Raw genomic sequence first — 288358 nt, 5'->3', positions numbered from 1 at the left:
ATAATGGAGTTTTTATAATATCTTAACCTTCCCCAAGCATTATGGTTAGAAAATATAATCAGAGTCTTGAGTAATAATACAGTGGGTAAGGAAATTATTATTTCTGTCAGGATCAAGGGACTGTATGAGATGCTCGGGATTGAGCTCGGTCAGCTGCGTGCAAGTCCAATGCCTTATTCATTGTGTTATTGCTCTGGCCCAGATTGACCATTCTAACGAGGTTCCTCTCTCATGGCTCAGCCACTTTCCTGGCTTCTTCCTTTATTCTCACCTAATTCTAGGCCTGTTTGTGCAAAAGTTTTATTTGTTCTTTCCCAGGTAAACCCCGATGCAGGTTTACCACATCTGAGAGCTTTAGTAGATAAAGATAGCAATGGGATATTATTAATTTCTCAGAAACACACAAAGTTCATCTATTTTTCTAGTTGAAAGTAAAAGAAAAAAACTCTTCCATGTTTTGTACTAGAGGTCCTTGATATAAACTTGAATGGACTTGTACAAGTGCCAGACCAAAGAAATGAAGCAAGTTTGATTAGATTATTTTGACACTTTTGAAATATATTGATTTGGTCTTTTGGTTTGATAGAAAAATAAGATTTTAAAGTTCAAATGGTTGAGTTGAAGCAATAGTATAGCAGGTAGGACATTTGCCTTGCACACAGTTGACCAAGGTTTGATCCTCAACACCTCTGAGAATGCCAGGAATTATCCCTGAGTGCAGAGCCAGGAGTAAACCCTGAACAACACTGGATGTGGCAACAAAATAAATAAACAAAGAAATATGAGCATTATTTGCAAGTTTCATAAACTGTTAAATAATTTAAGAGTAGGGCCCGGAGAGATAGCACAGTGGTGTTTGCCTTGCAAGCAGCTGATCCAGGACCTAAGGTGGTTGGTTCGAATCCCGGTGTCCCATATGGTCCCCCGTGCCTGCCAGGAGCCATTTCTGAGCAGACAGCCAGGAGTAACCCCTGAGCCCCGCCGGGTGTGGCCAAAAAACCAAAAAAAAAAAAAAAAAAAAAAAAAAAAAAAAAAGAGTTGTAGGAGGGGGATTTAAGAAAATGCAAACAGGAACTCTTTGAAAGAATTTTTATGATTCTTTTCTGTTTTTTTTTTTTTGTTTGTTTGTTTTTTTTTTTTTTTTTTTGGTGGGGGGCACATCTGGCAGTGCTCAAGGATTAGTCCTGAGTGTACTCAGGAATTACCCCTGGTAGTGTTAGGGAACCATAGAAAATGTCAGGGATCAAACCAGGGTCAGCTGCAAACAAGGCAAATGCCCTACCTACTGTACTATTTAGCTTCTACTTTCAACTAGAAAAATAGATGAACTTCATGTGTTTCTTAGAAATTAATAATGTCCTGTTGCTATCTTTCTCTACTAATGCTCTCAGATGTGGTAAATCTGCTTCAGGATTTACCTGTGCAAGAACAAATAAAACCTTTGTACAAACAGGCCTAGAATTAGTTGAGAATAAAGGAGGAAGCCAGGAAAGTGGCTGAGCCATGAGAGAGGAACCTCGTTAGAATGGTCAATCTGGGCCGGAGCAATAGCACAGTAAGGCATTGGACTTGCATGTAGTTGATTCTGCTTCAATCCCCAACATTTCATACAATCCCCTGAGCCTGACAGAAATAATTTCTGAGCACAGAGCCAGGAATAACCCAAGCGTTGTGTATGACCCCAAAACAATCAATCAAAGAAACAAAAATGTTCAATCTGGGGCTAGAGAGATAATGCATTGGCTTGCATATACCTGACCTAAAGTTAATCCCCACAACCCCACCTTTACATATGGTCCCCTAAGCCATTTGGTGCCATTTTAAGAAGTATCTAAGAATTCAGAGCAAGGAATAATCCCTGAGCACTGCCAGGTGTAGCCAAAAGAAGAATGATTAATCTTAACTAATTAATTTATCTTAATTCTAAATATAACTAATTCACTAATAAACAATTATAGACCTTCAATCAACGCAAAAGTCACCCTGTTCAACTGTGACATGCAATGAGAAAATTAAAAAGCAATTCTAAGGGCTGGAGTGATAGCCCAGCCTTAAGGCATTCGCCTTGCATGCGGTCAACCTGGGACAGACCTGGGTTTAATACCCGGCATCCCATATGGTCCCCTAAGTCTGCCAGGAATGATTTCTGAGAATAGAGCCAGGAGTAACCCCTAAGCGCTGCTGGGTGTGGCCCAAAACCTATAAACAAACAAATAACTAAATAAAAAGCAATTCTAAAATAAAAGCACCACTGGCACCAAAATACAGAGTTTTTCTCCTTCTTCCTTTTTGACTCTTTTATGATGAACTGAAGGCCCAATATGTCCCTAGATTTATCTTTGTGTATTTTTATCTCATTGGAAAAAACAAGGCAGTCTTGAACCTCCCTAAAATTAGCTCTACTTGTGAGAAGGTCTCTGTCAGGTGGTTCTATCACACTTATCTAATAATTACCTCCAAACAAAAATGGTTTCTTTCCCACTGTAGAAAAGAGTTTCTTGTTGTAAGTGGGACATTTCAAGTTCTTGATAATCAAAATCATTGTCATAAAATAAGAGTTTAAAATCTCTCTCCTCTCTCTCTCTCCCTCCCTCTCTTCCCTACTCTCCTAATTAAAGCTCTAGTTTTGCTACAGAGTTATTAAATCTCTGCATAACTAACATTCTCATAATTTGTAAAGTATTTCTACCATTTTGGTGCTATGAGAAAATTACAGCCATCTAACTTAATCTTTGCTCATATATGTTCTTATAAGAGAATTCTTTTTATCTTTCTAAATATAACCTCCTCAACTGAGAGCTTAAGCAAATAAATAGGTTTCTTTTTGTTTGTTTGGGGTTTATTGTTTGTTTGTTTCTAGGCCACACCTGGTTCTGTGCTTTGGGATCACTCTGGACAGGCTTGGAGGACTATCCGGTGGTGGGGTGTGCTGGGGATCAAAGCCAGCTTGGCAGCATGCAAGACAAGCTCCTTACCTGCTGTACGATCTTTACAGCTCCCCAAAAGGTTTCTTTTTAAATGTTAACCATCAGAGTTAATATTTCAACATCTTCAAGTTCATGTTCTCCTTTCAACACATATCTTGCTTGCTTGTCTCTTTCTTTGCTCGCTAATTTCCATTCTGGAAAAGACTGTTACCTCTTGAATATACACATTGTTTTCCCTCCCCCTCACACCATTCTAAATAAATCTCAGTAAAAACTTTATTTTTTTAATTTAATTTTTATTGAGACCAATGTAAATTACAAATTTTTCAGTTATATTTAAGGTACATAGTGAGAATGAATTAGGGCAGTACCCACTACCAGTGATGACTTCCTTCCACCACTGTCCCCAGCATGCATTCCATACCTCCACCTTTAGCCCCCGGGACTCCTAGTGTAACAGGCATCTTTTGTGTATAGCTTGTTATGGTTTGGGTCTCTTGATTCTATTGTCATTAGCTTTGAGTTGGGTACTTAAGTCTGATCATTTATTTATTTCCACTCAAAGTTCATGAATTAAAGAGGGGGGCTGATATGGCAAGATTTGTTGTTTGTTGTTTGTTTTTTGATAGGCACATCAAGTATTGGGGAAATTATAAAGGAAATTCCCTTGGCCTAAGAGACACCTAATGTCTCCACTGTTGAAGCATACTGTCATGGGCCTAACTCCAGGCTCTGGACCTATTCATTGTCAAACACAAAAGTCTTTCTTTGTGGTGGCAGGAAATGTTCTGCTCAGTTGTGGTTATCAAAGTCAGTCCTCTGTAATTGGAGATCTTGGTTTTTGCACAGATCCTAAAATGAAGTCTAGGATAGAGTCTTACTTTATGGTTCCAGAAGTTCTGCTCAGTCACAGTTGTTGTAGTCAGTCTTCTTTATTTAGTGATCTTGGTATTGGCACAGATCAAAAGACAGAGTGTCTTCTGATATCATCTCACCTTAGGTGATGAGGTAGGGCAACCTGCCTTTAGATCAAGTTGTTGCTGTTTTCTCATCTACATTGTGTCGAAAGAACTTACCCTGGGCAAGTTGGTACCAGAGCTATATTAGGGATTCCCCCCGATGGAGTTTACTTCATGGTGCTACTACAGAAAACTGTGTTAGTATTAAGGTTGGGAACAGAGTTGAAGGTTGTTGATGTTTGATCACATGAGGTCTAACTCAAGTCCCCATGACATATGTTCATGGTGAAAAATGTCCCTGTATTATAAAATTTATGGATCCTTATCTGTAGTAGATAAGAATTTGTTTCTATACATAAGATTTCTCCATTTTAGTGTGCCTATGCAAAAAAGAACTATGCCATATAATATTGTTGGTGCATTTGGGGGTAAAATGACAAGCTATACAAATCCCGGGGGGGGGGGTTGTTTGTTTGGTTGGTTTTTTAAGGTTTTGGGGTCACATCTGGCAGCGCTCAGGGGTTACTCTTGGCTCTATGCTCAGAAATCGCTCCTGACAGGCTTGGGGGACCCTATGGGATGCTAGGATTTGAACCACCATCCTTGTGCATGTAAGGGAAACGTCTAACCTCCATGCTATCTCTCCAGCCCCACAAATCCCTGTTTTGACCTGAGCTTTTATCTCAAGCAAAACTATTCTACTAGAATTTCAAACTAAGCAGAACCAAAACAAGCAAAAAAATTAGAATAATAATAAAAAGAAATAGAGATACTACCTTTACATTTGGAAATAAACACACTAAGAGGTATACTATTAAGAAATTAAACATGGGGCCAGTAAGGTGGTGCTAGAGGTAAGGTGTTTGCCTTGCAAGCACTAGCCAAGGAAGGATCGTGGTTCAATCCCCCGGCATCCCATATGGTCCCCCCAAGCCAGGGGCAATTTCTGAGTGCTTAGACAGGAGTAACCCCTGAGCATCAAACGGGTGTGGCCAAAAATAAACAACAACAACAAAAATTAAGCATACGGGGCTGGAGTGGTGGCTCAAGTGGCAGGGCATTTGCCTGGCATGCGCTAACCTAGGATGGACCATGGTTTGATTCCTCGGCATCCCATATGGTCCCCCGAGCCTGCCAGGAGCGATTTCTGAGTTTATAGCCAGGAATAATCCCTCAGTGTCACCAGGTGTGGGCCAAAAACCAAAAACAAACAAACAAAAAAGAAATTAAACATACAAGGTAATATAGCTATTCCCATTAAGTCTTTTGAGATAGTCTTGGGGATGGGGGATGAAATCCAGGGAACAAAAAATTTCTTGTTTTGGGGCCGGAGAGATAGCATGGAGGTAAGGCGTTGCCTTTTTTTTTTTTTTTTTTTTTTTTTTTTTGGTTTTTGGGCCACACCCGGCGGTGCTCAGGGGTGACTCCTGGCTGTCTGCTCAGAAATAGCTCCTGGCAGGCACGGGGGACCATATGGGACACCGGGATTCGAACCAACCACCTTTGGTCCTGGATCGGATGTTTGCAAGGCAAACGCCACTGTGCTATCTCTCCGAAGGCGTTGCTTTTCATGCAGAAGGTCATCAGTTCGAATCCAGTGTCCCATATGGTCCCCCGTGCCTGCCAGGAGCAATTTCTGAGTATGGAGCCAGGAGTTTCCCCTGAGCACTGCCGGGTGTGACCCAAAAACCACACACAAAAAAAGGCAAAACAAAAAATTTCTTGTTTTACAAAAAACAAATAAATAAATGTTAAACATCAGGTCACCCTTCTGCCAAAACTTTTCCTATGGCTCCCCATTGTGTTTTAAATGAAATGCAAGTTCTTTCAATTGGCCGAAAGAATCACTAATATGTCGCTGTTGCCCACCTACACTCAGATGTGCCCACTCTTTCCCTCCCACAACCCTCTTGTAACAGTGTCCTCCACTGAGCCATTCTCTGCAGCTTACACTCTTGCTTAAGAAGTGTTGTCCTCACAAAGTTTGCCCTCAGCTTAAATATCCTTCCTCAGTCACATGGCAGACTTAAGTCTTAAGTCTCCAGCTTCTGTTTGTTTTTTATTTGTTTTTGTGTGGGGGCCACGTGGCAGCGCTCAGCTTATTCCTGGTTCTGCATCCTGGGATCACTCCAAGAGGGCCCCAGAGGCCAAGGGGGGTGGGGCACAGGATCAAAGGGAAAGCTTCAAATGCCCTACCTGCTTACTGAGGCTCTGCCTCAGTTGTTTCTTCATAATACTTATGAGCACTTGAAATCATCTCATTTGTTTAGCTCCTTTTTGTATTTTCAAGTAATAACCTTATTTATATATTCTTTTCAAGGTTACACCCAGAAGTGATGAGGGTTACTCCCAGCTCAGTCCTTGGTAGCATCACATGGTACCCAGGATTACTTGAAACTACAACATGTAAAACCTATGTGCCAAACCCTTTGAACCATCTTCTTGGTTCTATTTGTTTCTGTCTTTCAGAATCTTTTCCCTACTAAGATATAAGGCCTATTAGAATAAGGTCTTTTTTCCCTCTATGTCATCATTGTTTTCTCTGAGTTTAGCAATGAGGCCAACACATAGTAAGCAGACTTTCAGAGCTATTTATTCAAATGTAATTTTAATGCTACTAGACATTTTTTATTCCCTAAAACTAAAATATTTTAAATGAGATGTTAGTAAGCAAAAGAATTTAAAGCACAGTAGGTAATCTCAAAGACCTCAGTGGGTACATCAGAGAAATACTCAGCTGAAGAGCATTTCTCTTGCATATGTGAGGGCCTGGATCCAATCCCTGATGCTGCAAAAGTAAGAAGATATTTACTAGCAAATACTTGAAGTATGAATAAATCACCACTATATAATGTCTTCTTTAAAATGTACATTTTGGAAAAGAAGGGTTGATTTTTTTCTTTATAAAATATAACTATTATATTAATGGGTACTTATAAAACATAAGGATGAGGGACTAGGGAGATAGCACATCAGTTAAGGTACTTGCCTTGTACAGGGCTGACCCAGGTTCAGTTCCTGGCTCTGAATATAGTACCAAGGTACATCAGAAATGATCCTTGACTTCAGGAACAAGAGTAAATCTTGAGCATTGCCAGGTATGACCCAAAGAATAAAATATTTACAAACTAAAAATTGGTGATTATATTGGTAGCTGAATATATGCAATATGCAAAAAAGAAAGGTTAGTATCCAAAATCCAGAAAAAAGGTGAAGCTAGAGAAAATAGTGTAAACATTTATATATAAAAATATATTTGTCGGGCTAGAGTGATGGCGCAGCAGTAGGGCATTTGCCTTGCATGTAGCTGACCCAGTACGGATCCCTTGACGTCCCATATGATCCCCCAAGCCAGGAATGATTTCTGAGTGCATAGCCAGGAGTAACTCCTGAGCATTGCCAGGTGTGCCACCCTCCCCCCCAAAAAAATATATATATATATTTGTGTCAAGTGAATTCAACTTAAAAATAGGCTAAAAAGTTGGAGCCAGAGAGATAGCATGGAGTTAAAGCGTTTGCCTTTCATGCAGAAGGTTGGTGGTTAGAATCCTGGCATTCCATATGGTCCCCTGAGTCTGCCAGGAGCGATTTCTGAGCATAGAGCCAGGAGTAACCCCTGAGTGCAGCTGGGTGTGACCCCTCAAAAAACAAACAAAAATAAAATAAAAAATAAATGTTAAAAACCCCAAGATAAAGTCAATGATAATGTTATGATTATTCATTAGCCATCCAATGGCCCAAATCAGTATGGGCCTAGGTTACTAGTTCTTGATTTTCCATTTTACCATTTCCTTAATTCATACTAGTTTCCTTCTTTAACAGAGAGGCCAGGTTGTAGTGGGGAGATGTATTAATTTTAAGTATTAATTGCAGAGAAGCAGTTCATTATATGGCTGTTTTAAGTAACACCCAAATCCTTGTGCAAATATGGATCATGGGTTGAGCTTTTAATGAGGATGAAAGCTGTTAAAGTAAGATTTCAAGTATTTGAAAGTTGAATGCTAAAAGTGGTTTGTTTCCAGTGACTAAAGTGCTAGTTATTTTAGAATTAAATCATAACTGCGAATACAAAGTCATTAATTCTATCCTATCTTTCAACCCTTGGCTCCTCTAACTAAAAAGAAGTCCAAAAAGCCTAGGTTAGCTCAACTTCCACATTATCAGTCAAGAATATTAATTATCCTTTATGATTACATTCAATCTTATTACAGGGTTCTACACTCAAACATGGTGGGTTTTTTTTTTTCAAACTTTATAAGCCAATCATAGTAACATATAAAGGAAACCGTAACACAGAAGTTTAGAAACTGGCAATGCCTTTCAACTTTTTTTTAGTACTCAAATAAATAAAAAAAAAATACAGGTATATTACCACTTGAAGCAATGAATAATTATGCCCACATGTATTGCATTTCATATGTAAGAAATTCACATAGAGACAAAAGAGTAATCACCTCTTTTCCCAAGGCTATGCCATTAAACATCTGTAAGTAATAGGTTCCTCAAAGGATAGAACATGACTCCTTCATAAAATCAAGTAAATGTAGGAACTTTTTTTTTTTTTTTTTTTTTGGTTTTTGGGTCACACCCGGCATCGCTCAGGGGTTACTCCTGGCTCTACGCTCAGAAATCGCTCCTGGCAGGCTCGGGGGACCATATGGGATGCCAGGATTCGAACCAATGACCTTCTGCATGAAAGGCAAATGCCTTACCCTCCATGCTATCTCTCCGGCCCCTAACTTAGGAATTTTTTAACTTAGCAAATGGTATTGAAAGCACTACTGCCAATAGTATCACACTGGATTTCTAGCTTCCCCTCCCCACAAGATGCCAAAACACTGCCACATTTATCATTTTCATTCATTCTTCCAGTGGAATTGGTAAACATCTTGTGCTTCTTTTTTTTAATACTGTAACATAGTAATAGCAACTAATACTGTAACATAGTAATAGCATAACTTGTCAAAAGTCACAAAACAAGCTTCTAGCAAAATAGTACTTTTTCTTAATCTCAAATTTTACTCAGTTAGTCAATGTCTTAATCACCGATTAGTCAACGTAAGAATTCTTTAATTTTTATCCCATGTGGCTATATAATGTAAAATAGGTAACATCACTAAGAATTTTCTATTAGAGTTGCCCAACATGGGGCCAGAGAGATAGCATGGAGGTAAGGCATTTGCCTTGCATACAGAAGGTCGGTGATTCGAATCCCGGCATCCCATATGGTCCCCTGAGCCTGCCAGGAGCAATTTCTGAGCGTAGAGCCAGGAGTAACCCCTGAGCGTTGCCGTGTGTGACCCAAAAATCAATCAATCAATCAATAAATAAATAAAGTTGCCCAACATTATATATGTTTTTTGTTTGTTTTTGGTTTGGGTGCCATAATTAGCAACTAGTGCTCAGGGGTAATTTTTGGCTCTGCATTCATGGATCACTGCTTATTGGCTAGGTCAAACAATATGGGGATTGAATCCAGACTGGCCACTTGCAAAGCAAATGTCTTACCTGCTGTATTATCACTTTCCTCCACAATGTTCTTCATTTTATTATATTTCAGAGCCACACTAAAATCTTTAGATTCTAACTGAAGTTCCACTATTATTAAAAAAAAAGGGGGGGGGGCTCTAGTAGGTCATCATGCTATCTCTTTAAAATGTACCCTTTTCTTCCACCAAATTGCTGGTTTGCTTGAGCTTCAAAGAGCTTCTAACCACTTCCTTTTTCTTTTTTTTTTTTTTTTTTTTGTGGCTTTTGGGTCACACCCGGCAGTGCTCAGGGGTTACTTCTGGCTCCATGCTCAGAAATTGCTCCTGGCAGGCACAGGGGACCATAGGGGACGCCGGGATTTGAACCGATGACCTTCTGCATGAAAGGCAAACGCCCTACCTCCATGCTATCTCTCCGGCCCCACTTCCTTTTTCTTAATTCAAAGAAATCTTCACTATTTAAAATGGAAATATTAATCCATAGTATATCAAATTCAAGAATAATATTTTACAAAACTCAAGTAAATATTTTACACTTTCATTAGGTTATGTTTTTTTTTATAATAGTATGCATAGAATTTCATCAGTCACAATTCTCTTTCATTGCATTTTTTCCCTTTTTCAAGATAGCATTACAAAATAGTCTCCCCCAAAGGGCTTTCAGGAAGTTACTTTTCCAGATATGAGTCCCCAGAAATATCACGGTAATTATCAAGTTCCACTCGCTAAGGTAACTGATATTTCCAGCAAATGCATTTGGGAACCAGAAAACTAGACTTCTACTTTTGACTTTCCTAACAATGTAAGGGTAAAAAACATAGAAAATAAACATAGGCTATTTCTAAATCCTAGAGCAAGTTTTTGGCTGGGAAACAGGCAATTCAATTTCAAACAAGTAGTGGTCAATAAATATCACTGTCTAAATTATTATTTTCATTCTGAAGGCTTTACTTCTCTTAATGAATCAGTAGCTTCATTTTTACTAAGTATGATTTTCTTGTCTCCACTCCAGATCAATTAATCATCATTTTAAATACAATATGCATTCCTTAGGGGAAAAAGTAGTTAGGTTTCCTTGGGTATCCTCCTCTCATATTCCAGAATCTTATACCTAAGAAACACTTTACCATCTGGTCCTAATATTGTTCAACAAAACTAGGGGGTTTCATGCTTTCAAATGAGAAAAAGGTTTGCTGTAGTTGGTGTTTTATTAGTGGAAAGGTTCTTTAGTCTCTAATAAAGTCAATTTCCCTTGAATAGTTCTTTCTATACAGACTTCCAGGTATACAGACAGGTATACAGACTTTCAGTATCTATACTGTCTTTCCAGGTATTAGAAAGGCAGTTACAGGTTCTGGGAGCATAATCAAGAATTCTCCATTGCTTCCTCCAATTTCTGGCTATGGGTATGAACTAGGGAGTTGCATTAAGATCCCTAGACTTGTGGGGCTAAGAGATAATATAGTGGGTAAGGCTTTTGCCTTGCAAGTGGACAATCTGTATTTGATCCCTGACATCGCATATTAAAAGAATCTAAGCAAGCATGTATCCTACCTAGCCCACTCATCCAGCTCTCTATCGTTAGAATTGAATTAGTTATGTGAAGGTTTTTAATCCATTGTGAACCAACATGAATTTTATAACTTTTTGTTGTTTGATGGCAACTATGCTCCTCTTTCCCTCCCTCTGTAAAATTTCACACCATCTGAAACCACTGAATTCCTCTCATTTCTTCCTAGCAATTTTTGTTTATTTGTTTGGTGGCCACATCTGGTGATGTCCAAGGATTGCTCCTGGCTCTGTATTCAGGAATTACTCATGGTTGCTTGAAGGACCATATGGGATACCAGGGATTGAACCTGGGTCAGTCATATGCTAGGCAACTGTCCTAGCTTTTGTACTAGGTCTCTGGGCCCCCTTCCTAGCAATTTTATGCAACAAGTTCCCTATATTTCCAAAGAAATATTTGTAAGAAAATAGTCTTTAATGTTTCAAGAAATCTATTGTATGTGTTTAAGCTTACACAAATCCATAAGCATCTAAATAGACACCATAACTTTATATATCTTTATTTTTCACTAAGATGTCTTTTTTAACTTCCTTAACTCCATCCTTACATGTATTAGCTCCCTTCTGTATCTCTTATAAATTACCCTTGCCGTCAATTTTACTTAAAAATATTTTTAGTATTAAGTATTGAGAAATTATGTCATGTTTCTTTCCTTTAAATGTACAATTTAGTATCACAAGTAATCAGGGAGCTTATATAACATAAGGTAATGGGACAAGCAGGTAAATGATATGTATATTTCAAAAAAAAAATCCAATTTCAACCTCTTTCATTGATCTTTTAGCAACCTGATAAATCCATCCAAAATAAAATTAAGTGTTAATAAATTCTTACTGGATTTAACCAGCTGCTCTAACGTATTGATAGAAAACTGTCTGTAACAATTACTGAGAATTACAGATTTAGAAATGAAACATTCCATAACTATCTCTGCCCCAGGAACAGCATAATATTACACTTTGTTCCTGCATCCTATCCCACCCCTTAAAGAAACAGGGATGTCATTATGTGCTCTTATTTCACATCCTGACCTCAGCCACTTGAATTTGGAGGACAAGGTTTCTACTAAAGTTAAGAGACAATATTTCTGTATTATTTACAAGCAAGGACCTAAAATATCCTGTTGCTTTTAATTACCAAAACAAAAAATTGGAATGGGGGGGGAGGAAACCCCAACAAACTTCACCATCCCCAACAGTGACTATTCTTTACAGATTAGAAAACTGAGTCTAACAATAAAGGTGGTAACAGATATGCAATCTGACATTTTTCCTAAATCATGGTGTTGAAGTTCAAGGGCTGACAACCCCATGTGAGAGAAGGGGAGGCGGATGGGGAAAGAGTGGCCTCATATTTTCTTTTGCCAGAAAGCAGTTCATTGATAATAAAGCCAGCAGGACTCACAGCAGTTCTCTGTGCTGGGACAGGAAAGGGTGCGAAAAAGAAAAAGCGCTCCTGGTTCCTGGCTCAATCCAACCGTTCTCTAACACTCTAGCTCCAGCTAAGTTTCAGGATAAACAAAAACAAAAGAACCTTAACTGGTCCATGCAGTGGGGGTCTACATTTCTGGAGTCCAGAATCTGATTTTTTTGTGTGTGTGAAAAAGCAAGTGAAAACATTCTGGGTGAGTTGCAGTGAGCTCTGGTCAGGAGAGCCTGGAATCCCAGCAAAGGACAGCAATAAATAAATAAATAAATAAATAAATAAATAAATAAATAAATAAATAAATAAATAAATAAATAAAAATGAGGACGCCTTAGGGAGCGTCTCATCTTTCTTGTCACTGACCTCATCCCGGGCAAGCAAACCTCTGATGCCATTGTTGGAGCGGGAATTTTTGGCTGCAGGAAGACTATTTATTTATTTATTTATTTATTCTGACTCAATCTGGCTTTGCTCTTCTCTGGTTAATCATCTCCCATTGCTCTCAGCCTTACAGCCCTCAGACTGGGGGTGGTTGGGGTGGTGTGTGTGTGTGTGTGTGTGTGTGTGTGTGTGTGTGTGTGTGTGTGTGTGTGAACCTTCAGTTTCGGAAAAGGTTTTATTTTTTATTTCTTTCTTTCTTTTAACACAATACTAAAGAAACTTTCAGGAATACAACCAAAAAAAAAAAAGAAAAAAAAACCATACACTAACTTCTCCAGAAAAGAATATAAGTGCCTCCGATGAAGTTTATTCTAATTGTTGATATCTCATAACCTAAATACAAGGATGGAAGTTTCTATTTCTTATATTTTTTTAAGGGATCCGGTTCCTCCAGACTGCTTGCTCTTCACCCTCTTGCAAGTGCCTAACGCTGCTTTGTTTCCCCTCGCCCTAGTAGTCCAAGACTTGGCCCTGTAGCAGCTACCACACAGGACCTGCGTCCTCCCCAAAAATCTCTCCGTGCAATTAGGCCGGCGACTGTTGCAAAAGCACAGAGTATGATTTTCTCTTCTCTACTCCAGAAGGTTCCATGGATCATCATTTTAAAGACAATATGCATTCCTTAAGGGGAGAAAAGAAAAAAAAAGTAGTTAGGTTTCCTTGGGTAGCCTCCACTCAGGTTCCAAGATCTTGCAGCCTGGAGAGAGGTTTAACCCCTCCACCTCCCCCCAATTCCATGGATCATCATTTTAAAGACAATATGCATTCCTTAGGGGGAGAAAAAAAAAAAGTAGTTAGGTTTCCTTGGGTAGCCTCCACTCAGCTTCAAGATCTTGAAGCCTGAGCCGCCCCCCCCCACCGCCAGCCTGGAGAGAGGCTTAACCCCTCCGCCTCCCCCAAATTCCATTGATCACAGAGTATGATTTTCTCTTCTCTACTCCAGAAGGTTCCATGGATCATCATTTTAAAGACAATATGCATTCCTTAAGGGGAGAAGAAAAAAAAAAAAAGTAGTTAGGTTTCCTTGGGTAGCCTCCACTCAGCTTCCAAGATCTTGCAGCCTTTGCCGGCCCTCCAGTCTGGAGAGAGAGGCTTAACCCTTCTGCCTTCCCCCAAATTTCCAAAACGGACGCACGCACACACACACACACACACACACACACACACACACACACACACACACACACACACACACACACACACACACACACACACACACACACACACACACACACACACACACACACACAAAGCCAGTCCCTCTGCCACCGACCCTCTCTTCCAGCCTCCGGCCCCGGCCCCGCCTCCTCCAAGCCGCCACGAGCGGAGCCCGCAGGAAGCCGGCGGGGCGGGGCGGGGCGGACGGTGACGTCACGACGCCGCTGCGTCACGGGACGACGACGGCGGCGGCGGCGGCGGCGGCTGCGGCTGCGGCCTCGGCGGCATTTTAGTCAGCGGCGGCGGCGGCAGCAGGAGCAGCAGCAGCAGCAGCAGCCAGCGGCGAGCGCGGCGCTGCGGCTCCTCCCGGCATCCCAGGCTCGGCGGCCCTTGGCGCCGCATCTGACTCGAGGGGGAGGCAGGGGAGAGCCGCGGCGGCCGCCTGAGCACTTGGTGAATCTCGCTGCGACTCTCCGGGGCCCGCGGGGAGAAGGAGAAGACCCCGAAGGAGGAGGAGCAGGAGCCGCCGCTTCCCCCCGGCTCAGGGAGGCCCGGACACGCCGGGGGAGCTCCGTGCTGCAAAAGAGGGGAGCGCCGGGCCCGGGAGCGGCTTTTCCGCCACGCACTGCACCGCACCGCCGTGAGCATGGCCTCGGGGCTGGGCTCCGGCCGGCGCTAGGCCGGAGCTCGGCTGGCTTGAGCCCCTTAGGCTGAGGAGAGAAGAGAAGAGAGAGAGAGAGAGACCCGCCACGCCTCAGCGAGCGCCCCAGAGGGGCAGCGCCGCCCCTGAGCCCGCCCAGGCCCGCCCCCGGCCCGGCCCGGCCCGGCCCGGCCCGGCCCGTCTCTGCCCGGCTCGGCTCCACTAGGCTCGGCTGCACTCGACTGACGGCGCCGCTGGCCACGGGGCCCGCGTCGTGCCGGAGGCGGAAAAACCCATCGACCCGGCGCTAAGGGGTTCGAATCTTTGCTTTGCACCGAGGAGAAGAGCCGCGGCACCCGGCGACAGCAGCAGCAGCAGCAGCAGCAGCAGCAGCAGGAAACCGAGCCGGACGACGCGCAATGATGTGTCAGCCGGCGGCCGGCGCTTGACCCTCCTGCCCGCGCGCACACACACTCACACACACACACAGACACATACACCTAGGCCTCGGATCCTCCCGCGTCTTCTTTTCTCCTCTCCTGTCCTCTCCTGTCCCGCACCATGTCCAAGATGCCGGCCAAGAAGAAAAGCTGCTTCCAGATCACCAGCGTCACCACGGCCCAGGTGGCCACGAGCATCACGGAGGACACCGAGAGCCTGGACGACCCGGACGAGTCCCGCACCGAGGACGTGTCGTCCGAGATCTTCGACGTGTCCCGGGCCACGGATTTCGGCCCCGAGGAGGAGGAGGAGGAGAAGGTGGAGGTGGTGGAGGAGGAGGTGGAAGGGTGCGAGCGCAGCTCCTCAGAAGAGACGCTCAACAACGTCGGGGACGCCGAGACGCCCGGGACCGTGTCCCCGAATCTGCTGCTGGACGGGCAGCTGGCCGCGGCGATGGCCACAACGGCGACGGCGACGGTGACGGCTCCCGCCAACGAAGGCGCCGCTTCTGGCCGCCCCGCCGCGTCCACCTCGCAGCCCGCGGCCTCTTGCAGCTCTCGCTTCCGCGTCATCAAGCTGGACCACGGCAGCGGCGAGCCCTACCGTCGGGGCCGATGGACGTGCATGGAGTACTACGAGCGGGACTCGGACCCGCTGGCCCGCTCCGGCGATTGCATCCGGCACGGCGGCACCTTCGAGCCCGCCGCCGACCGGGACAGCGGCCTGGGCGCCACGGCGGGCTCGGTGGTGGCATCGGCCACGGCGGCCTCCTCCTCGCTGCCCGGGCCGCACGGCTCCGACTCGGGGCCTGACAGCTCCCTGCCACCCCCTGCGGAGAAAACGAGCCAGCCAGGGCCGGCCCCGTCGCCCGGAGGCGGAGCTGTGGCCCCCGGCTCGATGCCCATGCCGCCTCTCTTCCCCGGAGCCCCGCCGGGGAGCGGGCCCCCAGTGGGCCCCAACGGGGCAGGGCTGCCTCTGGCTTGTGTCGCCCCAACGCAGCCCGGCCCCATGCCCTTCGCCTACTCCCAGATGCCGCCGCCGCCGGGCCAGGCCTTGCCCGTCCAGGCCACGGGCCCCAGCGAGTTCTTGCAGCCCTCCAGCCCTGCACAGCCCGCCGGCTCCGGCGTTGCACCAGCAGCAGCGGCGGCGGCGAGCCTTCCTCTGAGCAATGCCTCCGTGGGTTGCACGGCTGTCCAACCCGGCGACCCCGCAGCCCCGGCTGGAGTGGCCCCTGCGGCGGTGGCAGGCGCGGGCCCGCTGGGCTTGATGCCCTCTGGGGCCGGCCCGCCCCCTTCCGTGCCTCCTCCGCCTTCCGTGGGGTCCAGTGGGATGCCTTCCGTCGGGCCGACTGGCCCTCACGCCGTGGTGCCCGGAGTTGCCAACGTGCCTGGTGTCTCCACCTCTGCTTCTTCTGTTACTACGATGCCAAATGTCCCCGCGGCCCAGCCACCCGTCAGCAGGAGCAGCGGCAGCGCCCTCCAGCATGCGGGGCTGTCCTTGGCACAAGGTGCAACCAGCGCGCCCACGAGCCTCCCGCAGCCTGACCTAAGCCAGTTTCACACTCAGACCACCCCGCCTTTGGCCGGGCCCGTCGACGATACGAGAAGAAAATCCGAACCCCTACCTCAACCACCGCTCGCTCTCATTGCTGACAATAAGCCTGCTGTGAAGCCTGTTGCCGACGCCCTCGCCAACCCCCTGCAGTTAACCCCCATCAACAGTCTCACCACTTCTGTGTTCAGCATAGCCATCCCCGTCGATGGTGATGAAGACAGGTATGCACAGCCTCTTTCCAGTTTCACCTATCCATGCTGCGCCTTACCTTGATGATGACCTTGACCTGACCGGCAGGCTGCTTCCTTGGGTTTCTTCCTCTTTCCCCTCACACCCACCCACCATCCCAGGTGGAGCATCTTAAGCGCTTGAAACGACCCCCAAATTAGTTGTTGTGCAGTGAAGTTGATTAAGATCAGTTCTTGAACAGATCGAGTTTCTGAGGGCTGATGCAAAGGAGTTTCAGGAAAGAATTTGGTCTTGTCGTGGTTTTTGGCAAGCTCTAGTTAGAGGATGGGAACAGGTAGATTGTAGTTGCTTCCCCTCCTTTGGGTGGGCGCAAAGGGAGTCTAGCACATAGCTTAGGCCCTAGAGAATGGTCCTTTGATATGGCCCTTGTAGAGAGTTTGGTCAGTGTGATTAAGTGTCCCATAATGGAAAACCTGAAGGCCTCCAGTAGGGAAAAGCATGATGCAGCCTTCTCCAGTATCTGGAAGGACTGGGGAGACAATAGTGAAAAGTCTGGCATGGCTTTGAAGATCCTATCTTCTTCCATCCTTTTCAAGACCAGCTAGGCAGTCAGACTTCCCAGTGACTAAATGACTTTTAAGATGGAACTTTTCTAAGCGAAAAGTTTCTGGAAAGATGGTCTTATCTTCCATCAGTCTTTTTTACTACAGAAAAAGGGGGCAAAAGATAGACTTTGAAAGAGGTAAAAGCTGTAACTCTTGAAATTAGAGTCGTTTTACAGTGGAAATTAAATGTTCACAATTGTCTCCCTGTATTTAAGGGATTCTTTAATGGATCAAGGGAGAATTGGTGGATTGCCATACCAGTCCTAACAACCGTTGAAATTTATGATCTAATGTAGAAGTTTCAAGTGCCATTGGAGGAAATGTCAATTGAGCATTTGACGGTACAGATGCTATAAAACTGTCAGTTATAAAGCTTTAAAATTACATTTTAGAATCTCAGGAAGTTTTAGGTATTAACAGCCATTTTCTGAGGTTTTGGTTTTTTATAGATTAATTCTAGATGTGTTAAAGGCACAAAAACACGAGTTTCTAGAATTGGTATATAGGATGCAGTGAGATTTGTTAGTTTTTCTTGCTGTTTCTTCTAGTTCCTTCATATTCTTTGCTTAACATTTCTAATTGGCTTTGTGTTTTTGTTATATGCTTGCTTCTATTGGTTTGAAAATTGCTCACTAAAATTCATCTGTTCTGCTTTTTGTAATCCAAAGTTCGTCTTTTTTTGTAGGTGACTTGGCTTGTGGGGAGTCTTTCTCTCCCACATGAGAACTCTTAGAGAATACCACGTGTTCATAAATGAGCTCAGCTAGCTAGTCATTGGGAAATTTTACCTTTGAGACGACCAAGAAAGGATTCCGCAAGCCACTCAGAAAACCCCCTCTTTCCTTTTGCTCTCTCCATTTTTTCTACACAAAGGTACACCCGAAATTAGATTGAGTTCCTTTGTTCAGTCATCTTGGTAATGAACAATAGGCTATTCTGTTTCCTTTTCTAGCTTCAAGAAGCAGAGTTTTCTGATGGGTTGGTAAATTACCATTTGCTCACATATCTGCTCCAGTTGTACACTTGAATTGATATTTCTTCAAGAAATAATGACTAACTTCCCCTCCAGTCTTAATCCCCCTACACGCACACACGCACCTATGAATGAAGAATATATTTTATTTTCAGACCTTTAGTAAGATTATGATACAGAATGAAGCAGAGATCTGTTGACAAATGGAAACTCAAGTGTATTCTTTAGGATGTGAACTCAAAGTGCATTAATGTCTCCTCTTCCTAAAAGTTGGTAATTTCAGCAACTTTGAACTACAGCTTGCTCTTTCTTAGTTTTTTTTTTTTTTTTTTTTATCAGTTTCTGCAGTTATTTTAGGCCAGGGGTGTTGATGTGTGTGCAGTGCTGTTTTAAATGTGGCTCTTTACTCCCCACCCAGACTCTTGAAAATATGCATTGCTTATCGGCTGTGCATCTCTAATTTTTTGTTGGAGTTTATCATTGATCTTAAATTTAATGTATTAGTTTCCAAGATGTAATCTTAACACATTTGACTATTTTGTCATTGGACCAACAACATACCTGGTGAAGGATCTTTTAAGTAATCGAGCAGAATGTGGTTTTTGTTTTGAATTTTTTTTCTTTTTTTCTTTTTTTTTTTGACGGAAAGCCTTTGTAAAGGAGAGCGCATTTTAAAGTTTTACACTTGAAATTGACTAACAATTTTCCGGGCTCGTGTTTAATTATTGAAATGAATACTTTGGAGGAAACAGTGCTAACAAAATCATAATTACAGTGCTTTGGGGTTAGCATTTTTAAAATTTGCAGTCTTACCTACAGTGACTCAAATGTAAAATAAAACAATGGAGTGAAAGTTTTTAAGCAATTATGACTTAATCTTTGACCAGATGACAAATTTCAGATCCTATCGCAATTATTTATAAACAAACTTTAGGTTTTTTTTAAAGCTGTTAAGACCTTAGTAACATAGTCAGAAAGGAAAGAAAATGAAAGATTAACTAAATTGCTTTAAGTTGATGTGTGAAAATTTCTACCATGTGACTTTCGTTTTCATTACCTAATATTAGACTTTATATTTGCTCATTGTAAGACCATTTATTCTAAATAATCAAACCATATGTGCTACATTCCTAAATTAAGCCTTTGGAAAGACTGATGGCTGAAGAGCACCATAAAAAAATGTATTGAGGGGCCAGAGCAATAGCATGGCGGGTGTGGCCTTTGCCTTTCGCACAGCCAATCTAGGTTTGATCACTGCATCCCATATGGTCCCTGGGATCCACAAAGAGTAAGTAATACCTGAGTGCAAGACCAGGAGTAACTCCTGTTCGTAGCAAGATGTGGCCCATAAGCAAAACAGACAGAAAAATAAAGAAAAATTGAACTTTTCAGTTAACATTTCATTCTTGAGCTTGTATTTTTGACTACTGTCAAGCTCATATTCTAGTTACTCTCATTAGGAAGACAATTGAGAGTTGTCTTGACATTGATTTTGATAAAACAGTAGATAATGGATAGTTGGCAATACTGTTCATAGAAAAGAAAATTGTGTAGCCACTTTCACAGTGACTATTAGGAAATTTCTTTGAACTATCTACACATTGAACAGACTCCATTTTGGTAAAAGGGGGGTGGGTGGGTAATTATTGTCCTTTTTGGAAAAGGAACCCAGTACAGTTTCCTTTTCCATAGATAGCTAACCAGTATGAAGTCTGACAGCCACATTTTAGGAACACTTATTTATGAATGGCTGCAATTGTGAACTGTCTACTGTACCCTTAAGACTGTTGAAAATCTGACTGTAAAGATCCCTTAATAGTACATATCTCTCTTTGTGTAGTTTGCTAATGACCATTGATACAGCAATAGAAAATGTGAATGGTTAAGTGGTGTGTTCTGGTATGTGCTATAAATGTAAATTTTGTGTAGTTATATGTATCACATATAAATAATTCTTAATGGAGTTTTTCTCTTACTTGAAGTATGTAGTATACTTTAACTTGAAGTTTAAATTTTGTTCCTTATATAGTTTTATAGCAAAAGGCAGTAATGTGACTGTTATATAAAAAAAAAATACCTGTAGTCTGTAAAATAGAAGACTGCTTACTTGAATATCCACTTCATGGGAGCATTTGTCTATTGAATTACATAAGTAGTTTTGTCTTTCCAGCATTGCTGTTGATATTACAAGTCCAATGCAACTTGAAGGATCTTTAAGTACTGATACTGGAGATTTTGTAATCAGCATGTAAAATCCTCTGAATGAGTGACATCATTTAATATAAAAAACTGATACTGGGATTCATCAGATGCCACGGTGACTACTAAAATATAGTTTAGTCACAAACATGCCTCTATACAAAGGAAATTAATCATAGATTTCCAGAAAGGCAGATAATCCAAATTCCCCTAAGTCAAGAGTTGTATCAATGGAAATATGGCCTACACATACTAAAATATATCAGAAATTTTTGTGTCAACTTGTGAAGTCAATTAGGACTGAACATTCGTTAACTTTTTAGAAAACAGTGGTGTATATGTATCTGGATAAGATACACCTCAAGTAACTATTTTAGTGATGATTGTTTTTCCCTTATTAGGGAAGAAACAGACAATTTTGTAAGTCACTTATTGCAGGTGAATGTTGAAGTATATGTTTTCTACCTGAAAATAAGTTAATATATCTGATTTTTTAGAGTTCTGGTAGCAGTACTCTGGCTTAGAACTAGTAATAAGAACATGAATACTGGATTTATGAATCTGTTACTTGTGAATTTCTAATGTAGCTGAGTTTTCTTCTGCACCAAAAGATTGGAAGCAGACATGCTCTCTGCATCCTCTATTTACAGAGGGCAGCCCCACCAGTCAGGTGTGGTTGGTTGATAGAGTTGCATGTAAAAGGATCTTGACTTTACTGAAACATCAGAAGCAGAAGAGTGATGAGTGGACTTCAGAGTGGAAGCAGACAAGGCAGAAGAGATAAAATGAAATGACATGTGGTCTCAGAAGGAATAGGGACATGATAGCAGATAGTCATAGTATAATTGTATAATTCCTTCTTTTAACAACTGGTTTAAACCAATATATATATTTTGAACAAATAGTTTCTGAATTGAGTTATACTTTAGTGTGTAACTGTGAGGAATATAAAGCTTTACTAGAAAAATAGATTTGATTAAATAATACCTGAATGGTGTTCCTTAAGTAAGTAGGTAATAGAACAGATTTTTAATAAATCTTGATAGCTGGCTGACAGGATTTAGGAGACATATGTAGACAAATTTCTGAGTTACAGTAAGTTTTAAATTCATGGATTTTGGGGCTGTAGCAATGGTACAGTGGTGGGGCATTGGTTTGCCTTGCACGGGACAGACCTGGGTTCAATTCCTAGCATCTCATATGGCTCCCCAAGCCTGCCAGGAGTGATCTCTGAATGCACAGCCAGGAGTAACCCCTGAGCACCACTGAGTGTTGCCCAAATCACACACCCCCCAAAAAAAAATGGATTTTTTTTTTTTTTGGTAAATACTTTTTGAATGTATGCTAGGAATTATTGCAGCTACAAGGAATACATCTATCCAAGTCATTACTGTAATTCAGGTCTTTCCCACAATTATCTTGAGCATAATACCTAGTTACTTTGACATTTTTTATGGTAGAAGTTAGGATTCCTCCATAAATATTTAAAAACAAGGCCAGTTGTATCATTCCTATGTATGAAAACATGACTTCATAATAAATTTTAATGTATAGTATTTTTGCTGGTAACAGTAAAGTAATACTGGCCATCTGCTTTATTTCTAAAAAGTACATTCATATTTATCTTAAATGAATTGGGGACCAGAGAGAAAACTGGCTAAGCACATGCTTTGTACGTAAGAGGCTGTGGTTCATGTCCAGCACCACCCACTACCTCCCTTGTGCATTGAGCATAGAGTAGCAACCAAGAACCACCCTATATGATTAAAAAAGAATTCATGTATGCCACTCTAGATGACTTACTGTCATATTCAAAGCCCCAGGTCAGACTTAAGTATTTAGTTTTATTCTTTGTACACTAATTCTTTAAAAAAAAAAATAAACTGTCATCCTGTAAATTGTGCATTTATATTTGTGTGAAAATCCTGCACATCATTGGTTTAATAATTTTTTTAGTGCTCACTGAAGACAAGCTATTAATAAATGCTTTGTTAATGTATACCTATTCGTTACGATAAATTAAATCTCTGTTAAATTACATAAAGCTTCCTTTCTCATAAGCTTTAACCAAAATTTGACCAAAGGCTAGTGATGCAGGTGAGGGAAAGATGGCTCCAAGACCTGGAGTTCACATTCTGGTTATACTTCATAACACATAGCCTCTGAAACTGGGGTATTTGGCCCAGCCAAATTAATATATGTATTTTGGTATATAGAAGAGAAACTTAGTGGTTCTTTTCATTATTTCTAATAGTTTGCAGGTATATTTTAGATGGTTTTTCATTTGTTTGTTTTGTTTTTGGGTCACACCTGGTGATGCTAAGGGGTTACTCCCGGCTCTGCACTCAGAAGTCACTCCTGGCAGGCTCCAGGGACCTTACAGGATGCCAGGATTCAAACCTGGGTCAGTCCTGTGTTGGCCTCTTGCACGGTAAATGTCTTAATGCTGTGCTATCGCTCTGGCCCCTAAATGTTATTTTTAATGTTCAAGGCTAATCTTCAATTACAGAAATAAATTGTTGCATCTATGAATAAAGAATATCCATGGCAAAGTTGAATAAAGTCAACTGGTTTCTAAAAAAGAATTAAGAATTAGTATATCAAAGTTAAGCCAAACCAGATTCCTTGCTTTGTACATGATTTCTCTAGCTTGTAGAAGCAAAACAGAAACAAAGCAAAATGGAGAAGACTTGGTCAAATAAAACCAGAAGTATGTTATGTTTTAGCATCTCATATGGGTGAAGGATGTCAGTTAAGGGGTTCAGACATGCCTGGGCTGAAATCCATCTTGAGGCATTTGACCTTGGGCAAGTTGTTTAGCCCTCTAAGCCTCAAGTTTCCTTGAAGACAAATGGGGTTAATACCTACCCTTGAAGATTCTGTGAGGACTAAATGAGGCATGCATGTACTTTGGTATGTGGGTAACTATATTTCATAGTATCTCTCAGATTTCTTTATTGCAGCTGCTTTACCACAAGATGAACATTTCACACATTACAAATCATGCTAAGAGTCCAGTTTTGGTGTGAATAGGTAAATTGTATGTTGTGAATATCATCAGAGAAAAGGAGACCATTGTTTTAGGCCAGAAAAGTAATTCTAGCAGATTGTATTCTAATACTGGCTTTTCTACCACCCAGTTGAGTTTTCTTCAGTGGTAAAGTGAAAGTTTGGAACTTGAGTCATCTCTTAAAAATGAGACCCAAAATACTTTGAGACAGCTCACTTTCATGAGAGAACAATCAATTCAATCTTGTGTCAAACCAGACACTATTTGTGATAAATAAAATTTAAGTTCACAAGGCTGTCTTAATCTAGGGGGTAAAGCCATACATGCTGTAGATCTGGGTTTAATCCCTGGAACGAAGTCCCCACAGCATCACCACATAGAGACTCAGAGACTTCCTAGCATAGCTAGAATGATCCTGGAAGCCCTCAGGGTACCCTGGGTCATCCTCAGCATCACAGGGCCCAAGCAACACTTAATCCTTTGGCCCTCATTAGAGCTGTGGCCTGGTTGGATTCCCGAGAACTGCTTGGAATTCCACCATCTTCTCAAGTCAAGTTTACAGGTATTCATTAAGAAGGTCCTATGTTCCAAGAACTATTTAATATAAAAGCATGTCCAATTTGTGAATCTATCTGGGTGTGCTGGAATACAGAAATAAGATTATCTGCTCCTTGTCTCAGATTATAGGAAAAATTGGCAGATTACTCTGACATATTGCAGGCTATTGTGGATGCTAATATAAAATTATTGAGAGCATCACAGTAGAGTTGTTAACGTGGTAGAGAAAGCAGTTAAACTTAAATATTTTTCTCTGTACTTGTACTCTGAATTAAAAATTTTTTTAAAATTGAAAATAATCCTTGAACTGACTCTTAAAAGAGTTTTTATATTAGGTCATTGATAAAAGGGTGGTTTGAAAGTAGAGGAATAAGACAATTCAACAATATAGAAGAGCAAGTATGTCAGATTTGGGAAGTGATGCAGTTAATTTAGCACAATTCCCTAATGAAATGAAAGGCCTTAAATGTCATGGTAAGATTTGAGACTTTTGGGGCCAGGGCTGTAGCACAGCAGGTAGGGCTTTTGCCTTGCATGAGCTGACCCAAGGTTCAATCTCTCATGGTTTCCCAGTCTGCCAGGAGTAATTTCTGAACAAAGCCAGGAATAACCCCTCAGTGCCATTGGTTGTGGCCCAAAACCAAGAAACAAATAAAAAAGCCAAACAAAAAACAAAAAAAAAAAAAAAGAAAGAAAGAAAAAGAAATTGAGACTTTTATCATAAGTTTATATTTCTATTACAGGTGTTTCTTGAAAAGTAGTTTATGTATTTTGGAATAGTACAGTACCTATTATGGTGATTATTATATTTTTAATTAGAATCTTGTGATTAAGTATGTTTAGGGAATACCTAGTGGGGGCTTTGAGTCCCAGAAATTAGAATTCTAATCCAGTGGAACGTAGTAAATGCTAGCCTAGCATACTTAATTCTTCAATTTAAAATATTGCTTGTAAGTATTTTCTTTGCCTAAGAAAGTTGAAATATTAGGTACATATTAAGATACTGTACCAAAAGTTGACTTTTAGAAAACAAACCAACTAATACCTGTTAGTGTTCTAGACTTAATCCTGGCTTAGTTGATAGGATAACTGCTGATTATACCAGGGGACCATATGGGATGCCAGGGATGGAACTCAGGCTGACTGCATGCAAGGCAAGCTCCTCGCCTTCTATAATAGCAGTGCAGTCCAAATGAAGAAAATCTGTGTCAGGTATTGTGTGTGTATGGGGGTGTGTGATCTCATTTGATGTTTCCAGTTACCTGTAAGGAAGTGTTTTCTCCCCCTTTTTTTATGGATTAAGGAAACTGAAGGTTTGAGTCACACTGCTTTTAAGTAACAAAATTCAGCTTGGCTTTCCCAGCTAGCTACTCTTCTGGGACCTTCCCAGGGTTAATTTTGATTTATTGCTTTGCTGAAGGAAAGAAAGGCTTCTGTAGCTACTGCTCTGTTGTGTTCTAACCCTTTTCCCAAAGGATATTTTTAATTATTAAAATCCCGAGATGATAATGCTGGAGATGGCCCTTCTGCACTTATTATATTTTCCTTGCTTCTATTTAGAGATCTCTAAGGTTGAATTTTGACATAAAAGAAATAGATGTTTATTGAGTTAAGGGCTCATTTGCTTCTTGTCATAAGTTTGGACAGTTTTTGTAGTTTATTTGAGATACTATATGTGTGTGTATATTTTTCTTCTGTTTTAATTATCCTACAAAGAAATAGTATCTTAGTAAAGCAGATAGATGCATCTCATTTTCATAACCCAAGACTTTCATGTAGAAATTTACTTGACAGCCTTGTATATAAAATTAGAGAGAGAAGATTATATTTTGTTTATTACTTTTGAAAAAGAAGCCTACAGATAAGAAAGTAACATTTTCATTTAGATGGTTGAAATAAATTTAGAATGACTTATACATCACTCTTCCTAAGAAGCGCTTAATTAACTATTTAGATTAATCATTCCATTGACAACAAATATGTTGTTAGAAAACTGGTTTCAAATTTCATTTCTGAACAGCAGAGAATTTGTGACCCAAATAAAAAAAAATTGATATTTAGTTAGTTGCCTCTTTGAACCCTCATATTTCATGCACTATAATCTGAAATTGTGCCCCTTAGCTTTGGGTTCTTTTTTTTTTTTTTTTTTTTTTTGGTTTTTTGGGCCACACCCTGTGACGCTCAGGGGTTACTCCTGGCTATGCGCTCAGAAGTTGCTCCTGGCTTCTTGGGGGACCATATGGGAGCCGGGGGATCGAACCGCGGTCCGTCCTAGGCTAGCGCAGGCAAGGCAGGCACCTTACCTCCAGCGCCACCGCCCGGCCCCCTTTCTTTGGGTTCTTAATGTTATTGATTTTATGTTACTCCAGAATAAAAGTATTTGATGATTGAATCTTTTGGTCTTTTTTAAGTTTTTTTGATCAGTTGAGTCTCATTTCTTTAGTCTGTTAATCTGTTTTGAGACTTGATTGTTGCTTTTATTTGCTGAAAATATTTGTTTATGTCTAGCATCCCAGCTGAAGTATTCCAAATACCAAGCATTTAAAATTTTATAATAAAACTCTCAGTATCTTATGACTTTTATTTTGAATATATGCAAAATTAGCGCCAGCATTTGCACCTTAAGTGTATTTGTTCTGGTTTCTGAAGGCTGTTAGTCTATTTATATTATTTATTTCACAGTTTCTTTTTATTTCCCAAGATATATGACTACCTGTACCCTGTATATTTGACTTATGGGCATTTGATGCTGATGGAGACCATGGTTGCCTATTCCATCAATCCCCTCCCATCATTCCCAACCCATTTGAGTAGTAAAAAAGAGTCTGTTTGTAAAAATAGTTGACAGCCTAATTTAAGTCATGCAACTTTATTTAAAACTTTTCTAGGGCCAAAAAGATAGCACAGCAGTAGGGAGTTTGCCTTGCACACAGTCAACAGACAGTGTTTCAAATCCTGGCATCCCACGTTGTTCCTCATGCCTGCCAGGAGTAAACCCTGAGCACCACTGGTGTGGCCCCAAAACCTAAAAAAAAAAAAACAAACTTTTCTAGTGCATGAACTTGATTCAAACTGTGTGTGTGTACTTTGTATGTAAACTTTATATATAAATATCTGGTATATTAGCTTAATTCAAACTGTATAGATATATTCCACGTTAAGGGATCTGAAGTTCTTTTAGAGAATAAGCAGACTATAAATGCTCTTTTCTAAATATTGATTTTCTGGCCCAAGTGTTAGTACAGTGGATTGGGCAATTAACCTTGCATGAAGCCAACCCAGGTTCAATCCCCAGTATCTCATATGGTTCCTCTAGTAGTGACAGTTCAAAGAGCCAAAAAAAAAGAATTTCAGACATGAAGAGGAATGTCATGTTTTACTCCGTCCTTTTTATGTTTACTGCTTTCCTCTTTGAGTCATTCTGTTTATTTTAAAACTACAGCCTCCAAAAAGATCTGTATGAATATCAAACTAGTTCTCATCTGATTCTGGGGTAGCCTAGTGATAAAATTAAATTGACGTTTAGTTGGCAGACCTGATTCTAAGTACAGTGCAAAGGGAGGATCTTAGTTTGCCAAATATAATAAGAACTGTTAAACAGTAGTTAGCAAATTCTAATTAATCTTTTCTGAATACTAGTAGGTCTAATCAGTGAGTGCATTTGATTGCCTTAGACTTAGTCAAGAGAAAGGTAGAAAAGAAAGTTAAAAGATCTAGAAAGGAGTTGAAGGTAGGGCAAGTTAATAGAAGCCCTTAGGGCAGAGGTCTTCAAACTACGGCCTGCGGGCCACATACTGTATTTATTCCCATTTTGTTTCTTCACTTCTAAATAAGATATATGCAGTGTGCATAGAAATTTGTTCATAATTTTTGTTTTTACTATAATCTGGCCCTCCAACAGTCTAAAGGACAGTGAACTGGCCCCCTGTTTAAAAAGTTTGAGGATCCCTGCTTAGGGGCTCAGAGAGATAGCATGGAGGTAAGGCATTTGCCTGAATCCCGGCATCCCATATGGTCCCTTGTGCCTGCCAGGGGCGATTTCTGAGCATAGAGCCAGGAGGAACCCCTGAGCACTGTCGGGCATGTCCCCAAAACCAAAAAAAAAGTCCTTAGACTGAAGACTCCTAATTAATCAAACAGTTTGGTGACACTGGCATTCAGTGTCTGCCATTTCTAGCTTTGGATCACGTATGAAACACTCAATGGTTAAAATTTAAAATCCTATTTAAAATTAGATTTACAGATTTATTGAAACCACATAATGCATCTTCTGCATTTCAAGATCATGGGATTCCCTAGGTCCATGATTCTTGATTGCTACTCCAGGAGAATTTAGTGGTTTTTTTTGTTTTGTTTTGTTTTTATTAGTGCAGAACTGTACAGTAATTCTGCAGAAGACTCTTAGATGCTTGTTAGATTTCAGAATTTTGCCAACTTGTTTCTGAACCTCATTTGGGGGCAGTTCTGTTTGTTTTCTAAAAGGGGTACAATAGTCCAGATAAATTTGGGGAAATGCTGATGAAGAGAGCTACAGATTAACATTTAACTGCTATATATTTGGTGTAATTTTAAGGGCCAAATTGCCACCTACTAGGTCAGGCAAGTTAGTTCTGTTTCTTATCTTTGATGTGAGAATAATAGTAGCATCTACCTCTTAGTTCTGTTGTATTAAAGTGTATCAGAACACTTACATTCTTAGCTTGCTGCTATTTTTTGTTTAATTCTATATATATATATATAGGATGGTGGTTGGTGAAAATTTTTAAATATGCTGAGATGAAGGGAGAATTGTTCAGTTCAGTCCCTGAGTAATCCACTTCTGAGATAGAAGGTGAATCTTGCTTGCCTAGGAGTTTAGCCAGATGAGCCCTTCAGTTAAGATTCTCTGGTTATAGCCCTAGACGAGGATATGTCCCTAAGGAGTGGTAGAAGTGGATGGGTGATTATGTTGAAAACCCTTTTATCCCTTAAAGGAATTCAGCTCTGATGCAAGAAATTCAGAAGCCTACTATACAGTTGTAGTACTTTTTTTTTTAAACCCTTTCCCAAACCCAGAGAAACACCACAAAAATAGATTTTAGAGGTGAAAATTCTGTCAAGTCCAAGTGTAGTAGAATCCACCATTCTTTATTAAACTCTATCAGATAGAAATTTTATATTGGGAAAATATAGCTGAACTGAATTCACGTAAACGTTGTACCACAAAACAGCTATGTCAAACAGCAAAATGTAGAGATTTATAAAAACATCTGATAGAGTTGATTAGGCCATGAGCTGCTCTGTTCATATGTAAATAAGCATACACACACACACACACACACACACACACACAGTTGGATGTTAATGCTAGTTAGTTTTTAATTTATCTGTGTTATTCCTTCCTTTTTGAACTGTGATCCTGAATTGTTGGGTCTGTTGGACTTTGCTCGGTTTTAAACTTGCAGAATAATTTTAAGCAAGCTTATGTTTTGTTGCTGCTGTGGTTTTCCTGTTGTTGTTAAGTGGTGCCACTGTATTAGACATTTAAAATCTTCCATCTTTGAAAAATAGTGATTTTTACTGAACTTTATCAACCTCATTTCAATTTGATTCTTGGATCTCACAGGAATCCTTCAACTGCTTTCTACCAAGCGTTCCATTTGAACACGTTTCAGGAATCAAAGAACCTCTGGGATAGGTATGAATACTTACGTACAAAATGCATACATGCCAAAGTGTATGCATGAATTGCTTTGCACTGTACTGGTTACTCATTAAAACCAATCTTTATTTTAGGTGGGGGTGGGGTGGGGAGTCACATGGGCTCTAGCGTGGGACAAAGCAGCAAAATAAACCAAAAGGATGATCTATATATAGAATATAAACAGACTTTTCTTTTTATTGTACTTTCAAGTATATGTATTTATTTTTTATACATATACAAGTATATTTAACTTTTGGAGGATATACATGTTGAATTTCATGATATGAAATAACCCAGTTACTCGTATTTTAATGTAAAAATGCATTATAAAATAAACTGCCTATAATTTATATTTTGTCCCTTATTTATATGATTTCTCTTAAAAAATATCTAGTGACTGAAAGCAAAATTTTGCAATGAAGTGGAGTAGTAGCAAAACCTAGGTATCAAAATAGTCACTGTTTAATTCTTTTTTTTTTTTTTTTTTTTTTTTTTTGGTTTTTAAGCCACACCCGGTGGTACTCGGGGGTTACTCCTGGCTGTCTGCTCAGAAATAGCTCCTGGCAGGCACGGGGGACCCTATGGGACACCGGGATTCAAACCAACCACCTTTGGTCCTGGATCAGCTGTTTGCAAGGCAAACGCTGCTGTGCTATCTCTCCGGGCCCCACTGTTTAATTCTTGGTGAGACACTTGAACAGCAATTTAAAAAACTATGCTAGAGTTTGCTAAATACATTCTTTATATGCCTCCCCATCCCCCCCCCAAAAAAAAAAACATTTTCTCACAAATATCAGGTCATTTTTAATTTTTTTTAAATTTTTTTTTAATATAGAAGTTTTGAGTTCATTAATAGCAAAAGATATTTTGGTTTATATTTCTGCTTAGTACACATTCCTAAGTAGTGTATGCTCTGTTGATTTATTTTGCTGAATATTTTTAGCATTTCATCATTCTGTGTCTGATTAATAGAAGTTGGGCACAAGCAATGTTTTTAAAATTCACACAAAGCTTTGTTAGATTCTTGTAGCTCTGCCTGGCAACGCATTTGTGTCCTCTGGCATAATTTGGATAACACTCATGGTCTCTGCTCCACCTCTTTCATTAGAAAGGAGTATTGCTAAATGCATGTTCATGTCCCATTAGAACATGGTCTACATTGCCTAGAAGTGGTAACAGTTCTTAGGCATGATTTGCTGTGCGTGTCACTCTTGCGAAGTTTTTCTAACAAAAATGCCTTTTTTTAGTGATGTGTTCCTTCCTTACTAAATATGTTCTCATTACTGCTAGTTTTCTTTTGATAGTACCATGTTCATAAAATCGATTTTTTTTAAGTTGTACTGCGATGAAAAGATAAAGACTTAAAGGTAAATTGTGGCATGAACAATCATAAAAGTTTACTCGTTCAAATAATTCACAAAATTGAGCCAGGTTGTACTTTTAAACATTCTTTAGAATAAGGAAAAGTAGCTCTCTATTTAGACGTATTTTCAGGTGTATGGCAATGTAGTGAGTTGCCATAATACCAATATGAATACTCTTTTCATCAATATGGAAAAGTTTAGACTTTATTTTCACTAATTTGGATCTAATATAAAAAGGTGTTTTTTTTTTTTTTTTTCTGGTGGTTGTTGCGTTATAAAACAACCATAGAAGTTGTCGGCTCATCATTTCTTGAAGCTAACTACTTCATATGTTTTCTTTTATAGATAACAGAAACATTTAAGGTATCAGGACTGAAGCAGGTTGCTATATCTGTAGTTTCTCAAGAGTTGAAAATATTTTGACTTCTCCTTGGAGCCGGTTTTCCAGAGGCAATGAAACTTAGTGACTACTTGTCTTTAGTGCGCTAATGTCAAAACATAATCAGAATTTGTGTTCTAGGTTGGTCAGTTTTCACTGTTAGTTGACCTTTTGATTCCAAGATGGGGAGGTCAGTCCTGCAGAAACTGACTAGTTTAACTTCTTTTAACTTTGAGCTAATCTCTTAAGCTTTCGATAGAGATCCCGCTATCCTTTTCTGGCAAATTTATACAAACATTTTCTTGAATATGTAAATTAAGCTGTTTTTCCTTGCAAACAGAAGTCGAAGATTTCTGTTTAGCTTTATTAAGTAGAACTTTCCCTGACCTTGGTTGTATTGGATCACTCCAGATTGTTTTGTTCATTTCGATTCTACATGCAGGCAAGCAGTAGTTTTACTCACTTGGCAAGTACATAGTTTGCAATAATGATTAGTTACATAATCGAGACATTTAAGACACTACAAATTCTTTATATTACGTTTGCTTTAAGCTTGAAATTTGTCAGGAGCCGGAGTGGTAGAGTATTTACCGGGCACACGAAAGACCTGGTTGATCCTTGGCACCCCCCAGTTTCCCCCGTATTGCCAAAAGTGACCCCTGAGCTCAGAACCAGGAAGAATCCTTGAACTCTACTGGGCATGATCTAAAACCAAAACATAAACAAAAAAAGAGAAGTTTGTCAGTGCTGATATGATATGTCAGGTCCCTGTTCAAGAAATCTTGGAAATCATTTCCAGTAGGGGCAGCTTTTAGATACCTATGCCTGTTTTCATTCAACCTGCCATTAATATGTGAAAATAGGATTTTTTTCTAATTTGAAAAATAAATCTTTTTCTGGTATTTTAATCATAAAATAAGATTGATGTAGCTTCCACTTATTGACTTGTGTATCTTTATAATTACTCCATTTCTTCCCTATTGAAAGTTAGAATTCCAACTTTCTTTGTTTCTTTTATTGATTGATTGATTTTGGTTTTTGGGTCACACCCGGCAGTGCTCAGGGTTTACTCCTGGCTCTGCGCTCAGAGATTGCTCCTGGCTGGCTCAGGGCCATATGGGATGCCGGAATTTGAATTACCATTCATTCTGGGTAAGCTGTACGCAAAGGCAAACCCAACCTCAATCTCCGGCCCCAGAATTCCAACTTTTTTTTTTTTTTTTTTGGTTTTTGGGTCACCCGGTGGTGCTCAGGGGTTACTCCTGGCTTTTACTCTCAGAAATCTCTCCTGGCAGGCTCGGGACCATATGGGATGCCGGGATTCGAACCAATGACCTTCTGCACGAAAGGCAAATGCCTTACCTCCATGCTATCTCTCTGGCCCCAGAATTTCAACTTTCAATATAGCCTGGACTATAGCTCAAATAACCCTGGAATTAATCCCTTGCACTGTATGCTGTCCTACCTCAGCACCAGAAAATGTGGTTCTCCCCCCCGCCCCCCATAACCATAAAAATGAACTAAAGTTGTAGTACTGAACTACATGATCTTTATTTTCTTTTAGGCCCACACCTGGCGGTACCCAGGGCTTACTCCTGACTCTATGTTCAGGGATCACTCAGAGTGAACTACATGATTTTAAAGATAACCATAAAATAAGAATACTTGTTGGAGACTTACTGGTTAAGGGACTTAACAAATCTATTTTGAATACCTTGATATGTGATTTACATCCAAACTGTTATTAATTACCCAAGTATATTACCTAATACTTAGTATTCCTAGAGTTTATTACATATTTACATTTTGGCCTCTTCTAGGGGACGGAGAGATAGCACAGCAGGTAGGGTGTTTGCCTTGCACACAGAAGGATGACATTCAAATCCCGGCATCCCATATGGTCTCCCGAGGCTGTTAGGAGCCATTTCTGAGCATAGAACCAGGAGTAACCCCTGAGCACTACTGGATGTGACCCAAAAAACAAAACAAACATTTTGGCCTCTTCTAGTTAGGATATTTGCTAGGTCCTGTTTCTTAACCTTTTTCCATCCATCACCTTCCTTCCAACCTGAATTCCTTTCTGTTCTGTTCCCCTTCTCGCCCATGATTTTCACTGGTGGCACCTTGAAGTCACCTGGGGGTCCACTCTATTGGCAACCAAATGAGAAATCCTGTACTAAAGGATATCTAGGATGCTAAAAATTAGAGGACAAATCACTATTCAGGATTTGGTCACAAAATTTTAATGAAAATCTAAGGGCATTCTTGTAAAATTGTGAGATAGTAATAATGCAGGGACTCTTAGCTATTATTGAGGAGTGTGTTTATGAATTTAATACTAAGGAAATGGAGAGATTGAAAGAACTGGCATATAAATTCTAGGAGGAGAGACTTGCATTGATTACATCCAGGAAAAGTCACCTTGATGTGTTAATAGACTAAATGGTTAAATAATAGGATTCCCAGAAACTAAGACACCTTTAGCTAGTGTTTAGAGAGCTAGAATAAAAATAGGAAAAGATAGTGGAAAACCTATTACAAATTCATTTCTGTCAAGTCATTCATTGTTCTAAATAAATGTTATTAGAAAATCTTTATACTCTTATCTTTAGACACCCAATTGACCTTCCTTCCTTTCTCAAAGTAGACCTACCATCATTAGAAACAGTAAAACTGATGAGGGAATGTTGATTTGTTTTGTTTTGTTTTTTTGGGCCACACCCGTTTGATACTCAGGGGTTACTCTTGGCTAAGCGCTCAGAAATTGCCCCTGGCTTGGGGGGACCATATGGGATGCCGGGGGATCAAACCTCGGTCCTTCCTTGGCTAGCGCTTGCAAGACAGACACCTTACCTCTAGCGCCACCTCACTGCCCCCCCCCTTTTTTTGGTTTTATGGGAATGTTGATTTTAAATGACCTTAAAAACGAATTGCAGGGACGCAGGGGTCTTCAAACTACGGCCCGCGAGCCACATATTGTGTTTATTCCCATTTTGTTTCTTCACTTCTAAATAAGATATATACAGTGTGCATAGAAATTTGTTCATAATTTTTGTTTTTACTATAATCTGGCCCTCCAACAGTCTGAAGGACAGTGAACTGGCCCCCTGTTTAAAAAGTTTGAGGAGCCCTGGGAGAGCTATAGTACAGAGAGTTTGTTTTGTTTTGTGTGTGTGTGTGTTTTAAATTTGGGCACACCCAATGGCACCCAGGGGTCCTGACTCTGTGCTTGAAATCCCTCCTGGCAGGCTTAGGGAACCAGATGGACTGCCGGAGATAGAACCTGGGATCAGTTGCATGCAAGGCAAATGTCCTACCCACTGTGCTATCACTCCGGCCCCAATAGTACAGAATTTAAGGTACATTCCATGCAGTCAACCCCAGTTTGTTTCCAGTTAAAAGTACCTTAATTCCCTCATCCCAACACCTGAGATCCCATGTATTGAATCCCTGGCCCAGTTGGCCAAAAAGTTGCTAAGCAGAACCGAAGCCCAACTTACCCTCTCCCATGCCTTCATTCTGAAAAAAAAAACAGAACACTGAAACAATTTATTTGAAAATCAATCCTCATTCTCTGGTGTTTTATTCCTTCAACTTTTAAATAGATTAGAAAAAAGATTATAAAAGCATTGAAATTGAGCTCCTTTATGTTGTCTTGTCATTATTGACGGTGATTATTAGAAGACATGACTGTGTATATAAATTTGCTTAAGGAATGGAAGGCTAGAAAAGGGTGTCTGGGCTCATTCACCAGCAGTTTGAAAACTGGCCCACATTTCAGCCCTAGATGTCTTCTCAGACTTTCCCTCTCTGAAAAAGCCTCGCTTCTCTCTTGAACAGCTTTCCCTCTCTGCCTTTCCCCAATGTCTTTAAAACTATTTTACCTCACTAAAAATAAAGACCACCCGTTCAGAAAGCATCCTATCTTATAGATAATTTAGTGGTGGTCCCAAAGAAGCCAGTGAGATTGGCCTTGGTATGGGAAAAAAAATAGGTGAACTGTCATCACATAATTGAAAGTGATAACATTTAATTGCTTTGTGCCTTTCTTGTACAGCCCAAGATGTGGATTGTCAGGACTTCAAGTTTGGGTTCACTTGGAACCTGAAAAGTGGGGGAGAACTTGATCATGTGTAGTTAAGGAACTGAAGGAAAGGGAATATTCCAGGTAGAGGAAATACTGTGTTCTACTATGCAGTATAGGGTATGTGTGGTAAGGCCAGTTAAATTCAGTTGGTATGAAAATTATCAAAGGGAGATGAGGACAGATGATTCTTAGAGGGGTGGAGCTATCCAATTTACAACTGATTGATAAAGGTAGGGAGCAGCCAGCAAGCTTTGACAGTTCAGACTTTGGTGGATTGAAGGGACTGGTGGCACACTTAGGAAATCTTAATGAGAGAATTGATCGAGAAAAGAGAGTATGGTGATGAAGCTTTTGTTCTTTTTCTCAAAATTTAAAGAACTGGTGGAAAGCCAAGTAAAAATACTAAGGAGGCATCTGATCTTGATAGAGAAGGTAGGCTGGAAGAGATGAAACAACTTTTTGGAAAATGGGGGGCTAGGGACAGGGTTGAGCATGGACCTTTTGCAGTCCAATTTATATTTAGAAAGCAACAATAACTGAAGAATTGAAGTGGTTTGAGATTAGAAGATTCTGAGAATAATACTATTTCCTATCCAAAAAGGAAAAGGGATTGACTGGAAAAGATACACAGCAATTAGGCTGTCTTGCATGCTGCTGACCTAAGTTCGATCCTCAGCATCCCATATGGTCCCCCAGCCTGCCAGGAGTAAGGCTTGAATGCTGCCATATGTGACCCAAAAATAAAAAATAAATAGATAATAACTTTAAAATAAAAAAGGGAAATATTTGAATATCAGCTTAAAGATTTCAATTTAGTGAAATAATTTCAAGTTAAGAGAACATCTATAATAGTGCAAAAATAATAAAAATAGTTCCAATGATCTTGCCATAATTTCAACATTCATTAACATCTTTTATGTGATACTTTCCTGTCATATTAACAACCATTTACAAGTAAGTTATAGATTTGACCCAAAACATTAGCATGTATTTTCTAAGCAATAACACTATAATTATCAGTAATCTCAATAATAGCTCATAATCGTATTTTACCAATTGCATTAGAAAGTACTTATTGAGTATTTTTATCAGATCCAAGAGCCAGTATATTACCTAGTACCTAGTTTTTTTTCTTCCTGGTATACATAAATGTATTTTGCTTTTATGTCTCTTGAATGGTTGTTCAGAGTTCAGATGGCTGCAAAACTGAGTGGTTAGTGAGCTGGATAAATATAAAGGAAAAATGCATTTGCCTAGCTAATCTGCATTATAGTAGAGGGTAAGGGAAGAGAGACCAGAAAGTAGAACTGTGAAATTCAAATGAAAACATTTCTGGGCTTGGACAAATTTAGTAAGAATATGTTTTTTCTTTCTCACATTTTGGAGTGGGGAGGGGAGTAAAGACAAAAAAAGATTTCCTTAGAAATCAAGGTATATTGGGGCCGGGCGGTGGCGCTAAAGGTAAGGTGCCTGCCTTGCCTGCGCTAGCCTTGGAGGACCGCGGTTCGATCCCCTGGTGTCCCATATGGTCCCCCAAGCCAGGAGCAACTTCTGAGCACATAGCCAGGAGTAACCCCTGAGCGTTACCGGGTGTGGCCCAAAAACCAAAAAAAATAAAAAAAATAAAAAGAAATCAAGGTATACCTGGGCCGGAGAGATAGCATGGAGGTAAGGCGTTTGCCTTTCATGCAGGAGGTCATCAGTTCGAATCCCGGCGTCCCATATGGTCCCCCGTGCCTGCCAGGAGCAATTTCTGAGCCTGGAGCCAGGAATAACCTCTGAGCACTGCCGGGTGTGACCCAAAAACCACAAAAAAAAAAAAAAAAAAAGAAATCAAGGTATACCTTGCATTTTCCTATACTGTGATTTTATCCTCAGTGCTCAAGTTGATTTTAATTATTTTGACTTTGAAAAAGTAGTATGCTTTGCAGTGATTTTAACTTACTACTTAGGTCTACAAATTGTGTAATAGCTAGCCTCTTAGTTTTATTCTGTTGTGTGCTGTCAGATTTTTAACCAGAGATCTTTATCTCCTTGTTTGAAGTGGTGAGTTCGTAGGTCGTAATCATTTCTCTTTTTTTAAATCTAGCTGAAAACTGGCCACCTAACATTCTCATTTTCAGCACTTGGACCAGACTTAATCATTGATGAGAAAGTATTCATTACCTCCTCCTTTATTCCATACCATCTTCTTTTTAGTTAGTTATTGTTCCCACCAAAAGCCACCACAGGAATTTTGGAGAGGTCTGAGCCATTATTTTCAGGGTGAAATTTTAGAGATGGTTAAAAACATTGGGAATGATGGATTATAATCTTTTTTTTTTGGATTATAATCTTTATTACATATTTGTGATATAACTATAATACTGTGTTTATTTCTTTCCACCAAATAGATAACGTTAGTATCACAAAAGTTGGTGTATAATCCCCCCCCCCACTGCTCAGTTTAACTGGCTTTAAAAATCCTGAATCACTATCACAAGCATAATATGTGGTAGTATCTTAAACTTTTTTAACCAGTTATAAATGTCTGTTAGTTGTTAAAAATCCAGAGTGACATATACAACTTTCAGATAACAAAGCCTGCATATATTTGAGTAATATGTAACTGACTTTTAACCTACTTGTTTTTTGTTTTTTTTTTTTATTCCCTGAACACCAATGTTAATTTGTAAAAAAAAGTATGTGACCAGAGATGGTATAGGGAAAAGGTACTTGCCTTACATGTGGTCAACCTGGATTTAATTCCTGGCACTCCATATGGCCTTCTGAATCCTGCCAGAAGTAAGCCCTGAGCACCATCAAGCATGACCCAAAAACAAAAATATTCTCTAGAGAATGAGGACTATCAATTACTTTTTTAAGTAAAAATGATCTATTAAAATGTTGGTAACTGGGGGCCAGAGCAATAGCACAGAGGTAGGGTGTTTGCCTTGCTTGCAGCCAATCCAGGATGAACGGTGGTTCGAATCCCAGCATCCCATATGGTCCCCCAAGCCAGGAGTGATTTCTGAGCGAATAGCCAGGAGTAACCCCTGAGCATCACCAGGTGTGGCCCAAAATCAAACAAAACAAATTAAATATAATGTTGATAACTGGGTTGGAGTGATAGCACAATGGTAAGTGCTATAGTAAGTGGTGTTTGCCTTGCATGCCTCCGACCCAGGATGGACGTAGGTTCAATTCCCAGCATCCTATGTAGTCTCTCGAGCCTGCCAGGAGTGCTATCTAAGTGCAGAGCCAGGAGTAATCCCTGAGCGTGTGTGTTTTGGTGTGACACAAGAAAAAAACAGTAAATAAATATAAAATCAAAATATTGGTAACCTATCTTGTGAGATATGTTTCACATTTCACATTATTTCAGAGCTGGGGAGATGGGGGGGGACAGTTTCCCAGCAGCACCCATGGCTACCGCCAAAGGCTATGGGAGATAATGAAAATTTTAAAGTTAAATATTTTGCTCTCTTCCACCAAAGGTATTTTTAATAACAATGATAGCATATGAAATATCTTTTATTAAAATTGGTCATAGCTAATTATTGTGCCTTAAGTTACCTCCTGGGCCAGTCACAGACAGAGGTTTCCTTTAATTATGTGGGGGTTTTTTTTGTGTGTGTGTGTATGTGAATTTCTTGAAATATTGTCCTTCTGGTGTTTTCACTCTGCTAGCCAATTCTGAAATGTCTTCCCACCAAAATTTATTGGAACATACAGGATTGCTCCCTTTTCCCATTTTCACTATTAAAAAGTAATCATCTCTATAGAAGGACCGATACTTGCCTTGCATGTGGCTAACCTAGGTTCAGTCCTGAGCACTGTCAGTTGTGGCCAAAAAGTAAACAAACAAACAAATAAATAAGTAAATGAGCATCTCTGACATTCAGGGAAGCAAGAATTGGACCAACAATGTTAATTTTGTCTGGGGTTTCTCAAAACAGTGTAGTGTGAACTTTGATCAGAAATGTGGTTTACACTTGAAAATGAGACTTTATTATCAACCCCAAGTAATAAGCGCTGTTTTTATTCAAATAGCACATTCCATTAATTTTAGATTTTTTTATAAGGATTTCTTACATTCATTGTTTGAAAATGAATGCAGCCCTGGATTTGGTAGCATAAGGTTGAAAATGCATGCTCAGGATAATGAGGCATAGAAGTACCTCTTTTATACATACTGTTCTGTAAGTCTTAAATTTACTATCTATTTGTATAACGTGCTCACCTTTCAAAGAATTTTTTTACTGCAAGTTCCATAGTCAAATTAGCTTTATATGGCTGGTTTGATTTTTTTTTTTTTTTTTTTTATCAACCAAAGGCTTTCCAGACATTTATCATAATTGTTCTGCTTGGTGACAGGCCCTTCAATAAAGGGTCAGGCATTCTGCCCTGTAAATGACTGCTTAAACAAGCCCTTCTGACAAGCAGATTACTAGCATTGCAGATATCTATATATTTCAGGAAGCATTTACTAAAAATATGAGTATTCTTTGAGTATTATCTTGGAACATGAGCGAATCTTCAAAACAGCATTTTTAAAAAAATGGTCAGTATTCCAGTTGTCGGAGACAAAGCGTTAAAGTTTTTCTAAAATGTTTTGAGAATATGTTGATGAAATAATCAACTTTAAAATATTTTTGTTCTCATAATTCTGGGTTTCTGCCTTCACCAGGTTATTACATTATAAGATTTGTTTTGAAAGACAGTCAAGTTACATAATATTTTATTGAAGTCAAATGTGTTGTGAGATTACATTTGGAAAGGTTCTATTTGTAAATGAGCAAGATTTTAATAGTTAATTTAGATTGTATGGGACACTACTCAGTGACCCTGTGTTATAGAAAAATTGCATTAAAAATTTAAATCAAAACAGACTAACTCACTTCTACATTTGGTTCAATTTCTCAGGCAATTGCTATAAAACTTCCTTTACAATGCTGTCTTCATTTTCTGTAGCATTGCACATATTGATCTCCAATAACAGCTCTTTCTTTCTCCCTCTTCAGTGTTCCATTGTTAGTTTATTTAGGAGCAAGTTTAGGGGGAACTTGTCCTTAAGTGTATCGCCTTTTCTGTGAGTTACTGGCAACTAAAATATAAGTGAACCTTTTTATCAGACAATATTACTAATATCTATCTATATCCTCTGGCAATTAAAATGGATGCCCAATTGAAAGTTTGTTGGTTAAAAAATTAATTTTAATCTGATATTACATTTTTAATTGGAGAGATGTTTACCTTTATTAAATCTGCTCTCTCCTGTTTTCCTTCTGTCCCCATATACAAATGATTATTTCTGAATAGAATAGGGAACTTTATGCCTATTCTATAAAACACATAAAATCTTTTTTCTTTTCCTGATGTCTCATTTAAAATTGGGAGTGCTAGATATAGACTAGGATTGAAGTATAAAAATTAGATTGCTGTCCTGAGCATTTAAATGATCAGTATAAATTAATACTGATTCAGCCAATTGTGCTATTATTCCAGAAACTTTATATGATCATGAACCCAAGTAGTGGACTGTGCCATTCTCTAGGACTACAGAGTTGTTTATATAGTGGATTTTGATGTGAAATCAAAGTTTCTGGATCATGATTTTAAATCCTTATTTGGTTCCATTTCTACTTTTACTAACAAAAGTATTCCTGATGACCTGAAAGTCCATGTTGAAATTTATAAAGTTTGAAGTATCCAGATCAAATATGACATTATTTTACTTTAAAAAAATACTTAAGTACAGAATATTAGTTTGTGTAATCATGGTAAAACATAAACTTTGCTATAAAAGATTTTTAAAGGCTCTTTGATTAAAACACTTATTTACTTAAACTCTTTGCTAGAATTTTTTTTAGAATTCAGCATCGGAGGAGGAATGTGGCATAATAATGATCGAAAGCCGAAAGTTTAAAAGTTGTGATGCCCTCACATGGTTGGAGGGTTATTCTAGCTTCTAAGGACTGAATGTTGTCCACAAGAGTGTCTCATCAGGTCATAAATTGGTAAGACTTAATGGATTAGATTTTATGTATTATACCTGATGTTATTGTATTGAGATGACTATTCATGAACAAAATGGGCACATTGTGTAACTAAGAGTATAGTATTTCGATATAAGTTAAAACTTTGGAACTTTAAACACTTGGAGTATGTAATCCTTTCAAAGTCTTATGAGGCCAAAGGCCTTCTTTTTTGCAGTGGTGTTTCATATCTTAAAAATAAAGTGACATCCTGTATTCTAGTGAGATTATTTAAATATTTCTATTGCATCAGTTGTAGGTGCGTCCCATAGAGTTAAGAGCCCCAAGCTATTTCAGTGTATGAAAAATATTAATCTTTTTTTTTAAAGACCTATGTCCACTCTTCATAAAATATAGTTAAATTTATGGCACTGCTCTGGGGATTTTTTTTTTAGATAGTTTTCTTCTAGCAGTCTATGAATCCAGATTTTTTTTCTGTTGAAAAGTCCCAATATAGCCATATCAACTGACAATATACTAGAAGCTGTTATGCACTTTTTTTATGTCCTGAAAATTACATTTCCTTTCAGAATTGTATTCTGCTTAAACTGAAACAAAAGTTGTGTGCTTACTTTGCTTTGTTTTTACACAGCTGTATTTCTTAGGGATATTCTTGGACTAACAGTTTAGGTTGGAATGATCTTCCTCTGTAATCTGAAGAGCATCATACATTGCAAAGGACAAAAACGAACTTGGGTTATGACTCACGTCAACCATGAGTTACAGAATTGATATTTTCACGAAAGTGTGGTGACCACACTACAAGTTTGCAAAAGATTGAGAGTATTATCTTAGCAGGCTGTAATTTCTCCCTTGCCCGTGCACTCGTGGCACACATTCTCTTTGATTAACATTCTAAATTGTTTCTGATAAGGATATTCTTTGACTCTGTGTTACTATCCTTTAAGCTTAAGTGTCTAAGCCGGTAGTAGGAATCTAGAAGAAATAAAATTGATAATAGTTGTTTTTTACTCCACGTACTTTCCTCATCTTTTTCTCCCCCCTATTTTCTTCAGTAAATCTACAGAACTTCTGTAATTCGGATTTTATTCCTACTTAACAGTCAGTCAGTTGGCCTCAGGATTATGACCCCTGTGTAATTTTGGATAGAGTCTTCTGAGTGTTCAGTTTTCCAGGAAAGGGTTCTGAGCATAACTTAGTTTATAGACAGTTAAGTAACATTGCTAGAACTGCTTGTGTCTAGAGGACCCAGAAACAAGTCCTTGTTAGAACCCAAGCGTTTCGTGAACTTCTGTAAGAAATGTTAAGGAGTACATTAGTTTTGTAGATCTTAATGATTAGAGGCCAGTGAAAGTGACTATTGGATGGATGGAGCAAATGAGAGCCTAGCCCAGTCCATTCTCTGTGCACATAAAGTGCTGAGTGCCTTTCTCTGTAGAATAGCTATCATTTTTGCTTCTGAGCAGTTACTATGTGCCAGGCACTGTATTAAAGTATTTTTGGACGTTCACGTTCACAGCCATAATCTTAGATACTCTAAATATCCCCTGTTTGTAGAGAAATTGGTAACTGTCTTCTCAGTTGATACTCTGGTAAACAGAGTAACCTGGAAAACTTGAAGAGTGATATAAAAGATTTTATTTTATCTGAGGATTTTAAGTATATAAATTGGATTTTCATTGAATCGAAGTAATAGTTTTCTCTTACAAAACATCTTTTAAATCACTTGACAAAATAAATATGCATTGCTTACTATTAAATATTGCTTTAGAAAATAGCATGTTCAAATGCAATGTTATGAAAATAAGCAAAGAGTTTACAGCAGTGTTCTTACCAGTAGAGCACTATTCACAAGCTATGATGAAGGGACTCACTGCTTATTAGAATGCATAAATAGGAAATACTGGGAAGAATTTTTAAAAGCTGCTCAGCTATGTGGGATGAGTTAAAAATCCTGCTGCTAAGAACTATATCAGTTTCCCATTTGCCCTTAATTATGAGTAATTGGATTGAGAAATCTCTTTTAGGAGCTGGAAAGATAGTACAGTAGCTAAGGTGATTGTCTTGCATGTAGCCATCCCAGGATGGATCCCTAGCACTCTATAAGGTCCCTTGAGTACTTCCAGAAATAAGCTCTGAACATTGCAAAGACTGGGCCAACAAATCTCCCTTCCATCTACTCATATGTAAAACATAAATTCATATATTTATAAATTTATGCTACTTTTATGCAATGAAGTTAAGTTCCTGGATAATTTTTCAAAATTTTTCTTTTAATCAAGCACTTAGTTCATATTCTTTTGATTTGTTTTATTCTCAAATGCCCTCCAAATCTAATAACCTATCTTATTTTTAAGTACTTGCAATTTATTCTCATTTAAGCCCTATTTAAGGGCCAGAGTGATAGCACAGCAGTAGGACATTTGCTTTGCTTTGCACGCAGCCAACCCGGAACAGACCCGGGTTTAATCCTTGGCATCCCATATAATTCCCCGAGCCTACCAGGAGCGATTTCTGAGCATAGAGTCAGGAGTAACCCCTGAGTGCTACTGGGTGTGGCTCAAAATCCAAATAAATAAACAACCCCTACTTAAATATGATTTAAAGTTAAGTCTACTGGGGCTGGAGAGATAGCACAGTGGTAGGGCGTTTGCCTTGCACATGACTGACCTGGGTAGACCCGGGTTCGATCCCTAGCATTCCATATGGTCCCCCGAGCCTGTCAGGAGTGATATCTGAGCATAGAGCCAGGAATAATCCCTGAGCACCAGTACGGGGTGTGGGCCCCCCCCCCCCCAAAAAAAAGTTAAGGCTACAACAGGAGTTACTGCTTAAGACAAAAATAAAACAAGAATTTATATACCTGTTTGTGTGTCGTAGTGACCAAATTTTACATCAATTTTAGTGCTCCAAAATTTTGGACAAATAACTTGGCATCTGTGATACCATCTCTTTTGTATTTTCTCCTCTCTCGTAGTACCATCTCTTTTGTATTTTCTCCTCTCTCGATAGCTTCTTCTCAGGCCTCTTCATAGGCTTTACATTTTCATTTGTCCTTTTAAGTATTATTGGCATTCTCAGGATGCTTTTCTCATTGCATACTGCAGGAAGCCATATGTGTGCTGAAGCTGTGTAATGATCTTCCTTAATTACTGTCTTAAGTCCAGGTTTTTATGACCTCAAAGCCAGTTGATGATAACTGCCTTGTCTACGTATTCAACCTTTCCATTTCTTTCATCCCAGTTCAAGGTATAATTCTTCCTTTTGTAGTAAATCCTACAGCTTTCTTCTTATTTAAGTGTTCTAATGTCACTACTCACGGTTCTTTTTACTTGAATATTTTTATGTGTGCCCTTTTTCTTCACTAACTTTGGCACTTCCTCTACTAAATAGTCTTTCTAACCTTAGATCTTGATGATGTGCCTTCAGAGCACATAATTTTTTCCATCTTAGAGAACTTATCACACCTGTAAGTTCTGTTTCCTATATGGACCTGTAAAATCATAAACTATGATTATGTTTATCCTCACCTCTGATATCGCATGTATAAATGTATAAATATAACATTTTATATCTGAATGTTTGCAATCATTATATGCAGTTCAGAAAATAGAGAAAAATAGATCACCTGACTCCAAAATTGGTATTCCTTGTGTATTTGGTTACTTCAAGTTTGGCCATTCACCATACTAATACAAAAGATAGAATTAACATATTAAGTATTTACCATGTACCAGGCACTAAAAATTACCTTGTAGAATTCCCAGTATCTATTTTTATTCTGAGCCTTTGGAGAGGCTACTAACTTAATGTGAAATCAGAATATACTTGTATGTTAAAACTGGTATTCAAACTTGATGGCTAACTAATATTTAGAATCCTATAAAAGGGATTGAGTTGCAAGGCCAGGGGATAGTAGAGTGGGTAGAACGCTTTCCTTGCGTTTGATTGACCCAGGTTCAATTCCTGGCACCCCATATGGTCCACTGAGCACCACCAGGAGTGCAGAGCCCAAATAAGCCCTGAGCCCTGACAGATATGGCCCTAAAACAAAAGGTGGAAGAGTGTTGAGTTGAATTTTTACATACAACTACAGAACCAACACATTTATTTATCACCCCTGAATTTATTTTGAGCCTCAGTTGGAGTCAGAAGGGAATTTAGTGATCTTTTGTTTCTGCATTTTGTATCATCCTTAAATTAGATCTACACTGCGGCTTCTAACTTGTCATCTAACCTTTTGAACACTTAGGAAGGTTTATCATGGCACCTGTCATTTGTCTTTTTTTTTTTTATTCCATCTTTAATTCTTTCTTAAATTGTTCTATATACCAGAAAATTTCATCTATGAAGTGGAAAAACTTTTGGTACTTACCATTACCAAAAGCATTTATTTTTATAGATTTTGTTCTTTTAAGAAGTATATATGTGGATGTGTGTGTGTGTGTGTGTGTGTGTGTGTGTTTTATAAAGTTCCTATTTACATTTGTATGGAAATACTGCTTTGAGAATAATCTGTAGCTAATTCTGTTTTATAACTCATTATCAACGGAACAGGTTCTAGTTCAGAGCTGTAAATTGTTAGTAATAAATATTGTCAACATTTTTTAAATTCTACTTCAAAACAGATATGGAGAATTTGCTAAGCATCTTAGAGATCAGAGGTATTTTCCAATGTCTGTCACTGATTGCAATGATGGTGCGAGGATTTCATGGGACTCCTTCATATGTGCTTGGATCAAGCACTGACGTAAAAGGAGCGACATGAATCTAAATTCCTTCAGACTTTTGGGTCTAGTGGCTTAGGCCTGTTCTTAAAGAATCTGCAAAGGTATGCTGGGATGCAACTCAGCAGTAAGGCACTTGCCTTGAACTTCCGTGTATTATCCCCAAAAGTACTGCCTTTAACATATTGTATTTATCTAATTTCACAAAAACCCACCCTTGCCGGCAACTCTTTTTTGCCTATAGAATAGCATTGGTCTCATGCTGATCTGTGCATGAGGAAGCAGTTTGACAGGCAAAATCTGAAAAACCTATTGGACCCCTCCTAGATTTCTCATTCCTCCAGCTTCATAGCTTGCTACCTATTTGGACCACCTATACTACAGAGAAATGAGTACATTTTGTTCATCTTTACTAACAACCAGATGGCCAGGAACATCACCTCCCAAAAGTTCATTGGCTTTTCATTTGAGTGCTTTGTCAGGGAGTAAAATATTTCTCAGAAAGTACCCTTTTCTACAGAATACTAGTGACACCCTTCTGAGTGATTCTCTGTAGTTAAAGCAGCTTATTTTTCAGTTTATTAATTTGTTATGTTCAACATAAATTCATGCTCAACTTGCAAAATATAACTAAGCAATATATTACATACTGCGGGTTTTTACTCCATCTTTTTTCTCTTTTTCTCTTTCTTTTTCTTATTATCTTTCTGTCTTTCCTTTCTTTTCTGTTATCTTTTATCCTAATTGGGGAGTTGTCTGGGTTTGGTTTGTTGTTCTGAAGAGCTGTGCGGTGTCTAGGGTTAGGGCATGCCACAAGAGCATCAGGCCTATAAGGTGAATGCTCCACCACTTATACCACATCCCCAGGTCCCAAATAGTGTAAAACAGAGGCCTCTGAGATGGACACAGGTTCATAATTCAAGGGAAAATGGTTAACATAATGAAACCAAAATTATAAAGAATCGAAGAGGATGGGACCTACTAGCGAGCACAAAAATGAGAATACAGAATATGAGTAAAACATCCCACTGCAGGTAACAGGTTTTAGATGGAGTTGATTTTTTTTATTTGCTTCATTTATTTATTTATTTCACTTATTTATTTATTTTTGGGTTTTTGGGCCACACCCAGTGATGCTCAGGGCTTCCTCCTGGCTCTGTGCCTAAAAATCACTTCTTGCAGGCCCGGAAAACTATATGGGATGCCAGGGACTAACCTGGGTCCATCTCAGGTTGGCTGTGTGCAAGACAAACGCCCTACCACTGTGCTATTATTTCTCCTGCCCCTGGAGTTGATTTTTTTTTTTAACAATTTGAATTCATTTAAAAATATTTTACAGGCCCAGAGAGATAGCACAGCGGCGTTTGCCTTGCAAGCAGCCGATCCAGGACCAAAGGTGGTTGGTTTGAATCCCGGTGTCCCATATGGTCCCCCGTGCCTGCCAGGAGCTATTTCTGAGCAGACAGCCAGGAGTAACCCCTGAGCATCGTCGGGTGTGGCCCAAAAACCAAAAAAAAAAAAAATTTTTACATAGGGGCCAGAGATATAGCATGGAGGTAAGGTGCTTGCCTTGCATGCAGAAGGTCGGTGGTTCGAATCCCGGCATTCCATAGGTCCCCCTAGCCTGCCAGGAATGTTTTCTGAGCGTAGAGCCAGGAGTAATCCCTGAACGCTGCCGGGTGTGACCCGAAAGCCAAAAAAAAATTTTTTTTACCTAAACTGTATATGCATATATACATAAGAGTGTATACATATATATATATAAGCAGTTGTAAATTATGCCACTGTATCTGCATTATAGAATTGTAATTTCTTACAAGAATTAGGTGCCTTGGATCTTTAAAATATACCTCAGTTGTCCTATTTGAGGTAAATATATTTGAGTATGGTTATTTTCTTTATTTTTGGTTTTTGGAGCTCACCCAGTGGTGCTCAGGGATTACTCCTTGCTCTCTGCTCAGAAATCACTCCTGGCAGACTCAGGAGATCATATGGGATGCTAGGGATCGAACCAGGTCTGTACAGGTCGGCCACAGGCAAGGCAAACACCCTACTATCACTCCAGCCCCCAAGTATGACTATTCTTGAGTGAAAAGAAAACACAGCCCTTTAGACTTTATTATAGGACTTCAGATTTGCTACTTTTCCATGGTGCCTTGCACAAAATGCCATTTTTTAATTGGGTAGTTTAGAAGTAGTGGTTTTTCAGCTTAAAGTGGTGGTTTAGAAACAAATAGCACTTTTATCTCCTACTATTTTGATTTGTATTTAATAAAAAGTGTTGACATTTCAAAGGAAGGCATGGGGGCATTCTTAGTTAAAAACCATTTTGTAAACTTTGGTGTTTATTAAAATAATTCAGTTTAGTTTTAGAGTGACTTTGGGGAAGAACATTCCCCCAGAAAATTGGAATTAATTTTATTCTAGTGAGGCATGGAGCGCAAAATAAGAACTGTATTCGCTTTCATTTATGAGAGTGCTGTGCTTGATAAATATTGATGGAAATTTAAATGTCAAGTGAGACTATTTTTTATTCGCATTCAGTTTTGCATTAATCTTCATCTGAATTGCTGAGAACAAAAATATCAAGCTGGGGCCAGAGTGTTAGTACATTGGGTAAGGCGTTTGCCGTGTATGCAGCAGACCCAGGTTCTGTCCCAGTATGGTCCCTGAACACTGCCAGCAAAACTGCTGGGTGCAGAGCCCAAGTAACCCCCAGCATCTCTGGGTATGGCCAAAAACAAATAAATGAAAAGCAAGTAAACGTGAGGGCTGAAGAGGATTATATGATATTTGAAGCTCCAACATACAGGCTAGTTTTTTGTAATCACACATATTTGTACTTGTCCCTCATTGCTTTAATAAGATAATTCTAAAACAGTGTCAGTCCAAACTGATTCAATAATAGAAACAATTTTTAAAGGGGATTTACTATTACAAACTATCTTATAATCTGTTTTAAGAATCAGTTTTTGGGGGAAGGTAGTTATTCCCCTTAATCCATCAGGTACCCTACTTTATAGATGATATAAAATTGGTTTTGTTGTATTAACTTAAAAGAATCACCATACTGGGCCCTAGAGATAGCACAGCAGTAGGGCTCTTGCCTTGCACAAAGCCAATCCAGGACAGACAATGGTTAGAATCCCGTCATCCCTTATGGTCCTCTGTGCCTGCCAGGGGCGATTTCCGAGCTCAGAGCCAGGAGTAACCCCTAAGCTCTGCCGGGTGTGAACCAAAAAACAAAACAACAACAACAAAAAAAGAATCATCCTACTAATAAGTAGGGAAATTGGGATTTTAAGTCATTCGTCTAATTTTAAAAACTTACGCTATTATAAACTACTTTATTATTTTTTCCTGAAAATTCAACTTGTTGCTTAGGACTGCTTAGCGAATTAGCACAGAACAGAGTTAATAATCCAATTGGTAGCTCAACAGCTGAAGTAACTCTTCAGGATAGTATTTTCTTGATTGCTGTTCTTTGCTCAAACCCAAGGCAATGACATTTTAAAGATATTCCAAATACAGATGATTTGTTGGTTGACGAAAAGTTTAAAAGACTAGTCCCCCTACCTACAATATTTTTTCATGTCGATAGGTATGAAGACCAGTTACAAATTGTCTCTGGACTTTGCATATTGATTGAGAAGGGACATATAGTAGGAAAGATTAATAACCTACCAACAAAATACAGGCTTTGGGCAAATCATCCTTGTGACAAGTCAAATGTAATTGGCCAAAATGTTCTTAATTTTTCTGTAAAGCAGTTGTTACGTATCTTACCTTTAGGACAGAGAGTTAGAGTTACTGTTAGCTATAGAGTGAGCAGAAATTAATTATACCTGTGATCTGGGGATTTGTACTTGGCTTTCTAAAGAAATGCCATTTCACTTATGAATGTCATTCGTAAATGTCTCATTTATAAAATAGAGTGAGAAAAATTAGGAATGACTGTTATATCAGGGATGTAGCTCAGTGATACAGTATGTCCCTTCTGTGTAGTGCCCTAGATTCTATTTCCAGTCTTGCCAGGATAGGAAGTGGGTAGAGCCTGGAGCCTTCTCTCATCCCTGGCACTTGCATGTTGCCCCAAGCACCACTAAGAGTAACCTCTAAGCACCAATGTGCGTGGTCCAAAAATACTATAGTTACTTGCCATTAAGAGGCTAATGGGAGGCCATTTAATAAAGGAAGCAATTGCTTTACATCCATCTTTCTTCCCTGGTTTTCTTCCAGTGTTTGGGTCCATTTTCTTCCCTGTTTATGCGAGCTCATCTTTTCTCGCTATTGGTGAATACCTGTCACCTTCTGGACAATCACAGGCTGCCAGGTTACTCTACAGAGGCCTGGATATCAATTTCTAGCAACCTTTTCCCTTTTTTTATTTTATTTTTTTATTTAGGTTTGAGGATCACTTCACTGGTGCTCAGGGCTTGCTCCTGGCTCTGTGCTTAGGGATCACTTCCAGTGGTGCTCTGGGGACCATATTGGGTGCCAGGGACTGAACCTAGGTTCAGTGCAAGGCAAGTGCCCTTCCCACTATACTAACAATCTAGGCCCTCCAGCAACTTTTATATATATTTTTTCCCAAGAATCTATATCCTAAAGCCTAAAGTTCTCAAACTCAGTAGCCGCTTCACCTTCATTCCCAGATTCTTCTGCCATTTTCTGCCTGCTTACCACCCCCTCTTAACCCCCAGTCTTCTTTCTGAGACACATTAACCACCTCCTCTCTCCTTATTTGGTTCAAGCTAAAAATTCCACACAGCCTTTTTTTTTTTTACACCCCTTTTATCTGAGTCCCTTCTTCGTCCCCAGGAGCATCAGTTAGGGTAATTTGCCTGAGGAAACAACAGACTCACATGGGAAGGTGAGGTGTCTAGCTGCAATGTTTATACTGAATTCTATATCTAGTCTCGTCAGTGGACACTGACCCACTTTGTACTCTTCTAGCCAAAATGTCAAGTGTTGGATATTAAAGCACATTAAATTTCTCTCTTAAAAAACAGTTCCAGGGATCGGAACAATAGCACAGCCGTAGGGCTTTTGCCTTGCACACTAGTGACCCGGGACGGACCCAGTTTGATTCCTCATCCCATATATCAGGAGCGATTTCTGAATGCCGATGGATGTGGCCAAAACAAACTAACAAGGAAAAAAAAAACTAGTTTTATCCAGAGAGATAGATGTTACTGAGATTTGACCATAAAGGTGGAAAAAAGGCAAAAAGTTGTTGACGACTTAATCTCTTGCCTTTGGAGAAATTTTTTGGATTATTTCAATAAATAAGATAACAAGCAAGTTTAATTAAATTAATCTGGCAAGTTTAATTTCAGGCTCAAACTTTAGAATTAAGGACTGTTTACATTTTTCTTTGAAATTGCCATTTTATCACATACCAAGAACTCCTTGGGAGAATGGCCAATTTTGCTGTTCATTGTAGAAAATGACTTGATGGTCATCAAGGAAGTAGCTTCATGTTATAGCCCTCCTTTAATTCCTCTCTCACTTCCTTCTGACCTTGTTTCTTTTCTGTAGCCCCCACTCCAGTCCTTCTGGGTAGTGTAGGGTCGTGCCTAGTTTCACACCATTTACATGATTTTCACCCATGGCCCCTTTGGACCCGACTTCTTTGGACTATCCAGGGTTGATGGGATCATTTGTTTGAGAAATGATGTTCTAAATACTGTCCACCCTCGGCTTTCCCACAGTGCAAGGAGGTACAGTTGTCAGGTTAGCCTGTCAAATGATGCTTCCCTCCGCGCTGACCCGGGATGGACAGTTCTGCAGTAGGTAGCAAACTGTGGTAGCAAATTTATTGTTGCTGATGGCATACACAGTCCCGTGTAGTCTTTCAGGAAGGCCTGCTGAAAGTACACATCCTCTAGCTCTGGGGAAGATGCTGCCCTCCTCCCACTCCTTTCTCACATTCTTCCTTCAAACTGACTCATAAGGAAGTCATTTCTTCTACCTGTCAAACCTTGCCTAATATGAATAGTCTTATGAAGTACCTCATATGTTTAAAAATAACAATTTTTCCATGTTTGTTAACAACACTTGTATGTAACAAAAAATAATGGGAAATTAGATTTTCGTTTGGAATATTTGAACTTCCATTGTATTGATATACAGGTTTTCATAGAAACTATTTTAGTTCTGCTAGTTAGAATTTCCTTAGGTGAGTGGCTCTTAACAAGAAAAATAACTAATTAGATAAGAATTTACTGCCAAGTACTAAAATGATGTCTTTCCAATACCACAACTTGGACATGTAAAGACATCTGTAGAAAGAAGGTAAAAGTTAATGCTTGTCTATTCCTTCTCTGGAGTACCTTTTTAATATATTGTGTAAATCTCTAGCTTACTGTATCATGGTTATTTATCACAGAAATAACTACTGGAAATGAGAAGCAGTAGTAACTACTAGAAGTAGTAACTATTTCTGCTTTTTTTGATGGGTCACATTCGGCAGCGCTCAGGGATTACTCCTGGCTCTGTATTCAGAAATCGCTCCTGGCAGACTCAGGGTACCATATGGGATGCCAGGATTCGTGTCACTGTCCTTCTGCGTGCAAGGCAAACACCCTACCTCCATGCTATCTCTCTGGCCCCCATTTAAGGGAAATTTTTAAAGAGGTTTTGGGCTTTCTAAGTTTTGAGCCATATAGTTACAAAGACTTCTCCCACTCCAGAATATTCTAAATTAAACATTGTTAATACATATAATATGATTGGCTTTATTTACACCAGACCTGAAGAAGAGGGACTTTTTATTAATTTCATGCCATTTTAGTATATTTTTAAATAACTTAAAATAGAGATTCACCAGAAAGGTGACTGACAAGATAAAAAATTAAAAAAAAAAAAGATGACTAACAGATCCCATATTTCTCCAATAGTAGAGTCTTACATGACTAGTAAAAATATGAATATCATTCATGGATATTGATACAAAATACAGAAAGTGCTTTTTATCCCCTTGTTTTAAAACTTTCTGGCTGGGTTTGACATGAAATTAGATGCTTAGAGAGCATTGGCGAACGGAGGTTTTTGTAGATTCCCAAAACTAATATTAACCATTATGTAAATTAGTTTGAGATTTTAATAATCCTTTGCTAAAGGCTCTTTTCATACCATTGTGAAGACTAGTTACTTGAAAATCATAGCATTTAGTTTTATTCACTTGCCTACCATGAATAATAACTATGGTGTCCACAAAAATGACTGACTTTATGTTATTGCTAGTAAAAAATCTCCATGAGGCATATTATGAGTTTTTAAAATCATAAAATTAAACCTTGCTTTTACTTCAATAGAACTCACAATCTTATAAGTACTCCATTTACTGTTAACTTCATCTAAGAGTTTAATTACTGTTCCATAAATTAGGACCTCCTCTATGGTTTGCATTTGGCCAAAGATTAAGTCTGCGTGAATTTGAGCTATTTATACATTTTCAGAAAGAGAATTATTTGCTCTTAAACTAATGCTGTAAATACTTGTTTTCATGTTTTATTTAACCCTCTGCTGCAAATTGGGGTTGGGTTTTATTTTTCCCCGTAATCAGTGACTTAGAGATTTCTTTTTTAAAAAATAAAAGATAGACCAAATCTCTTAGAGAAGAGGCCAAGGGTTACATATTTTAATAAGAAAGGTTACCATAGAGCTTCATGGGGTGGACAGGTTGTGGAGTGCTAGCACAGGATTAAGGTTGTAGTTGATTTGCTAGAAATGCAGTTTTATTCCTGAGAACTGACTGCCAAAAAAGTTTGTGGTTTCTGTTTAGTTTTTTAGGAATTGTGCTTATCTTGTTGGGGTAGAAAGATGTAAACATTGCTTGAACTCAGATATCCAAATTATCAACTCAAAGAAGATTGTATTACAGATTTAATTTTATAATTTGGGGGGGATTCTTTTAGTGGATTTTTAATCATGATGTTGACACTACAGAAATTAGAAGGTCTTTGAATAACCAAGGTGGTTTTGTCTTTTACAGTATTCATATAGATCTATGTCATTTAAAGGAACCTTTAGCTTTCTAATAGACGAAAAGAAAAAAGAAATTCACTCTTTGCATTTTAGAGGTGATATTGCCTGTCTAAACTTTGATCACTAGGCAAGTGCCTTTTCCGAGAAGTTACCTCCCCTCTTCTCAGAGAGGTCCCTCTTCTAGGAATGTGCTAGATAAGATAAATGGCATGTCAGGAGCCTGGTGTAATCTTTGGGTCTGTGCTATGGTTTCACAACCGGCATTTGGTGCTTTGTGAAAGTATTCATCAGAGTGTACACCACTCTGAATTTCTTTCTGATCATTACAGGTTCTTGCTTTCTTCTGTCCTGCTCTGAGTACAGAAGGCCTATGTTTACTGATTTATTTCTTCTCAGTTCGGATCCTGTTTTCTGATATTGTGTCTTAGAGCAAGGTACTTGGCCTCAGTACTTGATCTTCTGTGCAATGAGAATGTTGCTCAGGCTTGTCCATACTCTGGGTCACTTGTGTGACATGTCACAGGACGCCAGGCCGTCTCTCCATGCGTTCTTTTCCTATCTTGTCACTTTGTTCATTGTAGCCAGAGAAGAACAGAAGACAAACTGTCAGAGCATATCCACTATCAAATAGAGAAATAAATTGAGGAAATGTGTATTTATTTTAAACAGCTATGAATCTGTCTCTTTTGGTTTGTACAGATTTTTAAAAAGGGGCTGCTGGATGCAGAGAAGTGTTCAGCATTGAAAGAAACTCTGCTGATACCAGAGCTTTCCCTTCCGGCGAATGCTGTTATCATTTGTTCTAATCCCAAAATCAAACCCTTTGGTTCCTCTGGGGACTACAATGTTGAGAAAGATTCATCATCTAAAAATAATAGTCATTTTTTCATCCTCCCCTCCACTACTATCCTATATTCTATCTATTTTCTCCATATATTTAAGCCTAGTTAAAATATATATATTAAAGTATGGCTTTATTCTGAAAGAAATACTCCTAATCCACAGCAGGTTTCCTTTTTGAAAATTATTCTTTGCCTTTCATAATGCTGCACATGTGCTTTATAATAATAGTTACAAAGCTAAAAGGCTTTCTTTCAGGCACTTAATGTTAGTCATTAAAATACATTGGTAGCAATTTAAAGAAAAGAAAACAAGATCTGATACTCTAAGAAAACAAATTTGAAATTGAAAAATCGATTCTACTCAGTCGATCTTTTTTATTCGAAGAGTGTGATGTCCAGACCAATTATTCTGGACCGGATAGAGAACTTGCTCGCCTCCTTGAAACAAGGCTCTGAAACATAAAAACCAAATTACTTGTTGAAGATGACCATAGTGGTATCTTTGATTGTATTGTATATCAGACTATGTAAAGCGGTGGCTTTCAAAAATTAGTTGCTATCAGAATCACCAGGAGGGAAAAAATAGATTTCCTGAGCCCCACTTCAGGAGTATAAAAGTCAGTATTTCTTGGATGAATTCAAATATTTGGTTTCCAGCAAGTTCCCAGGTGAATAACACTTAAGTTTAGACTCCAGAATTTTTCTTGATTTCCTCATGATTCTGTGGAGTCTGCAGTGATGAAAGATGCGAATCTTTTTTTCATCCCCCCCTATGAGTTTGTTGAATGTCATTAACCCTTATTTTAGATGATTGGAGAAAGAGGATTGGAAAAGCTAATTTCCAAAAATTCACCCCAGATAGTGTTGTCCTCCTTTCCTGGCTCTTCGCTACTATAAATAAGGTCTCACCAGAGAAGTCATTGGCTGGAGAGTACAGTGGGAAGGATACCTTGCATCCTACTGGAGATCCCTAGAATGGCCCTGAGCCTTCCAAGAGAAATTCCTGAGTGAAAAGCTGGGATTCAACCCTACACACTGCCCAACTGTGGCTCAGAACTCAGAACCTCAAGCCCCCCCCCCCCCCAGCACTGGTTCTTTGGGAGGAATAGAGAAAAGGTGTCCAGGGTGGAACTGGAACATTTCTGCCTTCATTGGAGGCTGAGAAAAGGTACAAGTGAATGAAGACAGATGGAGGGTGGGAGGGCGCCAACAGCCACAGGCAAAGATCAAGTTCGAAAGATGGCTTGGAAGGACCAGAGAAACAGTATGGGGGTTCGGGCCCCTTACATGTGGCTGACTCGAGTTCAGTCCCTAGCATTACATGTGGTACTTTGAGCATTACCTAAAGTAGATCCCCACCCCAATTTTTTTTTCTAAGGAGTTAGATGTAAGCAGGCTGCTCTGCTAGTTCCTTCGTACTACTTCCAGCCCTCCCAACTGCTGATTCTCCTCCTGCTGTCAGGCTGCCCACACGCCCTTTCACCTGGGAGCCTGCTAGAAATGCAAATTCCAGATCCAGGAATCACACTAAGGTGGGACCCCACCCACTGTTGTAACTAGAGTTCCCAGAATTGGGGCTCATGCTGCTGTTTGAAGACCACTTCCCAACAGCACACACACCCCCCACCACAGGGGTTTAGAGAAGTCTGGAGTAACCAGAACTGATGAATTCTAACTAAAGTGAGATATTAATGCCTTTTAAAGGGACACATAGCGTCCCTGTGATTCATCTATGTTGCAAACTGATTTCCCTTTTGCTATAAACAGGTGTGTGTCAGGACTAGAATTTATTAGGACAGTATCCAGAGAAAAGTGTTACTACTTCAATGTCTTCATTGACCAATGATATGTTCTAAATACTTTTAATATGAAGATACCAGTAATTTTATTACATTAAGATGACATTCTGCAGGTTTTATTTCCAATATCCAGTTTCATAACTTTTTTTTTTTTTTTTTTTTTTTGGTTTTTGGGCCACACCCTGTGATGCTCAGGGGTTACTCCTGGCTATGCGCTCAGAAGTTGCTCCTGGCTTCTTGGGGGACCATATGGGACGCCGGGGGATCGAACCGCGGTCCATCCTAGGCTAGGCTAGCGCAGGCAGGCAAGGCAGGCACCTTACCTCCAGCGCCACCGCCCGGCCCCAGTTTCATAACTTTTAGAACTGCCCTTTAAAAATGATTCAGAGGCACTGGGGCAAACAGTGTGAGAAGGTTGGTTAAGTGAGGAGGAACTCGGCATTCTGGATTGGATTGTAGGTCTCTAACTTGCAAAATCACTTAAACCTACTAAGGAAGGTTTTTCCTGCAAATAGTTGGAAAGTAGTGTAACTAACTCAACACATCCCCCAGCTGACCAATTTCTCTCTTTGGTAGTTATATATTCTACCATGTTTGTACATAATAAGAGAAGTGTGGAATTAGATTCTTCCCTTGATTTTTTTTTAATTTGAACAACAGTGATTTTTTTTTTTAATAAAAACTAAGCTGATGGGGCCGGAGAGATAGCATGGAGGTAAGGCGTTTGCTTTGCATGCGCAAGGTCAGTGGTTCGAATACCGGCATCCCAGATGGTCCCCTGAGCCTGCCAGGAGCGATTTCTGAGCATAGAGCCAGAAGTAACCCCTGAGTGCTGCTGGATGTAATCCAAAAACAAACAAACAAACAAAAAAAAACCAGAATCTGATACTTTATATTATCAGTATATAAAATCTAAATTTAAATAATTTTTATAGGAAGCTTCACTCTTCATGAGGCCCAATTCATCTAAGAAAATTGAGGTGTTAGTATCTGTTTAGATGTCTTGGGCCCTCGGTATTATATTGGATGGAGGCTCAGAAATACCCTGTCAAATATAGTAGTGCTAATATCAAAATCCAAATAGATCTTGTAAGGTGCTGATGCCAGCCAGTACCTCTTATTATTTTGCCACTTCTAAATCCTGAAACACTCTCAGCACCTGTGCAACACTAGCAAGCCTCTGTGGACATGTCTACCACACTGATTCCAAAGACTGCCTTCAATACTTCACTTTTTTTTAAAACTTGATTGAACTTGATTGATTAATTGATTGGTTTTTTGGGCACTACCCAGCAGTGATCAGGGGTTACTATTGGCTCTGCACTCAGAAATCATCCCTGGCAGGCTGGGGGACCATATGGGATGCTGGGAATGGAACTGAATATCTCCCAGGTCTGCCACATGTTAGGCAAACGCTCAACCGCTATGCTATCTCTTCTGTCCCAATACTTCACTTTTTTGGATGCTGCTATTTCTAATTGAAAAAAAAAAAATACATCAGTGGTGCTTAGTAGCTGGTAGCTGGTTTGGAAAGGCTATATAATGTCTGAAAAATCTTTACATGTGTAAGGCTTTTTTAAATGCTTGTAAAGAATCGTGCAAAGCAAGGCACATGTAACTATAAATTGCAGCGCTACTGCATAAATCACAAGGCGTCGTTCAGTGTAAAATTCAGTGGCAGTTACCTGTTCAGTTAGTCACCAAATATTGGCTAAAACACAGGAGGAAAAAAAGATGCTGGTAAGCCTTCTTACAATCTAGAATTATTTTGAAAATGCCTAGGCTTTTTTTTCTATTGGCAAGGAAAAGCGGAATTAGTTTTAGTAACTTCATAATCTTTAGTTCTTTTGACATCCCCTCAAACAAAAGAACATCTTCAATACTATTAACTTTAGTACCAGTGTTGATGAGATACTAAAATAAAAAAAAATTAAAAAAAAAAAAACCCACAAACCCTTAGAAGAGTTTTTTGCCGCTGGTTTTATTTCATTTTGGAATTAAAATTAGCAGGTCTCCAGACCAGTTTTCCAGAGTCGTGGAAAGGGTGCCTGCTTACTGAGTTAATGCATCTTACTTGTATGCAGAGACATAGTACAGCAGGGAGGTCGCTTGCCTTGCATGTGACTGACTCACATGGGTTTGATCCCTGGCACCCCACATGATCCCCTGAGCCCTCCAGGAGTGGCTCAAAACCAAAATAAAAGTAAGTTTTCCTGAATTAAGAACTGGAGTAGGACTTGAAATTATTTTTTAAAATGGTTTGTCATGTTAGAACTATAAAACATTTTTAGAAATCATCTCTTTAGTGAAATCATTTAAAAATGAGAGTTCTAATACTGAAATTGTGAAGAAAGACTTTCTAAGGCAGTTTGATTTGTTACATTGGTTTTTAAGTAAAACACAGGTGTGGTTAATTTAAGAGTTGAAAGGAAAATGTTTTTGAATAATTTAATAAAATATTCTAATTTTTTCCAGTGCATCTGGGGGAGGTGGTGTAGCCATTGACAACAAAATAGAACAAGCAATGGTAAGTGTTTCTAGTTCTCTCATTTTTTGTGTTGATTGGAAGAAGCATTTGGCTGTTGATTTATCATTTTTGAAAAATAATACCTAATGGTTAAATGACCAAAATGAGATAATGTTTTGCCAGAGCGCAGGCACAGGCCGTACAGCATCTACCTTGCGAATGTTAGCCTAGGGCAGACTATGGTTCGATCCCCCACGTGTCCCATATGGTCCCCCAAACCAGGAGCAATTTCTGAGCACATAGCCAGGAGTAGCCCCTGAGCGTCAATGGGTGTGGCTGAAAACAAACGAACAAACAAAAAAGATAATGTTTTGATGGTGGTTTAGTTCAAGATGATACATAGCCCATTGAGAATTTTTAATGTGGAAATTACAATGAAGTGAATTTTTCCCCCATTTGAACACCTTGAATTTTCTGTGATAGCATTGTTTAGGATCATTTGAGTGGAGAGGACATCCAATATTAAAATACATTATTTTTCTCCCAGATATTTGAGCATTGAAAATTGTTATGTGACCAAACATCCAGGATGTAGCATAATGATGACAGCATTTGCCTTTTATGTGTGAGGCACTGAATGAAATTTGAGTCCTAGTGCCACCAAAAGGAGGCTGGGGTGATACGATAGCACATTGGGCATGGCATTTGTCTTGCACAAGGCTGACCTGAGTTCAATTCCCAGCACCCCTTAGGCGTCCCCCAAACACTTCCAGGAATGATAATCTGAGCGCAGAGCCTTCCTGGTTTGATTGTACTAAGTTTTGTATTATTTAAATGTTGCGTTACCACATAGCTGTGCTGTGCCGGGGACATAGCTTAGAGGTAGAGCACAAATTTTACCTGTGTCAGATCCTGGTTTCAACCTCTGACACCAAAACAAACCAAAAAAAAGTATTTATGAAGTATTCTTCATATTATGTAAAATTTATTAAAAACATGTTAGACTACTCTTAAAAATTAGTTTCAGAATTCTACAAATCTTTTTTTAAAATTGCCAATATTATTCAAGCAATAACATGATTAAATTTAGTGTCAGTATAATAGCCTTTGTTATCTTGAATCTATTTAATTTAAAACTTTTCTTCTATTCTAGGCTCTTATTGAAAATTTAAGGACCTTCTTAAAGTTTTAGTGACTTGGAAATTAGTTTAAACTTTACAAAGGAAATAGGGTTTACTGCCCTAGAGAGGAGCTGGATTTTTCCTACTGTCTTTATGGCCCATTGCAGTAGAAACATTAAAAGCAAAAGCAGGGGCCGGAGAGATAGCGTGTAGGCAGGGTTTTTGCCTTGCGTGCAGAAGGACAATAGTTCAAATCCCAGCATCCCATATGGTCCCCTGAGCGCTGCCAGGTGTGACCAAAACAAACAAATAAACAGAAAAAAACAAATAAAAGCAAAAGCAGAACCACTAATATAAATATTGCTTTTTGTCTGTTTACAAGTTACCAAATGGACCTAGAACTAAATAGTAACCACTTTCCCTTACTGTTTTTAACATTCCTACTTTGGTATATGTGTGTGTTTTTGTTTTTATTTTGTTTTCATAGGATCTGGTGAAAAGCCATTTGATGTATGCAGTAAGAGAAGAAGTGGAAGTTCTAAAGGAACAAATAAAAGATTTAGTGGAAAGAAACTCTTTACTTGAACGCGAAAATGCACTGTTAAAATCTCTCTCCAACAATGATCAGTTATCCCAGCTCCCAGCCCAACCGGCCAATCCTGGTAGCACTTCTCAGCAGCAAGCAGTGACAGCACAGCCTCCGCAGCCAGCGCAACCTCCACAGCAGCCGAATGTCTCCTCAGCATAACGCTTTCTTGCCTCGTTAAAGAAACAAACTGAAAGCAATCTATCCTTGTGTGCCACTGGTGTTATTTTCCTCTTTACACGAAAGCAAGTAGCCATGCTTTGGTTGTGTTTGGCCTTTTCAGTATTAGACAATCATTCTACCAGAGCTTTTCTCTCTGAGATGTCACGCAGCACTGTCCATGTCCAGTTCTGTCATCACACGCGGGGTGGATCCAAGTGAGCGGAGGCTGCATTTACCTGGTGCACAGATGTGGGTTTGCTCCAGAGTTTGATGGCTCGCCCGAGCATCCTCGTGTCCCTAAGTTTTCCCTAAGCCTCGCCTCTGCCTCTCTCGTTATAAATAACAGTTCCTACAGAGCCACTTTCTTGCAGTATCATTAACATTTGCCTCCAGATGTTTTCATTTATTTGTGTTTATTTATTACAGGGCTGCTATTTTTTCATAATGTATATGAACAATGTCACAGAACTTTTCTAATTTTTTTGAATAATTATAAGTATCAGTAAGAATTAAAAGGCGGGATTGCATTTACTAGATTTAAACGTTTAGGCAATAATTGAACAAAAGAAATCCTCGCCTATTTCTAACACTAACGGCAATTTACCTTTGGTATTTATTTTCAGTAGTCAAAACCCAGCTTGAATGTAAATTTTGTATAGTGTAAGTATGGAGAACTTAGTGCAGCTGTACAGGTAGTCACCAGTTATTGTGATATAATAAATAATTGGGCTATTTTGATGAAGAAAACTTTGTTCATTTGTTTCTACTTTCTAATAGAGAAATTGCCACAATTCCTCTGCTTTTTGACATTTCGTATGACTTTTTTTTTTTTTTTTTTTTTGGTGGGAATAAAAAGCTGTGAACTTGTTCAACCTACTTTGTAACCAAAGAAGCAAAGCTGTGTAATGGAGTTTGTTTTTTTTTTATATATATATATAATGCACATTCTTTATGTATTTTTATTTAGTGTTTTCTTGGTCACAATTTTCTTTGCTGTCTAGCATGATCTGCATGACCTATAATCTTTGAACCACTTTCGTACCTCATGTTTTCATCCAGCACTCTTATTGTAATATGTACTAGTCTGTGAACAATGTCAAATAAAAAAGAACAAACAGGTAGTACAATGGAGCTGAGCTAGTGTGCTCTGCACTAGTTGTAAAAAAAAAAAAAAATGAAGTGAGCCATCTTTTGTTCATTTAAAATGGTGTTTTGAATTTCGTATGCAGAAAACATTTTGTTACATTGCAGATTTTAATGTATTTAATAAATGCAACATGCAGATTAAATGCAGTGTACCTGAGTATTTAAATTAAAATGTACATTTCATAAATACAGTTTCAAGAGAAAGCATCATTTTGTGTCTACTAACACATTAAGTGTATGTCAGAAATTGATGTATGAATATATATATTTTAACACATTTTCTGAAATTAAACCGCAGTTTTGTTGAAATATGTGGCTCTACATGTGTTCAGAATTTGATTTGGTTAGCTTTGTATTTCCACAATGCAAAACATTCCTTAGATGGAACCTATGTTATTAATGAACCTCGAGTTGTTAAAAATTTTCAAAGTAAATTTTGAAGAATATAAAAAATGCTCAGCAATATTTGTACTCAATATTTGCAATAGTGTGTGTGGCATTTAAGAAAGAAGTCTTCATCTACTAAAGTTTTACTTGAATTCAGAAAGGTGCCTCAAGAAATATTGTGCTCTGGATCTCTAGCAAATCAAGAGACTTAGAAGTTAGCTTTTCAATTAAATGAGGACAAATAAGTATGTCTTGATTTTGGCTTTGTTCTTTGTTCTGTTTGGAGGTCTACACCCACCAGCACTCAGAGGCTACTCCTTGCTCTGCGCTCAGAAATTTCTTCCTGGCAGGCTTAGGGACCACACGGAATGCCAGGAATCAATTAAGGCACATGTCCTTCCACTGTGCTATTGCTCCAGCTCCTAGGTTTTGTTTTGTTAAATGACTTTAACCAGGGACTGGAAAGATAATACAGTAGATAGGGCACTTGCCTTGTACTCAGCTGACCTGGGTTTGAATCCCCACATCTTATATTGGTCCCTGAGCACCCCCGGGGCTGATTCCTGAATGGAGAGCTGAGACAACCCCTGAGTGCTGCCCAGTGTGGTCCCAAAAAGATCAAATAAATATTAACCAGATTAACCCAAACTAAAAGCAAAATCAGTGTGTATTTGGATCAACAAACATTTTTGTTGTGAGATCTGTTAGGTAGAAGCAAAAGTGATGCTTAATAGCATGAAAATGATTAAAAGGCTTTGTGTAGATTTAAAGAAGCAAATCTAACCATTTTAAATATAACTACCACAGATGAGGTGGAAATGGACATTTATTTCCATGCTGGAATGTTAACCAAAAGACTTCCCAGATAGGCCAATCCAGTGCTGACAATGTGCTATATGTAACACAGGTGAGGAAAAGTTAGGAATTCAGAAGGGTCAGGGCTTTTGGTGACCCTTGTTTGGGGTATAGAAAAGCACTTCATGATAGCAGAGCGGTAGTGCATTTGCTGAACCAGGACTGATGTGGGTTTGATTCCCGGCATCCCATATGGGTCCCCAAGCCAGGAACAATTGCGGAGTACATAGCCAGAGGTTACCCCTGAGCACAACCAGGTGTGCCCCCCCCCAAAAAAAAGCACTTCGTAATGTTAATGGTTAGTAGATAAAATGATTAATCTAACAGTGATCATTTAAAGTGATGGCTTCTCCATGCTCTATTTTTAAATCACCACAGTAGAGGGAAAACATGGTTAAAGATTAAAACTCAAGGAGTTGGAGAGATAGCATGGAGGTAAGGCATTTGCTTTTCATGCAGAAGGTCATTGGTTCAAATCCTAGCATCCCATATGGTCCCTCGAGCCTGCCAGGAGCGATTTCTGAGCATAGAGCCAGGAGTAACCCCTGAGCACTGCCAAAAAAAAAAAAAAAAGATTGAAACTCAAGAGCCTAAAATACTATAAACATGCTTTTAATTTAATGATGAGAAGAAATTCAACTTGCAGTGCAGTGTAAAAACAATGCAAATTTTTCATTGTGCCTGTCCTCTACTCCCCTTTCCCCATTCTGTGACCTCTGACTCCCCCATGTTCACAGCCATGAAAACGCTGTGATCTCCAATCCTATCCATTTCTGATTTGAAAGTTAGGACAGTCTGTGGTATTGATAGTTGTATTTGGGAACAAGAGCGAGCTTACCGCCAGTTCATCATTGATTAGAGTTTAATAAATGTCAATTTTGCCTCGGAGATGTCCAGTGTCTAGCCCTATCTAGTTGGATTGCTGGCTTATTAAGATGCCAGTTTGGTGAGAGTGAGTGCCCACTAACCAAGGTGACACCTATGTATGTAGTCTTGGTTTTCTTGAACCAACCATAGATGGACAATGTTTCTAACGGGATGGCAATTCCAGCCCTAACTTTCCACAAAAGAAATTAACTTCTGAGAGTTCATCTTAACCTGAAGGGGTAATAAGTGCACTTTAATTCATATTTATGTCCCTTGCTGTGTATTTCCATTCCTTCTTTTGAGCTGTGCAGATAAATGAACAGCTTCAGCCATGGGCCTCGGTCTGAGCACAGAGAACTTGTGTTGTCTTGTCAAGTTTCTCCTGAGTCTTTCAAAAAAATGGGAGTGTGGGAAACATCCTTAGAGACACTGAAATTCCTGTTCTTATGGAAATGCATCTTTGTGAAATCAGAAAATAATGAGCTAGTTATCGGGAAATAAATGACTTAAGATTATATTCAGTCACTGAGTTTTTCTAAGAATCTTTATTGCCCCGTAGAGACACCTAGTGACTTACTCTCATTTCTGGCCCTCACACTGGGAGAGCCCAATTCTACACAGGCCAGCAGCCATATGGTAGTAATGAACACTGATATTTAGACTTCGTTGGGCAACATTGGTCAGGGAAGGTGAGTTCCAACAGGGGATACCTGACTCTTGAAGGTCCCAACGGGTCAGAAAATAGGATTTAAGGCTTCGGGGAGGTAAACTAGGCCTGGTGCCCTATCCACCAGAACAAATGTGCACAGCAGCACCAGGTTGATATTCAACGATGGAGCGTGATTGGATGTTTCTGAAAATGTTACTCCAGTACCTACAGGGACAAAGATGTCTACATACAGGAACTAAAGATGGGAGCTTGAGGGTCATTTAGGAAGGGCAGTAAGCAGAAAAAGATTCCTGGCCAAAGTTGAGGCAAACGTGACAGCCATGAAAACAGCATTGTTTTGGTTCTTGTCAAATCTTTTCCACCTCCACGATGCTTCTATTGGAGTGGCCCAGATCATACCTTGGTACTTATGTCAAAGAAGCCCAACTCTTAGGAAGCTTTCATCTACCAGCCATAGATCTGATCCGGTCTTAGTTCCCTATTCAAGAAATTTTAAGAATTTGGGGAAATTGGTGGGGGGAGGGCTGGAGGTATGGGAAAGATTCCCGGGGTTGTCATTTGAAAAGTTAAATTCAGGGCCCGGAGAGATAGCACAGCGGCATTTGCCTTGCAAGCAGCCGATCCAGGACCAAAGGTGGTTGGTTCGAATTCCGGTGTCCCATATGGTCCTCAGTGCCTGCCAGGAGCTATTTCTGAGCAGACAGCCATGAGTAACCCCTGAGCAAAGCCGGGTGTGGCCCAAAAACCAAAAAAAAGAAAGAAAAGTTAAATTCAGCCCAAATTCAGACCTTGTTTGAAAACTAGGGTTGGGGTGGCCAGCAGCCAGATTATCCCATGTCTGCCCCTCAGCTCTCCTTTGGCTCCCCAGAAAGGGTGATAGGGGCTCAGGGAACCTGCCAGAATCAGTTTGGTCAGGTTTCACTCAGCTTTTTATCTTTGGCAGGTCAATTCAGAGCCTTCACAAGCTTACTCTGAAAGTCCTCTTCATAAGCCAAGTAAATTACTTTTTTCCCACCTCCTTTGGCCTCAATTCTAGTAATTTGTGTTCCTATCCCAGTAATCCAAGACTATTTCCTGTGCTCGAGTCGGCAGCACATATACTAAAATTGGGATCAAGGCTGTTTTCCTAGTAGCCCATGTTTCTGTCCTAGTAATCCTTGAGTCTCTTCCTAATTTAGTTTTCTACAGGCAATACTAATAAGTGACTTCTAAGTCATAGGCCGTTTACTTGCCTACCCCTGTCATTCCAGAACAGACATGAGAAGACAATTTGTGCCAAATCAGTTTCTACAGCAGGATCTGCTCTTTGAATGCAGACTGTCTCTTGGTCTTTGGAAAAACAGCTGTATTAGTGATTTCCTTGTCGAAAGGTGATTGCTATGCCAGACAATGCAAAATGCTACATGATTCACTAGTCAAGTGAAAGATCATGGACATTATTTTGGTGTAATTATAGAAGCTGGTCTTGGGCACAGCTGTGGTCCACTTGGTTATATGATTTGCCCAGCAGACCTAGATGATGTCTTTAACTTCACTTGACCTTGGAGATGAATGAGGCTGCAGAAATGGGATTAATGGCTAGTCTCCTTGTGTGACCTATAAACCCAGGGTTTAGGTTTAGGAATTAGGACATTCCCCATAGAAGTCAAGCCCATAGGAAAATGCCTGAATGATAAGGCATATGCCAGCTTGCAACTAGCCCTAAAAGAAAGTTGACTTAGCCTTTTCACTCTATCTTCTGGCATGCCTCAGGCTATTTACTTATGACAATTCTTGCTCAGTTGACAAATTGGATAACAAAAAATTTTTGTATATAGTATATAAAAGATGTATAACATTTTATATTAGTGTTATGTTATGCATATTTTATGTCAATATTATATACACTATAATGTATATAATGTATAATTTATGTGTAACTATATATATATATATATATATATATATATATATATCCCCCAAAGAGAGTTTTGTTGATTTTGCTAAGTTCAAGTTTAATTTTCATTGGTTGTGGAAAAATAGCTGAAATGCAATTCAATTCTGCTTCAATGCAGGTGAGGCATCATGTTCGAGGGAGCTAGAAAGACAAATGGCGGGGCCGGGCGGTGGCGCTCGAGGTAAAGTGCCTGCCTTACCTGCGCTAGCCTAGGAGACGGACCGCGGTTCGATCCCCCGGCGTCCCATATGGTCCCCCAAGCCAGGAGCGACTTCTGAGCGCATAGCCAGGAGTAACCCCTGAGCGTCACCGGGTGTGGCCCAAAAACCAAAAAAAAAAAAAAAAGAAAGACAAATGGCACATAATTTGTGTGCACCAGAACTCATGTCCTTTATACAAATCAAAGCAATAGTGCCATAGCGTTTATTCCAAGAATATATTCAACTTGGGGACCCAATGTCCTTTGCTGAATAAAAATTGTCACATGAACCTTCTGTCATTTCCAGGAAGCAAATGGAAATCACCAAAAGCTTTAACAGCAACTTTAGGAAGAGGGGTAGTGGTAAGAAGCTTCCCGCCATCTCTACATTTGTCCTGTGAAGTGGCCCCTTAAAAAAAAAAAAAGGTGAAGTTTATACATTTTTTGATACTCTGTAGATAGTATGCAACTTTTCTATCAAGTGTAAATAGGATAGGATCTGCATGCCATCGGTCATCTCATGAGCAACGAGCCCATCATCTTGGCTAAAAAAAAAAAAGCCCATAGATGAGTGAGACCATTCTGCGTTTTTTCTCTCTCTCTGACTTATTTCACTCAGCATAATAGATTCCGTGTACATCCATGTATAGGAAAATTTCATGACTTCATCTCTCCTGACAGCTGCATAATATTCCATTGTGTATATGTACCACAGTTTCTTTAGCCATTCGTCTGTTGAAGGGCATCTTGGTTGTTTCCAGAGTCTTGCTATGGTAAATAGTGCTGCAATGAATATATATTTTCAGACACAAAAGAGAAAAGAGCTGGAAGTTCCAGTTCACTTCAGGAAGCTCACCACAAATAGTGATGAGTTTAGTTAGGGAAATAACTACATTTTGAACTGTCCTAATAACGAGAATGTATGAGGAAAATGGAGAGCCTGTCTAGAGTACAGGCGGGGGTCGGGTGGGGAGGAGGGAGACTTGGGACATTGGTGATGGGAATGTTGCACTGGTGATGGGTGGTGTTCTTTACATGACTGAAACCCAAACACAATCATGTATGTAATTAAGGTGTTTAAATAAATTAAAAAAAAAAAAGAAGAAGAAGAAGAGTGAAATAAAATAGGAAAGTAAGGCCACAGACAAGGCACAGAAGAAAAAAAAAAAAAAGCAACAGTTCAATCAAGCAAGTTAGAAAAGATTCAGGAGCCTAGTACCAAAAACAAGTCTCAGAGAAGTGAATCTAGAAGCAAACACAAATAAGTGATACAAGTGACAATTTCAAAACAGCAGAATGGATTGTTCAACAAATGGTATTAGGACAACAGAACAATTTGGGAGGAAGCAATTGAGCACGCACGCACACACACACACACACACACACACACACACACACGGGAGGAAACAATTGTACTCAACACACAGTCCATCAGGATCAACTTGCAGGAGAATCAATCTTAGACTTTAGGACTGTATATCCTTTTATAAATAGTTTAGAAAGATATTCCAACCTCACAAAAATGAGGAAAACGTGCTTTTGAAAATACAAGAATCAGTTCAGTTCCTATTGGCAAATGTTCCAACATCTCTAAATCAGCGGCAAAGACTGGGAGACCCAACAAGTGGGAAGCAGTCAGATGGCAACAGTACCTATCAGAATTTCCAGTTCTTGTGCCCTGTGACTCAGCAAAGCCAGTTTTTAATGAAAGGCACTTATACCTCATTCACTAGGCAGTTTGTCCAACAAGGCCAAAGACACCTTTGGCCGGGAGGAAATAAACATAAATTTTGTGGAGAGACTAGAGCGTGATACCCACAAAACACTAAGCAGCTTTCTAAGAAACAGATGAGTGACCTTATTTACTCATATTGAGAGCGATCTCGAAAAGAAAATGTAGCTTCTTTCCAAGCTGGGAGAAAATCCTAGAGCAGCCCACATCCCATCCATGACTAGGACACGGACCTACTTGGCCACTTGTATCATTCCCTTCTATCCCTGCTAGTTGTGTGACAAATATAGCAAAGCCTGCAGGTTGGGGGCCAGATGTGTCAATTTTCTGTCCCCTTGGACATTTGTAGGGCTGCATTCCTGTATTTCTCATAGCATTGGCAGATGAATAAATCTGAAATCAAAGGAATGAGAAGAGATGTATTCTTGTCTGCTGGGGCATCCCTGGGTCTCTCTGGTTCCACCTCTATTTTCCTCTTGTGCTTCTCTGACTTCTTTTCCGAAGTCTTCCTATTAGGAGGTAAAACCACCCAATGCTTGTCTTTTTCTTCTGACTTTTCTTTTTTTTTTTTTTTGGTTTTTGGGCCACACCCAGCGGTGCTCAGGGGTTACTCCTGGCTGTCTGCTCAGAAATAGCTCCTGGCAGGCACGGGGGACCATATGGGACACCGGGATTCGAACCAAACACCTTTGGTCCTAGATTGGCTGCTTGCAAGGCAAACGCCGCTGTGCTATCTCTCCAGGCCCTTCTTCTGACTTATTTTACTTTGCATACCTCCCTCTAGCTTCTTCCAGACTTTGTTAGGTATAGCAATTTTTCATCCTTACCCCACCCCCAGTGGAATAATCCTGTATTATTTCAATGTCCCATATCTTTATTCAATCATTTATCAATGGGTATCTCATTGCCACTCTATTTTTGGATAAATATGGGGGACTGATGTCACTTTTTGTGCTCCTGTCTTTGTAGTCCTTGCATACTTCTTAGTGAAATTACTAGATCAACTGGGATCTCAAAGATGAGTTTTCTTTAAAAAAAAAATCACCATTTATTTGTGTTCTGATCAAATATGTTTCATACATTGCAATTGGCTAACATTATATCTTCAATCTCCTCGCCTTTAATCTGCCCCTTGCCCTTTTTTTGCTTGAATTTTTTTTTAAATATGGAACACTTCACGAATGTGCGTGTCATCCTTGCGCAGGGGCCATGCTAATCTTCTCTGTATCGTTCCAATTTTAGTATATGTGCTGCCGAAGCGAGCACCGAAATTTTTTTAAAACTGAGAGTTGTTTGTTCCCAGGTATTTCCCAGGCCTGAATACTTTGTGCCCCCCTTAGAATCATCTGACTAGGGGCCGGAGCAGTGGTGCTAGAGATAAGACGCCTGTCTTGCAAGTGCTAGCCTAGGACGGACCGAGGTTTGATCCCCCTGCGTCCCATATGGTCCCCCAAGCCAGGAGCGAATTCTGAGTAGATAGCAGGAGTAACCCCCTGAGCGTCTCCTGGTGTGGCCAAAAAACAAAAACAAAAACAAAAAAAGAATCATCTGACTCAGAACTCCCAAAGCAAATTAGATCTAGAGGCCTGATTAACTTGTGGCTCAGTCATAGTCAACATTGATTCATTTGTGGGGGTGCATGTGCATGCCCTTCTACCCTGTAATGCTGGCTACTCTGGCCACACTGACAGTCATTGCCTTTGCCTGTCCATGAAGGGCATGAGCCTTTCTCCTCCCTCATTGGTGGAAAACTTCCCTCCATGTAGCAGTGTTCTCCTGAGAAAGAGAGCCCGGGGCTTCATGCTTCCTTACGGGAAGGAGGTAGAGGGAAGGGGCTGGGATGACTCAAGGCAAAACACCTTGAATGCTGAGTATCTGTAGAGCCAAGAGTTTGATCCTAAAAAAAAGGGGGGGGGGGGCAAAAAAAAAAAAAGAAAAGAAAAGAATAGTTTGATCCTTGATACCTCCCACATGCCTGAGTATGATCTCAGCAACTCTGCTCTGTGGAAATTTGTTGAGGCGCAGCTGAGCGTATCCCCACTTTATCCCCATGAGCCCTGTGACCAAGTATGTTGAGCCTCCTGTCATTATAACAGCACAACAGCATGAGAAAAAAGGGAAGTGAGGGGCCGGAGAGATAGCATAGAGGTAGGGGGTTTGCCTTGCATGCAGAAGGATGGTGGTTTGAATCCCGGCATCCCATATGGTCCCCTGAGTCTGCCAGGAGCAATTTCAGAGCGCAGAGCCAGGAGTAACCCCTGAGTGCTGCTGGGTATGGCTCAAAAAGAAGAAAAAAGAAAAGAAAAGAAAGAATGGACAGGAAGTAAACAAAATATGGAGTTGGGGCCGAAGCAATAATAAATGCGCTTATGAGGGAAAAAGAAAGCCTGTCTCGAGTACAGATGTGGGTGGGGTGGGGAGTAGGTAGATCTGGGAAATTGGTGGTGGGAATCCTGCACTGGTGAAGGGGGGTGTTCTTTACATGACTGTAATCATACAAGTACAATTATATTTGTAATCACAGTGTTTAAATAAAGATAATTAAAAAAATAATAATAATAAATGTGGTTAGGCATTTGCTTTGCACACAGTTGACCTTCACTCAATCCCTGGCATCCCATATGGTTTCTGGAGCAATGCCAAGACTAATTCCTGAGTACAGAGTCAGAAAGAACTCCTAAGCATAGTCGAGTGTGGCCCAAAAGGTGAAAAAATATATAGAGAAGTAGATCTTTGAGGACTGGAATGTTTATTTTGCCTACAGGAACTCAAGTTTGATCTCCAGTATCACCTGGTCCCCTGGAGCATCTACATATATGGCTCCTTCCACCAAACCCCCACAAAAGAGTAGGGAGATGATACAAATGGTTGAGCTTAGCAATTCTGCAGCCCAACGTCCAGCCCCTGTCACCACAGAATTTCCCAAACTTCTCTGATGTTGCTCTGGCAGCTTCTAAACAACCCACCCCACAGTGGAGCTTCAGGAAACCGAGCTCAATGCACAGCCTAAGAATCAATAATTGTGAGAAATGGCTCAGGCGCAAGTCTAGGCACCACTGGGATGGTGCTGCTTTTGAAAACTGGAAAGTGTGATGTGAGGTTTAAATGACTCCATAGCTTAAAAAATAGGTACCAGCCTAACAAGCACTAAGCCTCAAGTTTGAGCTATTCAATCACCCACGTGTGTCAAACATAGTCGGGGCGGGTGAGGTGGCGCTAGAGGTAAGGTGTCTGCCTTGCAGGCGCTAGCCAAGGAAGGACCGCGGTTAGATCCCCTGGCATCCCATATGGTCCCCCAAGCCAGGGGCGATTTCTGAGCGCTTAGCCAGGAGTAACCCCTGAGCATCAAATGGGTGTGGCATGAAAAACAACAACAACAACAAAAAAAACAGTCTTTGCAGCTCCTGCTTGAGACATTTATTCCAGCCATGGATACAGCAGGAGTGATGTCCGGCTCAAATTTTAATAGAAACAACTAAAGATAAAGGGAAGCAATGAGCAAAAGATTAATTCATTAAAAAATAATAGGGCAGGAGAGATGCTGCAGAATTAAACACTTGCCTAGCATACAGCTGACCTTGATTCAATCCCCTGCACCCCATCTGGATCACCAATTCCTTCTAGGAGTGATCCCTAAGTACAGAACCAAGCGTGATCTCTGAGCACCTCTAGCTATGGTATGACCCCCTCCACATCTTCCCCCACAATAGTGCATTGGACCCTAGAAAATGTCAGTTAATATAAAAGGGGGAAGGAATTGGACATTAAACTTTGGTTCTGAGAAAAGGGAGTTAAGTGGGGCCGGAGAAGTGGCGCTAGAGGTAAGGTGCAAGCGCTAGCCAAGGAAGAACCGTGGTTCGATCCCTCGGTGTCCCATATGGTCCCCCCAAGCCAGGGGCAATTTCTGAGCGCATAGCCAGGAGTAACCCCTGAGCATCAAACGGGTGTGCCCCCCCAAAAAAGGGAGTTAAGTGAGTGATGGGGGAAGGGGTGCTAGGGAGAAGACAAGAAATAATAACCATCCATCCCCCCCCAAAAAAAATCCAACATCAAACAGAAGTAGAATCTGGGGCATCTAGAGGAGATTTGGGAAGGGAGCTGACTTGGGCGGGTTTCATTTCTGCCATAGAGACTGGAATGCTTTGGGAAATAACCTAGGGTACCCCTTGTCATAAAGTGACTGTTGGGCCTGAATGATAATATAGGGAATCCACTTAGGATGTATCTTCAGCATCACATGCGGTTCTCCTGAGCCCCACTAGAAGTAATCCCTGAGCACAGAGCCAGAAGCAAGCCTTTAACACTACTAGATATGACCAAAAAAAAGTGACCACTGACTAAACACCTTTACAATGTACACAAAACCCATTTCTGTATTCCTGATGACAGGTTCAACAGTCCAACAGTCTCATCTCTTTGTTTCTTAGCACTTTAGCAATAAGATTATTGCAATGAGATTATTCTCATCCTCCTATGAAAATCCATTCAACATATGAGTGTATGTGAGTCCAATCAGCCCCTGGAACAAGGAGGAGAAGTATATATGAGTGCTGTATGCGATGTCCAAGGTTGGATCATGCAAATGAATGGACAGATGGATGGGTAGATGGATGGATGGATGGATGGATGGATGGATGGATGGATGGATGGATGGATGGATGGATGGATTGCAAGCAAGAGATGCAGGGAAAAGATGAATGGAATGAACCAATTGAATAGTGGATGGAATGAATTGATGGGATGGACAGATGGATGGACAGACACATGGATAGATGTTAGATGGAATGAGAGAGATGAACAAATGAATGGATGGGTGGAGACAACTGATGGGGGTATGGTCTTTAAGCTATGGATGGATAGATAAAATGAGTACATGAACTGATGATGAATAGGTAGATGAATATAAGTGTTTGCTTGAGATGAGTAATATCCCAACTTTTACTTAAATGTTTATTGATGTTTCTATTATAATTATTATTTATGTCAATGAGCCTATAATACATTGTTTTCACTCCATATATTACAATTCAAGTTTCAATTTTCCAGGACGCTCTGAGATTTGCTATAGCAAATGCTAATAATACTGAATTATTTCTCGTATTTCAGATGTAATCAATATAAAATAGTAGAAATACTCTATTTCTCCCAGCTCCTTCTGTACAACATTGTGTATGCTTGAGTCTGTTGTCCAAGCTCAGACACACGGAGAGACTGAGCAGGAGCCTAAGACTGTTCCTTGAGAGCTCATTCCTTTATGCTCTCAGGTTCTCATAAAGTTAGACAAGTACTTGTTAAATAACAAGGCAACCTGAACTTACTTTTTGTGCTCCATTTTTAAACCTCAAAGTGGTGTCGTAGGCAATGCAAACAGAATGGCCATTCTATCAAGAGCTGCTGGCTTTGCTGTGATGTTATTTTATAGGCATTGTGAGACAGTGCCATAGACCGTCTGCACAGCGCCTCCAAGATAGTCCCCTGGCCTGACCTTCCCATCACAAAGACAGCTCCAAGTTTAGCTGAACCATGAGACTTTCATGAGAAATGCAGACCTTTGAGGGCCCCTACCTCCTTATTTTATTTCATCTAGTTCCTGGTAAATATGAGAAGTAAGTGGCGGACAGAATAGTGTCCCCTCTCTGTGGTGAATGCAGTGACAGAAACTTGGGGATCCCTCTGAACTGGGCTCAGAGTTTGTTCAAACTCTTCATTCCTACAGGGAACATCTCTCTGGGCCTGTCTCAGGTTGAAACATGTTGGCTGCTGGGAGCTCCCAGGCTCTTCCATAAACGCACAAATCAGGTTTCCTGGACAGAAACTCTAAACAATGATGGCCCCTGGATTGATGATAATTTCCAGGTAGAAGGAAATGAGAAACCTAATAAGTTTGAGAAAAAGAAGACAAACAGACATAGGATAACCTAACTGCAGAATATAAATATCTTACCCCTCAACCTTCCCACAAAGATCCTGCTTCTCAAATTACAAAGAGGAAACTAACAACCCAAATGATTGCCCTACTCAGACTAGAAAAAGTTTGGAGGACAAAGAAATCTCCACTTTAAAATTTAACTTTGGGGTGGCAGAGAGGGCTCAATGGACTGAATAGCTTTGCTTACAGGAGTCCCAGTTTGATTCCTGACACTACAGGGTCCTCAGAGCATAAGGCAAGACTTCCTTAATCCTCCTCTAAGCCCCCACCCCACCCCTGCACAAAACTGAACTCCACTGGGTATGGCATAACTACCTCCCACCCAAAAAATCAAATTAAACTTTGGGATTGGGATAATGACTCAAAAGGCACATGTCTAACATGTGAGACCCCAAGTTGAATTCCAATACCACATGAGGCCCCCTGCACACACACCCCTATTATCGACAGAGTGCCTCTAGTTCTGCTGGGCTTAACAACAGAATCAAGTAATGTTGGGAGAGTTCCTGGAGTCCCTTGAACACTGCTTGAAAGGACCCCCCACAAAAATCCTAAAATTAGGGACCACAGCACTAGCACAGCAGGAAGGGTATTTGCTTTGCATGCAGCCAACCTGGATTTGATCTCCAGCATTCCATGTGGTTTCCCCAACCTCCAAGCACCACCTAATGTGGCCCCAAAACAAAACAAAACGAACAAAAATTCTAAAATTAAACTTTAAAGTTTGCAACTAAAAACAGTCACACTGGGGCCAGAGAGATAGGGTAAGGGGTAGAGTGCTTGCCTTGAATACAGCCAACCCCAATTTGGTCCCCAGTATCAAGTCTTCCTGGAGTGATCTCTGGGTGCAAGGCAAAAAGTAAATAAGCCATGAACACCACCAGGTGTGGACCCAAGTTAAAACAATGTAGTCCCACATTTCAGTTTGGAGAAGGGAAGCAGAGAGCTTAGGAAGAGCTGTGTGGGCAATTAGAGGCTGGAATTCCCAGAGTGCTCAGGGTCAAAAGGAGAGTCCCTGTGTGTACCCCCAAGACAGAGGAACCCCAACATTCCTCTTCCTGAATCTGACTCAGACCCCCTGCCCCTTCCACTCTATTCCCCCACAGTGGTGCTTCCCCTACAGGAGCTTCTGACTTTTTTGCTTCCTCTTTTTATTTCCCCGCACACACACACACTTGTGTGTGTGTGTGTGTGTGTGTGTGTGTGTGTGTGTGTTACTCCTATGCCACTTCACTTGTCCTCAGAAGCCTATAACCTAAAGTTTGAGTGTGAAGGGCCTTTTTGGAGGCCTTTTTGGAGGCCAAGACCCTCTGAACAAGGGTTTAGCTAAGGCAGTGAGGCCTCCACACTGTTTTATTGAGCCTCTTTGCCTGGCTATAGATTTGCTTGGTTTTTTGGTTTGAAAGCCTTTTTTTTTTTTTTTTTTTTTTTGTTTTGTTTTGTTTTTGGGTCACACCCGACAACGTTCAGAGGTTACTCTTGGCTCTACGCTCAGAAATCGCTCCTGGCAGGCTTGGAGGACCATATGGGATGCCGGGATGCGAACTACCGTCCATTCTGGGTCGGCTGTGTGCAAGGCAAACGCCCTACCGCTGTGCTATCACTCCAGCCCAGGTTTGAAAGTCTTGGTATTACTCTTTTTTTTTGGGGGGGGGGCCACACCTGGCAGTGCTCAGGGGTTACTCCTGGCTGTCTGCTCAGAAATAGCTCCTGGCAGGCACGGGGGACCATATGGGACACCGAGATTCGAACCAACCACCTTTGGTCCTGGATCGGCTGCTTGCAAGGCAAACACTGCTGTGCTACCTCTCCGGGCCCTTGGTATTACTCTTGACTTTGTGCTCAGGAGCCCAAGTGGACTAGTAAATAGGCTCAAACCTCCTGCACACAGCCCTGTACTGTCACTTGAGCCTCCTCTTTGCTCTCCTGGACATAATTTTAAGGAAAAACTGGGGAAGGGGGGATTTCCTGGCTCATCCCAAGAGAAGACACCACTAGTTCATAACTTTTCCATAAGCCTAAATTTGAATGGGCAGTGGGGTGCAGGGATTATTTTCTACTCCAGTCTCATTTGCTAACTGCTTGAAGGAAATCATCACCTCTTGTCCAATGCCTTAAAAATCTGCACTTTTGAGGCCAGAGAGATAGCATGGAGGTAAGGTGTTTGCCTTGCATGCAGAAGGTCGGTGGTTCGAATCCCGGCATCCCATATGGTCCCCCGAGCCTGCCAGATGCGATTTCTGAGCATAGAGCCAGGAGTAACCCCTGAGCACTGCTGGGTATGACCCAAAAACCAAAAAAAGAAAAAGAGAAAAAAATCTGCATTTTTTTGGTTGTGATTCCGTGGCAGAGCACATGCCTTGCCTATGTGAGGCCCTGGGTTCCATCCCCAGCAGCATTCCACCACAAAGAGTAATAAATAAACATATAGGGAATTGTCTGTTTTATTTTATTTTTAATAATACCTTTACTTAAACACCTTTAGTATAAATATGATTGTAGTTGGGTTTTAGTCATAAAAATAGAGCACCCCCCCCCTTTACCAGTTTAACATTTCCATCACCAATGCCCCCATCTTCTTCTTCCCTCAGTTTTATTTTAAACACAATTTATTCGAAGACAGAGAAGTCCCCTTAGAGAAAGTGTGCTTGTTTTGAATTTATGCACAGCCTTTAAGTTGCACCATTCTCCATGAAGTGAGTGGTTTGCTCACAAGAAGGAAAAAAAAATTCCTCTGCCCGGATTTATTTTTTGTTAATATCTTTATTTAAACACCTTGATTACAAATATGATTATAGTTGGGTTTCAGTCATGTAAAGAATACACCCTTCACCGGTGCAACATTCCCACCACCAATGTCCCAAATGTTCCTCTGCCCGGATTTAGTTTCAATCTCAAAATAAAGCTCAAGGCAGAGGCCGTCTTTAATTTTGTTTGGTTGCCACCTGGTGGACAGAAATCAGAACGCAAGCCTTAAATGCAAGTGGCAGGTGGGAGGGGGGAATCGTTGTTTAGGTTCCTTTCTCAAGTATAAAAAAAAATCAAGAAGTTCTGCACTGCAAAAATATAACTGGAATAACTTTACGGACTGGAAGAGTAAAGTGACTTCTCACACATCTGACAAAGAACTAATATCCAAATTATAGTAAGCACTAGCAAAACTTAATAAACGAACAACCCAGTCAAAAATGTGGAGAACTTTCTCAAACAGGACAGACATATAGATGGCCAACAGGTATATGAAAAAGTGCTCTGTATACCTTGTTAACAGGTAAATACAAATAAAATGACAATAAGATATTGTCACCAGCGTGATTGGCCCAAAGAAAGAGTAGAAGGGGTGGGAGAGATAATATAGTGGTTAGGGCCTTACCTACAACTGACCTGAGTTTGGTCCCTGGCACCTCATATAGCCTGAGACCTTCCAAGAGTGATCCAGAAGCACAGAGGAAGAAATAAATCCTGAGCAAAGCTGAGTGTGGCCCTAAAACCAAAACCAGTGCTTCAGAGATGTGTGGGGTAGAGGAAAGGAAACTTCATCTACTGATAATGGAGGAAAGTTCTCTGAGGATACATCAAGGATAAGAGAAGACCCAAGAAACGAAATTTGCAAATGCTTTGAACTGCAAGAAAATTCATTTCTGTTTTAAAGCCATCCAGGCTGGTATTGAGTTATGGCTGCTCTAGCAGACTAGCAGAAAGGTAGTATTATTATACTTTCTGTAATTCAACTTCTTTCCTGCTCTAAAACTGAGAAGTTGAAATGAGACATAAAATCTCATGGTATCTACATTGACGCACAGTCAGCACTGCCAGTGCATTTGGGCATTGGGTCTCAACCACGAGTTTCATGCACTGTCCTATTGGACAGTAAGTTGCACAGTCCTTCTGAAAGTCCTCAAGATGCCTGCACCATGACTTGATAGTGGACCAAAAGGCCAGGATGGATGACAAAGGTATGCTGAGCAACAAAGCTGAAGGACTTAATTAAAGTGAAATTCATAGACTTGTGGCTGGAGAAATTACCGTAGCCCTGTGTGTTTTCTGATGAAGCAACAAACCAATTTTTTTCATTGTAATAAAAAGTTGATTGTAAAAGTTTCCCGGCAGGATAAGAAGACCTTGGGTGTTGTAAATGAGTGAGTATGGAGCCTGTAGTTGTTTCCATGGCAGCATGCTTCAAGGGCAGAGAAATCCTGTATCTCTTAGGCGAAGGGAATTCCCATTCTAATTTCCCCAATATTTACTGTGCCTATGCAAAAAAAAAAAAGAAAAGAAAAGAAAAAAAAGAGGGGCTGGGAAGGTGGTGCTAGAGGTAAGGTGTCTGCCTTGCAAGCACTAACATAGGACAGACCTCGGTTTGATCCCCCAGCATCCCATATGGTCCCCCAAGCCAGGAGCAATTTCTGAGCGCATAGCCAGGAGCAATTTCTGAGCGCATAGCCAGGAGTAACCCCTGAGCATCAAACGGGTGTGGCCCAAAAACAAAAAAAAAAAAAGAAAAGAAAAAAAGAAAGAAAGAAACACAACCCTTTTTTAAGAAATTGCTGGTCTGGCTTTTTGTTGTTTTTGTTTTTTTTGCTGTAGCTGATGGTTTTCTTTTTTGGTTTATTCTTTTTTTATTCTTTCTGTACTTTTGTTGTCACTCCCTTATTGTTTCTTATTTTTGTGTTGTTTGTTACCCTTTTCTTCTTTTTTCTCTTCCTTCTTCTAAATGGATATTTATAACATCTAGACAAACTCCTCCTAATTTTTCTCTTCTTTGTTTGCCTTTCCCCACCCCCCGATGGTATCAGGACCAGACAGTCATATGTTCACTTGGTGGAAATAAAAAATGATCAGACTTGAATACCAAATCCAAAGTCAACGACAACATAATCGATACCCAATCTACAACAAGCTGTACAAGTGGGAAACGGTTCCTCTAGCATTACAGGGAGTAAAGGAGGAAGATGTGGGTGGGATGCATGCTGGGAACAGGAATGGAGGGAGGACAACACTGGAGGTGGGAATGCCCCTCATTTATTGTCACTATTGCCTTAAATATTACTGTGAAAGGTTTGTAATTCACTTTTACTGCAATAAAAATGTAACATAAAATAAAATATTTACAACCAAAGCAAAAAAACAAAACAAACAAACAAAAAACCTCTCCTAAGAGACACTGGTACGCTTTATGAAAGACATGCAGGTAAGAGATCACTATTCCCCTGAATTCTGAGCTAGTGTTCCAGTAGCTACAGCTGTCCCCATCCAGGACCTGAGCAGCAGATTCGAACTGCAGCAAAGCCAGCCCAGAACTGCTGAATTTGTGCCACAAGACTCCTGGCTGATCCCTGAACCAGGTTAAGTTGGAGATAGGCATGCCAAAAAAAATGCACTTGAATGGATCTGGAGATCTTGCCAAATCCCTCAGCAGAGATGAAAGCGCAATGAGGGTAATGAGAGATTGCTGTGCCTAATTATTGCTTCGGGGCTTCAGCTGAGCTCCTAGGGTCAGGCTTTAATTGGCAGCACCCTTTTGCCTTCTCTGAAGTACCAGTCCTTCCTGCAATGGTGACATCCAAAGTTTGTGGCATTACACCAGGAAGTTTTGAGACCTTAATTTTTGCTCTGAGTTATCCTGATCACAGGTGTGAAGACCCAAAGCGAGTTCATTTGTCACAATTTACAGGCACTCGAGCAGCAAGCTTGAAGAGCAATCATGTTTTCTTTTGCTGTTTCGGCTCTTGGAAAAGCCAGATTAAAGCATCAAAGGAGCAGAGGAGGGAGAGAGAGGGAGGGAGACAAAGGACCCTTTTTATAAGGGAGAAAAGAAGTAGTAAGCCACATCTTCACAGGTGACTGAAGAGCCTGAGAAAGACCCATCCCATCCCTGCTGGAGCCCAGAAAAACAAGGGGTTCACAGAAGAAAACTGCCCCCGCTTCCCCATAGAGACATTCTATAGCCTGAGCAGTAACCTGCATCTTTTCATTCAACAAATTTTATGATAGCTTTTATTCTTTTATTTGGGGGGAAGTGGGCACAACTGACTGTTTTCAGGACTTACTCCTGGCTCTGTACTCAGAGATCACTCCTGGTGGGACTTGAGGGACCATATGGGATGCTGGGGGTCAAACCTAGGTTGACCACTTGCAATGCAACTGTACTGGCCATTGAACTATTGCCCTGGTGTTCTTAGTTGTGTTTTAATAAAACAAGACTTTGGCACTAAGGACCAGAATGATAGCACTGTGAGTACGGTGTTTGCCTTGCACATGGTCAGCCCAGGTTTAATTCTCAGCATCCCATATGGTTCCCCAAACCACAAGGAAAGATTCCTGAATTCCAAGCCAGGAGAAAGCCCTGAATACAGCTGGGTGTGCTCAGAAAAGAAAAAAAAATGAGATCTGCAGGATTGGAGAGGTACTTGCCTTACACAGGGCTTACCCAGTTTGGACTATTCTGGGGGCCTTCAGAAAGCCTTCTGTCATCCAGCTGAAAAATGCTGCTCTAAAAGTTAGGCTCTGATGTTCTCACTTCCTGCTGTCTCCTTCTTTAGCCTTATGGAAAAAAACCCTTGGGGACTCCACGTCATTTCTGATCTTGTGCAGACTTACCTCCTGAGCTCCTTATGGGACTCATGGGAAATATGCAAGTGGCTGAGAAGTGGGTTGTAGCTGGGATCAGTCTCCAGAGAATTCCAGCGAACAGGAGGAAACCAGAGGCCTTAAAGCACAGTGAGAACAGGCAGTGGGATTGTGACAGCCACATTAGAGGGCTGGAGAACACAGGGATTAAGCACTGGCCTGGCACGTGGCTGATCCCCGTTCCACCCCCCCCACCCCCCCACCCCCCCACCCCGAGCATTGCGTATGATTCTCCAAGCACTGCTAGCAGTGATCTGTGAGCACAGAGCTGGGTAAGCCCTGGATACCATTGGTGTGCTCCAACCCCCACTCCTCCCAAAATAAGAAAAAGTCTCAGCTGAAATGCTGTTCTTTCTTTGGAGGGAGGTACTGGAGATTTTTTGTTTGAGTACATAACCAATTTCATGAAAGGACCTTCCCAGCTCTTTCTAACCCTCTTGCTGCCCACAGGCCAGAAATAACCCCTGCTTTGCTTTATTCAGTACCCAACATGGAGCTTGTTAAGATACAAATCCTATCTTGGATCAATATATATATGTAAATACCTTGTATATAACACTTTCTATATACATTTATATATAAATGTATTTATATTTATATGAATTATATAGTAGATATATTTGTATATTTTATATATAATATATTTTATATATTATATTTATAATATTATATAATATATTATATGTCCATATAATATGTTTATATAATATATTTATACATATATATACACCAAACAGGGGCCAGAGAGATAGCACAGCAGTAAGGCATTTGCCTTGCATGCGGCCAACACAGAATGGACCCTGGTTTAATTCTTGGCATCCCAGATGATCCCCCAAGCCTTCCAGGAGCAATTTCTGAGTGCAAACCTAGGAATAAACCCGCCCCCCAAAAAGCAAGGACATTTCTTGTCTGGTGTTTTTTGGAGGGAGCCACACCCAGCAGTGCCCAGGACTTATGGTACTTCTGTCTATGCTCAGATTATCAGTCCTGGTGGTGTTTGGACAACTAGAAGGAGTGCTAAAGTTCAATCCCAGAGAAGCCACATGCAAGGCAAGAGCCCTACCCAGCAGATTGAGTCAGACTATCCCACTAGAATATTTAAGATTCACCCCAGAAGACTTTTAAGTGGATTACCATCATTTTGCAAACGTGTAATGTTGCATAAAATCTTACCCAAAAATAAATAGTACTTTTTGACAAGTAGTTATATTGGGTGCTACCAAGTAACTATTCTCAACAGAATTGACCCAAATTAGTCCAGTGATTCATCTTTTATTAGCAGCAAGCACAGAAGAACTGGGGAAAGTTAGAAATGGTTACACAAGAAATAGCACAGTGTACTGAAAAAAATTCTTCTGAGATAGCAATCACTGCTGCTTAAGGTAAGACCCTGTGAAGTGGTACAAAACCTCTTTCTTATTTAGTTTTATTCATTTCCCTCAAATCACAAAAAAGATTCCTGCTAACAAAAATAATCTCCTGGCAGCTCAAGGGACCATATGGGATGCCAGGATTCGAACCACCATCCTTCTGCATTCAAGGCAAACGCCTTACCTCCATGCTATCTCTCCGGCCCCCAAAAAAATAATCTTAAAAAGAAACTAAAAGTTGGAAACAATGTAAGTATTTATCCATGGATGAACGTGTTTTAAAAGGTGGTGCCAGGGGCTGGAGAGATAGCATGGAGGTAGGGCATTTACCTTGCATACAGAAGGATGGTGGTTTGAATCCCGGCATCCCATATGGTCCCCCATGCCCGCCAGGAGCCATTTCTGAGTGCATAGCCAGGAGTAACCCCTGAGCACAGCCGGATGTGACCCAAAAACCAAAGAGAGAGAGAGAGAGAGAGAGAGAGAGAGAGAGAGAGAGAGAGAGACAAAAACTCAAGCCTAGAAATGTGTCAAAACCCCCAAATCCTCCCCAAATATGGGTGTGTAGGTCTGCCTCAGGCTCTGTATCCCCAGAGGCAGTGCACATGGTAAATGAACCAGCCACGGGTAAAGACATGAACATAGGGATATCTGTAGGCATAGGGAGAGGCCGGGTGAAGGCCAGAGAAACCTGCCCAAGAGTGAATCATGCATGGGACCCAGAAGAATGCGCTGTAACATTCTATAAGGGAGATGGATACGCAGTTTTATAAGAGCACAAAATGCCATCAATTTGTACATTTTTCCCTATTTATTTAAACACCCTGATTTACAGAGTTTTTCATAACACAGTTGCTACTGGCATTCAGTGTTCTAACACCACCCCCAGTGTGATCTTCCCTTACCAGTTTCCCACTCACCCCCTAGTCTACCCTTTTAGCAGACACAAAATAATTTATTTTATATTGCTTGCTGCAACAAAATGGCAAATAGAATTATCAAAAAAAATAGTGCAGTAAAAGAAAATCCATGATAGAAAGAAAAAATATACATAGTTAAAAAAGAAAATTTGGGGCCGGAGAGATAGCACAGCGGCGTTTGCCTTGCAAGCAGCTGACCCAGAACCTAAGGTGGTTGGTTCGAATCCTGGCGTCCCGTATGGTCCCCTGTGCCTGCCAGGAGCTATTACTGAGCAGATAGCCAGGAGTAACCCCTGAGCACCGCCGGATGTGGCCCCCCAAAAATAAAATAAAATAAAATAAAAATAAAAAAGAAGGGGCCAGTGTGGTGGCGGTAGAGGTAAGGTGCCTGTCTTGCCTGCGCTAGCCTAGGATGGACTGAGGTTCGATCCCCCGGTGTCCCATATGGGTCCCCAAGCCAGGAGCGACTTCTGAGCGCATAGCCAGGAGTAACCCCTAGCGTCACCGGGTGTGGCCCAAAAAAAAAAAATTTGTGAAAATTTATATTGTGGGATATAAAACCTTTTACTTTTTATATCTCACAATGGGGTCACTAGAGTCTTTGTGGATTTACTAAGCTGTTTGTTGCTAGTTGAGGCTTTTGTGTTATTGTTTTCACTTATTGAGTCTAGTAAATGCTCATGTCCCATCTACTTTGCTGTGCTCCCACTGGGTTGTCAGGATTGTGGAATTTGGAGGTGTCTCTTGGCTCCATATGTGGGCCACATCCTAAAGGAATTGCAGAACTTGGGCAATTCTCTTGAGATGAGTCGTGGGGCTATGAAGCTGGAGGCTGGGGGCTGGGGGTCCAGCTACTGAGCTCTACGTTCACCACATTCCCCAGGAGGCCTTGGAGTTTTCAGCCCAAAGTACATGAGAGAGTTATTTGCTCAGCATTTCTTCCAAGATGAGTAGTGAAACTGGGCTGTTGATGTGGTAGAGGCTGTGGGTGTGGCTGCTGGGGCTTCCAGCAGTATAGGGAGGTAGGAGGAAGATCACACCTGAGTTTTTAGCCTGAAACCAGTGTCTCATCCACTTGGCATCCCCTCTGAGATGAGTCATGAAGGTGTAAATCTTGATGAATCTCTCAAATTGTACATTTAAAGGACCAGAGAGCTCAGCAGGTGAAGTGTTTGCCTCACAGGTGACTGATCTGGATTCAATCCTCAACCATAAATGGTCTCTTGAGAGTCACCAAAAGTGACTCCTATTCTCAGTGTCAAGCAAGACCCTGAGTATTGCCAAGAGTAATCCTGAGTAACCTCTGAGTGTGTGTGGGAGAGAGAGAGAGAGAGAGAGAGAGAGAGAGAGAGAGAGAGAGAGAGAGAGAGAGAGAGAGAGAGAGAAGAAAGAGAGAAGAAAGAGAAAAAGAAAGAAATCCAAAGAGAAAGACATCCAAAACTTTAAAGAAAAAACCTTCATGAAGCTTCATCTTTTAAATTCATAGAGTAGTTTTTCAAAATCCTCATTCTCGGGGCTTAAGTGATAGTGCAGGGCATTTACCTTGCACACGGCTGATCCAGGACAGACCTGGATTTGATCCCCAACATCCCATATGGTTCCCCAAGCCAGGAGCAATTTCTGAGTGTATAGCCTAGCCAGGAGTAACCCCTGAGCATCACCGGATGTGGCCCAAAAACAAAAGCAACAGAAAAAATAAAATAAATCCTGATTCTCAAGGTGCAGCTTGAAGCAGATTGATGGTTGATGTTTTCTGTCACTGGAAACTCTAGTGTTCTACACTCTACTTGAAAGCACAAAAGAAACAAGTACCCAGTGCTACTCGTCACTGCTCATTCCTAAATAAAGTACCAGATAAACTGGTGCCCAGAATAATTGTCCATTCATGTATTTTCTCTGAAATGTCTAAGGAAAATGGAGGAAGTAATTTTTAGTCATCTTTTTCTTTCCCTTAACCCACCTCTAAATTAAATTCTCAAGGGACCCGAAAATAAGACCGAAATGCTAGGTAGGACTTTTCCATTTATAATGATAAGGAAATCAATGTGAAAGTAAAATCATCTCAAAACACTTACTATAAAAGCCAAAGATTTGGTTTTAAAAGTAAGTTATGATGAAATGGAAAAATGTTGAAGCAGGGATGTAAGGGAGTTAGGCAAGATTGGAAGGAGGCAGATTCTGTCCTGGGCACTGCATGAAGGCCCCTGAGACCCACTAGGAGTGATCCCTCAGCAAAGAAGTAAGTCCTGAACACTGCTGGGTGTGGCCCCCAAACAAACAACAACAACAAAAGGAAAGTGATGCAAGCAGTAGAAATCAGGTGCAAGGTGGGGTTTGGTGCCAGCTCGAAGTTAACCTGAGCCATGCTGAGTCTGACCCTGATGGTTCCTGAGCATCCTAGGATCTGGACCCCACAAGAGTAAATAAAAAAGTGAGGCAGCTTTTACTCAAAGCTATCTCAACAGGTATGGAGACCAACCAGAGCTTTGCTTTTCTTGTGGCTTAGTGGCTGCAGACTTTTGGGTTTGGGGCCACACTCGGCGGTGCTCAGGAGTCACTCCTGGTTCTAAGCCCAGAAATCACTCCTGGAAGTGATTTCACTCGGAAGACCACATGGGATGCTGGGAATTAATGTGCAAGGCAAGAGCCTCTAAGACTTTTTTAAATACTTTAACATAACGTATATTTAATGTAATAATCAGTTGTTTTTTGTTTTGGTTTGTTTTTGTTTTTTTTTACTATACAGCAATCAACCAAAGGACATTTTTTAAATAGTTTTGAGAAATAGTGTTGGCATGGAAAAGATTAGCTGTTGCAGAAATTGAACAGTAGGGGGAACCCAACTATTGTCAAAAATATGCATGTGTTCACTCGTTCCTTTGTGAACAAACATTTCACAATTAGAAAAAAGACACCTTTGTGACACTTTACTAACTATAGATTTTTGTATCTTAGAAAGTAGGGGCAGAGGACTAGTATGGTTTGAGAGCCTGGGGATAGGGGCAGAGGTTTAGATCACCTGCCTTGCAAGCAGTTGGTCATGAGGTCAAAACTCTGGTGTCCCACATGTGCTGGCCCTTCTTGGCAGCCCTGTGGCTTGAGATTCCTCGGTGCTGTCAGTAATTTTCATCTGCACCACCAAAAAGTTGTGGCCTCCACCAAGGTCCACCACTAAACGGAAGTATGAAGACCAAGGCCAGGAAATGGCTCTCTGGTGAGTACTAGTGTGAGTGCTGCAGCAACTCCTAGTAAGCAAAGCCATAATTTATGAGCCCAGACTACAAGTGCCTGCCCTGGTGAGCAGGTGGTTGTACAGATGCTAGGAGAAAGAGAGTGAACCCCAGAGCACCAAGGTGAGAATGTAATGCGTAGCTCTCAGCAAGCACCTCAACTAAAAATGCGGCACTACCTAGGCCTATGTACACCCCTACTTCCTGCCACCTTTGCAACAACAACAGTGACAAAGAGATGGGAAAAGGTGAGTGAAAAATAAAGGCAGGATGGAGGGAATCAACTCAGGACAGGGCTGCGTCTATTGCACACATGAGGCCTCAACTATGTAGCTTCCCGAGCACCACCAGGTGTAGTCCTGAAATCCCCTGTGCCCTACAGTGGTGGCTTGAAAGCCACTGGACAGAGCAGTGCCTTATTACCTGTCCCAAAACTAAACCATCCAGTAAGGTTGGTCCTGTGCTACCAGGAGTGACTCTCAGGCCTCCTGAACATTGATTGGGAGAATTCCATCAAAAATATAAAAAAAATTAAGGTGAGATCAAAACTATAAAAAAAAAAAAAAAATTAAGGTGGGGCCGGGAAGGTGGCGCTAGAGGTAAGGTGTCTACCTTGCAAGCGATAGCGTAGGACGGACCACGGTTCGATCCCCTGGCGTCCCATATGGTCCCCCCAAGCCAGGGACAATTTCTGAGCGCATAGCCAGGAGTAACCCCTGAGCGTCAAACGGGTGTGGCCCAAAAACCAAAAAAAAAAAAAAAAATTAAGGTGAGGTTTCCAGGGTGATAGTACAGCAGATAGGGAGCAGGCCTTGCACAGGGTTTACCCATATTTGATCCCTGGCATATGGTTTCTCAAGGCTGCCAGGAGTAATTCCTGAGTGTAGAGCCAAGAGCAATTTCTGAGCACCACCAGGTGTGTGGCCCAAAACCAAAAATAAAAATTAAGGTGACTATCTCTTAAAATATTATGATGTTAAAAAAAAATAAGATGCGGGGCAGAAAGATAGCATGGAGGTAGAGCATTTGCCTTGCATGCAGAAGGACAGTGGTTCGAATCCCGGCATCCCATATGGTCCCCTGAGCCTGCCAGGAGAAATTTCTGAGCATAGAGCCAGAAGTAACCCCAGAGTGCTGCCAGATGTGACCCAAAAAACAAAAAAATAAAAATACGATGCGTGCCAGATAGTATGCTCAGTGGTTCGGCACTTGTCCTATGTGCAGCCAATCCTAGTTCAATCCCCCACACCACAAATGGACCCCAAAAGTCTACCAGGAGTGATCCCTGAGCACAGCTGGGTGTGGACCCAATTCTCCCCAACTCCCACAGAGGAAATTCAATTATCTAGGTTGGAATAAATAATAGAATAAAATTCTAATATTTATGTCAAATATTAGATGAAGAAACTTGATTCTCTAGAACCCTCTTAAACTGTGTGAGAGCAATAGCTGCTGCATTGAAATTCTCAACTCAGAAAAACAGGAGCTGCACTCTTATGGGTACAGGCATGAATACAGGGATCCCATGTTGGACTCTACACCTGTTTGAAGAGCACAGCTCTGTGGTGATTTGACACACTAGGAATACTGGGGTCTCATCCCTTTTACCCCAGATCTCTCCTCAAACTGAGGTGCCATGTTCAGATAGGCAAACTGAGAATCCAAGAGGGCTAAGAATAAAAGCAATTGAGGATAGAAAACATTAAAATGTAAAAAGCCACAGTTAGTAGTTCTTTGAAAACAACAATACCTTTTTCCAGTTCTAGATAGTCAAGAAAAATGTAGAAGTTTCAGGTCTAAGAGAAACATTATTATTTGCCTTTCAGATATAAAAAATAATAAGAGGATGTTATGGCTACAAGTTAATAAGTTAGGGACCAGACAGAGAGTACAGCAGATATAGCAATTGTACTGTACATGACTGACCAGATTTGATCCCCGGTACCCTATGTGGTCCCCTGAACCTGCCAGGAATGATTCCTCAGTGCAGAGCCAGGAGTAACCCCTGAATATCACCAGGTGTAGCTTAAAAATTAAGGGGGAAAAAGTCAATAAATTAGATAATGAATAAAATGGAAGCAAATTCCTGAAGCAAAATAGACTGAGACAAAAAAATAACAAAGCCACTCAAATAAAAAGATAAAATTTGTAATTAAAAAAAAATAATCCACAAAGGGGAGGTAGGAGAGATAGTACAGTGAGTAGGGCAATTGTGTTGCATATTGCCAGGTTCTATTTTCAGCATCCCAGATCCCAGAGCCCTTCTAGGAGTGAATCCTGAGTGCAGAACCAAAAGTAAGTACTGAGCAGTCCTAGATGTGCATCCCCCAAAGCAATTAAAAAATCAATTTAAATGAGGAAATAAGAACTCTTAGGTTGAAGGTGGAAATGTAATTTCTCAAGCATTTTTTTGACGAGTAATTAGTGACTTCACCACACTGCATTTGCCTGTGCACTACTCTACATATCTAACAGAGACACTAGTTGACTGCAAACAGTGCGGGGAGATAGGAAGGTCAGTCAGCATCATTCAGTCCACAGACAGCCACGTGCCTTCTTCATAAAGGGCCCCACTGTTCAACTGCATTGTGGATGGATTTATATTTTTGTAGTCAAAAAGGCAAAAATGTCTCTCAGCAACATACCCAGATCTCAAAAAATGGTGAGGGATATTTTTGGAAGCATTTACATTTTAAATATATTTAAGGCAAATCAGGGGAAAAAAACTGCCAGCAATGGCACATTGATGTTGGCATGTAGACATATTAGGTTATTTTGTATCTTCTTGACATTTCTTTTTTTGTTTCTTGTTTTTTTGGGGGTCACACCCGGCGTTGCTCAGGGGTTACTCCTGGCTGTCTGCTCAGAAATAGCTCCTGGCAGGCACGGGGGACCATATGGGACACCGGGATTCGAACCAACCACCTTTGGTCCTGCATCGGCTGCTTGCAAGGCAAACACCGCTGTGCTATCTCTCCGGGCCCTTCTTGACATTTCTTAAAGATTAAAATGCTTAAAAATTCAAAGTATCTCGTTTTTATATTGGGCACAGTAGAGACACTTGAAGAAAAAAGGAAGAAAGAAAAGCGAAGGTTAAATAGCACCGAGAAGTTTGGATTGGAGCCCAAGGTCAAAAAAGGAAGGTTGAGCAGTGAAGGTAGTTCCCTACCTTGAAGCCATGGACTCAACACTATACTGTCCCCTGAGCATAGTGGTAGGTGTAGCACTGCATACTACTGAGAATAACTCAAAGGCCCCCAAACTTCCAAAAAAGACTTTAGTGGAAAAAGTAGTGAAATCCAAATCTTCTGAATTTAGTTAATAGTAAAGCTCCAATATTAATTCTCTGGTTTTGATGAGTGTTAGTTATTTACGTCAGGCGATCATCTCAGAAAACTTTTCCTTCTGTCTTTGAAACTTTCCTGGAAATCTGAGTTATTTTTGACACCAGTCATAGTGTCAAGTCAAATTTCATTGCATCAAACTATTTTTCTCTTTTAGCAGGAATTTAAGCCTTTTGGCCTTGCCTTTTTTTTTTGTCTTTCTTTTCTTTTTTTTTTTTGGGGGGGGGGTGTTTTTGGCCACATCCAGCAGTGCTCAGGGGTCACTCCTAGTAGGATTTATAGGTGGTGCCGAAGACTAGGCTTGGTTTTCAACAGACTGGGTCCCTTTTTCTCTCTGCAGTTTTCTCTCTCTCTGTGTGTGTGTGTGTGTGTGTGTGTGTGTGTGTGTGTGTGTGTGTGTGTGTATGTTGGGGACTTGTTTTATTTTGTTTTGTATTTTGTAGTTCCAATGAGTACAGCTTTATTTGCCGAATATATTCGGTTAGCTCAAGAGCCTTTACCATCACTTGGGTTTCTTCACAGTTGCATTGAGATTGAACTGTGTTTCTCTTCAGTAGTGGTCATGGTGGTGAGGTCAATGGGTGTCTTAAGGAAAGGGCACTAGTTGAACTGAGCCAGAAGGAAAACTCAGAGCTGTTCTGAACCATCTGGAAGTTTTTTATTTGTATCCCTATGTAAAAAGCTCCTTCTGACTCTGTGGGTCTTGGGTGGGGTGAAACTCATTTCTCCTGAGATCTTGTTTTTCTAAGAGATGTCCAGGGCCACAACGAATGAACCAAATTAAACCACTTACACAAGGCATTAAACGTCACTGAACTGCCTTCCCTGCTCGTCATGGGCAGCCTGGAGGGACTTTAACATGATGTTTACAAAAGAGAGAGATTGGCCTTGACCTTATCCATGCTTTCCTCGTCCAGCCAGAGTGATATGAGATTTTTCAACCCACACGCTAGCTCCACCAGTGACCACAGCAGGTGTGACATCCAGCATTTGCTTGGGTACTTTCAATGCTTGTCTCTGAGCTTGACTTCTGCTGAGAACTGTAATCTCAGTTTTAAGTCTGACATATATTCTGGCCTTTGAAGCTCCAGTTGCATAATGGGGCAGAAAACTAAACTAACAGGTCCTGGGGGGGGGGGGTCCTCCAAATTTTCCCCTCATTCCCGTGTGCCAGAAACTGAGGGTTTGGAGGAGGTCTTACATGGCTGTGGGCTGGCATTTGCCCCAGGAGAGCTTTGGAGTGTCCCAGGATGGATCTAAATGAGATCTGGTTTGTTAATCATGTCTTTGTGAAGAGGATCACGAAGGGGATCAGGTCTGGTTTGGGGTACAGAGCCGCTGGGGTTGTGGGAGGGAGTACTGCCAATCCTCTTTCACGGGGCCTACCTGTCTGCTCTAATTAGACAAAGGTGGTTCGACTGCTCAGAACTAGCTGGACTGGTGGGGTGAGCCCTTTTTGATTTTCTCAATGACACTCACAGTGAACAGTTAGTTCTCAATCATGACGGAAGACAAATAAGACTTGATAGGTTTGTAAATACCCAGCTTCTCCTGGGCTAATTTCTTTCCAAGCTAGAATGGATCATAGTGCCAAGCCCAGATACTACCTGGAGGCTGCCCAGATTAGAAAAGTTTAGTATGGGCCCGGAGAGATAGCACAGCGGCGTTTGCCTTGCAAGCAGCCGATTCAGGACCAAAGGTGGTTGGTTCGAATCCCGGTGTCCTATATGGTCCCTCGTGCCTGCCAGGAGCTATTTCTGAACAGACAGCCAGGAGTAACCCCTGAGCACAGCCGGGTGTGGCCCAAAAACCAAAAATAAAAAAAAAAAAATTAAAAAAATTAAAAAAAAGAAAAGTTTAGTATAATTTAGTTCTATCAAAAACACGAAGATTTTATGCTCCATCTTCTGATTTTTACAATTCCTCTAAGAGAGGCAAATTCTTGTCTTTTTCACTTTATCACACCACTGATATGGTCATTGAGTTCCTCTCTTGTGTGTCAAGTTTCAGACTGAACCTAGTCTCTGAGAGGGTGTGAGTAAAGAACCAATTAAAAAGAAAGATAACAGGGGCCGGGAAGGTGGCGCTAGAGATAAGGTGTCTGCCTTGTAAGCGCTACCAAGGAACAGACCGCGGTTCGATCCCCCGGCGTCCCATATGGTCCCCCAAGCCAGGGGCAATTTCTGAGCACATAGCCAGGAGTAACCCCTGAGCGTCAAATGGGTGTGGCCCAAAAACCAAAAAAAAAAAAAAAAAAAGAAAGATAACAGCATTGTGAAGGGGGTGCTGAGAGATAGTAAGGGGATTAAGAAACTTGCCCTGCATGTGGCCCATCTTTAGTTTTACCTCCAACATCTTCAAAAGTGAACCTGGACACCTTTGGGTATGGCCCCCCAATTTTTTTCAGCATTACAAATCAACAATAAAGTAATACCAAGATAGCTTTAAAATGTACTCTTGCATGTCACAACAGATAGCATTACTGATTTGATGTTATTCCTGTGCTCTACAGGAAACACCAAAAGTAAATTTGTCATTTAAATTCCTTTTTAAAAAAATTACATCCAGGGAGCAGAAAGCATGGAGGTAAGGTGTTTGCCTTGCATGTAGAAGGATGGTGGTTCAAATCCCAGCAACCCATATGGTCCCCCTAGCCTACCAGGAGCGATTTCTGAGAGAACCAGGAGTAACCCCTGAGCATTGCTGGGTGTGACCCAAAAAAACCAAAGAAAAAAAATTTACATCCAAAACAGGACAAGTTTTTTTTTTCTTTCTTGAATTGGTCACACAATAATTTAAGAACTGTCCTTAGGGGCTAGAGTGGTAGTACAGTGATAGGGCATTTGCCTTGTACACAGCTGACCCAGGACTGACGTGGGTTCGATCCCTGGCATTTCATGTTCCCCCAAGCCAGGAGCTATTTCTGAGCACACAGCTAGGAGTAACCCAACCAATGCGGGGTGTGAATCCCCTACCCCTCCCCCCAAAAAAGAACTGTCCTTAACAGGGCCAGAGTGCTAAAACAGAGGTAGGGCATTTGCCTTGCATACAATTGAAACAGGAAGGACCAGGGTTTGATTCCTGGCATCCCATACAGTCCCCTGAGCCTGCCAGGAGTGATTTCTGAGTGCAGAGCCAGGAGTAATCCCTGAGTGCTGCCAGATGTGGCCCAAAAACCAGAAAAAGGAGAAAAAGAACTGTCTTTAAAACAGAAGTAAAGAGCTAGTGGAAACAGAAGTGCTTTGATGTGGGTACGGCTTTTATTGGACAGTCAAAAATCATAACTGAGTTTCTATATTCTACCTCAAATGGCTCTTTTGAGAGCAGACATGCTATTTCCTTGGCTTCCCTTTATTTTGAAATATTTGAAAACTATTATGAGGCTAGTTACTCCAGAGCAGACACTATCCAGAGTCTTCAGATCTGGAAACATACTTGCTCAAGATTCAGACTAAATGTTTTTTTTCCCCAATTGAAGTAGGTAGTTGAAATCTCAGGTGCCTTGGATGCAACACTATGAAACCCCATCCAGTCAGGGGTCACTCCTAGGGAATCTTGTGAGGTGGGGTTGAAGCTGGGCTGAAGCAGGACCCACCGTATGCCAAGCAATAACCTAGCTCCAGCCTTTGTGATCCTACTCCATATGAACTGGTAGTCCAGGTGTTTCTCTTTGAGCTTCTATTCTAGCCTTTTCTGAAGGTATTCTCATTAATGGTCTTTCCAAATTAGGCCACTTCAACACCCCCAATTCAACATGAAGATAAAGCAGTAATAGCAGTATGAGTGGGACTTGAAGAGGAAGGATTTTGAGGGAGTGATATAGAATCTGCTGTTAAAAGCTATGTTAAAAGCTATGATTTGCATGTAGAGCAGGAAGTCCAAAAAATGAGCTAAAACTTAGTCAATAAAGGCAAATCAAAACCAGGACACTTTCGAAATGAGAATTTTGATGATGTCCTCAATTTTACAGATGTTAATCTAAAGTACATTACTGATGACTCTCCTTCTGTGACCAAGAACATAATTCAACACATGGCCAGTTTTGCTAATAAAACGCCTGTAACCTCAGCTGAGAAAAAACAAGTAACTTTTCTTTAATATCAAAGCTCATTATCAGCTCATCCTCTCTTTACTTATTTTGGAAACCTACTCAAAATTTGGAGCAACATATACAACCCAACAGAAACAAACTGACAGCCCTTGAAATAGCACAGCGAAGTTACAAAGATTAAGAGTAAGTAGTCAACCCCAATATTTATTCTCAGATGCTGTTTAATTTTAAATGTAGAATCCAAATGGGAAGAAGTGTGCTTATCCTGGAACAAGATTCTCAAATAATGGTTCTTGTTGCATATTTTTATTGCTATTTCCCCATTCTAAACCCTTTAAATCTATGCTTCTCACACATATTTCTTTTTAACTCAAATACTTTAATAGATCTTAAAGTGGCAGATATTTCATAAAACCACTTGTCGACTAGAGTACACGTAGGTACGTACTCCTTAGAATAAATTTTTTTTTGTTTATTTTGGGAGCTATTCCTAGCTTGGTGTTCAGTACTTTCAGTTGCCTGGGAGAACCACTTGATGAAAGGACAGAATCCAGGCCTTGTATGAGTCCTTGGAGCTGACTCCCCAGCACTAAAATCTTTGGCAATGGAGGCTTGGGGCCACACCTATTGGTGCTTGAGCTACCCTGGCAGTGCTCAGATGTGGTGCCAGGAGCAAGTGAGAGTTGGCCACATGCCAGGCAAGTGGCCGATCTGTACCTCCAGCCCCCAAAAATTCTATTAGAAGGAATATATTCAGGGAATATAGCAAATATTCAGGGAACTTTATTTTTAAAGGATAAATCAGACACAGCTTTCATTGACCCAAACATGCATAATCCATAATCCATTCTTAATATAAAATGCATTCAATTGGTAAATTACACATGAATTACAAAGGGAATGCAACTTTAACATCCAAGTTAATAAAGACATCATACATTTTTTAAAGCTAATTGTCTATAGTAAACCAAGGGAAATCAATATGGAATGATTTGACTCAAAACGCAAAGAATAAGGCACCTGCTATGAATTTCAAAGTTAACTTTCATTTTTAAAGAGAAAATAGAATCAGTTCAGCAACACATTCGTGTGGAAGAAGGAAACACAGGGTTGACTTTCTGAGTGAACAATGCAAAAACCGACTGGCCTAAGGACAGCTGATCCTATTCCAAAGCAATCCAACTTCAGAAAGCCCTTCACTTCTCTCCCTCAGATCCCTGTGCTAGGGGTATCGCAAACTCTGAGGTTCGTACTGTTTAGGTAGGTATTTCCCTTCTCTTCCTCTTAAAAACAGCTTATTGTAAAAGAGATATCCTGAGGCAATCATCAAAGCAAATAAGCAGCTTTCTGACCAATTAATTAATACATAGACAGCTCTGAAGCTTGGTTCAAGTTATGGCAAAGTATATATAGTTTAGCCAATACTTGGTAGTTTTCAACAGTACCAGAAAACTCAAAACCTGCCTTGTTGCACACCCTCACCTTGAGTAAAATTAGTTTGATACATCACAAACTAAAAACCAAACCACAGAGGGAAGACTCGAGACTAACCCTTTGCTGGAAATCCATTGAGCTAGCTCCAGATAGTACCCAAAAAAATTTCGACCATACATCCAGGAAAAGCACTTCTGAAATTTAACTTTTTATTCTGATGTGCCTCTTCGGTAGTAAAAAAGTACTATTAACATGTTATATGTACTATTAATATGGCACACTGGACAATGATTCTATGTCCTTCTGAGGCAATTTTTTTTTTAAGCATAGTATAATACCCCTGTGATTGATGAAAGTCTTTCTGGTGAAATCAGTGAGATTACAAACCTCTGGTGACTTTACTCCACGGTGGTGGTTTTCAGTAAAACTGGAAGTGACCAACTCGCAAAATGAAGTTTTCTCATGGCATCTTGGGTTAGTATTTTCATTCATGCAAAATCCAAGGTAGTGTAATAGAAATGATATTATTAAAATACATAGTGTGGCTAGAAGCATCTACCCTTATATTAGGCATTTGGAAGCTTTTAACATGTTTTAGGTGCTAAAGATTATGAGAGAACTAGGCAAACAGCACAGCTGTTCTGCTTAGAAGCACCTTATTACTGGACTGTTAAGTTACATGACCCTACAAGAGTGTGCTTTCAATTCGAGAGAGAACAATAAGTGCCTAGCTATAAAGAACTGCAGGTTCCAGATTTTATGTCGCACTAACTGTACTCATATAGTTAGCAAATTCCAGACCCTGTCCACATGCAGATTTAATTCTCTAGGCTGTATACTTTTTTTTTAATCACATCTAAAATTTTTTAACTCTTTACTGACTGAATAAGTAGGGTCCACTACTGTAACTTAACACATTTTATTGCTTTATTCATGTGGTGCTTTTGCAAGGCACTGTGGCATGGTCTAGAAAAGTTGGAATGACTTGAGAAGAAACCTTGGAATGACACATGAAGGATGATCAGAAAAGTCATTCTGAGGCAGGATGCTTTACTGAATTGTTTTGAACCAGGGTATCAAACATCAGGAATGAGTTCAAGTTAAAATTCACAGGAGAATGGAAACATCTTAAAGTCAGTCACTTCACATGCCCATCCTGATACTTTGAATAATCTGGAAAATTGCTGGAAAGAGAAAAAAAAAAAGGGCACACGTTAAAACTTGTTTTAGAGTAACGTCGGTCTGGCTACCACAAATATGAAGATATTCACGAACTGAGGCTGACGCAATAGGATAGCAGACAGAGTGCTTGCTTTGTACATAGCCCACTGGGTTCAATCTCTGGCATCCCATATGGTCACCTGAGCACCGTCAGGAATGATCCCTGAGTATAGAGCCAGGAATATCTCTTTTGCATTGCCAGGTATAGCCCCGAAACAAAATATATATGTATATATTCACAAACCCAAGAGTATTCTACCACTCACTTCAAATGCTTCATAAGTGAAAACAGGTCTAACCTAATAAAATAATGAAATGTCCACCTGATTTGATCACACCTGCCAGAGCTTACTACATGCAAAGCAAATGCTCAGGCCATTGAACTATCTTTGATTCCATTAAGTTCGTCTTTTTTGTTTTTGGGCCACACCCGGTGACACTCAGGGGTTAACTCCTGGCTATGTGCTCAGAAATTGCTCCAGGGTTGGGGGAATCAGATGGGACGTTGGGGGACTGAACCACGATCTATCCTAGGCTAGCACTTGCAAGGCAGATGCCTTACTCTAGCACCACTGCTCCGGCTCCATCCATTAAGTTCTGTTTTAAAAATCTAAGCTTCCCTGAATTTTCTTAGTGTCCAAGAAAGCTTGCAAGCAGCAATCTTGTGGTTTTGGATTTTTTTTTTTCTCTTTTAGAACCACATTTGGGATGTTGGGTGCTGGGATTGAACTCAGGGTCTGCCATATGTTGCTACATTACCCTCATACTCTCTCTTCAGCCCCCAATAATCATTTTAGAACACAGCACCAGAGCAAACGGGTTTTTTCTAGCATGGACTTCTTTTGCTTATCCCTAAGCAAGTGCTCTGAAGCCTGGCTTGTAATATATACATGTTTCCTCATTCTCACACAGCTGAAATTTAATCATCTTTAGGTTATATAAATGACTTGGCTCTAAGCTGCTTATCAGGAAGACTTCCAATTGGGAAGCGTATGAGACAGGCAAAGTGAAATGTCTAACAGAAACCTCAGGGACCTCGCAGTATCAGAACAGGGGAAACAGAACACTGACTTCCAAAATTAACAGCTTGCATATTAGATAATAGAGGAAAGGTATGTGTGATCCCTTTGCTGAGCCAATTAGAAGCCAAAAGCAGCTAGCCCGATGATCTACCATATGTCAAACATTTAGTCATCTAAAACCCTTAGTCTCACACCTTCATTTCTGGTCCATTCTAGCATGAAATCAATTAGCGGCAGGAGCTTCACTTGGGAAAACAAACCCAATTTTGACATCGAAACTGTGTGTGTGTGTGTGTGTGTGTGTGTGTGTGTGTGTGTGTGTGTGTGTGTGTGTTGGGGGTTAGGGAAGGTTGGTTGGGAGTGTAATTGTAAAACAAACCCAATTTTGACATCGAAACCGAGTGTGTGTGTGTGTGTGTGTGTGTGTGTGTGTGTGTGTGTGTGTGTGTGTGTGTGTGTGTTGGGGGTTAGGGAAGGTTGGCTGGGAGTGTAATTGTAAAATTCTTCGTCTGTGTGTGTGTGTGTTTGTGAAGGGGATTAGGAAAGGGCTGGGGATAGAGATCTAAAATTTCATCCTAGCTGACCACTCCCAGGGCCCCTGACCTCCTTTTTTCTCCTCTCTTACGAACGCAAATAAAGAAATAAATCAGGGGGCCGGAGAGATAGCACGCAGGTAGGGTGTTTGCCTTGCATGCAGAAGGACAGTAGTTCGAATCCCAGCATCCCATATGGTCCGCCGAGAGACTGCCAGGGGTAACTCCTGAGCTCTGCCGGGTATGACCCAAAAACCAAAGAAATAAACCAACCTGGGAGAAGTTTCTGGAGCACCACCTTCTGTGCCTAAGTAGGACGAGCAATCTGGGGGGCGGGGGGGCTGCTGCCAGTGAAATGGGGCGCTCTGACGGCAGGTGGGCTAAACTAGGACCGGTGCTGAGAGGCCACCACGTCATCGCCAACTCGTCCCCCACCCAGACACCCACAGAGGGGAACCCCAAGACACTTACCAGAGCCGCACACCACGAAGATGAAGAGGGCCAACAGCCAGGGTCCCACCGACGCCTTCTCTTCGGGGGCGTTCCTCTGCAGAAAGGAAAGGGGGTGTCCCTGCGGATGAATGCAACAGCCCAGCCTGCCCCCCAACAACCCTAACCAGCAGCTGCCACCCAGAGTGATGCACCAGCAGAGCCGACTCTGGGTACTTTCCCCCCCAAACCGGCCCAGAGTTTTGGGGGGATCCAGGGAGGCCCCCCCGTCTTTTGTTTATTTCTGTTGTTGTTGTTGTTACCGAGGTCTTGGCGACGTTGCCGCGCTGGGTGATGTTCTTGCTGTGCTTCTCGTTGGCCATGCGGATCCGCTGCTTGGCGACCATCTTCGCGGGGTCCCACCTGCCCGACGCCCGGGCCCGGACTCACCGACCGACTCACCGACCGACTTGCTGGGGCCGCGGCCTGGGCAGCCGGGGCGAGGGGCCGGAGCCGTGCAAGGAAGAGGAAGGAAACGCAGCGGAACGCAATGCAATGCAACGCCACGCCACGCCACGCAACGCCAGCCGCGGATCGCGCAGCCGCCCGTCGCCTTCAACTCCTTCGGGGTTCGGCTGCCAACGTCAGCACGGAGCGGGGTCCGCCCCGCGCGGAAGCCTGCACTCCGTCCGCCCAGGCCCGGGCTCGACTCCGCCCACTATGGCGCTACGCAGGCGCAGTCGGCCGCGGCGGCCGTCCACCGGAAGCGAGGAAGCCCCGAGACGCGCGACCCCGGAAGCAATCTCCCTCCTCGTCCACGCCAAAGGGCGACGTGTAGGGGCCGGGTTCGGCCCTCGTGAACTCTGACCTTTGACCTAAGTTTTTCTTTCCGGGACAAGATGGCGCCGTCCACGCCGCTTTTGACAGGTGAGTTGTGAATGAGCCAAAGCGTCTACTCCCTTTAGAGTTGATTCACTTTTTTTTTTTTTTTTTTTTTTTTTTATGCCGACGTCCCGAGGATTTCTCGAAGAGCAGGGGAGTCTGGATCGCCGTTTCTTAGAAAGGAAGCTGGCGGCCTTTTGGGTTTCGGGGTGTAGCGTGGCAGTCGGAAGTGAGGCTTCCGTCTCTGGGCCTGCTCAGGCCCCCGCCCTGTTGCCCATCCGTCATTCTTCCGCCGCCTCCAGTGATGCGGCTTGGGAGGAAGGGAGATGAGGAGCTAAGAAAGAGGATCTTGGAGTTTGATCCTGCCTCTGCCATGCTGGTGCTGCTACGCCCAATTCCTTATGGCGAGCCATGGTGACTGACAGCCTGAAGTTAATTAAACAGCAACCCCGGAGGAAAGGCACACGTAGAATCCAGTCTGCAGAATCAGAATCTATCATACACAAATAAAAGGTGGGGGGGGGGTTGGAGAGATAGCATGGAGGTAAGGCGTTTGCCTTGCATGCAGAAGAATGGTGGTTCAAATCCCTGCATCCCATATGGTCCCCCAAGCTGCCAGGAGCAACTTCTGAGCATAGAGCCAGAAGGAACTCCTGAGCGCTGCAAGGGTGTAAGCCAAAAACCAAAACCAAAACAAACAAACAAAAAAAGATAGCTATATGGGACGGAGAGACAACATGGAGGTAAGGCGTTTGCCTTGCATGCAGAAGGACAGTGGTTCGAATCCCAACATCTCATATGGTCCCCCGAGCCTGCCTGGAGTGATTTCTGAGCTCTATAGCCAGGAGTAACCCCTGAGCGTTGCAGGGTGTGACCCAAAAACAAACAAAACAAAAGAGTTATAATACTACCCACTAAGTTAAGGTGATCCCAGATTCCCCCCTACTCCGTCCCTTCAGGATGCTTGGAGGGCTAAATAAATAGGGTGCAGAGTGGAGATTCCCTAGTGTCAAAGAGGCCTGTGAAGGTGGCAGGGAAACATCCTAGAGGTGGTATAACCTACCAGCGACGTTTAGCAGCTCTAAAGCTACCACAGACACACACACACACACACAGCGGCAATGGCCCGTGGAGATGTTGAAGCCTCTACAGAGATAGGGTGTTGGGAGAAGGTTAGTCTTCAACTTTAGTCTTGAGAATAATTTCTGTGTCCTTGTTTAGGAAGACCCAGTTACAATAAATGACTCACATGGCAGGAAAAAAGTAAATGTTTGGAAATTGGCCCCTTTCTGGGAAGCTCTTGCACTTTTTTGGCCTTTTTCAGATTTTTTACATGTTAACAACTCTGCCTGGAGATCTGGTTCAGTTGATAGAGCATCTATTTTGCTTGCAAGGCCCTAGATCTGTTCTATTGCAGAAATACTCCTCAGAACCTCCACTTTTCTTCTTGGCACAAAGCTCACTGAGATTTAGTTTGGCTACCAAAGTTCACTTCGTCAGACATGACACTTTTTTAGCTATATGAAAAGCAGATACTGTTTAAAAGGCTTAATTTATGGCCAGAAATAGAGTTTAGACACTTGCTTTATACAGAGCAATTCTATTGAGTTCTAGCTCATGTACTGCATATAGTCCCCAAGCAACTACTGGATCACTTAAGATTAACAAATCTTTCTTACAGTGTTTAAATCAAGGACTTTACAGAAATGGAAAATTAGGTGCAATAGTTTAGTAGGTAAGGTGCTGACCTGGATTTGATATCTAGCATTCCATATGGCCCCTGAAACCCCACCAGGAATTATCCTTGAGCATAGAGCAGGAATTATGTCCTGAATGCTGTTGGGTGTGATACACACACAAACTCACAAAGATAAAAAAGATTAACCCAGTTTGTGTTTGTGGTTGGGCTGGATGTGAACCCATGTCCTCACACACACAAGGCAAGTACTTTATGACTGAGTTACTACCTCGTCCCTTATAATTTAGTTATTTAGTTAGGGGACCAGAAGCTAACACAGGGATCAAAGTACCTGTCTGATTGAGTTAAAGACCGCCAAGGACCTCCAGGTGTGGCCTTGGTGGCTCTGGGCCCATATTCTTGGCCCTAGCATGAACCATTGGACTCCATTGGCTGGGTGTTATTGGGAATGTCTCTGGGGTTCTCCACCCAGTAATTAACCCCCCTAGTCAGTGTACCCTTATAATTTCATTCATAGAGGGCTGAGAGGATGAATGGTCAGGTTCATATTGCAAATTGGCAGAGGCAGGATTGCATTCATTCAACTCCATGGTCTATTTTTTTTTCTAGAGAACTCAGTTCTTAATCTTCATAGGGTCTGGGAAATAAGAGAGAGTGCATGCATTGCAAGCAGGAGATCTGGGTTCAGTTCCACCAACCCAAAGCTAAAGACACAATAAATAGGGCCAAGAGATTGTAGAGTGGTTAGGCCTCGTGTTGACCCCTGATACTACATAGACCCCTGAGCAATTCAGGGTGTGGTGATGCTCCCAAACACCTCCTGGGTATTCTTGGTATTGAAGGGCCAGAAAGAATTTGCATCTTTGGGCCCTTGCAAGTACTGATGGCCCAGTTGGCTAAGAATTGCTGGCGGGGGCCCACATCTCCCAAACACTACTTGGGAATTCCTACCTCTCCCTCAAATAGTAAATATTCTTAGGTATTTTAGTCAATTATAGATATTTTAACTTCTAAAGTATTATTTTGAATGTAGGTTTTGGGATTGTAGGATTGTGAATAATTTGCAGCTAACTCAGTCAATTTTATTAGTCATGATTCTTGGTTGTGAGGGGTCGGAGTGGTGGCGCAAGTGGTAGGGCATTTCCTTGCACGTGCTAACCTAGGACAGACCAAGATTTGATCCCCCGACGTCCCATATAGTCCTGAGCACATAGCCAGGAGTAACCCCTGAGCGTCACTGGGTATGGCTCAAAAACCAAAAAAAAAGAAGATTCTTGGTTGTAGAATGGAGTGATAGTACAGAGGGTATTTGTGCTCATTCTACCCAGGTTTAATGCCTGGCATTTTGTATGACTCCTTAATCACTGCCAGGAGTGATTTCTGTGTGCTAGAACCAGGAGTAACCCCTGAGCATCTTGGGGAGGCCTCCCAAAATCAAACCAAAACAACAATTACTCAGGGATAAGGGAAATAACTCAGAACTGGAATTCATGCCAGGCATGCATAAGTCCCTGAACTTGAATTTTGGTTCTTTATTTCCCCCTCCCCTCCCAGTACTGCTTGTGATCCCAACAGCTGAGCTGAGTATATCAGGAGTGACCCAGACCTCCTGATCAGTCTCAAACTGATTAAATCCAGTAATGTGTATTAGTGGATCCAGAATGTTCTATGGTATCTATGCTGCTTTAGAAGGCTGTGCTGTCGTTTGTTTTAAATAGTGGTTGTATGTATGAACATCACTAATAATGATTCAATGAGATTTTTCTGAATTCATTTGGGAATTGATTCCCACAAAAAGGGCATGTCTGTTGTTAAGCATCATAAGAGTCTGGTTGTCTTGAGTCAGTGGCAAATCAGAGAATCATGTGCCTAGAAAGTAGTCTTGATAAGTACTTTTACCTACCTACAAAAATTATGGTCTATTCCATTTTTAATTTTAGTTTTGACATTTTCTTAGTGTTCCAAGCAAATTTAACTCGGGACAATGTTGAAAACTCATCAAGAGCCTTAGTTTCATGCCGTACTGTGAAAAAAAAACATTACTGAGCATTACAGACGTTATGTTACATCATTACTTCAGTAACATTACTAAAAGTTAATAAAGAAGAACTTTCCTTACTTTTACTGTAATTGAAGACTTAAAAAAAATTGCCAGCAGTTTAGAGTTCATCTGCCTTACCCATCTTTTCTCAATGATAGTATCTTGTGTAACCACAGACATCAAAACCAAGAAGTTGCCTCTTGTGGTTCAGATGACTAAGTGCCAGTCCTTATTTGGTCTCACCAGCAGGCATGGGCATACAAAGAAATGATATTGCATGGTTTCATTGTGTGGTACTGCTTCATCAGGACTATGTGTCTTGTGCTACTCTGACTTTATTCTTTGGTTTTGATGTCAGGGGTCAACCCCAGAACCTCACCACAGGCCATGCTGTGCCCAATTCCTCTTGTTTTGCTCTGTCATGGTCCCAATCTCTTTCCAGTTCTAATCTTTGGCAACCAAGGATTTGGTCATCTTTGGTAGCCAAAATTTTTCTCGGATAACTTTGTCACTTCAAGACTATTATTCCTTGGATTTTAGTGTTTGTGAAATGTGTTACTATAGATTGAGGAGAAGTTGGTTTTGCTTCTCCAGAAACAAATTTAAGCTGGGAACTTGTAGATCTATTAGTTGCCTTATCAGTCCAACTTTTTACACAGAACTGTGAAGTGTTGCCTCTGGTGACTTGGGTCATCAGATAATCTGCAGGAAAGTGTGGGTTAGGTGGGTGGTGGTTGATCTCTGTCTTTCTCTGCTACTGTCTTAGTCCACTTGGGTTACTGTAGCAAAGATGCCCTGAGACTATGTGGCTTGTAAGAGATAGATTCATTCCTTACAGTTCAGGAGGATAGAAAGTCCAAAATGAAGATTGTAGCAAGCCTGTTTTTTGGCTGTTATGCAGAGGAGGATTTTTGGGGGTGCTAACCCCATTCACAAGGCGTCACCTTCAGAAGGCCCCAGTTTAAATACCATCACATTAGGGAATTGTTTTACCCTGAATGGTGGGATTACCCCAATGTTTAGTTTCGAACCAATCTTACTTTAGGGTGTGAGAATGAAGCTGAAAATTTAGAAAAGGGAAAGCTTGTACTGGTTTCCCTGAGTGTCACCTCTATTGTGGCCAAAGGCCATTTGAACCCTTTAGGGATTCTAGGGTACAACAATCACTTAGTAATATACAAAAAGTTGGAACTCCCATCCCCCTGCAAAATACTGTGGGCAGGAATAGAACAACCAATCAATAGAAAGGCTCAAGGCCACCGGTGTCTGATGTCCTGCAGCTACTGCAGTACATGATGGCCTTTTCCCTCTTTCTTTCCTGCATCTGCCTCACATCTCAGGCAAATATGAGGTGGGGTACAATTGTGGGAGGGCTGGCAGTTTAGGAAATAGAACATTGGTTATTTCTTTGTACAGCACATTTTCATACTGTCCTGCAATCTGTGATGGTCCTGTGCTCTATGTGAGTTCTGAGCCCATGAGCTCAGTCAATCCTTGGGAGGGACCTCACTGGGCCAACCCATCTTATGTAATTTAGGGGAAACCTATCATCTGACAACTATATGGGATATAGCTCCCTAGAAGGGATAATTCAGTTCTGACTAATCCCTCAAGTGTTTAGAAGAGAATGGCTTGTTCTTTCCAGAATCATGTAATCATCATGTGTCTTACATGATACAGCAAGTGACTGATTTCCTGAGGAGAAATAGTCTTGCTCTGTCACTCTGATGTTCAGGAATTAAACTGCAAACACTTGTGTGCACAAGATTTGTGGTGCACAGATGCCCTTGGCATTGCATAGTCCCTCTAAGTATCATGGGGTAGAATTCTGGAGGCCCCTGACACTGCCAGGTGAGGCCGTCCTGGCCTCCATCCTCCACTGGGGTGACTCTACAAGATTACTTGCAGTGTATCCTATCCTCAGACCCCACACTGAGATGCTGCTCTGGTGCTGGGAGTCCCTTCCTCCCCAACTAAAATTTCTGGATTTTAAATTTGGGAAAACACTCTGTAGCACAAAGACTTCCAAACACTGTCACTTTTGCACTTGATTTTCAGCATTGGGGTGAGTTTCAACTTAGAGTACACACAAATGAGTGCATAGCACTCCCTGGTAACTCAGCAGTTATGTGATTCCAAGCCAGAAGGGCAATTCTAACATTGATCAGTTCTGTGAGATGTTTTGTGATTTCATTTCTGATTTGATTAAATGAAGGCTTTTTGATTTTTGAGAGAGTGATGGCTAATGTCTGATTTTGTTTTAGTTCGCGGATCAGAAGGACTGTACATGGTGAATGGACCCCCACACTTTACGGAAAGCACCGTGTTTCCAAGGTACTGCTGATCTCACCAAGTTCTGTCACTGAGAACCTAATGCTCTGACTTTGTTGTCACCGTATTCTGAGCAATCAAGAAAAAGAAACGTCAGCACATTTGAGGGAACATGTTATATAATACTAACAGAAGGAAATCTTACTCTCAACAAGAAAGATGATCTTTAGATTTGAAAAAAGTAGCGCCAGCTTGTGGAAGTGGTAGGGAGAAACAATGCTAATAAGATTGGATAGTAATTGGATAGTAATGCTAATAAGATTGGATAAGATTGAATTCAACTTGGAAGAATTTTAACCTAGGGAACAAGGAAAAGCTTGCGATTGTGATAGTTACACCAACACCTGTATTCTTTGTGAAATCTCACTGACAAAAGATACATGAGGAAGATACCAGGTTTGGTGGCATAGTTGACTTGCACGAAACCCTGTTTTGATCCTTAGAACAACATAAAGAGAGAAAGAAAATAGGAGAGGAAAAAAAGCTGCATGTGTTAATGATAATATGTATAGAAACAAACAGATTTACATATATATGTTACAGTAAATAGATAGAGATTAATTTTCCCCCAAAGAAACAGTGGAAGGGTAAATCCAAAGTTATTGACTCTAGAGGGACTGGGGTTGGCAAATGCTCATCAAAAGCTGCTGAAGCTGGGTTAGTGATAGCAGCCTGTGTCACATGTATGAGGCCTTGGGCTCCAGAGGTGGGGGTAGAAGGGAGATGCTGCAACTATCAAATGGATTGATAGAGAACACAACACTTAAAACTACCTTCACTGGAGTCAGAGAAGTGTGATACTAGCCTAGTCTCTCTCACCTGGCCACAGGATGCTGGGCCAATAACAGCTGTATTGGCATCCCACAGAGCCTTTGTATCCTCCAGCTCACTGAGTCAGGAGCTCTCTGGTCATCAGTTCCTCCAGAGACTTGTTAGCACGTTAATGTGTGAAGAGCACTGATTTGGGCTGTACTTGATTGGCATGTGCATTTCCAAGCCTGTAGAACTGGGAGGACATGGCAGAGAGCTGAAAAGAAATGTAACATGGGGTATGACTCGCTGATTCTATTCTATCTAGAAAGCAGGATCCCTGTGTCCATGTTCAGTATCTCCAAAGGTTCTGTCTTCTGCACCTCAGAACTGTTTTTGTAGATGAGGGCTGAAAAGATAGTACAGCAGGTGGGACATTTGCATTGCACATAGCCTCTCAGTTTTGAACCCTAGCATTCCCCTAAGTACCACCACCAATAATCTGTGAGTGTAGAAGCAGGGATAACCCTGAGCATCACCCAGTTTAGAAGAAGAGAAGTAAAGAAGCTATCACCACAGCTGTCTGTTCTGGTGGAATTCAAGTGCCATGTTGCTATCTTTGTGGCTGCAGCAAGCATGCTGGGAACCTGGCAGAAATGTGCTAGTGGCCTTCACTCTTGAAGAGGCAGAGATCACTAGGTGCTGAGGGAACCTGGTCTCTTCCCTGAGTAATGACCCCTGCTTCAGGAGGTGTTGAGTGACTCTGAGGAGGTACGAAGCAAGTCCAGTGAAATATCACCCTCATCAGTAAAGGATGTAGGTGTCTCCTACAGAGTTGCTTCATGGCATGTGTCTTTAGAAAGGTTTGAAAACAGTGATTCTAGTTACAACTTCCTTATTTTTTTAAACTTTATTAACTGATTGATTGGTTTTTGGTCCATACCTGGCTGTGCTCAGGGGTTTCTCCTGGCAGTGCACTCAGAAATCGCCCTGGCAGGCTGGGGGACCAAATGGGATGCCGGGAATCGACCCGGACCCCTCCCTGTTAGGCCTCATGCAAGGCAAACACCCCACCGCTGTGCTGTCTTTCCGGCTCCATAATCACAACTTTAAATGGGTAGTTCTGCATATTTAATTACATGGGGAGTTTTAAAAAAAAAAACAAAAAACAAATATTGGGGCCGGAGCAGTGGTGCAAGCAGTAGGGCTTTTGCCTTGCATGTACTAGGACAGACTGCTAACCTAGGACAGACCGCGGTTCTATTCCCCCGGAGTCCCATATGGTCCCCAGAGCCAAGAGTAGTTTCTGAGCGCATAGCCAGAAGCAACCCCTGAGCCTCACTAGGTGTGGCCCCAAAACAAAACAAAACAAAACAAAGAAATCCAAATAGTGTGGGGATTGGGCAGCAGGAAGGTTAAGACCCTTGCCTGGCTGACTGCAGCTCAATGCCCAGTACAGTGCCTGGTACCCACACACCTCTGGGAGTGTGAGCCCTTTGCATAGTTAGGTTTGGCCTCAAAACCAGAAGAAAAGAAAAGATATTGGGACCAGGGAGATAGTTGGAAAACATCCTTATACACCTACGTTTTTATGTGTTTAAGATATCTGATTGCAAAGATTGTACCAAAACAAAATAGGCATTTCTCAAGTGCCTATTAAGAGTTGAACCCCATAGTCTGCAATGCAATAAGCTTGCCTCCATTCTTAAATACAATTCTAGAATGAGTCACTTGAAAGGATCATTTATAACCATTTCAGATAAAAAGGATGATTATTGGAATTGAAATGAACTTACAAAAGACAAATTGTTTCCAGTTTATCTCGTTTCCTTTATGGGTAAAATTTCTAAATACATCAAAATAAAACTGTAAGGAAGGTTTTTAGCAAAGTATTATGAGAAATGAGACTGGTTTTGGTTGATTCATTAAGTTGCTAAGATCTACAAATTCAGCTGATTAATGAATTTTTTTCATTAGCGGTTTTTCAGGGTTTTACTGGTAACCACAGAGCCCTGCTAGTGTTCACTCAACAGTCAACATTTTAGGTTTTCAGTACCAGGAATCAAATCCAAGTGTAATGCGTGTGGAGTTTACAACTATATTACTGAGTTCACCCTTTACCCTCATTCAATATTATTATAATCAATTTGGATCATAAGTCAGAAAGATGTTTTTTCTGTTTTTTTTTTTTGGGGGGGGGGGGCTATACCCAGCGATGCTCAGGGGTTATTTCTGGATCTGCACTCAGAAATCACTTCAGGGGCTGGAGAGATAGCATGGAGGTAAGGCATTTGCTTTGCACGCAGAAGGTCGGTAGTTCGAATCCTGGCATCCCATATGGTCCCCTGAGCCTGCCAGGAGCGATTTCTGAGCAGAGAGCCAGGAGTAACCCCTGAGCACTGCCAGGTGTGACCTAAAAAACAAACAAAAAAGAAAAATCCCTCCTGACAGGCTCAGGGAACCATATGGGATACAGGGGATCGAGCCCAGGTTGGCCCCAGTCAGCCACATACAAGGCAAACATGTTATTTCTGTGCTATCACTGGCCCCAGAATGATGTTTTAATGATTTATATAATACATAAATCTGTTAGTTTGAAAGGAAAAATTAAGATATAAGTAGAATTTAGTAGGCTGGAATCACAGGTCAAAAGTTGGATGGAGGAGCTGGAGAGATAGCACAGCAATAGGGTGTTTGCCTTGCACACAGCCAAATCCAGAATAGACGGTGGTTTGAATTCCAGCATCCCATATGGTCCCCCATGCCTGCTAGGAGCAATTTCTAAGCATAGAGCCAGGAGTAACCCCTGAGCACCTCCAGGTGTGACCCAAAACAAAAAAGCAAGTTGAATGGAATTTAATAAGGATTAATTTAAAATTAAGACTTATGGTTCAGGAGCCTAAGAGATATAGCAGTAGGGTGTTTGCCTTGCACTCAGCTGATCCAGGATAGATGGTGGCTCAAATCCTGGCATCCCATATGGTCCCCTGTGCCTGCCAGGAGCAATTCTGAGTGCAGAGCCAGGAGTAACCCCTGAGCACCACCAGGTGTGACCCAAAAACAAGCAAAAAAAAAAAAAAAGACTATGGTTCAGAACCAAGTTGTGCCACTAGACATTGGAGGATCTTGGTTATAGCTGGATATTTTAAATGGTGCTGGGGATTGAACCCAGGACATCACACATGTAAGTGCTCTGCTGCTGAAATACATACCCCATTTATAGCTGTTTTTAATTTGTTTTGTTTTGGGGTCAAAATCAGTGGTATGGTTCACTCCTAGTTTTGCACTCAGGAATCACTCCTACTAGGTTTGGGGGACCATCTGGAATGTTGGAGATTGAGCAATTTTTTCATGTATAGAGACAGAAGTAGAGGAGGGATCTTCATGTTAAATATACGTGGATGTAAAAGTTAAAAAAAAAAACCAACAGGGCTTTAGAAGCTTTATAGAGTAGTAGTAGTCTTTCAAATTATGAAACCTCTTAGTCCTTTTATGCTCAACTAGAGACGGTTACTATCAACACATCTCCTAGTGATAAATGAAATCCAAACAGTAAAGTGTGTCTGTACACACAGATGTCCAGGCACACAATCATTAGATTAGATTTCATGATGAATAAATATCTGAAGCATTAATAAGACACCAAGAACTGACTTGTATACTCCCCTAAACTAGATATTACTTTGACATTAATTTCTCTGAAAATGACATTGATGTTTCTACAATCACATAAGAGGCTTATGTTTCACTTGCAGTCAAATTATTTTTTTGAAAAACAGCACCAAAGAGACATAGGTGAAGGCACTTACCTTACATGATGGGCCCCTGTTTTCGATACACTTGGTCCTCTGAGCAGTGCAGGAGTGATCCCTGAGCATAGACCCTGGAATAAGTTCAGAGTACCACTGGGTGTGGCTCAACACCCCCACCAAAGAAGACAAAAACAATTATGGGGAGAGCACAGAGATATACAAGAAGTAAGATGCTACTTTGTTATGTATGGCACGGTATATAGTATTTTGAGCACTGCAGGAGTGATCCCTGAGCACAGAGCCAGTAGTATGTCCTGAGCAGTGTCAGATGTATCCCGGCACTACATTCCCACCACATAAATAAATAAAAATTAAAAACAGCTATTGGAGCCATATAAGTAGTCATACAGTGGGTAGGGTTCTTGCCTTACACATGGCCAGCCAGCCTAAGTTCTGACCTCAGCAGCACATAATGGTCCCCTGATCATAGTCATAACCTCTGAGCAGAGAGCCAGGAGTAAGCCCTGAACACTGCCAACTCTGACCCCAAAACAAACAAAAATAAATTGGGAAGTCCTTTCTTCATACCCAGGGACACTTGTTGGCCACTTTGGGGATATTTCTGTCTACCGTTATTTTGTTGTGCTTGTGGTCTGGGTCATTCTTCACAAAGTATGTGTTAAATCTTTCATATAGCCCATTAATACCCAGAGCTGAAAACTGAGAACTTCCACAGTCATTTACAATTTGGGATTTTCAACAAAAACCAGTCATTCACCTGAAATGGCTCTGTAACCTTAAGACTGATTTGTTAGTATAAAATCAATTTCTAACTTTACAGTGATCATTAGCACTGCATGTTAGGGATGACAATATTTTGATATGCTGTAATCATCTCAAGATGATTTTCTGGGGCCGGGTAGGTGGCGCTGGAGGTAAGGTGTCTGCCTTGCAAGCACTAGCCAAGGAAGGACCGCGGTTCGATCCCCCGGCGTCCCATATGGTCCCCCCAAGCCAGGGGCGATTTCTGAGCACATAGCCAGGAGTAACCCCTGAGCGTCAAACGGGTGTGGCCCAAAAAACAAAAAAAAAAAAAAAAAAAAGATGATTTTCTAACATTTATGCAGGTTCGAAATCCTTAAAGTAAGACTCGAAGACCAAGCGCTCAGGAGACTTAGCTCAGGAGTCTGACTAGAGCTCAGAAGACTGAATAGATACTTCCCATGAAGGGGCTGCTTTAGTCCCAGGTATCACATTGAATACTAGAGGGACAATCTCCAACCGCTGCCTGGAGCAGCACCTGGGCACTGCCAGTTGTAGCTCAAAAAGAAACACACAAACACAATAATAAGATTAAGATTACCGGGATTTCTGTGTTTTGTTTTTGTTGTTTATTTTTGGGCCATACCCAGCAGTGCTCAGGAGTTACTCTTGACTGCGCTCAGAAATCACTCCTGACAGGCTTGGAGGACCATATAAGATGTCAAGGATTGAACCTGAGTCAGTTGTGTGTGAGGCAAAAGCCCTACTCACTGTACTATTGCTCTGGCCCCAAGATTATGGTTTTAATTTAATTTTTATTTTATTTTTCAGGGAATCTGGGAAAAACTGCAAAGTGTATACATTTAGTAAAGATGGGACCTTGTTTGCCTGGAACAATGGAGAAAAGTTAGTGTTCATTTATATTATATATTTTGTTACATTATGAATATAAGACATAATTGGCATTTGAATGATATGTCTGGCTAACTTATACTAAGTTCTATCTTTTGATGTTATAATATGGTTAAGTATTATTTCCACTTTGGATGGAAGACCTCTGAAATTCTTAGTTTCTATTTCTGTGCCATGGTTTCATTATGTTTATTACTTAAAGAGTGACTTATAAAAAAGAACAATGGGACTGGAGAGAGAGTACAGTGGGTAAGGTGTTTTTCTTGCATGTGTCTGACCCAGGTTCAATCCCTGCACTCATCATGGTCCTAGAACCCACTGCGAGTGATACCTGAACAAAAACTGGGAATAATCCCTGAGCATAGATGGGTATGGCTCAAAAAGCAAAAATAAAAAAGATGGGGGTGGGGGGACCGGAGAGATAACATGGAGGTAAGGCATCTCTCTGCCTTCCATGCAGAAGGACGGTGCTTCGAATCCTGGCATCCCATATGGTCCCCCATGCCTACCAGGGGCAATTTCTGAGCGCAGAGCCAGGAGTAATCCCTGAGCGCTGCCAGGTGTGACCCAAAAACCAAAAAAAAAAAAAGTAATGTATTTAATACTGAAGAAGCTGAGATTGTTAAGTCCTACATGAACACTTCAAGAATATGTTTTTAGGGTCAGAGATTACAGTGCTTGCCATGTATACAGATGACCCAGGTTTGATCTCTAATACCACATATGGTTTCCTGAGTCCACTAGGAATAAGTCTGAGTATTGCCAGTTGTGGTCAAGGAACAAACCAACAAAAATTTATTTTTAAAATGCCAGGGATTGAACCTGGTCAGCCATGTGCAAAGCAAGTACCCTAAATGCTGTACTGTCTCTCTTTAAAATTGTTTTAAAGGTTACTAAATCTACCCAGTAAATCATTCTTCTCAAATTATTAGACCATAATTATAATAGGTCTTACAATATCAACTGTCTTAATCAGCCTCAAGGAAAATTTCTTAATTTATCAGTTTTCAAACTTATTTTTGTGTAACCTTTTACAGGTATTTGGACTTTTCTTTTTGAAGTCCTTTTTGGGTTTTTTTTTGTTTTTGTTTTTGTTTTTGTTTTTTGTGCTTTTTGGGTCACATCCAGCTGTGCTCAGAGGAAACTCCTGGCTCCATGCTCAGAAATTGCTCCTGGCAGGCACGGGGGACCGTATGGGAAGCCGGATTCGAACTGATGACCTCTGCATGAAAGGCAAACGCCTTACCTCCATGCTATCTCTCCGGCCCCTTGAAGTCCACTTTTAGTTTGTGCAACTTGAATAATGAGTGAACAAAAATTTACACTTTTTGGTTCAAAGAGATAGTACGTCGGATAAGGCTCTTGATTTAAATACAGCCTGCAGACCCAGGTTCAGTCCCCAGTACTACATGTGGTTCCCCAAATCCCTGCAGGAGTGATCCCTGAGCACTTCCAGGTGTGGCCCAAAAGCCAAAAGAGAAGGGCCTAGAGTGATAGTACAGTGAGTAGACCATTTTCCTTACACACAGCCTGAATTTGATATTCAGTATTCATATGGTCCTCCAAGTACTGCCAGGAGTAATTCCTGAGTTTAGAGTTGGGAGTAATAACCACTGAGTATTGCCAAGTATGTGTATCTACTCCACTCACTCCCGCCCATAAAAAGAAAAAAAATGTATTCTCTTAAGAGGGTATACTATGCAATCATTGTTTCATTAGGTTTTTTTAATTAGCCTTTATTAGTGTAATTTGTTTTTAGATTTTTGTTGTTCTTTTGTTTTTTGGGCCACATCCAGTGGTGCTCAAGGGTTACCCTTGACTGCACTTAGGAATCACTCTTGGCGGTACTTGAGGTACCATATGTGATGCCAGAGATTGAACTCAAGTTGTTCATATGCACAGCAAGTGCCCTGCCACTGTACTATTCCTCTGGTTCCTGTTTCTTAGATGATTAATTATTTTATGTTCTTTATATTCACTTGGCTTTCCTTTTATTCAATTCTGAATTCTTTTAATATGTCCCCATATGTTATACCCAGTTGTTTCATAAATATTTTCTGTATTGGTCCTAACATTTGTTTCTTTAAAGTGCTAGGTCCACAATAATACTTTCTTTTTATTTTTGGCCATACCCAGCAATATTTAGGTGTTATTCCTGGCTTTCCACTCAGAAATAACTCCTGGTTGTATTTGGGACCATATGGGATACTGGGATTGACCCTGGGTTGGAAATATGCAAGGCAATGGCTCTACCCACAGTACTACTGTTTTAGCCCACAATAATACATTTTGTTCCTGAATGAGAGAAATATGTAGTGTATTGATTGTGGTCATTAATGAGTTCCTGCTTAAATAAGCCAGAAACTGTAATCCATTTTCCTGCAAGTATGTGTTTTTCAAATTGGCAAGAAATTTTTTTTGGCATTTTGGGCCACACCCTGTGATGCTCAGGGGTTATTCCTGGCTCTGTGCTCAGAAATTGCTCCTGGCTCGGGGGACCATATGGGACGCTGGGAGATCGAACCAAGGTCGTCCTAGATCTGAGGCATGCAGGGCAAATGCCCTACTGCTGTGCTATCTCTCTGGCCCCTGAAAAGAACTATTAATGTTATCAACAATATCAAAAAAGAAAGTGGGCTGGAAAGAGCCCAATAAACTGAACTGATTCTCTGCAATCTCATGTTCCCTGGAGCCTAGCTGGAAGCAGATCCAAGCACTGAGTTAGAAGTCACCTCTGAGCAGGGCTGGATTGTGGCCCCAAAACAAAACAAAACAAAAAACAAACATAATAAAAGGAAGTGGGTAGGCACTTGCCTTGCATTCAGTGAACTAGGCATAATCCCGGATTCTGTACATGGTGCCTAAAACCCTGCCAGGAGTGATTCCTGAGTGTAGAGCCAAGAGAAAGCTCTGATCTCCACCAGATGTGACCCCCCCCCAAACAAACAAACAAATAAAGCTTTGTGTAATTCTAAAATTATGTATTTTCTTATATATTGAAGAGAGTTAAACATATGTATGTTTGTTTCTACTATCCTAACCTCAAATCTGAGTAAAACAAAATAACTTGGAGCAATTTCTGAATAAAATAGAGTATGACTTTTTTTTTTTAACTCGAAAGAATACATAAAAGCAAATCAGGTCAAACTGGTTTCAGGATTTGTCTCTGGCATTTATCAGAAGTATGCTCTTGGCAAATCATTCAAATGTCCTAAACCTTGATTTCATTGTTTGTAGAATGTAGATAATAGCACCTGCTTTATGACAGCTGGAAGGATTAAGAGAGGATTAAGAATATAGAAAGCAGCTACACCTGAATATGGTATAGAGAGGCTTTCATAAACAGTGGAGACTGTTCTTATGATCCTGTTATTGTCATTTTGGTCATTTTTGTGTTGAGTTGTTCTTAGTCATTCTTACTTGTGACCTTTTCAAAATTGTTTTTGACATCAAAAATGTCCTTGCTGATTTCCCTAGCTGCTGCAACTTCCACATGCCTGTGGGTTCCGCCCCTAACCCCAAAAAACAAATAAAAATAAGATATGATTTTGCTTTTTGTTAATTGTTTTCCCTTGATTTGAAATTTCTCTCTGCTCCTCTGTGTTCACTTCAAGTCCTTGTTGTTGTTGTTGTTGTTCTTGTTTTCAGCTGAATGTGGAATGAAATCTGTCACATCTTTCTACTAATTTCTTATTATTTCCCAATACCAGCTTTCTGTAGGGGCCTCTTGGTAAAAAGCATACACTCTTTTAGTTCACGTATCTTGGATATTTGGGTAGAAACTAAGTGAAAATGAATCTTACTGAAAAATGGATATTTAAAGTGATCTGAACTTGATGAGGTCAAGATTTGCATAGAAATGGCTATTATTAAGAGTTTTTTTTGTTGCTGAAGTCCTTTCTTTTGAAACCAGAATAAATATTATCAGTGTCACTGACAAGAGACTGGTGCACTCCTTTGACCTTCCCAAGGCAGTTTGCATTGAGTTTTCGCCAAAGAACACTATCCTGGTGACGTGGCAGCCATACACAAGTGAGTATTTTCCAGTTGTAAAAGTCACTCTCACAGGACCAGTTCAGTTGAGTGAAACAAAAAGAGAAAGCCTACAAACATAGAAAAAGGGATTCATTTCTTTCCAGTTATTTCTTTATTTTGGTTTGGGAGCTATACCTAGCAGTGCTCAAGGACTGTTGTTGCTTTCTGCTCAGGGGGCCTTTCTGTGCGGGGGAGCAAGGATTGAATCCAGGTCTCCTGGGTACAAAGCATGCATTTAGCCTTTGAACTCTCGCTCTTTACCAGAAGAGCAATTAATCTTTAGGAGAAGAGTAATTTTTGGTTTTGGTTTTGGTTTTAGTTTTTGGGTCACACCTGGCGGTGCTCAGGGCTTACTCTTGGCTCTGCCTCTGCAATCAAGAATCATTCCTGGGTGGTGTTCAGGGATTGAACCCAGGTTGGCTGCATGAAAGGCAATGCCTTAACTATTAATTTAATATTGCTCTGAGCAAGGAGAATAATAATTTTTTTTTTTTTTTTTTTTTTTTTGGTTTTTGGATCACACCTGGCAGCATTCAGGGGTCACTCCTAGCTCTATGCTCAGAAATCGCCCCTGGCAGGCACAAGGGACCTTACAGGATGCCCGGATTCGAACCACCGACCTTCTGCATGAAAGGCAAACGCCTTACTTCCATGCTATCTCTCCTGCCCCCAAGAAAATAATAACTTTTTGTTTGCTTGCTTACTTGTTTTGGGGGCCATACCTGGTGATATTCAGGGATTACTCTTGACTCTGCATTCAGGAATTACTCCTGATTATGTTGGGGGGAACCATAAGAGAGCTAGGGCTCGAACCCAGGTAGGCAATGCCCTACCCACTGTATTACCACTGAATGTATTACTACATTCATCAGCAATGAATTTGTATTTCCCAAATAAAATTAGTTTCAAAATATAGTATTTAAGTTAAAAGATCCATAATAAAATCAAGGAAAAAGGCTCAAGAGAAAATTTAGAAGGTACTGTATTTTTGTTGTTGTTGTTGTTTTCTGGGCCACACCCTGTGATGCTTGGGTTATTCCTGGCTGTCTACTCAGAAATTGCTCCTGGCTTGGGAGACCATATGAGATGCTGGGGATCAAACCAAGGGTCAGCCGCATGCAAGGCAAATGCCCTACCACTGCACCATCACTCCAGCCCTGGTACCGTATTTTTTTGTACCATAAGATGCACTTTTTTGTTTTGTTGTTTTTTTGTTTGTTTGTTTTGGGGCCACACCCAGCGGTGCTCAGGAGTTACTCCTGGCTGTCTGCTCAGAAATAGCTCCTGGCAGGCACGGGATGGGGTGGGGGGGTGGGGGCGTATGGGACACCGGGATTCGAACCAACCACCTTTGGTCCTGGATCGGTTACTTGCAAGGCAAACGCCGCTGTGCTATCTCTCCAGCCTCAAACTTAGTTTTTGTTTTGTTTTGTTTTGTTGTTTTTTTTTGTTCATAAGATGCACTTTTTCCCTCCAAAAGATTGGAGGAAATGTCTGTGTCTTATGGAGCGAATGCCACCTGGAGCTGAAGCCTGAGTATTTAAAAAAAATTTTTTTTTTTATTTTCTGATGTAAACAATAAAAGTTAGGTAAATATGTTTAACCAGCTGTGGACTGGTATATTGTAAATATACTTCAGCCTCGCAGGCTGGTTGTTCCCAGCCACCATCTCCTGATGGTTTCTCGCACCATTTGCTTTAGAATATTTTTTTTCTCGGGGCTGGAGAGATAGCATGGAGGTAAGGCGTTTACCTTTCATGCAGAAGGACGGTGGTTCAAATCTCGGCATCCCATACGGTCCCCTGTGCCTGCCAGGAGTGATTTCTGAGCACGAAGCAAGGAAAAACCCCTGAGCACTGCTGGGTGTGACCCAAAAACCACACACACACACACACACACACACACACAAAGAATATTTTTATTCTCAAAAATTAAGACTAGTAATCAGCCTCAAAATCAGAAGCATCTATTGTTTTGTTTTATTTTGTTTTTAAATCTAATTTCTTTGTTGTTAGTTTGTTTTGTTTTGTTTTGTTTTTGGGTCATACCCAACTATGTTCAGGAGTTACTTTTAGCTCTTCTAAACTCATGAATTACTCCTGGCAGTACTTGGGGAAACCTACGGGTTTCCAGGGATGGAACCAGGGTAGGCTACATGCAACTCTTACACTCCGACTGTCACTCTGGCCTCTCAAAATCAAGAGCATTTAAAATTTTTCTATGTGAATGTGATTAATAGTCATAAACTTTCATTAAAGAATTTTAATAAAATGTAATGGTTAAAAAAAAATGTAATTTGAGAGGTAAGCGCTAGCCAAGGAAGGACTGCGGTTAGATCCCCCAGCGTCCCATATGGTCCCTCCAAGCCAGGGGCAATTTCTGAGCGTTTAGCCAGAAGTAATCCCTGAGCATCAAATGGTGTGGCCCAAAAAAAACAAACAAAAAAAAAATGTAATGGTTAAAGAATTTTTAGCCATTTGACCAAAAACTATAAATTATATAAACAACAAATCTGAAGGATTTTTAAAATAATGGTAACTAATTTTCAGAAATGTTGAATTGCTGCCATAATAGCTATCCTATTGTAGCATTAGGTATATGTGATTAAGTCTATAATTAAAGTCAAGAGGGAACATTGATTTAGGGGACTCTTTCATCTTTGTAATGTGCTTAGTTTTTTTCCTCAAGAATGAATTTATTTTTACTATTGTAGGAGACAGTTACTGCAAAAATACTTGGTTTTCTTACAGCTTCTAAAGATGGAACAGCTGGAATACCTAATCTCCAACTTTATGATCTGAAAACTGGGGTGTGTTTGAAGTCTTTCATTCAGAAAAAAATGCAAAATTGGTAAGCAACTTAAAAGTACTGATTATTAACAAGATATATTTTTTGTTTGTTTTTGTAACACACCCAGCAGTGCTCAGAAGTTACTCCTGGTTCTGCACTCAGAAATTGCTCCTGACAAGCTTGCAGGGCCATATGGGATGCTGGGAATCGAAGCCAGGTCCATCCCAGGTCAGCCACCTGCAAGGCAAATGTCTTACCCACTGTGCTATCGCTCTGGCCCCTATTTACAAGATATTTTAAATATCTTTGTATAATATGTATTTCTCTGGTACTGACTTAGAAAATAATTTTCAAAAATCTAGATTTTATTTTTAGAACTATATTGAGGGGAGAGAAAGGCATTTTTGAGCACTTTCTACCCCCAAGTGGCCTGTGCTCAGAGATCCTCTCTGTAGTGCTTAGGGGACCTTGCTGGTCCAGGAATTGAACTTGGACCTCCTGCATTAAAACATGCTGCTTTTTCCATCCTCTTATAGGCTGAGAGAGTAAAACTTGATCTTAAATTTTTTAGAATTTTAAGAAAATGAGCAGCATTTTTCTATTGATTTTGTACACTAAAGCTGACAATTGTTCTCTCTCTCTCTTTTTTTTTTTTTTTTTTTTTTTGTGGTTTTTGGGTCACACCCGGCAGTGCTCAGGAGTTACTCCTGGCTCTATGCTCAGAAATTGCTCCTGGCAGGCACGGGGGACCCTATGGGATGCCGGGATTCGAACCACCGTCCTTCTGCATAAAAGGCAAGCGCCTTACTTCCATGCTATCTCTCCAGCCCTGACAAGTGTTCTCTTAAATAAAGAACTCTGTCACATGTTAGCTAACCTGGGATGCTATATTCCATTTAAAAATTTTTTTGAGGGGCTGGAGAGATAACAAGCACATCAGTAGGGCATTTGCCTTGCATGCGGCTGACCCAGGATGGACCTGGATTCGATTCCTGGCACCCCATATAGTCCCCCGAGCCTGCCAGGAGCAATTTCTGAGTACAGAGCCAGGAGTAATCCCTGTGTGTTACTGGGTATGGCCCAAAAAAACAATCAATCAATCAATAAACTGCTTTTTAAAATATCTAAAAGAGCTTTTATTTTAATGGGGGCACATTTAGTAGTGCTTGGGGATTACTCTGAGGACAGTGTTCAGGAGACTTTCACATACAGAACATGAACTCCAGTGCTTTGAACCATCTCCCCAGTCTTCCATTTAATTAAAAAAAATATATATTCTCTTTTTCTCAATATAGGTGTCCATCCTGGTCAGAAGATGAAGCTATTTGTGCCCGAAATGTTAACAATGAAATTCACTTCTTTGAAAACAACTTTGGTATGGACAGATTAATGAAATAATTTTATTTATTTATTTATTTTGGTTTTGGATCCACGCCCAGTGGTACTCAGGTTTATCTCTAGCAGTGCACTTAGGGATTACTCCTTGTGGGGCTCAGGTGACTGGGTAGGATGCCAAGGATCAAACCTGGGTCAGCTGTAAGGCAAGACTACCTACTGTACTACCACTACTAGCCCAATGATTATTTAATACATATATATGTTTTTATTTACTCTACTTATTGTTTATTTGTGTTTTGGGGGCCATACTTGGCAGTGTCCAGAGCTTACTCTTGGCTCTGTCCTCAGGGATCACCATTAGAGTGCCAGGGGTCAAATCTCAGTCGACCACATAGCAAATGTCCTACCCACTGTACTCTCACTTTAACCCTTAAATGTAAAAGTTTATTGCTTCATATGGTATTATAGAGTTCTGAATATAGTTTGTATATTATGAATAACTTATGTTAATTCATTTTAAAACAGATAAGCATAAATGCTACTGAAATTCTGAAATGTGAATATTTTCTTTTCTAGTAACTTTATTGTCTAATAAGATACTTGAATACTACTTTTTTTTTAATTTTTGGATCACATCTGGAGGCACTCGGGCTACTCCTGGCTCTGCACACAGAAATCACTCCTGGCTGGGTCAGGGAACCATATGGGATGCCTGGGATTGAACCCAGGCCAGCCGTGTCAAGACATGCACTCTACCATCACGATATGCTATATCTCGGGCCCCTGAGAAATACTTTTTGTGTCTAACTATTACTGGAATTCTCTGACACAGATTATTCTTTGCTTTCATCTGTAGCATTTCAAAAACAAAAGTAGATACCCTAATTCTAATGGCTATCAACTAGATCCTGGGTCTATCTCATCTACACATTATCCATCTACCAAATTACAGAAATAAATTTGTTTGTAAATATTTCAGTATGTACTTCTAAAGATTAGAATTTAGTTATTTTTTAATGCAGCACAATGCTTTTTCATATATTATCAAATAATCTAAATTTTATTGTGAGTTTGAACACTATAGTGTTTACATTTCTTTTTATTTATTTATTTATTTATTTATTTTTGGTTTTTGGGCCACACCCGGCAGTGCTCAGGGGTTACTCCTGCCTGTCTGCTCAGAAATAGCTCCTGGCAGGCACGGGGGACCATATGGGACACCGGGGTTTCAACCAACCACCTTAGGTCCTGGATTGGCTGCTTGCAAGGCAAACACCGCTGTGCTATTTCTCCAGGCCCCAGTGTTTACATTTCTAATAATAACAAATATTATTATAATGTTTTTAATTATAGTTTCCTTGTATAGAATTTATTGATCTATCTTCTAAGGTATATTGACCTTATTTTCTAAGGTTCTTTCTCGCTTTCCCTTATTATTATTTATGAAATTAGACCACTTATATATTGTCCACATGTTGAATTTTGCTGTTATAGTTAATTTATAGTTGATCTTATTCATAAATAACAGCTAGAGAGTTAGTCATCTTCAAGATCTGTTCTAAGGGAAATGGAGGCCAAGCTACATCCTAAGAAAACTAGAATGAGTTCTTTATTAGTAGTCTTCACTGCAAGCAGCTAACCACCATCTCTATTAACTATGAATCTAAACATGTTACAGGGGTCTCAAACTCAATTTACCTGGGGGCCGCAGGAGGCAAAGTCGGGGTGATCATTGAGTGCAAAGTCAGTAGTAAGCCTTGAACATTGGGGGGTGTGACCCAAACAACTAAAACAAAACAAAACAAAAAAAGATTCCTCTAGGGCAGGGCCACAAAATGTTGTACAGAGAGCCGCAAACGGGCCATGGGCCGCGAGTTTGAGACCCCTGAACTACATCACATGTTATGCATCTATTGGAGAGTGGGAGCTTAGGGCTTACTCCTGGATCTGTGCTTGGGGTTGCTACTTTGAGTGTTCAAGTGACTGTGCAGTGTCATGATCAAGCCAGAGCTGGCTTTATACAAGACAAGGGGCCTTATTTTCTTGACTCTCTCTTTGACCCCTAATGATGTATTTTATTCCAGTTCAATTACTATAATTATTATTGTTGATGCTCAGATTGTTCAGTTTTTGGACTGCTGTATGGTAATGTTTTAGTATGATTTTGTATATTTCCTCCTCTCTACCTAGAGTTAGCCAGGTCTTCAAGATACTCTGATTCTTTTTTTTTTTTTTTTGGAAAATGGATTTTTTGAGGTGGGGTGGGTTTGGGCCATACCCAGTAGCATTCTATGCTTTGAAATATAAGAAGTGATTTATGTTTGTATCTTAGGTGGCTGTCTATATCCCAGGAACTAAAGGTGCCCCTTCATTTGTTAAATTATACCAGCACCCCAATTTTGATGGACTCTGAAATCATTCAGCAACAGTACTACCTTCTTTCTTAACAGGACTGAAAACTATCACTACAGATTCTTGGTGCATGCATTCAAAGAGGCAGGTGGATAAATAGGCAAGTGAAACCCCAGTAAGAGCAAGAAAATGAAGTGCATGCTACAGTCACGGTTGGTGGCACCAGCCTATGCCATTCTCCATTCCTATGCCACTCTAATCCACTCAGAGTGTATAATCAGTATGGGCTCCTCCAAGGATATAAGGAATAACTTTTTTCTTTCAATGTTTTCAGTAATTGTTATCGGTGTTATTGCTATTATTACTCCTCTAAGAATGCTGTGTGGTTCTGCAGGTAGGGCATATGCCTTGCATGCAGCTGACACAGGTTCAAGCCCGAGCATCCCATCTGGTCCCCGGAGCCTGCCAGGAATGATTTTTGAGTGCAGAGCCAGGAGGAAGCCACACACAGCTGGGTGTGGCCCAAAAATCAAACGAAAAAATTCATTCACTGGATATCTAATATAAAACTTCATTACCTGGCCAAGTCATACAGCCATAGAAAAAATAAGTCTTCGTGTCAGTCTATCTTGCTGATCCCCCTACTTTCCTGCTGTTTCTCTGCTTCATGTGTCTGAGAAACTAGGAGTTACTTTAGTGTGGTGTTACTATAGTACATTGAGAACCGAACATATTCTGTCTTTCTCATTTATTTATCATCTTTTACATCTTTTTTTTCTTTTTAGATACAATTGTAAATAAATTGCATTTGCAAAAAGTTAATGATTTTGTCTTATCACCTGGACCCCAACCATACAAGGTAATCGCTGATTTTATTTTTCACTTTGAGACTTATAAGGTGAAATCTTCCCTTGGTCCTTGTGGCTGTTAAAAACATGTTTATCGTGGTTTCTATGCTTTGAAACATAAGAAGTGGTTTATGTTTGTATCTTAGGTGGCTGTCTATGTTCCAGGAAGTAAAGGTGCCCCTTCATTTGTTAGATTATACCAGTACCCCAATTTTGATGGACCTCATGCAGCTTTAGCCAATAAAAGTTTCTTTAAGGCGGATAAGGTCTCGATGCTGTGGAATAAAAAAGGTATGGGACAGAGATTTCCTCTCCTGGTTTATGGGTCAGATGCTAGAGTGGACCTCATCCTCTGTGTAGCCTAGAATCAAATTTTAGTACTCACTAAATAAAAATGTAGTCTGTTTGCTGCTTGAACACTTAGCACTCCTGGTTCATTCAGGTCTCAAAGCTAATAAAATTTTTTACTGTTGCAGCTTCTGCTGTGTTGGTAATAGCTAGCACAGAGGTGGACAAGACAGGTGCTTCCTATTATGGAGAACAGACCCTGCACTACATTGCAACTAATGGAGAAAGCGCTGTCGTGCAATTACGTGAGTGTCCCCCACTGGTCCTTTGGTGAGCAGGCTGGACTGGTCCAACCCCCCACCCAGGAGGACAGCCCTCTACACTCCTGCTGAGGTGCTAGAACTCACATTTCAATGCTCTGCTGTTGGTCCTCCAAATAAAGAGACTTCAAAGCATCCCAAGTAAAATTTATTTGGGTTGAATCCAGTTCAGTTTTTGAGTTAGGCAAATGCTTTATTGGGAACTTGCCGAGTGAGGTCATTCTGTAAGTCGCTTTTCTCAAGCTTTGTTGTTGTTGCTGTTTGGTTTGGTTTTGGGGCCACTTCTTATGGCAAATTGAACCAATGAACAGCACTCATGTGCCCCTGCTGGAGTTAGGGGTAGAGCATGGCAGGCACCTGCCACAGCTAGGTATCATGCTGAAAGATCTCCTCAGTGCAGTGTTTTAAAGGAGAAAACAGAAGCATCTCTGCTCATACAGATGAAGTTACAGTATAAGCAAATCACTTAAAAGAATAATGGAAGGGGCCCAAAGATAGTACTTAAGTGCTTGCCTGGCAAGCAGCTTTAGTCCCTGGTTCCATCTTGGCACTGCATATAGTCCCCTCCCCACCCCCCAGCACTGCAAGACATTACCCCTGAGCACAGAACTAGAGTGTGGCCCTTTTTTGAGTATGGTTCCCAAAAGACCCAAAAACAACTAGGGGGGAAAAAGCATAGTAGAAGCCAAGAACGTAGGTATTAGAGCCAGAGCTTTATGAAAGGTGTCCTAAGAATGAATGCATACAATAGATACAAACAGTCCACAAACGACAGAGCAAATACAACTGACAGAGGCAAATTTAAGACTTTTCAGGGACAAACGATACTTATAACGATGTCAGTTTGCTCCAAAATAACCTAAAATATTATTGTTTTGTGTTTTATTTTGGGGGGCCACGCCTGGTGATGTTCAGGGGCTACTCCTGGCTATGCACTCAGAAATCGCTCCTGCCTTTGGGGACCATATGGAACTCCAGGGGATCAAACCATGGTCCATCCTAAATTAGCACTTGCAAGACAGACACCTCATCGCTAGCACCAGCACTCCGGCCCCAAATTGAATTTAAATGTCAGTTGATTTTTTTTTTTTTTTTTTGGTTTTTGGGCCATACCCTGCAGTGCTCAGGGGTTACTCCTGGCTGTCTGCTCAGAAATAGCTCCTGGCAGGCACGGGGGACCATATGGGACACCGGGATTCGAACCAACCACCTTTGGTCTTGGATCAGCTGCTTGCAAGGCAAACACCGCTGGGCTCTCTCTCCGGGCCCTGATTTTTTTTTTTAAACAAGATAAACTGATTCTAAGACTACATTGCTTTTAAAATTTGAGACATGTTTTGTAAACTTTCCAAAAGAGTAGGGCAGGAGTTAGAGTTAATACAATGAGTAGGGTGCTTGCCTTGCATGCTGCCCAGCAGGTTAATCTCTAGCTTTTGATGTGGTCCCCTGAGCCCATCAGGAGAAATTCCTGAGTGTAGAGCAAGGAATAACCCCTAAACACCATTGAGTATACCCCCAAAACAAAAATAAATAGAATTACATAACTAAATAAAAAGGAGGGACAGATTTTTTTTTTTTAAGTTTTTGTTTGTTTTTCTCTTTGTGCCACACTTGTTGGCACTTAGGGGTTACTCCTGGCTCTGTGGTCTGGAATAATTCCTGGAAGGCTTAGAGGTCTATGTAGGATGCTGGGGATTGAACTTTGATCAGCTGTGAGCAAAGCAAACACCCTACCTGCTATGTTGCACTTCAGCCCCTATTTTCTAAGTTTTGTTTCTTCTAAAATTTGAGACTACATGATTTACTATAGTAATGAGAAGTTTTGTTTTGTTTTTTTTAACTCTTTTCTTTTATAATTTTTTTTATTTATTTGGACAACACCTGGTGGGGCTCAAGGGTTTTTACTCCTGGCTTTGAACTCAGGATTATTCTTGGCAGTCTCAAGGGACCATATCAAGTGCCAGGGTTCAAACCCAAGTCGACTGCATTCAAGGCAAGCACCTATCCCCTATCCAGCCCCAGTTAATGAAAAGTTTTCATGCACCCTTCATCAGTGTCCTACACCTTCATCAACTTACACCACCTTTTCTAAATTTGAAGTAGAAAAGACTTTATGGCCTAAATACATAAGGGAGGAGTCTTTGAATATATCAAAATTACAGATTTCTTTGGGGAAAGAAAAGAAAACAAGTACTAAGCAAAAACTTGAGGCAAAATTGAAAAAATGTATGCAAGTATGAAATGCTTAAGTGTGAGAAAAGGTAAATTTTATTAACATATCAAGGGAATCAGTCAGACCAATAATGAAAGAAATAGACATGGGGAAGTAAAAAATAGTGTATGGAACAGAACTGCTATTATGTATAGATGTTAAGAGGAAAAAGGGAAATCACAGATATTGAGAGATGCTGAAGGCCTAGAGAGATAGTATAGAAGTTAAGGTGCTTGCTTTGCAGACAGCTGCCATATCATAATGGTCTGAAATCCAGTCCAACTAGGGGTGGTCCCTGAGACTGCAGCGTAGCAAAAAATAATAATAATAAGATGCTTTTTTCCTAAAATGTTTAGCTTTTAGTAAAGCAGAAAATGTAATGCCAGCTTTCGCTTAGGTTGCTAATAAAACAGAAGCTATGCACTATGCTTGAGAGTGAGAAGGAAGCCTCTAAACCTAAACTTATCTGAAGGCCTTTTGGGGATGAAACTAATCAGTGCAGGTACCCCTTCCACCCACCATGTATCCTGGGATAACTGAGCCAATGATCTGTGTTTGCAGTGTAGAGGCACTGCAGCTGAAAAAGACTGCAGTGCTCCATAGGCACTGATGGGGGGTTATGCTATGTGGATGATTTGGTTTGGTCACCCACCCTTTTTGAGTGTTGTTTTTGTATTTTTCTCAACTTTATTGAAACATAATTGTAGCATTGTCAAAGTTTCAGATGTACAATGAGATGATTTGCTAGGTACATCAGCTGAAATTATTGCCACCATAAAGTGGTGGCATCACCTCAAGAATTATTATATTTGTGAAAGTGTGTGTGTGTGTGTGTGTGTGTGTGTGTGTGTGTGTGTGTGTGTGTGTGTGTGTGTGTGTGTGTGTGTAGAGAAACTGAAATGAAAAGCTGAAATGAAAAACTGAAATGAAAAGCTGCAAAAAGAAACCTGTTTCTTTGTCTAGATCAGTGGTCCTCAAACTATGGCCCTTGGGCCACATATTGTATTTGTATCTGTTTTGTTTCTTCATTGCAAAATAAGATATATGCAGTGTGCATAAGAATTCATTCATAAGTTTTGTTTTTACTATAGTCAGACCCTCCAATGGTCTGAGGGACAGCGAACTGGTCCCCTGTTTAAAAAGTTTGAGGACCCCTGGTCTAGATCTCTTTGGTCTTTTTCTACGTGCATGTGAGAAAGATGCTTAGTTTCAGCAAAAATATTCTGGAAGGATATGTAAGAAATAAAGGGTTGCTTTGGGCTATTAATTATATTTGTGGCAGGCCTTTTTATATAGCTTGTGTTTTTATTACTGTGCGCACATATTAACTCTCAGTAAAAGCTTGTTTATTAATAACAGTCTTTGATTGGTCGATCCCACACTGCTGAAATGTTTACAGCATTGATGATTCAGTAAGGATTCTTAAATAAATTTAGTAGGTCTTAATTCCCATTGTATTCCATATAAAATATTTTAATAGTAACACGCTTTGAAATATTTGGTTGTTTTTACTAGACATTGCTTGCGAGTATTACAGACTATAAACTGTGCTGATAAATATGACGTTCCTGTTCTTTCTGTATTGCTAATTTGGGTTTTATATTCTCTCTTTAGCAAAAAATGGCCCCATTTACGACGTCGTTTGGAATTCCAGTTCTACTGAGTTTTGCGCTGTCTATGGCTTTATGCCTGCCAAAGCAACCGTTTTCAATTTGAAATGTGACCCTGTGTTTGACTTTGGAACTGGTCCTCGCAATGCAGCCTACTACAGCCCTCACGGACACATCCTAGTCCTTGCTGGCTTTGGGAACCTTCGGGGCCAAATGGAAGTGTGGGATGTCAAAAACTACAAACTCATCTCTAAACCAGTGGCCTCCGATTCAACATATTTCGCCTGGTGCCCAGATGGCGAGCACATTCTCACGGCCACCTGCGCTCCAAGGCTTCGTGTGAACAATGGGTATAAGATCTGGCATTACACCGGCTCCGTCCTGCACAAATACGATGTGCCCTCCAATGCAGAATTGTGGCAGGTCTCTTGGCAGCCATTTTTAGATGGAGTATTTCCAGCCAAAAAAATCACTTATCAAGCAGTCCCAAGCGATGTGCCAAGGGAAGAACCTAAAGTTGCAAGTGCTTACAGACCCCCAGCTTTAAGGAATAAACCAATCACTAATTCCAAACTGGTACGTTCCTTCTTTTTCTTTTTTTGGTTCTTGAGCCCCACCCAGCGGTGCTCAGGGGTTACTCCTGGCTCCTCGCTCAGGAATCACTCTTGGCAGTGATTAAGGGACTATATGGGATGCTGGGGACTGAACCCTGGTTGGCTGCATGCAGGACAAATGCCCTTCCCTGTGCTATTGCTCCAGCCCTAGTACGTAACTTTGTGCTACTTCGGTAATCAAAGGCTTTTCAGTGTGTCTCATTCTCCAAACTGTTCTATTCTTATGTTATTCTTATGTTATTATCTGTCTAGTTAGATTGCAAAGATGAGGATAGAAATCCTAGAGAAGCCACTGATGAAAACGGTGAAAAAGTTGCTCATTTTCAGCAGTTGACATTTTGAATCTAAGGTTAAGATAATCTGGGCCCGGAGAAATAGCACAGCGGCGTTTGCCTTGCAAGCAGCCGATCCAGCACCAAAGGTGGTTGGTTCGAATCCCGGTGTCCCATATGGTCCCCCGTGCCTGCCAGGGGCTATTTCTGAGCAGACAGCCCTGAGTAACCCCTGAGCAATGCCGGGTGTGGCCCAAAAACCAAAAAAAAAAAAAGGTTAAGATAATCTGAATTCACTCTACTGACTTCGAGATGTAGACTGTCGGATTAAGTGACAGATGTGAACAGCAGTGATGGCAGGGGAAGGAAGTTGGGAAAGCAGTTGCCCTCTTCAGGGGTCACAGCACACAGTGGAAGTGTTCTGGTCCCTTAAGGCCACAGCACAGTGAGCTCATTGTGTCCAGGGATGATTCTAGCTCCAGACCAAATAGTTTGTGAGGCTTTTGTGGTTTGTTTGTTTTTTGTAAGGCAAAATAAATATGGAAGCTTCTGTGATATTTTGTGACCTTTAAAACACCTTCAGACAAAACACATATGTTGTATATATGTATATAAAACATGTATATAAGTTTATATATCTGTACCTGCATATAGATATATTTATATTTATTTAAATCTAACTTAAATTAAACATGTATAAGTATATATAAAGATATCTATATATAACATAACATATATATATAAGATGTAAATGTATATATGTGTATATACATATCTTTTTTTTTTTTTTTTTTTTATGCTCAGGGGTTACTTCTGGCTAAGCTCTCAGAAATTGCCCCTGGCTTGGGGGGACCATATGGGACACCGGGATTCGAACTAACCACCTTTGGTCCTGGATCGGCTGCTTGCAAGGCGAATGCCACTGTGCTATCTCTCCGGGCCCATATATACATATCTTACATATACATCACACATACACTTGGAGAGGCTTTGCCTTTCATTGGTTTCTCAGCCTTTTTCTGTGGCCCCTTCCAGTCTTGTTTCCTTCCTGTATACCCTGCCCTGCCCCCTCCAATATTTGGTACCCCATTTATATGATTTTTACCTGCTAATATCCTAGGAGCCCCTATTGAGAAACACTACTCTAGTTAATTAATCTATCCATCTCCATGTTTTCTCTTTTGAGAAATAGATTTCAAGTGTGTAATACAATATGATAACAATTTAATAACTCAGGTCACCATGTTTTATATTGATTCCTTTTTGATCCTGTACTCCATCCATCCTCTTTATGTTTGGAATAAAATTATTAGATGGTCACTATAAATATATAATGGTGAAAATAATGTCCATTTTCAGTTTATAGTCATACAACTCATGTAGAGTTTTGAAGGCTTTTTTGTTATTTTCATCCTGGGTTATAATTATATAGGTGCTTGCCTCTTTCTATTTATATTATACGTCTTTCCCATTTGCTTTAACTTTTTTGTTTGTTTGGTTTGGTTTGGTTTTTGTTTTTGAGCTACACCTGCAGGTGTTCAGAGGTTATTCCTGGCTCTGCACTCATAAATCACTCCTGGCTGACTCAGGGGACCATATGGAAATGGGATGCCAGGTCCATCCCAGATGGCCACTTGCAAGCAAACAAATGCCTTACCTCTGCACTATTGCTCTGGCCCTGCTTTGACTTTTAATCTTCTGATCTCTGCAAATAAGGATCTGCAAGTAATTCTTTCTGCAAAGAAAACAGATAACTGGCAGTAGTGCTTAGGTCCAATTGAGCTTCAGAAGATGCCATTGTTGGTTTTTAGTTTCAGAAAAGGCATGCTTCGGCCATAGTACTTAGGAAAATCCCCCATTTTAGGCAAAAATAAAATGAATGTTGCCAGTTCTTATATATAACTAAAAGATATTACATATCAGTTAATACAGAGTTCTTCAGGAAGTTTCTCCTGAGAGCTCAATAGATTGTGTCCTTTTCTAAAGAGTGAAATATTTTCTGCCAGTGATCATAAAATTAGTTTCATGAAATAAGTTTCTACCATACTGGTAAAAGCATATGATCTGTTGTATACGTACTTTAAAGCATGGATTCCATTTCAAAATAGTTTCTTTTGTATCATTTATAGCATGAGGATGAACCCCCTCAGAATATGAAGCCACAACCAGGAAATGACAAGCCATTATCCAAAACAGCGCTTAAAAATCAAAGGAAGCATGAGGCTAAGAGAGCTGCGAAGCAGGTATGTGGGGATATGATCTCTTTAAAATGTACAAATAGAGTCGTGCAATTAGCTTTCAGATCAAAAGTGAAGAAATTTTAGTCAAAAAGACTAGAATTTCTGGGCTGGAGTGATAGAGCTGGTAGGATGTTTGCATGCAGCTGACCCTGGTTCAATCTCTAGAACCCAGTATTGTTCCCCCAAGCTCACCATGAGTGATTCCTGATTAAGACCCCAAGCACCATCAGGTATGGCCCAAAAAACAAACCAGACAAAACTAAAAATTTGACAGTTTTAAGTTGCTTATGAGTTGGCTATGCAATTTCTGGGGAGTTTTGATTTGTCTGGTTTTGTTTGGTTTTTGGGCCACACCCTGCATAGCTTATGGGTTACTCCTGGCTCTGCTCAGAAATCACTCCTGGTGGGCTCCAGGGGACCATATTTGCATTTGCAAGGCAAATGCCCAACCACTGTGCTATCTCCACTGCACCACACTGGCAGGCACGGAGGACCATATGGGACACCGGGATTCGAACCAACCACCTTAGGTCCTGCATCGGCTGCTTGCAGGGCAAACACCGCTGTGCTATATCTCCGGCCCCCACAATTACTGTTTTAAGTCACAAGGTATCATTGTGTAATCATAATCGTCCAAAATCTGGGCTTTGCAAAAATTGCTTTCTTGTTTTGTTTCAGTATATTATTTTGGATTGCAGGGGCACCCAGCAGTTCTGGTGGCACTGTAGTGCCAGGGATTAAATCTGGGTCTCCTGTATGCAAACAAAACATGTTTCAGCCTTTTGAGTTCTCTCTCTGCCCCATCTGCCTTTTTTCTTTTTTTTCTTAAATGTCATCATCTCCAGAAATAACTCCTTCAAGAGCTCAGCTGTAGATCTCTCCCTATCAGATCACCTAGTCAAGGGATTTGATTTATACAGAAGTAGGCTTGCCCTTTAGTCTGTGCTAGTAGCGCCCTCTGCTGGCATGGAGAGTGTCAGTGAATGGCATCCTCTCTTAACTGTTCAGATGTCAGTAGGGCTGGCTATGGTTCCCGACTTGATGGTTTGCCATAGTTGAAGTGAAAGAATTCCCACTTTTTTTCTTTTGTTTTGTTTTTGGTCTGCACCTGGTGGGACTCAGGAGTTACTTCTGTCTCTACGTTCAGAAATCACTCCTGGCAGGCACATGGGACCATATGGGATGCCAGGAGTTGAACCATTGGCTGCATGCAAGGCAAATGCCTTACCGCTGTACTATCTCTCCGGCCCAGAATTCCCACTTTCAAGTTAACGAGCACATCTATCACTGACATGTGTTTATTCTTGGTGAGAATACAGTTGTGCTCTTTAACAAGCTTCAGTTATATAGCACGGTACTAGGAGCCCACTGGTGCCTGTGCCCTTCCTGTAATCCTCTGGCCCTGCTCATCCTACACTGATGGTTCATGCCCTCTTCCACCTCATGCAGTTCTCAACATCTCCCAGTCCCTGGCAGCTTCTGAGCCTTTTTTACAAGCTTAAATGTAATTGTTTGTTTAGATGCCACCTATAAGATTCCCCTGCACTGTTGATCTTTCCCTTGGCTTAGTTCACTATGTTCTCAGGTACATTTCTGTTGCTTCAAGTGCCAAGATTTCTTGCCTTTTCTACCAACCAGTGCAATTACTTGCAGTGCAGGTATTTCCGAGGAGGCACTGGGATAAGTCAGATGTACGGGCCTACCTGGAGGTATTCTAGAAGAAAGAATGCGGGTACCTCGAGGAGAAATTATTTCCTTCTGAGTCCATTCTTCCTTTCACTTATTTTCGTTTTTAAACTCTTCTGCACTAAAATTGTCTGTTTGTTTGCTTATTTGGACCATGGGTTGAGCCACACTTAAGAATTGATGGTCTTATTCCTGGCTCTATACTTAGAGATCACTCTTGTAGAACTCAGCAGACCATATGGTGTGTCAGGGATTGAACCCATGTCAGCTGCATACAAGGCAAGCACACAACCTTCTGTGCTATCAGCTCCAGCCCCTAGGCCTCGCTAGTGTTTTAAAGCTGCGCCGTAATCTACTTTGAACTCTTAACATCCATTGGGAACGTTTTTCCAGCCCTTTGTCTATATGAGATACAGTACAGGCTTTGTTGGTTGAAATATTTAAAATGAATTTGGTTTAGAAAAAATTGAAATTTTGAAAATCCTCCCTGCAGGAAGCAAGAAATGACAAGAGTCCAGATTTGGCATCGCCTCCTGCTTCACAGAACACACCTCACAATCCTGTGTCTCAGTCAACTTCTGGGGACCCTGAGACAGACAAGAAAATCAAGAACCTAAAGAAGGTAAAAGACTGCTTACTAGTCATGAGACACCAAATGAGAAGCAAATGCATTTATTGAAAGAAATGAATGTGGGACACTGGAGATTGTGCAGGATATGGAGCACACATCTGGCATATCCAGGGCTCTTGAGTTCAGTCCCTGGCACTGCAGTCGTGTGGCTTGATTATAACAAAAAAAGAGGGGTTGAGGTAGAGATGGTGGTGCAGGAGGTTAGGCACTTGCCTTGCATGGAGCTGGAATGGTAGTGATCTAGGTTTAAATCCCCATCACCAAATATGGTCCCCTGAGCGGTGCAGGGTGTGGCCCTAACACCCAAAAGAAAGAGAGGGAAAAGAAATACATGAGAATTGTATAAAGAAAGTATTGTTTAGGGGCCAGAGAGTTAGCACAGTGGTAGGGCATTTGCCTTGCACGCAGCCAATCCAGGAGGGATAGTGGTTCGAACCCTGGCATCCCATATGGTCTCCCGTGACTGCCAGGAGTGATTTCTGAGTGCAGAGCCAGAAGTAATCCCTGAGTACTGTCGGGTGTGACCCCAAAACCAAATATATATCTATATATTTAGGAGCTGGAGCGATAGTACAACAAGTAAGGCATTTACCTTTCATGTGTCTGACCTGGGTTCCATCTTCAATGTCCCATATGATCTCTCAAGCCCTCTAAGAGCAACCCTTGAGCACTGCCAGGTGTAGCCAAAAACCAAAAAAAAAAAAAAGAAAGTAATATTTAGATATCTAAGACAGTTGTCTTATGAAGCTTAGAGCATTTGTCATAGCTGCTTTTAAATACTTCACATTATGAAGCACTCTTAACACTATACTAAAACTTTTCTCCAATGTCTTAAGACTATGGCCTAATGAACACGTCACATGTGAAGTAATTAGGAAGAGGTATTTTCATATTAAAAATGAAGGGAAAAAAAGGATGAAGAAACATGAAGCCCAAAAGATAGTGTAGCAAGGAAGGCACTTGCCTTGCACATAGCCTCACCAGGCTAGATCCCTGGCTCTACATATGGTCCCCTGAGCACAGAACCAAGGGAAATCTCTGAATATCATTGACTATGACCCCAACAAATAAATATAAATAAGAATGAAGAAACAGAGGCAAAATTTCTTGATTTTTTTTTTTCAATTCCAACAATGGTGGCAGCCCCCACCAGGTAACTGGCTAAGTTTCTATGAATCATAGGCATCAGCTCCCTATAGCAAGGGACGGACAGTGAATGGAACTAGGATGAGTTTCCATGAATATCTGTACATAGCATTGAAAAGTAGGCTAGAGAAAATAAAAGAAAAAAGAAAAAAAAAAAAAAGAAAAGTGGGACAAAAAGGGGCCGGAGAGAAAACATGGAGGTAAGGCATTTGCCTTGCGTGCAGAAGGACGGTGGTTCGAATCCCAGCATCCCAAATGGTCCCCTGAGCCTGCCAGGAGCGATTTCTGAGCATAGAGCCAGGAGTAACCCCTGAGCGCTGACGGGTGTGACCCAAAAACAAAACAAAAAAAAAGTGGAACAAAAAGATAGTGAGTGTTGATTAAGGCACATATTTATGTACTACCCTGGTTTGACATTTCAGCACCACACTTGGTCCTCAGTACCACCAGGGGTCACTTCCGAGCATAGAGCTGAAAAAAGGCTCTGAGCATGCACACACATACGAAAAGTATTTTACCAGACTGGAAAGGTAGCTCAAAGGTCTTTGCAAATAGGAGCCACAGTTTCATCCCTGGTACCACGTGATCCCCAGGGCACTGCCAGATTTGCACTCTGCCTCCCTCTTTCCCAAAGCTCCCAGTAAAGAAAAAAGTTATTTTTTAAAATCCCATATTCTAACAGATCCTGTAGGGATCACACTCAGAACCTTACACATGTAAGACAACACCCTGCCACTCAGCTTCATCCCTGCCCCTTAACAGTCCCATTTTACTTCACAGAAATTGCTTACTTAAACGATGGTAGAGGTAGTTCTTGCTGCAGAGCTAAGACAGTGGACTTGTTTTTATGCCTGTCCCACATTCATATGATTGAGTTGTTACCAAGAAATGCCACATTCTCAAGTTACCTATTCCTCCGTCGAACTCATACTCTTTGCTCTTTGCAGAAACTGAAAGCAATTGAACAACTGAAGGAGCAAGCAGCGGCCGGAAAACAGCTAGAGAAAAATCAGGTCTTTTTTTAATTTAATTTTATTTTATTGAATTGTTATCTACAGAATCCTTCATAGTTGAATTTCAGATACACCATGAGTCAGGGCCCTTCCCACCACCAGTGTCAGCCTCCCTCCACCAATGAACCCAGAGTGCATCCTATCCCACCATCTTTGCCCCCTGGCCTGCCAATGTAACAGGCCCCTTTGAGTTTAGTTTGTTAAAGTTTAGGTCCCTTAATTCTATTATCATTGACTTTGGCATTTGGGTATTTAATTCTGTCCTTATTTATTTCCCTGCCAATGAATCCGAGATCACTTGGCCCCCGGCCCCCAGCCTTTCTTTTATTCCTTTTTTCTTAGTTTTATAGAAAAATGCTGAAATATGTAGTATAATCAGGTCTTTTGTTCTTTTTTGTTTGTTTTTTTTTTCACTTGTTTTTTTTCAATATGGGCCAACTCTCATTGTCCCCTTGTTAGTGTCACACTAGATTTTAGTTAGGGATTGGGGAAGGAGGCACAGAGATTTGAGTTCTTGTGGAGACTGAATTATGTTCTGTTTTCCTCTTGAATGGGGGAGGGGGAGGGCTGGCCAGTGCTGGCTCTGCTCCTTGTACCCACTAGCACTATTGCTACTGCAGCAGAGCCAGTGAATCCTATTCCCCAACTAGACATTCTCTGCCTCCTGCAACTTGGCACCCATTGCCTTCTTGGCCTCTTTCCTTCCCTCATGCCTCAGCTCTTTCAAGATGGAGTATAAAATAAAAAATGACAACCCTCCAGGAGGGCAGTGCAGAGCTTCTGTACTTTGCACCCCTGACTCCTATCAGGAAACAAATGAGAATCGTTTCTGGTCTGTCCCTCTCCCTGCATTTGCAGTGGATCTGCTAGGAACCATTCTCGGAATTCTTCATCTCTATGTAACGCCTCTGTTATTTTTCAATTTTTTTTTTAGTTGGAGAAAATTCAAAAAGAGAAATCCCTTCTCCAAGAGCTGGAAGATTTGGAACTGGGTGTTTAAAGAATCACAGAAAGCAAGTGGGTAACCAGGAATCAGCAAAAACAGATCTTTTGTGAACCCCCTGGTTAGACATGGGGCACCTACAGCTGGCCTCTCTTGCTCATCTCTAACTACAATCATTTAGCCACCAACTCAGCCCAGTCGAATGTATTTAATAATGTCTATTAAATTGATTTTTCACCCTGCATCTTGTAGTCTGTGTTATGTCTATGTGTGGTGTAGAAAGGAATTCATGTAAGTGTTTGAGTTCAGTTTGAGACACAATAAACAAAGTCCCCTTTCTAGAAGGGGCAGATTTCCCATACAAGTGAATAAAAAGACATTTTCAACTTAATCATTCTGGCTTGATTAGAAATTCCTCAGTTAAGTCTGGGCTGGAGTGATTAATAGTACAACAGGTAAGGGTCTTGCTTTACACATGCCAACCCAGGTTTGATTCTCAGCAGCACAATATGGTCAGTTCCCTGTGCTCTACCAGGAATGATCCCTGAGCACAGAGCCAGGAATGAGCGTTGCTGGGTGTTGCCCAGAAACAACAAAAACCTTGAGTCCTGAAAGATGAATTTCAAGTTTTTTATTTTTGTTTTATGAATCTTGGGTCACACTTTGCAGCGCTCAGGGGATACTCCTGGCTCTGCTCAGAAATCGCTCTGGGCAGGCACGGGCGATCATATGGGATGCCAGGATTCAAACCACCTTCCTTGGATCGGCTGTGTGCAAGGCGAACGCCCTACCACTGTGCTATCTCTCCGGCCCCCTAACAATATATTTTTTGATAACATAATACGTAAAAAGTGCTCAGGGGCTACTCCTGGGCTCGGCTCCTGGCAGTCCTCTGCAGACCCTGCAGTGCTGGGCATGTACTCCTGGGCATACATTATCTCCTGGGCATGAGGGTGCTTTGTTTTGGCACATACAGAAAGTATGTCTCAGTCTTTGGAATATATCCCTCCTGCTTAATCATTAGCTTTTTCTTGTTAATCCAAGCATTACTTTTTTGATAAATTTTTTGTTTTTGTTTTTGGGTCACACCCAGCAGCACTCAGTGGTTACTCCTGGCTCTATGCTCAGAAATTGTTCCTGGCTGGGCCCGGAGAGATAGCACAGCGGCGTTTGCCTTGCAAGCAGCCGATCCAGGACCAAAGGTGGTTGGTTCGAATTCCGGTGTCCCATATGGTCCCCCGTGCCTGCCAGGAGCTATTTCTGAGCAGACAGCCAGGAGTAACCCCTGAGCACCGCCGGGTGTGGCCCAAAAACCAAAAAAAAAAAAAAAAAGAAAGAAATTGTTCCTGGCAGGCTTGGGGGATCATATGGGATATGGGGGTTTGAACCGCCATCCTTCTGCATGCAGGGCAAACACCCTACCTCTATACTATCTCTCCGGACCCTCTGATAAAATTTTAAATAATACATTCTGAGACAGTGAAATGGTTTTTGGCCTGGAAGCTGCTATTTTTCTTTAGTTTTTAACAAAAAGTCATTTATAGTCTAGTTTGTCCTTTTGCTGTTTTGTTTGGGGGGGACTTTGGGGACCAGTAGAGGAGGGCTCATCAGCAATGCTCAGACTTTACTCCTGGCTCCACACTCAGGAGTGGTGGTGCTTGGGGGACCATATGGAATGCTGGGGATCAAACTCAGGTTGGCTGTGTACAAGGCAAGCACCCCTGCCACTGTGCTATCGCTCCAACCCCTGAATAAGACTCTTCAAATAAAGCTATTTCCCACCAACCTGAGGAAGACAAAGTCCAATGAGAACAACCCTTGGACTCTGCCCAGAGTCATTGGGATGTGGTAATGGGCAGAGACAGTGATGCAAGACAGTGATGCTCTGGTGTCAGGGAGTAACAGCATTCCCTAAAACATACAGACATCTATATTCTTGGAAAACAGTGTAACCTGGATTTAAATTAAAAATCTTTTTAAAATGTCTTTATATAATTTGATGACAAACATGATTGTAGTTGGGTTTCAGTTATTTTAAAGAATGCCTCCCTTCACCAGTGCAACATTCCCATCACCAATGCCCAAATCTCCCACCTCCCTATCCCCACCCCGCCTATATTTGAGACAGGCTTTGTACTTCCCTCATTCATTCACATTGTTATGTTAGTTGTCAGTGTAGTTATTTCTCTAACTGCACTCACCACATATGTGGTGGAAAAAAAAGGGGGGGGGGGCAGAGAGATAGCACAGCGGTAAGGCATTTGCATGCAGAAGGAAGGTGCTCGAATTCCGGCATCCCATAATCCCATATGGTCCCCCAAGCCTGCCGGGGGCGATTTTTGAGTGTAGATCCAGGAGTAACCCCTGAGTGCTGCCAGGTGTAACCCAAAAACAAAAACAAAAAAAAAAAAAGAAAAGAAACCACATATGTGGTGAGCTTCATACCGTGAGCTGGACCTTCCAGCTTTCATCTCTGTTGTCTCTGGGAATTATTATAAAATGACTTTTATTTTTCTTAAAACCCATAAATGAGTGATACTATTCTGTGTCTCTCTCTCCCTCTGACTTATTTCACTCAGCATAATAGATTCCATGTACATCTATGTATAGGAAATTTTCATGACTTTATCTCTCCTGATGGCTGCAAAATATTCCATTGTGTATATATACCACAGTTTCCTTAGCCATTCATCAGTTGAAGGGCATCTTAGTTGTTTCCAAAGTCTGGCTATTGTAAATAACGCTGCAAAGAATATAGGTGTGAGGAAGGGATTTTTGAATTGTATTTTTGTGTTCCTAGGGTAAGTATATCCCTATAGCTGGATCATATGGGAGTTCAATTTCCAGTTTTTTGAGAAATCTTATTGTTTTCCGTAAAGGCTGGACTAGACAGCATTCCCACCAGCAGTGAATGAGTTCCTTTCTTTCCACATCCTCGCCAGCACTGCTTGTTCTCATTCTTTGTGATGTGTGCCAATCTCTGTTGTGTGAGATGATACCTCATAGTTGTTTTGATTTGCATCTCCCTGATGATTAGTGATGTGGAACATTTTTTCATGTCATTTGTATTTCTTCTTTGACAAAGTGTCTGTTCATTTCTTCTCACCATTTTTTGATGGGATTAGATTTTTTTTTCTTGTAGTGTCTGTCAGTGCCTTGTATATTTCAGATATTAGCCCCTTATCTGATGGATACTGAGTGAATAGTTTCTCCCATTCAGTGGGTGGCTCTTTATCCTAGGCATTATTTCCTTTGAGTAAATTAAAAATCTTGAGGTGGTTATTTTTTTTTCAGTGAACTGAAGTAAAAGGTAATCAAAGAATCAAGACATAGTGCCATATGCTGTAGCCTGTATCCTAGTCTGTCTGAGCTATTGTCACAGAGTAGCTACTCTGTCCCATTGACTGAGTGGCCACAGAGTAGAAGGTTGTTCCCCAGATTTGGAGGCCAAAAGGTTCGCACCCACTGGAGGTGCCTATAGCAAGATGTTTTCGGCAGTTTTTAGGGTCTCTGTTTTTCCCTTCTACCTTTCCTTTTCTTTTTTGTTTTTGGGCTGCACCCAGTGACACTCAGCACTCAGGAATTACTCCTGGCTCTGCACTCAGAAATAGCTTCTGGGGGCCAGAGAGATGGCATGGAAGTAGAGCGTTTGTCTTGCATGTAGAAGAACAGTGGTTAGAATCTCGGCATCCCATATGGTCCCCCGAGTCTGCCAGTAGCAATTTCTGAGCGCATAGCCAGGAGTAACCCCTGAGCGCTGCCGGATGTGGCCTCAAAACAAAAACAAACAAACAGAAATAGCTTCTGGCTTGGGGAACCATATGGGACTCTGGGGGATCGAACTACAGAATGTCCTAGATCAGCCACCTGCAAGACAAACACCCTACCACTGCGCCACTGCTTCGTTTCCTTTTGTTAGTGCTGTCATTGCACCAATGTCTGGGTCACACAATGGTTGTAACACAAGGGGCCACAGCAGCAGTGATGGACCTCAAACTAGAGCAGTGTGAAGGGTCGAAACCTGCAGCTTCACACAGGTAACACTGAGCCCTATCCCTGGGCCCCAGCATTAGGACTCTGCCCTAATGATCCCGGCATCCCCTAGAAGCCCCACCTCTAATACCATCATCATGAATTAGAGGGACTATCCTGGTGGTTGCAGGACAGGGATCATAAAAACAAGCAGTCAAACTAGATGGCCTAAACTACAGGAGACGTTAGTCCCCTGGATTGTCTCTGGGCATAAGGGAGCTTTGCCCTGGCCCATCCCCTTTACCGACTTCCTTCAGGGCTGCTGTTTGCAAGCTAGACATGTAAGAATTGGGGCCAGGGAGCCAGCATAATGGGTAAGCAGCAGACTATGGTTTGATCCCCATCGTATGTCCTACCCAGGCCCCATCACACAGACGAGTATGGCCCAAACTCCCATCTTCTCCCCGTCACGACCACCCAAGGAGAGAGCTAGAGAGACAGTAAAGAAGGCGAGTTACAGCTTTACCTGCAGTGATGTTGGCGATGGACCTGGTTTGAATCCCCAGCACCACAGGATCCCCGAGTACCACTGATATATGACCCAAATTCTTCCCTCCTATGTCAGCATTTAGATATTAGAGTTTGGGGTGGCAAGAGAATAGGAATATCCCCCAGAATAACTTGTCCCTGAGATTCCAAGCTTGCTGAAGAGATATTACAAACCCCCAATGTCCGTCACCTTATATCCCCATCTCCAACCCCACCCCACTCCTTATTCCAATTAAACAGCCATTTCAGGGGTGCAAGCCAGGTTCAACTTAACTATCAAGACTCCAGGAATTTCAAATTCAGCCCACACTGTAAAGTGTGCAGGTGAGTGAAATTGAAGGTTTTATGGTGAGCTGCATTCATCCCCAAAGAGTTGAAAGGATAAATAGATAAATATTGTACATCTTGGGGCCGGAGAGAGCACAGCTGTAGGCCATTTGCCTTGCAAGCAGCCAATCTAGAATGGATGGTGTTTCAAATCCCAGCATCTCATATGGCCCCCAGAGCCTGCCAGGAGCAATTTCTGAGCGCAGAGCCAGGTGTAACCCTGAGTGCTGCCGGATGTGACCCAAAAACAAAACAAAATTTACATCTTTCCCTGCACAAGTGCTATTCCCATTGAGGCTGACCTGGGGTGAGGTGGGCCCCATCTCAATTTAAACTAGTTGAGAGGCCAAAGTAATAATGGTACAGCCCTCAGCTTTGCACACAGCAGACTCATGTTCAATCCCCCGTGCCCCATATTGTTCCCCAATCCCTGCCAAGAGTACACTGCCACTGAGTACAGAGTCAGGAGTAAGCCCTGAGCACTGCTGAGTATGCACCCCCCCCACCAAAATTAAAATCAATAATAAAATAAGCCTGTTTGAGTTGTACCGAGCTACAGTGTAAGATATCAAATTTTGCTGGTCAGCTGAAATGTGAGCTCAATTTCGCCATGCTTCAGCTCTTCCACCTAAAGATACTAAACCCATCAAGTCTGTCACCCTCTTGCCTCCTGTGGGGTTGCAGACACTCCCCAGTCAGGTTCTACCCTGTTGAGGGGTGGGGTTAGAGCAGGTGCAACAACTTTATGCTGGAGTGTGTGTGTGTGTGTGTGTGTGTGTGTGTGTGTGTTTGGTTTTTGGGTCACACCTGGCAACGCTCAGGTGTTACTACTGGCTCTATGTTCAGAAATCGCCCCTGGCAGACTCTAGGGGGGACCATATGGGATGGGGGAATTCGAACCACTGTCCTTCTGCATGAAAGGCAAATGCCTTACCTCCATGCTATCTCCATGCTGGAGTCTTTTTTTTTTTTTTTTAGGGAATTTTTTATTGTTAAATTATCTTTATTTAAACACTGTGATTACAAACATGATTGCAGTTGTATGATTACAGTCATGTAAAGAACACCCCCCCCTTCACCAGTGCAAGATTCCCACCACCAATTTCCCAGATCTCCCTCCTCCCCACCCACCCACACATGTACTCGAGACAGGCTTTCTACTTCCCTCATTAATTCACATTGTTATGATAGTTCTGAGTGTAGTTATTTCTCTAACTGCACTCATCACTCTATGTGGTGAGCTTCATGTCATGAGCTGCTGCACCTACCAGCCCTCATCTCTCTTGTCTCTGAGATACTGCTAAAAATGTCTTCCATTTTTCTTAAAACCCATAGATGAGTGAAACTATTCTGTGTCTTTCTTTCTCCCTCTGACTTATTTCACTCAGCATAATAGATTCCATGTACATCCATGTATAGGAAAATTTTACTATGCAGCCGTCAGGAGAGATGAAGTTATGCAGGAGTCTTAATGGGGCCTGCTTCCCGACCAGCATCCCATTCCATCTGTACTGTGTCACTTGGTTTTATGCTCGCTTCTGAGATAGGGGATGGCAGTTGGCCTGATTTCTGTTTGTTTGTATTTTTGTGTATTTGTTTGTTTGCTATACCCAGTAGTGCTCAGGGGGTTTACTCCTGGCTCTGCACTTAAGAATCACTCCTGGCAGGCTAATCACTCCTGGAATCAACCCAGGTCAGCCATGTGCAAATGCCAAGTACTCACTGTACTATCACTCTAGTTTCTGTCATTTACCAGCCTTGGTGCCCTGTCATGGGCTTCCATCTGCTCTCCTGTGTCATGAGTGCATTGCTGGGCCAATCTTCTATCATTTCTTCATGGGTCAGATGTATGAGCAGATTCAAAAGCCAGAAAAGCGCTGGGTAGTCTCAGGCTCAGGGTGGCCCTACTGTGATGGGCGCCTTTAAAAATAAGCAGGAAATACAAGGCTAAAATGCAGGGCCTTGTGACAGGCACAGAACAAAGCGATAAAAGCAGAAACACTTGGGCCCAGAGAAATAGCACAGCGGTGTTTGCCTTGCAACCAGCCGATCCAGGACCTAAAGTGGTTGGTTCGAATCCCGGTGTCCCATATGGTCCCCCGTGCCTGCCAGGAGCTATTTCTGAGCAGACAGCCAGGAGTAACCCCTGAGCAATGCCAGGTGTGGCCCAAAAACCAAAAAAAACAAACAAACAAACAAACAAAAAAAACCAGGAACATTTGAGAATTGAATGTTAACCATTTAAGATTTAAGGGCAACAAACACAGAGCTATAAAAGCAAGCAGCCTTGAGAATTAAATGTAAACATTTAAGATTCAAGGTTTAAGGGCCATCTAACAGAGAGCCATGATCAAAGCAGGTAGCCTCTAAAATTAAATGTAAACATTTAGAAACAAAGAAGGCACAGGACTTTGGTCCTGGAAGACTAAGTCTAGTCCATAAGGTCCCCATATCTGTATACCCCACCTGCCGGAGATAGGTTCCATTATCAGTACATCCCCGACCTGATGGAGACAGATCTCATTATCTGCACATTCCATCTCACCTGCCAATGGGTCCTGTCATTTGTCCTGTTCAATATATCTACCTCTTATTGACATATTTACGAATGGAACTGTGCCCACAAAAAAGTATTTAAGCCAGGCCTTGAGTTTCAATAAACGGAACTGGATTCAGATTTGGCTGGAATCCTTTTCCCACTTTTGTCTGTCTCTGTGTCTGTGTCTTTGTGTTTGCGTGATCTCCCTCCAAGAAAGAATAACCACATCTTAATTAGTGTCCCTGCAGGAAGGGGCACCCACACTACTGGCCTTCATTCCCCCCCAGCCCCAGGTCTAGTCAGGCCTGTAACACAGGATCTAGTATAAGTGGATGTTCCTGGGTCTGCCCTTTTTTTTTTTAAATATGATGTCTTAAAAGCACACTTAGAATGGCTTCTTATATTTTATAATAGATGCAATATTTTGAAAATTATCGGTCTACCCGTGAAATTCCTAATTTGGCCACTAGAGGGTCCCACAGATCAAGCGTTTGCGAGATTAATATGGAATTAAAACCTGTGACCACAGATACGGATCTGGACTAATTCACTCGCTTCAAATGTTCCAGAGCAGCAACTAGGGTTGCCTTTTATTGTTGTTGTTGTTGTTGTTGTTGTTGTTGTTGTTGTTGTCGTCGTCGTCCAGTTACATTTGAAGGTGGGGTGCTGATCACGCAACTATGCTCAGCTTCTTAACTCCTGGTTGTGATCAGGGATCACTCCTGGCAGCACATGGGAGGATTATGCAGATTCTGGGGACTAATCGTGTATGAGCTGCATGCAAAGTGGATGCTTTACTCCTGTGCTATCTTTCCGGTCCAGGTCAGACTCTGTATCAGTCCCCCGCTTACTCCTCATCATCTGAATTATTGCTACCATCCCTTGATTTTTCTGTTGGTGATTGATTGCTAAGGAATCCAATGGTAGGTGCTTGTTATGGAATAGGAACACATGCCTCACACAGGAGGCCCCGTGTTCCATCCCTAACATCTCCTGGGTCCTTGAGCAGTACCAGAGGTAGCTCTGGAATGTCCCCACAGGGCAGAGGACTAAACAATTGGGTCAATATCTCCACAAAGGGCTTACAGCTCTTCTGAGTACTGTTCAGGAGGCCCCCTTGGAAGAAAAATACATGCCCCCCCCCTAAATTTTTTAATGGAGTCTCAGGAGCAAATTAGAGTTCTCCTGCCTTGCTCAAATTCTGGCAGTTTCTGTGATCCCACGCCCACAGCTGCCCTGCCCCAGGTATATGTGATTGCACCCCAACTAAGGGGTGTGACCACTCCATAGAGCCACACTGAAAAAAAGATGTATAAGCAACAGAAATTGGCTAGTGAGCATGTGTATATATGAGCAACTTGGGGACTCCTGGGGAATCCCATAACAATAGGATCAAATATCCCAACCAAAAGGGTGGCCTTCCAGGAGGTTGCTGACAAGTATGTGGACCTCTCCACAGGCTATACAGGCCAGTGTGGACAGACTCTGAGCCATGGAAACAAGGACAGAAAGGAAGGCAGGAGTCATACACAGGGCCATAACACAGTATGGCTTACTTGCCTTATATATGGCCAACCCCAGTTCGATCCCTGGCATCACCTATAGTCATTTCCCTAAGTCCTGCCAGGAGTAATTCCTGAGCAGAATCAGGAATAAGCTTTGAGCACAAGCACATTTGGCTCAAACCATACCCCTGGATTACTGTGTTCTGAAATTATCTCTATCTGTCCATGATGGTTTATGTTTTTTTTTTTTGTTTTTTTTTGTTTTTTGGTTTTTGGGCCACACCCGGTAACGCTCAGGGGTTACTCCTGGCTATGTGCTCAGAAGTTGCTCCTGGCTTGGGGGACCATATGGGACACCGGGGGATCGAACCGCAGTCCGTCCAAGGCTAGTGCAGGCAAGGCAGGCACCTTACCTTTAGCGTCACCGCCCGGCCCCGCTTTATGTTTTTTAATTTTAAAATAGGAGATACCCCAAGTATTGCCAGGGCTCAGGAAGCATTCCAAGTGACATTCAGACCTGAATGTGGACTGACAGTTCAATAGAGGGCTGGGCACAGTGATACTGGAAGCTACCAGTGCCATACTTAGTGGTGCCAGGAGGGGGTGGGGAAGATGTACAGTGATGGGGGGAGGTGTCCTACTCAGGGTCTGGAACATACTTGTCAGTTCTTTGAACCTTATGTCCAGAGGAGAAGATGTGTTTTCTAATATATAATTTTTTTTTTGTTTTTGGGCCACACCCAGCGGTGCTCAGAGGTTACTCCTGGCCATCTGCTCAGAAATAGCTCCTGGCAGGCACGGGGGACCATATGGGACACCGGGATTCGAACCAACCACCTTAGGTCCTGGATCAGCTGCTTGCAAGGCAAACACTGCTGTGCTATCTCTCCGGGCTCTCTAATATATAATTTAAATGTTTCTCTTCTCCTGTCAAAATTCCATCCCCATTATCCCCCATGACGTAACCATGTAGAATAATGATACAAAGGGTCTGGCTGGCTGGATCAGAATGCTTTGCATGTATCCAAGAGGCCTGGTTCAATTTCTAGCCCGACATGGACCCTGAAGCACCAACCTGACAGCATAGCAAGCCCAGGAGTACTTCTAGAACAACAGGGTGTAGCCCTACAACTGATAAGATTTGTCTTACTCTAGAGTTTCAGAAAGGGCTGTGCTGGAGAGATAAACTAATAAGTACTTCTGTAGCACGTGACCTATGATTCTGCCAGAAGTAATCCTGGTGCATCAGCAGGTATGGCTCAAAATCCAAGACAATTTTTTACAGTTTCACCAAGCCAAAATGAACAATCTTAAAATTAATTTTAGACTTTTTTTTTTGGTTTTTGGGTCACACCCTGCAGCGTTCAGGGGTTACTCCTGTCTCTACCCTCAGAAATCGCTCTTGGCAGGCTTGGGGGACCATATGGGATGTCGGGATTTGAACCACTGTCCTTCTGCATGCAAGGCAAATGCCCTACCTCCATGCTATCTCTCCGGCCCTAATTTTAGACTTTAACAGAAACCCTAGATTAGAAAAAAGTTGGGGTTTGTTTGTTTGTTCGTTTTCTACCATACTCTATGATGCTCCAGGTTTCCTGACTTTGTGCTCAAGGATCACTCCAAGTGGGGCTTGGGAATCTATGTGCTCCAAGCGAGGGGACCCAGGTTGCCTGTAGGTAAGGCAACCCTACTTGCTGTAGCTGTACTACAGCTCTGGCCCAGGTCTCAGGATGTCTAAGTTTGTGTGGTTAGGTTTCACGTTCAATGAAACATGTATAATTCTGTAGCAGAATTTTTTTTTTTTTACTTTTCTTTTTCTTTTTTTTTTTTTTGGTTTTTGGGCCACACCCAGCGGTGCTCAGGGGTTACTCCTGGCTGTCTGCTCAGAAATAGCTCCTGGCAGGCAAGGGGGACCATATGGGACACCGGGATTCGAACCAACCACCTTAGGTCCTGGATCGGCTGCTTGCAAGGCAAATGCCACTGTGCTATCTCTCCGGGCCCTGTAGCAGAATTTTTAAAAAATAGAGACACTCGAACTGGAGATAGTACCATGGAAAGGGTGCTGGCCTTGCATGTGGCTGATCCAAATGAATTCGATACCTGGCATCCATATGATCCCCAAATACCACCAGGAGTAATTTCTGAATGTAGAACCAGGAGTGACCCCTGAGCATCACGAGTGTACAGAGAGAGAGAGAGAGAGAGAGAGAGAGAGAGAGAGAGAGAGAGAGAGAGAGAGAGAGAGAGAGAGAGAGAGAGATAAAGAGAGAAAGAGACAGAGACTCTGAATTAACCCCCAACCATTTGGTTCTGATAAATGAGGAATTTATATATATATATATATAGGTTTGAATACAAAGTAAGAATACCTTTTTGGGGGCCGGAGAGATAGCATGGAGGTAAGGTGTTTGCCTTGCATTGCAGAAGGTCGGTAGTTCCAATCCCCCAGAACTGCCAGGAGCGATTTCTGAGCATAGAGCCAGGAGTAACCCCTGAGCGCTGCTGGGGTGTGACCCAAAAACCAAACAACAACAAAAAAAGAATACCTTTTTGATGCTATAATGTGATATAAAATATTACATGAGATATATATGAGAAATATATATTATATATATGAGATAGCATGGGGGTAAGGCATTTGCCTTGCATGCAGAGGGACGAAGGACGGCAGATCGAATCCCGGCATTCCATATGGTCCCCCAAGTCTGCCAGAGTAACCCTTGAGAGCTGCTGGGTGTTGGGGTGTGAGGACCCCCCAAAAAACAAACAAAAATGTTTTATATATATGTACATATATATATTTTTATATATATGTACATATATATAAAACATAGTATCAGCATGCCTCAGCACTCATAAAGGGTTAGACTGTGTACAAGTACATCTCTCACTTTTTTCTTTTAGAAATTCACAAGATATCAGGAGGGTTGACCTATAGGCTCTTTCTGGGATGTGGCTTCTTTCCAGCCCCATTTTCTGCTAACTCCAGTATCTGCAGCAACTGCAGTGTTTTCTCAGCCACTACATCACCAACAGACTGAATCCTGCAGCCCACATTTCCGTCCTGAATTCAACAAATCAACAGCATAAATAAAAATGACTGGAGAAATGTAACTAGATTTTCACTGTTGAGCAATTATTGCTTTTCTTTTTTTACAGTGATATAATGGCATTGTAGTTCATTTTCTTTTTCAGTACTGTTTTAGATATAAATGTTTACATAACTGTGTATGAAATGCTGCCAAACATTTGCTTCTCTGGGGAAAGTAGTTATACTATAGACGATCAAGGTTGTGAAAAAAAAAGAACAGAGGACCCAGGTGATAGTACAGCAGGTAGAGCTGTTTGTCATACACTTGGCCCACCCTGGTTTGGTTCCTTACGCTACATATAATGCCCCAAGACCTGCCATGATTGATCCATGAGCACAGGTGCAGGAATAACTCCTGAGTACATCATGTGTGGCCTAAAACCAAATAAGTCAAAATAGTAGCAACCAGTTTGTATGCAGTTATTTTTGGGTTGAGGGAGGGTGGATGGTTTCATTTTTCTGGGTAACCACTCCCAAAGGATCTGGGTGGTATGTCAGGATTGAATCCACTGATCACATGTGTTCTATCTACCACTTAAGCCACATTATCCAGAATTTATCCTCCAGAATAAGTACTCTCTCTAGGGTACTGCTTTAGAATGAAAAAACTCCCCAAGAATTCATCATGCAGCATGGCTCCAAGAGCCAAGCTACTGCTTGTTTTTCTCTCCCAAGAACTAGGTCTTCCAGAAGGTTTCCAACAGCGTAATGCAAGATTAAAGCCAGAATGCATGAAACTGCATGTGAACTCAGGCTCAGGCCATACGTTGTCATTCTTAAGGCACCTTCAGACATCGCCGCAGCCACGGCTCATCCCGCGGGCACCATCAACACACACATTCAAGATGGCGCGCCTGGCTGGCCAAACTAGCCCGTGATGTCCCTCCTCCTCCTCCTCCTCTGCGCATGCGCCAGCTGCACGGCGCAGGCGCAGCCCCGCCTTCCGGGCCCGACCTGGGCCAATCGCGCCTGCGCAGAGGGGCGGGGCGGGCGCGGCTGGCTGCTCGCTGCGGCCTCGGGCGGGCCGGCTGCTGTGTGTGTGAGTGTGTGCGAGCGTCGGAGGCGGCCGCGTCCATTACGCTACGATGAGGCATCTGCTGCCGCTGCTGCTGCTGCTGCTGGCGGCGGCGGTTCGGAACGACGCCTCGAACAACCTGGGCGGCGTGCCGAGCAAGCGGCTGAAGATGCAGTACGCCACGGGCCCGCTGCTCAAGTTCCAGATCTGGTGAGTGAGTGGAGTGTGGCCGCCTCGCCTCGCTGCGTGCCGGCTTCCGCGCTACGCGAGGCCCCGGCTTTGCGGCCTAGTCGGGGCGAAGCCGCCGCGGGCCCCGAAACTCAGTTAAACCGGCCGCGGCCGCGTCTTCGGCGTCACCGCCCAGCGGCGGCTCCTCGCCCGATCGGCGGCGCTGCGGATGGAGATGGATCCCCGCGGGCCTTGGGGCCGCGGCCCTTCAGCACCTCCGAACCCCCTCTTGGCTCCAAGACCCGAGCCCGATCGATCGGGACACGATGAGCCTGGGGGGGGAGGGGAGTTTCGGGGGCTTGTAGGCCGGGATCGACCTCGGTTCCATTCCCCTGCACCACTGGATGCGGCCCCAGGGTACCCCTCAAAGGCACCCCAAGCCCAGACATACCTAAATAAATAAAGTAAAATGCATTTTATACATGCATAAAATTCCGCATAAAGTGCATGTCGGGATCGACCTCGGTTTGATTCCCTTGCACCACTGGATGCGGCCAGAGGGTACCCCTCAAAGGCACCCTAAGTCCAGACATACCTAAATAAAGTAAAATGCATTTTATACATGCATAAAATTTCGCATAAAGTGCATGCCAGGATCGACCTCGGTTTGATTCCCTTGCACCACTGGGTGCGGCCAAAGGGTACCCCTAAAGGCACCCTAAGTCCAGACAGTATAAAATGCAGAAAAATGCATTTTATACATGCATAAAATCTTGCATAAAAATGCAAACCGGGACCGACCTCGGTTTGATTTCCCCTGCACCCTTGGGTGCGGCCAAAGGGTACCCCTCAAAGACACCCCAAGCTCAGACATAAGTAAATAAAGTAAAATGCAAAAAAATGCATACCGGGACCGACCTCGGTTTGATTCCCCTGTACCACAGGGTGCGGCCAAAGGGTACCCCCCCAAAGGCACCTCAAAGGCACCCCAAGCTCAGACATTAAGTAAATAAAGTAAAATGCATAAAAATGCATTTTATAAATGCATTAAATTTTGCATAAAATGCATAAAGTAAAAATGCAGCAGAGTCGACGACCCTGGATATCCAGGCCAGACACATTTATCCTCCAAACCCCTGGCTTCCCTGGCTAAGGTGGACGGATGAATGAATCTTACTTAATATCGCAGATGATGCGAGAGAGGATTTGGTGTTGGCAGTTCAAGTCAGCTTTTTCCCCTCCCCAAGGATTCATGCGTTGACAGACCTGCCCTAACGTTTCCAATTCAATACTTATCTGTCTGGCTAGTTTGTGCTTAAAAGACTAAGCAGCTCTTGAAAATAATGAAAATATAGATTTTTTATTTTATATTTTCATTATCAACTCAGTCTCTTACAGGATCAGAAAATTACGTGATGAGTGGAAACTACAAATCTTAGTTTCTTTCTGGTTTTGGTGGTGGTGGTGGTGGTGGTGGTGGTTTTTGATTTACTGAATCATCAGAAATTACCAACTTATTCTTGATTGGGTTTCAGGCATAGGAAGTTTCGACACCGATCCTTGAACCAATGCCCACTAGTTTCCTTCTGTTTGAAAGGAACCTCCCAGTTTCCCTACCAAAAAAATCCTTGCAAATGGGGAGGAAGTAAGCGTTTAACTCGTTTCAGTCTTCCCCTTAGAAGAGAATAAAAATCCTTCAGTCAGTACAGCCAGTAAATAAGGTGCTTGCCTTGCATGTCACCAACCTAAGTTCTGTTGGTAAACATAATCCTGGGCACAGAGCCAGAAGTGGTCAAAAATTAAAACAAAATTTCAGGTTGGTCTTTGAATGTTTAGATTTTCTTCTTTTTCCTTAAATTTATAGTTAAGAAATTCAAAGGTCTAATCAGAGATTTTTTTTAAATGTCACCTGAGCCATATTATATGCAGAAATGCTTCCCCTTTTAATCTGTAGATTGGAAATAACTTTAATACAAGTAACTTCATTAAATACAGGTAACTTCAGTTTGTGGTTTACCTCCCCCCCTTAAGATTAATCTGTACATGGTAAAGTGAATTTGGGTTTCTGTTTTGGACTCATTTTCTAAGTTTCTTTGGCAAAGGAGAGGAAGCTAAATAATTGAGAAAAAATAAGTGAAAATTCAATTTCCTTTGAAATGGAGTGTTAAAAATACGGGCTTTTTTTTTTTTTTTTTTTTTTCATTTAGTGTACTTGTTAAGGCAGAGAGATAACCCCTGGTCTGAGTACCTGTTTTGCATGTGGGAGGCCTGGATTGGATAATTAACCCCACCACGAGGGATCCCTGGCACTGAGCCAGGCAGGAGCAGGCCCAAAAGCATTGCCAAGATCAGCCTTAAAAAGAAAAGGGGGGAATCACTATGTACCTGAAATACTACTGTGAATGATTTGTAATCCACTTAGGTCAAAATAAAAATTATTAATATAAGAAAAGAAGGGGAAAAGGAAACAAAAGTTTCATAAAATAGAGAACAATTTCCTTCTTTTCACTTTTACACCTTTTTGTTATAAGCTATTTTGAGTACATATCATCTGTAAATTAGTGTCACTTATGTAATTGCTAATATATGAAAATAGCAACAGAAGGCAAATAGATGTTTTAATTTGTTTGCCTCTTAGCCATATCTGGCTTGGTGCTTAGGGACTCAGTGTCAGGACTTAAACCTAGGGCCTTATACATAGCAGGACTATGTATGTACATACTACATAACAGTAGTATGTACCACTGAGCTATATTCCTGACCCCAACAGTAGATTTGAACTGAAGGATCATGCCTGCAAAATAGCTTGGAACAATCTTCCCTTGTTTTTTAAGGGGGAGGCCACACCCAGTGGTGTTCAGGGGTTACTCCTAGCTCTGTTCAGGAATTACTACTTTTGATGGTGCAGAGGGAGGGGCACTTAGGGGATGTCCAGGATCGAACCCAGGTCAGCTGCACACAAGGCAACCACTATCACTCTGGCTCACAATCTTTCCTCTTTGAAAATTTTCAATAAAATTCAGCAACTTTTGGTGACAGAACTAATTTGTAAGACATGATTTACAAGACAGTTAATAGCATCTCATGAGTCCTCCAGAAGTGGCATATCCAAGTGTTACTTTATTGTGCTAGTTATTTAAAAGAAGTAGGTAGTTTGATGACATTGATTTCATATTTGGGGAAACCATAATCCTGCTTGTTTGGATATTTAAATATTGAACCTATTTTTTACAAAAGAAGGTACTTAATCAGAGTTTATGGTTTTCTTGTCACATTTTTTCTTATTTTTATGTGAAAGATATATGTTTTATTTCCCTGTGTATGTGATTGGACTTGGAATAGTAGAGTCAGTAAAGGTAAGATTTTAAAACAAAATACAACAACTGAATTTTAAGGTTTTACTACTATAATTGTAGGTCAGCAACTTAAAAATGAAGGGTTAAGATGTAAATGAAGCAACCACTACAGGAACAGATTTTTTTTTAATTCAGTTTTATATCAACTTAACCTTTACTTTCATACCATAAAATCACAATAATAAAGACCTAAAACCTATTTGATCATTGATACTGGAATAGTTTCTTTTGGTCCTGGGGACCACGCCTATCTGTGCTAAAGGCTTACTCTGGCTCTGTGCTCCAGGATCATCTTGGCTGGATGCAAGGGGGTGGCTATCAGTGTTCAGTCTGGAGTCTACAGCATGAAAGGTGAATATGGGTTGACTGCATACAAGGCCACATACTCTACTCACTGTACTATTTTTCTGGTACTGATTCAGATTATTTAAATTAATTGAAAAAACGGCATTCTTTTCCTTAAATTTTTGTTTTGTTTTGTTTTGGGGCCACACTTGCACCTGGTGACACTCAGGGGTTACTCCTGGCTATGCGCTCAGAAATTGCTCCTGGCTTGGAGGATCGAACCACCATGTGTCCTAGGTCTGCACCGTGCAAGGCAAATGCCCTACCACTGTGCCACCACTCCAGCCCCTCCTTAATATTTTTTAACACCATGATTTTCCAAGTTGTTCATAATACAGCTTTAGGTATTAAATGTCCCACAAATCCCATCACCAGTATGACCTTCCCAACATTAATGTCCCTAGTTTCTATCAGCGTGTCCCCTTACAGGTACACATTTACTTCGTATCTCTTGTTACAACACAGAGGCAAATGGAACTATACAAACTTAGATCCATAAGATTCAATTTGTGATAAGTGTTGATTCACAGTGATACTAAAGCCATTGTCTGAGGCTCTGTTGTACTGGTTGGTGCTAGTTGAGCCTTCTGTGTTACAGGCTCTCTGAGCTTGTTGGTTTTCTATACAGCTTTCCCACCAGTTTGGGCTGACTGCTGTAACATTTTGAGGGGTCACATGACCGTGTGTTCCAATAGCTACAGATCCAGAACAATTTGGTGACTTGGCAGTTTGATAGGGTTCAGTTGTGGAGTCCAGGTTGTAGATCTGAGTGGTTTCTATGTCAAAGGCTGTTGGTGTGGCAGAGGGTTGCTGTACTCTCCCGCACCCATTCCAAGAAAACCCTAGAGTTGCCAGCCTGAACCAGTCTACCTGGGAAAATTTGATAGCATCGTGTCCTTTTTCAAAAATGAATTTTTTTTTTTTTTTTTTTTTTTTGGTTTTTGTTTTTTGGGTCACACCCATCAGCGCTCAGGGGTTACTCCTGGCTCTAACGCTCAGGAATCACCCCTGGCAGGCTCGGGGGAACCTTATGGGATGCCGGGATTCGGACCACCAACCTTTTGCATACAAGACAATCAAATGCCTTACCTCCATGCTATCTCTCTGGCCCCTCAAAAATGAATTTTAACAGATAATTTTAGTTACTGTAGAATTAATGTTTGCATATCAGTAAATGTTTGAATGTCTATACTATGGCAGGTATTTTTCTTGGTGCTGAGATTTCAGTGTTTCTGGAAGTCAGTCATCATTCATGGAGAACATACTTCTGTTACTATAATGTCTTGTTTGTGCACTAAAGATCCACCCAGAGCCTCACACACGCTAGTGTTCTTCTACAATGGAGCTATATCTCCAATCCTAAAATTGTACTTAAGGGCGGAAGCGATAGCACAGCAAGTAGGGCACTTGCCTTGCACACAGCTATCGATTTAATCCCCATATGGTCCCCTGATCTCACCAAGAGTGATTCCTAAATGCAGAGCCAGTAGTAATCCCTGTGCACTGCCAGGTGTAGTCCAAAAATTTAAAAAACAAAAAGGTACTTAAAATGCTGTGAAATGGCTCTGGGTTGAGGCTTGGCGAATATGATGTAATTAGAGAGAGCTTCCTAGAATAAAGGGATGATTAACATGATGAGAGATCCTGTTGAAGGAGAGAACCTGGTTTCTTCAGGGGATTAGAACTTTTCCCCTCAAAAGACCAGAAAAGACTAGCAGCCATGTCATGTTAAGTAGAGATCAACCAGATACATTGTGAAGAAATCTTATTAGGGGACAAAGAGTAGGATCCACTTAAAGAACCCTTAAGTTGCCCAGGCAAGCTGATGAATTTGCAAGAGAAAAGCTGGAGAAGTAATAAAGAGACAAATGTAAAAATTTTCTTGTGTGTGTGGTTTTTGGGTCACACCCGGCAAGTGCTCAGGGGTTATTCCTGGCTCCAGGCTCAGAAATTGCTCCTGGCAGGCTGGGGGACCATATGGGGCTCCGGGATTCGAACTGATGACCTTCTGCATGAAAGGCAAACGCCTTACCTCCATGCTATTTCTCTGGCCTCCAATGTAAAATATTTTTAAGGGAGGACTGAGAAAATAGTACAGGGGATAAGTCTCTTGCCTTGCATGTGACTGGCATTGCATAGTACCCCTGCTGATGTGGCCCTACACCCCCTCTCCCCAAAAGGTCTCTTAATGAACTAGGGAGATAGCTCAAAGGGCACACATGGCAACAGTGCATCCTAAAGGTCCAGGATTTAATCTTTGGCTGCCTGTGGTCAAGAAATTTTCATCCACGGTTCTATCCCCCGGTGTCCCATATGGTCCCCCCAAGCCAGGGGCAATTCTCTGAGTGCTTAACCAGGAGTAACCCCTGAGTATCAAACAGGGTGTGGCCCCAAAAAAACAAAGAAAAAAGAAAAAAATTTTCATCTCCCCAAAGAGCAACAATAAGTAAAACTAGAAACTTAATATACTATATTTGACCAAAAAGATATTACAGACTGTAAGATAGACTATAATTTTATGTCCCACTCAAAAGGGAAAAATACTGCACTAATGGTTATAAATTAAGTTTTTTTCAAAGTAAAAAAAAAATTACTTTTTGTATGTGTGTTCTGTTTGTTTTCTTGGTTTTTTTTGTTTTTATTTCTTTGTTTGGGGCCATACTTGGTGGTGCTCCGGACTTATTCCTGCCAGTTCTCAGGGAACCATATTGTGTTGCCGGGAGTTAGATTTGGATCTACCATGTGCAAGGTCAGCACCTTAACTTCTGTCCTAATTAGTTGATTTGGTTTTGTTAGTGCTTGGGAGGTACTCTTGGTGCCTCACTTGGGAAGAAATGCCCCCAGCAATGGTCAGGAGACAAATAGTGGCAGATATGGTCATGCCTGGTCTGCATTCAAAGCAGGCTTCTAACCAATTGAGTGTTCTCTTAATATGCTAAGAGATGGAATCTTGGGGAGGAGCCTTGCACCTGGGAGGCTTCATTCCCAGCACTGTGTGGCCCTTTGAGCACTGTCCTTAGTGCTCCCTGCCCACCCCCCTCAAGCAGCACTAGCCTACCTCTTCCCCAGCACAAATAAGGTGAATGTGGCTCTTCAACTAAATAAAAGACAAATTAATAAGTGTACTGTGTACTTAGGCAGTTTGGAGTTCAGCTTTATTGTTTCCTGTTTCTCAACAGGGGTTGCTAAGGGTATTTCAGAAGGGTCACATTGAAAAGCATTTAAGTGAAGGGCCACATCATGAGGCATGGGACAGCCACTGAAGGGGGAAGACACAAGACAGAAACAGGATGGGCTAAGGCAGCCATGGTGGAAAAGAGGTTGATCCCAGGGGCTTCAGAATCCTGCAGGAAAGTTGACCAATTCGGGGCGGGAGGCATTGGAAGGCTTTGTAGAGGAGGACACCAGCAGGAGATAGAAAGAGTTTTACTAGCTAAGGGAGGAATAAATGCAGATAAAACCAGATTCAGCATGGGGAAGGGTAACAGGAAATGAGTTAACCTGGAGTCAGCAGCAATTGAAAACTCAGCACAGGGCTATGGAGATAGTTCAGAGGGCTGGAGCAGGATAAATCAGCTCTTGAAGCTTTATTCTGACTTTGCTTTTTAAAAGCAGAACACGGCCAGAGAGAGCATAGATGGCGGAACGTGGGCCTTGCATGCGCTGGTCCCAGAGTTGCATCCCTTCACAGATCCCACCACCATCACTCATCACCCAGCCCTGCTGGGTGTGGCCTTGATGGCCCAGAGTATTGCCAGGTGTGGCACCCTCGTAAAATAAAGGAAAGAAAATAGAAACAGTTTGGCCATGTGCAAAGCAAACGCCTTTCCTGCTGTGCTTTTGAATCTCCTTACTATTTCTGCTCTTCAACATTTTCCAAGGTCATTAGAGTAATTTTTGGTTTTGTTTACCATTCTTTCTCAAGCAAGATGAGATAATGTGTTTGCCTTTTCTTCAGAATATTTCTGGTGAAAGAAAACATACTTGTGTTTCTTTGTTACAGCTCTAGAGCGGTTGTCCCAAAGAGTGATACTGGCCCAGGGTGGTGCAGTTGTAGATTTGGGTGTGTATTGAAAGTGCTTTGTGGGGCCGGAGAGATAGCATGGAGGAAAGGCCTTTCATGCAGGGATCATAGGTCCGAATCCCCGTGTCCCATATATATGGTCCCCCGTGCCTGCCAGGAGCAATTTCTGAGCCTGGAGCCAGGAATAACCCCTGAGCACTGCCGGGTGTGACCCCAAAACCACCCACCCACACACACCCACACAAAAGCGCTTTGTGTGAAAATTGTTGGGAGAGGTTCCCTGACATCTTAGTGGTGTTTTGCAAGTTAAAACAAAAACAAACAACAACAAAGCACAAAACTAAACACATTTTGGTTGTGTTGAGGTGTTTGGTTTTTTTGTTTTGTTTTGTTTTGGTCATGCCCCTCTCTGCTCAGGGGCTACTCCTGGCTCTACACTCAGAAATCACTCCTGACAAATTCAGGGGACCATACGGGATGCTGGGATTTGAACTACCATCCTTCTGCATGCAAGGCAAACGCCCTACCTCCATGCTCTCTCTCTAGCCCCTGTGTTGAGTTTTTAGCTACACCCCTGTGTGCTGCTCCCTTAGTGGTCCTCAGAGCCCATATTGTGGCGGGAGGTAGGTGTCAGCGTCAGGTTCTCACACAACCTGGGCTTTTGTGTACCTCCTAGTATATCTTCTCCTCCCTTATTTCTGTCCAGAGCAGGAAAGTGTTGAGCCCCTGAAGTTGGTCCACAAATCTGGAATGTAGGCTGTAAGTGTGATTGGCTCTCACTGTTTGAACAGTCTTTTTTTTTTTTTTTTGGTTTTTGGGCCACACCCGGTAACGCTCAGGGGTTACTCCTGGCTATGTGCTCAGAAGTTGCTCCTGGCTTGGGGGACCATATGGGACACCGGGGGATCGAACCGCGGTCCGTCCAAGGCCAGCGCAGGCAAGGCAGGCACCTTACCTTTAGCGCCACCGCCCGGCCCCTGTTTGAACAGTCTTGTGTATGGTGAGATGACACTGTTTGGGTTATCCTTAATAGAAGGAGTGGTACTTAAAATGGTGTGCTAAAAATAGAAATAAAATATTTACTTAACAGTAGTAAATATCAGATGTTTTGCCCCATTTTCTTTTAGTAGCAGATGTGAGAAGTAGGGGTCTGTAACAGGCTCAAATTTGATAAAAGAAGGCAGTTAGGGGCAGGAGTATAAGGAAGAGAAAAGTGGAATGGTTGGTGTATGATTTATTTAGGAGACTGAAAAATTGCCGATTTTCCAAAGCCTAGAATCTATAGTATAGCAAGAGATTTAGCTTTTTATTTTTTTATTTTTTTTAGCTAATTCTTAAACATCTTTTCTTTGTTGCATACGACTAGTTTGCAAGTTTTCTTTTTTTTTGGGGGGGGGAAGTTTTGTGGAAATGGTTTTAAATTGAACAGTTGTAAAGATTGATTTAGTAAGCTACTGTATGTACTAAGATACAGTATTACCATAAATAGATTTATGAAGTAATTAAGGTATCTGGGGCCAGAATTTAAAGTGCTTGCTTTGCATGTGGCTGACCCAGGTTAGGTCACCAGCTCCACATGATTCCCCCCCCATCATTTTCGGTAATCAGCTCCATTGTAAACAGTGCAGGCTTGGACATGCTATCAGGTGACATTTCTTGGTTTCACAACGGTTTGGTGTATAGATTACCTAAGTATATAGCTATTTTAGAAAAAAATCTCAGCAATTGTGGCAAATTACCAATACTCAATGAATCTGACAATCAAAAGAAAATATTGCATTAAGAGTAGAAGAATTAGGGGCCAGCGAGGTGGCGCTAGAGGTAAGGCATTGCAAGCGCTAGCCACGGAAGGAGCACGGAGCACTGTTCGATCCACTGTTCGATCCCCCGGCGTCCCATATGGTCCCCCCAAGCCAGGGGCAATTTCTGAGTGCTTAGCCAGGAGTAACTCCTGAGCATCAAAAGGGTGTGGCCCGAAAAACCAAAAATAAAAAAAGAGTAGAAGAATTAGTAGGAAAGGCGTCTTTTTTTCTTCTTAAATATTTTATTTAAGCACTGCAATTTTTTTTAGACGCTGCAGTTTAGGGGGGCACAACCAATGGTTCTCTCTGCACTCAGAAATCATTTCTGGCAGGCTCAGGGGACCATATGAGATGCCCAGGATCAAACCCAGGTCCACTGGGTGGCAAAGCCCAGCCAGTGCGTTATTGCTTTGGCCCCAGGCACTGCAATTTCTTTTTTATTTTATTTATTTATTTATTTATTTATTTATTTATTTATTTATTTATTTATTTATTTTGGTTTTTCAGCCACACCCGTTTGATGCTCAGGGGTTACTCCTGGCTAAGCCCTCAGAAATCGCCCCTGGCTTAGGGGGACCATATGGGGCACCGGGGGATCGAACCGCAGTCCTGATCCTTGGCTAGCGCTTGCAAGGCAGACACCTTACCTCTAGCGCCACCTTGCCGGCCCCGCACTGCAATTTCTAATACTGTTAATAGTAATGTTTCAAGCATGCATTGTCATTGCCCCACATCTACCACCATCTCTGTTTTTGTTGTTGCTGTTACACAGAGGTGAATGAGCCTCTCTCTTGCAACCTAATATTTGAATTGTTCCACCCAGTCAGATGCACACATGGTTCTGTTTTTCTCTATTGGTAATTTTTTTCTTGATGATACTGTGATCAACAAAGGTGACTTCTGGTTTTACTCTATTCTCCATTTTTCTTTTTAGGATGGCCACACCCAGTGATGTTCAGGGATTACTCCTGGCTCTACACTTAGAAATTGCTCCTGTTGGAGCCAGAGTGGTAGCTTGCACGTGGCCGGCCGAGGCTGAATGGTGGTTCGATTCCTGGCATCCCATATGGTCCCCCAACCCAAGTGCATTTTCTGAGTGCAAAGCCAGGAGTAACCCCTGAGTGTCGTTGGGTGTGGCCCCAAAAACAAAAACAAAAAAAGAAATTGTTCCTGTTGGTGCTTAGGGATCATGTGGGACACCAGAGATCAAAACACGGATCAGCCACATGCAAAGCAAATGCCCTACACTTACTATTTATCATTCAAGCCCCAGCAGTCAATTTCCTTTTTTTTTTTTTTTTTTGTGGTTTTTGGTTTTTGTGTCATATCCTGCAGCGCTCGGGGGTCGTGATGCAGAAACAAACCAGAGTCTGTCCTGGGTTGGTCACATACAAGGCAAATACTCTACCGCTGCGCTATCTCTTCGGCTCACCAGTCAATTTCTTTCTTTTTTTTTTTTTTGGTTTTTGGGTCATACCTGGCAGCGCTTGTGCTACTCCTGGCTCTATGCTTAGAAATTGCTCCTGGCAGGCTCAGGGGACCATATGGGATGCCAGGATTCGAACCACCGTCCTTCTGCATGTAAGGCATGTAAGGCAAATGCCCTACCTCCATGCTATCTCTCTGGCCCCAACAGTCAATTTCTGATCATGTTTTTTCAGTAGCAAGTAGTACCTTCATGTCTTCATGTGTTCCTTAACTTAAAACTTTCTAGTTAGGGACTAGAGAGAAAGGGTATAGTAAGTAGGGAACTCAGTATCCATTCATTTTATTAGATGTTTTTTGGTGTCTGGGATCAAATCCAGGGCTCCTACATGGGAAGTATCGTGTTCCACCAGTGAAACATCCTAGATCCCTTAGATATCCTTAGAGCATTACAGTTGTATGCAGACTATATATGCAGTTATTAGATGTCAGTGGGCATATAAGTTATTTTCTATTTCTTGGCAATTAGAAACAATGCTGAGATGTGAGGAGGCAGATACATCTTTGATTTTATTTCACTTGAATATATGGCCGGAAGTGGGGTTTCTGAACCATAATGGTAGTTGATGTATATTTAATTTTTCAAGGGACTTTCGTTCTATATATTTTATAGTGGCTGCACCAATTTGCATTCTCACCTGCAGTGCTTAAAACTTGCTTTTTCTCCGTGCCCTTGTCAACACTTATTCCTGGTGATGAACTTTTTCTAGCACTGAGGTAGTGTTTGAGGAGTTTGATTTCAGTTTGCATTTCCTTGTGGCTAGTGATGTTGAGTACTTTTTCCTGTACCAGTTGGCCATTCGCATTCGCATCTTATTTTGGAGGTATCTATTCAGGTTCTTTGCCCATTTGTTTTTGGCTTGGAGTCACACTTGATTGTGCTCAGGGCTTGCTTACTCATGGCTCTGTTCAGTGATCATTCCTACAAGGGCTGGGGCGGGGGCTAAATACAGTGCTGAGCATGGAGCCACTCTACTATTTCTGTTCTCTCTCTTTGCACATTTTTTTTCTTTTTGGTTTTTTGGCCACACCTGTTGTGGCTCGGGATCAAACCGCTCTGGCCCCTCTTTGCACATTTTTAATACAGAATAGTAACTTCGTGGTTACTTAAATATATCAGTATCTTACATATTTAGGATACCAATTCTTTTTTTTTTTTGGTTTTTGGGCCACATCCAGTGACGCTCAGTGGTTACTCCTGGCTATGCGCTCAGAAATCGTCCCTGGCTTGGGGGGACCATATGGGACACCCGGGGATCGGACCGCGCTTGCAAGGCAGACACCTTACCTCTAGCGCCACCTTCCTGGCCCAGGATACCAATTCTATATAGATATAAGATATTGTCACATGTTTTTTTTTTACTGGTAATTTACTATGCAAAGATAGTTTGATTTTATAGTTGCTTTTGTTTTGTTGTCTTAGCTTCGCTGTCAAGGAGCTTGTCTTTTATATTTTCTCTTAGGAGTGTCATGCTTTCAAGATTTGACTTTCTACTCTTTTTTTTTTGTTTGTTTGTTTGTTTTTGGGCCACACCCGGCGGTGCTCAGGGGTTACTCCTGGCTGTCTGCTCAGAAATAGCTCCTGGCAGGCACGGGGGACCATATGGGACACCTGGATTTGAACCAACCACCTTTGGTCCTGGATCGGCTGCTTGCAAGGCAAACGCCGCTGTGCCATCTCTCCGGGCCCCCTCTTTATTTATTTTTTTTTCTTTCCAAATTTACTTATTTATGGGGGTGGGTGTTGGGCCACACTTGGAGGTGTTCTTTCAGTTCTGGCTCTGCACTCAGAAATTATTCCTGCCAGGCTCGGGGGACCATATGGAATTCCTGAGCTAGAAATCCAGTCAGCTAGAGGCAAGGCAAACGCCCTACCTTCTGAGCTATCACTCTAGCCCCTTGCTTTATACCAGGGGTCTCAAACTCAGTTTACCTGGGAACCGCAGGAGGCAAAGTCAGGATGATCCTTGAGTGCAAAGTCAGTGGTAAGCCTTGAACATTGGGGGTGTGTGACCCAAATAACTAAAACAAAACAAAACAAAAAAAGATTCCTCTAGGGCAGGGCCACAAAATGTTGTACAGAGGGCCGCAAACGGCCTTATACTCTTAAACCCATTTTGATGTGCTCACCTCAAGAACTCATACACTAAACTTGTAACTATACAGAGAATAGCATGGCCCCTGCACAAGGAAGTTAATGCAAATCCATGAATCATTCCTTATTTTTTAATTAATATTTTTTATTTAAACACCTTGGTTACCAACATGATTGTGGTTGGGTTTCAGTCATATAAGATGACACCCCCCCCATCACCAGTGTAACATTCGAATCACTCCTTTAAAAACAAAAAACAGTACCATTTTAGTGGTGTTAGGATAATGTACAGTTTGATTCTTTACATGTGGTGTCTAGTTTTCCCAGAATAATTGAATGAGTGGACTTGAGTTTTTTATTTTGACCTTTCACTTAATTGTGTTCCTGGCTCATTGTTCCATTGCTCTGGGCTTACTCCCAGAGATGCTCAGAGGACCTTGTGGCTCAGGTACTCCAGCCTGAGGCTCCTTCATGCCAAGCAGAAGCTCCTATGAGCCATCTCACTAGCCTCTATAGAAGAGACTTTCTTCTGTTTATGACTGAAACCCAACTACAAACATACTTGTAATCATGGTACTTAAATATTTATATTAAAAAATAAAGTTTAGGGGCCGGGCGGTGGCGCTGGAGGTAAGGTGCCTGCCTTGCCTGCGCTAGCCTAGGACGGACCGCGGTTCGATCCCCCGGCGTCCCATATGGTCCCCCAAGAAGCCAGGAGCAACTTCTGAGCGCATAGCCAGGAGTAACCCCTGAGCGTCACAGGGTGTGGCCCAAAAACCAAAAAAAAAAAAAAAAAAAAAAAAAAAAAAAAAAAAAAAAAAAAAAAAAATAAAGTTTAAATAAAGACTTTTTTTTTTACCATATGTTTGATAGTTTTGTTGTAAATTAACTGACCATCTCTTCACAAATTCATGTCTAGACTCTTCATTCTTTTTCACTGATGTTTGGTCTAATTTTGCCAGTAGCATTGGTTAATAATTAATTGTTAATCAGTATGGCTTAATTTAGGGTTCATATGTCCAGCTTCTTGCTTTGCATTTCTTCAAGGTTTCTTTGTCTGGTTTGGGGTCTTTTGTGGCTTCATACAAATGTTAGGATTTTTTTTTTTGTTCCTTTGAAAAAAGACCATTGAGGTTTTACTACAAGTCATGTGAATTTTTTGTGAATGTAGGGATTTCAGCAGTGAAAATTCTGGTTCAAGAATATTCTTTTTCATTTCTTGGTGACTTGTCTGTCACCAGTGTTTCCAAATTTTCAGCATACCCTTCCCCCATATTTATACTCTGGCCACTCTCCCCTTAGTTGCTAGTACATCCAGGAGTGTGTGTCACAGTGGTAGGCCTCAGTGTCTTAATGTTGGGAATTATCTTTCTGGTACTTAGTTTCTCTTGTGGGGGGAAAAAAGGTTTTTTTGTTTTTTTGGTGTTTCAAAGCAGTGCTCTAGAGGTCACAGGCACCCCCAGTAATACTCGTCCTGGCTGATTTCCAGGGCCAGACAGTTCAGTTCATGGGTTGCGAGATTGGGCATAGCTTGAGCTCAGTGGTGCTCAGGGGCCTTGCCGTGTGTACCTGGAACTCAGGGTTTCTTGTATGCCAGGTGCCCTCTGGCCATTTGAGCTATCTCTATAGACCTAAAATAATTGTCACAAGGATTTAAGTGTTAATTCTTGCATTATAATTTATGAAGTATGTCTGCACCTTTAGGAGCAGAGTGAGAATAAGCAATTTTGTGTCCTGTGTCTTACATTTGTTGAAGTTTCCTATGCCTTTTTTTTTTTTTTTTTTTTTTTTTTTACTTTTTTTTTCTTTGGTGTTTGGGCCACACCCAGCATGCTTGGGGTGGCCAAGATCTAACCATTGTCAGCTGCACCCTGGATTTAGGTGTAGCTACCTGAGACCCGCCCATTTCTGGGAGGGGTCTTGGGAACCAGATATTACGTGTAACCTTACCTTACCTGCAAGACCCCTCCCATTCCGGGGAGTGGTCTTGGAAGGTTATATAAAGCCTTTGACCCAGGAGATTAGGGCTCTCTTCCTTTTGGTCTTTGGCCAGCATGGAGCTCGAAGGGAAGATGGCGGGCCGGAGAGATAGCATGGAGGTAAGGCATTTGCCTTTCATGCAGAGGGATGGTGGTTCGAATCCCGGCATACCATGTGGTCCCCTGTGCCTGCCAGGGGCAATTTCTGAGCATAGAGCCGGGAGTAATCCCTGAGCACTGCCGGGTGTGACCCAAAAAAACAAAACGAAACAAAGGGAAGATGGCTGAAAGGAGTTAAGATGCAGGGCTAGCTAAGAATGGCTGAATGCTTATAAGGTGGATAGGGCATGAATAAAGCTGATACTTCCTGATGCCTGTTTCTGGATGAGTCTGATTCCCCCGTTCACCTAAACCTGGGACCTGCCAGCTGAATGGGGATTGCGGAGCCACGTGGCCTGGGATGGCAGAGAAAAATCCACCTCCATCCACCTATATCTACCACCATCGTTAATTATTTAATGCAACATCTGGCGACCGAACTCTGACCTGAAACCTGGACCCAAGAAAACAGCGAATATGGTGAGATTTCTGTTTGATTTTGGCTCTTTTCAGATGTAGTCAGCCCAAAGTGTTTGGCCACGTGAAGCCAAAAGATGGCCGCGACCCCTTCTAGGGGCAAAAATATCAGTAAAACAGGGGAGTTGAAAACTTGTATCACTCCCATCCAAGACTCAGGACTGAAACTTTGTTGCCGAAAATCCTTTTTCCTAAAACCTCGGCCTCCTCAAATACTGATGGAGGGCCTTAATTGGAAAAGGTTCAGAAAGAAAAAGCTTCTACAAGCGGACTGATTTTCTGAGAATAACCTTCGGCTTGAATTTGGATTTCAACTTTGAAATCTTTCAAACTTTCAAACTTTGAAAAAGTCTGGACTTTTAGAACTCTGAACATCCAAAAGCCCCCTGAAAAAAGGCTGTGGCCGAAAGAAACCTGCTTCCATCAACTGCAGCTGCAATCGACCAAGAAGTCCGGCCCTGTAGCAGAAAAGCGCCTAATCCCGCCCAAAGCGCGAGCCCAGGATCCGCCCTACAAGTCAGAAAGGTGAAACAGTGCTAGCAAACCGTCTGCGGGGCCTGGAACTGTGGAATTAAACCACGTGGTGAGAACAGCGTGGGACAAATTAATCATCTGGACATTTGGTTTTAGGTGAAGAAATTTCACAATTGGTGTTGGTAATGGGAAAAAATTAGGTAGTAGTGTAAAAAAAAAAAGTAATAACAGTTTAGCCCATTTAAAGATCTAATTTCTAACCGCCTGCATCTTTGTCTTGATTAAGTCATTTTCTTTATAATTTAAATGTTTTGTTGTTTTTCATAGTTAATATTTTCAATTGCAAAATGTTTTACTGTGTATTTTAATGTACTTAGCCTGTTTTTAAAATGTATGTTATGCATTTATGCTGTAGTACTTGTGTGTAGGGAAGGTTAATAGGAACAGAAAGTTCCCCCAATATAGTTTAAAAGTATAGGAACATGAAAGTTCCAGAATAGTGCTTGGTAGAAAAGCATTAAGAGAATTTTAAGTTACAGGTGTATAGTATATTTTGCAGAAATGTTACCTTTTTGAAAAGGGCTGGTATGTTAATTTTCACTTTATTACGTTGTTGCATGAAAATATTAACCCACCTTTGGCTAAAGGGGGAGATGTAACTCCACCCTGGATTTAGGTGTAGCTACCTGAGACCCTCCCATTCCGGGGAGTGGTCTTGGAAGGTTATATAAAGCCTTTGACCCAGGGGATTAGAGCTCTCGTCCTTTTGGTCTTTGGCCAGCATGGAGCTCAAAGGGAAGATGGCTGAAAGGAGTTAAGATGCTGGGCTAGCTAAGAATGGCTGTGCTTGAAAGGTTATGATAGAGGCCACACATGTGGTGGATAGGGATGAATAAAGGTGATGCTTCCTGATGCCTTTCTTTGGATGAGTGATTCCGCCGTTCACCTAAACCTGGGACCCGCCAGCTGAATGGGGGTTGCAGAGCCCCGTGGCCTGGAATGGCGGAGAGAAATCCATCCTTCACCATCCACCACCGTCGTTAATTATTTAATGCAACACCCTTCCCCCATATTTATACTCTGGCCACTCTCTCCTTAGTTGCTAGTACATCCAGGAGTATGTGTGTCACAGTGGTAGGCCTCAGTGTCTTAATGTTGGGAATTTGGGGGGAAAAAAAGTTTTTTTGTTTTTTGGTACTTCAAAGCAGTGCTCTAGAGGTCACAGGCACTTCCAGTAATACTCGTCCTGGCTGATTTCCAGGGCCAGACAGTTCAGTTCATGGGTTGCGAGATTGGGCATAGCTTGAGCTCAATGATGCTCAGGGGCCTTGCCGTGTGTACCTGGAACTCAGGGTTTCTTGTATGCCAGGTGCCCTCTGGCCATTTGAGCTATCTCTATAGACCTAAAATAATTGTCACAAGGATTTAAGTGTTAATTCTTGCATTATAATTTATGAAGTATGTCTGCACCTTTAGGAGCAGAGTGAGAATAAGCAATTTTGTGTCCTGTGTCTTACATTTGTTGAAGTTTCCTGTGCCCTTTTTTTTTTTTTTTTTACTTTTTTTTCTTTGGTGTTTGGGCCACATCCAGCAAGCTTGGGGTGGCCAAGATCTAACCATGGTCAGCTGCATATAAGATGCTGTTTATTGTCATTCCCCTACCTGCTTTACCATCGCTCTAGCCCTCTGCACCTTTGTTTTGGAAATCCCATTTCAGAGGAGTAGTTGTTTTTATTCCATCATGAATACTTCCACAAAAAGCCCAAAGATTTGAGGGCTAAAAGTTAGCTTGCTGCATGATTAGGTATATGCTGTTGTCCCAACAGGAACTTAGATCTGTACATGGGTCTCACAGAAGGATTTATGCCTTGATTATAACTTTATTTTGGTTTAGGGCCATACCAGGCCAGGCTCAGGTGTTACTCCTGACTCTGCATTCAGGAATTATTCCTGGTGGTGCTCGGGGGACTATATGGGACATAGACCCAAACCTGGGTGAACCATCTGCAAGTCAAGTACCTTACCCACTGTATTATCACTTGACCCTTGATCATAACTAAAATAGATCCGAGAGATAGAACAGTGGGTAGGATGTACCTTGCATGGACCTGACCCAGGTTTGATCCTCAGAATCTCATATGGTCCCCGTAAACCCACCATAAGCTCTGAGCAACACAAGTTATGGCCCCCAAAATGAACAAACAAAATTTTTAGACTTATTTTAAACCTCTTAATAAAAATACTTCTATTTTCCTAATTGCGATCATCATTCCTTGTGGTGAGCTTCATATTGTGAGTGCAATTCGGGAAATAACTATACTAACAACTATCATGACAATCTTAATGAGTAAGAGAAGTAGAATGCCTATCTCGAATACAGGCAGGGGTTGGGGGGGCATTGGTGGTTGGAATGTTGCACTGGTGAAGGGGGGTGTTCTGTTTATGACTGAAACCCAACTACAATCATGCTTGTAATCATGGTGCTTAAATAAAATTTTTATATTTTAAAAAAAAAATTTTTTTTCAGCGTTTCCTGAGGTTACAGGCGGGTGTTTGAGGAGTACATGCGGGTTATCAGCCAGCGGTACCCAGACATCCGCATTGAAGGAGAAAATTACCTCCCTCAACCAATATATAGGTAAGTAAATTTAAATAAACAGGATTTGATTTCATAGCCAGTTGACTGCATTTATTCAATTAATTCATTAACTTTGTGATTTTTAGTTGGTTGTCCAGATAATACTTTTTCTAACAAATTTGATTCTTTAAAAAAAAGTTTGTTTGTTTGTTTGTTTGTTTTGTTTTTAAGAAATAGTAATACTAGGGCCCGGAGAGATAGCACAGCGGCGTTTGCCTTGCAAGCAGCCGATCTAGGACCAAAGGTGGTTGGTTCGAATCCCGGTGTCCCATATGGTCCCCCGTGCCTGCCAGGAGCTATTTCTGAGCAGCCAGCCAGGAGTAACCCCTGAGCATCGCCAGGTGTGGTCCAAAAACCAAAAAAAAAAAGTAATACTTAAAAAGATAAATTTTCTTGTGTCGTTTTTATTATGGTAATTAATCAAGAAAATTTCATTTCATAGGAAGTTAATGGTTTAAAATCTTTACTATTGTAATATTTGTAAAGCTATATCATTTTACAAGTTTTTAATTTTTTTAAATATGTTGTGATTTTAAATGTTGATATCTAGAAGATATCTGTACATAAAATTGAAGAAATGACAATTAAAGTTAATGAAAAATTATGATTCACGGTACTTTTCTTTTTTTTTCTAGACACATAGCATCTTTCCTGTCAGTCTTCAAATTAGTATTAATAGGCTTAATAATCGTTGGCAAGGATCCTTTTGCTTTCTTTGGCATGCAAGCTCCTAGCATCTGGCAGTGGGGCCAAGAAAATAAGGTATGTATTTGGAGGAAGCTCTGGGTTTTTCGGTTGTTGAAAATATTCTTTTTTTCTGTCAAAAAATATTCTAATAGATTTTTTTCTTTAAATAAAGAAAAGATGGGCTCGGAGAGATAGCACAGAGGCGTTTGCCTTGCAAGCAGCCAATCCAGGACCAAAGGTGGTTCAAATCCCGATGTCCCATATGGTCCCCCGTGCCTGCCAGGAGCTATTTCTGAGCAGACAGCCAGGAGTAACCCCTGAGCAATGCCGAGTGTGGCCCAAAAACCAAAAAAAAAAAAAAAAAAAAAAAGATTTCTTGGAGCCAGAGAGATAGCACAGTGGAAGGTATTTGCCTTGCATGCAGAAGGATGGTGGTTCTAATCCCGGCATCCCATATGGTCCCCTGAGCCTGCCAGGAGCGATTTCTGAGTACAGAGCCAGCAATAACCCCTGAACGCAGCCGGATGTGACCCAAAAACAAAACAACAATAACAAAATGATTTCTTGGGGCCAGAGTGATGGCGCAAGTGGTAGGGCATCTGCCTTGTGTGCCCTAACCTAGGACAGACCATGGTTCTAATCCCCAGCATCCCATATGGTCCCCCCAAGCCAGAACCAGCTTTAACCAGGAGTTTCTCTGGAGTGTAACCAGGTGTGTACCCCTCCCCCCCAAAAAGGGAAAAGGTTTCTTGGGCCAGAGAAATAGCACAGCATTAGGGTATTTGCCTTGCAAGCAGCTGATCTAGGATGGATGGTGGTTCGAATCCCAGTATACCATATGGTCCCTTGAGCCTGCCTGGAGCAATTTCTGAGCACAGAGCCAGGAGTAACCGCTGAGCGCTGCCGGGTGTGACCCAAAAACAAACTAATGAACAAAAAATATGTTTTATTGGAGCCGGAGCATTAGCACAGTGGTAGGGTATTTGCCTTGTATATGTCCAACCCCAGACAGACCCTGGTTCGATTCCGAGCATCCCATATAGTCCCCAAGCCTGCCAGGTGCGATTTCTGAGTATAGAGTCAAGAGTAACCCCTGAGCACCGACGGTTGTACCTTCCCCAAAAATGATTTTTTTTCCCATCCCTCGCCCCCAAAAAAAGATTTCTTAATTTTTTTTTACTGAGTTAACTAATAGATTTACAAGAGAAAATGTGTTTTAGAGGGATATGGTATATGGTATCATATAGGGATTCAGCATAGTCTTTGGACCCTTCTAGCTTAGTCACTTCCACTATTAGTAGCCCTAACACTGTAGTTAGTAATGAGTTTTTCATTGAATATTGGCTATTTTGGTTGTGTGTGTGTGTGTGTGTTTTGGGATGGGGGCACACCCAGAGATGCCCAGTGTCTACTGGCAGTGCATGAGGGACCATTAGGAATGCTAGGTGCTGGTGATCTAACCCAGGACAGTTGCGTACAAGTTGCCTTACCTGCTGAGCTAGCTCTCAGCCTGTTTTTGCCGGTTTTATTTTTTTCCTTTATCACACCCGAAGATACTCAAGGCTTACTCCTGGCAGTACTTCAGAGACCATATGGGATACTGGGGATTGAACCCAGTTTGGCTATGTCAAGAGGAATGCCCTACCTGTTGAACTATCGCTCTGGTCTGTTTGTTTTAGTGCCCCTCCAAAGCAAACCTGGCTAGCCCCTTACCTGCTTTACTGTTTCCTAGCCCCCCCCCCCCCTTTCCCGGCCAAGGCTCCCTAACAAGAATTTTTCAGATGGTACTTCTGTGTCTTCTGTCCTATTGCTAACAAAATACTGATTTATGTAGGATAAAAAAATCGGTGTGCTGTATTGTTTTGTATGTATGTGAATTCTTTTGATTTCAGATGATCTTTAGCACATTTTAGCTCTTTAAACATGTCACTATAAAAATGCTGCTTTGCATCAGGTGGTTTTGTTTAAAAATCAGTTATGTAGGGTGTTTCTATTCTCTTGGAATGGTTTGGGTAAAATATTAGATGAATAAAAAGGGGCCAGAACAATAGTCCAGTAGGTAGGAAACTTTATCTTGCTCCATCTTACTTGATCCCTCGAGCAAGTCCAGTAATAATTCCAGAGTGTAGCTAGAAATGAGCCCTGATATGGAGTGTGACCTTAAAACAAGAGAGAAAGAGAAGGCGGGGAGAAGAAGAGAGAGAAAAGGTGAGTAAATATAGTAGGATGATGCTTATTTTAAAATTATTTCTTTAGGACGTGACATACTACTTAATATTGCTGGTTGTTGCATCACTAGTCTCTTATGAAGTCTTATTTTAGATTATGAACCTTTCTTGCTTATATTCGTCTATATAATTTATTAACATTTCTTCACTATAAACAGCTGTGAATTAAATAAGTTTCTGTGTTCTGTTTGTTTTTTGTTTTTTTTTTATGGGGTGGGTATGGGCCATGCTCAAATGCTATACTCCTTGACTCTGCTCAAGCTCAGGGATCATTCCTGGTATTGCCAGGAAGACTGCTACCCTGAGGATCATGAGGTTGACCTCATACCAGGGGTCTCAAACTCAATTTACCTGGGGGCCGCAGAAGGCAAAGTCGGGGTGATCCTTGAGTGCAAAGTCAGTAGCAAGCCTTGAACATTGGGGTGTGTGACCCAAACAACTAAAACAAAACAAAACAAAAAAGATTCCTCTACGGCAGGGCCACAAAATGTTGTATGGAGGGCCGCAAATGGCCCTCGGGCTGTGAGTTTGAGACCCCTGCCTTACCCTCTGTACTCTCTAAATCATGGATCTTTGGGGGAGTGAGAGGACAGGACAACATCTGGCTGCTCCATGTTTGGTTTTTTGTTTTGGGGCCCATCTGGCTCAGAGGAATTGCTGTACTCAGGATTTATTCCTGGCAGGCTTTGGGAATCATATAGGATGCCAGGTATCGAACCCAGATCAGCCATATGCAAGGCAAACACTCTTCCACTGTACTTATATAGAAAATTTTTTAAATAGATATAAAAAAAAGAATTAACGGTTCGAATCCCGGCATCCCATATGGTCCCCCAAGCCTGCCAGGAGTAACTCCTGAGTGCTGCCAGGTGTGACCCAAAAACCAAACAAAAAAAGAGAGAGAGAAAATTAACAAATAAACGTGAGGCTATTTATTAAGATTACTGTGTTATGGGGCCGGGCGGTGGCGCAAGAGGTAAGGTGCCTGCCTTGCCTGCGCTAGCCTTGGATGGACCACAGTTCGATCCCCCGGCGTCCCATATGGTCCCCCAAGCCAGGAGCAACTTCTGAGCGCATAGCCAGGAGTAACCCCTGAGCGTTACCGGGTGTGGCCCAAAAACCAAAAAAATAAAAAAAAAATAAATAAATAAAATAAAAAAGTAAAAAAAAGATTACTGTGTTATACTGTTTGTCTCCAAATGGTTTTATATGGACTTGATTCTGCCTGTTTTCCAGATCTACGCATGTATGATGGTTTTCTTCTTGAGCAATATGATTGAGAACCAGTGTATGTCAACAGGAGCATTTGAGATCACTTTAAATGGTGGGTTCTTCAATGCTTGTTTTCTGTGTCAATTTTAAATTATGTGTGGCAGGCGTTTCCTGTTTTCGGTACCATGCTACATTATCACATTTTTATGATCATCATTTACTCCCATTGCCCTAAAATAACATCTCTGTGATGACTTATGATTCCAGGTCTAGAGAGTTTGAGACCTCCCTTCTATGTACTTTACCTAGAAGTCTTAACATTTCCTCCTTTTATGGAGCTGTAGAGATGAGAAGATGGTACAGCATGTAGGATACTTGCCTTGCATTTGACCCAGCTTCAATCCCCCAGTGCCCTGTAGTCCCTGAGCTCACCAGGAGTGTGATCCCTGAGTGCAGGCCAAGAGTAAACCCTGGGCACAGCTGGGTGTAGCCAAAGAAAAAGAATTCCTTCTCCCAAACTATTGATTTCCTTTACTTCATACCATTCTTGTGCACTCCAGTTTGTTCTTTCTTCCTTGACATTTCTTTTTTTTTTCTTCAGTTAGCAGTAATCGCACCTCAGATAAACCTCATTGGCTATGATACTGCCATTGCACAAAGCTTCCTTGACATCTCTTACTTAAGGGTGTCATCATCGTGCCATCTGCTTTGTTTTGTTTTGTTTTTTTTTTTAGTTTGTCCTGACAGGGTTCAGGACTTTGTGCTGCCTGGGCTCAAACCTAGGTCAGATATGTACAAAGCCAGCACTTTACCCATTCTGTTACCTCTCTAGCCCAGGGGTCTCAAACTCGCGGCCTGCGGGCCGTTTGTGGCCCTCCATACAACATTTTGTGGCCCATGGCTGGCCTTCAAATATCACAGTATTTACAATTATTCACTTACCAAATAATCACAATAAAAATCGCATTAGTAAGAAAAAATTCGCATTAAACATTTGCAGTTCCATTCGGGGCATGCAAATGTTTAATGCGATTTTTTTTTTTTTGCGAATATTCAGTAAGCGAAATCCCTTATGCGGCCCTGCCTCACCCCGACTTTGCCTCCTGTGGCCCCCCAAGTAAATTGAGTTTGAGACCCCTGCTCTAGCCCCATCAGTCCAATATTTGCACAATTCAGAATCTCAGGATAGCATCACTGTTTCCCTTGTTCTCCGTATTCAATGGATTACCAAATCTTTAATTTCTACCATCTGTTTTTCTGTAATCTGCTTCTATTTACTTTCAAGGCTTTCAAACTAATCCCAGCCACAGTTTCTCTTGTTTACCCCGATAAATTCTCTAATGCCTCCCACCCCTTGCTTTTTGGCCCACACTGGTGATGCTCAGGGGTTACCCCTAGCTATGCGCTCAGAAATTGTTCCTGGTTTGGGAGACCATATGGGAGACTGGGGATTGAACCCAGGTTTGTACTGGGTCAGCTGTGTCCAAGGCAAACACCCTACAGCTGCACTATCACTCTGGCCCCTGTTTCACTTTTTTTTGGGGGGGGGTCACACCCAGTAGTGCTCGGGTTACTCCTGGCTCTACACTCAGAAATCACTCCTGACAGGCTTAAGGGACCATATAGGATGTCGGGATTCGATCCACCGACCTTGTGCATGCAAGGCAAACACCTTACCTCCATGCTATCTCTCTGGCCCTCCCTTTTTCACTTTGGTTTTTGGTTTTTGGGCCACACCCAGCGGTGCTCAGGGGTTACTCCTGCCTGTCTGCTCAGAAATAGCTCCTGGCAGGCACGGGGGACCATATGGGACACTTGGATTCGAACCAACCACCTTTGGTCCTGGATCGGCTGCTTGCAAGGCGCAAATGCTGCTGTGCTATCTCTCCGGGCTCCCTTTTTCACTTTTTTAATGATAAATACAACCAGTAGAATATTTTGTAACATAATGGGAATTAAAGGAAGTTCAAATTGTAGTATTCAGTTCAAGTTTTAATATTGAAAAAAAATCATGAAACTACATCTTTTTAGTCTGTAATGCATTATATGGCTTTGATTTTTGGTTAAAAAAAATTTAAATACTTTTTTTGGGCCAGAACAATAGCACAGTAGGTAGGATATTTGTCTTGCACGAGGCCAACCTGGGATTGACCTGAGTTTGACCCTCATATGGTCCCCCAAGCCTGCCAGGAGCAATTTCTGAGCACAGAGCCAGGAATAGCCCCTGAATACGGCCAGGTATGGCCCCCCAAAATACAACAAATAAAAAACTTTTTAATTGCTCTCTAGCTGTTTTACAGTTTTCTCTTTTTTTATTGTTTGGTTTTGGGGCCACACCTGGCAATGCTCAGGGGTTATTCCTGACTCTGCTCTCAGAATTATTCCTGGCAGGCTTGGGGGACCAATCATGGGATGCCAGGGATTGAACCCGGATTGGTCACGAGCTGCTCAGGACTTTGCAGGAGTGTCTGGGCTCAGGAACAGTAGCAGGATCCTATGAGAATGGGCACAGGAGTCAGTGAATTGTGACTAGATCTCACACCAAGAGAAGAGTTTGGATCTAGCCCATTTATTCACTCCAAGAGCAGGGTTTTATCCATTGACTTTAGCAAGTCATTCTGAGTTAGCAAAGAAGAAAGGTGGTCAATAGTTTTCAGAGCAAGAAAACATAGGTGGCTTCAGTGAGGTATAGAGAATCAATAAAAACATTCTATGGAATTCATTGACCTCCTTAATACAATGATTATAATACTTGCTGATCTTTACCAGAAATGTCCCTTATTTTTGGCCTAAGATTCAGCAATGCCCTAAGTTCCCAAAATCTCATAAATCTGCCAAAGCAGCTTTGTGGCTTGAATGCGCAGTTCCTCTTTTTCTTTTTCTTTTTTTTTTTTTTTGGCGGGAGGTGGGGGGGGGGAGGGTTGTGTGGCTGATTACTGCATGCCTAAATTGGGTTTTGTTTTGATGTAAAGATTATCTTTAGAACCTAATGGCCTTGGCTCAGGACCGGTTAACTCTGGTTCTGCAGTAATTTTCACTTGCGTGTCTCCTATAGCAGTGATGGCTAACCTTTTTGAGCCCGAGTGCCCAAACTGCCGCATAAAACCAAAGAATTTTCTCAAAGTGCCAGCACGTCCTCCCCATGGCCAGTTCGGTCCTGTTGCCAGTTGAGCTGCAAAGCAGACACCGGCACACTCACCTCCCACCGAGTCAGGTATCTTAATTACGGACCTTCTCTCGTGCCAGCTGCAAGGCCTTTGCATGCCATAGGTTCACCATCACTGTCCTATAGTATTCCTATACAGATTAGCAAGGCCTGAAATAATCAGGCCTCACTCAACACCTTTGCTTGGTAAGTAGGAAGTAGTTTTGATTTATAGAAATTTTAGTGGTCTTTTGAGGGACTTTGAGAAAGGTGCTTAGGAGGCTAGTGAACTATGTCTCAAATGAGAGGGGCGAATTTATGCTGCAACCTCTATTAATTTCCCCATTACCCTGAGCATTTCATAGCAGTTGTGGGTGCAGGTGACAAGGCTTTTTGAGCCTAATGCCTTGGGCTTTAGACCAGGGTTCCTTACACAGAAGTCACAACAACGTGCAAGGCATAAAATGCCCTACCCGATGTGCTATCACTCTGGCCCCCACCCTTTAAAGATTTTTTTTTATTGTCAAACATGAGGTAGTGTTTGGTTTTTGTTGTTGTTGTTACATGTTTGGTTTTTGGGTTACTCCTCGCTCTGCACTCAGAAATCGCTCCTGGCAGGCTTGGGGGACCATGTATGATGCCAGGAATCGTAACCACGGTTGGTCCTGGGTCGGCTGCATGTAGGGTTTTTCCTACCGTTGTGCTGTTCCTCAGCCCCACTTTTTTGCTTCTTAATTCATTAGACTTGACTTTATACTGAAGATAATGGTTATAGTAGTTGATGTCACTGAAAAGTTCCAGCTGCCTTATCTGAGGTCCTGCAAGTTATGTCCATGTGGGCACTGTTGACTGTTCTGTAAGATGTTTTATTGGCGTAGAACCAGGCCCATTCGTTCAACTGTTGTTTATTTAGAGTCAGAGTTGAGTAAAAGTAACAAAATTTCCTTTGGGGACCAGGGAGAGTGGAAAATGACACCCTGGTAGTGCTCGGGCTCTACTTCTGGTGGTGCTCAAGGGGACTGTACTGTACTTGCTACTGGGGATTGAACCCAGGTTCAGCATATGCAAGACAAACATCTGCTTCAGCCCGAGAGAAAATAATTATTATTAGGGCTGGAGTGATAGTATTGCAGAGTAGGGTGCTTGCCTTGTACACTGCCAACCTGAGTTTGATCTCCGACATCTTTTTTTTTTTTTTTTTTTGGTTTTTGGGCCACACCTGTCGTTGCTCAGGGGTCACTCCTGGCTGTCTGCTCGGAAATAGCTCCTGGCAGGCACGGGGGACCATATGGAACACCGGGATTCGAACCAACCACCTTTGGTCCTGGATCGGCTGTTTGCAAAGCAAACACCGCTGTGCTATCTCTCCGGGCCCTGATCTCCGACATCTTACATGTTCCCCTATGCTGCAGTAAGAATATTACTTTGCATAAAGCCAGGAGTAAACCCTGAGTTTTGCCAAGTATGGCCCCAAAACAAAAATACACTTATCTAACTCATTACAGTATGTTGATCCCTATCTAGTGCCTACCTACCTTGCTAACTTCCCTGAATTACTTCCTGATATTCTAGCCATCAATGAATTTTTTCATTTTAATTTTCTGACTTTTAAAAACAGTACAGAGACTCTCTCCTAGTACTTTTTCACTTTAATCCTTACAGTTACGATGTTGTGGCTCTGTTTATATTTTTTGTTTGGTTTTTGGGGGGCACACCCAGCAGTGCTCAAGAGTTAGTCCTGACTGCACTCAGAAGTTGTTCCTTGCAGACTCGGGACCATATGGGACGCCGGGATTGGAACCACTGTCCATTCAATCAGCTGCGTGCAAGGCAAACGCCCTACCGCTGTGCTATCTCTCCAGCCCCTTTGTTTACAATTTTTATGTATTTTTTAAAAATAGAATTAAGAGCAAGAAATTGAATTATTTGGCTATTTTTCTCCTATGCTCTGTGCATAGAATGAATTTCTTACGGAACGAATTTCTTTTTATAGATGTACCTGTTTGGTCTAAGCTGGAATCTGGTCACCTTCCATCCATGCAACAGCTCGTTCAAATTCTTGACAATGAAATGAAGCTTAATGTGCATATGGATTCAATCCCACACCATCGATCATAGCCCCACCTATCAGCACTGGAAACTCTTTTGTAAGTACATCTAAACATTGTGTTGTGTCAGCTAACCCTAATTCTAAACTCCCAATTAGCAATATACTGGTATTATATACATGTGTGTTTGTGGTTGTATTGTATATACCATCAGTTAAGTTTGCATTTAAGATTCAACAGGTAGGTGTTTTCTCTCTTAAAATTTATAAATGAAATAGGGGCCGGTGAGGTGGCACTAGAGGTTTAAGGTGTCTGCCTTGCAAGCGCTAGCCAAGGAAGGACTGCGGTTTGATCCCCCGGCGTCCCATTTGGCCCCCCCCCCCAAAAAAATTTATGAATGAAATTTAGGGACTGAGAGATAACATGGAGGTAGAGTGTTTGCCTTGCATGCAGAAGGACGGTTGTTTGAATCCCTGCATCTCATGTGGTCCCCCGAGCCTGCCAGAAGCCATTTCTGAGCATAGAGCCAGAAGTAACCCCTGAGCGCTTCTGGGTGTGACCCAAAAACCAAAAAATATAAAATAACAAAATAAAAATTTATAAGTGAATCACAGTTAGGAACATTCAAAATCAGCTTATGCTAATAGCTATATCCTGGCTCTGCTTTCAGGAATACTCCTGGCGGTGCTTGGGGACTACTTGGGATGCTGATTATCAAACCTGTATCAGTGCAAGTGTCCACTGGACTATTTCTTTGGCCCCTAATTTAGGCTTTTTGTTTATTTGTTTTTGGGTCACACCCGGCAGCACTCCAGTTACTCCTGGCTCTACGCTTAGAAATTGCTCCTGGCAGGCTCAGGGGACCATAAGAGATGCCGGAATTCAAACCACTGTCCTGCATGCAAGGCTAATGCCTTACCTCCATGCTATCTCTTCAGCCACTAGAATTTTTTTTTTTTTTTAGAAAAAAAATTTTTAATGGTTTTTGGGCCACACCCGGCAGCATTCGGGTTACTCCTGGCTCTGCGCTCAGAGTCACTCCTGGCAGGCTCTGGGAACCATATGGGATGCTGGGATTCAAACCGGTGTCTGTCTTGTGTTGGCCACATGCAAAGCAAATGCCTTACCACTGTGCTATTGTTCGGGCCCCTGAGCTTGGATTTTTCTGGTTGCATACCTAACAGTAAGAATTGATGGGGCCGGCCTGGTGGTGCTAGAGGTGTCTGCCTTGCCAGCGCTAGCCTAGGACAAACCGCGGTTCGATTCCCAGGCGTCCCATATGGTCCCCTAAGCCAGGAGCGACTTCTGTGCGCATAGCCAGGAGTAACCTTTGAGAGTTACCAGATGTGGCCCAACAACCAAAAAAAAAAAAATTTGACATATGCCACGATAATTACATGCACACCCTATCTTTACCTTAATTTAACTAGTTCCTAAGAGTACAAAATATTTTAACATGGTATAAGATAAACCAAACCAAATCTTGAGTGGTTTAAGATATGTCAAAATGGCTGTAGGGAATAGGTACTTGTTTTGTATGTTTGACCCTAGTCCCAACAAAAGTGTAAATTTTCACTTTTCATCCTGTTTTGTTTCTCTTTTAGACATTAAGGGATTTTTGCAAGAGCAGCGTGACTGACATCATGAAGGCCTGCACTGAAGACAGCCCGCTGTTAGTGCAGACCAGATGCTTTCTTGGCAGGCTCGTTGTACCTCTTGGAAAACCTCAATGCAAGACAGTTTTTCAGTGCTGCTACATTTTGGAATTCTGCACATTCGTGGAGTGCAATAATACTGTATAGCTTTTTTTTCCTTCCCCAAATCTACTCAGTTAATAGTTTTTTAAAATGTGACATTACTACTTATACCTTTTCTTTCTTAGTCATAAATATTCTACTTTTACATTTTAATTTTGTTTTGAAAGATGTCTGTTTAAATCTGTTGTAATTTTATATGAATTTTCTTTTTTATAGTTTAAAACCAATCTTTTTGGGAATATAATTGAAGTTACCAAATACTTCATAAGAATTTATCAGACATCTCTAATTTGGTCATATCCAATTCATGGTTTTCGAAATACTATAGATTGTGAACAGTGCATTATACAAGATTATGGGGGGATTCTATATCCAGAGTACTCTACCAATTTGTGTGTGTGCGTGTGTGTGCGTGCATATATGACTACCAGAGAACTACTAAAGACCAACCGCTTTTTCAATCCTCGTGTAGTCCAAGTGTCTTGCCTTGACCAATCTAATAAGTTGATTAACTGGGTCTTTATACTTAACCCAGTACAAAATTAAGCAGGTGTAAGTTAAATAAAATGTTTAAATTTATTGGCCAGTGTGCCCCTTAGCATTATATTTAACAGTTGGTCTGCATAAATTTCTCTTCTTACAGATAATTTCATAAGGAAAACACTTTGGGTGCACAAACATATTTGTTGATTGTCAGTTTTAGGATGCTTTAAATTCAACTCTCTAAAATTTATTCAGTTGGATCCCTTTTTTTACATTCTCTATATTTAGGTGACTAGAGACCACTTGTCAAAGAATTTAACTTATCTAATATATATCAGAATTTTGTTTTTTGTTGTTGTTTTTGTTTGTTTTTTCTCCATTGCTATCTTATGTTTATTTGACATCCCAATTTGCCTATTAGACAGGCTAGAAAAGCCTGTTGAAATTAATTTTGGACTTATCTTAGCCAAATGTGTCGACCTTTCTTTATGCCTTTTTTTTTTTTTTTTTTTTTTTTTTTGGTTTTTGGGCCACACCCGGCGGTGCTCAGGGGTTACTCCTGGCTGTCTGTTCAGAAATAGCTCCTGGCAGGCACGGGGGACCATATGGGATACCGGGATTCGAACCAGTCACCTTTGGTCCTGGATGCTCTACCCATTTCACCAAAGTCACTCTTCATCAGAATCTTTAGTGACATGTTCCTGAGGTTTGATAGACTGCCTTTGGTCATGCATAAATGCTTGCAAGGCAAACGCCACTATGCTATCTCTCCGGGCCCTTTCTTTATGCTTTTGAAGTTCAAGTTTGTTATTCCGTTGCTTATCACATCTGTCATTATATGGATTGGAGTATTGCTGACACTGGTTCTGATCAACTGGGCAGGAATTCTCTGTCTGAGAATGTTTCCTTGCAAATATTCCTGGGAGGATCATAGCAGGATGATTACATTTTATGTGATCACCAAGTCAGTTTTCACTGGAGAAGACATGAGAGCAGAAGGGACATAGATGGATTTCTGGCTTTTGTTCTTCCATGGCTCTGACTTTCCTCTTCCACTTTATGCCTTGTTTCTGGCCACACTCCTCTCCATACCAGACTAAGAGTTCACAGCCTGGCTTGATGATATGGCAGGTTCTGTAAAGGATCTGTCTCTGATATTGAAAGGCCACGAGGTTCTGCTCCTCACATCTGGCACAGTTTATATACCTCATCCAGTTTGACAAAGATTCGTCTTTTCCATCCATGTATTCATAGCAATTTCTTCCTTTGGTGATCAGCCAGGAGTACCCAGCATCAGCTTCCTGTTCATTGTCTTTGATCAGGCCAAAGTGCAGACCCACTGGCAACTCTGATGCTTCATTCCATACTCGTAGTCCATCTCCTGGGATGCTTGAGGGTCCGATTCTCAACCCAGGTGGCAGAGTGAAACACACAGCTCTTTCTTGGTCGAAAGTCATATACCTTCTCCTCTGGCATAGCGACAAAGAGGCTGAGGGTCGAACCGCGGTCTGTCCGGATCAGCTGCGTACAAGACAGGCGCTCTACCCATTACACCAAAGTCACTCTTCATCAGAATCTTCAGTGACATGTTCCTGAGGTTTGATAGACTGCCTTTGGTCATGCATAAATGCTGTTTGGGGTGCTCTGAGACCTTGGCTCTTTGGTGTCCACTTTTCATCAGAATATTTTTTGTTTTGGGGTCACAAGGGACAGCGACAAAGAGGCCAAGGGTCGAACCACGGTCTGTCCGGATCAGCTGCGTACAAGACAGGCGCTCTACCCATTTCACCAAAGTCACTCTTCATCAGAATCTTTAGTGACATGTTCCTGAGGTTTGATAGACTGCCTTTGGTTATGCATAAATGCTGGTTGAGGTACTCTGAGACCTTGGCTCTTTGAGGTCCACTCTTCATCAGACTGTGTAGTGACATCTTCCTGAGGTTTGATCGACTGCCTTTGGTCTTGCATGAATGCTGGTTGAGTTGCTCTTTGACAATTTGCAGATGCCATGATACTCCATTTAGAAAATCCTAAAGTTTCTTTTCTAGGGGCTGGAGCGATAGCACAGCGGGATGCTTGAGGGTCTGATTCTCAACCCAGGTGGCAGAGTGAGAACTGCACGTTTCGAATGCCCCTTTGCTACTGTTCTGTCCTTTACAAATCTCGGAGGTCCATGAATAGGGCAGTAGTTGATGAACAACTTCTGACACTTATCACAGTACAGGTAGTCCTCCTCATCAGAATCGCTGACCTCCTGATACACACAGCCCTTTCTTGGTCGAAAGTCATATACCATCTCCTCTAGCACCTCTAGCCTGAGTTCCAGTGTAGGTTTAGAGACTGTCCAGAGATACTTCCTTCTTCAGGAGGGGATAGTGGTTTCTGGACTTGCTGCAAGCTACTTGTATTCGGAGTACCTGTTCCTGTTGATTTCTTCTGGCGTTTACTCTGCTCCCCTCTGATGGCCATCCTTTTTTTAGATTTGCCTTGGTTCTTTGGTGTCCACTCTTCATCAGAATCTTTAGTGACATCTTCCTGAGGTTTGATGGACTGCCTTTGGTCATGCTTAAATGCTGGTTGGGGTGCTCTGAGACCTTGGCATTTTGGTGTCCACTTTTCATCAGAATATTTTATTGTTTTTGGGTCACAAGGGACAGCGACAAAGAGACCAAGGGTCGAACCGCGGTCTGTCCGGATCAGCTGCGTACAAGACAGGCACTCTACCCATTTCACCAAAGTCACTCTTCATCAGAATCTTCAGTGACATGTTCCTGAGGTTTGATAGACTGCCTTTGGTCATGCATAAATGCTGGTTGGGGTGCTCTGAGACTTTGGCTCTTTAGTGTCCACTTTTCATCAGAGTATTTTTTGTTTTGGGGTCACAAGGGACAGCGACAAAGAGGCTGAGGGTCGAACCGAGGTCTGTCCGGATCAGCTGCGTACAAGACAGGCACTCTACCCATTTCACCAAAGTCACTCTTCATCAGAATCTTTAGTGACATGTTCCTGAGGTTTGATAGACTGCCTTTGTCATGCATAAATGATGGTTGAGGTACTCTGAGACCTTGGCTCTTTGAGGTCCACTCTTCATCAGACTGTGTAGTGACATCTTCCTGAGGTTTGATCGACTGCCTTTGATCTTCCAGAATGCTGGCTGAGTTGCTCTGAGACCTTGGTTCTTTGGTGTCCACTCTTCATCAGACTTTGTAGCATCATCTTCCGGGGCTTTGATGGGACTGCCTTTGGTCTTCCATGAATGCTGGTTGAGTTGCTCTTTGACAATTTGCAGATGCCATGATACTCCATTTAGAAAATCCTAAAGTTTCTTTTCTTTTCTAGGGGCTGGATGATAGCACAGTGGGATGCTTGAGAGTCCTATTCTCAACCCAGGTGGCAGAGTGGAACTGCACATTTCAAATGCCCCTTTGCTACTATTCTGTCCTTTACAGATCTTGGAGGCCCATGACTAGGGCAGTAGTTGATGAACAACTTCTGACACTTAGCACAATAGAATCGTTGACCTCCTGATACACAGCGTTTTCTTGGTCGAAAGTCATATACCTTCTCCTCTGGCACCGCTAGCCTGAGTTCCAGTGTAGGTTTAGAGACCTGTCCAGACATAACTTGATTCTCCAGGAGGGGATAGTGGTTTCTGGAAAGGCGTTTGCCTTTCATGTGGCTGACCCAAGATGGAGCAAAGTTCGATCCCCCAGAATTTCGTTTTATCAGGAAAAAGTTGAAGATTTTTTTATGCAGTGAATTAAAGATCTTACCAGAGTTCTAAAAAGATACTTTTATAAAGGCTTAAATTAATAAAGATTATAAGACTGATTAGTAGAAATAGGACTGTAATGTAGGAAATAGTCATAGTGCAACAGTCAGTACTTTAGCTTTTTTATACAGAGAGGGTGCTAAATGTAAGCAGTTGGAAAAGTAAAGGGATTGGGAAAAAAAGAAAATTGAGCAAACTGTACAACTTCATACTTTTATTTCTTACTGAATATTTGTTGAATGCATGCCTGGCACTGATTGTGATGGATTATGATAGCCTCAAGATGGAAAGAACTTGCTATTGTCTTTCTCTAGTTACCTGGAAGTTAAGCTAGTAGTTTTGCTGCAGAAATGTGATAAAATGTCTGGCCCATTTAATTCAGACTGCAAATCTGTTAGCCTAGATTCACATAATTCTAAAAATTGGTACAGTTTAAGTTAAAAATTAAGAGATTATTTATTATTCATGTTCAGTAATACCTTGTTATCTTTAACTAGGACTTAATGTTAACTTGGTCTCTAGTATCCCATAGTTGCTCTTTTCTATAAGATGAATGTACTGCCAAATACGTATAGGTCTTTATCCATCACTACTAGCAGTTAACCTTTTGTCATCTATGTACACTTCCAATTTGGGCCTCTGGTGCTCCCGGGAATTATTCAGATTAACTGTGAGGAACTTGAGAGTCCATCTTAAACTTCTGTTTGTCTTGGATGAATACTTGTTTTTGGAGAAGAGTTTTAAGGCATTTATAAAACCCAGCTGTTCTCTTGAGACCTACATCAATATTGTTGTTTTATCTTTTACCACATTTTAATCTAGGGTTCAAGAGCCTAGTTAAAAATAAAAAAATAAAAATAAAGAATTTATTCATTGCCTATAAACTGGTATGGCTGTGAAGTTTATAAATATCCGTATCTAAAATCTAACAGCAGGTTAGCTAATGCTGTTTGGAGTTTACCATAATTGCTATTGTGGGAGAAATTGTTGGAGCGGTTTTTGTTTTTAAACATCAGATGCCTCTCATACCTCGACAATGTGCAGATGTGCTTTCAGAATAGAAATGCATGAATGATGCTGACACTGGCTAATGACAGCAGTTGACCAGCCTTTACCACTGTCAAAATATAACAGGATCCCAGTGATAGTTTTTCTTGTTTTGAATGTTATGAATTTGGGAGCCTTGAATAGTTGACATTTTATCACTGTCATAATTTTAAATTACATTTTTAAAAACTGCTTATAGGATTATAAAGTTGTTACTTATTACTAAGGCTTTAAAAAACACCCAAGAGAAACATGAAAAACTGTAAATTTGGGGGGACTTAGCGTTGCAAAAATAAACTTTTATTAAGCTGATATGAAAAGAATTCTTTGTGGAATTAAATCAAAGTACCTTACATGATTACTATATTTAGGTAATTTTATGCTGTATAAGTGTATTAAATTCTGTTTACTTATTAATGGTTCTTAACCTAGCCAGCACTTAATCCCTTACTCACCCACCCATTCTGAGCCTGGTATTCAAGTCTTAGTACAGTTGGTTTCTTAACTCTCTTTCTCCAATCTTAGGGTCCCTTTGGGTGTTCCCGTTGAGTGTGACTGAGTTCTCAGCAGCTCTGTGTGGTGTAGTCTGTGCTGACTTGGAGCAAAAAGGAGCAGGTTTCATCATTGTTAGTCTTGACGCACTGTAAAATCACCCCATGCACCATATTCCAACCCCGAGTGAGCAGGTCTGAAGCACGAAATAGTCCAGACCAGGCTGAGGGTGAAACACATGTAGTCTGGCAATCTTACTTTTTATCGAGAGCAAACTGCCTGTTGGGACTGTTTTTATTGAGTACAGAGACCACCCTCAGGTGTGTGAGTAAGAACAGGATAGCTCAGTTACAACTGAGTTGTAAACAAACATATATAAAGGAACCAAGAATGTTCTATGTTTTGGGTAAAACAAGGTGTAATCTAACAACCTTTTTTTTTTTTTTTCCAAAAAATTTGAGAGAGGCACATATCTATAGTATTCTATTGTTTTCTCTGCAAGAGGTAGGAGTCCCAGATCAGAACTTATAAAAGTGGTTGTTATTTTACATTGGTACAATGTCATCTAGATATCGACCACTGAAATGAAATGGGTCATGAAAAAGGCCCAACGATAATGCACTCCTTGCCAGAAATGCTCTTTCAAGCATTTTCTGGAGCACTCGGAATGGTGATCATCACCTTCAATTTTCTGAAAGCACTAGATACGAAGTCATGTAAAGGGGCCAGAGAGATAGGTCAGTGGTTCGAACCCCGGCATCCCATATGGTCCCCCGAGCCTGTCAGGAGCAATTTCAGTTTCTGAGCATGGAGCCAGGAGTAACCCCTGAGTGCTGCTGGGTGTGACCCCCCAAAACAAAACAAAAAAAGTCATGTAAAGTGGGCTGGAACTATAGAAGAGTGAGGAGGACACTTGCAGTCAGTCTGTTTATAAAATCATCCCATGCACCGTTATTTCCAACCCCAGGTGAACGAGTATGAAGCAGAATCGAATTTACTCTCAGAAGAGGGACTAAAGTTGAGAGTTCAGCTAAGCTTTTTTCTTAAGTTCTTTTCCTAGGTTTCAGAAAAGCATGTAAACAGAGCCAGTTCCAGACTCTCTGGAAGAACCATATAAACCAGTCTTGGATGCAAGAAAAGACTGATATCAGCACAGACATTTTACAGCAAGAGTTTTAGACATGGGTATGTCTGAGAATGTTGGGATTGTTTGTATTTCTACCTGGATCCCATCTCTTGAGATTCACACTCAGCTAGTCTGAGTTGGGACCAGTCATTTTCCTTTCAGAAAAGCATCTAGACAATGTTGATTGGTCTCTGGTCTGGTCCACACTGAGAGCTGGATGCTACAACATAGGATGCAGATGGCTCAATCTGAAACACTCATGGGATACAAAATTTTGCATGTTGCTTCACATTTGTAGATGGTTCAATAAGATCAGAATGAGCTAAGAGGGAAATACGTTTCTAGGAAAACATTGAGAAAAAAAAGAAACAGAATGGGGCTAATAAGATGAAACAATCTTTCATCAGAACCAGAGATAGTACAGCTGGTAAGGCTCTTCCCTTGCACATAACTGGCTTGAATTTGATCTCTAGTACCCCTTTTGGCCCCCTGAGCCCGCAGAGCCAGGAACAAGCCCTGTGCACCATCGGTACCTAGTGACCTAAAAGTAAAACAACCTTATCAATGCATGTTAAAAATACTAAGTCTGACTTGGGTAACCAGAGAGAAATAGCTCAATGGGCAGAAGGGAATGTAGGCTTTGACTTGGGTTTCATCCCTACCAGCGCTTGGTCCCTTAGCATTGACGTAGACCCAAAACTCAGGAAACTGGTAGCTGGAGAGAGATCTCAAACTGCTGGAATGTGGGCTTGTCTTGCACAGAACCCCAGTTCTATCTCAACACCTCATGGCCTCCAGTCCACTGGGTGTGACCCTCAACCCTTAAGTCCCCCAACATTTAAGATGTTAAATCTTGGGTATGAAATAACTGATTTGGATTGTTAACATTTTTTCAGCGAGTGGGCAACAACATGCTTACATGATTCTTTATATTTTAGTGACAACTGGTGTTTAATTTCACATAAAATAAATTTACTTAAGCTCTTAGAGTTCTAAGAAAATGCGTGCTTTTGTTATAGTAACTGTAGTAAAACTCTTAAGTCTTTAGGGAAACCCAATTTGAACTTAGTTAATTCTCCTGCCCCCTGAAATGAATAAAATGTTTATGATTTCCTGGTTACAAGATGTTTTTAAATCAGGAGATTAGCTCCCTATTAATGATTTGGAAGGATTGGGATGAAAGTACAGTGGGTACAGCATTTGCCTTGCACCTGGCAGACTTGGATTCAGTCTCCAGCATCTCATGGTTTCCTGAGCACCACCAGGAGCAGTTCCTGAGGGCAGAACCTGAAAAAAAAAAAAAGCAAAAGAAGAAAACTGGAATCGATGGAACTAGGAATTGGTTGATTATCTTGGTAAGATGTCAGAGCCTGTTCCACATGCTGTCAGTGCTCCCTGGGGCTTTTGACTGTCTCATTACTGTGTGCTTGTGCGACTCTTAGTAGGGAAAAATAATTACTGCTCCTTTGTTTATTGTTGCTCTTGAGTTGCTAAGAGCAGGTCTTGTTTGCAGCAGAGTGTGCTGATGATATTCCCTTAAACATTTTTTAATGTATCAGAAAATACAACCAGCTTTCCATTTTTAATAGCCTGTATATAGCTCTAGAGATGAAACCATTTAAGATATTAGAGTATGTAATGACTTAAATGAGGTCACTTATAAAAGTGATTTTTGCCAGTACAATTCTGTTACCTTTAAAAATACTCTAGGGGCCTGAGCGATAGCACAGTGGTAAGGCATTTGCCTTGTACGTGCCTTGTATGATGAGATCTCGGCATCCCATATGGTCCCCCGAGCCTGCCAGGAGTGACTTCTGAGCACAGAGCTAGGAGTAACCCGAGCGCCACAGGTTGTGACTGCCCCCCACCCATAATAAATAAAAATACTCTAATATGATGGAGCCAGACTGGAGAGTACACCAGATGAGGTGCTTGCGATGCATGCAGCTAACCCAGGTTTGATCACTGGCATCCCATGTGGTCTCCCAAGTACCACTAGGAATAATTTCTGAGTGCATAGCCAGGAGTAACCTGAGACTACCAAGTGTGACCCAACAACAAAAAATCTAATGTTATAGAGGTATATGGAAGTGGGGTGTTGTGAAAGGTTTTGAGACCTGCTTCAGTGCTTTGAAAGCAGCCTGAGAATCTTGCCCATTATTCTATAATTTGTATTCATGAAGAACCCCAATCTCTTGAGGAAGAGTGAAATAGCAGAGAGTGGCCAGGGCTGGACTCAGGGTAAGTGCATAGGCCTCAGAAGTGTGAGTCACAGGTTGATCCCCAACACACATTAGAAGGGGCTTTGTCAGAAGTCATTTTTGGTGGGAACAGTGGATAACCGAACACTTTGCTTAAATTACTTTGCAATTGTTGGGCTTTGTTTTGTTTTTCTTTAGACAAAATGTACTGGAAATTTTCCAGTCAGCTAAATTAAAAAGAAAAGACCTGGGGAAGGCATGAGAAGAGAAAGCAAGTATACATGGAAAACTAGCCTGGCATGAATCAGTTTAAGCTAGATTGACCTATTCCCCCACCTGGGAATGACTTATCTAAAAGTAGGTGGGTTTAGGAACGCAGTTTCCTTGAATACTTAACCTCTCTACTACTTACATGACAGGAATTGCAAAATATATAGACTACCACTTACCCCCTTCCTAAAATGGGTTTAAGCTGAAGAGATTGCACAAACATACAAGAACTGCATTGACTTGAGCGAGGGAGACTGCATTAGATATTTTTTGAGGGGGGAGTGTCATACCTGGCGGTGCTCGGGTTACTCCTGGCTCTGCGCTCAGAAATCAGAAATTGGGGCCGGGCGGTGGCGCTGGAGGTAAGGTGCCTGCCTTGCCTGCGCTAGCCTAGGACGGACCTCGGTTCGATCCCCCGGCGTCCCATATGGTCCCCCAAGAAGCCAGGAGCAACTTCTGAGCGCATAGCCAGGAGTAACCCTGAGCGTCACAGGGTGTGGCCCAAAAACAAAAAAAAAAAAAAAAAAGAAATCAGAAATCGCTCCTGGCAGGCACGGGGGACCATACGGGATGCCAGGATTTGAACTACCGTCCGTCCTGGGTTGGCTGTGTACAAGGCAAACGCCCTACCTCTGTGCTATAGCACCAGCCCCTGTGTTAGATTTTTAATGGTGAAAAATAAAAACAACACAGCCCTAGAATTTAGTTCCAAAGTTCTTTTGAGGGTGGTCTTGTTGGGGTTTTTGGTTTTATTTTTTTTTTGTTTTTGTTTTTTGAGCCACACCCGTTTGATGCTCAGGGGTTACTCCTGGCTAAGCGCTCATAAATCGCAGTCTCGATCTTTCCTTGGCTAGCGCTTGCAAGGCAGATACCTCTAGCGCCACCTCGCCGGCCCCTGGTTTTAATTTTTATTATTTATGCTACATCCAGTGATGTTCATGGCTTACTCCTGGTTCTACACTTGGAGATCTCCTAGTAGAGTTTGGGGACCATATGTGATGCCAGGGATCAAACTCTGGTCAGCTCTGCAAGGCACAGCACTTTACCACTATACTATCTTCTTTAAACTTACATAACTTTTCTTATATTGCTTGAAAATCTATCCATACTTAATAATTACTACAGTAATTATAGAGGTATTCTAGGAAGATATCCAGAAAATATGTGAAAAGATGACTGAAAAATCTAAATTAACAGTTGCAAATGTAGGGCCAGAGAGATAGCATAGAGGTAAGGCGTTCACCTTGCATGCAGAAAGTCGATGGTTAGAATCCTGGCATCCCATATGGCCCCCTGAGCCTGCCAGGAGCGATTTCTGAGCATAGAGCCAGGAGTAACCCCTGCCTTGCACACACTGATCTAGGACAGAGTGCGGCTAAATCCCCTGACATCCCATATGGTCCCCCAAGCCAGGAGCGATATCTGAGTGCATAGCCAGGAGCATCACCGGGTGTGCCCCCCCAAAAAAAAAGAAGTTGTTTCAAATGTTGCATAGAATTTTACTTGAATCCAAAGTAACGGCATGATGAAAACACAAGCCTCTGAAAATCATAAACAATGCTAGAACCTCAACTGGATAGACTGATGAAGGAATTTGGTTATCTCAACTGGTTGAGATATATCTTCAGCATGCATTGGTGAGACAAGGCTATGATGTGGGGCAGGGAGAGAAGTGTCTTGCTCTTTATACCTTATGGTGCTCGCCATTCTGCATGGTCCACTGTCCACAGCACTGCTGTCAGGAGCCCTGGGAGGGTGATAGGAGAATATTAGGGCAGACCGGGAGAGAGAACATTGAACAGACACTGCCTGAGCATGCGTTTCTTCACTGGTCTCTTCAGAGTTGTTTCTTGGATTCCTGGGTGGAGCTGTTTAACCACAGCATCCCTCTGGGCCTGGGGAGCGCAGGGCATTAGCCTGGCTGCCTTGGGAGGTAGAGAACAACTGGCCAAGTCTGAACAGAATTTTCTGTTAGGGAGGCTTAGTGTCATTCTAAAGGGTCTCCTTTGTATTTCTGTTTAATTTCTGCATATTTCTGTTTACATTTTGCACAAGGGCTGGAGAGAGTGCCAGCAGGTACTATATATACTCCCAAGGACCACCAGAGTAATCAATATCCCTGAGGAGAGAGCCTGGAGTAAACCCTGAGCATAGCCAAAACAAACAAACAAACAAACAAACAGAAAAAAACAACAGTGCCCTCATCCAACATCTCAAAAACAAAGCCAGAAGTAAGTCCTGAGCAGTGCTGGGTACAGCCAAGAAAACAAAAAATAAAATAGGTCCTTTTATAAGGTGCTGGGACTGTCAGAATAACAGCTGTGGGTACATAAAGAAAAGAGGCTCCTCTTTCCTAAGAAACTTACTGTCTTGAAATTTGTGTGGAAAAAGTAAGCTATGTTTAGAAGCAACTCTGAAATAAATGTTACTTAAAATAGATTCAGAGCAATAGTATAGCATCTAAGGCACTTTTCGTACATGCAGTCAACTCAGGTTCAGTCCCCAGCATCCCATATGATCCCAAGCACTACTAGGCTTGATTCCCAAATTCAGAGCCAGGAGTAAGCCCTAAGCACTGCTGGGTGTGATCCAAAACTCCTAAAAATAAAATAAACTGGCTTTGGTGTAGGGAGGTTTTCTCTCCTTGAGGTATTTGTATAATTAATGAGTTGTTTGCTAAGAGCTGATTAATTTTTAGATCAGAGTTATGAAATATCTTCCAATCATTAAGTAACCTGTGTTTGAAATCTGGGTTTCTCCATTAGGATGGCCAAGAGTTTGTGCTGGACCCAGGCAGATCCACAGCCAGAGTAACTTCTAGTCTTGGGATTTTCTAGCTTTGGAATAATGTTTCTATGAGCCCTTCTCTTTATTTCCTCCTCTGCTCTGGGCATTGATGGGGCCACACCTGGCTCGGTGCTAAGAGGACCATCTGAAGTGTCAAGGATTTGAACTGGGATCGTGGCCACTGCCGCCACATGCAAGCAAATGCCTGACTGCTTGTGCTGCCCTGTCTCTGCTCCACTAGCTCTAATGGCTTTTCGGGGGAGCTGGGTGGGGGTGTTAGATAACACAGAAAAGATCTGTTTCAAACTTGTCTTACAAAGATAGGTTGGGGATAAGATGATTGAGGGTTACTTAAAATGGTGGGAGAGTTTGTTCCCATGAGCAGAGGAATCACACTTGCATTTTAGAGGAGTTTCTGATTGCAGTAAGGATGTAGTGGGAAAAAAGGGAGATAGAGGAGGGAAAGAGGTCACCAGAGGCTAGCAAAAGCATTAGTCTAGATTCAGGAGAGTTCAAAGGACTAACATGCATGATGTATTCAGGGGCCCATGTTCAATCCCCTGCACCAATTCACACTGCCAGATGTGTCTCAAAAAAACCAAACAAAACACCAATAATTGTCATTTCATTTCTCAGACATCTTTGACATCTGGAATTTAATTAATAACTGACAGCTGGGCCAAAACAGCGGGTAGGGCGCTTGCCTTGCATACAGCTTTGATTTCCAGTATCCCATATAGTCCCCCAGCACTGCCAGGAGTAATTCCTGAGAGTAGAGCCTGTTGTAAACCCCAAGTACCACCTGGTATGGCCAAAAAAAAAAAAAACCCAAAACCAAAAAAAAATTAAAACCTGTGGCCACAGTTACATGGCATTCTTGTAAAGTTTTAGTTTACTTTAAGGTTTGCTTCTAAGTGAATCTTACACTTCTATGAGTAAACCCACAGTCTTATGTCTACCATTTTGCTATTACCATGGGCACCATATACATTCCTCTTGATATATATTGCCCTATTGCCTCCCTTTTGGCCCCAAGACCATGAATTTCCAGCAGTTAAAGTGCTAAGTGGTCAAAAGGGGGGGGGGGGGCGGAGCAGTGGCATAAGCAGTAGGGTGTCTGCCTTGCATGCACTAACCTGACAGTTAATAGGCCACTGTTTGATCCCCAGGCATCCCATACAGTCCCCTAAGCCAAGAGCGATTTCTGAGTGCATAGCCAGGAGTAACCCCTGAGTGTCACTGGGTGTGACCCAAAAATCAAAAAACAAAAAAAGTTCTTAGTGGCTATGTATTGTTGCTCCTATTTATTTATTTTCTGAGAAGCCCTCCTTGCTCTTTGTGTCTTATGCTAGACCATAATCATGGCTTAATCTCCAGGGCTAATACATTTCAGAAAGAGTACTTACCCTGGGCCCAGAGAGATAGCACAGTGGCGTTTGCCTTGCAAGCAGCCGATCCAGGACCAAAGGTGGTTGGTTCGAATCCCGGTGTCCCATACGGTCCGTCCCCCCCCCCCCCCCGTCTCCCCCCCCCCCCCCCCCCGTGCCTGCCAGGAGCTATTTCTGAGCAGATAACCAGGAGTAACCCCTGAGTACCGCCAGGTGTGGCCCAAAAACAAAAAAGAGTACTTATCCTAAATAAGAAGTTAGTGGATTAATGTATCTTCTTAGTGCCAAGGGAAACATTATGAATGAAATTAAGTGGTTTATCCCCTTTGGACAAAAAGAAACCTTCCATCAATACAAGGTCAGTAAGACTATGATTACAACATGAAATTTTGACTGAAACCTGAGCTCATCACAAGCATGTTACACTTTCTGTTGCATTACAATCCTCCACCTGTTCCAGTTGGTGTAATGCACAATGTAAGGCACTCCAGATGGTGTAAGGCACAAATTTTCTCTGGGAAATCCGTGGGCAGTGATGGAGATTTCCTAAGCTCTTGTGTGAGTGTTGTGACTACTACTGCATCCAGGCTCTTCCTGCTCCCTGAATTGTTCCAGAGCTTGAGAGTGGGTGTGTGGGTGGAGGTGTCTTTGTATTTGTCTGTGATGGTGTGGCCTTGCATGGAGCTGGGAATAGCCCCTAAGTGCTGCAAGGTTGGCCCAAATAGGAAGCCAATGAACATCTTCAAACTCCCTATTTTCTTTGCTTAAAATGCTCTTTCTCGAACATTCTTTTTTTTTTTTTTTTTTTTGTGTGTGGTTTTTGGGTCACACCCGGCAGTGCTCAGGGGTTATTTCTGGCTCCAGGCTCAGAAATTGCTCCTGGCAGGCACAGGGGACCATATGGGGCGCCGGGTTTCGAACCGATGACCTCCTGCATGAAAGGCAAACGCCTTACCTCCATGCTATCTCTCCGGCCCTTAATTTTTTTTAATTCTTTTTTTTTTTTTGGTTTTTGGGTCACACCCAGCGGTGCTCAGGGGTTACTCCTGGCTGTCTGCTCAGAAATAGCTCCTTGCAGGCACAGGGGACCATATGGGACACCGGGATTTGAACCAACCACCTTTGGTCCTGGATCGGCTGCTTGCAAGGCAAACACTGCTGTGCTATCTCTCCGGGCCCTTTCTCGAACATTCTAATCAGAACTTTGTTCTTCAGTCTTTGGAAACCCCTAACCTTTCCCGATTGCACCTTCCTACAGCCCAGGTGGCCTTCATTGGGATGTGGATATGGATGGTATTGTCTGAGTCTTCTCCCACCTTTCTTGCTATCCTGAAAGTGCTGGAAACTCCTCAGGGATTGAGTTGACCAATTTATACATCTGTTGGCGTTTGGTACTTTGTGATCCCAGAATCACCCATGATTCCTACATGCACGCTCACAAGTCCTTATTCAAGGCTTTCTGTTGCTTCTCAGAGTAGGTTTGGAACTCTTGATCACTTGGTCAGTTCTGCCTAAGTGTCCTCATTCCTGCCATCCAGTTCCAGACTGACCTAAGTGCTGACTTCTCTCAGTGCTCTGACCTCATTGTCATGTTTTCTTTATATCTTTTTTCCCTGGCAATAGAAAACTGGGTATGCTTTGTGTTGTTGTGCCTGGCACAGAGAGTCAGTGGACAAGCATTAATGAGGGGCCAATCAATAATATACCTAGGATGGACCATGGTTTGCCCCCCTGGCATCCCATATAGTCCCCCAAGCCAGGAGCGATTTCTGAGTGCAGAGCTAGAAGTAACCCCTGAGCGTCACTCGGTGTGCCCCTCCCCCCAAAAAAGATCCCCAAACAAAAATGGTGCTCCAACCATTAGCAAATTTGCTTTCTTGTCGGGAATATTGACCAGAGAGGACCAGAGAGAAAGCACAAATGCTGAATGAAGCATGTTCTTTGGATGCAGGAGCCTCAGGTTCAATCCCTGACACTGCATGGCCCCCCTCAAGCACTCAGCCAGGATTAGTTTCTATGTTCTTCCTAGTGCTCCCCATCATTCCCCCCCACAAATCCCCAAATCTCCAATAACCTCTTTTGTGGCATTTTCATTTCATACACCTTTGTTGAAACCTCTATACTCACTCCCCCAAAGACCCAACACAACCAAGAAAAACATTGTTGTCTTAAATGTCTTCATTTATTATGGTTGTTATTGTTTGTATAGTCTCTTGGGCCATGCCCAAATTGTGACAAAGGGCAATAAGTTTCAGAGAAAGGGTAGAAAGGTAGGAAGGCTGCTTTATTTTTTCCCAAACGTGACTGGAGGGAAAAGTCAGACATCCTTCAAGTTTATGGAACAGGCGTCTCATCTTGATTAGAAAGGCCAGCAATAGAATATCATCATTACTCAAGTTCGGGTGTGCCGGAAGCTTCTTGGGGTTCAAGACCTTTTTGGAAAAGAAAGAAGGGAGCTCAGGGTATTTCAGTAGAAGTTAGGGGGACAGGGAGTGGGACCCCCTCTAAAGCCTAGTTTTCTGTAAATAGGGAGGGGTAGAAGGTGTTACTGTCTCCAGACATGGGGTATGAATGAGTTGATGCAGCAGAGACCTGCACAGAGGTTTGGGTTCACAATTTCTCAAGGGCTGATCCTCACTGAGAGGACTAGGTGCTGCACACAAGGTTCTTTCCCAGGGAGCATTGTGGAGACCAGGAGGCTGGCCCAGAGAGCAAATGTCCTCAGAGAAGGTGGCACTGGAGTTGGGTGTTCAGGAAGGACGGATGACTCAGCTCTCTCATCTGTTTGCTCCATACTGACCTCTGCAGGACCAACTTGGACTGTGGCTCCCTATAGTCTCACCAAGTGCAGCAAAGTAAATGCAGCTGCTGCTCACACTGTTCAACACTAACTGCATTGCAGAAGGCACAGATTTTTCTGGCATTTGTATCTATCACCACAAACACACACACCCATCCCAGCTGGAAATAAAAAAAAATTAAAAAGGAAGGACTATCAGTTGGACAAAAGTGAAGACTGGACCAGAAGCAATGGAGGATCTTTCACTTCTGTAGACCCATCCAGGCCCCATCAAATGACAGAAACTCAAGAGATTCTAATGCTAGAATTTAGAATGATTTTCTGAGATAAGATCATTGTACAGCTAGCTGGCAGGGTGCTTGTCTTGTACATGGTTGGCCATGTGCAAGGTTTCATCACCAGCACCACATATGGTCCCCTGAGCCTACCAAGAGTGATCCCTGAACACGAAAACACGAGTAAGTCAGGAATATCTTGGGGGAACACCAGGAGGGTATATGGACCCTAGTTGAGAAATACTGGCCTACACTACTGACTGCAGTAGTCAAAGTGACAAAAAAATAGTCCAACACTGTCTTGCAGACCCTCCTCTGTTACTGCAAGCTGGTATCTCTTTTATCATTTGGTATTTATGACAAATTTCTACTTGCTGAATATCGAGGTCATATTTCCACTTGAAAGTGATTTTTATATTTTTTAGATCATGAAGACATCTTTGAAGTTTAGGGCAGCCTCATTCTTTAATATTTCATGAAACAAGGTCCTCAGAGTTTTGGCACATAATCAGAATCACAGACAATATGTATTATTTATGCACTTGGATCTCTACTTACATCTATTGTTACAGATTCAGAGGAGACCATGATTGACCTTAAGTGGGCAGAAGGCAGGAATGTAGGAGAGTCTGCAGGGAGATGGGACTCAGACATGGTCTTGTCCATGGTCTGAAACAATTCTCCTGTCCCAGGCCAGGCATGTCTTCCCCAGCACAGAAGAAAAGCTTTTACTGCTCCCACACCAAATGGCACCATCACAGAACTCACACAAAGGTAATGTGACTTGGAACAAACTCTGAACTAAAACAAATTTCTAAGAGGAACCAAAAAGCTTTCTTGATTCCATACTCCAACACTCATGATTTCTCTTCTCATTGAAATCCAAAATTCCTAATGGACAATGTATTGTATTCACATATAATATGTTAAGAATGATTGCAATACTAACACAATTTATATTACTCTCATTATTGTAAGTGCCTTAAACTTTTTTTTTTAAAAAGTGCCTACCTTCACTCTGGTTCCAACACTTATTTTTGCCTGTTGGCCCATTGCTAAGAAAGTGATGGCAATCTTGTCTTGCTCTAGAATGCGGATGCCCACATTGTGGTTCAGAGCCAAAAAGACAGGTTTGAATGAAGCCAAGGACATGGGAGCAAGGGCATCAGACCAGTTCCAGGCCCTCACTCTGTTGCCAGCTTCATCTGAGTATTGACCTCCCAAAAGGTTGATGTATACCCTGGGCAGGAAGAAATGAGAAAAAAAAAATCCCACAGTTCCATTATCATTGAACTGTGAAATCAGATCTGTCACTCACTAACCAAGTCATAACTATTGCTAACCAGTAATCTAAAACAGTAAGAAACTCTTAGGAGTGAGGGTAGCATCTGTGACTGAGGCCTCTCTCCTCCTTGGAAGTACTGGGATTACTTTAAGAAACTAATGAGAAACCAGAAGGGATTCTGAGAGCAGCAGAATGAGACTGGTAAAGGAGTCTAGAAAAGTAAATGAGGGGTACACAGGAGGAGGGAGCAGGGAATGTGTAGTCTGGAAAAGAACCAGGAAAAAGGATTTGAGAGAGTGGAGTGCACCAGTGCTGAGGTTCTCCCAAGGAAGAGCAGGAGGGGGTGTGTGCTGGGGAAATGGCCTCAATAGATACTATTTTCAACCTGTGTGTAGTACCTGGGAGCCAGGTCAAATCATCTCTGGTCTGGGGATTGCTGGAAGAAGCTCAAGGTGTGGATCAATGAAGGAGAGTACAAGATGCAGTTTCCCCTCTTCCCATGGTACATTCAAATCCAGCCAGGTCTTTGGTCTGGGGGTACTTTTGCCTAGCTCTGGGCCCAATTCTCTCTTCCTCCTCTTCCTAATTTTTTACCTTCCAATTTAGATCACTAAGTCCCTGCTAAAAAGAAAAAAATAAGGACAGTTCTGGGCTCTTAGCAGATTAACTTAATTTGAGCATCTTTTTTTGTTGTTGTTGCTGTTGTTCTTAAGGGCCATTTCTGATAGTGCTCAGGGCTTACTCCTGGTTCCGCAGGTCTCTGCTGACAGTTCTTGGGGAACCAAATGGGGTGCCTGGATCAGCCGCATGCAAAGCAAGTGCCCTACCCACTCTCCTGCCTATGAAGATATTTTGTTTGTTTTATAAGGCTTGCTGCATTGGCTACGAGGAACCCATACTTATGTAAGACATTTCACATTTTATCTCTACCCTTCCACCCCTCAGTACTGACTGATGGCAGTACCCTGATAACAAAGAGAGACATAAGAGAAATGGTCTTACTGGATCTGGGAAGAGGTTGATTTCATTTATTGGAATGTGGGTGGAGGGGCCGGAGAGATAGCATGGAGGTAAGGCATTTGCCTTTCATGCAGAAGGTCATTGGTTCGAATCCCGGCATCCCGTATGGTTCCCCGAGCCTGCCAGGAGCGATTTCTGAGCATGGAGCCAGGAGTAACGCCTGAGTGCTGAGGTGTGACCCCCCAAAAAAACATGTGGGTGGAGATAATATTTGGGTAAAATTATCTGGGTAAGGGGCCGGCGCAGGTGCCTGCCTTGCCTGCCCTCGCCTAGGACGGACCGCAGTTCCATCCCCACGGCGTCCCATATGGTCCCCCAAGCCAGGAGCGATTTGTGAGCGCATAGTCAGGAGTAACCCCTGAGCGTCACCGGGTGTGGCCCAAACCCCCCCCCCCCAATTATCTGGGTAAGTTAGTCACTTTTTTAAAAAAAACTTAATAAGCATGCTATGGAGGCCCGAGAGATAGTACAACTGGATAGGGCACTTGGCTTGCACGCAACCTACTTGGGTTGGATCCCTGGTATCCCATATGGTCCTTCAAGCACCCACAGTGATTCCTGAGTGATGAGCCAGAAGTAACCTCAGAGCACCACCAGGTGTGACCCAAAACCTAAACATGCTATATAGTGGCAGAGACTCTGGAGGAGAGATGAGTTTGTACATTTGTGGGGGGCAGCTAGAAGGGATGACACAGCATGTATCAAGAGTTGTGTCAAATTATCCAGCAGTTCAGCTGAAGGGGAGGGGCCTGCCTCAGGCAAAGGAAGCCAGAAAGTCCTAGAAACCAATCAAAGACCTTCACATCATAAAACACATATATTGAACCCCAAAAGAGTAGGAGTTTTCCAGTATTCATGGTGCTGATGGGCTGACAACTGACAACCAACAATTCCTTACACACTGACTTTCTCAAGCATGGCTTTTTTTTGTGTGTGTGTGTGTGTGTGTGTGTGTGATAAGACCATTCCACCCATAAATATAGAGGAGAAAATACCTGCTTTTTAAAAACATCCAGAAAGCTTAAGGATATTTGAATTTAGGATCACCTTTCTCTTTCTCAGGCTAACTAATCATATAAAGTCTTGGAGTTGCTAAGTTAAAAGATCCAATGGGGAGGACAAGGTTGATTTCTCTAGAGATTTCATTTATACTTATTGTGTTGGTTGTAGCTCAGGAGGGAAATTTGGTAGTTAGGACTATAGCCAACAATAATATCCGCTGGTGAGAATATTTTCAGTGTAGACACACTTAAGAGACCATAACTGGGTTCCTACTCCAAATTCCCACTTGAGATCAAGTACTTTTGCCCAAGAATGTTTTTTCCACATTGAAATAACAGTTTCTGTTCTCTTCCTGTTCTAGAAAGAATATAACTTACTTTCAATTAAAAGGAAAACTACAGGGCCCGGAGAGATAGCACAGTGGTGTTTGCCTTGCAAGCAGCCGATCCAGGACCAAAGGTGGTTGGTTCAAATCCCGGTGTCCCATATGGTCCCCTGTGCCTGCCAGGAGCTATTTCTGAGCAGACAGCCAGGAGTAACCCCTGAGCACCGCCGGGTGTGACCCAAAAACCAAAAAAAAAAAAAAAAAAAAAAAAGGAAAACTACAGTTCCACAAAGTTTGAGCAGCAGTAGCAGCAGTAGTAGGAGATGCCTAGAAGCTTACCAGACATTTCCATTGGGGTGATAGCAGACACTTCTACCAGAAGAATCCAGCACAGCCAGAATTGTGGGGTTAGTGGGTGCATCTTCTTGGATGATACAAGTAAAACCATTGTCCTTGCTGGGCACTCGGATGATGGCTAGGTTTCCAGATGGATAACTGAGATCAGATAAGGTCATTTGAGTTGCTCTAATGGTCCTTGACTATTGTTGGAATAAATTCAGTTTGTGAGAGACCCTTTTAAAATGTTAATTCGTCATGCAATGTCACAGTTAATGCAAAGAAGGGGTTCATGTTCAGATCCAGTAATAAACCTTGAGTTCACCCAGTTATGACCCATTCTCCCACCTCTGCCCCAAATGAAATGCTGCTCACAGACATGTATAAATTGGTCCACATTTGTGGGGAGTCAAAAAATCAAATATTTAATACGTCCAATTATTTTCTGATTTTTGGGTCACACCTGGCAGTACTCAAAGTTTACTTTGGCTTGGCAATCAGGGGTCACTCCTAGTGGGACTTGAGGAGACCATACTGGATTCTGGGGATTAAATCCAGACTGATCTGTTCATTGAACTATTTCTCTAGCCACCCAAATGCTCATTATTTCTTACCCAGGGATTGATAGCTCTAGAAATCTAGATATTGAAGGAAGAAATCTAGGAAGTCTAGATATTGAAGGAAATATGTGATAAATATGTAGTAAAGGATGCATAAAGTTTTTCACTTAACCTTAATATGCAAAAAAAAAAAAGTGAAATCACCTTAGTTCAGTAAAATGGTGAGATGTCCTTTTATTAGGTAAGATCCCTAGGATGAGATGCCTTTGGGGTTATGAAAATGAGATTGAGGGGCCGGTGAGGTGGCGCTAGAGGTAAAGTGTCTTCCTTGCAAGCGTTAGCCAAGGAAGGACTGAGGTTCGATCCCCCAGCATCCCATATGGTCCCCCCAAGCCAGGGGCAATTTCTGAGCGCTTAGCCAGGAGTAACCCCTGAGCATCAAATGAGTGTGGCCCAAAAAACAAAAAAAAAAAAAAAAAAAAAAAAAAAGAAAGAAAGAAAATGAGATTGAGAGGAACTGGAGAGATAGCACAGCAGCTTTTGCCTTGCAAGCAGCCAATCCAGGACCTAAGGTGGTTGGTTCGAATCCCAGCGTCCCATATGGTCTCCCATGCCTGTCAGGATCTATTTCTGAGCAGATAGCCAGGAATAACCCCTGAGCACTGCTGGGTGTGGCCCAAAAAAAAAAAAAAAAAAAGAGGTTGAGAGAAAGCTCAAAGGGTTAGAGTGCATATGTGACATGTACAGGCTAATGGTTTGGTTCTTGGCACCACAGACCTACCTAGCACTGCTGGGTATGGCCCTGGTGACCCTCAGCACCACTTAAATGTCACCTCCCAAATCCACAAAACTGAAGTGAAAAGAGAGCCAGATAATAGCTTAAAGGACAAGAGCACATGCATGGCTGCTAGAGTTATTTGCCTCAATTCACTCATGACCCCTAACACTGCCAAGACTTGACCACCATTGGGCCGGGCCTAGTGGCCCCTAGGACTCTGGGTCCAGACAAAATCATATCATTGGGCCAAGCACAGAATTGAGTATTGCTGGGAGCAGAACCGTCTGCCCCTGAGCAATACTTGGAAGCTCCAACATTCCCAAATAAATTGGTCAAATCCTTATATCTAGTGCATATGATATGCTCATGCTTTTATCCTTTGCATAAAATTATGTCAAGGCGGGCCCGGAGAGATAGCACAGCGGCGTTTGCCTTGCAAGCAGCCGATCCAGGACCAAAGGTGGTTGGTTCGAATCCCGGTGTCCCATATGGTCCCCCGTGCCTGCCAGGAGCTATTTCTGAGCAGACAGCCAGGAGTAACCCCTGAGCACCACCGGGTGTGACCCCAAAAAAAAATTATGTCAAGGCAACAACATATAAAATATGAATCACTAGTGAACATATTGATGTGTGTGTTTCAGCCACACCTAGTGGTGCACAGGGCTTCTTTTTTTTTGAGGGGGCTACACCTAGCACAACTCAGGAGTTACTCCTGGTTCTGCACTCAGAAATCACTCCTGGCCAGCTCAGGGGACCATATGGGATGCTGGAGATTGAATCTGAGTATGTCCTGGGTCTGGAGCATGCAAGGCAAACACCCTACCACTGTGCTATAACTCCAACCCTTACTTCTGGCTCTGCATTGAGGAATTACTCCTGGTGGGCTAAGGGGACCATATGGGATGGTGGGGATTATGTAAGGTAAGTACCCTACCTGCTGTACTATGGCTCCAGTCCTAAAAGTACTGATAGATTTTTAAAGAATTCTGTATCTCCTCATAGAAAAAGGTCAGGGAAAGTCTGGGGGAAGAGGCATACTGGCAGCTTTGAAGGAAAGGATACAATATTTGCATTGTGCCATCTGGAAAGAAAGTCAGAAACTTGCTTCCATGTTTGTAGTCTTTCCCCAAGAACTCATCACTCAAAGTCTGTTCACCACAGAAATACAAACACACTCAGCAATTTGTAGTTTCTGATACATCGCATCAAGCCTGGTACAGCAGGCAACCCTGACTTGCTAAAGTGATAAGAACCAAACTTAAATTGTGGTTAGAATCAAATTTGTGGAAACTGCTAAAGCTGTTCCAAATCCCAGCAAATTACCTGATATAGATCTTCCTGGAAAAAAAATCTAACATTTCATATTTGTTTGAAAGGTTGTACTTACGTTTTACTTTATCTACATGTTACTATTCAAACAATACAAGGACGGGAGAGATGGTGGAGGAGGGTAATGTTCTTGCTTTGTGTGTAGCAGCTGACCCTGGTTCAATCCCTGGTACCACAAATGGAGGAGGGGTCACTCCTGAACACAAAGCCAGGAATAGCCCCTAAGTATCACCAGGTATAGTCCCTTAAATTCCACCAAAAATAAATACATAGCAAATAAAATGGAACAAGATGCCAGTCACCTTGGCACAATGGAAATAATTCTAAAGCCCAATCGCAATCGTGTTTACATAATTGTTAAAATTAATAGACTTGTATATCATTTTTTGTTTGTTTGTTTGTTTTAGACACACAGCCAGCAGTGCTCAGGATTTACTCCTGTCTCTGCACTCAGAAATCACTGCTGGGCAGGCTTGGGACCATATGAGATGCCGGGAATTGACCCTGGGTTGGCCATGAGCAAGACAAAGGCCCTACCCACTGTGCTATCACTCTGGCCCCAGACCTGTGTATGTATGTGTGTGTATATATACATATATATTATACACATACACACACACACACACACACACACACATATATATATATATATATATATATATATATATATATATATATATATATATATTTTGGCTTTTGAGTCACACCCGGCAGCACTCGGGGGTTACTCCTGGCTCAGAAATCGCTCCTGGCAGGCATGGGAGACCATATGGGATGCCGGGATTTGAACCAACATCCATCCTGGATGGGCTGAATGCAAGGTAAATGCCCTACTGCTGTGCTATCTCTTCAACCCAGACCTGTATATATTTTTTAAAAGTCAATTTTTATCATATTAAATTATAGGTAATAAACCCAACTTTAAACTGCAGTATAAGCTGCAGTATCTGGTGTCTCTTCAGGATCACTCTTTAGGCCATTTGAGCAGAACACTAGTGGAATGGGGTCAAAATCTAGCATAGAGGGGTGAGTGGTTGCCTTATACACTGTCAACCTGGGTTTGTCCCCAGTACTCCATATGGTTCCCCCAGACAGCCAGAAGTGCTTCCGGATGGTAGAGTCAATAGTAAGGTCTGCATACAGTTGTGTGTGGCCCCAGAACAAAACCAATTCTCTTTTTCCCAATAGAAACAAAATCTGGTCTCAACAATTAAATTTACGGCAATCTATTTTGAGGAACTACACTTATCTAAACATAAATTGATACATAGAGATATTCTTTTTTTTTTTTTTTTTTGGGTCACACCCGGCGGTGCTCAGGGGTTACTCCTGGCTGTCTGCTCAGAAATAGCTCCTGGCAGGCACGGGGGACCATATGGGACACCGGGATTCGAACCAACCACCTTTGGTCCTGGATCGGCTGCTTGCAAGGCAAACGCTGCTGTGCTATCTCTCCGGGCCCACATAGAGATATTCTAAGCAATGCTCTTTAACAAGGCAAAAATTAATAAAATAAATGAATACAAGATGCTAATAATCCATGCGCCAGGGCAAGGATCAGTTCAGCAACACTTGCTTTGCACAGGAATCTCTGGGTACTATTTCTGCTACCAAAAATAAATAAATAAATAAATAAATAAATAAATAAATAAATAAATAAATAAATAAATAAATAAATAAATAAATTGGGACCGGAGAGATAGCACAGCGGCGTTTGCTTTGCAAGCAGCTGATCCAGGACCTAAGGTGGTTGGTTCGAATCCCATATGGCGTCCCATATGGTCCCCCATGCCTGCCAGAAGCTATTTCTGAGCAGATAGCCAGGAGTAACCCCTGAGCACCGCCAGGTGTGGCCCAAAAACCAAAAAACTAAAACAAACAAACAAACAAAAAAACAATAATAAATTAAATTCTCCTGTGTCCAGTAACAAGGAAATGGTTATATAATCTTTTTGAAAAAAATAATCAGATAGTAGGGGCCGGAGAGATAACATGAAGGTAGGGCATTTGCCTTGCATGCAGAAGGACGGTGGTTCAAATACCAGCATCCTATATGGTTCCCCGAGCCTGCCAGGAGCAATTTCTGAACGTAGAGACAGGAGTAACCCCTGAGCACTGCCAGGTGTGACCCAAAAATTAAAAAAAAATCAGATAGTAGAAATATAATGTAAACTAAGACATGGAAATATTTTATAACTTTAAAAAATTGCATATGTGTGTGTGTTTTTTGTTTTTTTTTTGTTTTTTGGGCCACACCCATTTGATGCTCAGGGGTTACTCCTGGCTAAGCGCTCAGAAATCGCTCCTGGCTTGGGGGGACCATTTGGGATGCCAGAGGATCGTACCGCGGTCTCTCCTATGCTAGCGCTTGCAAGGCCTTACCTCTAGTGCCACCTTCCCAGCCCCTCGACACCTTCCCGGCCCCGCATATGTGTGTTAAATGTCACTATATACCTAAAATATTACTGTGAAAGATTTGTAACAATTATTTAAATAGGGGCCGGAGAGATAGCATGGAGGTAGGGCGTTTGCCTTGCATGCAGACGGACAGTGGTTCAAATCCCGGCATCCCATATGGTTCCCCGAGCCTGCCAGGAGTGATTTCTGAATGTAGAGCCAGGAGTAACCCCTGATTGCTGCCGGGTGTGTCCCCCAAACCAAAAAAAAAAGATTATTTACATAAAAATTGCATATGTGATCCAATTATAGTCATTTTTGAACCTATGCATAAATGCAGGCAGGGCATTTGCTTTACACATGACTGACCCAGGTTTGATCCCTACCACCCATATGGTCTTTCCCAAACTGACCACAAGAGTTAGTAATAATCCTTAACACTGCCTGGTGTGACCTAAAAAAAAAAAAAACAAGAAAAGAAACAAAGAAAAGTCTGGAACAATGCTATTAGAATTTTGGGCAGGGGCTGGAGAGATAGCATAGTGGTAAGGCATTTGCCTTGCATGCAGAAGGACATTGGTTCGAATCCTGGCATCCCATATGGTCCCCAAGCCTGCCGGGGGGGATTTCTGAGTGTAGAGGCAGGAGTAGCCCCTGAGCACTGCTGGGTGTGACCTTCAAAAGAAAGGAAGGAAGGAAGGAAGGAAGGAAGGAAGGAAGGAAGGAAGGAAGGAAGGAAGGAAGGAAGGAAGGAAGGAAGGAAGGAAGGAAGGAAGGAAGGAAGGAAGGAAGGAAGGAAGGAAGGAAGGAAGGAAGGAAGGAAGGAAGGAAGGAAGGAAGGAAGGAAGGAGAGAAAGGAAGGAAGGAAGGAGAGAAAGGAAGGAAGGAAGGAAGGAAGGAGAAAGGGAGGGAAGGAGGGAGAAAGGAAGGAAGGAGAGAAAGGAAGGAAGGAGAAAGAAAGAAAGAAAGAAAGAAAGAAAGAAAGAAAGAAAGAAAGAAAGAAAGAAAGAAAGAAAGAAAGAAAGAAAGAAAGAAAGAAAGAAAGAAAGAAAGAAAGAAAGAAAGAAAGAAAGAAAGAAAGAAAGAAAGAGAGAAAGAGAGAGAAAGAGAGAGAGAAAGAGAGAGAGAGAGAAAGAAAGAAAGAAAGAAAGAAAGAAAGAAAGAAAGAAAGAAAGAAAGAAAGAAAGAAAGAAAGAAAGAAAGAAAGAAAGAAAGAAAGAAAGAAAGAAAGAAAGAAAGAAAGAAAGAAAGAAAGAAAGAAAGAAAGAGAAAGAATGAATTTGGGGCAGCTATGAAAATGTTTTACATCTATTCACTGTTTTGTAGTCATTTCGTTCTCAGAATGAGGTTCAGATGACTAGAAAGTTACATTTTAAACTTTATTTCAAAATTAAATTTAATTTAGATAGTCATCTATAGTAGGTCTTATTAGATTATATATTGTAGGTCTAGAAAATGTTATGGTTTAGAGAAAGTGTCAAATTTCTCCCTTCATTTTAATTTTCTAGGATCTTTTTTTGGGGAGGAACACACCTGGCTGTGCTTAGAACTTATTCCTGGCTCTGCATTCAAGAATCACTTCTGGTAGTGATCAGGGGACCTTATGGGGTGCTGGGGATTGAACTTGGGTTGGTCAAATACAAGACAAGCACCCTACCCACTGTACTATCTCTCCAGGCTTAGTCTAAGAAATATACAATTAGTATCATTGTTTGTTTTGGGGCCATATCTGGTGTGCTTGGGGCTACTCCTAGATTTGTGCTTAGACTTGCTCCTGACAGTGCTTGAGGAACTAAATCAGGTATCAGAGGTTAAACTGTGAGCCTCTCATATATACAGCATGTGCTCATTCTTTGACCTGGTTCTCTGACCCTATTGTCAGCACATTTTAAAAGTAAAAAGTCTTGGGGCCAGGCGGTGGCGCTGGAGGTAAGGTGCCTGCCTTGCCTGCGCTAGCCTCGGACGGACCGCAGTTCGATCCCCCGGCGTCCCATATGGTCCCCCAAGAAGCCAGGAGCAACTTCTGAGCGCATAGCCAGGAGTAACCCCTGAGTGTCACAGGGTGTGGCCCAAAAACCAAAAAAAAAAAAAAAAAAAGTAAAAAGTCTTTAATCCACCCCACCCGCACCATAATGCATGTATAATATCGTGTCAAAGTCAGTGAAAGCTAAAAGGTTGAGTCAATTCTCTCTGATAAATAAATAATTTGATCCCTCAGCCATTTTGTCATATTCCTCATAACTACTTTCATCATGTTGGGTAAAATGGAGTTTAAAAAAAAATATATATATATATATAGCAGGTAGAGGGGCCAGAGAGATATAAAGTGGCTAAGGCATTTACCCCAAGGCATTTACAACTGATCTGGGTTTGTTCTCTGGCATTCCATATGGTCCCTGAGCACTTCTATGAGTAATTCCTGAGTGCAGACCCAGGAATAAGGCCTGAGCACCATCATATGGGGCCCCAAATTCCCCACCCCCAATAGCAGGTAGAGGACCAGGAATGTAGCATTTGTTTTGCACATCTGGATTCCCATTTCTGGGTCTATAAAAGGAAAAAAAGAAATTGCAAGGAAGGAAAATTCTAAAATACTTACCTTTCCACATGCTATCATAGAATCACAACAAACAATGGATATAATTTTATTTTTTAGTAGAATATCATATAATCTGTCCTCCTCTGTCTCTTTTATTTGAATATCCATAGAAAGCTGGTAAGAAATTCTAGAGTGTTTGTTGTCTGGGGGAAGAATCACAAAAATAACATTTTATTTATGGTTTCCCAAACTTTCCTTTGAACATTGAATTTCAAATTTGGGGGGCCGGAGAGATAACATGGAGGTAAGGCTTTTGCTTGCATCCAGAAGGACAGTGATTCGAATCCTGGCATCCCATATGGTCTCCCGTGCCTGCCAGGGGCGATTCCTGAGCGTAGAGCCAGGAGTGACCCTTGAGCACTGCCGGGTGTGACCCAAAAACAAAAAAAATAAAAAATAAATTCAAATTTGGTTGCAAATGCCTTCAGACATTTTAATGGGGGAAAAATTGAAACCCATCATTAAACTAACACAAGCTATTGCACTTGGTATTTTTGTTTGTTTTTTTGTGGGGGTGTATAGTTTGTTTTGGGTCACACCCGAAGTTATTCCTGGTTCTGCACTCAAGAATAATTTTTGGCAGGCGCAGGGTTCTGGGGATTGAACTCATATGGGTTCTGGGGATTGAACTCATGTTGGCTGCATGCAAGACAATATCTTTCCAACCCCATGAGATGTCGCTTTGTTCACAAACAAATGAGAACATTCTCTTGCTTAAAAAAAAGCAATACTTTTATATTTAGTGAGAGTTTCTAATCTTAGACTTAGTTGGTTATAGCTGAACATCAAGGTTTTAAAAAGCAAAACCCAAAATACAACTTCTTTTAAAATCTTTTCAGTCATCCTGGGCAATGAAGTCATTAACCCTGAGTCAGAGCTAATGTAGGGAAAAGCAAGAGAAATCTAGAGCGCTTTAAATTCTAAAGCAGGCCTTTAGAATACTAGGACAATACTAAGACAATATTTCTACTGGTCAATAAAAGCAAACAAAAAGGAATCAGATTTACTCTGGAAAGTCTCCAAATCCCAGTTTATAAATAAAATGGGCAAAATACCTAACAAAACAGATCATGAACTCAAACCTCTGAAGCACCCTCTGTCAAGTTGCTAATCTCTTTCAAACATACAATGAAGATTAAATCTTCGAAACCCAGGCACTGAGACCAGATCTTCAAAGCCCCTTGGACTGACGCATTGATCAAGATGAAAAGTTTAAGCATTACTAGCAAAATATGCCTTGCTAATAGCATGGGAGTCTTTTTCTGTGTCTGTGACAACACAGGTGACCTCACCTTCTTCGGGTATAGCAGGCTGATCGATTTTGACTATCATTGCATATTGCCTGGCAAACTGTTGCTCCAGTTTTCTACAAAATAAAGAAGCACAAGATGTGTTTTTTTTTCCCCTAAAATGTGTTTTAATGCTTAAAAGGTAGACCACAACATCTAACTGTCTAAATTATTCTTCTTGTTTGTATTGGTGGTTCCTTATAAATCTAGTCATTGAATCAGGACATTCGAATCTCCACTCTGGTTTGCTGCGAAAGGATTGGGATTAGGACATTACTACTTCATGGAACTATTTCTTAATCTTGGGGCCACACTTGGTTGTACCCAAGGGGCCATCAGGTCTGAGGAAAATGCTTGGATGCACAATCTCCCCACCTCTTACATATCTTTCACATTAGTATTTTAGGTACATATTAACATTGAATCAGGGGAATACCCACCACCAAATTTGTCCTCCCCCCTTAATACTTAATACTTTATCCCAATACTTAAATCAATGCATTTGCTGAGTGTTGAGAAGCTTCTAGATCTCTAGCTATTTACTAGAATCTTTTTTGTTTTGGGGCCACACCCAGTGGTGCTCAGAGGTGAGTCCTGGCTCAATACTCAGGAATTATTCCTGAGAATAATCTCAGCAGAACCTGGGTTTGAAGCTGGGTAGACCGTGTGCAAGGCAAACGCCATACCCACCGTCATATTGTTACTCTGGCCTCTATTCATTAGGATCTTTGACACTTTCCTATGGTAGAAACTGTCAGAGCTCCAGGTGGACAGCGGAAGACTAAGAACCTCCCTGAACTTCAGCAAACACGTTGACTTCATTTATTTCCTTGGAAACATAAAAAACTTCAATAGAAGATCTTTGGTTCATTATCCATTATGCTCTTCAAGCGGGCCTACCTGCATTACATTGCAAATAAATGCCCCATCTACCTCTGAAGAGCTTTTTCCTTGGCTTTTTGTCTCTCAGCTTCACTGCCATGAGCTGCGTGGGGGCCAATAGATATTAACTCTAATGAAGGAGTGCCCTCATCAGCGTAGATGTAGTCAATCATATTTTGAAAATAACTGCAACAGGCTGCCTGAAAGACAAAGGGGTCAATTTTATCTCACGAGTCCCAAATGAGGATAACAGGGGGCAAAGATACATCAAAAATACCAGTGGGGTGTGGATCACAATCTGTCAGAATACTTTCTGAGAAGTGCTTTATTAAGGTATAATTAATTCATATGTCCTACGAGTCACCAAATTTAGGAGCCAGTGAGACAGTATTGAGGTTAAGGTGTATGTCTTGCCTATAGCTGACCTGGCACCAAATAAGTTCCCCCAGGAATGAGTAAACCAAGAGTAAATAAGTCCTGAGCACTAATCAATGTGGCTCCAGAAAAAAAATGGGGGGGGGGGAATCCCCCAAACAAAGTCAGTTTTAAAGTGAGCAATTCACTCGTTTCCTGTATATATTTACAGAATTATGCAGCTACCACCAGATTCCTCTTCAGAACAAATAGCCAATGACACAAGCAGTTACTTGCCTATCACCTCCGTTCTCAGTCCTGACAATCACCAATTTACTCTGTCTCTATAGATCCTCGTGGCCTGTGCCATTCCAGTGAAGGAAAGCTGTGTAGAGTGTGGCTTTATGGCTGGTTTCTTCCTTCTTTGCATACAATTTCACAATCCATCTGTACTGGAACATTTTCTGAGTGAAGATGGCTTCATCATATGGCTCCATTACATCGATCTCCACATTGTCAGCCTCCAGCTGTTGGCAACTGTCTCTCTCTGACACGAAACATGGGACTGCAAGCCTGGGTGTGCAGATCAGCTTTCCCATCCACTGCCCCTTCCTTTTGTTGTTGTATCCCTTCCTGCCACTTCTGGGGAGTCACATGGGTCATGGCTTGGGGACTCACAATAGCAGGATCAGGGACCACACTCTGATGTGGGATGGTGTTGGGTGTTGGATCTGAAGACATCCAAGAAATAAGCAAGGTCAGCTAGAGAGCTGCAGATAAAGCTAGAGAGGTGCAGATAAAGAGCTGAGGGCTCTTAATGTAAATTACTAGAACACTGGTGTCCACAGGGGCAGGAGTCCTGTATATATATATATATATATATAGTCTTTTATCTGTCACCCCTTCTGGAGGAAGAAAACCTTCAGAGATTTTACCTTTGCTTCCTCTTTCCTCACATCCCCTTAAGAAATGTAAACCCCCACCCCAGCTTAGTAGTTGTAAGAATTTGTTATCTGCTCTGTTTTCTATTATTGCTGAACAATAGTTGTCCTATGTAGACAGCCAGGGCTCTCAGTCCATGAAGCTGGAAGCCCCCTAGCCCCATGCTTGTCTCTTTTATGTCTGTCTTCTTTTCTTAATCTTCGTAGCACTCCTGTTCAGGCATGTTTACTTAGGGCTAGACACCAGCAGTTGGGAGTCTCTGGGTCTTCAGAGACAAGTTTGTGTGTAGAGATATGTTGTTAGTGGTCCTGGTGGAACTTCGGATCAGTCCTATATTGATGAGCTGCAGAAATGTTTCCGTTTTCTCCCTCTGGCTGGATCTAATGCTTCCTGTCTGTCCTTCCTAGCCAATATCTTTATCACCTGCCTTTTTAATGATAGACAGTTCCTGATGGCTGTGAGGTGGCATTTTACTTGGGAGAGGATTTCCATGATCCCCCACAACTAACACATAACTCTAACGTAATCTTTTTTTGGGGAAGGGTGAAGCAGTTTGAGGGCCACACTTGGCAGTACTCCAGAGACCATATCGTGTTAGGGTTCAGGGCTTGAATCTAGGCTCCCATATGCAAAGAAGGCACTTGATGCTCTCTCCCAGTGCCACAAGACACTTTGTGTGTGTGTGTGTGTGTGTGTGTGTGTGTGTGTGTGTGGTTTTTGGGTCACACCCGGCAGTGCTCAGGGGTTATTCCTGGCTCCATGCTCAGAAATTGCTCCTGGCAAGCACGGGGGACCATATGGGACGCTGGGATTCGAACTGATGACTTTCTGCATGAAAGGCTAACGCCTTACCTCCATGCTATCTCTCCAGTCCCCACAAGACACTTTTAAGAATGGAATGCAGGTGGGTCTAGGGCTATAGTACAGCAGGGAAGGCATTTGCTTTGTTTGCAGTCACTCCAGGTTTGATCCCTGGTGTTCCATATGGTCCTCCAAACCTGTCAGGGGTGATTCCTGAGTGGAGAGCCAGGAGTAAGTCCTGAGCACTGCTAGGTGTGGCCCCCAAACCAAACAAACAAAAGAATGGTATGCAGGGGCAACTACACCGAATGTGTTCAAATAACACCCATTTCTTTAGCACTCCTGCAGCAGAACTTACATTTTTCACTGGTTCCAGACCGGTTTTGTCTAGATTAGTGTCCACCGTGGTAAAAAGGTTTTTCAAATCTCTCCCACAAAATTCACAAAAGAGTGCCAGCTCCTCCTCTTCTTCTTTCTGAGAAAGGGAAATTGAGTAAAAGGCACTGAGCCTTATCTCTCTGGGGGCGACCCCTGGGATGGAGGGTCATGGGGGCATATTCAAAGTTCCTGTCACACACTCCAAAGTCCCTGGATGGGGTGTGGAATTTCAAGAGACAGAAGGCAGCCTATGAGACTTCCAGAAATGAGCCCACCTCATGTCTCTCAGGGGATCTGTGCTTGGCGCAATTCACCAAAGCACAACTGAACCTCTCCCTTCCCGCTTCCAGGAGCTGCAGTGGGCTTTTGGGATGCCCTGTCAGAAAAGAAGGAAATGGCTGAAAAGATTTTCTATTGATGTCAGAAGCCCTTGGAGGAGATGATGGGGAGATGGTTTGAGAAGGGACAGGATAGAGAGAAAACGGCATGTGTGCGGGGTTAAATCCTGGAGCAGTGGTGCTGGCCCGCTTAACAGACAGGTTGAAACCACTAATCTATCTATCTGATTATTACTGCCAGTCTGTGGATGGTCTGTAGGGTAGGGGCTGACTGAAGAACTCTGGTCTGTGATCGGCCTATTATAAACTCTCAAGAAGTGCCAGATCAGAACAAAGTCTTCATATAACTATGTGGGCCATATTCACAGTGATGGACTTTGAGGCCAGAGAGTTAGTGCAAAGGGAGTGTGCTTGCCTAGCAAATAGCTTGTCATCGCTTACACTGCATGGTTCCTGGAGCATGGCCAGGAGTCATCTCTGATCACAGAGCCACCCCCCACCCCCAGCACTGCCAGGTGTGGCCCAATACCTGCAAACAAAGTAAAACTACTTTCTCTGATGCATGCCAGTCCTTTCTCAAGGGGAGGCGAAGCCATAACTCTGACCCTTCCATCTGTGTGTGAATGCAATTGGAGAGGATGACACCAGTGGGAGCAAAGAGGCACCTCAGAGTCAGGCTTAGTGGGTGATCTGAACCCCTGAGTTGAATGTAGGGTGTTTCAGTCCAGGCAAACAGACATGCCTCCCACCCTAGATTTCCAGGAAAGGAAAGGAAGGTCCCTCATGAGGGCTTGCAAGGCCCTTCTCTTTGCCATAGGGATTGTTCTCTGAGGCTGACAGAAAGGCCCAAGGTAACAAAGGGTGGAAGGATGCCCACTTTCACCACCTGACTGGTGTGACTGGTACAATTTACTGGAGTTCTGTGTTACCCATTTGAAAAGCTGGAAGCTGGGGAGGGAAAGACCTGAAGCAAAGAGCTGAGTATGAGGGAGGCCAATATAGGCAGAAAGGTCAGAGCAATGCTGGACTGTAGCTCAACTACTCTGGCATGAGTCTTGCAGTACATTCCTGGCCATAAACCCTTACCCTCCAGCCAGGGGTGAAACAAGCTATGCCAGGAATCATGGGCATGACCTTTGCAGAAGTCTAGTAGTACCCATCCTGTAACGATCACACGGGTGACCTTGCCCTTGTCCATCAAGCTTGGAGCTCAGTGATAACATAAGAGGATTGATTCCAAGGGCCTGAGGAAGAGTGCAAAGGTAAAACATTTGCCTTGCATCCCTGATACCACATATGTGTCCCTGAGCATCACCAGGTCTGGGCACCAATCAACACCCTATTCAATAAAGGAATCAATAAAAAAGTCTTCTTAAGGGCCCGGAGAGATAGCACAGTGGCGCTTGCCTTGCAAGCAGCCAATCCAGGACCAAAGGTGGTTGGTTCGAATCCCGGTGTCCCATATGGTCCCCTGTGCCTGCCAGGAGCTATTTCTGAGCAGACTGCCAGGAGTAACCCCTGAGTACCGCCGGGTGTGACCCAAAAACCAAAAACCAAAAACCAAAACAAAAAAAAGTTTTTTAAAAAGGTGATGGAGTCCAGCAAACATTCCACTGTGTGTACAACTTCCCAACCCCCCACCTCCGATCTGTTCATGTGACCTCATGCAGAAATAGGGTCTTTGCAGATGGCATCAGGCTCTGATAAGGTCTCTAGGGTGATCTTGGGAAAGAGGGGCATGAGGATGCAGGCATGCAGAGGATGCTGGGAATTAGTAAGGTGGCCGCAAGCCCGGGGAAACCAAGATTGATGCACCAACCAGAAGCTCAGAAGTCAGGGTGCTCTCTCCCACTTGGCCCGTCTCCCTCCCCTGAAGAGGGGCATGCTTAGCCTTCAGATGGGTATGACAGTCCACCCCACTTGACAATGGGTTGCAGCAAAGTGTGGGCGCCAGGGTGAACACTGAGGCTCTTGTGCATCTTTGTGGGGGCATCTCACAGCCTTCTTTGACAGCAGTCAGTAGAAGAAGCCGAGAAGGGACCAGAAGGCAGAAATTCCATCACCTTAGGTTTCATGCCCAGGAAGCCAAGCTCCCGTCGGAAGGCCAGAATGCGTGGGGGACCGATGCTGGGGATAGTTCTCAGGGAAGTCTCAAAGAGCTTATTGAAGTCTTCCTGGAACTGTGGGTAAAGGGGAGAGAGTAAATGGCTTGAGCATAATCGCCACCTGCTTGTAGGAGGTTTCTGGATGTTACATTTTTCACTCAGACATCACAACTTCCAACAAGGATTCTTTTGGTACTTCCAACAACATTGGCACCCACCAATAGAATAGAAGAGCCGGGGCCAGCGAGGTGGTGCTAGAGGCAATGTGTCTGCCTTGCAAGCGCTAGCCAAGGAAGGACCACGGTTCGATCCCCCGGCGTCCCATATAGTCCCCCCAAGCCAGGGGCAATTTCTGAGCGCTTAGCCAGGAGTAACCCCTGAGCATCAAATGAGTGTGGCCCAAAAACCAAAAAAAAAAAAAAAAAAGAATGAAAGAGTCATTCCTTACCTCCAACTGGCATAGAATGTTGAGCTTCGACTCCTCTGGATTGATCACCCACTTTTCTAAAGGAAGAAAGGACAGACTGAGAAGGAAAATGTGAGATCTCCATACAATGCATTCCATTTTCTGGGGAGCCCAAACCCCTCACAAGCTTGCAGTTGAAATGGTCCAGACCTTCCCTGTCACCTGGCCAAACTGGCTGCCCAGTGGGAACCAATTTTTGCAGTAGAGGGACTCCCACCAAAGCTCCCTTTGCCTCTGTTTAATTGTGTGTGTGTGTGTGTGTGTGTGTGTGTGTGTGTGTGTGTGTGTGTGTGTGTGTGAATCTGTCTCTCTGTGCTCAGGGGGGTTTCTGGCACTGTTCAGGAGACCCTGTGTCCACCAAAATGTCTCTTAACCCTGTATTATCTTTCCAAACCCATATCTTCCATTAACTCCTTTTACCTCTTAACTTAGATGGCAGTTTTTCAGTTTCGAAAATCTTTGGTTCAGTCGATGATAATTTTCCTGTAAAACAGAATAAGGATAGTGGTGGTAGGATGTAAATTTATTACTAAGAAAAGTCTATTATAAAAAGAAAATTAGGTTGACAGGTCCAGGACAGAGCTCAGCTATTGAACACTTGCCTTGCAGGTTCAAATTCCTTTGTTCAAATTCCAGACACAGCAGGGAAAAAAAAGAGAGAGAGAGTCCTTTTGGGAAATGAAGTACCATGAACATATTTATTCTTTTAATTCTCCCCTTTCCCCCCACTAACATTTTGTCAGAAAAAAAAAACATAACACAAGAAACAATTTAAAGAAAACCCACCTATGATATAGGAGGTTATTATTTTTTTTTTTTGGCTTTTTGGGCCACCCAGTGGGTTTTAGGGAGTCCTGGCTCTGTGCTCAGAAATCTCTCCTGGCAGACTAAGGGGACCACATGGGATGCCGGGAATCAAGTCTGGGTATGTCTCGGGTCAGCTTTATGCAAAGCAAATGCCCTACCACTGTGCTATCTTTCTGGCTCCAATATAGAAGAATTTTAAATGTCCCTGAATCTAGAGAGATTCACCTGCCAGAGGTGGCTAGGGAATCTAGCCCTAATATTACAGAGTTGCACATTTTGCTTGATTCTAGTTATGGTCTGCAAACCTGTTTCCTGTATTAAAATTTTTTTGAGGGAGCTCAGAATAAAATAGTACAGTGAATAGGTTGCTTGCATTGCACATGGTAGGTAGGTAGTTTTGACTTGCATCCTATATGGTCCCCCAGAGCCTTCCAGAAGTGATTCCTAAGCACAGAGTCAGGAATAATCCTTGAGCACCATTGGGTATATCCCCTCTCAAAAGAAAACAAAACAAAACAAAAAAGTTTTTCTTTCCTGCTTTTGGGGAATGGGAAAGGTGGTATCTGAGTCATATCTTGTGGTTCTCAGTGGTTATTTATTCCTGGCTCTATTCTCAGAAGCAACTCCTGGCGATGCTCACTCAGGATACCATATGTAGAGTCAGGGACAGAGCTAGGTTAAGTAGGATGCAAGGCAAGTGCTTAAACTTTTGCACTAACTTCTCTTGATTTTTTTATTGTGTGTGTGTGAGCACCCAACGGTGCTGAGGACATGTTCATGGCTCAGGGCTCAAGGACTATTCCTGGCAGGGCTAGGGTCTATATGTGGTGCTGGAAAGCAAACCCAGGTAAGCTGCATATAAGGCAACCTTCACACTGTACTATCTCTCTGGTCCCAATTTTTTCCCTCCTAAGTCCTATTCTAGCTAAACTATGCCTGTTGCCCTGTAAAAGATTTCTCAAGTAGGGGGCCAAGAAATATTACAGTAGGTAAGGTCCTTGCCTTGCATGTGGTCTACCCTAGTTCCATTCCTGGCATCCCATATGGTCAACCAAGCTCACCAGGATTGATTTCTGAGTGCAGAGCCAGAAGTAACTCCTGAGCATCACTGGGTGTGTCCCTAAAACAAGACAAAACAAAAATAATAAAAATATTTCTCAAGGGGCTGGAGAGATAGCATGCCTTGCATGCAGAAGGACGGTGGTTCGAGACTTGGCATCCCATATTGTGTCCCCCCCCACCCCGAGCCTGCCAGGAGCGATTTCTGAGTGTAGAGCCAGGAGTCACCCTGAACGCTACCGGGTGTGACCCCCCCCCAAAAAAAAAAAGATTTCTCAAGTAGAAATGGAGTTCCAATTCAGGACAGAGAACTAAACTATGACTTCTTTTATGAACTGGAGAGTAGTACAGCAGGTAGACTTCCTTGAATATAGTCAACCTGGGTTTGATCCCTGGTATCCCACTGTCCCTTGAGATTTTCAGTAGTAATTTCTAAGCACAGAGCCAGGAGTAACCCCTGAGCACCACCAAGTATAGCCACAAAAGCAAAAATAAATAAACCCATAAATAAACCAGGGCTTCTTAAACTTTTCCCTCTCATGTTTTTGGGTCAAGGGTCATCCCTGGTGGTGCTCAGGCGTTGCTCCTGGCTCTGCACTCAGAAATTACTTCTGACAGACTTGGGGGACCATATGGGATGCCAGGATTCAAACCGGGATCTATCCTGTGTTGGCTACATACAAAGCAAATGCCCTACTTCTGGGCTATGGCTCCAGTCCCTTCACTCCCAATTTTTTAAGGGGAGCTTTCTGAGTACCAGTAGTAGGACTAGAATCAAACTTAACTCTCCTGTTAACCAACACAAATTTCTCCCAACAGAGGCTGAGAAAAAGTACTTACTGGGGCTCTTCTTTTGTGTTTGCATTGCTTGGAGCCAACTCTGGTCTGTCTGCACACCGATCTGAGTCGTTCCCATACTCTGATCCTCAGGCCTGAAGTGTATGTAACAGGTTAGCTTTAGATAACAGGTTAAGTGGCGCTGGAGGTAAGGTGCCTGCCTTGCCTGCGCTAGCCTAGGACGGACCGCGGTTCGATCCCCCGGCGTCCCATATGGTCCCCCAAGAAGCCAGGAGCAACTTCTGAGCGCATAGCCAGGAGTAACCCCTGAGCGTCACAGGGTGTGGCCCAAAAACCAAAAAAAAAAAAAAAAAAAAAAAGATAACAGGTTAATCTTAACACCGATAAAAACTTAGATAAGAGATCAGTCTTGACATCTAATAAATTCCCATTTCTGAACACATAGCCAGGAGTAACCCTAAGTGTTACCAGGTGTGGCCCCAAAAACCAAAATCAAACACACACACAACCAAACAAAAAAACAGAGAGGCAACACATGACCAAATAAAGAGGCCATGAGGCAGAAAGGCCATGGGGCAAAAAAAGCAGACTAACGCCAATAAATCTTGTGCTGACTGGTTTGATATTATTTCTCCACTATTACCCTGCTTCATAAGACCCATCCACCTAAGGGGTTAGAAACTGGGTGCTGGAGCAGTCTCACCAACTCATAGATTTAGATTTTTATTTTACAACTACCCATGTTTTATTTTAGTTTTAGATTTTGGGCAATACCTAGTGGTAGTCAGGACTTATTCCTGTCTCTGTGCTCAAGACAGGCTTGCTCATGACAGGCTTGGGGAACCATATAGATAAGCCACATGCATGGCAAACACCTTATCTGCTATTCTATCCTTCCATTGCTTATCCCACGTTTCAAAAAAGCAATTAGTTTTGAAAAAAGGAGGGCCAGAGTGGTGGCGCAAGTGGTAGGGCATTTGCCTTGCATGTGCTAACCTCAGACAGACCGTGGTTCAATCCCCGGCATCCCATATGGTACCACAGGCCAAGAGTGATTTCTGATCACATAGCCAGGAGTAAAAAAAAAAAGCAATTAGTTTTATTTAGTAAGTATGAGAGAGAGAGAAGGCAAGAGGTTGGAATGGAAAAGAGACAGAGATAATAGTATAGTAAAGGATGATAAATTATACATCCTAATCTGGGAAGCAGACAACACCAAAATGGAGCACACCCCAAATTTGGTTTAATTAATTTTGTTTTGTTGTTTTATGCTCCATCTGGTTTAGTGCTCAGGGGACCATGCAGTGCCTATGATCAATGTCTGGGCTGCAGCCTGCAAAGCATGTACTATATAGCCTTTGAGTTACCTTCCAATCCCTTCCCCGAAATAAATTTTGGAAGGAAGCTTCCCAAGCAGCTCTTAGGAGGTCTGTGCCCCTCAATGATTCTTAGTCAGCTGAGTTGATAGTTTAGTATAAGGACCATAGGAGACAATGCTGCCTGGGGTCTGTAGTGCAGGGCATACTTGGACACCCCCAATTCCAAAATTCCCATCCAACAGGAATTCTAGGTCAAGATGGTAGCCAAGTCCATCACTCTCTTTCTTTTCTTTCCCAGGACAAATCATACTCAAACCCCCAACCCTTAGGAAAGATTAAAAAATAGTCCTGGAAAACAAGAGAGGTGCCATCAAACAAATGGGGAAAAAATGGTCTTGGGGCTGGAAAGATAGCATGGAGGTTAGGCATTTGCCTTGCATGCAGAAGTTGGTGGTTTGAATCCCGGCATTCCATATGGTCCCCCGAGCCTGCCAGGAGCGATTTCTGAGCATAGAGCCAGGAGTAACCCCTGAGCACTGCTGGATGTGACCCAAAAACAAAACAAAAATGGTCTGATGGAAACCAACACAGAGAGTACAACAGTTCAAGTTAAGTAAAGCTCTTCCTGATTTTGTTGTTGTTGGTGGGCTGTTGTTATTTTCAGTTTTTAGGCCAGGCTTGGCAGGGCTCAAGGTAGGACACTTGTCTTGCATGCAGCTGACCTAGGTTTGATCTCCAGCATCCATATGGTTCAGGAGTAATTCCTGAGTGCAGAGCCAGAGGTAATCCTAGAACATTGCTGGGTGTGGTCCAAAAGCAAAAAAGAAGTGTGTCTCGGGCTTGGTGTAAGAGGTCAGAGAAGATTTGTAGAGCAAAGGTAAGTTTCTTCAGTGCCTTGGGGTTAAGTACTTTTAGGTTAATAACAATAGAAAGGGGAAAACTGAAGCCATCTTTTCTGTAGGTGTCTCAGACTAGAATTGCCAGGAATAGAGTTCTGTATTTTCCTAGCCATGTGGCAAATTCTCATTTTGTTTCCTTTATCCAAACACATACCCTTTCTCTGCAGGTAGGTAGTAAAGCGATGGGGGCACTTGAAGTGTGGATTAAAGAATTTGTAAATGGGATAAAAGAATCTGTAAACAGAGTGATAGTACAGAGATAGGACACTTGTCTTGCATGTGGCCAACCAAGCACCACAGATGGTCCCATAGTCCTGCCAGAAGTGATCCGTGAGAACAGGGCCAGAAGTATTCCCTGAGCACCTCTGGTTGTGTGTGTGTGTGTGTGTGTGTGTGTGTGTGTGTGTGTGTTTCAGCCCCAATCCCAAAAACAAATAAATAAACAACAAGTTGTGAATGCCCTTGTTGATTGTGTAGTACTTCCTGACATGTTTATCCAAAAGGCAATCCAAATTTGCTTCCAAAACAATAAAATGAAAACTAAAGGTCTTCTCTTACCTCGGGAGGTCCAGGTCAGAGTCTTTCTTAAATGTCTGGAATATTTTGGGAATATCTGTTGAAGGAAACATGGAGGAAAAAAAAATGTGGCTGCTGCTTCCTTTAAACCAACCATTGTCAAAAAAAGAAAAAAGAAAGAGACAACATGGCAATGCCTGAAGCTATTCTTTCAATGGTACCAAAGGGTACACAATAGCATGATCAGAGATGGAGGCCAGAGATGCAACTGAAGAGCCCCCATCTCACAGCAGCCAACAAGAGCGACTATGAGGGACCAGAGCTGGGAGGGACTTGCTTTGCAAGCACAGCAGACCTGTGTTGCATCCTCAGCCCACCACATGGACCCTAAGCCCAGAAGTGATCCCAGGTGTTGCAAAGTCAGGATTCCCAGGAGTGGCCCAGAGCCAGAAACCGGAGAGCAAGCTGGGCAGAAGGGGGGCCGGACGCTACCTTTCGGGGGGCTGGACCCCGGGGTGGGGATCGACTCCGAGCTGGACTCGGTCCAGCTCAGGGGGGTGGAGAGACTGCTGGGGACCGTGGGGCTGAGGCTGGGGCTGACGACGCTGATGATGCGGGGCCGCAGCTTCCCGCCCCAAACCTCGCCCAGGTCCAGCGCGGGCCAGAGCAACTCTCTGGCGGGCAGGATGGTCTCCAGGGTCTCCATCGCCACCGCCGTCTCCGAAGTGGACGTGGTGGCCGAGATCGCCTTTTCCTCCTCCTCCTCCTCCTCCTCCTCCTCCTCCCCGTCCTCCACCGCTTCCTCCTCTTCCTCCTCGACCTCTTCCACCTCCTCTTCCTCGCCCTCCTCCTCCTCCTCCTCTTCCCCCAGGGACTCCGCCTTCTCCAGGTCTTGCAACTTGCGGCCCTGCACCTGCAGCAGGTGCAACTCCCGCTCCGCCCGCTCCCCAGGGCCCTCCTGGCTCCACTCCGGGGACTCCGTGGAGCTGCTGCTCGGAGAGTCCATGGCCGAAGTCGAGTCCACGGCCGACACCGACTCCGCACCCCGCGGCGAGTCCATAGTGGCTGCGGGTCGGGTCGGTGGCGCAATGGCGCAGGTCGCAGCGAAGCGGCTGTTGGCACGTCGGTGCCCGGGCAACGGCCGGTGCAGCGCTGGACAGCGACAGGCTCCGTGGGCACGCAGAGGGTGGGGGCAAGGGGCGATGCAAAGGGGCCCCCGATCCCCCTGCTTGCCTTCTGGGCTCTCGGACCCGGACCCAAAGGAACCCCTTTATCCTACTACACCGACTCTCAGCTCCTGCCTAGTTGCACCAGCTCTGCTGGTGTTAGGACTTGGAGATTTGTTGAAATCTCGAAGAAAACTACCACCAACGGAGAGGCCCCACTGGGTTCTGTCGCTTATATTTGTCTTGACTTTAATTTAGTTTTGGGGGCCGGAGAGATAGCATTTGCCTTGCATGCAGAGGGTCGGTGATTCGAATCCCGGCATCCCATATGGTCCCCCCCCCTTGAGCCTGCCAGGAGCGATTTCTGAGCATAGAGCCAAGAGTAACCCCTGAGCACTGCCAGGTGTGACCCACCCAAAAATTAATAATTTAGTTTTGAACTTTTGATTTTGGGGGTGGGGTGGCAAGGGGATACACCAGTTGTGTTCAAGGTTTACTCCTGGTTCTGTGCTCAGGTATTGTTCCTGGCAGATGGCTGTAGGGGGGAAGTGGGGAGGAAGTGATGACTAGAATAGGTGCCTGAGATCGAACAGGGTGGGCTATGTCCAAGGCAAGCACTTGACCTGCTTTTGAGTTTTCACTTTATTGCATTCCAAAAATATATAAAAGAAGAGAACAGGGGAACCATTAGGGAAAGAAGAAATGCAAGGGATGATGGGAGAGAGAGAGAAGAAGAAGGGAACATAGAAGAGAGGGATGAGTGACAGAAATGGTGTGAACAGTTGATGTGGATGAAGAGGCATGAAATGTAAAAGTTTCCACTTCTTTCTAACACAAAACCATCGTTTAAATGAGTTACTAGTTACCATTCCCTCAGTAATCTCTTGCAGTACTAAGTCAAGTGTTGTCAAAAAAAAGACTGTGGAATGGCATGCAAAAGTTTCTCCAAGTAGTCATTGCCAGTAGCAATGACATACTTCCAAAGAGCTTTATCTCCTGGGACCAGACTACTTTTTATTTATTTATTTATTTATTTATTTATTTATTTATTTATTTATTTATTTATTTATTTATTGTTTTTGGGCCACACCCAGTGATGTTCAGGGGTTATTCCTAGCTATGCACTCAGAAGTTGCTCTTGGCTTGGGGGACCACATGGGACACCGAGGGATCAAACCGAGGTTCGTCCTAGGCTAGTGCTGGCAAGGCAGACAACACCTTACTTCTAGTACCACCATGCTGGCCCCTACTTTTTCTTTTTTTGACTGTCATGTTTTATTTTTATTTTTTGGCTTATGAGTCAAAGGTTTACCACTGGCTGTGTGTGTGGGGATGGGGACCACAAGGGATGCCAGGGATTGAACACCCCCATCCCCACTCCCTAACAGTCACAAGAGCCTGGCAAAGGCCCTATCCACAGTACTATTGCCCTGGCCCTTTGGTTTCTTTTCCATTTCCCATTGGTTTAATGTAAACTTCCACACCCCTGACTTTGTGTACAAACTCCTTAAATGTTTCTTGACTGATGAGCTTTTGGAACCCCTTCGGTTTTCATTATTTGGACAACACTAGAAACTTTCTGTGTATTTTGTGTGCTATCTGTATTATATTAATGCTTTAGTATTATAATAAAGGAAGCTAAAGAAAATGAAATTAAAAGAATCATTGAAGTGGACTCTAGCGAGAGCACAGCAGGTACAGACATCCCACCTGGATTTGATCCTTCAGCAAAGCATAGGATCTTCTGAGTCCCACCAGGAGGGATCCCTGAGCACAAAGTCAGAAGTAAAGCCTGATCACTAATGGAGGTGGCCCAAGTACTCCCCCAATCATAAAATAAGCCAAGAAGATGGCATAATTTTTAAACAGCTTGTTTCATTTTACACAGTTGACACCCTTGACAAAAACCAAATCAAAAATAATTCACAGGGGCCGGAGAGATAGCATGGAGATAGGGTGTTTGCCTAGCATGCAGAAAGATGGAGTTCGAATCCTGCCATTCCATATGGTCCCCCAAGGCCGCCAGGAGCGATTTCTGAGCGTAGAGTCAGGAGTAACCCCTGAACACTGCCAGGTGTGACCGCCCCCCAAAAAAGTTCACAAAAAGTAACCAGGTTTTAGTGGTAGGACGTTTGCCTTGCAAGCAACCGATCCAGGATGGATGGTGGTTCAAATACTGGCATCCCATATGGTCCCCCGTGCCTGACAGGAGCGATTTCTGAGCACAGAGCCAGGAGTAACCCCTGAGTGCTGCCAGGTGTGGGCCAAAAATAAAAAAAGCAAAAAAAATAATAATAAAGGGAAACAGGTTTTAGGTGTCACTTAATATAACCCCACATTGCCAGCTGAATAATAGGTTCAAAGAGGCTTTAGTGTTTTGGTGGTGGTGGTGGTGGTGGTGGTGATGGTGGTGGTGGTGGTGGTGATGGTGGTGGTGGTGGTGGTAGTGTGTATCTGTGTGTTTTAGTTTTTGGTTCACATCCCATGATGCTTAGGAGTTATTTCTGGCTCTGCATTCAGGAACTACTCCTGATGGTGCTTAGGTTACCATACGGGGATTGAACCCAGGTCAGCTGCATAATAAGGCAAATGTCCTACCTGCTGTACTATCTCTCCAGCCTTAGCCTTAGCTTTAGTAGTTCAGAACCAGCCATAAGCAGTGTGAGGACCAGAACGAAGTGACCTGGATCCCAGACAATCTTTCCTAACATAGCACCAATTTCAGCATCCTTAGCACTCTCATGAGCAACATGGGGCAATATTTGGGCACAGGTGTGTGCTGGACACAAGATCTCAGATAGGAATATATGTATGAGCTAGAGCTCAGAGGGGGAGAGCAGGTATTCTTTGTTTTGTTTTGTTTTGGGGGGCATTCCAGGCAGTGCTCAGGGTTTACTCCTGGCTATGTACAGGCTCAGGCTTGGCTGAACACAACATGTGATGTGAGGAATGAAATCTGGATCAGCTTGCATGCAAGTGACTTACCAGTTGTACCATTTCTTGGCTCCAGGGTGGGAATTTTTAAAATGCAGTTAAAAAATTAACATATCTGCACAAAAAAATAAGAGGACAACTTATACCTCTTTGCAAATTTTACAAAGAAAACAGCATGACAAGTTCTAACAAGTTGATTAACTATTAACTATCATTTGGACATTGTATATAAACTTCTCCAAGGAGATGTGAAAACAGTCAATTGTTTTCTTTCTTTCCCAGATATTTACTTAAGCCTTTTCATAAGCCTATGGGGTCAAACTCATGCACCAAGACTACGGGTTCTAGGCTTTCTGAAGTGGGTAATCCTCTTTGTTGTATCCCTGGCCAAGGTTCAAAGATAGAGCTTGGGGCCAGAGATATGGCACAGCAGTGGGGTGTTTGCCTTGCATGTGGACAACACTGGAGGGGACCCAGTGTTGGTTAGAGTACTGGAATCCCATGTGCTCCCCCAGCCTGTCCAGGGTTGATTTCTGAGTACAGAGCCAAGAGTGACCCCTGAGTACCGCTAGGTGTGGCCCAAAAATCAATCAATAAATAAAGTTTAAAAAAAAAAGAGCTTGTTGGGGAGACAATACATAGACTATGGGTGTGCCTCTTCCATGTGGGAACTGGGGTTAGATTTCCCCTACAGCACAGAGTATAGGATAACTCGCAGGACTGCAGGATGTGGCTCAATACCAAACAACTTCTCCAACACTTGAACTCTTTGCTCCTTATATGCCTCATTTATTGATGTTCTGACCCAGATCAGGGATTTCCTTCCTTCTCTGGCCTGGCATTGGAGGGAGGAGCTTGGTTTTTTAACACCCACAAAACCAAGGATCTAAAAACAAGGTCAGATGCCCTCTAGACTTTGGGGTACCTCTGGCTAAAGAAACTGTGGTACATCTACACAATGGAATAGTATTCAGCTGTCAGGAAAAATGGATTTTTCCTATACATAGAATTTTTTCTATACATATGAATTTACTATAGCATAGACACCTATACACATGAATTTTTCCTATACACAGATGGACATGGAAACTATTATGCTGAGTGAAATAAGCCAGAGGGAGAGAGATAGACACAGAATAGTCTCACTCATCTGTGGGATTTAAGAAAAATAGAAGATAGTATGATAATAATACCCCGAGACAATAGAGATGAGGACTGGAAGGACCAGCCCTGCACCTGCCTGTGGTGTGTGTGTGTGTGTGTGTGTGTGTGTGTGTGTGTGTGTTGCTCTTTATAATCCTGGGTCTGAGAAATTGACTGATGCCTGAGTCACTGCTTGGGTCCTGCACTGAGGATTAGGACATAGGCTTCCACCCAGGCCTGCGAAAGTGCCATCTCTAGGGGACCATCGGGATAAAACAATGCATCCAGATCAGACCTGAAGGTGAGCTTCATTTTGTTCTGAGGGTTTTTAGGAGAGTTCGAAAATGGTTCTCCATGTAGTGATGGATGATGGGGTGCAGATCTTGCAGCAGCTGAAACTTCTCTAAGGCACTCCTAAGCATGCTTCACATCCCTCAAGCAGACCTAATAATCAAATAATACCCAGCAGGAGGCAGTCATGTACAGACTTCACTTGAGGACTGTGATGATTTGTTGATGGTTTTGGTGCTGGAGAGCCACTCCCTTCACTGCTCAGGGCTCACCCTGGGCTTCCATGTGCAAAACATGTTCCACCCTTTGAGGCACTTGAAGCACCTCTGATACAGGTACCCCAAGGAGCCACGTTTTGTCTGTCTTGTTCCTCTGCCCTCCCAGATGTGGTCATGCCATTCAGAGAAGGGGCAGCCTGGGGTGGTGGAGGTGGTTTTTAAGGTACAACTGGGCGGGAGAGATAAATCAAGAGTGATAGTACATGAATTACATATGGCTGAGTCAACTGTGTCCTTGATCTGAATCCTGAGCACTATATATGGTTCAATGCACTGATCACTCCTGAGCAAAGAACCAGTAGTCTAAGCACCATCAGGCCCCTAAGCAAAACATTAAAACGTAAAGGTATGATTGAAAGCTGAAAGAATCACTTCCATTGGTTCAATGACTCTTGGTGCAAAAGACTTGCAGAGCTGTATGGTGAGGTAGCAGAGGGTTGACAAGACACTTCCTTGCTGGCAACCTTTTGGCTGCAGCTTGTGCGGGGGATGTAGAGATGGAAAATAATGAGATTGGAGAGGAAGGGGTCACTTCTGGCTGCTTGAACGTGATCAGAGCCCTGGTTCAGATAGAGAAGGAGAGAGTCACCTCAAGATGTGATGTAAAGGTCAGGCTGGGGGTGTCTGTGAGACTACCCACTGTTCCATGACAGAGTGATAGAGTGTAGCAGGTCGGCCCCTGAAGAGGTTGACTGATGGTGGGATGGAGAATGAGGCCTTTTTCTTCCAGCTCGGAGCACGCGTCTGCCACCCTGTCTAGCCCACGGTTCTGAGGTGAAACGGCGGGTAAACAGCTCACAGACAGTCAGGCTCATGGAAATATTCGCTTTATTCGGAGGACAAAACTGAAGTCCAAAGACTCAGCTTCAGTTCCAGCCAGCAAAAGCCCCGGCCTTCCACAGACCCCTGTTTTTATACTCCAGAGTCAGGTACCACCCAATGGTGGGATCAGATACCAACCAATGGTGAAAGCAGAATCAGGTCCTACCCTAGGGTGGGGGCAGAATGCCAGGTCACACCCTAGGGTAGGGCACAATCACCAGTTTAGGGTGAGTAACATAGTAATCCCCCAAAATATTTACATACACAACAATAGAGAATGATTTCTCTTACCTGTTTGGGCTTCTGGGATACAGCGGAGGCCAACAGTTTGATTTTAGACAAATGCAGGCCCCAGATGTTCCTGTTTCTTTGAAAAAGTAAATTCAGGAGGCAACTTTTGAATTGATTGATCCTGAAACATCCACAAGACTTGCCGAGATGCAGATTAGCTGGGATTCAATCCCTCTGGAGCTTTGATTCTGAGAATTGTTGTTTCTAGAAATTTCCCAGATGATAGCAATAGGATCACACTTTATTTATTTATTTATTTTTGTTTTTTTTGGTCACACCCGGCAGTGGAAGTGCTCAGGGGTTACTGTGCTCTGTGCTCAGAAATTGCCTTACCACTGTGCTGTCACTCTGGCCCCTTCTTTTTCTTTTTTATTTCTATTTTATTCATTTTTATTTTTCACTTTTTTTTTTTTTTTGACTTTTGGGTCACACCCGGCAGCACTCAGGGGTTATTCCTGGCTCTATACTCAGAAGTAGCTTCTAGCAGATTTAAGGGACCATATGGGATGTCGGGATTTGAACCATTGCCCTTCTGCATGTAAACAAACGCCCTACCTCCATGCTATCTCTTTGGCCCTCTTCTTTATTTCTTTTCTTCTCTCTCTCTCTCTCTCTCTCTCTCTCTCTCTCTCTCTCTCTCTCTCTCTCTCTCTCTCTCTCTCTTTTCAGTTTTGGGTCACACCTGGCAGCACTCAGGGGTTACTCCTGGCTCTAAGCTCAGAAATGGCTCCTGGCAGACTCAGGGGACCATATGGGATGCTGGGATTTGAACCACCAACCTTCTGCATGCAAGGTAAATGCCTTATGTTCATGCTGTCTCTGGCCCTTCTTACTTATTTCTTTTATTTTTATTTTTTATTTCCTATTTTTTTGTTTTGTTTTTGGGTCACACCCAGTAGTGGCAGCGCTCAGGGGTTACTTCTGTTCTGGAAGGACCATGTGGGATGTTGGGATTTGAACCAATGTCCATCCTGGATTGACTGGTTGCAAGGCAAATGCCCTACAGCTGTGCTATCTCTCCAGCCCCCCCCCCCTTTTTTTTTTATTTCACTCTTTGTGGTAAGCTTCAGATCATGGGCTGGTTCTTCCAGCCTCATCTCTATTGTCTCTGGGTATTATTACAATAATGTTTTTTTTTTAATCCCACAGATGAGTGAGACTATTCTGTGTCTATCTCTCTCCCTCTGGTTTATTTTACTCAGCATAATAGTTTTCATGCCCTTCCATGTATAAGAAAATTTTATGACTTCATTTTTCCTAATGGCTACATAATATTCTATTGTGTAGATGTACCACAGTTTCTTTAGCCACTCATCTGTTGTCAGGCATCTGGGTTGTTTTCAGATTCTGGCAATTGTACATAGTGCTGCAATGAATATAGGCATACAGAGGGCATTTTTTTTTTTTGGGGGTCACACATGGCAGTGCTCAGGGGTTTCTCCTGGCTCTATGCTCAGAAATCACTCCTGGCAGGCTCGAGGGACCATATGGGACGCCGGGATTCGAACCACTGTCCTTCTGCACGCAAGGCTAACACCTTCCCTCCATGCTATCTCACTGGCCCGCAGAGAGCATTTTTGTATTGTGTTTTTGTGTTCCTGGACATATTCCTAGGAGTTATATAGCTGGATCATATGAGGGTCAAAATTTAAAGCCCTGTGCTCTACTAGCTGGGGCTGGTCTGTGTCTCAAGCAACAATAATCATGGATAACTGGGCTCCATGTTTTATTTGCTGCTGAGGAATTCAGGAATTCATCACCACTGGTTACTGAGGAGATTCTAGCAGTGTGGAGCACAGAACTCTTTAATGTGGATGAGATTGCCCACTTATTTCCTAATATTTCCTAATGGGATTCGGGATTCAAGCCACCGTCCTTCTGCATGCAAGGCCTTACCTCCATGCTATCTCTCTGGCTCCTGTAGGATATTTATTTACAGCAATAATCAGTCATAAAAAGGAGGGCAGGTAACATACAAAATTTCAACCCAGGGGGCTGGAGAGATAGCACAGCGGTAAGGGGTTTGCCTGAGATGCAGAAGGATGGTGGTTCATATCCCAGCATCCCATATGGTCCCCTGAGCCTGCCAGGAGCGATTTCTGAGCATAGAGCCAGGAGTAATCCCTGAGCGCTGCTAGCTATGACCCAAAACCCAAAACCAAACCAAAACAAAACAAAAGAATACTACAAATTTTCAACCCACGCTGCCTAAACCTAAGGGAGTTTACAATCTCAGAAGAGAATATGAGGAATAAAGAGGTTTCAAGTATAATCTCTGAAGGTTGTCTTCCTCCAGGAAGGATGACAGATAGGAAACTGTATACATGACTCCCACCCCCAGGGCACTCCCTGAGGGCATTGATATTCCGATAATTTGCATTAAGAGCCCTCAGGTTACTATCTGTACCTTCTAGCTCAAGGTTTGGATTTTTTCTGCTACAGAGAAGTCAAAGATACAAATTTTATATATGTAACCTTTCACTAAACAGTTCTCCAAGTGGGGAAATGGAGCACCACTTAGCTCCCATCTTAAAAAAAAACATTTTAGGAAAAGGGAATCGTGTGTGTGTGTGTGTGTGTGTGTGTGTGTGTGTGTGTGTGTGTGTGTGTATGTGTGTGTGTGGGGGAACATTTAAGAAAGAGCCAGAATTTAGCAAGATAGTGGATTGAAATCCAAATGCAGGTTTATAGAATGGAATAGAAAACCAGAATAGATTAATTTGGGGCCGGAGTGATAGTGTATGTGGCTGATCCAGGACATGCCTGGGTTCAATCCCCGAAGTCCCATATGGTCCCCCAAACTAGGAGCAATTTCTGAGTGCATAGCCAGGAATAGCCCCTGAGCATCATAGGGTGTGGCCCAAGAACTGAAAAAGAAAAAGACAACCAGAATAGATTAATTTGAAAATGACATTTCCTGGGGGCCGGGCGGTGGCGCTGTAGGTAAGGTGCCTGCCTTACCTGCGCTAGCCTAGGAGACGGACCTCGGTTCGATCCCCCGGCGTCCCATATGGTCCCCCAAGCCAGGAGCGACTTCTGAGCGCATAGCCAGGAGTAACCCCTGAGCGTCACCGGGTGTGGCCCAAAAACCAAAAAAAAAAAAAAAAGAAAATGACATTTCCTGAGTGAATTAGTCCAAATCAGATGGAAACTATAGGTTTCATTTTCAGCTTATTGGTATAAAGCTTATTTTCTTTTAGCAGGTGGAAGGGAGGTATCAGAAGGGAGAGATCTGGGGGAGCCCTTCTCTTTTTGACCTGGTGGTCAGGACACTGAAGGGATCCTCAGGGAAGAGGGATGATGCCAGGTAATGTTGATAATGAGGTATATGGTCTAAACAGGCATAAGCTGCCAGAGGGGTCTTCTCAGTTTGATCCAATGTGGCAACCTCAAGCTGTAGCCCAGTTTTACGAGCAGTCTGAGGAGTGACTAGATGTCAGGGGCCAGTGAGGCCTGAGAGTCATTGTGTCAGGAAGGCAGGGGAAGCATCTGATGGGAAGTTGGGGGCTCCCCAGACCTCTAGCCACAGCCCTCTCTGGACCCTGAGGTGTCTCTGCTCTCAGGTTTTTGTTGTGTCACACAGATTTGTGGGGGGTGGATCCCCACAGTGTTGAGTGTATCCTGCCTGTGGGGCTCTTTCAGAAGAGTGTCTTCTGGAATGGCAGCCAAGGAAGATGCACCTTCCTTGCTCAGTCTGGGGGATACAGAGCTGATTCCTCTCATGAAAGCCCACCCCAGTTCTATCTGAGGCAGCTTCCAACTCCTGGAGCTCTTACCCCTGTGGCCTCCAGAGACTATCACCCTTCGGGCCCAAAGCTACCCACGGGCCCTGCTTGTCCTTTCTTTAAATTCTTTTGGTTTATTTCAATTTTTATTATAACATTATTTTCAAAGTTGTTCATAATACAATCATTTTAGGCATTAAATGACTAGTTACAGTGAAAGGCCAGAAACTCCTCCTTAGTGAATTCCCAAGCCTGTGTGTGACCTTGTCCTGCACTGTCTGTCAGGATCATAAGGGGTGCAGGCTCTGAGTCCTGCAGCTAGGATGAGAGTGAGGCAAGCGCGGTTGTCTTTTTTTTTTTTTTTCAAGTTTTTTTATTTTTTATTTTTTATTTTTTTTGGGTCACACCCGGCGGTGCTCAGGGGTTCCTCCTGGCTGTCTGCTCAGAAATAGCTCCTGGCAGGCACGGGGACCATATGGGACACCGGGATTCGAACCAACCACCTTTGGTCCTGGATCGGCTGCTAGCACGCTGTGCTATCTCTCCGGCCCCTTGTTTTGTTTTGTTTTGGATTTTGGTTTTTGGGCCACACATGGCAGTGCTCAGGGGTTACTTCTGGCTCTATGCTCAGAAATCGCTCCTGGCAGGCTTGGGGAACCATATGGAATACCGGGATTTGAATCACCATCCTTCTGCATGCAAGGCAAACGCCTTACCTCCATGCTATCTCTCCAGCTCAAGCGTCATAGCTCATAGTGATGACCTCGAGCTCGCCAATCTGGATGCCACCCAGTGCTCATACTCTACATGTTTCAGGTAGTTCTACAAAAGAGACGCTATCCCAGGCCCATCCTAGGATTAGCGCAAAGACCAGGACCTCCAACCACAGAAGACGGATTAAAATGACACTGAGGGAACAGAACTTCTAGACCCACAAAGAAAGACATAATCATAAGCTCAACTCCTTGACTCGTGCAGATACCAAGACCTCTAGATACAGAGGTCTGATGTTATCACCCAGGACGGAGCAGAAGTCTTCCATACATCACAAAAACACCAAGGAGAGAGTAAATGAACCTGAAAGGAGTCTATAGTTAATCCCATGACAATATACTTCAAGGGTGGAGAAACCCTGTATCTCTTAGGCAAAGGAAATTCCTTTTCGAATGACCCCAATATTTACTGTGCATTTGCAGGAGGAAAAAAATAAGCACAAAACAATTTTTTTTTTTTTTGGTTTTTGGGCCACACCCGGCGGTGCTCAGGGGTTACTCCTGGCTATCTACTCAGAAATAGCTCCTGGCAGGCACGGGGAACCATATGGTACACCGGGATTTGATACAATATTTTTTATTATTATTTACTTATCTATTTTTTGTTGTTGATTGCATTTTGTGGTTTGGCTATAGAAGTGGATGTCTCCATTTATATTTATTTATTTACTTTCTTCTTTTCTTTTCTTATGTGCTCTGCCACATTTTTTTTTATCTCAATACCATGGCTTTTATATGGTGCTTACCCTTTTGTTTTGTTTTGTTTTGGTTTGGAATGCTCACTGGATATTTTATTTGACAGTTCTTTATATACTGTTGTGGTGTTTCACCTTCTTTTTCCCCTTCATCTCTCAAACCAAGGATGAAAGCCTCTAGAAGGAATCTGCCCATTTCCGGAGTATCTGATTCTTTTTTTCTTTTTTTTCTCCAGGTTATTACTTTTCTTTTCTTCAAACAAAACCGCATAACTTGAACTATCTAGTTCCGCCTCCCAATTGGGACGGGGGAATCAAGGAGGTACCAAGACCAAATAGGTGTAAGACCACTAAGTAGTAAGCTAGGCACAGAGGGGACCACTTATTCTAGCAGCCCTGTGGGTAAGGGAAGAGGTTATGGGAAGAAGGATGGGAAGGGAGGTGGAGGGAGGACAATTTGGTGATGGAAATTCCCCTGATGTTATGTTAATATGTACCTAAAATATTATTGTCAATGATATGTAAGCCACTATGATTAAAATAAAAATTATATTTAATTGAAAAAGGAAGAAAAGCTTACTAAACCTTCTGCTTACTAAACCTTTAATGAGTTAATTGATGACTCAGTGATTTTCAAAAATATACTTGCTACTGAACCTTTCTTTCTCTTCCATCTCGTTAGTTTTTCTTTCTTTATTTATTTTATGTATTTATTTATTTATTTGGTTTTTGGGCCACACCCAGCGGCTATCTGACTATCTGCTCAGATGGCAGGCACGGGGGACCATATGGGATGCTGGGATTCGAACCAACCACCTTAGGTCCTGGGTTGGCTGCTTGCAAGGCAAACACCACTGTACTATCTCTCCGGCCCCAGGTTTTTTTTTATTTTTAAAATAACTGTGTTCTTCCTGAAACAAATGTATTATGATCAATTGTGTCAACTATGTGATATATTTCCTTTAAATAAATTTTAAAAAATTAAAAAAAAATGTTCTCCTTTGACTCTAATCCTTAAAAAAAACCCACTTAAAATTTGAGGTTAACTTAAGCTAATATGCATGTACATGGAAATGTAAAAAATACTATGCCTCTAATGTTTAAGGAGTTATGTAAGTTTTATGGCTTTAGATTGCCTTGTGTGCTGTTAAGAAATATTATACTGTGTTACAATCTGGGGACTTGAGGGACAAAGTAATTGTACATGGATTCTGTTTTATTTATCTTAATGTTCTTTGGCTGAAAGTTCAAAGTTAAGATATCAGCAAGGGGAATTCTTCTGAGAATTATGTTATGGGTGATTGTCCTTCCACTGTAACTTTACTTTGTCCTTTTCTTTGCATCTTTGTTCTCATAATTCAAAATAAAAAAAAATTAAAAAAAAAAAAAAGAGACTGCATGCAGCTTTTGAGGGTCTCCCCGACTTCCCATCTAACAGGGCTCAGTAACGTAACATAACACTAGGTGGCGACATATAATTGCAGTTCAGAAACTGGAGGCAATGAATGAATGGCACCAAAGGTCAGTGCACTCTCTTTCTTGAATTTGCAGTCTCTGGATAATCTACATTAAGGGGGGGATGTTTCTGGAAGTGGGTGAAGGACTGCAGCTCAGTTTCTGCGCCCAAACAAGGGGTAGAGAGTATGTGCCATATGCTTTGTGTTCCAGCTCTGGGGGTGCTGAGGGAGCCCCGTGGGTGTATGTTGTGCTGCTATCTTTCTCCATAGGTACATGCAATAATGGAGTGTGTGAATGTGAGGGTGTGCTCCACCCTGGGGTTTCCTTGAGATGGAGTTTCTAGCGGTATCTATATCCTCAGATCCCCTCAGCATTCAGGGACACCTTCACCTTTGTGTCCTTAGAAGCATTGCCATCAGGCAAACTTTTCTGTGAGTTGAAGCTTGTAAAGAGGGAACTGGCGCTGTGTGGGGGACCCTCTCCAGTGATATTATATTAAAGGGGTGCTGGGGAGGGAACTGGGATCAGCAACATACAAGTGCCTCCTGCTCTGTGTTGTCTCTGGCCCCTCTAGTGACATTTCTTGAAGTATTGTTCTGCTATGAAAGCAGTTTGTGCACATGACTGAAAAAGCAGGCTAAAGAATGTCGAAAATCTTCCTAGGCCTGTGCACCCTGGCCCAGCGAACCGTAGTGTTGGCTCCTTCTGTGGCAGCATCCAGCCCAGCTATGTGTTGTGTGAAGCTGTAGCTCCGTTGCTGCTACAGGGATCTTTCCACCCCTGCTTAGGCTGCTGCTCCATTTTTGCTTTCTTGTTGTTTTTTTTGCTACTTCCAGGGGGCTTGTTGTTTTGGAGTCAATCCTGGTGGCTCTCAGGGGACCTTGAAGTGCTTGGGGTGGAACTCAAGGCCTCCTGTATGCAAAGCATGTACTCGTCCCATTGAGCTCTCTCCATGGTCTATCTTTTTTTGTTTTTGGAACACACCCAGTGATGCTCAGAGGTTACTCCTGGCTCTGTGCTCAGAAATTGCTCCTGGTTTCGGGGACCATATGGGACGCTGGGGGATCAAACCATGGTCCGTCCTAGGTCAGCTGCGTGCAAGGCAAAATCCTACCACTGTACCACCACTCTGGCCCCACTGTCTTTTTTTAAACTTTTTACTTTATTTATAGGACATGTATCACATAGTTGACATAATTGACTGTAACGTATTTGTTTCCAGATTAGAAAAAAATTATTTTAAAAAATAGAAAAAAAAGGGGGCCGGAGAGATAGCATGGAGGTAGGGCATTTGCCTTGCATGCAGAACGACAGTGGTTCAAATCCCAGCATCCCATATGGTCCCCCGAGTCTGCCAGGAGCGTTTTCTCAGTGGAGAGCTGTAGTATATGAAAAAGTTTTCATAAGATCATTCTTGGAATTGTTGTATATAAAAATATTTCCTTAGGATTGTTCTGTGACTATTGCCCCACCTAGACCTTCCAGGTGGGGACGCTGTGGAGTTGGCAATAAATAGCTTGATGGACAGAGGAGAGGGGCCCTTTTGCGAAAGCTGTTTGCAGGTTGCAAGAGGATTCTCTCGCTCTCTCTTTTTTTTTTGGTTTTGGGGCCACACCCGGCGATGCTCAGGGGTTACTCCTAGCTGTCTGCTCAGAAATAGCTCCTGGCAGGCACGGGGGACCATATGGGACACCGGGATTCGAAACAACCACCTTTTGGTCCTGGATCGGCTGCTTGCAAGGCAAACACCACTGTGCTATCTCTCCGGGCCCTCGCTCTCTCTCTTTGCCCAATCTTTTACACCCTATCCTTCTTGTCTGTGTGGATTATTATTTGCTGCGGATAAATATTACCAAGGTCTCCCTCCGAAAGGGGATAATGGAATGGGAAGTAATGTCTCATTCTGGGGACTGTTCTTGGATTCACAAATACCCAACAAAGAAAAAGGGGGGGGGGCTGGAGCAGTGGCACAAGTGGTAGGGCAATTGCCTTGCACACGCAAACCTAGAATGGACTGCGGTTTGATCCCCAGTGTCCCATATGGTCCCCCAAGCCAGGAGCAATTTCTGAGTGCATAGCCAGGAATAACCCCTGAGTATCACTGGGTGTGGTCCCCCCAAAAAAAACAGAAAAAAAAAAGAAAGTAAAAGGAAGGGAAGAAAGAATAAAAGAAGTATAGCAACAAGCAAATCTATGAAAATCATTGTGTTTCTAATGAGGTCATTAAGTTATTGGCAAAAGGTGTATTAGTAAGTTCTAGTTGCTATCTGACCGTTCTGATATTTCATTTGTGCCTTCAGCTATCTATTGCATTTGTGTCTCAGCATCCCTGGCCTGGGTGGTGAAGAAGTCAGAGACTTACCTCCTCCAAGTCCTCACCTCCCTCTCTCCTGCCTCACACAGACCCAGGAAGTTTCCTATGGACATCTCTGGGCCCAGGTTAGCCACTGGAGGTCACTTAGTGGACACTGTTATTCCCTAGCCCTGCAGTGTGGACATGCCCCCCCCCTTGTCCCTAGATGTGCGGGCCACTTTAGCTGCCTTTGGAGGGGCACTGGAGGGCAAACCTTTCCCCTCTTTCCCGCATCAGCCACTCTCTGCCAGTTTAGAAATTGTGCTTCAGAGCCCCCCAGGGGTGAGTAGTGGATTCTGAACCCTCATGCTGGCCTTCTATCCTTGCTTGCTTGCCTTATCTAGCCTCACCATGCTTTGGATCACCTTTTACTGCATATAATCCGGCTCTGCATGCCAGCAGAACCATGTCACCTCCAGGTGCCTTTCCACCCTTTTTACTCTTCACTCTTTTTTATTTGTTTGTTTGTTTTTTTGGTCACACCCGGCTGCGCTCAGAATTTACTACTGGCTTTATGCTCAGAAATCACTCCTGGCAGGCTTGGGGGACCATATGGGATGACGGGATTCAAACCACCATCCTTCTGCATGCAAGGCAAAAACGCCCTACCTCCATGCTATTTCTCCAGCCCCACTCTTCACTCTTTTTTAGTGCTCTTTGGAGCACCTGGTTGTTCCTGGGCTGGGAGTCATGCAGACTTCACTCAGTAGCTGCTTGTGGGTTGTAATAATCATGGGGAACACTATCCTATGATAGTCAACATCATATAATATATATTAATTATATATTATAGCACTATCCTATGATAGTCATAGGGAGCATTGTTGGTATTTTTGTTTGTTTGTTTGTTTGTTTTGTTTTTTTTGGGTCACACCCGGCAGCACTCAGAGGTTACTCCTGGCTCTATGCTCAGAAATAGCTCCCGGCAGGCTCGCCTTACCGCTGTGCTATCTCTCCGGTCCCAGGGAGCATTGTTTTAAGATAGTCATGGGGAGCACTGTTCCAGAGAACTGAGCCCAGATGGAGGGGCAAGGCCTTCTGGCTTGGGGTGCTCAGAGAGCTTCTTTGCAGAATGTTTTCCCCTTCCCTTGCCTTCACCATTGAGACAGTCATGGTGGCACATGTGTTTGGTTGAGGTTCTTGCTGGCTGTGCTTAGGGCTCTGGTGCTCCACACTGTGGCTCGCTAATGCAGTGCCTCTGTAACTCAGCAGTACTGGCCTTGTGGACAGTGGGCTGAAGTTGTGGTCTCATAGAGTACTCTCAGTCACCTACACTGAGACGGTTAACAGTTCCGTGACCGCCGAGACAGAGAAGCTGTCACTTGTAACCTTGTCTCATAATAGCCAGTGACATGCTCACTGCCATGTGTGCAGTGGTGGCAACTGGGGGCCACTTGAGAGGTGCCTTAACTATGTCACTCACACTGACTGAATGGGGAGCAGACTGGGGTTGGGTGGGGGGAACACTGAACTGGGTCACTGGGGGGAGTGTGGGGAGAGAGGAAGAGACAGATATAAGGTTGGAACTCTGGGGGTAATCAGGACACATTCAGGGGGGCATTGGGGTGGGGTGCAGTGAGGCCAGCTGGTCCTCCAGGGCAGCACTGGTGGTCTACTCCTCCTGGATCCTGAGCTCCTGCCCAACTGTCTCAAAGTCTGGAGCAATATGAGACTGAAGGGCAAGGCCATGAAGTGGACAGAGCAGGTGAGAAAGTGGAGATTGCAAGCAGTTCCTGAGCTGAACCACCGGGGACATTCCAAGTCTGAGTACAGGGTAGCACCCAGGTTGGCTGTGCTCAAGGTCGTTGCCATGGGTGATGATGCCCACAGTGGCTTCTCACTCCTGTCCTAGCTCTGCAGAGCTTAGAACCTGCACCCCTTTCTGTCCTGAGGAAAAATGTGAGACAAGATCACAGGCCTTGGTTGGGGTGGGGGGGGGGTCCCTGAGGAGAATTTTTGGGCCTTTCTGTTTGCTTCACCCCAAAGCCAGCCTCCAAATGAGCTGTGCTCACCTGTGTCTGCTTGATGCCTGTCTGAGCACTGCTGTTGTCCATGCCTGCTCAGGGCAGGACACAGATGTGAAAGCAAAAGTCTAGAATTTGTTGCTACACCAGATCCTTATCCAGTGGGCCCCGAGTCAGGGTGCCCAGGGCTGGGGGAGGCACTGTCTGGGCAGGAGCTGGTCTCCCAGGCCACTGGGGAGGAAGTCAAGGCATAGGCACCCAAGCCAGGATCATCGAGTTAGTGCTGCCAATGATTTCTGTCCTGCTTCGACCCACCCGTTATCATTTTCCTGACAAAAGCATGAAAGTGACTTCAATTGTCCCTTACACAGTTGGATTTGAAAAGAAAGCCAAGTTACCCTTGTGAAGAGGTAGTGGTCCAAGTCAGAACTCCACAGTGTCTACTGCAGCTGCCCCAGAAATTAGCTTGGGTTAGAGTTTGAGAGCAGAGCGATTGTGAAATGACTCAGTCCTGGACTCTGGACCACTTGGCCAGTCCCAGAAACCTTGTTCTGGTCTAATTCCTAAGACCTGGAAAGACAGATTTGGAACAAGAGTATATGCTAGTAGTAGGTGGTGAATGTTTAACAAACACTTCCAAAGGTGAAAGTTCACACACACGCTTACACACAAATAGACTCACATACCCTTATATACACTCACACACATGTAGACTCACTCACAAGCACACAGCAGACACTCACACATAAATATACTCACACATTCACACATGTGTACGCACACACTTTCATTCTCACACATGTCCTTCCCCACAGTGCACTGGTTGAGCTCTCTCTATGTGGACACGGTGGAGACATGAGACTCTGGGCCACAGACCAAGAGTGTTCTACCATGGGGTAGCACTGGGGCCCACAACAGCTCCCTGACACCTTCTCTGCCCAGAAAGCACCTCATGGAAGGACATGTGTTGCCCCATTTTTAGGGTTCCGTTTACTCCTTTGTTGATTGTGTATCTGCAAAGAGCTCCCAGAATGAGAAATTGATTCCCATCCCCTTGTCCCCTTTTGGGGGGAGATCTTGGTAATATTTATCCACAGCCAATAATCCACACAGACAGAAGGGTTAAGGGGTAAAAGGTTGGGCCAAGAGAGTCTTTTGTTATCCTGCTGCTAGCTCCAAAACACACCTAGAGCCAGCCAGCCAACTCTGGCAAAAGACCCTGAACATCTCGATCCCAAACTATTTATTCAGCTCTCAACAGCACCCCCACCTGGAAGGTCAAGGTGGGACAACAGGCAAAGAATAATCTTATGGGAATATTTTCATATACAACAGACATGGAGTTGCTCTTTGTCATCACCCAGGCCCCAAAGGAGGGCATCCCTGGGACACACTAGTGTGCCCTAGTCTGAGATAAAGTGGCAATGATGACAGACTGAGTGTTTAGTGGGTGAAGAAATCTCTGAATGCTGATGGGTCTTTGTCAAGCTTATCCAGAACATTCTCAGCCTCAGAAGCTTTATGGAAGCTGCCCTCAGAGGTTCTTAAGCATATCCAGAATGAAACCCCGCCACAAGAAGAGATGATGGGGTGGATAGGTGGCAAGGGTCAAGGTGCCATAGATGGGGTGTCTGGGGTTGGTGGGGACCAGGGTTTGTGGGGACATGTCATGGATTGGGAGAGGAGACCTACCATGGGGGAAGGGATGGTGGGATTGGGGCATGTAGGTGCCATGTCCTGGAGATGATGGGGCCACCACAGCCCCTCTATCTTCTGAGTAAAGTCAGAGAGCAACAGAGCACCTGCCCTGTGATTTTCTGTCAGTAGATGCATCTTCCTGTGGTGAGGAAGTACAGGCCACCTTGGGAACCTTTTGAGATCATTTCCAAATTTAAGTGTGAAACATTCCAGAGCCACATCAAAGTGTACAGTCACATGTATTCATGTGCATTTGTGTGTATTCATGTGTGTGCATGAGGTGAAGGTGGGGTGAGTGAGACGATGTGGGTGAGATAAGAATGCATGTAGGGGAGGTAGGGTGGTATGATGAATGGGTGAGGTGGGAGTGGTGGGGTGGAGTGAGATGGGGTGGAGTGAGATGGGATGAGGTGGATATGGGTGAGGAGGGTGAGGTGGGTTGGGGTGACATGGAATGGGACATGACAAAAAGGGGTGAGTGGGAGTCCACTTTGACCTTTCCTGGGTCTTTTTTTTTTTTTTTGCAGAAACATATTTTAATATTATGGTAAATTTTTTTTCCTGGGTTTTTTTTTTTTTGGTTTTTGGGCCACACCCGGTGACGCTCAGGGGTCATTCCTGGCTTGGGGGACCATATGGGACGCCGGGGGATCGAACCGCGGTCCGTCCGAGGCTAGCGCAGGCAAGGCAGGCACCTTACCTTTAGCGCCACCGCCCGGCCCCTTTTCCTGGGTTTTGAGCTTTTGATTTTCCTTACTGCCTTACTGATAGTGACAGTAACATCAGCAGCAGGGAGGGCTCCTAGGGCAAGACCGGGCCTTGGGCTCTTCCCTCTGCAGTGTGCAGTGAGCCCTGAAAGTGGGTCTTATTGTCTCTCTGGCCAGCATAGATATGGAGGCTTAGTGATGGATACTGGGAGCTCACTCTGCTGGGCTGTGGGGATTGGAGGCTCTTCGGGCTCACCAGTTGGCAAATCACAGCAGAGAAGACCATCCCAGAGCACAGACACCCAGGTACTCTGTGAAGCTGAGCAAGTGCTTTATCTCTCTAAGCCTTACTCCCTCATCTCTGAGTGAGAATGATGGCCATTATGGGATGCAGGGAATTGTATGGGTTCAGGGCATAGTGGTGAACCACCAGTGACAGCTACTGCCTTCTGGATGGGCTTAGACTTGGCAGACTTTGAAAAGCCAAGGCAGAAACGTTCTTCCAAGCTCAGGGGCTCCTTAGTACACAAGTCATTTCCTGCCCAGCACCAGTGAAGCTGTGTGAATGCCATGGCCAGGGAATGTGTTTCCTGACAGGCACATAGAAGCATTATAGAGACTCCAGCAAAAAATATGCAAGAATACCAACACTAAAGTGTGACCCTGGTAAGTATAATAAGAGTGTAGATACCATAGCTGTAAATGTAAATGTAAATTTCTTTCTTTTTTCTTTTTTGTTTTTGGGCCACACCTGGTGATGCTCAGGGGTTACTCCTGGCTATGTGCTCAGAAATTGTTCCTGGCTTGGGGGACCATATGGGACACTGGGGGATCGAACTAAGGTCCCTCCTGGGTCAGCCACATGCAAGGCAAATGCCCTACCGCTGTACTATTGCTCTGGCCCCCAAATGTGTGATTTCTGGCAAACATGCAGACACCACAGCTGGGCATGTGTAGGAATTCCAATGATTGTGCAAGTACCATAGCCAGGTATGTGTGAGACCCCAGTGAGTATGCAAGCACCCCTCCTGGATGTGTGTGTGAGCTCTGGTGATTCCAACAAGAAGGGAAGGGGTTAAGTAAAGGGGTGGTTTTTTTTCCTGTGCTCATGAGATCTGGACTTTATAATGGGTTCATTGCAGAGAAATGAGTATGATAGGGAAAGTATACAGAGATTGGCCTTCTGATATAGACGGTGAGGAAATGTGGGGGCAAGCAGGTCCTCTAGCCTGCCCAGAGTAACACTGGGTCAGGGTTAGTATAGAGCAGCAGTGCTGATTCTGACACAGCACAAGGAGAAGGTTCTGGCTACTACCTTCATTCTGAGGTAAGCTTGAGGTTCTTGCTGAGTGGAGTCCAGAAGGCTTTGGAGTTATCAATGCTTGTCATTTGGCTTCTTTTTTTTTTTTTTGGTTTTTGGGTCAGACCTGGCAGCGCTCAGGGGTTACTCCTGTCTCTATGCTCAGAAATCGCTCCTGGCAGGCATGGGGGACCATATGGGATGCTGGGATTCGAACCACTGTCATTCTGCATGCAAGGCAAACGCCTTACCTCCATGCTATCTCTCCGACCCCTGGCTTTACTCTTTTTTTTTTTTTTTTTGGTCACACCCAGCAGTGCTCAGGGGTTATTCCTGGCTCCAGGCTCAGAAATTGCTCCTGGCAGGCACGGGGGACCATATGGGACACCGGGATTCGAACCGATGACCTCCTGCATGAAAGGCAAATGCCTTACCTCCATGCTATCTCTCCGGCCCCTTTTTTTTTGTTTTTTGGGCCACACCCGGCGGTGCTCAGGGGTTACTCCTGGCTGTCTGCTCAGAAATAGCTCCTGGCAGGCACGGGGGACCATATGGGACACCGGGATTCGAACCAACCACCTTAGTCAGGGATCGGCTGCTTGCAAGACAAACACCACTGTGCTATCGCTCCGGGCCCTGGCTTTACTCTTAATTCCGGCAGTGAGGACCCCAATCTCAGTTGGGGAGCATGCAAGGCATTAATGCACAACCTCAAGACTGAGGACCAAGCATCTCAGGCCCCACCTACTTCCTCATGGAATCTTCAGACCATGATCAGCTCCTCCTCTCAGACAGGGCCAAAACCCCCATCTCAAGGTTGACGGTTGACTCTTTAAAGAGACATAAACGCAAAGTCACACACCATGGTTTCTGTCCTTGGCCAGTTTCAGGGTTTTCTCCCCAGGCATTTGTTTGAGAGCTTCTTCTAGAATGGCCCGGGCATCTTAAAACAGGCTGGAGCTGTTGTCTTGTCTCATCAGCCAGATTTTCGTCAGATTAGAAAATTGAATTAAGACAACAAAGAAAAAGAAATCCGTTTTAAAATGTGGTACCAAGGGCACATGTAACGAGTTTTGACACTCCCTGCTGTTCTCAATTGCATTTGTAACTGTGAAAAGACACTTAAGTGGACTGGATCTTTCCTGTCCTTTCCACTTCCTCTTCAGTTACAAACCTTGGGGCTTTTGGGGCTAGGTTTCTGGAAGAAGGTACTTAGTTTCAAAAGTCGAAGAGTGAGAATGAAATTTATAGATTTCCCAGGTCTTACACGTGCAAGAGCTAACTCACTCTGGGGTGTGAAATCTCCTAAATTTTGTTACCTCATTCATCATAAAAGCACATCTGAGCCAAAAGCCAAATCTCTCTGAGCCCAGCTGTGTGCAGCCTAAAATCTGTGCTGCCCTCTGTGCCGATGCCTGCTGGCCTGTCTTGCATCTGGAAATCTTGATCCCACCACAGCCCTCTTCTCAGTGGCTTCACTCTGTAAAGCCTGTTGGTCACAGTTCTGACCTTTTGCCTCGTGGCCCCCATGGAGGGGAAGCTCCGGCAGGAAGGGTGTGGATGAGTGAGATTGGTTTATGCTCAGAATGTGTATGTGTGTGCCCATCTGGACCAATACTAACCCGTTGTGCTAGCCTATCCCTACCCCACACTGTTCTCCACACCAGCCCTCATATGTAACTTTGCCATAGCAGCTACGGGTCCACTCACTGAATATGCAGTCATATGGTCTTTGGCTTGAGGACCAGGTCCTTTTTAAAGAGATAGTACAGAGGAAAGGATGTTTTGCCTTGTATGCAGCTGACCCAGGTTCAATCTCCGGCATCCCATATGGTTCCCCGAGCACACTGCCAGGTGTAATTCTTTTTTTTTTTTGTTTTGTTTTTGGGCCACACCCAGTGACGCTCAGGGGTTACTCCTGGCTATGCGCTCAGAAGTCGCTCCTGGCTTTGGGGGACCATATGGGACACCGGGGGATCGAACCGCGGTCCGTCCTAGGCTAGCGCTGGCAAGGCAGACACCTTGCCTTTAGCGCCACCGCCCGGCCCCCAGGTGTAATTCTTGAGTGCAGAGGCAAGTATGAGCCTCGAACACTGCCAGGTGTGGCCCCTCATTGCCCCCAAATCAAACCTTTATTTGCAGAATTGACCGTGGCTTACATGGTATGTCTGGCTCAAACCCCACTGTAAACCACTACTGATTTGTGAATTTAATACCTCCATGTGTGTTTGTGTAACTGAAGTGACATTGTCCTGATTGGCTGTGAGTCTGTTCTGTAACATATTTTGGGTTTAGCCTTATACCTTTGATTGTCTCCCTCCCTCCCAGTGCCATCTCTCTACTCAGATACCCTCACCCCCACCTCTCTACCCTACTTCCTTTTTTCTGGTAACTTGCAGATTTCTCACGGTGTTTGAGTTCTATTGGGGTGCTGGGCAAGTCCTATTATTTTTTTTTTTTTTTGGTTTTTGGGTCACACCCGGCAGCGCTCAGGGGTTACTCCTGGCTCCACGCTCAGAAATTGCTCCTGGTAGGCTTGGGGGACCATATGGGATGCCAGGATTTGAACCAATGACCTTCTGCATGAGAGGCAAAAGCCTTACCTCCATGTTCTCTCTCCACCCCCTGGGTAAGTCCCCTTTAATTTTCTGAGGTGAGTCTAGTAATAGGAGGATTGAACCCGGGTCACGCAGGAGGTGTGGCCTCACATGTGTGTGTGTGTGTGTGTGTGTGTGTGTGTGTGTGTGTGTAACTGAGCTTAGGCACCAGGTGTGCAGTGAATGTGGATTCTTACACTTAAGAGACAGATGTGCTCATGCATTTTTGGAAAATATTTATTAAAAAACTAGAGTGAATGTGGCAAAATTCAACTCCCACTGCACCCCCCAACCCCCTCAACAGAAACCATGAAGTATTGAGCCTGGGGAACTGCCAGCTGGTCTCAAGGGACGAATAGAAATGGCCCATGTGCCAGACCTTTTGCTGGTGAGCACAAGAACTGAGAACCCCAGAGTACCCTGGCATGGCCAACACCCTGACCTTCTGCACTTCCCTCTAGGTACAGAGGGGCCCTCTTAGGAGTGTGTTCTGGAGCCTAATTTGAGTTTTATTTCTAGAACAGGCACTGGGGGAGAGGGCTTCTGTGCAGAGGACAATCTAGTAGCCAGAATGCCAGCAGGGGCCGAGCTAAAAGCCTCATAGCTGTCTGGGCCCTTGCCCACCCCACCACCCAGTGAGTTTGGCCTTCATGCTCCAAAAGTCCCGTGTGCAACTCTCAGGCTCCCAGCTCTGCCTGTGCAAGACGAGCCTCCCACCCCCAAGAAGGCCTGCCCCCATTTCTGAGTCGTGCAGTATATACGCAAAACCCCTTCTTTTAAATGGTTTCCAAGCTCCCCAGAAAGTACCAGCAGGGAGCTGTGGGCCATTGGTGGACCATTGGTGGGCCATTGCTTGCCCCACCAAGAGGCCCCCTGGGTAGGTGGGCAAGGCAGGTGGTGGGCAGGCGCCTCCCATTCTGAACACGTTGATCACAGGCACCCCCCGTGGCCCTCGGGAAAGAAACACAAATCTAGCGACCCAGGGAGATGCCTAAACCTATGCTAGCCCCATCCAACGTCGCTGAAGGGGCTTCGCTGGGCTGAGGGCAATGCGGATCTGGGTCGCTGGGTGGGAGGCCAGGTGCAAGGGTTCTGGGCTGTGAAGTTGGAAGAAAAAAGTCTCCAGAAAAACCCGAGTCATGGGCAGCAGGTGGAAATGGTCACATTGATGCCCAGGTTGCCATTGTCCGCAAAGAGGTGGGCGATGGCCGTGTCGAAGACCAGGCAGTCGCTGTTGAGAATGGCGGCGGCCACGCCATCATGGATGGAGCGCGGTGTGGCCTCCCATGTCAGTCTCCGCCGGTTGCCGTTGAGCTCCAGGCGGTAGGCGAAGTTCTCGGCCTGCTTGCGAGTACCGATGAGCAGCACGATGGCGAAGAACTGCTGGTGGCCCTCGTACTTCTCTTGCTTCTCTAGCACCAGCATGAAGTGGTGGCCAAAGCACGACTGCATCATCACCCAGTCCACAGCGCCCGGCAGGTTGATGTCCGTGGCCAGGAAGACGATGTCCTCTCCCTGCAGGGTGGTGATGCTTTTGTGCGCGTGCATGAGATGCGACATCACCGCCTCCAGGGAGCCCTGCCACTTGCAAGAGGCACCGGGGCAGGGACAGGCATAGGGCCGGTACTCGCAGACGTCTTCGTGCTCTGGCTTCTCCGTGTGGTGCAGTGTGAGGGAACAACCCGTGGTGGCGTACTGCAGGGGCGAAAGGAAGAAGGGAAGTTACGGTGAAGTCCTGCTCCGCTTCTGCTGTTCAGGGGGTGCTGGGATGGAGCCTTTCCCCTACCACCCCTCCCTGAAGTCCAGTTCCCGAGGCGGCGTCTGATTTCATGGGCTCCAGACACCTGAGATTTGGGACTGAAGAAACCAGAGCTGGGAGATAGCTCAGGGGCTGGAGTACAGGCAGGAGCCGGCTTCTGATCCCACCCCCTAACTCTCCAAGGGAAGCCCCCAGCCCATTGGGTACAGCCCTCATTCCCCACACATCTCTGCACCCTTCATCTCTGTTGGCTGCACAGCTAAGGCCAAGCAGAGCTGTGCAGCTTTCTGGACCTCAGCCCTGACACTGGACACCCGTGAGAACTCGCTATCCCGACTTTAAACCGCTCCACATTGGAGGAGTCTGGCCTGCGGAAACTGGGGCATCTCCCCCCAGTTTCGTGTTGCTCGGGACCCGGTTGTCAGTGCAAAGCTGCCTTGTGCCCTGTGGGAGAAGGCGTTGGTTTCTGGCTCCCATCTGTCAGAGGGTGGAGAGCCCTGCCTGGCTAGAAATAGTCACCCACCTTCTGAGCCTTTCAGCCCTTTTCCTCCGCATTCCCCTCTGCATGCACTTCTAGTGGGAGAGGGAACCCCACCCTCACCAGCATGCCAGGCACGCCAGGGAGGCAGCTCCAAGTTGGCGGCCACACAGACAATTAGGTCCAAGTCAAAACCTAGAAAAGAGAGCTAGGGACTTCCGGGGTTTGGGGGGAGAACGGGAAGTTGGCTTTAGACTTTCTCCTGGGACTCACAGTGGCAGGTTTTTTAGGGTCTCCTCTTGGATTCCCAGACTCCTGCTGAGAGGGAGAGACAGCAGCAGGCCTGGTTGGACCATTTTTTCCTGAGAGCCAAACAAAGGCCAGCAGAGCGGAGGGGCCGCCCTCTGTGCCAGCTCCAGGGAATAGCTTAGAAACACAGTGACAATGAGGACTCTTAGGGGACCTGGTCTCCCCAGATTTAGAAACACAGGAGGAGCTTCAGTGCCTGCCTGAAGTGCGTCCCAGTGGAATCGACAGAGATGTGTCATTGCTAGTTACGTGGCCCAGAGGACTTGCTTATTTGTTCATCTTGCTCCCTTGTTTTGGGGCCACGTTCTGAGGGAAGGGCTTCCTCTCCTCTCTGCTATTGCATAGGTCACTCCTGGGCCAGGCACAGGGGACCCGTGGGGCCAGGAATGGAATTGGGCCTCCTGAGCCTGCAAAGCGATTTTCTGGCCTGTTGAGCATCTTTGCCTTCCACCCCCATTGTCACCTTTGTAAACTGTGGGATCAGTTAAAAACAACAACAACAACAACAGGGCCTGGAGAGATAGTACATCGGCGTTTGCCTTGCAAGCAGCCGATCCAGGACCAAAGGTGGTTGGTTGGAATCCTGGTGTCCCATATGGCCCCCCATGCCTGCCAGGAGCTATTTCTGAGAGATGGCCAGGAGTAACCCCTGAGCACCGCCGGGCGTGGTCCAAAACCCAAAAAAAACCCAAACAAACCAAAAACAACAACAACAACAGGGGTGTCAACATGCCCTCAGAAGCAGCAGGCTTATATATCCAGATCCACTTTCTATTCCAAGCTTTGAGACCCATAAGGACAAATCCTTCCTAATGCCCCTCAGATCTGGGGTGTGGCTAAGAGTACTGACATTCTTCTGTGAGTGACCATCAGGCATAGCCACCCCCAGTTTACACATGATGGAAACAGCAAGAATTAGCCCAGAGCCTGGCACCAGCTGTACTGAGACAAGGCCTCAATATTTGGACCTGAAGATATTTCAAAATAGGTGCTTACCACAATCTGGTGCACCCCACCCACAGAAATAATCCTTGGAATGAGATGGACTTTGGCAAAGAGCTGAGAAAAATAACGCCTTTCCCAGAGCCTGGGTTCCAAAGCACTCAGATTACAGAGCTGCAGTGCACAACAGATGTTTGTCCCCTAGCCGGCACCTTTGGGCAACCCCTGTCCCCCCCATACCCGTCCCCCTGCAATGCACAATCCAGGCATTCACTATCTGGGTTGCCTCTGGGGTCACCTGAATGGTGATGGGGCACCTCCCTACAGGCATAGGGGACTCTGCAGGGCAACCAGTGTGGCCTAGCCCTGGAACCAGGAGGCCCAGGAGGGGTTTTGGGAAATGGCCGGTGGCTTGCTCAGCTTTTTTAAAACCAGCTGAACTTGAAGGCCAGGCTATTACTTGTGGCTGCAGTGATGGGAAGGGTGCGTCTTCATGCTCAGAGAGGCCAGAGTGTAAGATCGAAGCCCAGTGGAGCCCACAGCTCTAGCTGGCCCTTCATCTGACTCTTGGCTATTCTCTGCACCTGGAAGGACCAGTGTTCTCCAGCCCTCAGGGGGTGTTTCTGACTCCTGTGGGGTTTGGGATGCTGCCTTGGGGGACCCAAGTGAGGGAGGTGCTACGGGTGAATGCCCAAGATTGTGTGAGGATCTTGGCACACCCCTGCACACCAGCAGAAAACCTCACCTGCTTGCATTGACTCCTCACAGCTCGGGCTGGCTTTTCCCCAGAAATCCCTGAGATTAACCCAGAGGTTAACCCATGACTCTGCATCCAGAACACCCCCATACATGCAAAGTACAGATGACAGAGCTAGATCGGCGGAGCTCAAGGTGCGAGGGGCAGGGTGAGGAGAAAGTCAGGAGGGGGTGCATCTGGGCATGGGAAAACAGGTTCCTCACCTATTCTGTTTTGGGGATGTCTCTATGGTGACTGCTGACATTTGGGGGCCACCCCAACTGTCACCGGGGGATGCTCTGGGACAAGCCTGACGGGTTGGGTGCTTTGCCTGCAGTGCAAGGCACCTCTAGGTATCTTCTCCCCTATGATCTCTCTACCCATGTTGCTGCTAACACTTAAGGGCAGGTGGCTTGGGAGGGTACCCCTGGTTCTACAGTTACATGTCACCTGGTGGGGACAGTAACCATGGGTGAGAGTTGCTGAGTGGCCAGGACTGCAGAAAGCTGGTTGGGAGGAGTAGGAACCCTGCCCAATGGTGCTGTAGTGCCCATCCCCTGTACCCCAGAACAGAAGGTGTGCACCTCTTCCCCGACAGAGGAGACTCACGGCCACCAGTGGGAGCCCCACACCTTCTCTACTTCGCACACATGATGATCGATGATCTACTGAATCAACACACTGAGCTGCAGCAGCTTAATTTACATCTGCCTGAATCTCCTCCTCCATTCCCCCTAAAACCAAACACACCCCAGGGCCACAGAGAATGGAAACAGGCTCCATTGACACTGCTCCCAGGTTTACACAGTAAAACATCAGAAGTACCTCTCTGAGCCACGAGCGGAACCACCCCATGCCCCCCCCTCATAGCTCTCCCCACGCAGATTGGGGGGCAGTACCCATGTCTTACTGCTCTCTCTGCCTGGGGTTGGTGCCGTTGTGGCATGTGAGCTGGTCGGCAGGGCAGTGTGTGTGCAGCCGGGGCTCCAAAGCAGTTTTCTCCAGTGGGAAATGGGTCTGAATCAGCGTCCCTGGGGGTGGTGGGCACAGGGAACAGAGCGGCAGGAGAAGCAGAGATGTAGAAACCCCGTTTCTGCTTTCTCTTCTAGGGGTCACCATTGTTTTTAACCCATGTAGGAAGCAGCAGAGGCTGCCAATTCTCTTCCTGGGCAGAGTGTGGGAAGGGTTCCCCCACTTCTAGCATGGAGACCCCCCCCCCGATGCTCCTCGTTCTCCTCCCCACACACCCTGAGATCCATCTGCCCATAACACCACTCAATGTGGACACCTGCTCTGTACCTGCCACAAGCGGTCATGTCACAGTTGTTTCCAGAAGGACGAGGGGCAGCAGCCACCAAGAGCTGGCGCAGATCAGGGGTCCAGGGGTTGGTTTAGAACAAGCCCTTTCCCCTGTTTCATCCACTAGGAGCCCATCAATTCAAAGACAATGTGCAAATGCTAGCTAAGAACAGAGGCGGCACCCGGAGCTCCCTGCAGAGGCACAGAGGCGTGGACCCGCGGGACCACGAAGAAGAAACCAGCCAGCCCCCACCTCTCTCTCCCTCCTAGGAAACAAATGTGTTCGCGGAGTATTAGCTGGTACCCCAAAATACCCCAACGTGGGATCCAGGCTTTGCTGCTGCTGATTAAACACTGATGAACTGAATCCAAGATGTGACCCTGTTTTGCAAATGAAAAAGCAAAGGGCTTTTCTTTCCATTGCCAAGCCAATGAACTGTAAACGATCTGGGTGTAGAACGGTGTAGAACAGCTGAAGGCCAAGGTTGATCTTTTCCTTTCCCGGGGCGGAGGGGATCAAGGCTGCTTGCTACCCAAGGCTATTGTTGGGTGGGGTGGGGGGGGCATGCGCAGTGGCTGGATGCCAGGATCAACGCAAGTCAGATTTCCTGATTTAGGCAACAAAACATTTCCTATAGGAAAATGGCCTTGTTTATAGAAGAAACAGGCACATGGGAGCAGAGCTGACTGCGGTAAGCAGCTTAAAAAAAGGGATGTTGGAATGAGCACAGACGACCAAGCAGAAGGAGCCACAATGAGCCAAAAGCAGCCGAAAGTAGCTGCTGAGGTCCAGTGAGGTCCAGTGGCAAAAAATGCAGGTGTCCCCCTTCACAGCTCAGGATCCTCACAAGCTGGATCCTGGTGCTGCCTGTAATCACATGTGGCTCTGGTGATCTGCCATCTGGACTCCCTGGCATAGCAGCTAAATTGACAGCCCACGATAAATTCAAGCAGGCATGTAAAAACCCCTCTCCATGGCCTCAGATATGACAGTAATGAAGAGAAGGCAGAAGGAAGGAAAGGAAAGGAAAACTACTGGTGAATAGACCAACAGTTGCAACTAACTGCCCAGGACTTTGAAAACATGTAAAGACAAAATGGCTTGGGGGGCCAAAAAGGGGGCTCAAGGGTTAAGGCACTTGCTTTGCAGTAGTTGAGATTGATTCATTATCACCACCATCTCTGGTTCCTCAGCAGTGCCAAACACTCCAGAAAAAAAATGCACCCCCCCAAAAATAAAAATATCCAGGAACTGAGGAGTCACTACTGGACAGAAATTCTTTATGCAAGGCTTCTTGAATGAGGAAAGTTTTACTGTAAGAATTTTTCTTTGATTATTTTTTTTAAGAAATTACATCTCATAGGGGCTGGAGATACAATGTCTAGGACACTTACCTTGTGCTTAGAAGAGTGGGTTAAATCCCCAGCACCCCATATGGTCCCCACAAATGGAGTAATTAATTCCTGAGCGCAGAGCCAGTATTAATCCCTGAGCATTGCTGGATGTGGCCCCAAGACTAAACAAAACACCAAAAATACACCTTTGACTACTTATTTACAGGTAAATGCAGCGACTTAATACTTTGGAGGCTTACTGAGACCCATTTTAGGGAACTAGTAAACTGTCTCCATAAAGATGTCGTGGTCATAACCCACACTTGTCTGGCCCCAGAGAAGACAAAGCCTGCTCTCTGGTTCATGGACCATCCAAAATGGGTATCGCCAGGTATGTGGGCCTGGATACCCTCTCCAGACCTCCAGAAATGAAGCACATCCCCATCCTCTTGCCTTAGTGCCAAAACCCTTCCAGTAGTTCTGAGGTGAACTCAGAAATTGGGTCAGAGCTGTGAAAATTCCCCCCAAGGATGGATTACCTCTGCAGAATTTATTTTGTATGAGGAGCCGGAGCAATAGTACAGCAAGGAGGGTGTTTACCTTGCACAGCTGACCAGGGTTTGATCCCTGGCAACCCATATGGTCTCAGGAGCCCTGCCATGAATGATCTTGGAGCTCAGAATCAGGAGTAAGCCTTGAGTACCACCAGGTGTGGCCCCCCAAAAAACAACAAAACAAAAAATAAGAACTGATTCTGTGTGATCCAAAGATGCTAGACTATAGAGGTGTCCTCTTAGAATGCTCCTTGGGTTTGCTCAGGTGAGAGGCCCAGTCGGGAGGCAGACACGGAACCAGAAAAATCACTCTTGGCCGCTCTTCCCAAAGGTGTAACTCCAGCCATGTGGGCCAGCTCCTAAGTGATTGATAGTGTCTCTGTCACCCTTGTGCCACTTAAGTGACCCAGGCTGTTTGTCAGTGAATTCATGAGCTGCTTCATTCTTGTGCCTTGATTCATCACTTGCTTCCTGCCCACATGGTATTTGTAAGCAAATAAATATCAGCCTTGCCTGTTCTGTAGTGTGGGGATTTTATTTTAAAATCTCGCAGGGGGTGGGGGCGGAGTGGTGGCGAAAGTGGTAGGGCATCTGCCTTGCATGCATTAACCTAGGTGTCCCATTTGGGCCCCCAATCCAGGAGCGATTTCTGAGCGCAGAGCCAGGAGTAACCTCCAAATGTCACCGGGTATGACCAAAAGGAAAAAAAAAATCACACAGGGGTGGGAGGGAAAGGCATGCACAGTTGGTCTGAGCACTGAGCTCTCTGTCCAGGCTGGCAGTGTACTGGAAATGTCCCACAAATCCCCCAAATACTGCTGGGCAGGTCCCCCTCACTCTCTATAAACAAAAGTTCTTACTGGATGGTGGGGTGGCAGGAAATGGCCTAGTGACTAAAAGGCTTATGTCATGAGTTTGACCACATGGGTTTGACCATAGCGCCCACATGAGCCTGCACAGTCCTGGCAGCGGCTCTGAGATCCCGTTGTCAGTCTCCGGCCACATGTCAGTCAGGTTTGTGGGATCCTAATGAGGGCAGGTGTGAGCACCACAGCTGGAGCATGTTCGCTCTGGCACCATGGCAACAGCTGTGGGAAAGGAAAGAGATTGAGTCTCACTGTGGATTTCAGGATGAAAAATAATTCACTTGGGCCAGGAAAAATCTAAATATATTTCAGTAGTTCTTGAGTGTTTCTTTCTGACTTTAGGCACTTGAGGTTTGTTCTACGAGTTCTAATGAAGGTATCTGAGGGTTGAATGAGCAAAGTAGTTGTGATTGGAACCCAGGCCTGCCTGGCATGTCCCTGAATGAAACTGGCTATCATTAAGCAGGTCTGTCCCACTGTCCCTCCTCCTTCCCGGAACTATATCTGGCAGCAGGCACATTCTGACGGGCACCCCAGGAGTAGGACCCACCAAGGACCCAGCTTGGTTCCCAGACCCAGCCATGTACAGCCAGAGCCCATTTGAGCAAAGTCTCACCCAACTCTCTCCTGCTTCCACAGTGCTGCAGGGAGCAATTCCACCACTAGGATGCTCTGGAGGTGGGCCATGCAAGGCTGGGGCTGTAGGGAGGACAGAAGTAATGGGTAGGAACTTGCTTGTGGAAGAGTCGGGAAAGGAAGCAAACAGACCTGCAAGAGCAGAACTTTCTCCCCTCAGGGGATGTGGTGGGAAAAGGTGACTTGTGTCACCTGCTCCTAGTCATCCATGCTCTGACATCTCACCTTGAAGATAACACACATTCCCTTTGGGCCATGTGGGCCATGACCCAGTTTCCTTGGGCGTGTCTAGCACTCAGAGTCCTTTCGGAGGAGTGCTAGAATTAAAAGCCTTATCATGTCCTATACCTATGTCCCACCTCCACTTTTAGGGTTCCCCCATTTTTTTTTTTGCCACACCCAGAGGTGCTCAGGACTCACTCCTGGCTTTGTGCTCAGAAATTGTCCCTTGCAGGTTCAGGGACCATGTGGGATGCCGGGAATCAAATCCTGGTCCGTCCTGGGTCAGCAATGTGGAAGGCCCTACCGCTGTGCTATCGCTCCGGCTCTCCCCCACTTTTTTTTTTTGTTTGTTTTTTGGGCCATACCTGGTAGCACTCGGGGATTATTCCTGGCTTTGTACTCGGAAATTGTTCCTGGCAGGCACAGGGACGATAAGGGATACTGAGGATTGAACCTGGATTGGCTGTGTGCAAGGCAAATATGTTACCCACTGTGTTATTGCTCCGGCCCATTTTCTTTCTTTTTTTGGGGGGGGGGTGATTTGGGCCACACCCAGCAGCACTCAGGGGTTACTCCTGGCTCTATGCTCAGAAATCGCCCCTGGCAGGCACAGGGGACTATATGGGATGCCGGGATTTGAACCACCGTCCTTCAGCATGAAAGGCAAAGACCTAACCTCCATGCTATCTCTCCAGCCCCACTCTGGCCCACTTTCTTCTTCTATGCCCCTATACCACTGAAAAATCACCAGTGGACCCCTTACAACTTTGCAACCCACGGGACACAGCCATCTGAATTCTTTTTTCCCCAAAGCAACTAAATTCTCCCCAAGATGTCAGTGGTGAGAATTTAGCAGGTGAAAATCTGAGACACCCAGTTCATCTCTGGCCCTAGATGAGCTTTGCACATGCCCTTTCCAAAGTATTTATTCCTCAGAAATCCAAATTAGTGCATGATTGAATGAATCTGCAAACCTACAACTATTTTTTCACTGATGTGGATGGAACCCAGGGCAGCAATATATGCAGCGTGAACTGCTCAGATATAGATTTAACCAGGCATCCAGTGACTCACCCTTGTAAAGGTGGAGTCCACCAATCCAACAGCCATGGACCTGAAGGGGGCCCCTGAACACAGCAGGGGTGGTAAGTGAGAAGCAGGTGGTCATGAAACAGCTGCCCTTTGTGATTACCAGTGCCAGGCTCAAGTTCCTACTCCACACTCAAAGGCCATCTCTTGGCATGGATCTATTCGGGGTTGGGTACTAACCTTCAGGGTCTTCTGTAATCAGCTGTAAGGCAGGCCTGAGACAGGATGCCTTGTTCAGACAGGGTGGCTATGTTTGGGTTTGGGGTTGGTTCTGTCCTGTTGGTTTGGGAGGGCTCATTCATAGATGCAGGGGAAAGGCAGGCAGAATGAAACTGAGAAAGCAGTGGCATGACAGAATAGCCAGAGGCTGTTATCAGGGGAAGTGAGTGGCAGAGGATTTTGTGGGTGGGTGGTGCAGGGGAGAAAGGGACCTGGGTCACATGCTCCCACATACATGAACATATATGTGCACACATGGGCATGAGGGCTTAACTAGCAAGGGCTGCTTATTTCTACTTGCCCCAAGTCCCAGCCTCCCATTCCACCCCAAGAACTTCTAAAGGGAAGAATTGGATCCTTTTGTGTTAGTATTACGAGAGAGCATCACTTGTCTTATAATCACAGTAAGAAAATGGGACTTAAATGGCCCAAGCAGAAGTGAACTCTACCAGCTCTGATACCCTTTAGAGAATGACACCATGTCACTTGACACGACTGGAAGATGGCGGGTGGGTCGGTAAGAAAAGTCCCTGCCAGGGTCACAGGGAAGACAGACTTCTCCAGCCTGTTACTATGTGGTTTTGGTTTGGGGCCATGCCAATTGTGGCTCAGGGCTTACTCTCAGCTCTGTGCTCCTGGCAAGACTTGGGGAACTATCGGAGATGCCTGATATTAAAACAAAGCTCGGCCCTATGCAAGGCAAGTGCTGTACTATTGCGCTGGACACTACTGTTTGATTTTGGAAAAATTATATGGACACAGAGATGAGCTTATAAGGACATGCACAAGAAGACCATTTGTAGACATTTCTAAATGAGGGGGAATATTTTAATGTTTTTTTTTGGGGGGGGGCACACCTGGTGTTGCTCAGGGGTTACTCCTGGCTGTCTGCTCAGAAATAGCTCCTGGCAGGCACGGGGGACCATATGTGACACCGGGATTTGAACCAACCACCTTTGGTCCTGGATCGGCTGCTTGCAAGGCAAACGCTGCTGTGCTATCTCTCCGGGCCCAATGTTTTATATTTAGAAGTAATAGGTTCTTTTTGGTGGGTGTAGATTTGGGCCACATCTGGTGGTGGTGCTGCTCAGAGGTTACTCCTGCAGTGCTTGGGGTATGAAATATGGTGCTGGGCTGCCAAGACAAGCCCTTTAATACCTGTGTGACATCTTCAACCCCTCACTTTAAAACTATATTCTGTAACTTGTAAGAAAAAAGTACACGCATGAGAAAAGGGCTGCTTAAACAGCTAGTTTTGGAAGCAATAAAAAACAGAGAGCCAGGTCAGAGAGCAGTGCCAGGAGAATTTCCCGAGTGCCTTTGGGGTATGGTCCAAACCCCTTTACTCCCTTCAATAGAAAAGAACCTGAAAGTCTCTTCCCTAGGGCAGGTGCAGAGCTGCCTTTCTCCCTGAAAACTGCAGTGATGGGGAGAGGCCAGCGAGAGAACTTCTTGTTTTTGTTTTTGTTTTGGGTCACACCCGGCAGTTCTCAGGGGTTACTCCTGGCTCCATGCTCAGAAATCTCCCCTGGCAGGCACGGGGGACCATATGGGATGCCGAGATTTGAACCAATGACCTTCTGCATGGAAGGCAAACGCCTTACCTCCATGCTATTTCTCCGGCCCCGCAAGAGAACTTCTTAAAGAGGAGACCTCCACTATGCTTTCCTATTTCAGGGGCTACCTGCAGCCTGGGGGGAAGTATCTATCTCTTGCAGCCCACATTCATTGGGGTTCCTCTGGTCCAGGGCCCTCAGAGACTCTCCTCCTGATGCCATCATCACCTCTTCTAGCTACAACCCCACCCCAGGAAGCCTGGGAAGCCCAGGAAGCCAGAACCAAGAATTCCTAGAAGGGGGATGGAGCAGGAGCTTGGAGCAGAGGCTTAGTCAGAATCTGCTCCCCAAGTGTGAGAGAGGGAGCATTGGGAGGAGAAGTAGCCCTGTGCCAATCTCAAATAGGGCCAGACCCTGGGTGTCCCCTACCTTGCTTGTATCTGTGGTCAAAAATCAGGTAGAAGGGTAGCCATTTATTTCAGACCCTATCTAGTCTGAAAAGTCCCCAAACTTATCTAGCCCCCCTTTTCAGAAGTCAAGTGACTCGGCATACTTCCTGGGAATCTCTCTTCTGTAGGTGAACCAGGGAGATGGCCTCTCTGATCATTTCAGTCATCCTGGGGGGCAGGACACAATATTGGGGTGATGCCACCACTTAGAAAGAATGGAGTACGTCAAATCTCTACCCAGCCAGAAAGAACTATGCCATTTTAGGGGGACCTGAGGAGGGAGTGCTACCGGGCCAGTGAGGCTGTTGGTGGGATCTGTTTCAGGCACATGCTGTATATGCATCCTGACCAGCCTGATCTCCTGGCTTTGCTTCTTCAGTTTAGTCAGAAACTCCAGGAGAAAGATGGGGGCTCTGGCACGGGGATAAAAGGGGGCTCTGGTGCCATTCCACAGAGACCCTCAGTTTGGAACGAGATGGAGCAGAAAGAGGGATATGGTGGAGAGAGCACATTTGCAAATTTTTGTTGTTGTTGTTGTTTTTGGGTCACACCTGGCGGTGCTCAGGGGTTACTCCTGGCTACACGCTCAGAAATTGCTCCTGGCAGGCTCGGAGGACCATATGGGATGCCAGGATTCGAACCATCGACCTTCTGCAGGCAAGGCAAACGCCTTACCTCCATGCTATCTCTCTGGCCCCAACCACATTAGCAAATGTGTATGAACTAGGGGCCATGGGGGATGTGAGAGGGAGCTGCCACTGTTGAGGCTTTGTGGGAACATGTTGACTGTCTAAAGCACCTTGATGTCTTCCTGTGCTTGGGTCCTTCATATAGCCTCCAAAGGGCTCTCAGAGGTAGGACAAGTAGACCTGGTCAGTCTTGTCTTTTTGGGTCCTTTTCTGATCTGCTCCATTCTGGCTATGACAGAGTCCAATGGAAGGAAGAGGGGTTGACCAGCTGCATGCTGAAGAGGGAGAGAAAATTTGGTCTGTTTGTCTAATCAGCATCAAGCTTCAGTGCTGGCTTCAGCCTCCCATTGCTGCTTTTCTGAGTGCCACACTCAAAGGCTATGCCCACCGTCCATCCTGTCGGCTGAAGCCTGTTCTGTCCCAATACCCACTAGGAGCACCCACAACTGGACACTAACCTGTGACCTTCACCTTAAGCCAGTAGTGGGGCCATAGGGATCATGTCCATGGTGCAGGACCTGGCCTTAAGGGTTTGGGATTTGTCTATTCTTTTGCTGTTGTTGCTGAGATCATGGCTGGAGGGGTGGGGAATCCCACACATATCTGGTGGTGGTACTTACTGGGGACTGTGGAGTGCAGACAATCAACCCTGGGACTCCTCAGGATCACCCGCGGGAGTGACACTCCCTGTGATTCTGGATGCAGTGCTTGCCTGGTCATGGTGAAGCTCACTTGTGTTTCCTGATGTCACACACTTGAGTTGAGGTGCCCATACCTAACTGTGAGGTGCAGGTGTCTCAGACATGTGGGGACCAGGGATCAACCAATCATGGGCCTTAGACTTGTAGGACAAGCACAAACTGCTGGGTTCCCCTTGAGGCCTTTTAGGGATGAAGCAGAGACCTTTAAAAGGGTCACCTGTGACACAGCAGCCATCCTAATATTTCCTTTCCATACAGCCCATCAGAAGTCTCCTCCTCTTTTACACTTGTGACTGTTATCTGTGTGTGAGTGAGGAGGTGACCCTGCTGAAGACTCAAGGGTGCCCAGAGCTACTCTGAGCCACTGTCAGCTGGCCATGCTGGAAAGTTCAAGGATGCTGTGTAACTCAGGTTTTGTGGTGCTCTTGGATCACTAGGGCCAACCCAGGACCCAATCACAATGTTCAGAGAACCAAGTAGTGCTGGGGACCACACGGGGGCCAGTTATGTGTCTGCTAAAGGTCTTAATTCTTGTGCTATCTTCATTCTTTTTTTTTTTTTTTTCTTTTTTGGTTACACCCAGCAGTGCTCAGGGGTTACTCCTGGCTCTATGCTCAGAAATCGCTCCTGGCAGGCTCGGGGGACCATATGGGATGCCGGGATTCGAAGCACCATCCTTCTGCATGCAAGACAAATTGCCATATACCTCCATGCTATCTCTCCAGCCCCGCTGCTTTAATTTTTGTGCTGCTCCAGCCTCTCTCTTGCATTTTTGATTTTGTATCTTGGGCCACACCTAGTGGTCCTCAGCAATCACTCTTCACAGAACCGTGAAAAGCTGAGTACGGAATTTGGGGCACTGGGAGTGCATACGCTCAACCCTTTGAGCCAAGTCCCTGGCCCCTCCCCTCTGCTGTACTTCTGACCAGATCACAGAGAGTTCCAAAGCCAGCTGGGCTTTCCATCTAAGGGGCGACACAGGCTCAGGCAAGTCACTACTAGCCCAAGATATTCTGGGTTAGTATGAAAATGCAGTTAACTGCTGCCTTGTGCTCTTTCGTGGGGCAGTCCATTAGATTCTGAAATTTGAGGGCCAATACTCTACCCTGGGACTAGAAAGATAGTATAGTAGGTAGGACACTTGCATGGAGCTAACCTGGGTTCCAACCCCAGCATCCCAGATGGAACCCTGTATGCCACTAGGCTGAGAGTATAGATAGGAGGAACCTCTGAGCACTGCCAGGTATGGCCTCCAAAATAAAAAATAAAAACACTAGGCCCTGGAAGAATCCTTCACTTGGGCCTTCTCTGAGTGAGAGATACTTTGGGACAAGGGTCATCTGCAGTGGCCAGATTTATGAGCTATAAAATTTTTCCATCAGGACTTCATAAGGTTCCAGAGTTCACCAGACTGAGAGCTCAGTGCAAGCTTTCCTGAGCCCCAGGCCAGAGGTTGGCCCTCTGGGAGCTGTGCTTTGCCCTGTTGACATGGTCAGCCAGGCCACAAATACTGGCCCTACGTTTGAGATGGGCTGGAGTTCACATAATGAAGTTCATATAACAGAGTCTCGGTTTCTGGCTTTTCTTGATGACACCACAGGCTTCACATGGCTACAACTACTCCCGGATGTCCTTGTAGGCCACAGAGGCTCCTAGATCTTGAGGCCACCTGTAATGTGCCTGTGCCCAGGAGAGACCTGCAGCTGTATTATCTGACCTTGCATCTTATATCATGCCCCTCAAGGGTGCAGCCAACATAGACTGCAGAAGGCTTGTCTGAAGCTTCGAGTTCAGCCACTACTCAGAGAAATTTGCTGCTAGAGAGGTTAAGTGTGACACAGGAAAAATGAACGGGACAGAAACATAGGATTTGCATCCTGGCTCCATTCCCCGAACCATATATACATCCTCTGAGTCTCTCCAGGAGGACTCCCTATACACAGAGCCAGAAATCATTCTTGAGTACCACTGGAGGTAGCCCCAAATCTGACCCCTCCAAAAAAAAAAAGGCAGAAGAAATAGGAGATTTGAGCAAGTGGGCTAGATACAGGGGGACCTGCCCCCCTCTGCCATCTGTCCTGATGGGAGAAGGAAATGCACACTGGTAGAAAGTAGGAAGTACAGTTGGATGACAAGCTTCAATGCTGATGCCCATGTACAGCTAAGGTATGAGAAATGGGAACAGAATGCACAGTAAAGGCCAGAACATGGACTAAAAACACCCTATGTAGATAAAGTAGCTGCTCAGATGTGGAACCTTCTGGAAGAGGGGACCCTCTGATGAAGGGTACTTCTCACTGCCATGAAATGTTCACAGACCTCTGTCAGGATGCTACATGGTCACAGAATCATTTTGGGACACAATGAGGATATAAACAGGAGGGGAACCTGCCCTACTGGCCTCTCTTCCAGTTTTCCTGTCCCACCTGCCAAACCAGGAAGACTCCCACTAGTGGCTTTCAGTGGGGCTTTATGAGGAGTTTTCCCATCAGAGGACTTGAGCCGGGCTCATCCTGCCAGATGGTTTTGTTGCTGCAGTCCACCTGGAGTTCTGAGTTCTGACTCAGAGCCTTCGGCAAGCAGGTTTGCAGACTGGCCTTCTCTATGCCACTGTGACAAGTCACTTCACCTGGACAGACCCTAAGTTCCTCATTGACAACGAAGGGTGGGAGACAACTGATACACACACAACACCCCTCCAGTGGCTGGCATGCTACACGCTCCACAAAGCCTCTCTTCTTCTCAGGGAAGGCCAAAGAATGATCCCCAGAGTGGCAGTTTCTTGAGCACACAGTGGCAGCACCAGGCCCCACACCTCTGAATCTCTCTCTCTCTCTCTCTCTCTCTCTCTCTCTCCCCTCTCTCTCTCTCTCTCCTCTCTCTCTCTCTCTCTCTCTCTCTCTCTCTCTCTCTCTCCTCTCTCTCTCTCTCCTCTCTCTCTCTCTCTCTCCTCCCTCTCTCTCTCTCTCTCTCTCTCTCTCTCTCTCTCTCTCTCTCTCTCTCTCTCATGAGTCAGCCCAGGAGACACAGAGGAACTGTGACCAGGTTATGCCCAGGTATGATTGCCAGCTATGACCTGCTCAGCTGAAGTTTGCCACAGGCCTCACTGTGCCGTAATGCCCTCATCCTCTCTAGTTACTTGGCATAGTTTCAGGTTTGGTTTACCCAAACTCATGGGTTGAGTTGCCCTCTCTGTAGCTTGGACGCTGATCGACCAAAGTTTAGGTATGCCTGCTCCTGTTTTTAAAATATCTCGGGCCCGGAGAGATAGCACAGCGGCGTTTGCCTTGCAAGCAGCCGATCCAGGACCAGAGGTGGTTGGTTCGAATCCCGGTGACCCATATGGTCCCCCGTGCCTGCCAGGAGCTATTTCTGAGCAGCCAGCCAGGAGTAACCCCTGAGCACCACCGGGTGTGGCCCAAAAACAAAAAAAAAAAAAAAAAGAAAAAAAAATCTCATATATGTGACATGCAGCAAGAGGACCAGGGTACCTCCCAGATCACTGGGACTCTCCAGGCTAGTTTTACCTCAGCTGGTCAAAGGCATAGCTTTTTCCCACTGTACTATGGGAGACTAGAGACCTGGGAAGTCACTGCAGGCACTCAAGGCTGCTGAAACCCAGGATAATTCTGCGAGGAAGACCTCACAGCAAGGCATGTATGAGGAAAGAACAGAAGTGCAACAGGATGCACTTTGCCCTGCTCAGGAACCCTACATGAGCTCACTGTCCCATTTCATGTTGTATGGAAGCAGGGTCTCACAGGCAGGCTCTGAAAACAAGTGATGGGTTGGAGCACAGGTTTTACATGTGTGAGGCTCCCAGCAACAAGAGATTCTCAGGCATCCATTAGCCACTCTTCTATAAACCATCACCAAGCTTTCACTGCTTTCCTGACCCTAATAAAAAGTGGCAAACCTTTTGTCTACTTTTTATGGGCCACAGGCCTTGGGGCCAGGTGGAGAGCAGTAAGGCTGTAAGACGCTTGGAAGCATATTAAGGTCGACTGAAAACCCACAGCCCAAATACAGAATCAGACCCTTATTTGACTATGCTATTTTAAACCTGTTGGTGACTGGGCACTGAGACTAAATTAAGTCACTCATTTCACTGACTGGGCCCCCCCCGCCCCCCAGTTTCATTTCTCCAGCGAATTTCTTTTTTTCTTTCATTTAATTTAAAAGCACTTGCCCTACAAAAATAAGGAGCACTAAGGAGAAATGTGAGACAATGTGAATGCTGAGGTGGGACTGGGACTTTTCTGCAAACAGCAGCAAAAAGCAAGTAGATAGAAGCTTTCAAACACTGTCATCAGTCAGTTTGAGCATAAACACTGAACTCAACGGCGTGAACTTACACTCAAGACAGGAGTATGTCTGAGGGATGGGGGGGGGGATGGACAGATGAGGGGGACTGAGCACCAAAGGAATACTCTGCAGTCATTAAGAACTTGGTGAGGCAGGACAGATGAGAAAAATAGCTGTGAAACTAAGGATTGAAGACAGCAAGACCTAGATGCCATTTTTGGGAGAAAAACTGAAGTGTGTGTGTGTGTGTGTGTGTGTGTGTGTGTGTGTGTGTGTGTGTGTGTGTACTAAAAACTTCCCAACACCCTGTCTTCTGTTCTATATACAACTGCTAGAGTTTATTTATACAGAGTTGAGAAAATCGATCAAGATAGTCGCAGAGATTCCTGGTGGTGGGAAAAAGGGGGTGGAAGGGGCCCTGTCTGTCCATCTTTCTCTTAACTTTCTTTTTTTTGGGGGGGGCACACCCATTTGATGATCAGGGGTTACTCCTGGCTAAGCACTCAGAAATTGCCCCTGGCTTGGGGGGACCATATGGGACGCCAGGGAATCGAACCGCGGTCCTTCCTTGGCTAGCGCTTGCAAGGCAGACACCTTACCTCTAGCGCCACCTCACCAGCCCCTCTCTTAACTTCCTTATGGTTTGCACTCTGGGTAGGAACATTGTTAACTTTATTTTCTTTTTGGTTTTGGGTCATACTTGTGCTCAGGGGACTTTATGGGGTGCTGGCATCAAACTGGAGTCTGCCACATGCAAGGACCCACTGTATAATACTTTTTACAGTAGTACCCACTGTGTTATTTTTCTAGCCCCAATAGTTTTAAAAACATTTTTATTCTGGGGTTGTGCCTCACCAGGGATGAGGGGGACCACATAGTGCCTGGAGTCAAAACTGGTGGCTCCCCATGGATTCTAGCACAGGTTCCAACTGTTTGAGCCACTGCTGTCTTGAGCCTCCCCACTTCCCAACTCTAAACAACACAGAATAAAGTGAGATTAAGAAGGTGACAGAGATGACCCACTCTGCACCACTAAGGGAAGCCAATTCCCCAGCGCTGGGAAGGAGCTTCCAGGTGAGGGCCAGGCATGACTTTTGTGTGTGTGTGTGTGTTGGTGGAGCTTCCAGGTGAGGGTCAGGCATGGCTTTCGTGTATGTGTGTGTGTGTGTGTGTGTGTGTGTTGGTGGAACTTCCAGGTGAGGACCAGGTGTGGCTTTTGTGTGTGTGTGTATGTGTATGTGTGTGTGTTGGTGGAACTTCCAGGTGAGGACCAGGTGTGGCTTTTGTGTGTGTGTGTGTGTGTGTATGTGTGTGTGTGTATATATATATATGTATGTGTGTGTGTGTGTTGGTGGAGCTTCCAGGTGAGGACAAGGTGTGGCTTTCGTGTGTGTGTGTGTGTGTGTGTGTGTGTGTGTGTGTCTGTGTTGGTGGAACTTCCAGATGAGGACCAGGTGTGGCTTTCCTGTGTGTGTGTGTGTGTGTGTGTGTGTGTGTGTGTGTTGGCTGGTTCTCCTCACCACTGAAGGCAAAACAGGCTGTTAGTCAGTCGGCCTTTTTATAGCTGCGTTCCCGGGAGTCCCCACGTGTCAGGGGTGCGCAGCATCCAGCTCCCCTCACCGTGATCTATGCGATGCCCGTTGCCAAGAGCGGGGCGGGCGCGCGTTCAGCCTTCCGGTGGTGCCCTCCCTCCTTGACTGGGACTTGTCCAAGTTAACTTGTGCCCAGCCCGTCCTGCGCACAGGTCCAGCTCCAGCCAGGCACGGGCACCAGGGCCGAAGGGGCTCGCTGGGAGACAGACACTCCAGTGGGCGCAGGGGCCGGGGCGGAGGGGTGCCTTTGCTTGAGGACTCCTGAATGGCATTCGGGGGTGCCCTGGGAGCAAGAGGCAGGCGGGCAAGCGGCAGAGGGGGCGCGGGCTTACCTTGCAGGGGAAGAGCACGGCGGAGGCCACCTTCTCCATCGCCAGGTTCCTGATGCTGGGCGTCAGGGCGCCCCTGCACGTCGGGCAGCAGCTCAGCTTCTGGCGGCATGGGTTGCACACCAGGTGCCCGGCCTGGCACTGCAGGATCGGGGGCAGCACATAGTCGAAGCACACGGGGCACTCGAAGAGCGAGGTCAGCTCGTGGTGCTGCGGGGACGCCGAGGGGCCGGGCCCGCCGCCTCCGCCGCCCCCGGCCCCGCCGCCGCCCGGGCCCGAGATCACCCCCGCCGCCGCCGCCGCCGCCGCGGCGGGCACCGCGGCCGAGCCGGCGCCCGCGCCCGAGATGGTGGCGGCGGCCGGGGGCGCAGCCGGGCACGGGGCGCTGCTGTGCTGGGGCGGCGGCGGCTTGCTGCAGGGCTTGCTAGCGCCGGGGCCGGCGGAGGACGGGCGGCTCATCGCGCTCCGCCGCGCCCACCATGGACGAGCGGGCGCCTGCCAGCCGGCCGCGGGGCCGCCGGGGGCCACGCCACGGCGCCCGGCGCGGGACCCGGCGGGCGGGCGCTCACGGCCACGGCTACGGGCGCGGCCGGCGCGCGCCTCGGGCCGGCTCCAAGCCCCGGGCTCTCCGCTGCCCGCTCCCGCCCGCCGGCGTGGCGTGGCGCGGCGTGGCGCGTCCGCACCGTGCGAGCGATCGAGCGAGCGATCGAGCGATCGGGCGAACGATCGGAGCCCGGCCTCGGAGCGGCGCGCCGGCAGCTGACGCAAGCCCCGGGGGCGCGCGCGGACGTGACGTGACGTCGGGACACGTGTGCGGCCGCCCAGGCGCGCGGGGACGGGCACAGCCACCGCCACCGCCGCCGCCAGGCCGGGGTTCCGTCCGGCTCCGGAGACGGTCTAGTCCCGGGCCCGCCTCCCGCCTCCCGCCCGCCCGTGCCCAGTGGGGCTTTCCGGGTCCGACGATGCTGGGCGGGGTCCAAGATGTAGCCACGCCCACCACCCAACCGATCGATCCAATCAGAAGGGCCGCCCTTCTGATTAACATTAACCCGCCCCTCGGCCACGCCCACCTCCAGGTCCAATGAGAAGTGCCGCTCTGGGAGGGGCGGGGCCTGACGATTAGCCCGCCTCGAGGCCACCCCATCCATCACCCGATCAAACCAGATTGTGCAGCTTTCGGAAAGGCGGGGCCTGGTGATTGGCTCGCCCCTAGGCCACGCCCACCTCCAAGTCCAATCAGAAGCGCCGCCAGGGAGGGGCGTGGTCTGGTGGTTAGTCCGCCCCTGGCCACGCCTCCTATTACCTGGTCCAACCAGAAGTGCCGCTTTGGGAGGGGCGGAGCCTGGTGATTAGCCCGCCGTAGGTCACGCCCACCGCCCGGTCCAACCAGAAGTGCCGCTCGAAAAGGAGCGGGGATTGATGAGTAGCCCGCCCCCAGGCCCCGCCCACCACCACCCGGCCCAATCAGCCAATCAGAAAACCCTCTCTGGAAGGGGCGGAGCCTAATGCTTATTCCGCCCACTACCATACCTAGGGCGGGTCCTGTGATAGGCCCACCCCTCGGCCACGCCCATCACCCCCGCTCAAACCAGAAGTGCCGCTTAGGGAGGGGCGTGTCCTGGTGATCAGCCCGCCCCTCGGCCACGCCCCCGAGCCCGGGTGCCAACCAGAAGGACGGACAGCTTCAGCCGGGGTGGAGCGGGAGGCGAGCGCCCCCGGATCCGTCGGAAAAATGCAGAGGTGTCTCTTTTGCAGGTTGAGTCACCCGCCAACGCGGGGAAGCGTGGGCCCGCCACGCCACGTGGGCCCTGCATCTGGAATGTGGGGTCTGCACCCCAGGGAGCCCTGGCCGGGTAGGATGCCGAGGTGCCGTCTGCAGGGGTTAGGACGCAGGATTGGAGTGGTCTCCTGGGTCTTGCACCCTAGGCTGGGGTGCAGCAGGCCTGAAAGTTCCTAAGGCTACGGAATCCTCTCCCCTGAAACCCAGTGGGTGCTCAGGCAACGTGTAGTGTTAGTCCTCTTGTAGATCCCTCCAGAATTAAGGGGTGTAGGAAGCCTGGAGAGGGGATGCCTAGCCAGTCATTTGGAAGGTATTTTAATAGGGGAACCCCCCAGTTTAAGTTGCTTTCTAGAGGCTGAGTGATGAAGGAACTTGCCTATGTGCCACGAACCTCAGTTTCCCCCAGCACCCCATGGTCCCTGAGCTCTATTGGAGGTATCCCCCAGCACCTCATGGTTCGCAGCAACACTGGGAGGGTCCCCCAGCAAAGTCTTCAGTGGAATGCCCAAATAATCTGGGGGTGTGGAAGGGGTTGTCCAAAGCGGAAGCAGCTGGATTTTTACTTAGTGTCACCCCAAGGACCACCCATGTGACTTCCAGCCATTGCTTTAACTACTCTTTACCTCAGTTTGTGAGCGTACAATCAAACAGCCTAACTTGTAGATGGAGTGGGTGCTGAGGACTAAATAAATGTGATCAGTGCTGACACTTGGCCCATCTGCTGAAATGAACTTCGTTTTTTCTTGTTTCCCTTTTTGGGAAGATGGTGAATGCAGGGTGGGGAGCATCCCTGATTCTCAGGAACAGAGGGGGCCTCTTGGATCATGGTTCCGTGGGAAAACAGGATTGAAGATGGGCATTGCTGGGGGTGCTTTGGGGCAGGAGGTTGTTCAGGCTACCCCAAAGTTGCTCAGACGGCTGGGGCTCAACCCAGTGTTGCCCAGTGGCCCTACAGTTACACCCTGAGCCAAGGATCTAATCAACGTCAGCTGCATTCAAGACCTGCTGCCCTGCATGCTCTTTCTGGCTGCTTTAGCTGTTATTATTATTATTATTTTTGTTTGTTTTTGTTTTTTGGGCCACACCCTGCGGTGCTCAGGGGTTACTCCTGGCTGTCTGCTCAGAAATAGCTCCTGGCAGGCACGGGGGACCATATGGGACACTGGGATTCGAACCAACCACCTTTGGTCCTGGATCGGCTGCTTGCAAGGCAAACGCCGCTGTGCTATCTCTCTGGGCCCTTTAGCTGTTATTTTAACAATAATATATTAGTGGGAGCCAAGAGATAGTACAGATAACACAGTACATTCTCAGCATGCTTCTTGGTTTGATTTCTGGCACCACATGGTTCCTGAGCATCACTGGGTGTAGGATGTCCCATCCTAGGGTCCTTGTACCCAACTGCTGGTTGCGTTGGCTGAGACTCACCAATGGGGCCCCATGTCTCCTGGGCACTCTTGGGAGCCCCCTTAAGTATAATAGAAACATTTTTGGAGTTGGTCCGAGGGTTGTGTGTTATTGTTAAGCTGTTTAACATTGTCTCCTGTTCACACCCAAATTTGACTAACTGGAAAAAAAAAAAGAAACATTTTTGGGTGACAAGCTCATACCTGGCAATGGTTAAGGCTTACTCTTAGATCTGTATTTAGGGGTCACTCCTGGTAGTGCTTATGGACTTTATGTAAAGCCAGGCATCAACTGGGGCCATCCTGCAAGACAAACACCTTACCACCATCTTATCTTTCTGGCCCAGATATTAGTGAATACATGATTGTTGATGTAATGGCAGATGGACTTGGACATGCCCTTCAGATACCTCCACTGCAATGAGAGTTGAACCTGTACATCTCTATGAACATGCCCCTTGGACACACCTCCTGTCATGACGGGTATAAAAAGAATCACGAACAGTTGGAGGGGGGCCCAGGGTGATGACCAGAGCAGTGCCAACAAGGCCGCAGTGAGATGTTACCTGTTCTCTCACTCTCCCTCTCTCTCCCCCACCCTCTCTCTCTCCCTGGGACAGCGGCAGAGTTCAGACTTTAGGTGGGAATACAAAGACACTTGATTTCTAATTCTCTCTCCTCTCCTCTCTCTCTCCTCCTCCCCAGCCACCAGAGATCCAGGCAGCTACACATAATATGAAATCTGGTAGTGAATACACACTAATGGAGAATGCATGATAAGAAATCTGTTAGAGGCCTCAGAAAATAAGGCATAATTTTATCAAGGACATCTAGAGAGACAACATGCATGCAAATGGTGAGATTTGATCTAAATATTAAAAAAAAAGGGGGGGCCCCGGAGAGATAGCACAGCGGCGTTTGCCTCGCAAGCAGCCAATCCAGAACCAAAGGTGGTTAGTTCGAATCCCGGTGTCCCATATGGTCCCCCGTGCCTGCCAGGAGCTATTTCTGAGCAGATAGCCAGGAGTAACCCCTGAGCATCACCGGGTGTGGCCCAAAAACCAAAAAAAAAAAAAAAAAAAGAACAAGTTTCCCCAAATCAAAAACCATACAAAATACCAGAGCAGTTCAGGGTCACCGAATTCATGTTCCTTGAGCATTTATGAGATGCCAGCATCATGTGAACCCCAAGATGCTTCCAATCAGAGTGAGAACAATAGGAAGAAGCAGGGAGTCTGCAAGAGTACCAGAGAGGTAGCAGGCTGCAGCTAGAACATAAGGAGTATGAACTGGGACTTTGGGGTGGCTGGGGTGCCTTAGTTATCTTCATAAGATCCTCACCTCCATGAGGAGGGGAAAAACATTTGCAAGAGGCTGAATTTTGGGGCAAGGTGAGTTTTAGGGCTCTTCACAATAGCATTTCTGGGATTTCCCACTGTGTGCTGGGAATAAGGCTTTAAGCACTTTGCAGCAAACTTATACTGCAGGTTATACCATTAGTATCTCTATAGGTGAGCAAACTGAAACTCAGATTCATCTTCTCAGGCTCTCCTATCTGAATGTTTTGTTTGTTTTGGGGGCTACATATGGCATTGCTCAGGGGTTACTCCTGGCAGGCTCGATAGACCATATAGGATGCCGGGGATCTAACCCAGGTTTGTCCTGGGTCATCTGTGTGCAAGGCAAATGCCCTACCGCTGTGTTATCACTCCAGCCCTTTTTGAGTTTATTTTAAGAAGGAGAATGTTAAAGCATATCCTACTGAATTCACTTTTACTTTTTTTTATAGCATAAGGGTCGTAAAAACAGTGACAATAAAAATATCATCCCTGGTTTCATTTCCATCAAAGAAAAATTCCTCTTCCCACCTGTGAAATTTAGTGGTAGCATTTCTTTCCCTCCCAGGTGTAAGTGTTCCCTGCTTCCCAGGGTGTGCTAGTGAGTTCTCCATTTCATGCAGTGTGGCCAGGAGCTCATTATGCTCCAGTGAGCTGGACTGTTTGTTCACAAAAAGCAGTTTGATTTCTGATAAAACCAAGAGCAGGGAAAGCAATTTTTCCAGAGTATATGATTGATTTTGTTTGTTTGTTTTTGACACATCTGGCGGTGCTCAGGGGTACTCCTGGCTTTGCACTCAGGAATCACTCCTGGTGGTGCTCAGGGCACCATATGGGAAGCTAAAGATCAAACCTGGATTGGCCATGTACAACGCAAGAGCTCTACTCACTGTACTATTGTTCTGGCCCCTGGTTGATTTTTCTAAAAATACATGGGGTCGTCGGGTAGGCTCAAAGGGTTGAACACATATTTTGCATGATCATGCTTTGCATGATTCCTTTACTAGATCCCTGGCACCCTGAGGTTCCCCAGAATCCCTAGAATTGACTTCTGAGCACTGTGTTAAGATGAACAGTGCTCAGGTTCACTGACTCTGCAAGAAAGGAAAGGAAAAGATAACCACCCTATCCCCTCTTTCCCAGGGCCACCCTGCTGGGCTGTGGAGAAATTTCTTCTTGCTTCTTCCTTCATGTCTTTGCTGTCAAACGAGCTGCCTCTCTGGGCAACTGCTGTAGGCAGAATGGATGTGATGGCATGGACCTGCTGGTTTGCCCAGAAGGGTGACCTCTGAGAGATGTCAGGCTGCCCTTTTCTCAATTCTCTTTCCTTATTTCTCTCTCCCAGGGCATCTGAATCAGAGAATCCTTTTACCTGGGCTGGGAACTGGCTGTACTCCTTCATGAGGGCTGGTCTGATGTGTTGAACCGTGAGGTCTATTCACTCTTGGATGTCATGAATGTGGCAGGGCTTACGTGGAACAGGTGAGGAGAAGGTCTTTTGTGGTCTCATGATTCATGCATGATTCACTTCCGTGTCTGCTGAGTGAAAGCCATCCTCTTTCCCCATCGTGAGTCTAATAGACACCCCACTATAACCCATTTTTCTATATGAATACCTATCCCTGTAAATTGCTCAGCATAGGGAGAACTGCCCAACAGGATGGACCAACCCCTGTCCAGCTTCCTGTAATGTTCCAGTTGTGCTGGTTTTTGCCTTTAGGTGAGTTAGAGTTGTGCCTTTCAGAGCAAAGTGTGGGTGGTTTGAATGTGGCCCTGAGATGAGTCAGGAGTGCAGTGGCGTTGCTGTGTGGAAATTTCTGATTGGGGAGGTTCATGGGAAGTTTTCTGGGAGAGTCCCTTGTCATTAGGCCCCTTGTATTTATGGCTGAAACTTTCACCTTTACCAAGTACTTTGTTTCTGGGGTTATTTCCATACACTCACTCTTCTTTTGACTAATTCTGGGTCATTTTAAGGTTACTTCTTGAAATGTATATATATATTTGCATTCTTTCTACATGGGGCATATTGATCTCTGCTCACCCTAAGCACTTCATGTATTTTAATTTTCTTGGTGTGTCACCCCCAGAGATGTCTAGGGACTACTTCAGGATGGAACCCGGACCTCCTCTGTGTATCGTAAGTGTCCAGCCTTTGAACTATCTCTTCAGGCTATGGGCTACATTGAATTATTTCCTCTTGACCTTGTCTACTGTCTGAGAGATGTATGCACATGCTAAAACTGAAGGGGTTTTTTGGGGGGGCATTTTGGGTCACTCCTAGCAGTTATTAGGGTTTACTCCTGGCTGTGAGATCAGGGAACACTCCTAGAAGGGTTTGGGGGACCGTATAGAATGCCAAAGGTTGAATCTGGTTGTCCACATGCAAGGCAAGCACCCTATCCTCTGTACTATGGGTCTTCCAGCATCAAAGGGAAGGCTTTACAATGCATCTCCCTGGAGCTGAAAGTCGTTTCTCTGTACAGACCTGGTGCCCGCCAGATTGACGGACTACCACTTCAGAAATGAAGTTACTGAAGACTAGAACTAAGATTTTTGCATATCTGTTTCCCTGTGAGATAAGTCAGTGAGTGTCAGGGAACACAGCCACAAGAAAAAAGGCCCCAAAGACCCCATGTCTCTGGCCAGCAGATAGCAAAGAGCCTCTAAATCTGGGTGGCAATTGGAATGTACATGTGGCATCCCCAAACTGAAACCCCCAGAGTTGATGAAGTGCATGGTCATGCCTGATGTATTTTGCTTTTTTGTTTGTTTTTGTTTTTGGGCCATACCCAATAGCACGCAGGGATTATTCCTGGCTCAGTGCTCAGGAATCACTCCTGGCTGACTTGAGAAACCATATGGGATGCAGGGGATCGAATCCAGGTTGGCTGCATGCAAGGCTGTGCTATCCTGTGCTATTGATCCGGCCCTGGTTATGCCTGTTTGCTCTTTTAAACATGTAAGTTTTAGGTACCTGGGAAGGAGGGCCAGCAGATATCTTGCTTCCGGTTTCCTCTCTGATTCTGGAGGCCAGATCTTGCCAGGTATGGGGTTTGGAGAGGCCCCATGCCGAAGGCCTTCTCCCTCGCCTGGGGAGTGCTGGGAGTCTTGGCAGGCCCCCAGCCATCACTCTTTTTCTCCCCTGGATTCCATGCCTTCCCTGTGTGCCGGTCCAGGTGGACTCTATAGGGGTCATCAGACTTTCCCAATACCTCTTCCTACACTAATGGGAATGCGCTTTGGGAGAAGGGCAGGCTGTTGCAGCACTGGTTTATGTTGGGACAGTCACTGGAAATTTTTTTCCTTGGTCTCCATTTCCAAAACCATACGGGGGCTAGTGACCCCATGCGTACAATATATATTGATAGTATTATATGCATATAGCTTATATATGCATAATATCCATCTTGTATTGTGACCTTGATACTGCCCTACAAAGCTCATTTCTAATCATTTACTACCTCAGTCCTGTTACACCCCACTCAGGAAGGGCACACATCAGAAGTGTTGCACTCCTGAAAAAGAATTATTTGCCAAAAAGGCCCGCTTAGAGCAGTCAAAATCAGTTGACCCTTTGTGTGGATTGTTTGGCCATAATTCTAAACGTGGCTGTAACTATCTCTCTCTTTATTTTTGACCATTATTAGAAATCAGGCCTCTATATTTCTTTCTAATAAAGAAGCACAGTACAAATCCCGCCAAAAGTCTCCCACTGACCAGCTTTCTGTGATCTCTGCTACCTTGGTGCCAAGATCATGTTTTTCCCAAAACTTAGCTCATGAGTAAAGCAATTTTCAGTTTCCCCCAAAACTCTAAAACATTTCTCTCTCTTCCCACATCCCTGAAAATTACCTGGTTTCTCCTGCTTACCCAAAACAAAGCTATCCCACAACAAAACTTCTTTTCACCTTCAGTATCGGTTCTTTAATATGCAGATTTTAGCCATGGCCTTTCATTCTGTTTCCCTGACCATCTCCCACTTTCTTTGATCTTCAAAATTACACCCCGCATTCCAGAGCTCAACCCTTAAAAGTTACCCAGCTCAAAAAATAAATTTGTCTTCGTCTTTCTAGACGCAAGTCCCCATGCATTCTGTGTGGTCTCATTTATTTCATATTTCATATTCGTCTCTTTGTGCTCCCGCTTGATTCTCAGTGGGAATAAGAACCCACTAAGGTTATGCTTAGGGACTTTTTATCCCATTAGGATAAAGGGTCCTCAGCACAGTCCCAACCATTATTTCCCCCTATTTACCCATGTAAGTGCAGCTCATGACATGAAGCTCACCACATAGAGTGATGAGTGCAGTTAGAGCAATAACTACACTAAAAACTATCACAATAATGTGAGTGAATGAGGGAAATAGAAAGCCTGTCTCGAGGAAAGGTGTGGATGGGGTAGGGAGGAGGGGTATCTGGGAAATTGGTGGTGGGAATCTTGCACTGATGAAGGGGGGTGTTCTTTATATGACTGTAATCATACAACCACAATCATATTTGTAATCATGGTGTTTAAATAAAGATAAAAAAATGTGGAAAAAAAACATGTAAGTTTTAGAGTTACTTGTTACATAGTCATAGGTAACTTCATAACTTACCCAGGATCAAAAATATGTTTGTAAAAGAAGTATAGAGTCTAGACACTCTGCTTTATTCCCTCCAAATTAATTTTCCTTATTGTTCTACTTAACTGTACAGAAGTGAATAGAGAAACCACACAATTGCTGTTCCATTTGCTTAAAGAGAAAATAGAATGCCAGGCCAGGAAAATGGAACGCCATAGCTGAAGTGGTGAGCATGTGCCTGACAGAGGCAAGACCCTGACTTTGACTTCCAGCACTGCATGCCCCAACAGACTCCCAGCACCACAAGGCATGGGCCCTGTTTTTTTGTTTTGTTTTGTTTTGTTTGTTTGTTTGTTTGTTTTGGGACAAAGGGGTTGGTGTTAGAACCACATCTGCTATTGCTGGATAATCACTGATCTGTGCCCAGGAGACCATGAGTTGCCAAGGATGGACCTGGGGTCAGTGGAATGTAAGGCCAGTATCTCTAGTTCTCCCTCATCACAAGGGTCTAGCTCCTATTTAAAGAAAAATGGAATGCTAAGAAATTCAAGATTTTTGTCATCTATTTTGATTTCAATTCACATTTAAGAGATGATCAGGGGCCGGAGAGGTAACACAGTAGGTAGGGCATGAACTTTGTATGCGGCTGACTTTGGTGGGTTTTTGTTTGCTTGTTTGTTTGTTTTTTGTTTTTTTGGGTCATACCCAGCAATGCTCAGGGGTTATTTCTGGCTCTAAGCTCAGAAATCGCTCCTGGTAGGCTCAGGGGACTATATGGGATGCCGGGATTTGAACCACCGACCTTCTGCATGCAAGGCAAACACCTTACCTCCATGCTATCTCTCTGGCCCCTAACTTTGGTGGTTGATCCAATGCATCCCATAGAATCTTCTAAGTGCTCTGGGAATAATTCCCGAGTACAGAGCCTCCTGACCACTTCGAGGTAACAAACAAACTGACTCTTCTGACTGGCTTGGTTTATTAATCCTTTGCAGTTACCCTACCTTCATCAGAACCATCTGCTTGGGGATGGAAACATGGCATGTGGGATGATTTCACAATGTGAGATTTATTTTACAGGTGGGAATGTAAATTGATGTAGTCATTTTGGAAAACGCTGTTACTTCAAGAAACTAAAGAGAGGACCAGGAGATAGAGCATAAAGCCTATGTCTTGCATGCTAGAGGTCTGGGTTAGTTTATTAGTTTGTCTGTTTTTGTTTGTTTGTTTTGGGGTCACACCCACTGGTGCTCAGGGGTTACTCCTGGTTCTACACCCAGAAATCGCTCCTGGCAGGTACAGGGAACCGACCATATGGGATACTAGAATTCTAACTATAATCTGTCCTGGATAGGCTGTGTGCAAGGCAAACACCTTACCTCTGTGCTATCTCTCCTGTCCATGGAAGTCTGGGTTATATCTCCAGTATTACATGGTCTCCTGAGCACCATTGGGAGTAACCCTGAAGCACTGAGATAAATGTAGCACTTGAGCATTACCACTGTTTGTGGCCCAAAAACCAAAACAAAATGAATATGAAAACATAAAAAGTTTTATCTACTACAATATTTTATTGTAGCACTATTTATTTACAATCTTAAAATATGGACACTTTTGAGGCCGAAGCAATAACACAGTGATAGAGCTTTGGCCTTGCATGCAGCCAATCTAGGACAGAACTTGGTTCCATCCCAGTGTCCCATATGATCCCCCTCGCTAGGAGTGATTTCTGAGCACATAGCCAGGAATAACTCCTGAGCATCATAGGATATGGCCCAAAGAGAAAAAAAAATATTGACGCTATTATGGTCATCATCAACAAATGATTGGCTAGAGAATATGACACACTTATGTAATGGCATATTATTTGAATATAAAAAAAAAAAAGAAGGGGCCGGGCGGTGGCGCTGAAGGTAAGGTGCCTGCCTTGCCTGCGGTAGCCTTGGACGGACCGAGGTTCGATCCCCCGTGTCCCATATGGTCCCCCAAGCCAGGAGCAATTTCTGAGCACATAGCCAGGAGTAACCCCTGAGCGTTACTGGGTGTGGCCCAAAAACAAAAACAAAAACAAAACAAAACAAAAGAAAGAAGACCGGGGGGGGGGGGGCGGGGAGGCGGAGAGTTAGCATGGAGGCAGGGCATTTGCCTTGTATGCAGAAGGATGGTGGTTCAAATCCTGGCATCCCATGTGGTCCCCTAAGCCTGCCGGGAGCGATTTCTGAGCGTAGAACCAGGAGTAACTCCTGAGCACTGCCGGGTGTGACCCCAAAACAAAAAAACAAACAAACAAAAAAAGATGACAAGGGCAAGATATAGTACAGGGTTTACACATTTGCCTTGTATGGACTAATCTCAATTTGATCCCCAGCATCACATATGGTTCCCTGAGAGTTGCCAGGTGTGATTCCTGAGCCCCACCAGGTGTGCCCACAAATACTCTTTCCTTATAAAAATATTGAATATGACATTTTACTATTTCCACAAAGTGGAAGAATCTTGAAGAAATAATGTGAAGTTCTAATAGTTTGAAGACACCAAGTGTTGGGTGACTTCACTTATGTGCTATATATAATAGGGTATGAAATTGAACAGATAAAAGCAAGTAAAGAGACAAATCAGAGACCATGCCTCAAGGATATGACACCTTCCATGCAAGCATTTGAGCCAAGAGTTGGATCCCTGGCTCCATCCACATGGCAGTGCTGTTTGGGTTCCCTGGTACCACAGCAAAGTATGTGCTAGCTTCAGTCAGTACAAAAAGCAACAGCAGTAAAGGGAAGTGATATGTGGACATACTTCTGGTCATTGATAATGAAATTTAGGTTACCTGGGGCAAAGGCAGAGGAGTGAAAGCAATAACATTGGGAAATAAATAAAATGAAATCTGTCCTCTGCAATTCCTTTGATTGCTGTTCTTAGTGGCAGATTGTACTAATGTGTTCAAAGAGCAGGGGAAGATATTCTCAGAAACGGTTTAGGAGTTGTTGCAAGTTCCTTGCCAAGACATCTGTGCCCCAGTTCCAGACTGTCCCAAGAGATCCACAGAGAATCAGGAAAAACAAAAGTCAAAAATGAGTTGGCCTTGCCACAGTGTTACTTGGTGGAGGATTCGCTTAACCATTGGGATTGGAATTCACGGTAAATAGGAAAGGTGAAAGCCAACTAACTTTGAGCAAACAAAGCTTCTTGACTTGACCCCAGGATCCAGGTCAGCTGTTGCTATTGCAAGTCCCAGCATTTCCAGTGTATGACTCTGTCAGTCATCCCAGAACCTGCCTCTGGAAGTGAGGAGCCATGGAGAAAGAGCTCAGAGTCCCAGTGGTAGGAGAGAATCTGATTGGCTCAAGTAGGTCAGTTCAATTGGCTAAGACCTGGCTGGTCACCTTTCTCTGCCTTCTAGAATGGTCGCATGTCCCTCTGGCTTATTGTCAGGGGGTGGAGAGAATTTTGAGGAGGGGAGTTCAGGGCTAGCTGGATGCACCAAATGCTGGTTGTGCATCCTGCATTGAAAGGAAAGGGAGGATTTCTCAAACCCCAAATTGGTGAGTTGGTATTCCTTTGAATCTGAGGAAAATCTTTGGTTCTGAGGAAAGACTATGGAGTTTCTTGCCCTGATTTGGTAGTTATTTTCAGGGGGTGAAGATGAGAAGGACCTGTGGTCCCTAACAGGCCAGAGTTAAGAGGGTGGTAGCAGTCATTGCCTCATTCATGGATTCGAACCTACCAGACTTGATTCTGTTAGAGAAGAAATTGGGGTGCTTCCATGAAAACTGGGGAACACATTGACTCTGCACCTCTTCTCCCAGTAGTTTATGCGACAGGAGCTGGTGCCTCTAGCAAACTGTTCATCTTCTTCTGCAAGTGGTGAGGAGAGGGCAGTGAGGTGTGCTGGGCATGTATGGTGTCAGACTAACCCGTGTCCACTGTCTGCTCCTCTTTCTCTTCAAGGCTTCTCATTTCTGCCTTGGAAAACCACTCAACATGGCTGTGGTAAAATGGGTCTCACCACCTAATTTAGGAATGAACACTGGGCTAACCTTACTGGCTCCCCATACAGCACTTTCCTGAGAATGCCCTCCTGTAGAAGCAACAGATAAATCGACAATCCTGTCAATCCACAAAATGGGCAGATGCAGAAACAACAACAGCAAAAGACGGCTTGGAGAGAGCAATCAGACTTCTTCCTCCGGAAAAAAAGAAAATCCTTACGGAGTACCAATGGAGCTCCCTGGAACAAATTGGGGATTGAGAGTATAGAATTTCTCATCTGCTGGCCATGCACCTCCCATTGGCTGATTATTACCACCACCACCACCACCACCACCACCACCATCACCCTGCCTTGCCCTTTCTGAGTATCCAGCAAGGCAGCATAGTTTTGGTCAGAGACCCAACCATCTCTGCTTTGGATTATGCTGTGCATGTAAGGGCTGATGCCTGAGATCATTCCTCTTAGCAGTCTCATTAAACAAGGTGTCTATAGATCCGCTTTTCCACTTCTGTCTGTTGAATGTTTCTCATTCTTACACAGACACCTCCAGGTATCTAGTGAACATAAATTGCCTCATGTTGATCGTCTAAGCTGACTGCCCCAGGGTTACTCATCAGGGTAAGGGAAGGAATCATGGCAGGCCAATGATTATCCTCACTCCACAGCCAAAAGTCTGAGAGTAATACCTGCATCACAGTAATACCTCCTGAGTTGGGGCCGGGAAGGTGGCGCTAGAGGTAAGGTGTCTGCCTTACAAGCGCTAGCGTAGGACGGACCTCGGTTCGATCCCCCGGCGTCCCATATGGTCTCCCCAAGCCAGGGGCGATTTCTGAGCGCATAGCCAGGAGTAACCCCTGAGCGTCAAACGGGTGTGGCCCAAAAACCAAAAAAAAAACAAAACAAAAACCTCCTGAGTTGGAGAGAGGCTTGCTTGTTTGAAGTGGGCATCTGGACCCAGATGGCAGGGGTCAGGGAGGTTTAGAATGATCTCTAGATTTAGCCGGTTCTAGTTGTCTGAGAGACAGATTTTCATGGGCATGGAGTGTGTTTGGCCCTTGTTTTCATTTTTGTGGCCACCGTGCTCAGGGATTGCAGATGGAGTTGCTGAGACCACAGCCGTGTAGTGGAGTCCTTGTTCTAGAGGCTAGAAATCCAATGTCATGGGCTCTGTGGGGCTGCTTTTACAGAGTCACTGGAACAGAATTTAGCCCATGCCTCGCCTGTATTTTCTGGTTGTTTCTTGATCATCTTTGTGCTGAGAACTGCATCAACCTTTATAGCATATATTAATCCTGTATCAGGTACTGACTTCACATATGCCTGTTTTGGGGAGAGCAGTTTGGGCCACACCCAGTAGTACACAGGGTCCTGTGCTCAGAGGTCACCCTTGACAATTCTTGGAAGAACATATGCAGTGTTGGGGTTTGAACAGAGGTCAGTTATTGCAAGGCAAGCACCTTCCCCCATCCCATCCTGGTTTTGTTTGTTCATTTTGTTTTTGTATTTTGAGCCATACTTGGTGGTGATTAGGATTACTCCTGGCTCTGTACTCAGGGATCCCTCCTGGCAGGGATCAGAGGACCATGTAGGATGCTGGGTATCAAATCTAGGTCTGCTGAGTGAAAGACATGTGCCTTACTCACTGTACTATATCTCTGTACCCCTGTCCTATCTCTGACTCTCAAATCTCCCCCTTCATGAGGCTACCAGTCTTACTGGATTGGAGCTCATAATAGCAACTTCATTTTAACTTGTATTTGTGAAGACCCCACCTTTCAGTGGCATATTACAGTCCTGGACCTTCAGCACCTGAATTTCCCAAGCATGCACCTCAACACCTGATAGCCAGTCAGTCCTGGGATTCCATTGATCCTGGGTCTCTAGCCATAGATAGGTCTTAGCGGTCTGGGCAGTGGTTACTCTCTAATCACCACCAGTTCATTCGCAAAGCAAATCTTCAGCCTAGTTCCACATACACACCAAAGGGCATTTGACAAATGTGTGATCCAGGAGGCTCATGGACAGACTATGAAAGCTGCTCTGTAATATCTTCTTTTTGAGGGTGTCTGCCTCATCTGTAGGAAGGATGGATTGAAATGGGGGCTCTGACTAGAGGTGAAATAGTGGATTTAGTGAGATGTTGTGGTTGCAGTCAGACTCTTGGAAAGCAGATTCCATATGTGGGACCTGGCTTATATCCTATGGGTCACTTTATTCACCCTGACAGTACAAAAGGTACCTAAAACCTTTTGTTCTGGACAGTTCTCACTTCAAACCAAAGAGCCCATTGATATCAGCCATTTGCTGATAGAGTGATTAAATTCACCAACGAATGCCTCTTAATGGCATTAATTATAATTAAGACCGCATCCAATCTTGATTGAAGGGAGCTGAAGATATGTGTGTCTCCTCTCCAGTGTGTGGCATTTTGATTAAATGCCAACTCTGAATTCCTGATTAGGGCAGCTATCCCCAGAGTATATATCAGTCCTCACCAACATACACATTTGCTTGGCACTGCCTGGATAAAGTAGAAAATGATTCCCAAGACACAGCACAGGGCAAGGTGTGCTTGGACAGGAGGCACTACTGACAGCATATGTGGGAGGGCGATGACCACATAACCAGGGGTCCTTTGTCAGCCCTCTTGGAGAATAAGAATTCTTGAGAATTTTGTGTGTTTCCAGTTTTTCACCTATACCAGGAAAGGCTGGAAAAAAATTATCTTTTAAGTTCCCTTTTGGCACTTACATTGGACGATTGAAGCCTCATTACTCATGATTCACAAGTAAAAATTAATCCAGATGGAAAACATGACTGCTTTGAAGTGGGATGAATGTGAAATGAGATGAGTGAGTGGAGATATGGAAGGAAGAAAGACAAAACCTACCACCAGAGGGTGGTTTTTATGTGTTCACAGGAGTGTTTGCTTGCCTATCAGTCCATTAACCATTTTAGATCAAGATTTTTTATTTATTTATTTATTTATTTATTTATTTATTTATTTATTTATTTAGGTTTTGGGGCCACACCCGGCGGTGCTCAGGGGTTACTCCTGGCTGTCTGCTCAGAAATAGCTCCTGGCAGGCACTGGGGACCATATGGGACACCGGGATTCGAACCAACCACCTTAGGTCCTGGATCGGCTGCTTGCACAGCAAACGCCGCTGTGCTATCTCTCCGGGCCCAAGATTTTTTTTTGAGAGAGGGGGTGTGGAAGAGAAAAAAAAGATTTTTTTGAGGGCTGCCCTGGGGCTACTCTTGGTGGTGCTCAGGGACTCTTCCTGGCTCTTCACTTGGAGATCACCTCTAATGGTGCTCAGGGGACCATATATAGAGCTGAGGATTAAACCAGAGTCAGACACATGCCAGAAAAACACCTTAACCCGGGGCCGGGTAGGTGGCGCTGGAGGTAAGGTGTCTGCCTTGCAAGCACTAGCCAAGGAAGGACCACGGTTCGATCCCCCGGCGTCCCATATGGTCCCCCCAAGCCAGGGGCGATTTCTGAGCACATAGCGAGGAGTAACCCCTGAGCATCAAATGGGTGTGGCCCAAAAACCAAAAAACAAACAAACAAACAAACAAACAAACAAAAAAAAACACCTTAACCCCTGTATCTCTGTCTTCTTGCTTTTTGTCTGGGGGTTTACCAGAGGTATTCAGGACTTACTCCTAGCTCTGGGATTAGGAATAGTTCCTGGGAGTGTTTGAAGGACCATATGAGGTACCTTGGCCTCTATACTCTCTCTCCATCCCCAACTTGTTCTTGCACTTGAATATTCAGAGAGGTTGGTGGTTGACATTAAACACTGCTTATAAGCAGACAGTGAGCTGGATTGCTGGCAGGAGGCAAGTGCCTCAAACTTAGGAGCATCAAATGTCCTGACAGGTTCACTCTGGGCTTTCTCTTAGGAAACATGGGATGTTAAAGGGGAAGGGGTGTTTGCACATAACAGGCCTGACTAGATTAGAGACACATTTTAGTCTGGCTGGAAAACAAAGACATGACAGTGCCCCAGACCTTGGTGAAAGTTGCATTCCACTCCCAGGTATGACCACAGTCATGTAACTCAGTCAGGTGTCATGCATGGCATCATGTCCCTCACAGCACCCATGAGCCAGAGTAGGACAAAAACATCAGCTTCATTCCTAAGGTCAAGTTAGCCCAAAAGTAGATTTTTTCCTGAACTCCCGAGTTCTTGAGAATTGTGTTAAAGATTTGAATGCAAAACTCAGAAACTTAAAAAGTTTATTGTACAATTCGAGTAGATGGAGTCCAGGTCTCTCCCAATGTCCAGGCTTCCCTTTTTTTACTCATGAACAATGTCTCTTGTCCTGCCCTTTGTTGCTGGTCTCATGTCCCATGTCCTAAATCTTGTTCCTTGCTATCTTTACCCTTCAGTGTGCAATGACCTTACCTTGTCCCTATAATGTTTTCTATCCAGTGCACATTTTCTGGTCTGGAATTTGTGGCTGACCCCTGACACCTGTTTTCCTTTGCTGGGGCTGCTGCTCTGTAACCTGTCACTGAGCCTCACTAGAACTGTACCCCAACTACTCTTTGTTCCTATCTTTCTCGTTCTTGTCCATTTTCATGCAAGTAAGATCACTGCTGTCTTGCCACCAGTCTGGGCACAGGTGAAGAGCTTAAGAATGCCTTGTCTGCTTGAGCTTCCTTTTACCTGCTGCCTACTTTCACACAGCCTTTTCATTTTCTATTTCATTACCTATTTGGATCAATACCTCTTTGGTGGACAAGATTTAAAGTGGCGTATTCCCTAGTCCACTTAACTCTCCACTCTTCCACTTCTGCAGTATCAGAATCAAATCAGTGATTGAACAAATCTGGGTCACAGACCACAGTCGGAGAGTTACCAAGAACAGTGCCCATGGTCCCAGAGAGACATTTTTCATTGCCCCTTCTCAGAAGTTCATCTGTCTCTGTGAGCATCCTTGACTACTGGCTGTGTGTGATGAGTCTGGCCTGTTGGAGGCTTCCAAGCTAAACAGGACTTATTCTTAGGCCTCAGGGATGGGTGGGCCATTGGTTTTCAGAACAGGGAAACAAGGTCCAGCCAAGTCTGACCATGTAGCATGGGGGATAGGACTGACCTAAGGCTCCTGTTTTCCTTTCCTCACAAGGGAAGTGAGGTAGATACAAAACAGGCAGCATCTCCTAGATGCTTTATCTCCAGCCCCCGATGGACTGGCCAGCACTGCTCTGATCACAACCCTGGGTAGTGTCCAAGTTTTTCTTTTTATACCCAGCATGACATGAGTGGGTGTGTGTTTAAGGGTTGTGATCAGGGGGATGTTCAGATCCAACTGTTCAGAGATCAGGAATAGAGGGCAGAGTGATAGCACTGTGGGTAGGGCATTTGCCTTGCATGCAGCTGACCTAGGTTCAATTCCTGGAATTCCATATGGACTCCTGGTCCTGCTAGAAACTATTTTTGAGTGCCAGGAGTAACCCCCAGCACTACCAAGTGTGGCCCAAAATAAAAAAAAAAAAAAGAGAGGGAGATCAGGAATAAAAATTGATCAACCAGACTGAGGAGATAGGATGGTAGGGCAGGCGCTTGCCTTGCACATGATTTTCTTTCTTTTTTTGGTTTTTGGGCCACACCCGGCGGTGCTCAGGGGTTACTCCTGGCTGTCCGCTCAGAAATAGCTCCTGGCAGGCACGGGGGACCATATGGGACACCGGGATTCGAACCAACCACCTTAGGTCCTGGATCGGCTGTTTGCAAGGCAAACACCGCTGTGCTATCTCCCCGGGCCCTTGCACGTGATTTTCAAACCCAGGCACCACTAGTGGTCCCATGAGACCCACCAGGAGTGATCCTTGAGCACAGAGCCTGGAGTAACACTGAGCACCACTAGCTGTGATGCCCAAACATAAACAAACAAACAAAAACAACAAAATGGATGGACTCTGGCCTTTGGAAGAACTTGACAGATGCTCTGATGTTCTCTCTTGGATAGGAAGAGAACTAAATTCTGAAATTGAGGATCTGGGCAAATGACTGTTGTCTCTCCCTTCCTTTCTAGGAACTAGTAAACATGAAACTAGTAAACAGAAAATACAAATGCAAGATTCCCAAAATGCAGCCCTGGGAACACTAGGAAACCCAAGACAACTTTCAGGAGATGAGCAAGGGCAGAGCTCTTTTCCAGCAACACTCTGGGGCTGTTTGCTGTGGACACTGCACTGACATTTGCATGGATGGCGCCAGCATAGAATTGACTGTTATTGCCTCAGGGCCAATAAAGTTCCATGTGTGATGGATCACAGGTTCTTTCCTGCTAAAGGCTCAGGGAAAGACAAAACATAACCCATCTCAGTCTCATCCAAGAAGATCTTTGAGGAATAGCATTTGTATATTTCCAGCAGCTGCTCTTCTCCTGCTTTTAGGTCTCAGACTTTAGGAAAATCACCTGTGAACTTGTCTGAATGGTGAGTGGTGAAGCCCGATTTCCTTCTGGAATTTTCTTTGCCTGAAGGGAATACTTGGGAAATAAACCGATTATTCTGACACAGGCATTGGGAGAGCATTTTGGCTCATGAAGTGACAGTCACACCAAGGTAACTGGAAGCATTTATCACTAATTATTCTAGTTATGCTCACAAGCAGAAATGAGAATTTCAGAAAATGCAGACTCACCATTGCAAGAGTGTTAGCTTTCCAGTACTTCCAAGTCTGATGGTGAAGTGGGTCCCGATCTTGGTGAACATGATTCGGGGATACTGTGTCAGAGATGAGGAAGAGGAGCTGGATTCAGTGGTACAAAATTCTCTAAATACTATGTGTGGGATGTTACAAAGATCCACTCATATTGCAAGAAGATCAGACAGTTTTAATGAAGCAGAGTTGGAAAAGTTCATTGAGGTGGATGACTTTATATTCCACATTGCAATGAACCTTTAAGAAACAAACTACTTGGGGCCGGGCGGTGGCGCTGGAGGTAAGGTGCCTGCCTTGCCTGCGCTAGCCTAGGACAGACCTCGGTTCGATCCCCCGGTGTCCCATATGGTCCCCCAAGAAGCCAGGAGCAACTTCTGAGTGCATAGCCAGGAGTAACCCCTGAGCGGCACAGGGTGTGGCCCAAAAACCAAAAAAAAAAAAAAAAAAAAGAAACAAACTACTTGTTGAGTTTGGGGTCAGAGCAATGTAGGACCTCTGCAATTATCTGAAAGTATTAGCCCATTCCTCCCGTTCCAACTATCTCTGTGTGTAAGGCAGATTTTCTTCATCTGCTTGAATCAGCCAAGCAGAGTGCAGAGGCAGCCATTAGAATACAGCTCTTTCATAAACCAGATGTTAATGGTGGTAAAAATATAAACTCCTATTTTGACAGGAGTCTACTTTATTCTATTTTAGTTTTGGCAAATATAATTTTTGGTTAAAAGCTGTCAATATATAATGGGTTTATTTTTGTTATTTAAAAATGACTGAAAGCATAAATATTTAAAAATGAATCCGTTTTCATCTCTACTGTAGCCAGTAGCAACAGATGTAACCCAGATAAAAAATTTTTTTTCAGGGGCTGGAGCAATAGTACAGCAGGTGGGGTGCTTGCCTTGCATATGACCAACATGGGCTTGAAATCTGGCATCCCTTGTGCTCCCCTGAACTCCACCAGAAGTTATTCTTGAGTGCAGAGTCAGGAATAACCCCTGAGCATCAACAATTGTCATACATAAACAAAATGAAAATGAGAAATATTTTTCAAGTTGGGATTGGAGAAATAGTACAGCAGGTAGGGCGTTTGCATGTAGTGAACCCAGGTTTGATCCCTGGCATTCTCTATGGTTTCATGAGCACAGCCAGAAATAATTCACAAGTGCAAAGCCAGATACAGCCCCTGAGCATTGCCAGCGATGATCCAAAACCAACCAAACAAACAAAAAATAAACAAACAAGCAAAACCCCAAAATGCCATTTCAAATCCTCAAGACTTAAAAGCAATTTTTTAAAAATGAAGTTACAGTGATTTGCATTGTTAAGGATTTTAAATTTAACATTGTAAGTCAACATCTATATCAGTTATGGTATGACCCCTTCAAAATCTGTGTCCATTTGTCTCTGGGCTCCTGGCCCTTTACCTACCCACTTATCCTATGGAACTACTATTTTGTTCTCATCATATGTTTTGGTTTGGCTTATTAGCTTCGCTTCCTTATCTTTTACGTATGAGTGAAATCATACCACATTTGCTTTTCTTTGACTTATATTACTTATAAATCTGTAACTCCCTCAAGTATTGCATATAGGAGGATTTTAGATTTTTATCTTTGGGGCAACATACATGAGTGTACTATTCCCAAAGGGTCTCTTGGGCCACTCACAGACCTATGGGCTTTTGTTTTCTGAGCCAGGATCTATCCCTCATCATTAAAAAAAAATGTTAATATGGAACGCTTCACGAATTTGCTTGTCATCCTTGCACAGGGGCCATGCTAATCTTCTCTGTATTGTTCCAATTTTAGTATGTGTGCTGCCGAAGCGAGCACCTCATCATTTTTTTTTTCCGGGCCACACCCGTTTGATGCTCAGGGGTTCCTCCTGGCTAAGCGCTCAGAAATCGCCCCTGGCTTGGGGGGACCATATGGGACGCCGGGGGATCGAACCACGGTCCTTCCTTGGCTAGCACTTGCAAGGCAGATGCCTTACTTCTAGTGCCACTTTACCGGCCCCCTCACCATTTTTTTTTTATTAGCTAGTGTTTTATCTTCTCTATCCTATCTCTGTCTTAGATTTCTTAAATCTTGGGCTCTTTTTTGTTTATTTACTTGGTTTTGGGCTACAGTTGTCAGTGCTTAAGGGTTTCTTTTGACTCTTTACTCAAAAATTACTCTTGGCAATGCATGGGAGATGATATGGGATGCCAGGGATCGAAACTAGGGCAGCCGCTTGCAATGCTTTATCACTGTATTATCTCTCTGGCCCTATTGGCTATTTTATATCATGCTATAATATGTGTATGTGGAATTATCCCTTTATATTAGTGTTATCATGTTCTTTAGGTGAACACCCCAAGGTGGGAACACTAGGATTTCTGCTTTTACTATATATATATATATATATATATATATATATATATATATATATATATATATATATTTTTTTTTTTTTTTTTTTTTTGGTTTTTGGGCCACACCCTGTGCTGCTCAGGGGTTACTCCTGGCTATGCGCTCAGAAGTTGCTCCTGGCTTGGGGGACCATATGGGACGCCGGGGGATCGAACCGCGGTCCGTCCTAGGCTAGTGCAGGTAAGGCAGGCACCTTACCTTTAGCGCCACCGCCCGGCCCCCTGCTTTTACTATTTTAAGGATGTTTCATACAGCTTCTCTTAATGGGCAGCAATAGTTTTCATCTCACTGAAGGTGGCCAGGCATGCCAACATTTGCTCTGTCTTGTCTTTGGGATAATAACTGTCCTTATATAGGTGTCAGCTGATACCTCATTATTGTATTTATTTGCATTTCCTTGGAAATGAGATTTTTCTTTTGAAAAAAAAAAATTGGGCATGGGGGTGCTATACTTGTTACTGCTCAGGACTGCTCACAGCCCAGTGCTGAAGGGTCACTTTCAGTGGTGTTCAGGGGACCAGGGCTTCTGTAGGCAAATCATGCACTACAGTCCATGTAGCTCTCTCTCTTTGGCAGCGAAATTATTATAATAAGTTTGATTTTTTTTAGCCTTGCTTATTGATACTCAGGGCTTACTCCTGGCTCTGTGCTCAGGGATCATACCTGGCTTGGAAGACCAGATGGGATTGAACCCAGGTGAGTTGTATTTAAAGCAAGAATCCTACTGGCTGGACTGTCAGGCCCCTTGATGGGAAGACTGAGAGTTGTTGGTCTAGTGGTATTTCTTTTCTATTCTTTCCTCTCTCCTCCTCTTCCCTCCCCTCCCCTCCCATCTTTCCCTCTCCTGTCTTCTCTTCTCCCCCCTTCTTCCCTTCCCTCCCCTCCTCTCCAGTCCAGTCCTCTTTTTTCCCCTCCCCTCCCTTCTCCTCTTCAACTATCCTGTTCTCTCCCCTCTTCTCCTCACTTCTACTGTCCTCTCCCCTT

The 288358-nt window shown here is 43.5% G+C and overlaps 7 protein-coding genes, 3 non-coding genes and 1 pseudogene across 10 annotated transcripts; 4 read left to right on the top strand and 7 right to left on the bottom strand.

Annotated features, from left to right (window-relative positions):
• Positions 1-15169: 15169 nt before the first annotated feature.
• On the top strand, positions 15170-61531 carry TSC22D2 (TSC22 domain family member 2). The gene is made up of 4 exons (XM_049785380.1): positions 15170-16825; positions 29744-29815; positions 59465-59516; positions 61065-61531. The coding sequence occupies exons 1-4, from the start codon at positions 15171-15173 to the stop codon at positions 61323-61325; spliced, it is 2040 nt and encodes a 679-aa protein (XP_049641337.1). The 5' UTR covers position 15170; the 3' UTR covers positions 61326-61531.
• Positions 61532-70276: 8745 nt separating this feature from the next.
• LOC126026603 (U6 spliceosomal RNA) lies at positions 70277-70383 on the bottom strand. Its single transcript, XR_007501826.1, has one exon. It is a non-coding gene; the product is annotated as a U6 spliceosomal RNA (small nuclear RNA).
• Positions 70384-95352: 24969 nt separating this feature from the next.
• On the bottom strand, positions 95353-99934 carry SERP1 (stress associated endoplasmic reticulum protein 1). Its single transcript, XM_049785376.1, has 3 exons — positions 99554-99934; positions 99273-99348; positions 95353-97209 (listed from the first exon to the last, which is right to left on the bottom strand). The coding sequence occupies exons 1-3, from the start codon at positions 99635-99637 to the stop codon at positions 97169-97171; spliced, it is 201 nt and encodes a 66-aa protein (XP_049641333.1). The 5' UTR covers positions 99638-99934; the 3' UTR covers positions 95353-97168.
• Positions 99935-100118: 184 nt separating this feature from the next.
• Positions 100119-136932, top strand: EIF2A (eukaryotic translation initiation factor 2A). Its single transcript, XM_049785379.1, has 14 exons — positions 100119-100157; positions 106117-106186; positions 112279-112353; positions 116273-116391; positions 119145-119244; positions 120480-120559; positions 123660-123733; positions 123869-124013; positions 124199-124315; positions 128157-128728; positions 131168-131281; positions 133458-133586; positions 135689-135754; positions 136689-136932. The coding sequence occupies exons 1-14, from the start codon at positions 100130-100132 to the stop codon at positions 136752-136754; spliced, it is 1755 nt and encodes a 584-aa protein (XP_049641336.1). The 5' UTR covers positions 100119-100129; the 3' UTR covers positions 136755-136932.
• A 12724-nt stretch (positions 136933-149656) lies between these two features.
• SELENOT (selenoprotein T) lies at positions 149657-180296 on the top strand. Its single transcript, XM_049785369.1, has 6 exons — positions 149657-149908; positions 168530-168640; positions 169276-169402; positions 172792-172879; positions 177906-178059; positions 179565-180296. Exons 1-5 carry the CDS (start codon positions 149769-149771, stop codon positions 178028-178030), a joined length of 591 nt encoding a protein of 196 aa, XP_049641326.1. The 5' UTR covers positions 149657-149768; the 3' UTR covers positions 178031-178059; positions 179565-180296.
• On the top strand, positions 163001-163105 carry LOC126026890 (U6 spliceosomal RNA). Its single transcript, XR_007502087.1, has one exon. It is a non-coding gene; the product is annotated as a U6 spliceosomal RNA (small nuclear RNA).
• On the bottom strand, positions 173353-173429 carry LOC126026558 (uncharacterized; annotated as a pseudogene).
• Positions 180297-181556: 1260 nt separating the features above from the next.
• Positions 181557-182967, bottom strand: LOC126025735 (histone-lysine N-methyltransferase PRDM7-like). The gene is given in 4 exon segments (XM_049785518.1): positions 181557-181741; positions 182277-182540; positions 182543-182794; positions 182925-182967. Coding segments are annotated over 4 exon segments (744 nt in total).
• Positions 182968-195451: 12484 nt separating this feature from the next.
• Positions 195452-222002, bottom strand: ERICH6 (glutamate rich 6). The gene is made up of 13 exons (XM_049785517.1): positions 221435-222002; positions 220985-221039; positions 218329-218342; positions 215527-215582; positions 215037-215153; positions 212616-212732; positions 210212-210360; positions 209282-209355; positions 207990-208132; positions 202727-202812; positions 200330-200485; positions 197370-197598; positions 195452-195715 (listed from the first exon to the last, which is right to left on the bottom strand). The coding sequence occupies exons 1-13, from the start codon at positions 222000-222002 to the stop codon at positions 195452-195454; spliced, it is 2028 nt and encodes a 675-aa protein (XP_049641474.1).
• A 23991-nt stretch (positions 222003-245993) lies between these two features.
• SIAH2 (siah E3 ubiquitin protein ligase 2) lies at positions 245994-265676 on the bottom strand. The gene is made up of 2 exons (XM_049785356.1): positions 265206-265676; positions 245994-246832 (listed from the first exon to the last, which is right to left on the bottom strand). Exons 1-2 carry the CDS (start codon positions 265659-265661, stop codon positions 246275-246277), a joined length of 1014 nt encoding a protein of 337 aa, XP_049641313.1. The 5' UTR covers positions 265662-265676; the 3' UTR covers positions 245994-246274.
• Positions 265677-286688: 21012 nt separating this feature from the next.
• On the bottom strand, positions 286689-286795 carry LOC126026690 (U6 spliceosomal RNA). The gene has a single exon (XR_007501913.1). It is a non-coding gene; the product is annotated as a U6 spliceosomal RNA (small nuclear RNA).
• Positions 286796-288358: the final 1563 nt, after the last annotated feature.

The sequence above is a fragment of the Suncus etruscus genome, chromosome 13, assembly GCF_024139225.1.
Source record: "Suncus etruscus isolate mSunEtr1 chromosome 13, mSunEtr1.pri.cur, whole genome shotgun sequence".
In the NCBI taxonomy this organism is placed as follows: Eukaryota; Metazoa; Chordata; class Mammalia; order Eulipotyphla; family Soricidae; genus Suncus; species Suncus etruscus.
This window is presented reverse-complemented; position numbering and strand designations above follow the sequence as displayed.

What these genes read in the sequence shown, in the direction of transcription:
- TSC22D2 (XM_049785380.1), top strand. Translation starts at nt 15,171, where the DNA reads ATGTCCAAGATGCCGGCCAAGAAGAAAAGCTGCTTCCAGATCACCAGC. An exon ending in GTCGATGGTGATGAAGACAG is followed by an intron (nt 16,826 to 29,743) that starts GTATGCACAGCC and finishes TGGATCTCACAG; the next exon opens with GAATCCTTCAACTGCTTTCT. An exon ending in ACAAAATAGAACAAGCAATG is followed by an intron (nt 59,517 to 61,064) that starts GTAAGTGTTTCT and finishes TTGTTTTCATAG; the next exon opens with GATCTGGTGAAAAGCCATTT.
- SERP1 (XM_049785376.1), bottom strand. Translation starts at nt 99,637, where the DNA reads ATGGTCGCCAAGCAGCGGATCCGCATGGCCAACGAGAAGCACAGCAAG. An exon ending in GCAACGTCGCCAAGACCTCG is followed by an intron (nt 99,349 to 99,553) that starts GTAACAACAACA and finishes TCCTTTCTGCAG; the next exon opens with AGGAACGCCCCCGAAGAGAA. An exon ending in CTTCGTGGTGTGCGGCTCTG is followed by an intron (nt 97,210 to 99,272) that starts GTAAGTGTCTTG and finishes TTCTCTTTCCAG; the next exon opens with CAATTTTCCAGATTATTCAA.
- EIF2A (XM_049785379.1), top strand. Translation starts at nt 100,130, where the DNA reads ATGGCGCCGTCCACGCCGCTTTTGACAG. An exon ending in GAAAGCACCGTGTTTCCAAG is followed by an intron (nt 106,187 to 112,278) that starts GTACTGCTGATC and finishes TTTATTTTTCAG; the next exon opens with GGAATCTGGGAAAAACTGCA. An exon ending in AAGCGCTGTCGTGCAATTAC is followed by an intron (nt 124,316 to 128,156) that starts GTGAGTGTCCCC and finishes TTCTCTCTTTAG; the next exon opens with CAAAAAATGGCCCCATTTAC.
- ERICH6 (XM_049785517.1), bottom strand. Translation starts at nt 222,002, where the DNA reads ATGGACTCGCCGCGGGGTGCGGAGTCGGTGTCGGCCGTGGACTCGACT. An exon ending in ACATTCTATGCCAGTTGGAG is followed by an intron (nt 215,154 to 215,526) that starts GTAAGGAATGAC and finishes CTTTACCCACAG; the next exon opens with TTCCAGGAAGACTTCAATAA. An exon ending in AAGGAAAAAGCTCTTCAGAG is followed by an intron (nt 209,356 to 210,211) that starts GTAGATGGGGCA and finishes TTTATTTTGTAG; the next exon opens with AAAACTGGAGCAACAGTTTG.
- SIAH2 (XM_049785356.1), bottom strand. Translation starts at nt 265,661, where the DNA reads ATGAGCCGCCCGTCCTCCGCCGGCCCCGGCGCTAGCAAGCCCTGCAGC. An exon ending in CCGTGCTCTTCCCCTGCAAG is followed by an intron (nt 246,833 to 265,205) that starts GTAAGCCCGCGC and finishes TCGCCCCTGCAG; the next exon opens with TACGCCACCACGGGTTGTTC.